The 241,140-nt window shown below is 49.2% G+C and overlaps 2 protein-coding genes and 2 long non-coding RNA genes across 6 annotated transcripts in view; 1 reads left to right on the top strand and 3 right to left on the bottom strand.

Annotated features, from left to right (window-relative positions):
* Positions 1–6,467: 6,467 nt before the first annotated feature.
* On the bottom strand, positions 6,468–25,831 carry ND-42 (NADH dehydrogenase (ubiquinone) subunit ND-42). Its single transcript, XM_089544306.1, has 8 exons — positions 25,169–25,831; positions 22,991–23,077; positions 22,806–22,927; positions 20,273–20,361; positions 14,191–14,245; positions 11,518–11,630; positions 8,906–9,020; positions 6,468–6,667 (listed from the first exon to the last, which is right to left on the bottom strand). Exons 1-8 carry the CDS (start codon positions 25,704–25,706, stop codon positions 6,539–6,541), a joined length of 1,248 nt encoding a protein of 415 aa, XP_089400432.1. The 5' UTR covers positions 25,707–25,831; the 3' UTR covers positions 6,468–6,538.
* A 314-nt stretch (positions 25,832–26,145) lies between these two features.
* Positions 26,146–229,203, top strand: LOC149342005 (adenylate cyclase type 1-like). 3 transcript variants are annotated; one of them, XM_089544303.1, is made up of 22 exons: positions 26,146–26,518; positions 89,814–90,443; positions 193,328–193,477; positions 196,169–196,287; positions 197,052–197,163; positions 197,299–197,426; positions 198,458–198,616; positions 199,842–199,986; positions 200,519–200,698; positions 201,383–201,423; positions 201,674–201,818; positions 203,421–203,518; positions 203,812–203,896; positions 204,920–205,015; positions 206,349–206,620; positions 207,229–207,349; positions 210,050–210,169; positions 210,829–210,975; positions 212,371–212,469; positions 218,543–218,660; positions 219,386–219,510; positions 219,965–229,203. In XM_089544303.1, exons 2-22 carry the CDS (start codon positions 89,871–89,873, stop codon positions 221,666–221,668), a joined length of 4,737 nt encoding a protein of 1,578 aa, XP_089400429.1. In that variant the 5' UTR covers positions 26,146–26,518; positions 89,814–89,870; the 3' UTR covers positions 221,669–229,203. The 3 variants fall into 3 exon arrangements, with proteins under 3 accessions (XP_089400429.1, XP_089400428.1, XP_089400431.1); XM_089544302.1 differs by having other exon boundaries at positions 200,516–200,698; XM_089544305.1 differs by lacking the exon at positions 89,814–90,443 and having other exon boundaries at positions 200,516–200,698.
* Positions 167,162–170,033, bottom strand: LOC149342006 (uncharacterized). Its single transcript, XR_016282992.1, has 2 exons — positions 169,848–170,033; positions 167,162–167,975 (listed from the first exon to the last, which is right to left on the bottom strand). It is a non-coding gene; the product is annotated as an uncharacterized LOC149342006 (long non-coding RNA).
* Positions 229,204–239,714: 10,511 nt separating the features above from the next.
* Positions 239,715–241,140, bottom strand: part of LOC149342004 (uncharacterized) — a 1,537-nt gene continuing 111 nt past the window's right edge. The window contains exons 1-3 of the long non-coding RNA XR_016282991.1: positions 241,036–241,140; positions 240,736–240,784; positions 239,715–239,930 (exon numbers count right to left, since the gene is read on the bottom strand). The exon at positions 241,036–241,140 is cut by the window's right edge and continues 111 nt beyond it. This is a non-coding gene — a long non-coding RNA (uncharacterized LOC149342004). The remainder of the gene's footprint in view (positions 239,931–240,735; positions 240,785–241,035) is intronic.

Genomic DNA, 241,140 nt, shown 5'->3' with positions numbered 1-241,140 from the left:
TCTGTTTGCCTGCTTAAAGTTGTATTTTTCATAATCATAAAATATAAAGCAACATTAGCGACTTTATTCGATAGCCACCTCTATAGAGAGCTGTTACATGAATTGAGATTAAAAAAACTATATTAGTGAGCAGGGTTGCCAGGTCCTAAACTTAAAAAAGAGCCTAAAAAGTTGCAAAAATAGCCAAAAAGGAGACTACGTGTCGCTGTTGAAGTGTCAAAAGTAGCGAAAAGAGCACCAAAGTTGTAGAAAAGTGGTACTAGAAGCATAAAAGTCGCAAGAAATTTATAATTGTGATGTTTATTGACACGTATTTTCGTTGAACATATAAGAAAGACCACAGTGAGCACATGCGCATCTACGACTGCAGGAAAGGAAATAAAATTTTTTTTCCCTTCCCCTTTTCCTTTTTTTCCCAATGATGACAGCAGAAGTAGCCTATCTGTGTATTTGTCTGAAAAGTTAGCGCTGTTTAAACTGGAAGAAAAGAAAATGCATCACCAACTAGCCCCGCAACGTGTTTTACTAATCATGGGATAGGAGCATGAAAATGCACAAGGAATTTCTGAAGGGAGTGAAAGTGTGGGAAAAGTAACCAGAAGATTGGTTTGGTTTATGGGGTTTAACGTCCCAAAGCGACTAAGGCTATGAGAGACGCCGTAGTGGAGGGCTCCGGAAATTCCGACCACCTGGGGTTCTTTAACGTGCACTGACATCACACAGTACACGGGCCTCTGGAATTTCTCCTCCAAAGAAATTCAAGTAACCAGAAGAGTTTTTCTTCTCTGCAGAGGAGAAACCTAAGCCACTGCCATAACAATCTGAATTTTCATATAAATTTGGCATGCGTGGCATTGTTTTTTGCATGAAATTTCTTCACTGCTGAAACAACGGCATGATTTGATGTGCCATTTCTTTTTCCGCTTTTCTCCTGCGGTTTTTTTTTTCAACTTTCTATTGCAAAAACAGACTGATCGCCACGTGCAGTTCAATACATACCGTATTTACTCGCGTAATCCTCGCACTTTTTTTCCCTGAAAATCAACGTGAAGTTTGGGGGTGCGATAATTATGTGGGGAAAATTTTCAAGCAAATGTTTCGGAGTGTTAAATGAAAAGATGAATGGGTGCGAGATCGGGATTGTCAGGTCCGCTATTGTAAATATAACGAAAACATTACTTTCAAGCGGAACTTACCTTCGTTATGAAAGTACAAAGGTGAACATAAGCTCAAGCTGCTAAAGCACTTTATCTGCCGCGCGCAACCTCCCATCACTACTCGCGTTGCGTACGTCTATCAGGCAATTCTACTCTTGATCAGAGTCCGTGTCGACACTGGAATCGTTGGCTTCTGCGGCATCGGTTTCTTCATCTTCCGATGCTTCTTCGTCGTCCCACACCAGGTGGTCCTCAGTCGCATCCAAGGCGTTGGAAATTCCTGTTTTCTTGAAGCTTCTGGCCACCATGTCTACATCAATCATCCCCCATGCCTCTGATACCCAGCTGCACAGCAGCTCCAAGGACGGTCTTTTGATCTTGCCGCCCGGCGTCAGAGCATGCTGGCCTTCGGCCATCCATTCTGCGTACAGCCTCTGGACGTTATCTTTAAATGGCTTGTTCAAAGATATGTCAAGAGGCTGTAGCATTGATGTGAGCGGCAGTAATTTTGGGGGTGCGATGATTATGCGGGGAAAAGAGTTTTCGCAATTTTTGATAGCCAATGTGGGGGGTGCGAGCATTACGCGAGTGCGAGCATTATGCGAGTAAATACGGTATGTATTGGAGGCATAGAAAGCACAGCCTTGGGCCAAAATTTTTCAGGTCGCATGGGTTGCTTTTCAGCCGTATACTGGGACACTTACATGGCTCCCCTGTAGCTCTATATTGCTGTACGATACGAAGATCCTTCATCATCGTGTTTTGAAACTTTTTGGTCTGCCCAGTTCCCCACTAACCGGCTAAAGAGAAGCCATGTACCCTGAAAAATCTTTACCAGGATTGTAACTCCCAACATCATACAAGTGGCTGTCGGGCTGCCACGTGCGGCCGATCAAAGAGTTTTGGACCAGTAGTCAACTGAGGACACAAGGTACATCAGCTAAGTAGCAAGTCACTTCCCTATTTACCTGAGGCGCATTCAATGAATGAAGATGGGACATTTCTTATTGCTGGTTCTAAGGAAGATACATAACAGCATTGCATAGCAGAGTTTTGGAGTCTCGGCTGGGAGAACAAGTCCGGCGAGTATTAGGTGAACACAGGAGCGAGAAGTATTTTAAGTCTAGGACATGATTACAGGTAAATTTTCAAGAAAATGGCAGGCACCATATAAATAGTGTTCACGTGTGGCATTCTAACGCGCTCAAGCAAAGATGCACTCGGACCATTAAAGGGGCTGCGGAACACTGCTTGAAGGGATGCCGGCTATACTTCAGGTGGATTCTTTATGTCACGCAGATGCTGACTCAAAAAGAATTACAGGAATCGGTGCACAGGAACGGGAATTATTCAATGAAGAAATTTCAAAATACAAGCAAACAAAATGCTACCCTCAACTTGGTTTTGTGGGGGCTTCCCATTCTTATTTCGCTCTCCCAATGACGACACTGGGAGAGGACCAATCAAAACAGCCTATCTGAGCACGTCCCGGAAGTTTGTACATCATGGTTGCCTGTTCGCTGTAGCTCATTCTTGCCAAGGCTGACAGCGTCATTTCCATGGTTACAATAACCACGTGGACGTCGATGGCGCAGGTGGCAATAGTAATCAACGGCCTTCCCTGAATATCGGACCGAAACAATTTTATTGTACACACCAAACAATTCAGCATTGCTTTTATATTGTGGTTAACGATAGGATACACTGGCAAAGCCCGGATTTTCCTAATAATACTATAAGAACAACCTGGATTGGGAAGAAATATATCATCAACACATGGGTGCTAGCCTACCGCCGCCATCCTCAGACATTGGGTGCCCCCCCCCCCCCTCCCTTCCTGGAAAAAGTTCTCCGGATGCCCTTGAGCCTGACTAAGCCCACTGCAGGGCAAAGGCCTCTCCCATGTCTCTCCAATTAACCCTGTCCTTTGCCAGTTGTGGCCACCATATCCCCGCAAACTTCTTAATCTCATGCGCCCAACTAATTCTCTGCCGCCCCCTGCTACGCTTGTCTTCTCTTGGAATCCACTCCGTTAGCCTCAAGGATCAGCGGTTATCTTGCCTTCGCATTACATGCCTAGCCGAAGCCCATTTCTTCCTCTTGATTTCCCACTCCGCCTGCTTCCAATCTCGCTTCCGATCTCTTAACGTTACACCTATAATTTTTCTTTCCATAGCTCGCTGCGTTGTCCTTAACTTAAGCTGAACCCTCTTTGTTAGCCTCCACGTTTCTGCCCCATAGGTGAGTACTGGTATTGGCAATATTGGTAAACTGCCATTCATGAACTGAGAGAACCTGCCATATGCGCTCCACCCCATTCTTATCCTTCTAGTTATTTCCCTCTCATGATCCGGATCAGCGGTGACTACCTGCCCTAAGTAGTCATATTCCCTTACTACTTCCAGCCCCTTGCTATCAATTGCGGACTGCTGTTCCCTTGCTAGACTGTTGAACATTACTTTGGTTTTCTGCATGTTAATTTTTAGACGCTTTGCTTGTCTAACTCATTGATCATGCTTTGCAGTTCACGTCCCGAGTGTTAGCAAGGCAATGTCATCAGCGAATCGCAGGTTATTTAGGCATTCTCCATTAACTTTTATCCCCAACTGTTCCCAATTCAGGCCTTGGAATACCTCCTAGAAACCAGCGGTGAATAGCAATGGCGAGAACGTGTCTCCCTGCCTGACACCCTTCCTAATTTGGAATTTTACAGCGGACTCACACCTCTACACTGATTCCGCGATGCCTGCAAGACAGCTGAGGTTTCCATTGAGTCAAATGCTTTCTCGTAATCAATGAAGGCTACGTATAGTGGTCGGTTTTATTCAGCACATTTCTCTATCGCCTGACTGATAGTGTGAATATGGTCTATTGTCGAGTATCCTTTACGAAAGCCTGCCTGATCATTTGGTTGATTGAAGTCTAAGGTTGTCCTGACTCTATTGGTGATTACCTTAGTAAATACCTTGTAGGTAACGGACAATAAGCTGATCGGTCTGCAATTTTTAAAGTCCCTGATGACTCCTTTCTTATGAATTAAGGTAATGTTAGCATTGTTCCAAGCTTCTGGTACGCTCGAGGTCACAAGGCACGACGTATACAGGGTGGCTGGTTTTTCTAGCACAATCTCCCTTCCGTCCTTCAACAAATCTGCTGTTACCTGACCCTCACCAGTTGCTTTCCCCTTTCCATTGCTCCTAAGACTTTCTTTACTTCCTCTTTTGTTACTGGCGGGATGTCTCATTGCTGTGCGATACTCTCTCTTTTATTAACGTTCTGATTGCATTGGCTACTGTATAGATTTGTGTAGAACTCTTCGGCTATTTGAATTGTCTTATCCATATTGCTAATGACATTGCCCTCTTTGTCTTTTAACGCATACATCTGGTTTCTACGTATGCCCAATTTCCTCCTCACCGCTTTTAGGCTACCTCAGTTCTTTAGAGCATGCTCAATTCTCTCCATATTAAACTTCGTTATGTCAACTACCTTGCGCTTATTTATCAACTTTGATAGCTCTGCTAGTTCTATTCTGCCTGTAGAGTTCTGGCGGTCTCATGCTTTGGCGTTTCTTAATTATATCTTTCGTTTCCTGAGATAGCTTGCCGTACCTTGTTGAACCACCTACTTCTACAGCGCACTCTGCAATGATAGCTGTGTTATTATCCTTCATCGTTTCAACATTACGGTAGTCTTCTTCAGTTAAATCGGAATATCTGTTTTGCAGCGAAATCCTGAATTTCTCTACTTTCCCTTCACCGCTAACTCGTTAATGGGCTTGCACTTCACTAGCTTCCTCCTTTCCGTCTGGAAATCTAAGCTAATACGAGACCTTACCATTCTGTGGTCGCTACAACAGACCTTTCCGAGGACCTCCACATCCTCTACGATGCCAGGGTGAACGCATAGTATGAAAAGTCTATTTCATTTTTGGTCTCACCATTGGGCTTTTCCACGTCCACTTCATGTTTTCTCATTTGCGGAAGAAGGTATTCATGATCCATAAATTATTTCTATCTGCGAACTCTACTAATAACTCTCCCCTACTATTCCTAGAACCTATGCCATAGTCACCCACCGCCTGGTTTCCAGCCTGCTTTTTACCTACCTTCGCATTAAAGTCGCCCATCAGTACAGTGTACTGTGATTTTACTTTGGTCATTACCGATTCCACATCCTCATAGAAGCTTTCAACTATCTGGTCATCATGGCTTGATGTAGGCGCGTAGGCCTGCACTACCTTCAGCTTGTACCTCTTATTAAGCCTAATTACGATAGCTGCCACCCTCTCGGTAACACTATAAAACTCCTCTACGTTGCCAGCTATATCCTGATTGATGAGGAATCCCACACATAGTTTTTGTCTGTCCGTTAATCCATGATAGCATAGTATATGCCCTTTAGTACTGTATATGCTAGTACTGTAGGCATATTATTCAAGAATGCAAAGGAGAGAGAACTCGTGATTGGCACAAGTTTTAGTATTGTAACCAGATATAGCAAAATAGAGGCTGACAATAAAGGTGCACTGGTGGCACAAACTGCGAGTTTTTCGGGCTATGTGTTCCAATGGGAATGAGAGCTAAACAACTAGGCATTATTTAGGGCATCTTTATGCGATCGAAGGATATTGGTGGGACATTGAGGCACAATTTGACTTGACCCAGATTCTTGGGATTACCACCGTGTTAGTAGGCGGGAGAACATCTTTTTAATCAATCAGCTAGCAGTTGAATGCTACCACAAGTCTGAAAATTAAACATTTCAACAGAATTGCCTGTCTCGTTGGGTTTGATAACTAATAGTAAACTGCAACCCAACGTTTCAGAGCCGCCTCGGCTCCTCTTTAAGGGGTGACTGGGTGCTGTGGCTAATGTAACCCTGAGCCACAAAGTATACCAAATGCAAGCATTCAGTAGCGATGGCCCATTGATGAAATTTTTCATTTTTTTGAAGAACCTGAGGAGTAAAATTTGGCAAAAAAGGGAATTTTTAGATTATGGCGAGGTAGAGCATCCGCCTCGCATAGAAGAGGACTGGGGTTCGAATCCTAGTGCCGCACAATTCTCCACTTGGTCAAAAAAAAAAAAAAGAACTCCGCGTGTCAATAGAATTACATAACCAGGCCTCAGGCCCGAGGTGCGGCCTGATCTCAGTGGCCAGAACCGACAACGCACTTCCTCACCAGAACAGGATTTCGCCACCCTGGTGTAGTACTTGGCTGCAACTTTCTATGAATAAACCAATTAAGAGAAGAAACATATGATTACTCCTTTTTCTTAGACGTGAAAACCACCTATAAAACAACAGTTATAAGGACATGGGAAGTACATTTATTTCTCTTACACTACCAGCTGTGCAAGTGAGTGAAGAAGGGCATTCTAGTACATATCAAAGCACGGCCTCAACCGCATGCGTTCCCAGTTGCTGACCTTGGTCTTGAAGAAAAGCCACTTATCACCGAGGTGCTTGTTGAAGCCCTTTTCATACTGCTGTCTTTTGCTGTTGAACTGCAAAAAAAAAAAAAAAAAAAGGAAATGAAAAAAAAGGTAAGAAAGCCTGCACGCACGCATGCACGCACTAAGAGTGATGTAAGGGACGCTGGGGACAAACTCAAGTTGACCTGAATGGATAAATTACTGTTCTAACGACAAAGATGCTACTTTTATTCAAAACGTGGTTTTTACAGCTAGAAAAGGCCAAAAAATGAAATAAAAGTGTCATCATCACTGGCCAGCTTTGCAAACAAACTGCGAGCGCCAATGTTTTTTTTCTTTTTTTTCCTGTGGATATTAGAGGATAGGCCATGTTGTTGTTCACTTCACAATAATGATCAAGAATCCTTCTCAGTACAGATGTCACAAGTTTAAATCGAGAGGCGGGAAAAGTTTTAAATGCTATTATCTCCGCAATAAATGAGTTGCTGGAAAAACTTCCAACATACCCAGAAAGAGCAATACAGTCAATTAGTAATAAAGATACAAATTGGGCCTTTTCAGTGTCCCTTCAGCGTCCCTTTAAAAGGGACCCACGATGAAAATCAAGAATGTGGTTTTTATACTATGTATGCATAGTACGGGACACTGTGATGCCTGAATGCCCCGGGATATTGCTGAAATCGCAATATTTAATGTCTTAATATGCTCCAGAAAGTCTTATTTCAAGATGACAAAACGTAGCGTTGATTTTCGGCAGCAGAAATGAGGTGGCAGCCAGAAGGGCATGGCATTTCCGAGTGGTTGGGCATCCAGTTTGAATCCAATTCCTTTATACTCAAGTAATGGATCCACAAAATGATGCTGAGTGGCTGAGTGTGGTAAGCTTTTTGCGTGTAGAAAGAAAAAACTGAAAAGCAGCAATGAAAGGGAAGGAAAACTAATAATAATAATATTAGGGTCCACACTTTTCATTTGCTTCAAAGTAGGAAAGTGCTGCTGCTGAAACTGCCGATGCTAAACTGGTTCCTTAGATAAGCGGCGCCCGGGTGATGACAGAGCCCTATGTATTTCAATGGGGGGAAACACCTGATAATTCCAACATGTCGGTATCTGCAATGGTTAAGTCGAACTACGAGCCCCTGGCTTACATTGCTCCTTGTAGATACAGACTGTTCCACAATTAGACGCGTGCAGTAGAATGCTTCTCTCATGTAAAGAGGTAAACTGTTTGTGCTCAAATTTCACACAGAAATAGCATCTCGTCAGCAGAACTGTTTTATGATACATTTGTTAGGGGTACTTGCCTGAATTGATCGAAAAAGTTGGATATTCGCATTGTCTGCGGCGATGATGAAACAAAACAAGCCGTTATCTCAGCAATTGCACTGGTGGTGCCAGCTTGTTTGTCGGCCATGGAGATTCGGTAAAGAAGTGGGGGGAGGAGGGCGAGGGGTACTTGGCAGGAGATTTGAAAACTCCTTTTTAACTCCTTTATCAATGATCACAAAAGACTTAGTTTGGCCATACCTGCACTAAATTTCAATTCTTTTGTGAAGAAACGTCTTCAAACCTGCAAACCCCCCCCCCCCCCCCCCCGCCAAATAGTAAATAATGGCTGACCACTCAAAGCCTCCTGGACACACCCTTATTCACTGCGCGGTGGACCCTGATGTAAGCTGCACAAACTGCCTTAATGATTTCCTGACGTGAAATTCTCAGAAGACCCTGCTGCTTAGCTGCACCTCATTCTTAAAGTTCAAGAAGCAAGAGGTCACACACAGCCTGGTCTGAGACAGTCACTACGTTTCGTCAAAATTATAAGAGGAACTGCAGTGAGTTGTTACTCATATTTGGAATTAAAAACCAGTTCCCAGTAATGCAATTCCACAGCAGGATCGATGGACAAATGCACAGACACACACACACAACAAACAAAAAATGCTGACAAAGTTTGCTGCACCTTGCAGGTGGTGCAGACAATTATTATTGCCAAGTTCCCTGGAAGATGCTAAGGAAAGCACAGTAAAAACTTACCAACACACAGCAAAATGGCATTAATTGTTGCCCTAAACAAATAATTTTACTCCTGAGCCTTTTTTTAATCAATCAGATTTGCTCATCATCAAAATTAATCCTGAGTACACATTAATTTCGCTACACAGGAGCTTGTCAGTAGCAGTTTATGCATTTACACTATGCGTTTTCAAGTCACTAAGCATAGGTGAACAGACCTTTTCTTGGTCGGAAAACCAAAACAAAAAAAAGGCACAGCTTTCTACACTGAAATTTAAACATGTCGCATGTTCCCACCTCTTCTATGACTTCAAGCATCACTTCCTCATCTTCTCCACTCCTGCCCAATTCTGGTGCGTCAAACAGGTCCATAAAGAGACAGTTCAAGACTTTGTCTTTTTCGGCTGTTAGCCTGGAAGAAGAGGCAGAGAAGGGGCACACAGAATTCACAGCATCAATGAGCACTGCACAATGCACTCTATACCTACAGCCCTTTGTTTTTTCGGTAAAGCCTGATTTTGCATCCTGAACACATTTCTTAAAAATCTGGTCAAACCTGACTTCTCCCCAAAAATGTCGCTTCTAGAGAACACACAAGGGCAAGGGAATGAAGGGCACGTATATATGAATGGGCATAGAGAACACACGTTTTCCTGAACAAAGCTGAAGGTACCGCACGAAAAGAGGGAGACATTCTGCACTTGCTCGAGAGGAGTGTTCATTCAACTGGTTATCCTAAACCTCTTTTAAAGGTGCACTGAAGAGGAATTTGAACTTGTCTTTTTGCCACGGGAACTCGATCTACACGTTCCGAGCTTTCTTAGAAACTGCGATTTACTGCCCTGCGTGGCCGGTTTCCCCAATTAAATCGAATTAACGTCCGGCTCCCGCCTTTTTTTTTTAATTCTGCCTCGTACGGTGGGCGGAGTCGACCAACGCGTTGAGCGCCTATCACCCAGTCCCGTGGCGGCTTGCCGCTCTGCCATCGGCGGAGTAATACGTAGTAGTCCGTAGTAGCAAATAGTCCGCGCATATTTTTATTTCTTCTGGCTTATTTTGCGGCTATATTATCTGCGAATGAAACTATTTATTCATGGAAACCTAAAAAACAAAACAAAGCGAAAGCAAAGCCTCCACGGGACTGGGTGAAAGGTGCTCCATGCGTTGGTCGACTCCGCCCACCGTACGAGGCAGAATTAAAAAAAAAGGCGGGAGCCGGACGTTAATTCGTTTTAATTGGGGAAATCGGCCACACAGGGCAATAAGTCACTGTTTCTAAGAATGCTAGGAACGTGTGGATCGAGTTCCCGCGGCAAAAAGACATGTTCAGAATCCTCTTCAGTGCACCTTTAATGCTTGTTATTCATGATGCAACGTAAGTTGAGGATATGTACGAAAAGTAACTTTTAGAGGCAAAACGCCAAAACATGCACCAATCAGGCATTTATTTGGCATCAAGCGCTAACCTGCTAACGAAACCCTGCTCAAGGGCTCTTGGCCTGGAAAAAATAGCCTCTGGAATTTTTAATGACTGTTTTGCCGTGTGCAAGACAAGCAGGTCCTGCATGAATGCGAACTACTGCCTAGGAGATTGACAGTTTAACTGTAAAAATAACTGCATCAACATATCAGCCTGACTACGCCCAATGCAGGACAAAGGCCTCTCCCATATCTCTCCATGAACCCTGTCCACAGACAGCGACAGTCACCCTATCCCCGCGAACTTCTTAACGTCATTCTTCCACCTAAGTTTCTGCCACCCCCTGCTATGCTTGGCTTCTCTTGGAATCCAGTATGTTACCTTCAACTGCCATTGGTTACCTTGCCTTCACATCACATGCCCTGCCCAAGTCCATTTCTCCTTCTTGATTTTTACTAGGATGTCATTAAGATGTGTTTGTTCTCCGACCCACTCTGCACTCTTCGTGTCCCTTGATGTTACACCCGACATTTTCTTTTCAATAGACCACTCAATTCGCTCAACTTAAGTAGAACCATCTTCGTTGGCCTCTAAGTTTCTACTTCACTGGTGAGTGCCAATAAGATATATAATTTTCTCTTGAGGGACAGTGGTAAACTGCCATTTATGATCTGAGAGAACCTGCCAAATGCACTCCACCCCATTCTTATTCTTTCAGTTACTTTGCTCTCGTGATCTGGATGTGTGGTCACTACCTTCTCTATGTAGCCATATTCCATTCCATCCCCCCCACCCCCCAAAAGAAGACTAATGATTTAGTGCGGTTAAGGCAAATGCAAATAAGGTGTGCTAGCACTGTGGTGAAGTGAAGCGCCATTGCCCTGCGATGGCAGTTGCTGCCACAGGCGGGGACTGCGAGAACCAGGTTGCTTTTCATCCAGTAAACAATTCATCACTGAACATCTCTAATACTGTTTTAGCTTTGGTTTCAAAAGTTGAACAGTGGCTAAAACGTGTTGTGAACTTCAGCAACGTGAGGTATAAAAAGTCGCGATGTAATTGCTCCTTCAATGTTTTAGTTTCTTCCAACTCTCATGCTAGTGATCCCCAAGAGCCAGAATAAGAACGAATGAGCAAGAAGATAAAATATCTCCAATACTGTGTCCTGGGCTATGTCATGTGGTGCAGTATGGAAGCAAAAATTAGCAGCCTTTTGCATAATCATTTTTTGACAAGTGCAACACGCTCCTTTGCCTACGGAAAATGTGGGCTGGTGGCAGAGCGGCAATGCCACGGCCGCAGCCCTTGCCGACTGCGAGGAAACCTACGTGGTGTGAACCTGTGCTTCACTATCGTTCTTGGAATGATGATAAGCATCCTGGTAGCATAAGTGGCAAAGGTAGCATCGTTAGTGGGTCTTCTGTGTGACCGCATGCCACAATCACTTATTTCATACTGCAATCAACAAATGAGTGCTGCATGGGCTTACCTGTAACGGTAGTCATTCCAAACATCATCAATCTTCCTCCAGTCTGCCATCATCGGTCCATACGGATCAGCCAGGTAACCCTCAAAGTCGATGTGCTCTATGTCATCAAGCACCTGAAAGCATGGGCAAGCATCACTGCAAAGCACACTTAATAAAAACGTTACTAAGCATACTTAGTAAAGAATACAGGTATGCTAAGTAAACTTAGCAGATGTTACAACAGCCTTTGGATTGCAAGATGTATATTCCTCACTAACTTGACCAGGTATCTACTTTTCTTCATAAAACCTGGTATCAACAGGGATTTGTTTCAAGCATGAAATGCTTTTAGCTTCCAATCTCGATAATTTCAGTCAAACATCGTCCCGAAAGGAAAGTTAATTTCTGTCTAAGGTGCCTTCATACTGGGGTAAAGCATTTTTTCTGTGCGTGTTTCGTTCATCACTGCCCACAAGTAGCCTTATCACTTATCACTTCAAGAGGGGGGGAGGGGGGGGCTTGCTGAATGTTTGGGGCTCTATTCAAGCCCAGTGTGGCCTGGTAGCATGGCCAAACGAGGCCTCATACCACTCAGCAGTCACTGCAAAGGTATGGGCACTGCATTTAACTGGTATTCCTGCAACGCAACTTTGCACTTGCCCAAGAGTAATGGGCAGCCACAGTGAGAACAGGTTGCGCTGTTCTAACTGTGCTGGTAGCAATGCTAACGAAAGTAACGTTGGCTGTTGACACCTGTGTGAATCAACAGGTGTAAATCACTATCACTGCCATCAGTCACCCTTCATTTTGTTCTGTGTTATGTACAGTTCCGTAATCGTTATTTGCGGTAGTTGCACTCGGTCAATCGGAAACAGCCGTGCAATGCAGCCCCACACAAATGTGAGAAGGCGGCCAGATGCACCTGAACAAAAGGTTAAGAAGAAAAAAGAAAAGCTAGCAAATGCAACCTTAAACACTGGCTCAAGGCCAATTTACAGGGTGCGGCTAGCAGCCTCTATAAGTGGTCCTGGAATGTGCTACGCCTATCCTTTCATGCTGGCGCCTTCTCTCACACTCAAGAGAGGCCACCAATTTTTAAGGGCCAGTAGGTTCTTGGGCATCGTCAGTGTTTTCTACCTCCAAAACAATGGTTTCCAATCACCTTCGAATATGGCACCATACGGAAAAAAGACGGCCAAAAATAAGTAAGTAGTGAAAACAGCAGTCCCAGAGAGGAGCTATATGCATTAGCTGGGCTGAAAGTGTTCGACTAAGCTTCATCAAAATGTTGTGGATGTATTTTGAAAACTTTCATATTATACACGCAATGCCATCCTCTCCTACCTTTGCCCGCAGGTTGGCGAGGCAAGCTACACTGTCATGCAAGAAATGATAGCTGCACAAGTTCATCCTGAATCAGGCAAACTGGAAAAATTATTTTTCAGAGCGTCCACTGGTGTGCAGCAGAAGCCTCGTCTCTTTTTTTTTTTTTTCTGCCTAAAAAGCACATTTGCTTGTGCTCCAATTTCTTCCTTAGGTCACATGTGCTGAGTACTTTTTAACTTTTGAGCTTCGAAGGTGAGTTGAAGGTAAATTGGCCACACCAAGCAGTTTGCAAGCAGAAGCTAAAAAAACCAGAACTTCCACAATGAGTGTAAGGTTTCTATCTCTTTTTTGGACCAGATATGTCAGAACTGAAACTGAGAAGTTTTTCTGCGTATTTACTGGAAAAAAAAAATCAAGAACCCTGAACTCAAAATTAAGGCATGCCTAAAAGACTGCCTCTCGCTTCCTTTCTCTGAATTCCAACCTCCTCAGAATCTCTGCACTAAATGAAAAGTTCTTCCTGGTTTGGGTCTAGAACATTAGACCACTGCTTGTCCAGTTTAGCTCCAGGCGATGGCTAGCTTAGCTGCTGGAATGACTGCCCTAGACAGGCAGTGAGAACCGGTCAGAGTGCTGGACCAGGGTGAATTTTTCAACTGTGGTGCTTTTCAGAAGGCCACATAGATATCCTCTACAGCTGTATGATTGTACTCAAGTAGACGCTAAGAAATAATTATTTCCTTAATTAAAACTCTTACACTTTATCAGAAATAATCAGTAATCTTTTTGTTTACTGACTTTATACTTGGAAGACACTCAGAAAGTACAACACTCAATTTCTGACCAAGATGATGCCAAAATTTTTTTCTGCAAACATTAACACAAAAATAAGAAAGAATTCTTGACTGCTTAATTTGACAAGGCTAAATTTGTAATCAAAAGCCCCACGAGGTGTGAAGAACTTCACTAGCCAGCTCTTTCCTGAATGCAAAATAAACATACTGACCACTATAAGAGCTGGCATTCTTTGAAAGAAAATGAAGCAATTCAGATTTCAGAGGATGACAGCACTTCAGTGTTGAAGCTCTCGGCACACTTGCTCTCCTCTGCCCTTGTCTCATGAGCTCCCATTCTCAGGCTACTATTTTTACGGCTAACAAAATGATAACAGAAGTTCACTTCAACATTTATGAGGTGGCCATAGTGGGTCTGCTTACATAGTTATGATTTATATGCATACTCTTTACAGAGTGGAAAAAGAAGAAACACAAAGAAACAATGGAAAACACTGCACGTACTGAACTTGAAATATGGCCACATTGTAGTGGATTCTCAAAAGAAATACAGATTTATTTGACAGCCTCTCACCATTTCAGTGTCTCCAAAGTGTGACCAGTCATACATCAGCAGCTCCGTTTCTTTCCTGTGATTAAATGACAGAGTGAAAAAAAACGATTGTGTTACCACAAAAATAAATATTTTCTTTTAGATCAAGCGTGAACAATACATGAGCAAGACAGTCCTCGCATTTTCGACAGCTTAAAGGTCTGGCATACTGTGTTACGTCTGGCCTTCGTCGTGGGGAAGACAACGACATGGCAGCAGCGAAACGCCGACAAACCCCGAGACGCGCGTTGGGTGAACGCCTGGATTGCCACGGAAGCCGCGTCCGTCTGCCCGGTTGAGCGAGCGTTTCCCGTACACCGAGTGTGAACGCGCGTTCGAAACGCGCGCGAACGCTGCTCATGGACATTTCGGCGTCTGCGCTACGTGGTTGGCATCGTTCCCCTCTCCCAGCGCGTGACGACGGCGTGATCTCTCGGGAGTGAGTGAGTGCGTGCGTGTCGGTGATTGGTGCCAGTGAAACCCGGCCCCCATCTAGGGACCCTAGGGAAGAGAACTCTTAAAAAAGCCGGCAGCGGCACGGCCGAAGAGCTGTTGTCATCATGGTCTTGTGTTGAGCTGTCGTGATGCAGCGTTCCTGCAGCTCACTTGTAAATATTCCTGTATAAATTCCTCTTCATTGTCTTTTCCCAGCAGCCTCGTCTCAGACGTCCCTCATTCACTCTCCGGCACACGATCATGCTACCTCGTCTCTAACAAACTGGTGGCAGAGGTGGGGTGCTGCTACCTCGTCCTTAACAAACTGGTGGCAGCGGTGGGGTGCTGTTACCTCGTCCCTAACAAACTGGTGGCAGCGGTGGGATGCGGAACATCGGACGCCAGCGGAGAGTTAATGGGACGCGAAACATCGGACGCCAGCGGAGAGTTGCGGACAACGGGACGCTGAGCAGCAGAACGGCGAGTCGGGGGCAGTGCAACAGCCCTTTGTGTTGACTGGTTGCCTGCAGCGGACCGACTGCGCTGGATTCTTGGCTGCGAGGTTTGGTGAGTGCGGGACTTTCTTCTGCTGAGTTTTGCCAGGCTTTTGTTAGTGTCGTGAACAGAGCTGGTAATTGGGTTGTCGTTGCTGCTGGGTTAGTTGCAGCAAGACAATAGCGGGCAGTAGAGAAGCAGCACTCGGAGCAGCCATGGATTTGAAGACGCTGCGCAAACCAAAGTTACTGGAGCTTGCGAAAGAGTTGGGTCTGGAGGTATCAGACAAACTCAGAAAACCAGAACTGCTGAAGGCTATTCTTGCGTTAGAGGCTGAAGATGATGAGCTAGCGGAATGCCTTGAGACCATTGAGGAGAGGGAATTGGCAACGAAAAAGGAACAGGAACGCGAAAGAGAGCAGCGGCGACAGGAACGCGAAAGACAGCTGCGGGAACAGGAACGCGAAAGAGAGCAGCGGCAACAGGAATACGAAAGAGAGATGCGGGAACTCACGCGTGAACTTAACACGCTCAGAAGTATTAGAACGCGATCTCGCTTAAGTGTTTTCAGAAAAGACGAAAATTTCAGAACTTTTCTGGAAAATTTTGAGAGAATTTGCTTGGAGGAGCAGCTTGACCAGAGTTATTGGCCAACTGTGTTGATGGGATTTCTCCCATGTGAACCTTGTAATGTCTGGGCGAGGTTGTCTGACGAGGATGCCCACAACTATGCAATAACTAAAAGTGCGCTCCTCCGATACTTTCGTATTCCCGCGGAGGCAGATTTGGAAGGCCACATTGACGGTGGTAAGTTACACCGCAATAGTGTCAGGGACAGAGTTAGAAGCTCTTCTGAGTCGCCGGATGACACGAGTGCTGTTCAGAAGTGGCGGCATAGGACAGGTTTGGTCCAGGAAAGAAAGGCCACTTCGGCAGCGAGGACCGATGAGTTCGGTCGAAAAGCTAGCGAAGAGTGCAGATCCGCCAGCCATGAGGGATCGGGCGATAATGTAGGCACTAAGGCTAGCAACGAGGAAGAGTGCAGATCCGCCAGCCATGAGGGCTCGGGCGATAATGTAGGCACTAACGCTAGCAACGAGGAAGAGTGCAGATCCGCCAGCCATGAGGGCTCGGGCGATAATGTAGGCACTAAGGCTAGCAACGAGGAAGAGTGCAGATCCGCCAGCCATGAGGGCTCGGGCGATAATGTAGGCACTGCTAAAAATAAGGAAAGGGGCAATGCGTTGGTTTTGAGCCCAGAGAAGCATGCACTTTCCGGGAAGGAGGCTGATTGCTGCGATCGAGAAGGTAGTACCCAGGACAATAACGCTACGTTAGCCGAACAGCGTCTCATAGTTCAAGTTCCGGGCAAGAGCGTTAGGGTATTAGGATCGAATAGCAAGCCTCAGGAGAGCAAGTTATGCTCAGCAGGAGGTAAAGTGCTGTCGGGAGAGCTAGCTACTGCGACCTGCGGTGACTCACCGAAAGCACGAGCCGATAATTCGAACTTAAGGGTGAAATACGGCTCGGTGCTGCGTCAGAGAGAAGATGCGGAGGTTGAGGGCACCGCGAGAAAGGGAGGCGCGCATGGCCGTTCTGCGAAGGCAGTTTTAGGAAGGCGACCACGCGCAAGGAGAGCCAAGACGAGGGGTGCTCTCGAGAGAACGGACGAAGTACGGGCCGAGGACATTGTAAAGTTAAAGGCCCGCCAGCAGCGTAATCGTCCGAGGCTATCATCACGGCACTCCATATGCGTCAGGCACCGCGCTAAGGCCAGACTAGCTCGGCGTTTACAGACAGCGCGAAAGCCACCTGACCCATTGTGGGGACGCTACGGTAGCAGGACGCGTAAAACTCGCAGCGGGCCGCAGAGGACGCCCAGCTACCGCATGGAAGAACGCCGCAGAACGCGTTCCAGTCGAAGGACACGGTTGAATCGAGAAAGGAGTCCTCGTAGGCGTTTCTTTCATACGCGACCGTCATCCCCTCGCATTCAAATGTTCAGACGCTACTCAGGTGTTGGAGACACGCGGCCGGGGTGCGGAACAAATCAGTGTCGCGTGGCGTCTCAGGCTCGCAGGTGTCGAAGCACAGTTAAGCCCTTCGAATTTTGTGAATTGTCGGCTGCTAAAGCCACTGTTGGTGTGCGACCGCGCAGGGCGCGGTTGAAGAATAGGCGACCCCTTTGAGCCGCGGCGTGGCTCGTTAGCAGCGGATTCCGAGGATGTCTCTGCTGTTTTAAACCATTCCTGCAAAAAAAGCGTTTTGCAAAAAAAATAAGTGAAAAAAAGAAGTTTTGAGCAGGAATAGGTTTCGGACGCGTTTGTTACATTGGAAGCGTTCCTTTTGGACAAAGATTGTTTCGAAAATGCACTAGTGGTGCCCATGTGTAGCAGCGTCCGTTAAAACGCGAAGTGCTAGCCAGACGGGCCATTTAGGCCACTAGCATAAGCGCCTGAAATCTCTTGATTTTTATGGAATTTGGGAAAATTAAGGTGACTTTGGCTCCGATGTTGGGCGAATCTTTGCGGGGATATGCAAGGTGACGGCAGTATGCTGCTATGCGGAATGGAATGTTGTGATCATTACGAATCGGAATACATCACAAAAAGGGGAGTCTCAAAGGTAATGCCGATGGCTTAAGTCGAAGTCCCTAGCGCAAGAGTCAGCATCATAGTTGCGGTTTGCTGGTCTTTTTCTTCCTGATGTAGGATTTTGAACCGATTGGTTTTGTTTGTTTTAAAATTGAGATGCGCTTTGTGGTGTAATGTGCCGATTTGTGGGCATTTTCTCAGTGCTGCGGAACTACTCCCAGGGATTGATTGGGTTGTAAGAGGGAAAGAGCCTGGCATCGCTCAGTGGGGATTGTGTCGTGCTTGCGGACTGAGCGGTCGGGTTTTCGGCGTGGTTCTAACGCTAGCGGAGCACGAGTCACTTTGCAGTGCCCTTTGGGAACCTGCACCTGCAAAGGAAGACTTCGGGGTGCGCTGAGCTCCAGAACCGCCGAGAGAGAACCGACTCCGGTTGAGACCAGCCTCAAGCGACATCCCTCCGGACAGCGGATGCTGTCCCCTGTCCATCGGGATCTCCTTCCCCCGGCGGGGCAGTCTGTTACGTCTGGCCTTCGTCGTGGGGAAGACAACGACATGGCAGCAGCGAAACGCCGACAAACCCCGAGACGCGCGTTGGGTGAACGCCTGGATTGCCACGGAAGCCGCGTCCGTCTGCCCGGTTGAGCGAGCGTTTCCCGTACACCGAGTGTGAACGCGCGTTCGAAACGCGCGCGAACGCCGCTCATGGACATTTCGGCGTCTGCGCTACGTGGTTGGCATCGTTCCCCTCTCCCAGCGCGTGACGACGGCGTGATCTCTCGGGAGTGAGTGAGTGCGTGCGTGTCGGTGATTGGTGCCAGTGAAACCCGGCCCCCATCTAGGGACCCTAGGGAAGAGAACTCTTAAAAAAGCCGGCAGCGGCACGGCCGAAGAGCTGTTGTCATCATGGTCTTGTGTTGAGCTGTCGTGATGCAGCGTTCCTGCAGCTCACTTGTAAATATTCCTGTATAAATTCCTCTTCATTGTCTTTTCCCAGCAGCCTCGTCTCAGACGTCCCTCATTCACTCTCCGGCACACGATCATGCTACCTCGTCTCTAACAAACTGGTGGCAGAGGTGGGGTGCTGCTACCTCGTCCTTAACAACTGGCTGAGGTGGGTTTGCTCAAATGATTTGACAAATGAGCACTTGCACAATCACATTACGTGTGCTCCTAGCTGGCTGTTAAAAATCTCAGACGTACAAATCTTATAGGCACTATGGCCACAAATAAACATCAGTGAGAGAAAAAAAAAGTCATAGCGCTTTCCTAAACAAAGCATTGTGAACACTTTTTACTTGCAAGATGCAACAATTCTGGGTGATACATAGCCGCTGACTGAGCGTTTGAAGGCATGACTATTTAGTGCTACAAACAACAGGGCGAACACAGGGAAATGGAATGATCACTAGACATCTGCCTAGTACTAGGCCTAGTGCTTGTCTTGTTTCTATATGTTCATCCTGTTGTTAGTAAGAGCGCTAAAAACCATGTAAACAATTAGCTCAACTGTATGCACTGTCAAATAGACAAAATGCAAGACAGAACTCTATACAAACATGATGTCCAACTGTTTCACCTCTTTCCCATTGCCAAAATTCAGGGGGGGGGGGGCACTTTGTTGACCTAAAGTGCGGTGAGGCGAAAGCCTTAAGCGCGGTGTTGCTGCTTGTGTCACTGATGTGTTGTTAAGGTGTTAAGCTTCGTCTCTAGTGTCAAACGCGACAGCGTCTTGCAACGCTGCCGGGAGTCCACGGAACAGGTAAATTTTTTTGAGGAAAGGAAATGTATCTGTATCGAATACCTCAGTGGACACCTGAACCTCGCCATAACGGGAAGGGAGAAAGATTGGAGTGAACGAAGACACCGTATTCACTAGACGCGCCTTTGCTCATTCCAAACCATCGAGCTGGCACGGCGGAGTGGTTAGCATGCTCGTCTCCCACTCCGGAGACCGGGGTTCGATTCCCGAACTCGACCAATTTCCTACTCCGTTTTATTTATTTATCTGGCCTGATTAAAAAGGTTAATTAGGCTAATTGGGGGATTAAGCAATTAACTAAACTCATTCTCACTTACTTGAAGCATCACTATCAATCCCTTTAATTGGTTCCATGGCTACTAGCCATTGGCCCCGTTTGAAATTCGCGCACTGTGACGTCACGACCGTTTCGACCAATTGAAAAGCGTGACATTTCTGTCGACAACTCCTGCTTACAACGATGAGTCATTAAAGGCTTCCGCCTTAAAACTGTTGCCTTGTTTTGACACCATAACACTAAAGCAAGCCCTTCTAGAGTCGATCTCAAGTATTAATTATTATGATTCCAGGACTCTCGCCAGCTATTGAGTCATTGCCACGTACCAAAAGGCGAGTAAGGAACAAAACTACATGCCCGACTTGCGTCACAGCGCCTCTTTAAAGAATGACACTTAAACACTTGCAAGTGTGAATCACGCAATCATAAACTAAAAGCATTCAACGGGTAAAAAGATCCGCCTTCACAAGTAATGCTTTGACACATAGAAGGAGCTAAACTCACCTCACAGAGCGCAGGTAGTTATGCTTATACGCAGACTCAATTTCGTCCAGGTAGGCTTTAGTTAAAACCTTTGATTTCACTTCTTCTGGCTGTAAAATATATTCAAGCAGGCTACGTCAACTCATAAAGAGCGATGTAGAAGCTGTCAGCACTGGTACTGACACTGTAATAAAGAATAATAGTGTCCTTGTTAAAGAAAAGCCAAATCAGTCATAAGTCAATCACATGCTGGTGTTTAGGCAGCTATCGTTTCAGTAAGATTCTAGTGAGCGACAAATACATATCCCAAAGCAGCATTAAATTCCAATGCAACTGCAAGCATCACTTTGTTTCAAAACATACTGTATGAGTTTTATTTTGTGCTATCAAAAGCAACATTACAACATTCGCACCGGACACCGAGTAGAGCACCGGACGCGAAATTAGGAGATAGTGGGTTCAGATCCCACCGGCGGTGTGTGGTTGTTTTTTCTTCTGCTTTTATTAATTCCTATTTTATAAACCACAAAATGAATTTATAAAAAAAAAAACAAGAAAAGACATCCCCTATGCTCCTTGGTTTCAGTGAGTGTTGGCTTCAGCAACTTATGTCATAACAAGCACCTCTTTCCATTGCCTTGTCTGCTGGCAAGAGCCTAAAATCTGGCAGTCTTGATGCCCTAGGTAGCATAAGGGGGCTCTTGCACAGCTCCCGCCCACACCATTCGGCCACGCGGTAATACTGGATGTACTACACCCGCCACTATGGATGGGGGTGGCGCTGGTGAACACTCTCAAGGTTTGCTTACACTAATACCCCCCCGAAAGCAGAAGATTGGACAGCCGCCGCCATAGCTCAGTTGGTAGAGCCCCAGATGCGAAATTCGGAGGTCGTGGCTTCGGATGCACGTGGTTGTTTTATCTTCAGCTTTATTGTAATTGGAATTGTAGTTGGAAGTAGCTGGAATTAGTATTAATGTTATGAAAAGAGAACAAAAAATGCACCAAGTTTTGTTGGCAGCACTGCTTGCTGCTAACAGGCCTCTCTCAACCTACTCAAGCTGTGTACACGTGATTGACTTTTGATAATGCGTCGTTGCAAGTGTGGCATGCGCAAAGGCAGCTCTGATCGTGCAAGAAAATGCAGCAGGAGAGAACGTGCGAGGACAGAGATGTGCAAGATATGTGAGGATATATTTCTGCCTCCCGGTTCACATCTTTGAGGAGGAGGTTCACATCTTTGAATGTCACCTTGTTTACAACTGGGACAGCCCTATTATACTCATGAGAGGTGCTCGCGATTCAGACTAAGGAAAGGTTGCTTCACAAGGACGGCATTTCTTTAGTAAAAACCTCAACAGAAGGGTGAAAACCAGTGTAACAAAATTTTGCTTAACAAATAAATGCTGTAAAACAAATGTACACGTGGAGTGTGAAGTTTCTCCACTGCAGGTATTGGTGACTGTATTTCAAAGATGAAGTTGGTAGTGCTGAGCAAAAACAAGATGTAAATGTTTATATAGGTAACATCACTACACTCGGCAAATGATGCTAAATGACAACACTAAACGAGTATTTGAGCCAAGAATGCACATTATGCTAAGTGCAGAATTTTACGAAACTGCACACAGAAGGTGTACTAAGCAGATACACTGAAGGAGGTCTCGAACGAAACTTGACCCATGATGTTTTAAAGAAAAATTATACCCATGGTACACCATTTATTTTTACTCTGCATGCCCTCCGCCCTCAGAAACAGACAGGCATGCATCCAAGGACCCCCGAAATCCAACTCCCCTCCCAGCTTGCTCGAAACGAGAAATTAGTTTGGGTCCCTCCTCAATAAGAATTTTTGTCCATGTGCCTGGGCACAGAAGAGGAGTTGTCTTATCAGATTGGAACCCTGTTCACAAAACAAACTTGTCCCACCTAAACAAACAGTCTCCTCTTTGCAACAAACTTTCCCTCACAATCCGAACAGAGGTTGACTCCTTTTCTGATAACTGTTCTGATAACTGTCCATTTTTTTCACACAATGAGCACTGCTCTGCTAAAGTTGCTGGTCAGATAGAGAGCTGCTAGTCCCACTCCTCATGATATTGCACTTCTCCCCTCTTCAAACCAAACTTCTTTCAAACCTTCAAAGTTGCAAAGATGTGCTGTAACAGCATAACCACTGTCAACCACAGCTACCATTCATTTCACATATTGCCCAGGTTCTCAGTTGAACAGTTGCACCAGTATAAATGCTGCATAACTTAGCCTAATCAACTGCACTGCTACCGTTTTCTGTTTGGATTCTATGAAGACAGTGCAAGTGATCTATCGATGACCCCTGCTAGTACGCGGCTTCAAACACCAACGAAGGCAAACGGAAATAAGCAGACAGCTACCGTATACAGCAAGTTAGCCTAGGGTAGTGAGTTTTTATGCACCAAAGCAAACCTGTGGCCTAAGAGACATGCTGCAGTGAAGGACTCTAGATTAATTTCAACCATCTGAAGCGATATAAAATGCACCAGGTAGTGAAAGCTGGAGATTTTGAGACACTTACACGGTTCCGCTCACGGATCCTCTGAAGCAAGATGTCAGTGGGGGTATCGAGGTAAATGACCAAGTGTGGCTTCAGCAATTCAGGGAGCGAGTAGTGCCGGCACTTGTGGTACATCTTCCAGGCTGCAATAAAAGAGATGCATGCGTGGCTCCACACAGAGGCTCTTGAAGGGATGCACTTCTCACCAATGTTTGAGATGTATCCAAACTTGTGCATGGTGTCAGCAAAGACAAAATCGGAGTAGCAGCTGCGCTCCAGGACAACTCCTTGGCCTATGCATTAAAAGAAAAGGTGAAATGAGATATTGAATAAAAACATTGGCTTGGCAGCTCACTCTAGAGTAAATGTATGTTAGAGGCACTGACGCACTGCAAGCATCCGGCATGTTGAAACACTGTGGATACAACCATGTGTTGGCTCAACTCAACCACACATCAAACGGCTGTGTACAGTTTCTGTTGCTATATCCTCATTCTATCAGACATTTTGCCTCCTCCATGCTTTCCTTTATAGCATGGGGCATCCACTCGAAGTGACACAGTTACAAAGCTTTTACAACCGCTTCCTGCTAAGCCAGAGCAAGTGTTCACAAATTAGTGGATGAGTGGGCAAATGATGACAATGATCAGTTCTAACAGCACAAGGGCAACTTTTGGCCACAGAACGCCATGGAACAAGTTATTACTCATCCGCACAAGGTGAGGTCAAAGACCCATTTTCCATGCATTGCACCCCGGAGAAGCCGAGCGCCAGGCCAGGGGAAAGCGTGTGCCCTCTGGAAACCGGTGGTTACCCAACGGCACTGGGGACGGAATCCTGCACCTCCCACGTACAAGTCGGATGCTCAAACCACTAGGCCCCACTGCTGCAGTAAGTAACGGATACTTAGCTCAACGCTCAAAAGCTGTCCTGTGACGTCCTCCGCTTTGTGTGTGCATCTTCTTTACAACGTAACATTTATACTACTACAGCAAAGTAAAAAAGTGTTAAGGACTGCATCGCTGAGCATGTTAACCCATACTCTTTTGTGGGACCCACACGTGTGCAAAAGTTTCGACTTCCGCGTGGCTGTGCGCATGCGGAGCACCATTATGACCAAGCCTGTAGCAAACTCGTGCAAAGGGGTAGATGACCGAAGCAGTACGTCAAGGTCCCTCTTCTCGCGCGCCACTCTGCATTGATTTATAACCGCGTTAGATGCAATGGCATTCTGCACGTGTGTGGCCACGCAGAGCAGTGTTCCCGCTAAGTGTGATTGGCCCTGTACATTACAAGTGCTTTGTGAGAAAGTATGTATGCTACTGCTTAGGTTCTTCCCTTTACCTATGTCTTTCATTGTGGACACAATGTAAACCTCATTTTCTACCACAGTGCATATCCATAATATGCTGCACAGGTGTGCCTGCATTTGCATATGCTCAAAATGACCCCTAATCCAAAAGCCAGCTATTTCACATTATCTATTAAGAAGCGTACGAGTAAAACTGCACAATGAGAATGGTTCACTTCAAATGAACAATAGCCTGCCAGAGCATCCTACTTCAGTATATTTTTTCTCTCCTGTGCTCTTTACTTCTCAAGAACAAGGGACAAGCAGCAATCTTCTATGAGGACCTGACTGGCCTGTCAACGTGCCAGACCCAAGTCTGTGCCTTGTCTGTGTTCAAGTGTGCCTTTCGTCCCAATCTTTTTGCGCAGTTTACTCGTGCACTTCAAATGAACCAACTAGCCTGCCAGAGCGTCCTACATCTATCAGCAAGACACCCTGCACATCTACAGATGTGGTTTTCATTAAAAATGAGCACAGACTGGCAAATATATGCCCTCCTTTGCGCTACTTACACAGTCCAGCACACTGTGGTGACAGCTCTAGCAGAGTAGTTTAAGCCTCACAGGCTTGCAATGAGCTTGCACAGCTTGCAATTTGCAGTCCACATGCTATAAAAAGATGACTACTTTTCGAGGCAGAATATGAATACAAAACAGACCTGGCAATTAAGTGATGGGCTCTACACATCACTTATATGAGTGCATATGGTGCAACTGATTCAGAAGCATAGTCAGTGATATAACCACACAAAGGGGGATCGAAATTGCAGTAGTTGTATGCTACGGTTGCTACCTGTACTGCTTACCAGATCACAGTGTCAGTGGTTGTCAGCAATGGTCGCAGATAAGAACTTTTGAACTCCCACTTTAATCACCACACAGAAAGATATGACAGTGTGTACGCGATAAAGGATTGAAAATATAGACAACAAAAGCTCCTCTTAACGTTCCTTTCTTCACTTAAACGCCAGAAGTGTCAGTGGCAGGAGCTGACTTTGCTGCTTTGGTCGGGATTTAGTACCGGTGCAACTTACCAGTGTTGAGCATGTGGACGAGGGCGTCGACGTGCCGCTCAAACCTCAACTGGTACATTAGCAACTGCATATTGGCCACGTTGATGTTGTGTGGATCCTCGTAAAACTTCTTGATGTCACACGAACGACAAGAGGGTGGAAGGAGATGGTCGAGGGTACGGTAATCAAAGCCGTAGTCGTCCACATAGAGCTGGTCGAAACTAGGCTCCCCAAAGTGTTTTAACTCGAACTCTTCGGCAATGGTCTTTGCGAGCGCTGACTTGCCGCTTCCGATGTTCCCTTCCACCACTATCATCCGCGTATTCTCATCGAACCGGGACAGCGTTGAGTCGAAGAGAAACCGCCAGGAGCGCATAGTCTTGGTTTCGTACGGGAAGGGCTTCGGTTTCTCAACACGTTCCCTGAATGCTTTCATCTTCATACCGGCCGAATGTTGCATCTGTACCGTGCACCTTGCGACCGCATTGCCGCACGAGGTACTCGGTACACCTGGAATTACAGTTATGCATCTACTAATCCGCAGAAGAGAGAAAGCCATTGCCTTCGAGAGGCAAGCACACAGAAATCAAGAAAAGCAGCACGATTGAAATATGTCCAGCAATTGACCTCTGCAGGACCCTTCGCAACAGACGAGCACGGCCCTGTGTCCTATTCAGATAGACGTACCAATCAAGTAGATACCAATGAGCAAATAGTAGTAGAGAGCGTAACACGTACAATGTGCTGATGGAGTATGTTTATGCAGGTCCTCTAGTAATAACAAATACAACTACAAAAAAAAGTTTGCAGGACATTTGTAATTGTTAAGTATTATTTACTGCAATTACTTTTTGTCCATTAAAACTTGAAAAGGTAATATAGCTTAACGTTTGTTTGAACAACCACAAAAAAAGCTAAAAAAATTGCAAGCTTTGCTATAAAAACAATAGATGGCGCTACATTACCGGCTCTCTTGATGGCGGACTTACAAAGTCTACAACAAAGTCCCCAAAGCACCTTGCCAGCCTCTCGTGGAGTCTGTTGGGGCATTTTGAGTCCCACATGTGAGCAGCGCGTAGCTGCGGTCGGTGGAGCAGCGCTCGATCTCGCGTTCTGTCAAACGTCAGCATTAGCGGAAGGCGCATCTTTGTTTGTGCGGTGAAGAGTTTGTCATCGTCCCGAGGTGGTTGTTTCGTGGTCGCTCTACCTCGCAGCGGCGAAGTTCGTTGGATAGTGCAGTGGAACGCTTACCGTGGATTTATCTGCGTTCGTGATACTCAGAATGGACCAAGCCAGCTTTGTTTTGACTTCCTAAGCAATGCTCTCCTACTGTGGAGGGAGCAGCGAAAGTTACTGTCAAGCAACTTGAGGGTAAGTGAACGTTTGTCCCAACGAAATTGTGAAAAAGCAAAAAAGAAAAATGCTTTACACAGCGCAGCACTTCCTTTGTGCCGTACAGTAATAACTTGGCGTTCCGACCCGCATTTTCTTTTCCTTTTTTTTTTCTCTCTTACGCCCCGCCTTTATTCTCTTGGCTCATTTTCGCGTAAGCGTTTATTTCCTTTTTGCGCTTGCTGCGCCTCACCGGGATGGAAGTCCAACCAAGGGCGCTATTATGCGCGTATTGTTACGAACTTGTCCCCATGTTTAGCAACGCTTCTTTCTTTACGCAGTGTTCGCGGGCGGCCTGCTCTAGTTAGAGGTCTCGAGGACGACGCCAAGGAGCGCTACATAATGGCTTTCAAAGCGATCAAATAAAGAGAATTGGAGGATCAGTTGTGGGCATAAATCATATGCGAGAAGAGAGCCGATGAGCACATCTGTTGTCACTGGACGCCGGCGTTGCTTATCTTCCGAATCTCTCCGCAGGTGTAACTCGTGTGGTGGCGGCGCGCGGCCGGCTGACCCGAGGCAACCTAGGCAGACCCGCGAGTCGTAAAAATCACGAGATTTCTGGCGCTAACTGCGGCTGTCTTTGCAGGCTAGCTGAAAAGCGTGAAAGAACGCCGGAAAAGAACTAGCCACCGTTACTCTGTTACATGTGCCTCTGTTACATGTGCAGGACAGGAGCTAGTCTGCATGATGACGCCAGATACTTTCTTTAAGCTTGGCGCCTTATAATAATGGCCGCGCAAGGTATGTAGCATTTAACGTCTCACAGCGGCACGTGTGCTATGAGGAACGCCGCGGAGTAGGGCGCTGATTTAATTTAGACCACCTTGGGTTCCTCGACGTCAACAGACGTCGCACAGTTGAGGTTGAAAACTTTTGAAGAAAGCGTCACTACAAGCGAACGTTCCTCGCCTCGTCATATGAAACAACCCACAGACGTATTTTGTCGCAGCTATGTCGACTGCAGACTCAATTGCACTGGACGATGTGTGATGCGAAAACCCGCCGTCACAACTTCTGCCGGTGCAATCTTTCACTGCGGGCCTGACCTCGACTGTGGCCCACCAGCACAGGTCCGCATTCTTTTTACCTTGGTTGTTGTATCTCCCTTGGAAAAAACAGCGCTAAACTAAAGGACAACGAAAAAGAGTACAACAGGACAGCGCCGGTCCTGTTGTACTCTTTTTCGTTGTCCTTTCGTTTAGCGCTGTTTTTTCCAAGAAACATGTACCAACTAGCTCAACTCTCCGTTTTATTGTTGTATCTCTTGCAGCTCAACAAAGGCGGCGTTATCAGTCTCCCGCTTCTTCATTCTGTCCATTGTCATTCTTCCTTAGCGTAATAAAGTGGAGTATATTCAGTTCCTTTTAATTTCTTGATGAGCTCTTTCATTAATACCGCTCCACCACACAGGGCAAGAGCATTAATTCTTTCACTCTTACGCGCACGTCAGACAGAATGTTAGCATTTTTATTTCATTGACGCGTGCACAAAGCATCGTTATTGTCAGTCGCTTTATCAGGATTATTATATACTAGGATCTCTAGAACTTGAAACTGTCCTTGTAGCCATCTTGACTGCTTTTCTTTGAAGCTGGAAACCTCGTATCGGCTTTGGGGAACGTCTGTAATTTTCGTTTCGCGTATTCGACATTATTTATCGTGACGTTATCAAATAAAGGGTATTTCGATTGTAGCCTAATATTCTCTAAAGTCAGTTATCTAGGTGCTTCTCTTCTCCTTGCCAAAGGCTGACTGTTTTGGCAGCTGCTGGTGCGGGTGATGCCTTATAGTACTTAATGGATTCCCCCGACACGACGGACGTGTTGCGCATGCAGCGTACGAATAATTTTGGTTGGATGTTTATCAACTTGAGCTGCTGCCGAGCATTATCGCATGCTGCTTCTGTTGTAGCGTCTATTAGATGGCATATGTTCTACAAGAAGCAGCTTTCAGTTTGGAGCTGATACCTAATTACATGCCAGCGAAAAAACGCTCTCGTGGCGCGGTCTCTGGACCGATTGAATGATTGCGTTTTTTTTTTTTATACTTAAACAAGGAAATGAAGTTCTGCTGCTTACGAATGCCGGCGGAGTGTCAAGCTGCGCTGATAGTTTGTTTTTTTATGTCTCGTATCTTTGAAAAACAAACAAATTATACGTTCGGAATTAGAGCCTATTTTTGTCGCCTACTGTATTATATTGCCTTATTAAAGCACGCAGAAATATTGTACAGATTCTGTCAGGGTATTATTAAAACATGCAGAAATGTTTAACTATTCTGTCTGTTAGTGTACTTGCTCGAGTACTTGCAATGTTTAATTTACTGAATGCATGGAGCGTTCGCTGTGCGTAGACGTAAGTGGATTGCAAGACTGTACTTGCAAGTATCTACAAGGTTAGCAATAAAGGAGCGCAGTGGCTGAACGTCGTGCGAAGAACGCGCCACTGTTGAAAGTCGCTTCCTTGTTGTGCGATTGCTGCTAAAGTTTGATGGAATCGGTGGTGTATAAAAAATAAAGAAACAGAAACCTCCGGTGCCGCTTTCTTAATAGTACAGAGATCGTCAGACGGCCTTGGAGAATGAAACACAAAGCTCATCCCGGAAATACACTGTCGTAAGAATAGTATCCCGAAGACATGCTGCGTGTGGTATTCTTCCGCGTCTCGCGTAACCGGAAGCAGTGTCGAAACCGAATAGGCTAGCTATAACGCGCGAACAGGCGATCAGGTAGTTGCTATTCTGCGTGTGTCTTGCCGCGCGAACAGCCAGTTGAGAGCACTCCCGCGGCATCCTAAAAGGAGGGGGAAGTTCAGGTGTTTGGAAAGCCCCGCGTTGGTACAGGGTCCGTCAAAAGTTCCAAGGCCACAGGGTTTGCTTTTGAGCAGCATAGTCGGGCTGTTGAGATACCCTCGAAGCTCAAAATATCTGTAGAGAATAGAAGAAGGATCGTTCTACCATCTGAGAACCTCGATAGCTCTATCGGAATCTTAAGTCCCAGGATATACCGATGAAAAGCGGACCATGTGGCCTGGGAACTTTTGACGGACCCTGTACGTGCCATATTTACAGAGGTAAATTACAACAACTTAAAGGGACAAGGTCTGATTACTAGTCTGATTACTAGGTCTCATGACTAGTTACTGCACTGTGCGGTGCACAGCTGCGAATGAAACGAGCGTCTGTACTTTGTCGGAGCTCTGGTGACGCCTTGTTTTGGCTCCTGCTACGAGGGGCATTCAGGTGCGCGTGAATCGCGCTGAAGCATACTTAGACAAGAAAGAATTAGTAGACACATAGTGCAAAGTAGAAAGTTAGGCGTGCGGATGAGGTTAAAATGTTTGCGGGGATACGGTGGCCGCAGCTGGCAAAGTACAGGGTTAATTGGAGAGACGTGGGAGAGGCCTTTTGCCCTGATAATGATGATGCGTGCATTAAAGAGATGGATTTCACGCGACCGCAACGCGGACCCTCCCGTTCTCACTATCTGATCCCACTGGCATCCTTGCTCTCGACCCCCCCCCCCCCCCCCCCCCAAACCTCAGGATCAGAAAGAAAAAAATTAAAAGGATGAGAAAGATATCACTGCGTATCTGCATGCGATGTTCTTTGCTCATTGTACTGCCGTGGATGAAAAGCATGTGAACCACTGAATTACTAAATGTGGCAACGCCCCGTAGCTGGGCGGGTACCTTGAAACCGTTGAACGTCAGAGCGGACTGTGATTGGCCGCTGTAAAGGTCACGTGTACGAAGCTGGCATTAGCTGCCACAGACTGTTCTTACAGGCGAATAGCTTTGAACATTGGGACCTCCCTAGAGATGTAAAATTTCAAGAAATTTTGAATGGCATGAAAAAAACCGTTTTTTTTTTCAGGGTTTTTTCATGAAAAATTGGAAATTTTTGCAAAATGTGACAAAAACAGATTTATTTTCAACAGCACAACGATCAATGATAATGCTCCGAAGTTCAGTCGAATATGCAGTTATGGATGTCATATTGTGAAACGAACTTCTTGTCCTATTGCACCGAGAAAGGGAACATGAAAACTGATCTATAAGTCACTCCATATCGGACTCAGAGTCACTGTCGCTGGATACGGCACTATGCGCAGCAGAACCGCTTACGTGCACAGCAGCCTATGTTATTTATGCCGTGTGTGTCGGGCTGCAGAATTTGCAGCCATTTTGTTGTACTTCAGCCGTGAGTTCAAGTATAAGTGTGTTTTTAAGTCAAGCCTGGATCTTATATGTGACCTGGCCTTCAAACCGCGTACTCGCAGCACGAAAGTTTTAAAAGCACTACCTGGCACCGGCGATGACGACTTCTCTCTAATAGGTCAACGATGTGCGCTGTAATGGTTTTCAAGGCAAAAACAAAAACTTAAACTAAAAGCAAGCAATCATAAAACCTTGAAATTTCATTGTGAAATTTTCGATGTTTTTTTTTTCCATTTTTTCTCATCTGAAAAAAAAAAACCGTTTTTTTTTCCCCAAAATTGCAGTGTTTTTTTCAGGCCTTCACATTTCTAGACCTCCCACATTTGCACCAGAAAGTTTTTGTTGTTGTCATCAGCGGAAAGGCTGGTGTGTTGGCCCGTGACCAGTGTGGAAGCCTGCTAGTTGCGGAGAGAGAGCGGGGATGCCGCTAGCCAACAGCGTGGCGAGATAACAGTTCATTTTATTGGGTAGCAGCTCGCTTTATCCGACTGGCCGGTGCCGACGACAGCGACTGTGCGGTGGAGCTCGGGCCAGTTATGACAGCTTGTGATAAGACGGAAAGTTCTTGCACTCGTTTGTCCGCCGAACGTGGCGTATTCGGCCGCCTGAATAGCTTGAAAAAGCGGGAACTATCCGTGGGCTTTCTCTCGCAATAGTATGCAGTGTTGCAGAAACTAGCGTGGGCTTTTTTTCTTCTTTATTTGACGTCCTGCATGATACCTTGGGACCACACTGGACTGAGTAGCTGACACGCAAAACATCTTCACTAACGCCAACGCAAAAAAAAAAAAAAATGTTAGGGTGCTAACGTAGTTAAACCGAGTAGGACGTGCGAAAGCATGAGGCAACACTGCCTCACCGCGTCTGGGGAGGGGTGGGGTGTCGTTTCGCTGTTTATACAACAATACCACCGCCGTATCACGTCGCTGCCTTCTTTACTTAGCTAGGCTATAGTCAGTTACAACTGAAGAATGCAGCGGCAAATTCCCATCAGAAGAGGTCCTCCATCCAATGGCGCCGACCGGTTTTCATAAGGCAGAGACTGGGCAAGAAAGGGAAGTATAAATGTCTTTGTCCCCGTGCCATTGGGAGTGGGTTGTTCGATGTTCGGACTAGAGATGCGGAGGGGAAGTTGAGGAAAATACGGTGCGTGGTCGCTAAGGCTGAGGACAAAAGTTCCTGTCCTTTTCCTTCATAGCCTCTGCTGCAGAGCCTGAACTGGACGACGCCATTGGCTGGACGGGCCTCTTCTGAGGGGCATTCGCCGCTGCATTCTTGAGTTGTGGCTATAGCTATGCCCTGTACGCCAAGAATACCGACCCTTTTCGGTCAAAACCGAATTTCGAAGACGGAGTTCGGCGTACTTTTTTTTATCCGGGTCAAACTGAAAAGTCCAGCCTTACTTGAAATGCGCTCATAGCTTTCCGAGTGTTTTCGTAAGTACTGTTCCAAGGTCAATGTAGCCGTACTTCCGCGGGAGACTCCTCCGTGTGAATTATCATCATTATCTTTGCTTTGTGGACGCTTGCTGACACCGTCGCATGTCATATTACGCGAATGCGCAGGGCTCTTAAGCAACGCCAACTTTCCTGTTCCTTTCCGCGAGGTTGGGAAGTAGTACCGTTCGGGTGGTAAAACTGTGTGTGTGTCGTTTTGTGAGTTACGTGGTTTGTGGCTGGGAAGAGGCAGCCTGCCGCATTTGGAAGTCTCGCCTATCTCGCCACCTCCGGAGCGGCGGCGGCTAATCGCGGCAGCTGGACGCGGCGGCTGACTCAAGCGGTTGTTCGCCTGGTCTCGCAGGCTGCGCGACTCGTTGGCTGCCGGCCAAGTTCAGCAACGACTCGTGTTCGGCGACTCTTTTTCCTTTCCCCCTTTCTTTTTTCCTCTTTGCATGTCGTTCTTTCTCTGGCGTCCTTCGCCTCGGGGACTTTCTTCGCGCCGGAGTCTCCGCTCTGCCCGGGCCTGCACGCGCGCAAAGTCTGATTATCTCCAATGGAGCTCGCCGGCAACGGAGAGAAGCACGGCCGACGAGCCTTTCAGGAAGAAAGCCGTGGAGGAAAACTCAAGCAGGCAAAGGAAAAAGAAAACGAAGCGGGTGCTTCTGGTGGTCTCACAATATGTACAAGTCGTGGCGCGAGCCGAGACTCGTGCATATTCGTTCGTGTTTCGTTAGACAGCTTCAGCATATCTTGTGTTGCCGTCACCGGAAGTATAGCCCGCCTACCGCCAGTGCGCACTCACTGATTGGTCCCGGTGCGGCAGGCATGCGCGCAGCTGCCGGGTACATGGCGCCATCTGGCGCCCTCAAAGCAATCTGCGCATGCGCACTGACGGCTCGTGGGCTCCCGTTACTCCTGTAACGGTAACACGGTATGTTAAAGGTGCGGACTGTCTGGAAGCTGTAACCCCATTGCCTGCATGAAGAAAGCAAAGATGAGAAACGGGCCTCTGTTTCAGTCAGAGGGGACTCGATTAGGTCTCCGACCCCGTACAGCCCAGTTTTACGTGCTGTGCTGCATGGCGTAAAGACGCACTAAAAGGGTTCGAACGAAGAAAAAGGAAACAAAAAGACAGGAAAACTCCGCCGCGGTATTGTTTTCGTGCGCTCTCGTACGCATGTAGTTAGCTCAACGAGCGAGACTTATTTCGCATATGCGTACAGCGCCGGCAAACCCGTTTATAAAGCGCTGTTCGCGACGTGGACAATCACCGTGCGTCCCTCTATACGAAATCGTTTTATTGGCCGCTTCAAATAAGAAAAAAAAAAAGAATCCGGTTGCGGCCACTTGCTGTCCGATAGAGAGGGAACAGTGATTGCCACACACTGAAGCATTGCGATTGTCGAGTGTGGACCCCAGCTATTTACAAAGCGACCAGGAAGAGACAGTAAACCGGTCTGGCGGCGCAGAACACAGGCTGAGATCAGGAAGGAGGAGTACCTGTCCGGTTTGCTCAGGCAGTCTGGCCGTGCATTTCCGTGAGGTATAGGCGATCGTTCGGCTATTAAGTGGCATGTTGACGAAACGTCAGGCTCACAATTGCGATACAGCATGCGGGTTTTCCACTGGTTGTGCAGTCCGACAAGGACAGTGTTTTTAAGGGTGGAGTAACTATGCGCAGAGCAGTTCGATATCGCACAGTATGGGAATTCAAACTAATACTCTTCTTTGGAGCCTCTAATGCACGTCCCAGAACAGCGTCACACATTTTTAAAACTCATAAAGCAGTACTGGTGATGGTGGTGGTAAAACTTGATTGAGATTCATCTTAAGGGGGGTTGGGTGAGTATGCCGTTGACCCGAGGCTTCCCGGTGTGAGGATGTTAGAACCAGTTGAGCCCTTGAGCCCCAGCGGCCTCCTCTGACCAGCTGATGATCCTGACTTGGGAGCCACGGTCAGGACTCTCGGCCTCCGACTGCTCTTCATTATTAATGATTTGACGCGCTGGCGGCGCTTAGTACAGGCCGATATATTGCTGGATTGTTCGAGCTACATCTTATAGGTGGCGGTTTGCAGAAGGCCCCCAAAAATACACTTTTCCTGAAGGTCTCATTGTGCAGGTTATATCGTAGAATAACATCCATTCGCGATAAATATCACTCGGAAAAAAAAAAAACAAGTTCGTGGGCTGCAGTGATACAGTATTTGCCTCGATTGCGCGAGGTGTTTAAGATCGAATCCAGTGTTGCCGGGTGCCCTTAGATTTTTTTTTTTAGTGCATTCTGGCGAGTATGTAGGAAATAAGCCGTCTTGTTCCAGACGCATCACGAGCGCGATCCCTTTCGGCTGGGAACGACAGCGGCGCGGAAATTTCGCCCCCCCCCCCCCCCCCCCCCCTCCTTTTTTTTTTACACCGAGAGCTGTTATACGGGACCCTCCGCGGCGCATTCGCAGCGTGACCGTCAACATTCGGTCTCTTGACGTCCACGCGTAATCACGTAATCTTGCGCCGAGGGTTTTCTCGAAAACTGTGTATTGCTTTGTTCCTCACGCTAAGGTGCGAAAAGGCGCGCTGATTTTTGCCTGCACGCTCCCGCTCATAAACCCCAACGGAAGCACTTTTAAGCCACTGGGAACAATCATGTGTCGTTGGTTGAAACTTATGCTGCACGCTTCGAGATGGAGAGAGTTTTATTAAAGAGTTGTGCCGCGCCAACGGCGGTTCCTGCAGCGCTGACTGCGATCTCCCGCGCCCCGCGGACCAGCAGAAGCTGGTGGCTGCACAAGGGCAGTGTTGCCATGCGGCTCAAGAGGGTAGCGCGAGCCACCCTCATCTGTCCATCCATCCACCACTCGAATCCCTGAGCCTTGGCTTTCATGCAGTGGGGCGTCTTGTGTCTACGTCCAGGGCGTCCGTGTTATGTTCCATTTTGGGGCAGAGCCGTAGTGCCATATCGGAAAGCGGTATTTCTGGCGTGGTTAGCACCCCCTGTACACGCCCCTCTCTATGTATCCATGCATTGACCGAGGGTGAGATAGCGTAAGCTGCGTCGATTGGTTCGTACGGGTGTCTATATACAGAAGTTTTCGGGACGCAGAAATCAATAACTAACTTCAAGGGATACTCGGAACAAATTGAAGTTTACTTGTATCGATAAGGCATCGCTTTCTAACCACAAAGAGGCCACTGTCACCGAAAACGAAGCTTTCAGTTCAGAAATCGAGGCTCAAAAAACGGGATACAAGTGTCGCCATCACCGGCCGATTTTGCAATTAGACTGCGTGCGTCGACACCGAATTTTGTGCACGGATCCCAGACTGTAAGCTACACCGCCATGCGCTTCAAAACTGTGATCACGGAGTCCTTTCCGGTGTCGCTCTAGTTTGAATCCGGTGGTGGGAAAAGAAAAAATAATTCCATTCTCTCAGCCATGAATGCGCATTTTGCTGCTGGACAAACGTCAGCATAGTCGGAAAGAGCTAGAGAATAAATTTTTATCCCGGGCAAATACAGTTCAGCCTCGTTATAACAAAGTCTAACGGGCCCGGCGATTACTTCGTTATAGCCGTAGCTTCGTTATAGCCCGTGCTGACCGAGCTGCCGAGGGGAATCGTCATTCCTTCGTTATATCCATTATTTCGTTATAAGTCGTTACGTTATGACGAGGTTCGACTCTAATTGTATGCGGAGCTGTCCTCAGTGTCGCTTTAATATCTTGGCAGCCTAAGAATGCGGCTTCAAAATGAACGGTGTGCTCTTCCCTCCCTAGTGCAACCTCCGCATTGAATTCTTAATATCAAGGGTGCCTAAAAGCAGTGAGGAAAACAACGTTTTTCATGTACTCGACCCTTGCAACAATTATATTTCGACAGTCATAGACTGTCTATAGAGTTGTCAGTAAAGTTTATAGACAACCTATAGATTTGCGGTCATACACTTTTAGTAGACTTTTCTCTATTGACTATGAATAGACCAAAGCAAGTATCAATAGGAAGGCAATAGTCTATAAGCGGTCTATAGAAAATCTATGGACCATTTTTATGAGGACATGTTCCGAAAACTCCTGTGGCTACCTGTACGTGGTGTTGTGGTAGTATACGACCTTCGACGCCGTCACAGCATGAGTTTCCATGTGCTGCTCGGGTAAAGAAGGGAAGCTTATTAAAAAAGAAGGAAAATATAAAAAAAGAAAGGAGAGGTGCATTCCACGTTGTCGTGCCAGTGGGAAACAGCTGCAGCGCCCTTCATGGTGACGCATGACGGGGTGGAATGTCCATTTTGGCTCCATTACAGGATGCCATTCAGCTCGGTGCACGTGTCTCTCGTTCCGTTGCGTTGGCTCGTTTGTGTGCAGCCGATGCGTCCATGAAGAATGGGAGTGGTTTAGAACGAACAGCGACGCAGGCGTTCACGAATACTTTTTTTTGTTTTTTTCTTCCCCTATGAATGCGCATTCTGCGAACTACCAAATACCGTATACCACACATGGTATCGGGATGCAAGGGACCGCATCTTGCCATCGGCGCCAAAGACCTAATCGAAGAGCAGTGGAAGGCTTAGTTTAGCTGTCAAGCCCCGGCCTGGATAACCAGCTTAGTCTGGTGGACCGGATTCGGAAGGCGACTCGGGTCGACGGCTTTTTGGACTGAGGAGGCTGCCCACATAGCACGAACACTTTTCGCCTACTCTAAATAAAGGCCCCCCTCTCTCTCTCTCTCTCTCTCTCTCTCTCTCTCTCTCTCTCTCTCTCTCTCTCTCTCTCTCTCTCTCTCTCTCTCTCTCTCTCTCTCTCTCTCTCTCTCTCTCTCTGTCTGTTTTTTTTTTTTTTTTCAAACTTCGGAGCGGTATTTCCGGGGAAGCTTAATTGGTGAGCGAATGTGGCTTCCCTTCCACGACGCGCGGTGTATACAGAGGAGTTTTCCCCCTTGGTGAACATCCTTTCAAATGTTTCTCCTTCGCATCTATTAATATGGTAGCATTAAAGGTCCCGTCCGGCGGAAAACCCGGCGTCAGCGGGACTGGAAAAGGCTTATTGGTCGAGAGGGTAGTTACGTATAGAAAAGCAGTTTTGCTGAAAAGAAAAAAAATGCGGTCAAGCAGAATCGAACCGCTGTCGTTGGGCCGCAGCCGGGCACGCTATCTCTACACTACATGCTTAGTTTTTTTAATTTTTTTCTTTCATTACACCGCTGAGGAACGTCCGACTAGTGGGATAAATGGGGGCATTGTACGAGCACCTCACTCTGCACAGTACAGGCTAATTACGTTACAGGGACACTTCGTAAATTATGTTCATTAATTAGCGTTAAGAATTACATGGACTCGTGTGCTGTGCGATGTCAGTGCACGTTAAAGAACCCCAGGTGGTCGAAATTTCCGGAGCCCTTCACTACGGCGTCCCTCATAGCCTAAGTCGCTTTGGGACGTTAAACCCACATAAACCTAGCCTAATATGGACGATGATTTGCAATCAAGAACTATGTTATGACAACAAGAATGTCGATGACTCTGAAATGGTGCGCCAGGGGACCCCCAAGCGACCTTCTCCGAAGTTCAGTTTTTCACTTTTCACTCCGCATGCACCCCGTGCTCAGTTTCGCAAGTACACCACGCACAGTCCTAAAGAGATTGGCCGTGCTAGATTTTTCGTTTTAAGGACGGAGGTCTAACGTGAAAGGAGGCATTAATTTGCACCCTACAGTCGCTTGCGGAACTTCGCAAGTCCCGCTATTGTTGCCCAACGCCAAATTAGGCTCGCTGCTCTCTTCCCCCCCCCCCCCCCCCCCCCCCCGTCATTTTTTTTCTCTTTTTCTTTCTATTAATTCTTCTCCGCTCCGTACCGTTCGCGAGCTGCTTGGAGCGTTCCCCGCCCGCCCCCGCGCGGACTCGAAGCCCCATCCATCACGCAAGCTCGTCAGGCGCGTCTTCGGCGACCAGCTGCCGCTGGGGACCGGCGTATAATGATGGGTTGGTTGCTCGGCGCCGTGACACGCTTTGTTCCCCGGTCCCTTCTCAGGTGCCGCTTGGTTCTGAAGGAGGCTGTGTATGTATGGGGGAGGGGGTATGATAGGATTAGTGCTGGCGCACAGCCCCCCGCTGTTGCGCCGTGTTACTGGATTCGTCTCAATGCGTTCTGCCTTGCCTCATCACATCCGCGCTGTGCTTAGGCACGGGCTGTGCGTGTGTGTTTAGAAGCACGGAAGCCGTGGTTTGAGTAACGCTTTTCGTCAAGCTGGGATCTCGCCGGTACACGTATATAAGGGTATATACGGGGCATACTTACAGGGTATATATACGCAGAGTAGTACACGTATATATGGCTATATACAGGGCATACATACAGGGTGTATAGGGAGATGTACAGGTACATGGGTGCATACTTAAGGGGGTGTGTATTTACTCGCCGTTCTCTCAAGGTCTTGAAGTCCGTTACCGGGCACACCCACGCCGAGGTCACTGCGCGGGGTCACTGCGATTAGCGTTGCCACATTCGAGCGCTCGGCGGTGCGTATGGGATACGGCCAGGCGGGGGTCCGCCTGCGCCTACACTTCCGGGTGCAGTAGAGCCGTACAGGAATGTCGAGCTTAGGCCTCGGTTGTGGTCGTTCCCTTGTGGTTAGCGTGCCTGCGCTGCGAGTGCTTGGGCGTCGCGTAAACGCCACACCGGGTCATCTCACCAGCACTGCGTTTCGTATGCTGAGGAAATCGCGCTAAGCGGCACGGAAAGACGTCTACACAGACGGACGGAGAAAATCTTTCTGTACCGCTTAGCGCGATTTCCTCAGTACGAATCACCAACTAGCCCCCGCTCTTGCCTCGTTTCGTATGCGCGCGCGGCAGTGACTCTTGATGTAATCGCCGATCAGCTTGACGGGCGCGATCATCGGGCAGCCACGTAACATCTAAGTGATGTATTATGATGGAAAACGACCTGAATTGCGTGCGGAGTTAATGAGATGCAGTTTTATCTTCGGTGTTTCTTTTTTTTACACCGCTTCGTCGCGTCCATTTGACGTGTGCATGACCCTGAAAACTTCCATGAAGGATTTGATTCCCCGAGGAAGAAACAAAGGAACTGCCGAGGAGGCGGGAATAGTCTTTCCGTCGCAAGTCATGCGTGTCTGACGACACGAGAGGGCGCCGCGGATGCTGTCACCGCGCTCAATTGACAGCTGTAGTGAAACAGTTTTGTCACGCGAGGTTGACATATTTCGTCGTAGAGCAGAAATCTTCCGCTTTCGCGTGGTTCCCTGTGAGAATGTTGCCCAGCGGGACTGGTGATGGGGCGCACTCGGAGAATGTGCCCAGTGTGGTGAAGTGCGGCCTCGGCACGTTTGGCTCGTGTGGTCCTTCGCGTGGACGCTCTCGTGAGGTTGGGAGGAGGATGGGGGGGGGGGGGGGGGGGGGGGGGGGGGGGGGGGATGCAGTGCAGTGCAGGTGTCGTCGCTGTTACTCCTGCGTTTCAGAGGAAAACGAGGTCTGGGAGTTCTTTTTTTGCATTACTAGCATCACTTTCTCAAAATCTGGCCGTCTGGTGTTGCGCAGATTCCGCCACCTTCCGTAAGGCATCCACCCACTATTCACCAAGCATTGCCAACCACCTACCTTCACCGTCAAAAAGCCGCCACTTACCACCAACCAACCCACCTCCTCTCTCCAGAAGACACTATACCCACCGGTGTCCGGTGAACTGGGATACACGTCTAGGCTATAGTACGGCCCATCTACGCTAAAAGTCTCTGCTGTAGTAGCGAAACGTACAACCATGCATGCTGCTAACGCAGACTTGTCGCGCTACTCCGTATGATCGCCGGTGCGTTTTCTATTTCTCCATATCTTCATATCTGCATCTCTCAACAGTTTCTCCTTATCTCATCTGCCGGTTTCTGCACGTCTCCCTCTCTCCACGTCACTCTTGGTTCATATCTCCAGGTCTCTGTTTGTCAATTTCCCGATTTCTCAGTGTCGCCACAATGTTTTTTTATTTCTCAATGTCAATAGGGTCCTCTTCTCGGCGTCTCCATTACCTGTTTTCGATCTCCATTTCTCCCGGGCCCGCTCCGTGCCGCATGTCCTTGAAAACACTTGAATATAAAAAAAGCCGTTTTCGAGGGCCTTGGATGAGAGCTCTGGAAATTTTGTAGGTCCTTGAAAGCCCTTGAATTCCTGATGTGCCGAGTGGGGCAGCCGTGAAAGAACGCTTTCAGCCGCTGTAGAATTTGTGTATTTGATATAGAAATGCTTATGTTGTATAGAATTTCCGCTGGTAATTTTGGAGCAGCCCGTTGAGTCCGCGCCGCATCGACTGAATCTGCCTCTGAACGACTGAGCACTGGGAATGAATGAATACTTGCATATGCATTCGTGCCTTTTTTTTATGAATAGTTACGCGTTGGGGCATCGATGTGGCCGGTGATTTTCCGCCGTTTGCGGGACGGTTCAGGAGACATTATTATAAACATCTCGCATAGCAGGTAAGTTTCATCATGTTGTTGCGACCCTCTCAGATATTTCAGCCTTTACCAAGTACATCAGAGCGAGAAAGCGATAAGTATGACAACGCCCTATCAGTAGCAATGCAAACAAATGCCCATGGTTGCCCAGCGACGTCACGAACCACGATAAAAACAGCATAATTACCCCGTCCATCCCGGAAGTGACGGCATGTAATCCTTGGAATCTGGGTGAAATCCGCTTCGGTTCGGCTTAAGATTATGGACTGCCGTCGATAATTTTTTCTCACCCGCGGGTGTAGGGAAACGTGCCGTAGAAATCTTGAAATAACTTTTTTGTGCATCTCAGTGGATTGTGTGTTATGCTTTGCAAAGTACAGGTGGTATATTCTTGATATGCAGATCGGAAAGGGATTGCGGTCGTGCATGGCTTCTGCAAGGCAGCGGTACCGTGGGCTTTTGCGAGCTTAAAATAAGCAGAAGGTCGAAAATGCGAACCCGCAGCGGCGTCAAAAGTGTTTCCTAGGTGGACAAACTTGAGAGAAAAAAAGAAAGCTTGAAGCAGTTTTTGCTAAGTGGAATGCTTCATTCTTATGTCCACAGAGCAGAAGATAGTAATAACCAAATTAATTAGTTTAATTAGCGGTTTTTGAGGAACGGAAACGGCGCAGTAATTGTCTCACTTCTCGGTGGACACCTCAACCTCGCCGTAAGAAAAGACCGGAAGGTGGGAGTGTACCCGACATGGGTATGAAAGGACAACAATCTGACGAAGGCTATCAAAAGGAAAAGGCACACGAACATCGTTAGCGTCAGTGTTGAGCTTGAAAAAAAAAAAAAAAAAAGCCGAGCTTTCGTGCAAGCTGAGACTTTGAAAAGCAACTTAGCTTGTGTTTTTTTCGTTTGGGATAAGTTTTTGCTGCAATTAAAGTTACGTTTCCTATGCGCAGGAAACGCTGCTTCGAAAGGCACTGCGTTCGTTAGTCTTTGAAGAAATATTGGCGAGGCCTTGAAAGTCATTGAGGAGCACTTAATTTCGGAGTTCAAAACCAGCATGAACCCCGTCTCCGTGTTTTCATATATCGCAATTTCTGTTGCGCTTTTCCTCCTTAGCTATGGCAACGTCATGTTGCCATTTCTGCATGCCTCTATTCCCCCGCTTATTATATTCATGCGTTCACTTCTCCTCATCTCGATGTCCCTTCTTTTACTGCGATATAATTACATGCGGGTCTGTCTCCTGATTAAGTGGCATGCACTATGTCGTTATACCGAGAATGCCTGCCTGCGAGCCGCCGCGTTGGCTTAGTGGTTATGGCGCTCGGCTGGTTACCCGAAAGACGAGGGTTCGATCCCAGCCGCGGCGGTCGAATTTTGGTGCAGGCGAGAAATTCTAGAGGCCCGTGTACAATGCGATGTCAGTGCACGTTAAAGAACCTCAGGTGTTCCAAATCTCCGGAGCCCTTCACTACGGCGTCACTCATAGCCTGAGTCGGTCTGGGATGTTAAATCCCTATAAACCAAACCAAATCGAATCGAAAATACTTGCTTTCTCGTGCTGCGTGCGCCGCTTTCACTGTGAACAATCTAGTGCGGTCTGGGTCGTGCTCGCTCAGACGTTTGAAATTTAGTGTGGTCCACACAGACCTGGCGCATGTATTAGGTGAGCTTTGAAAATCTCTCTCTGACGTTGCGCAGGGTGGACGTTGCGCTGTAGCTAATCGCCGTCACCGCTCCGCCTATGAAACGCGGAGAGTACGAGTTTCCTTGTATAGTTCAGCGTGTTTTGTTTGTATTTTGCACTTGCTGTTACCAAGTTAGACACACCGGGCTCTTCCGTAACTCTATAGGAATAGAGAATGCCCTGTTTGTTTGTACCAATCTTTCCCTTTTCGGGTAGCGCTTCTTCCCTCGTCATTCAGCAGCACTTATGGGTGATTCAATGCCGGTTCTATTACCACCTATGCACACGCACGTAGGCTGAGCAGGGGAAAGGCAAACAGCGGCGCTGAATGGTCGCGCGATGTGGTCCGCACATATATCAGCTCGAGCACCCGGGTGATTGGAGCTCTCTTCAAACGCGTCGCCGGCGGTGGCACGTCGCGACGCTTTCCGGCAGCTCCCCCACCCCGTTCGTTCCCTGTTTGCTCGGCGATCCAGCGCCTCCCGAGGAGCTTCCGGCAAGGGTGCCCGGTATAGGAAGCTTAGCGCGATTCGATTCGTTTCGGCCTGATACGCTTACGAGGAGTGCGACGGTCCGCAAACGAGATATTCGCTCTAATTCCTTTACTGGGACGTTTCCCGCTCTCAGTTTTGACTTTTTGCCTGACGTGTGTATGTACGTCTCTCTGGGGAAATCTCTTTCAGCTGGACTTGGGTTTATTTCCTTTGCGCTAGAACGCGTGTCTTCGCCGCGGGTGTTCGTGATGATGCCTCTTTGTGGGGATTCCAATTTACTGTGAATGTTTAGAAAAAAAAAAAAAAGTCAGACGCAAAAGGTGCAGCTGGTGAAAAAGTGAATTTCCACTGATCGTATGCGCTGCGCTTGATGACTGATTAGGGCACCTCTCTTCGGTTCTTCTTTTGAGAAGAACTTGCATAGAAGCCGTGCATGTGTTATATCGATGCTCTATATTGTTTTCGAAAGTTACTGCTTCCTCTTCTTCCAAGCTAACCTGGACAACATGTATAACCTATCCGGCTATACCGTGCGCAGCTATCCATAGTGTACGTTGTGGGGATACACATGAATCCCCTGCCCCATTGTAACGGCCGCGCGTAATTATCACGCGATGCTATGCGCGCGCCGTTCGGAAGGTTTGCGAGGGAGGGCACTCACGCCGCCCCCGCTTCCTTTCTCGCCCCGCCGCGACGCCGCTGCAGGGACTTTCCCTCTTTCCCCTTTCACAACGGAGAGACCTCCTCTCCACAGCCCGGGAAGAAGGCGCGATTCTCCCGAGGCTCGCTCGTCTTCTGGCGGGAGCCGTGCACACGCACGGATCGGAGATCTGCCACGGAGACCGCTGCCCTTATCGCCCGGCCACCGTGTGTGACTTGACCGCCGCGGGCCGTGAGCGAGGAACCACGCGAGGTGAGCGGAACCTACTTCCCCCACATTTTTGCGTGCGTTCTGCCCTTTGTGTTTTCCACCCCCGTACGCGAGCGGAACATCCTCGCTCGTTACGGCGGTTGTATTGTTGCTGCTGCATTGTATTGCTCGGGAGCAATAAACGCTCCTCCGAGTAGCATACTCGTGTTTGTCCCCTCTGGCCCGAACCCGCCGTGGTTGCGACTCACCGCACCGCGGGTTGGGGGTCACAGCTCTGACTGCTAGGGCTGGCACGCTGGTGCTAGAGAGCGACAACTGCTTCTAGCCCTTTGAGCGTTATCACAAGAATAGACCCCCATAACGTTTATAAAGACGACGGTGCTTTTTGTTGTATACAAATGAGCTTTGGTCGCGAAAACTCTGGCGCGCAAACCGCGGAATGCAGACTGCACGTCACTGCAGCGCTGCGCCTGGTGGTTCGCCCAGCACTCCTGGACGCCTGAGGCGAAGTATGTCGACTGCGACTGTCGATGCGAGGTCGGAACACGGAGCTCTGTTTGGAATAATCACTTCATCTTTCTAGAATTATGGTCGCGGAGCTCCAACCGAGTAGCGAGCGACGGCAATTAATCGGCTGAAATCAGTCGCGCCACACCAGCGACATTTCCCGATGCGAATGCGCACATTACCACACAACTTGTTACTTGTTCCAGTGAGTATGTTCTACAGTCCTTCTCAAAAGCGAGAAGCCATGCAATGCCAGTAAAAATCCATAAGCCATGCTGTTGTGGCCCGTTGTGCGTCACCAGCGTTTCTCGGAGGTAAGAGCAGCACTGTTCCTCCCTCGTCCGAAGGTCAAGACCTCCACGGATGCTACTAAGACCCCGCTAAACAGCTTTGAAGCAGCTCCTTGGGCTCCTTGCTTTTTGGCAGATGCTCTACGTGTGCGCACTCCCAGCCTCACCGGAGCCGTTACACATTTCATGAGCGCGAGCAGCTGTTCGCCGTGGAAGACGTGTCGCGGCGGTCGTCCTTGGTGGTGGCGCGACTTTGCGTCGCTCTACCGGGACCAGACGTTGCTCTCCGGGAAAACGCATCTCTAAGCTCGCAACCCGTCGAGCGGAGGAAATGCTACTCCTTACTCAGTGGCCCACGTCATCCTGTGTTTCTTGGCAGCGGTCGTCGCGGAGAAGCCGCCCCCTTGGCTTCTGTGTACGGCTGCCCGCCGAGGTGCCTGGCGGGGGAAGGGGCGCCCCGTGCATAGGGCAGGTGTCGGGCGGCGCCATTCGGCGATGCTATCGTCGCACTCGCCATGATTGAGGCGACCGTCGGGGAAAGTGGGCAGCGGGTAATTGTACGGCGGGCGCCGCTCGTGGTGTTATTTGCCGCGGGACTGAATTCTCTCTGCGTTCGCCGGCCGAGCTTCCGTCGGTTACGCAAAGGGAGGGGTAGAGGGGGAATATTATGAGGTCCATTAGGTGACGGCGGTGACCGCCAACTAAGGCGCTTTCGGAGGCACCATGCTGGGCCGCTTTATTACGAGGCTTCTTTTCCTCCGGGACATCTGTTATCCCAACGTTATCATCCGCCTCACCGAGTAGCCGATCTCAGCGGTGTATAAGGGTCGGGACGTGGCTATTCTCGAGACCTTTGCGACGGGCTAAAAGAATGGAATGGAAGAAAATGACAATACAATCGTCGAAGAACGTATCTCCAACGGAACACTGTGCGAAGTCGTGGTTCAGCCGGAAACATGAAAATTTGGATGTTACGCGGAAATTTCAGTACACAGTGTATTCATAACAGCCGTCAGTCCATAATGAAGGTCAATTCCATAAACTGCATTTCCCTCGTAAAAAAAAAAAAAAAACTTTTTGCCTAGTCTGTAGGCTCTCTGGAGAAATTTTTGCGAGGTACAGCGCCGTTAATGGCTAACTGACGACACTGTCAGTGCGCGTAACAAGCACGGGAGAGCAGCGTTTAAAAACTCTTGGTTGTTGCCCCCTGGGCTGTTTTCTTTCTTTCTGTCTCTCTGGGACGCCTCGTGGCCTTAGGTAACGGTTCGCTTGCCGTGTCATCCTACCGCTGGCAGCCGCTCCGGCGGCACCGCGCCGGTTCCCGTCGGGGTGTGGCGTACACACACTCGTTGTAGGCCGAGAGGAGAGCGGGCGAGTCGGCGTCTGAAGGGCACGCTCTCGCGCGGGCGCCCGTCGGCCCTCTTCAGCGGCCCCGACCAGTTCGGCGGCGCGCTAAATTTAGGGCCGGCCGCTATGGATTTCTCGGAGGAAGCGCGAGCACGGGCCCAGCTGTCACCGTTCCCTGTGCGCTATGCTCGCGCGGCCCGTGCGCACGGAAGGCGGGGCCGCGTGCGCCACTTCGCTGTGCTGGGCCTCGTCGTCTCTTTGACACGCCTTCGCGGCGGGCAGACGCAATCGCTCCGGCGAAGTTTCGGTCCTTTGCAGGGCTTTGGTTTGAATCGCACGTCCTGCAGTAGGGATCCGTCGGCATGCGAACGACCGAAATTAGAAGTTTTAAGGCGAAAGCCTTTAATTAATGGCTCATACTGTCATCCATTAACAAAGCTTGCCACACGCGTTTAACTCTGGAAGTAAAAACGGTGGAAGGAAACCAATGGTTGCTTCAGATAGAGGAGGAAAAAGTGAACCTAGAAGCCAAGTTTGATGACTGTAGGTTAATTAGTTAATTAATTATAGGCAAACATGTCGAAATTCCATGGACGTCGATGTAGCCACGGGGACGTTGTGACGTCACATCCACCTGAAGTCGTCACAGCATAGTGAAAATTGTCACAGAATGGTCGGAAAAACGTCGGATTCGTGTCAAATTAGATGGAAAAATGTGTAATTAAGCGTAATTAACACTAAAGATCCCCGAAAGATGTATAATTTGGGTATCGATATAGCCACGGGAATGGTGTGACGTCACATCCACCGGAAGTCGTCACGGCATAGTGTCCTTGGCTTTCGCCTCTCAGCACTTTAGTTGCCAAAGTGTCCACGCAATTTTTCCCTTCGTGGATATATCGTTTTCCGCGCTCATACCCCAACGAGTCTGGACAAAAGCATTTTTTGAGCTGGAAACCGTTTTTCGTATAATTTTTTTAAAATAATGTAATATCTCACGATAACAGTCAACATATCCGTAGATCATCCGACGGAAGTCTTGCTTTTTTTCCTGCTAACGTTTTTGCTATAATCAAATGCGTTAGGATGTTGGACAGTTTTGCTGTTACAACGCGGGCTGTTTTCGCGGGAGCACTGTCTGTATATAGCGTGCACCGTTAAGAATGCTTGCTTGCGAAGTGTTTTGCTGCAGGAACGTTTCTAAACACTCAAGTATCATTATTTTTTTATCTGTCTTTCTCTGTTGCGCTTCTGATGGCTGTAATGCAGAGCCTGTGTGTATTGTTTCATCGAGTCGCGCTAGCCAGAGCTTACCGTGGTGACGGGCAGACACTATGCACCTGTCACTTAACTGCTCTGGAAGAAGTATCGTTGAAAGAAGGGCTTTGCGGGTGGGACAACATCGACAGGAGCTTTCCGTTATGTGTTACTGTTGCTCATCGAAGTGGCATCTGGCGTGACCATTCAAGCCGCCATGGAATAGTCACGCATAAACGTCACTGAGCTCTAAGTGGTCTGCGTTCTAATGCTGCATGCATTCATTCTACGGCAACGCCGGAGAGGAGCGTGGTGAGAGGCCAGGAAAGGCAGCGTTAAGAGCGAAACTATACTGCATAGGATCACTGTTCGGTTTAGATCATCGTGTTCGAATTCGCTTGCCCAAGGTGTCCCTCGCCGGAGGTTGGATACCTGCAGGGTCTCGAATGGCCGTGCCGCTGAACAGACAGCTTTGTACCCATGTGTAGTCTGTATTTTGGCTCTGAGTCCTGGCATGCGGACGACGACGACGACGTGCAACTGGGGGAACAAGACTGATACAGCTAGCGCTGTTAAAGGAAACGAGGAGGAGGAGGAGTATGCCGCGTGCGTGTAACGTTATCCTGTCCGAGATCGTGTTCGTTTGGGCGTCGCTATCTCACGCGGCGTTTCACACGCCGCTTTCAGTCGTGCCCGTTTTTAACGGTAATTTTTTTTTCTTCTCTTCCTTCTTGCGCGCGCGGAAGAGTTGGTACGCGTTACGCTGTGCAAACGATGCGGAGACCACCACCGTTTCGAGATAAAGCGCAGAGGGTGGGAGAGGGAATGGCAAAGAGGGAGGGCGCCGGGCAGCGCGCGAGAGCACACGCCCAACACTCCGGTTGTATGTCCCGAAGCGGTGGGAGGAGATGGGGGAGAGGGGGGGGGACGCAGCGCAGCGGGTTGTCCCGTCGAGAGAGGGCGCCGCCTGCGATACTTCCGCAAGGGCTTCGAAGAGCCGTGGTCGTCGTCCATCCAGCGCAACAGATGGAGTGGTCCAGATTGGCGTGCCTCGCGGCCTGCTTCCACCCACGATTCGAGTCGAGCGGGGAGGCGTGGGGGAAAGGACACACGCACATGCAAAGAAAAAAAAAAAAAGCACCAACCGAGGCCGGTTCCCACTCGTCTCAATCGCGCGTTTATCCTTCCATTCCAGCTCCCGACGGCTCGGAGCATTTGTCCCGAGACGATGTGACCTGAAAGCTGCCGCCCGCCGCCGTCTGGAGAGTTTCACGTTTCATTGTCTCTTTCTCGCTGGTTTCGTTTCGCGTTTCGCTGCGTAGCCACGCTGGAACCGGAGCTGAAGAGAGCTTCACGCGCGAGTCGGTTATGCGCCCTCTTTACTCCCCTCGCTCCTCTCTTTCTTTTCTCTCACTTTCCAGCCCTCCCTTTTCAGTTTGTATGCTGTGTCCCCGTCGTAACTGCCGCGCGTGGTAATCTATGGCTCTCGACTATGGGAGGTCGCCGCAGCGTCACGCGCATTCAGTGCGGCCGGAAAGCGCGTTTCAATTGGATTTTCGCGTGCTTCGGCGCGATAGGATTGTTCGGGCCGCTAGAATCATTCCAACTCACATCGGAGATATTCCAGCTTTATTTCGAAGAACGGAGAGCTAGTTCCCTTCCGTCCCGACGCTGATAAGCTTTCCGTTTTCCTGGGGTTAAAGGAGGGTGGGCGCGGTTCGATCTGCTAGCATTCTTCTCAGAAAGCCCGAAACATTAACTTCGTCGCTTGCTACTGCTCTGCCGAGCGGTGAAGCACATGCGTTTGATTTTGTATGCTTCGTAGTGTAATGGTAGACGTCGCAGCGATTATGGGACTGGAGTGGAACGACCACATATATACACTGAGACTTGTGCGGAAGGCGCATGTGATTGGCTTTACCCGATCGGCTTTTTTGCGATGTGATCAGTAATTTCGTCTCGTTTCGTAGTTGCCGTCAGATTCATGTACGATCTAGATGTACGCCCTTTATCAAAAGTTTAGACCCCAGGGGGTTTTGGATCAGGTGAGATCCCCACTGTGACACGGCCTAGACGTAAATCCCCGTGGGCTCGTAAAGTTTTGACAAAGGCTTGTGCATCCAGGATTCGGGAACCGGCGAGTTCGTTTGTTATCGATCCCAAACAACTGCAAGGATAGCGCCGGTTGTTCATCCGTCATACTTATTCAGTTGACTTCCGACTGGCCAATCACGACGCCTCGAGTAAGGCAGTATAGACGGAAGCCCCCAATCAGAAAGTCACTTTAGGTACAGATATAGCGCCAGAAGTAAACGGAACGCACTGGTTCTGAGATCAAGTTGTGCACTGACGCGCAGTTTTGTGAAATTCACGGGGCACACCGCGTAAGCGTCACGGTGTCACACTGACGCACCAGCACTTTACGTCCCTCAAAATTTCGCTGCGCTGGCGGCCAATGAAGCTGTGTTGCGTCTCACGCAAGAACAAAAAGGACAGAAATAAATTAAGCAGTCTCCGTTCGGTGGCGGAATGTGGCGCAGTACTGCGAAGCAACGCGAGAGGGAGGGATCGGCAGCGCTCCGCGCATCCGCTAACCGTTAATGGAATTACGGAGAACGCAGGCTCCCGGTCCCTTGATACGCCCGCCTCTTCTGCATAAAGCAGCCGGACGTGTATAAGTGCGTGTGCACGCAGAGTGCGTATATATGCACGGCTGCGGCGAATTCCTTCCCCGAGGACCGCACGACGATGTCGGTTCCCGCCCGTCCGTCCGTCCGCCTGATCCCCCTCGGCTCTCCGTCACGAAAGTGATTCGCGCAGGGCCTCTTAATCCCCCGCCGGCATTGGGCGTGATTATTCCCGAGCGGCCCGCGCTCTAGAACCGCTTCTCTATCTTTCTCTTGTATTAATTTTCCCGTGCCCTCGTTTCCTTGTTTTTTTTTTCCTCTCTTCATATAATTCGCTTATTTGCTTCCCTTTTTGGGGTTATAATGCTTTTTGCGTAAGCGGTATGGATTCCGCTGCCGAATCGTGGCGTCCGGACTTTTCGGGGCTTTCACCGTTCGTCTGTGAAAGAGTGCGGCCTTCTTGTACGGGGCCGTTTCCTAGTGACGTCACGGGAGCATCGTATACATGAAGAGGCCCGCAAGGGCATGTTTGTGAATACATATGTGAAGTGCTGAACGTTGCTTCCACTGGGAAACGTTATGTCGCGTGTTGCCGTGCGGTAACTGTTGACTGTATGCGCATGCGCTGTTGGCGGTTGGCGGTAGCATGCAGTGTACAGTAACACTATGCTAAAGCTCTCTTCCCCTGCCGGCCGCACCATGTCCTCTGCTTGGGTTGGAAGCGCGTTGCGTGTGTTTGACTGTGCCGCACGAGTCTGCGTAAAGACCTTAGAAAGATACGATCATAGGGACAGTGGCAACGACAGCGGAATTTTTTCGAACACGCTAGCTTCACACCACCTGGCAGCGTCATGCGCCTAAGAGAAGAGAAGAGAGAAAATAAAAAATAAAACACGCTTGCGCGAATATATGCTGGGCTTGCAGGTAGGCACTGGGATTCGGTCGCGTTTTCCCGACACTCGTTGCGCGCGACATCGGAGCGGAACGTGACAGGAGCGACGCGGTATGTTTTCGTCCGCAATCAATTTGCCCACGAGTGTGCGTACAGATGTTCTGGAACTTTTTTTGTTTGTTTTGCTCCTTTCTGTTACAGACCTGTCTGAATTGTTTTTCATGCCGCGTACAACCGACTTGTTCATACTCGACCTCTTTTTTTTTTTTTTCCTGACGGCTGAGGCTGTTACCTGAACTATGGAGGGGAAAACAGCGCAGAAAAACTCTTTCTTTCAGGTGGCGAGGCGTATCCTGCATGCCAGGCGCTTGCATTTCGGGCGCCTTAAACAGCTGCTCTGCTGTGCATCCATTTGCGAACGCAAAGCAAATCGAATCATAAATCTCGATTGTGCCTGCGAAGTATGGGCGTTGCAACTGGATCGTGTTACTCGAAGGTGCAGACGACGTTATAAGCAAAAAGTTCTTGTGCGCTAGGAATATTACTGTAACTAATATTAAGTCGACCTTTATCCCATTCATCGTTCCGTTGTACACCTCGTTCTTTGGCAGGAACTGAATTTCGACGGCCATTCGCGTACACACTTCGTCAGCTACAGTTACGCGGCGTTCAACGGAGTTAAGACAGCGACGGTGCTTCTTCGTCTACGCTTGTGGAGTTAAGAGTATGCACAAGTTCATCAGTCGTTGTTCCATTACGCGTTGACTTCTTTATGTCCGACCCGGAAGCGAATGCACTTCCTGCTTTCACCATACGTTCTGCTCAGTTCGGCGTGCAGTGGGCCGGAATCAAGATGATGGCTGATGTGGAGCGAGTGAGAGTGGCGGATGGCGTAACAACCTCGGAGAACTGTCGAATTAAGCAACCCGTCGGTCGCATAGACCCGAGGGAGAAACGAAAAAAGCTTCAGCTTTCGCCTCTAGTGAATCCGCACCCTGCCGGGTAAATAAGATGTGACTGCAGACAGGGCAGGGAGCTCTTGTAAAGTGTGCATAACTCTTAACCTGATTCCTTGTCGGCGAGAGCGTTTGTACCATGAATAGTAGGATTTAGTACACACCCTTACGCAGTACCCTTAACGCAGTACGGACACAGGCGGAGTCAAGCGTTAGAGCTGTTCCCTGTGTTCGCTAGCGCAGGGCCGCAAATGGGACAGGGCAAATTCAACTGCGATCCAACCGAGGAATGCCGACGGACGTCGTCGTCGTCTTGCTTTCCAAAACTGCGCCCGAGGAACGGCATGCATTGCACAGCCTGCATGCCTGGACAAGCGAAAAATATATATATATAAAAAAGGGCAGAGGCGAGTTACTCCTTATCAAAAGCGTATGTTTATGTGTGTGTGTGCGCGGTGCAAACACACGTGAGAACCGGGTTCCGAGTTTCCTTTCCGAGTCGTCCGTCCGGAAACGCCGAGGGTGGACGGCCCGCACCACGGGAGAGAAGGGGAGTGATTGAGGAGGAGGGGGTGGCAGTGGAGCGGGCAAAGCCAAAGCTGACATAGGGCTGCTGCTTCTGCGACTTTCCTCTTCATTCGGACGGCGTGCCGGACTTCGCTTCGGCATTTGCGTGCACTTGTGCTCTTGCATTTCGCCCTGTTCTAGTTTGAAACGCTCGGCCGTTCTTGAATGCGTCCTCGTTACATAGAGGCTTTATTTTGCTGCTCTTTTTTTTTTTTTTCTTGCCGGAGAGAGACGACGTGTGGGAGACAAGGTAATCTCGGTTCGCGAAGAAACCAGGCTTCTCTCCGTTTAGTTTACGTTGATGCGTGTCGGTTTTGCATGACGCTTTGCAAGCAAAAAAAAAAAGGATGAATTCATGACCGCCCGCAAGTGAGCGGTATGTTGATGCAGTTCAAAAATAAGTCAACTGCGCAGAACTTGAAATGGGCTGTGTAGTAGACTACAGGCGACAAGCGACGAATGCAACGGCGGCAGCAAAAGCGAGGGCCCAGTTCTGCAGTCAGAGTTTGTGCTTACTTGCTAAGCGCAGCTCGCGGTCAGCCCGAAACATACACGCACAACGCTTCAGAAGATTGGTAGCGTACGTCTACGGAAACACATCCCCTTTTCACGGGCGTACGTCGGCGGCGGGGAAGCTACTTGCGATTCGAGCTGTTCTTGTTCAGAATTGCATTTCAGTGACGCGAGCATTTAGGTTTTCACAAGCCCCGATTAGATAGCTAAACGGCTATCTTCGTGTTGGATCCATGAAAGCCTCTTCACTGCGCACATACGTTCGTGACCGCCACTGATGTTGGTGCGGTGTAGACTCGATGGGACGTGAGTGGCGTAGAGAGAAACGAAAGACAAGATAACCAAGGAGGTCTTCTGGGCCAGACTTCCTCCATGGGGGACGACGTTGTCTTATCGTGGGTCGGTGGATATACGGAGGTCGTGTTTTCTAGAGCAGCGCGACTTATACGTTAAATCCTCGGAAGCGAATGTCGCCGTGCCGGTTCTGTCCCGCAGCTGTGCCGCACTTGTCTGCTGGTAGCCCACGCTAATACGATCCTGACGTAGATGAGCTGCTCCGTCTGTTTTCATTCCTTTGGCTGGCGCGTGCACATGTGGGTATCGGGATCGCGTACAGATGGCGCATTTGGCGTTTCCTTTATGTTCGTATCTGCTCTGTCGAGGGGTATAGGTTGTTAGGGAATCGGTTGGGGAGGTGAAATTTGTTGGAATTGACCGGAGTAAGGGTTGTAGCGTCGGGTGCCTTGCATGGCTGATTGGAGGTCACCGGGAGGGACCTTTGTTCTGCAGGGTTTGGTTTGGTTTGTGGGGTTTAACGTCCCAAAGCGACTAAGGCTATGAGAGACGCCGTAGTGGAGGGCTCCGGAAATTTCGACCACCTGGGGTTCTTTAACGTGCACTGACATCGCACAGTACACGGGCCTCGAATTTCTCCTCCAAAGAAATTTCACCACCGCGGCCGGGGTTCTGCAGGGAATGCAGCCGGCTGCTACTGCAACCGGCGATGTGGACGTCACAGTTCGTTCTCAGTTTAGCGAGTTTCAGGAGAAGCTGCATAGTGACTGCAGTGTCCGCGTGTCGTAGTAGCCTTGAGCCCATGTAGTAGCGGAGTTTCTGGCCCTTCCACTGTTCCCCGAACCTGTGGAGCCGCGGCCGGGTGTCAGTTCTGTTCATTCGCGCACTGGCTTATTTCGTCGTTTTTCTTTTTCCGGCAAACTGCGCGCCTCTGTCGAAAACGGCGCTTTTTTGTCTTCCTTTTCGTTTTCCGTTCTTCCTCGCCTGGTAGCGCACGAGCGAAGGGCCGGCAGGCAGCACCGACGTGCTGCGCTCCGCCACCGAGCTCGTACGTGTCGTCACGTTCCGCGGCACTCGAAGGCCACAACCGGGGCGCGAGACCGGCGATTCCGAGCTAATATAGATCCCGCGAAATACCATACCCCGACCGGAGCTGACGTACAGGATCTCTAGCTGAACCGTTCGCGTGCTTCTGCTCTTTTCGTTTATAGTTAGGGAGGAGGGCCGTGTTAGCTCCCCCCCCCCCCCCCCCCGCGCTTTTTTCCCCTTCTTCATTGGCGCTCAGTGTTCGCCCTGATGGCATAACGATATTACCGCGATTCCCGCCGTCTGAGTGAGAGACGCGTGCTCAGCGTCATCGTCGCCGAGGCGCGGCGCGCCCTCTGTTGCCGGGGCCGGCACTGATCGCCGAGCCTGAAAGGATTGGTGGCCCAGCTATCGTTGAGGGCCGCGGCCGCCAGCAGCTGACGGGAAAAGCCAAGGAAAAATGGGCCGCGGGAAGCGCTGTCTGGTCGGAAAGAACGGAAGCCCGCGCTTTCTCATCGAGCCGGGATCGTCTCCTTGAGGTTCCCCGCACTGTGTGCCGGCGTCCCGGCCGCGTTGTTCGTGGAGCGAATAAATCGTTGATGGGTCGCGATCAGCGTGAGACGCACTGTTATTGACGCGTAGCAGCCGCTCTTCTATGACGAGACCGATGGTTCAAGCTGTCGTCCGTGTCGGACGGAAGGTGCGGTTGCAGGGGCGTCGTTTTTTAGGTTTATTTGCGTTCGCTGTTAGCGAGGCGATCGACACTTGGGCGAGAGGTGAGTGCCGGGCATCTCGAGGCTTGACAGCTTGCTCTACCTACATTTTTTTTTTTTTACAGCAACAGCTGTTAAGCGCCCGTTCCTAGGTTTCGCGTTGTAGTAGTATCGTCTGTCGTAACCGTTGGTGTAACATGTGGGTGCGTTGCCATGGGAATCACTCGGAGGGTGGTTACCGTGGGAGGAGGGAGCGTATGGCGAGACCCGAGGAATGCGCAAGCATCGAGTCAGCATATTCCATTTGACTAATTAACTAACCAGGTCGTACGTCACCTTGAGTGACCGGTCGTCAACTTTGAGATTTCTCCCTGTGCAACGTGTTGGTTTCGTAGTTAAGCACCGAAACAGCATATTTCATTTGACTAATTAACCAACCAGCCACCAATCCGATTCACATGAACCCGGAAACTGCCCCCCCCCCCCCCCCCCACACACACACACACACACACTTTTTTTTTTTCACGTGACCCCTGACTTTTTTTTTTTTTTGATAATGCAAAATTATACCGATTAGGTTTGCTATAGCGTGAAAGTCGTCCTGCTTTTTACGCCCAGTTCTTCACCGTGAGCGGCCACTTCCCATAATTGGGGATTCGCGCTATTACCTACTGCGTTTGACAAGCGAGTAATTGACTCTAGAAACATACTCTAATTAAACCTTTAATGCGGCTGACAGGGACACTGTGCACGGGCAAAAAAAAAAAAAAACGCCTCGCTGCCGGTTTGCAGACTAAAAAAATTTAACCTATCACGAGGTAAACTTAACATGGGTCGGCACGGTCAGGTGAGCAGATGAGATTGGCAGGTTTGCGGCCGCCGCTGGCGCGGGGCAGTGCTTTTTTAGAGATCAGAAGGAATACATTCGTTCTGTACACTGGCTGCAGCTGGCCTGACGATGATACGAAGAGTGGCGAGTCATCTTTCACTTCAGTGCAACACCTTTCTATTCCTCCGCTCAGCTGAAAGGTCGCGTCCCAGGAGGCAAAGCTTTCCTCGTGAATGTAGTTGACGTCTAGTAACATTGTTCTGCATCTACCCTTAATATCCGAAACTGGCTGCGCAGAGCAGTCTGACAGCTGGATAAACGTTTACTGGCGGTACATTCAAGTTTTAAGAATAGCTATGCCGTGGATTCGTAAGCGCTGAGGAGCGGAAGTTCAGCACAGAATCAACATGCTTCACTGCCACATTTTGTATCGAAGTTCGACAGAAAGTAAACACAATTTATGTAGTATGAATTCAGCACAAGCTCAACACAAAATCAATGTTCGTGTCATGTGCGTTCGCGAACACCTTACGCGACAACGTTAAGGGAAAACCGTGAGCGAAAAGTCCCCGAAGAAGCAACCTAGGTGGGCTACCTATAGGTCACGTGACATTGTGACGTCATCGCAATCTGCCCAGCGTGGCAGGTGGCACTTAATAATTGGTGGTGAGAGGTTGCTCGGGAAGAGCAACCAGGTCACGTGACATTGTGACGTCGTCGCAATCTTCCCAGCGTGGCAGGTGGCAATTAATAATTGGTCGTGAGAGGCTGCTCGGGAAGAACAACCAGGTCACGTGACATTGTGACGTCATCGCAATCTGCCAAGTGTGGCAGGTGGCACTTAATAATTGGTGGTGAGAGGCTGCTCGGGAAGAGCAACCAGGTCACGTGACATTGTGACGTCGTCGCAATCTTCCCAGCGTGGCAGGTGGCAATTAATAATTGGTCGTGAGAGGCTGCTCGGGAAGAACAACCAGGTCACGTGACATTGTGACGTCATCGCAATCTGCCCAGTTTAATAATTGGTCGCGAAAGGTTGCTCGGAAAGAGCAACCTGGGTCTCACGAGCACCAGCGGTGGCTGTGTTCGAAACACCCAGTGGCGCATCACTTGACCGCTGCACCGCTGTGCCAGGAGTGGTATGAGGAGTCTCGTCGATCTATGCATGTAGAGTCGCGATCGACCTATTCAGCATATGTGGACATTAAACCCATTGACGCTATCGCATCATACCCTTAAGGCGGGGCTTAATTGTGTCCCCTCCACTTTTGGTCCCCGTGCTGCGTGCTTGTTACAGTTTCACTTTGTTTTTTCTCTCTCTCTTAAATTACTGCTCTACATATTTGAGAAGCGAGAGTTGCTCAGGCTGCCTGTCTTTTCGTCTTTTTAACCGTGTCTCAGAATTAATACCTTATTCTCGGCCTTTATAGGTCGTTCCGGCGCGAAGCTCAATTTTCTGCCGTCTCGCGTCAGCCGAAGGCGCGGTGCGGACCTGTCTCCGCTAATCCGACCGTGACGCGTCGTCGTCGTCTCGAAGCAGCTGCCGGATCTATGGGCTCTTAATTTTTCAGCGCCGCGGAGCTCCTGGCCGGATTCGCTCTAATTTACGGCGGCGGCGGCCGGAGCTGCCGCGGCACCGGCTCTGCGGCACCGATTGCAGCCGTGAAGCCGCTGAATTATTGACCGCTCTGCGGAGGCTGCCAGGCGGCCTTGGCGCGTTGGCGCGATTTCTGCGCCTGTCAAACTCTTGCGAGCCCGACCGGCGCGGCGAAAATGGTGCGACAATGGAAGGCCGCGGCCGGCAGAGTGCACCGAAGACAGCTGAAGATGGGCGATAGGGAAGGAGGGGGGCGCTGGGGTACGGTCCCGTTCTGGAAAGCGTGGCAATCGACCCTCAGACTGGTCCGATAGCTATTGGATGTGTAGCGTAAAAGAGAATCTATCGCCGAGGTTTGAGCGGTATTCGTTCTGAAGCTGGGACCTCCGGCTAGCCTGCTCCGGTCCGTTGTGATTGGCATGTAAAGCCTAGTCGCTGCGACGCGCCAGATTTGCGTTGATATTTCTTTTTGTCACACTGCTCGAAAGTCGATGACGACGATGAATTTCTTGCTGGCGGATTGGCGCAATTACCCCATTAACGGCGTTTTAAGCGCCTCTACAACGCCGGTTTTGTTCATTTGCTGGCTTCTTCTATATATGTATATATCTTTTTTCCCCCTTTTTGTTCAGTAACCGCACCGAAGTGCTTTTTCCCACCCCGGTAATGATGGGGGTAATGGCCAAGTTGCTAACGACTTACAAGGCGATGATGTGTTTTCATGTGTTTGATTGAATAATACACATGCATGCAGGTACTAATCTTTTATGCGTTACGGAACCGTGATCACGGGAATTAGATGGGTGTAGTCATAAGCGGAGGGGGGGCTGTCATTCGTTCACATTGCACCGATTTTTTTTTTAATTTTTCGTTTCTTTACTGAAATACGGCCGTCGTAAGCCGGAGGATTGTCAGCCACGCGTTGTGAAACCAGACAACGTTAATATAGCGAATGCTGTGAGTTTTACTTATGCTCGTTGACTAGCGGGGAAAACAAACAAGTATGCATATGATATCTATGCAATTCGTGTAGAATAACGTGGAGGACACGAGATGGCGTTAGCTTAATGCTTGCCTCTAGGGTTCGCTGTTTCTGACTGAAGTGCCGTGGTGAAAAGCCGCATTCAGAGCTGTTTGCACGCTTATGAAAATGGTCTGTGGAGTGTCTGTAGACTCCTTGTCGACTCTATTGCCTTCCTGTAGATATTTACTTCTGCCATTAGACTGTCTGTAAAAAAGTACTGAAAGTTTAGTCAAGTTTAGTTTAGTTTATTGGGGTTTAACGTCCCAAAGCGACTCGGGCTATGAGGGACGCCGTAGTGATGGGCTCCGGAAATTTCGATCACCTGAGGTTCTTTAACGTGCACTGACATCACACAGTACACGGGCCTCTAGAATTTCGCCTCCATCGAATTTCGACCGCCGTGGCCGGAATCGAACCCTCGTCTTTCGGGTCAGCAGCCGAGCGCCATAAACACTGAGCCACCGCGGCGGCTCTACTAAAAGGGTACGGCCATAAATCTATTGTCTGTAGACTGTCTATAGGATTTGTATTGCCTGAAGACTAGTCTGTAGTATTTGTCTATAAAAAGTCTATATACTTCATAGACAAAACTCTATGAACAGTCTATAGACTGCTTAGAGAAAATTTTGTAAGGGCAAACAGGTAAACGACGCGTTGCGGTCGTTCGAATGAAATTGCGCTTCCAATTAAGGGACCATGCGAGTAATTGTGGGAACAGCGAAGCTCGTAGGTGTGTGCACTGCAATGGGGGCTTCTGCCGGCTTTCCGAAAGAGTGAGTGTCCTCAGCGTGCCTTGGTTTTGAAAGCCAGCGCCCGGTGCTATCATCCTATTGCGGCAGAGACGCGGCGACAGCCTTCGGCAGCACTCCCTCTGTCACGCTTCTTTATCAGGCTTGCTGGCTATTTTTATTGGGACGAGAAAAGGGGTGGGGAGGGGGGTAGGTGTACTGAGTTGAGCCTCACTCGTCCAATTGGCTCGGCCGTCGAAACTTGCTGTTTTGTTGTCGCTCGGATATATTGACGGCCCCTATGGTTTCAACCATGCAGCCTTGATTGCTCTAGTCTACGTGATGTCCATGGAGCTGAGGCCGTCAGCGAGCTGTCTGGTCAGGCAAACAAATCTTTCTGGGTAACCGGATATAGATCGGCGGCCTCGTTGGTCATCTAGACACTGTTAAATTGCCCTGCCAGACAGTCCTAAAATAAATTTATTTCAAATAAAGCCCTGGTACTTTTCTTTGTATAAAATATTTTATAGGATCCTAGTTTTCGGATAAAACCTGGATTTATCCGGTTCTTGCGCTCTGCGCTGATTTCTTGAAAATCTGGTTACACACGATTTTTAAGCGAAAATGCATCATAAGAAACTTGTAGTTCGTTAGTGCGCGAAGTGAAGGCGCCACACTGCAACTATAATGTTTGTTATCCCCGACGTGGTCTGTCTGTGGATGAGTTGGAAAAGTAGCTCTTAGAAGACGAGAGCCCAGTACTCAAGCACAGACAGGACGTTTCCTTGGCATCATTGCAGCAGGCGCTCCTTTCGCTAACGGCGTTCTCTTCCAGGGCTCTTTCTCGTTTGAAGTCGCTGCTGCGATGTTAATTACCTTCGCAGTGCACAAAGGAAGGCAAGGGCTGTAGCAGAGACACGGGAGGGCTGCACATGGGGGTGATGATCTATGCGATAAAGTAGTTGTATGCTTTATAGGTCTTATAGTAACTCGCTTTTTTGTCCATGAAAAAATAACCCAGAACTGCCCAAATTATGAAAATTTTTGTTGAATATTCCGATTTCTACCGGAATCTAGACAAGGCACTGGAGGGAACATTTAAGTTATATTGCATAGAATTCAGCGCAAAAAAAAAAACGGACAAGGGACGAAGTAAGGGACACAGAGACGTTCACGAGCGCTTGCTCTCCTGAAGGAACATTTAAGCTCCACCTTAAGGGTTTGACGTTATAGCTTTAAGGGTTTAATGCCCCTGTATGCGGAATGGGTATACATTCATAGACCGTGTGAGGAGTTCTCATACACATTCTGGCTCAGTGGTGCAGCGGTTAAACGATCCGCCACAGCCCCGGCAGATGGCTATTTAAAACACAGCCACCGGTGGAGCTTGTGAGACCCATGCGGGTTGCTCTTCCTCCGAGCAGCCTGTCGCGACCAGTACTTAATTAAACTGCCACCTCTGCCGCGGTGGACAATTTGCTCACAATGCAGTGAGCAGGTTGCGATGACGTAATAAGGTCACGGGACTTAGGCGGCCTACCCAAGTTGCTTCTGTAGTGATTTTTCGCTCACGCCGCAGCCGGCGACGACGCTGGTTTTTGCGCTGAACACTATCGCGCTAAAAACAAAAAGTGGCGCCCGATTTCTACCCCCTTCCACAGTTAGAAAGAAGTAAAAACACCCAAAACGAAGGGGCTTATATATCGTGTATATTTAAAAAAATCCCTCAGACTGCTTTTGGCGTTTCCAGTTTAGGTAACAGGCACATATTACAGACAAATTTAGTATACTCGTATATATCCTGCAGAGGTGATAATATATTATCACTAGGGCCCGGAAATATAGGCGTTTGCCTAAACATGCCTATAAATGCCTAAACAGGGGATTTTTGCACTTGCCTGCCTTTTTGTCATTTTTTATGAAATACTACCTATTTAATCGCACTTTTTGCCTATAAATGCCTAAATCCGGCACTTCGGTCCTCAGTGCCGTTTTTCAATTTTGAGACATCTATGTCTGGTGAAAGGCGCGCGCCGATGCACGCACAAAAGGCGCGGGTCTTGCCGAACGTTTTTCTCGAATTCTAACTTGAACGCAGTGTAACGAAGAGTTTATCTCGAAGTGTATCAAGAGGCGAGTTTGGAAAGAGACCTGACATACATTAGCGCAAACTTCTCAACATCGACGGAAAGGATGACAAAGTTAGAAAAGGCTGGACTCTCAATAGATGAATCGTTGAAGGTAGTGGCAGAAGTACCAGCAGCACTTCGGGGACTGGAAGGAAAGGGTGCTACTGCTTCTACGAAGATGCAACAACTGGTAGAAAAAAATAGATGCCTAGGAACAATTTCCCAAATCAGAGACGTTCTACGCGGAGACGATACGGCCACATCAGCTGAAGGCCTAAGCCTTTATCAACTCTCATATTTTAGGTTCGCGACACTAAGTTCATGTGATGTCAAAAGAAGCCTTTTAAAGCTATGCTTAGCGAAAACCGAATGAGCTTCAAGTTCGAAAACCTGAGAATGCGCTTTATTGCTTCAGTTGAGGACTGCGTACGCTCCGTGCTTTACTTACAAATCTTGTACTTATCAATAAAGAGTAGTATTCAAAGCGCCTATTTTTGCTTTATGGCACCTATTTCAATATTTTTTAGAGCCTAGATGCCTGCTTATTTCGGGGTTCTTTAGTGCCTAAATTTCCGGGTCCTAATTATCACCTATATGCACTGCCGCTGCGGCCGCACATCGCGACGCTCCGGCGGTCCTATACTTCGCTCGCTTTTTTGCTTGTGTCGTTCGGGCTTCAGGTTTCCGATATACCTGATCTTACGCAAGCCGTCTCTGGTGGCTGGCGCGTATGCGGCGACAGCACTATGCCGTGTTGAGGTTGACCGATTGCTTCATGTGTCCACCGGGCGTCGGGAGCGATAGGCAAAGTGCACCACGAAAGTTGGACTGATGGCGTGGAGAGATGCCCACGTGTGAACACAGCTGACGTTAGACACTACGGCTTAATTCACGGCGCAGGTTTCGTTACTACAGGACGACAAATGGGAGCCTCACGGCTGCCTATAACGCGTGGCCTGCACTCTTAGAAAAAAAGGTAGTGAAAACGTAGTAACGGCTGCTGTTGCAACCTTTTTTTAACCCCTACTACCTATGTACTATGTTGCTACGACCTTGTTAGTACTCGAAAGAAAATTAAGTAGTAACAAGGTAGTAACTTCTGCTGTTACTACGTTTTTTTGGCAGTTACTACACTTGTACTACCTCATTATAACCCTGGTAGTATCCATTACTACCTTGATCTGGAAATCGATGATCGGAATATGCACATGTACAGGGTCCGTCAAAAGTTCCAAGACCACAGGGTTTGCTTTTGAGCAGTATAGTCGGGCTGTTGAGATACCCTCGAAGCTCAAAATATCTGTTGAGAATAGAAGAAGGATCGTTCTACCATCTGAGAACCTCGGTAGCTCTATCGGAATCTTAAGTGCCAGGATATACCGATGAAAAGCGGACCATGTGGCCTGGGAACTTTTGACGGACCGTGTACGTATACTAACATTCCCGGTGACATTGCTACTCAATTCCCCATGTTTTTATATAACGAAAAGGGTTTTCTAATTGGCAGCAAATCTAACAAAATTGCCAGTGCTGTTTTTTGTTTTCAATACAATATACGCAGCGCGTATATATGTTCCACTCTTTAGTTTGATTTCTTAATTGCACTTTTTCACCAACCCCAAGCTATTGTGCCTGACTTGTGCTCATTTTTCCTTCTGGTTTACTACAAGATGCACAAAAATGGGCGTTGAGTTTCTGATGTCATGTTCATGCACTCCTTGTGACACATTAGAAAGTCACCACGAAGTCAGGTATTCATGTCTTTCGACAATAAAAACTCAGCAGAGACTCTTTTTCGTTAACACAGAAGATTTCCTTATGTCATTGGCCATCAGCCACTGAAAGGTCCTTCTCAACAACATTGTTGTCCCGTGCGAGAATGTAGATGCTGCTGCTACATTTACACGCAATGAAAAGAAGAAACAACTGTGGCTGCACATATCACGGCACATAAGTTGACTGTTAACGTCTGGTGGCGTGGCGTAGTGGTTAGCGTGGTAGGATAGAAAGTATGGAAACAACTTCAGCATAGAAAGTCAAAGGTCCGCGGTTCGAATCCTCCTGAAAGCGGAGTTTTTTTTTCTTTTTTGTTTTTGCTCTAGTTTTTTTTTTGCTCTTATTTTGCACTATTACTATCTTATATGCATACGATTATAATGTCAAAAGTCATTACATTATTTCTTAAGGTGTTTTCTCTCGAAAGGTAGTAAATGTTACTACCTCGCAGTTACTACGTGCAGTTACTGAGAGGTAGTAAACGTTACTACCTTGCAGTTACTACGTACAGTTACTACCTAGGTAGTCATATATGTGACAGTCGTTACTACCCTAAAATGTAGTAACCTCAACTACCTTTTTTTTTAGAGTGTGGAGCAGAAACCAAAGTTGTGTTCCACGCGGCGGCATTATCGCCTTGTTCGGAAAGGTCGCTTGTTTATTGCTCTCGGATGATCAGGGCGCACGTCGAGTTGCATGTCGAACTTGTCGGACGCTAAAAGCATCGAGCGTTTCTCGGCGCCCTTTCAGACGTGCCATTAGCAGTTGCTATGCGATAAAAAAAAAAAAAGAAACGCCCGTTCCAGCTGCTGATGGAGTCTGACGAGGAAGCCCCTTAAAGCGCTTGCATTGCCGCGGACATGGAGGCATGCTTCCTGTCGCACGTCCGAAGCCGTCCTCCTTTGCATAATGGCGGTGCTCTTGGCTCGTAAGTCGCCGCGACAGCTTTCATGAAGCTGCGGAGAAAGCTCCCGCGCTTGCCGCCACAGCTCGTTAAATTGGAGTGTCGCGCCCCGTCGCAAGCGAGGATTTCGCGTCATTTCTGTAAGTTAAAAAAAAAGAAAGAAAAAGCTGTTTGTCTCACGACGAGTCTGAACAGGAAAACTATGCGGATGCATCCAGGGCTCTTTTGAAGTTCCGACTGAGCGCGAGGTAAAAGTTTTTTATTTCTATCCATGTTTAGTATACGCCGGTCGGCCTGGAGTTAGACTCCGAAGCGTCGTGTACGCTGTCACAGATGTAGCACAGCTTGAGAATAAAAGTGTGTGTAGAGACGCAGCGCTCACTCGTTATGAAATGCGCGTCACAGACGCGGCAGTGAGTGCACGTCGCGAGGTCGTTGCGAATGCGTGGCAGCCACGCGGCTTTCAGCCTCGACCAATGGCGGACCGTTGTTTACGAGCGCTCTTATAGAGCCTCGCGTTTTGAACCGGCGAAGCACGCGACCCGCGGAAAAGTTTCGACGTTGCGCCCGTTTTCCGCCCGGTTTAGGGAAACGTAAAATTGCGACATAGCCATTCTGAACTATTCATACTGTATATGCTGTACACTGTAGCTTCCGCGCGCAGTTTTAAACAGGCCTAATGGCCAAGTCTCCGACCAACGCTGGATCCTAGCAGTAGGCCGAACGTGACTCGCAAAGTTCAGTTTAGTTTATTACAGCATTATATGGCTTTGTCGCGACAGCAAAACGTGTGCAACAATTTTGTCCGCACGATTACGTCACTCTCTTAAAATAAATGCGTGAAAGTATGATTGTGACAGGTAGGGTGTGATAAAATGTTGCCGTGGGAAAAATTTGGTTGATGAAGTGTGAGTAGTTAATCAAATAAACGCGAAAAAAAATACACTTAGATGTCGAAATAGCCATGAACGTCGATATAGTGCATGGACGTCAGAACAGCCATGAACGTCGATAAAGTATGTGGACGTTTTGCTTTCGCATTGCTCCAATGCGAGTCGCCGCAGTGATCTCAAGTTTTTTTTACCTTAAGGCCCCCTTTTGTCGGGGGTATATTACATAAAGTAAGCGGACCGATGAAAGCAGATGGAACGCAGCGTTCGCCGGCTACATGTATACCTCTATGATGGATTGGGTTTTGGCTTCAGGCAGTGAGGGACGCACCTCAGAGACGGAGGCTGTGACGTCGGATCGCCCCGGAGCCAGGATATTCAGGACGCGCTGCCGTATACGTTGTCCCGCGTTGCGCCACGTCTGAAGGGCCGTTCACTCCGCAGACGGGCGAATAAATGACGGCGCGTTAAGTGAACAGACCGTCGGCCTGCATGCTGAAAGCTTCCACACGACGGATGGTACCAGCACACGACAGAGCAAACGAACTCTCCCCGACAGTAGCGCTGCACAATGAACGACACCGGCAGAAACTGTATATATACGCGCGTGCCCTTGGCTTTTCTTAGCAGCACTCACGAACTAAGCTTGTCTTTTGTGAAATCTTTGTCCCTGCACCAAGAGGCGTTAAGGAGAACATTTTGACTGCCGAACGCGGAATTTTTATTTATTTATTTATTTTCATATCGAGGTAATTCCACGTGAAACGTCCCAGACCGCAAAGGCGACCACCGGCGATTCTTTTGGAAATAATTGGGCTAGTTGGCGGTTATTTGAATAGGGTTTCAAGGAAGTATTTTTCTCGAAAAAAAAAAACGTTTTCGCTGACGTGAGCGCTCTTTTTCCGCGAAGAGCAAAAGTTGGTTGGAGTTAAAAACTTTCGAGTCAAAGGTGAAACAGGCTACCAGGACAAATTTCATTTTAGAATATTTCACTTGCAGAAAAATGTGGCGATTGAACAATTTTTTTACATAACCGTTGTTAACGTGTCAGCCGCAATAATTTTTTTTTTCTGCTTTCACCTGTGGCTGTTGCTTATGCTAAAAACAAATTCAGATTGCTGTTAAAGAGAGTAAGTGTTAAGAAAATTGCCTCCTAAAGTCCGAAAAAGGTGACTGTTCCTGAGATTCAGACCTTAATTAAGGATCAAGGCGCTGCAGAAAAATATACCTGGGATTGCTCATAATACACGCTAACCTCGTTGCTTGTAGTCTAGAAATTTTAATTCGAAAATTTTTTCTCGCTTGAAACCAAATTTACTCGAAGTCTGCGACCAGCCTCGTCGGTATAGATACTGTTCAACTGTCTTTACTGCAGAACACGTACTATCATGCTAGGTATGAAATGCAATTCACGAGATGTGACAGCACATATCCGCTCGGCAGAGAGCCACAGTGCATATAAGTCCCATGAACATGTGCGGCGACAGGTGCTATTGCGCTCAATACATATCTTGCAACGCGTCTGATGGGAACCGACTGAGGTTCCCGCTTTATAGTAAATCGATGCCCCACGTCAACAAACATTCAGTGTACTTTGTTGTTTGCATCGAAAGCTAACTCCAACAATTCCTAGCACCATTGTGCTCGCACTGCTTCGAGAACAGAGCTCCTAACACATCTTGTGCATTGCAGCTAATATTGAGATCGAAGTTGGCGTGTATTATGATCCAGCTCAGGAGTTTTTATCTGGAGGGCATTGATGCTTAATTTAGGTCAAAATCTCAGAAAAAAATTCACTTTTTGCGAAGTGTTGGAAGTAATTTCCTTACGTAAAAAATACTCTGTTTAACAGATTTTATTCTTTTGGGCTTGAGCTACAGCCACAAGTGAAGTCAGAAAAAAAAATTATCGTGGCTGAACCGTTAACGACGGTTTCATAAGAAAATTCTTAAAGCGCCACATATTTCGATTTTTTTTTTTGTACTGAACCACGAAAACATGGAACATTCTTGCATGGCTTCATTAATGAAATCATATGAAAGAACAACTCAGCTAAAAGAGTCTGAGGTAAGATTTGTCGTTGTATGCTGTTTCACATTCGATTTTGAAATTTTTGCCTCCAACCAAATTTGCTTTTGCGCGGGAACTTCAAAAAGCCCTCAGTGAACAAAATACTTCGTTGAAGCTCCGGTCTCTTAATTTTCCAACTAGCCCCAAATTTTTTTCAAGACAATCTGCTGTGGTCGCTTGTGCGGTCTGGAACGTTTCGCATGGTACGAATGACCCATCAGCGTTTGTCCGTCGCCAGAGTAAAGACGCCCTGCATTTTCTGCCTGCATCGACCGAGGACACGAATCGGGGACTGTATACTACAAATACGCGGTGTGATGTGATGCGATGCGTTTTTCGCAAGCCAAATCAGTGAATGATAATGTGGCGCAAATGCACCCTAAACCGACCGATCAGTATCTGCCGTATCGTGCGACGACCAATTCGTTTTTGGGCGCATAAGATGTACCCGAAACACCGCATGCCCGGTTGGTGCGCCTGGAGCGAGTTTCGTAACCCTGATGCTCCTATACAGCGTGTGCCGTGCTCAGAGGCGAACTCGAGCTGTAGCTCCGCCAGACACCGCTGCTCATCACAGTCAAGCGTTGTGCTGCATTTGTCAGGTGACCAGCTCGCACCTGTGTGTCAAAACCAGGCCGAGCTGTCGCGGGATTGTGAAGCTGCCACGGCTGCGCAACTTGCTCCAGTTAGTTTGGTGAGCGTCGCTGGGTGACACCCTTTAGGCACACGGCATGCGGGGAGACATCTGTAACCTATACCCGCCTCTGACTGACTGCATGTCACCTGCACGCACGTGAGTAGTATAAAGCTGTTCCAAATTTGTGTTGCGTCGTGCTGAACGTTGAGTGACGGGTAAATTTCGTTTACTCCTCGGTTTAAAATCGGGCCTGGGCTCGCCTCTACTCTTTTCATTATTACGCTAAAGAGAGAGGATAATTTGGATATAAAGAGGATATAAAGGATAGAGGAGGATATAGAGAGGATATATAGAGAGAGGAATACTATGGAGAATACTTGGTGTAGTCGAGCGTGAGGCGCAGCGATGGGTGACGCAGAATTACGTGGGCCCACCGATGTGCATCGAGTCATCACGCAGGTCGGCTTCTTTTTAGCGTGAGACTGCTGTCGTCCTCGGCGGCACCTCCGTTGTATCTACTCCGCGTCGATGGGCACCTTGTGGCCCGAGCCTTCGATATGGCTGGTCGCTCGTATCCATCGAGTGAACGCAAACGTAGACTCAAAGTCAGACGGGACTAAAAGCGCTACAGAGTTAAACCTTTTGGGGACTAACTGACTTACCTCTACAATTAGTCCTTCAAAGAGCAACCATTACTCCACTTAAGAGACTCCCCATTGAACTCCCCTTAGAACTGCGAACGGGTGTCAGCCACAGCCATCTCCTAATGGCCTGAAGCCGTTCACGCGAGGGCTAATTGGCAACTTGCATATGCTGTATGTTGGTGGAACCACAGACTCTATGTGTTCAGTGCTTTGTTCTGTGAGGGCCGCGGCCCACGGCGAGCTCCAGGGGGCTGAGCACTTCGGCGACTACCGCGGTGTCCTCTCGGTTCTGACCCCCGGCTCCAGACTGCTCGGCGTTTCAACGAGTGAGGCGGTCGTGATGTCGGCGGCGATCGTTGCCGAGATCTGGCCTCGTGCCTTCCCACTTCGCTGAGTGTCGTGCTTATGCACAATCTTCCAGCCACCAAACCGGTGAACAAAACGCTTTTATATATGGCTGATGTTGCGGGGACCCGTGAGATTTGTCCGATTAGAGTACAGGGTGATGGCTGGAGCGGAGCGACCGGAGAACGTGGCGTCCATCGTTTCGCTTTGTTGAGCCGTGACCGGAAGTCGCCGGTGCGGCGATGGCAGCGGGCACCATCGGAAGCATCCTCTCAACAGGTGGTCACGGTCCCGCAGAGCGCCCCGTCGCTATGCCGCCAGTAACAACGCAGCCTGCAGCAGTGATGCAGTGCTGAGTTGGATCCGGGCGCTTCCGGCGCACGCAGCATGTGCAGGGTCCTGCAATATAGAAAGGAACAAAACTGCAGCATTCACTAATGGTCAATCCATAATTATGCGTGACAACCACACTTTTTCCTGTATTCTGACTACCTAGTTTCCCAGCTTGTTTATAATATGCAAAAGCCATCGTTTTCAACCTTAGCAGGGGCATAACCAGAAAAATCATCATGTGCAAGGTTGTGGTTCCGTTTTACATGGGAGGGACCTGTGTTTACCTTCCAAAACTTGAGACAGTCTTCAGCGCCGGCAACTATATGGTGCAATTTTAACTCTGGCGCATGCGTGTTGAAATCTTGCTGACCACGACACACGTCTCGGCGCCTTCCGGTGTACTGTTGGCGATCGAGACGCAGAAAATTGGCGCGTTTGGCTGCATCGGCAGTCGAAATTAACCTAGAACTGAGTTCTGGGCCTTCCGTTATGGGGTCCCCTCTTTAGACGTATACGGCTGTATTTTGATGGAATCGAGATGCGAATACGACCGACGTCCTTACTGAGATTTCAGGGCACCTTTAAAAAAGAAAACGCACCGAGTGGTTGAAATGAATGCGGAGCCCTCCACTGCGGCGTGCCTCACGTATACTCGGCAGTGTTGCTTAGACTCTTAAAACAATAAAAAGAAGGAAACCATTAATAGAATTAATTAAATTCAGGGGGGGGGGGGGGGGGTATTTAAAAAGGAATGAACCGGCCGGGCCACAGCCCGGATCGTAGACTTGCGCGGCCGAATTCGGTTCCGTGCGCACTCCGTCGAATGGCTGTGGCCCGGCCGCTCGACCGCCTCTCCTTCGGCGCCGCGGCGGCATTAATAATGAGCGGCGTCGCGTTCAAGGCTGTCCCGCTCGCAGCGGGGGGCACCTGTTGCGACCTTTGTTGCTCGCACAGGGATCAGCCGTCTACGCGCACCGTAGGCGGAAACTGCGGTGACAGCGAAAATACGGGCGAGACGCTCTCCAAGCCGTGCTTTGTGCGCATTACGGCGCTGCACGAGGAAAGGGATCCTGCTTACTTATTTATGCGCTTTACCCCCCGGGCGGCCCTGAAAGATGCATCGCCGTGTAGCGGCGCAGCTTTTAGCCGTTGCGGAAGCGCTGCAGCTTTGTTTGTTTCTCCATTCTGGGCGGGAGTTGGGGGGCTTGTGTATATTCTGGGTTGACGTCGCTTTTCAAATGGGACCGTCTTAACGGGCGAGCGGCTGCTTTTTTTGTTCTTTCTTTTTTTCTTTTGCGGTTTCACTGCTTTGGTTCACCACGCAGAAGTCTGCGTGGTGAAGCATAGTCGACGGAATTCCGAAATTTCATTGTTTGCCGCGTGTGTGTATCACTTCGAGTGCGTTTACGCGTGGCGGGCGCGCCGGCGTATATGTGTACGGCCCCGAGAGCTTTGTTTTCACTGAAAGCGCGCTCGACGCTACGCTGTCTCTCGCTAGGTGCTCATTGGAGGCGGGTGTTTACATTCAGAGCTTCCTGTAGAGTCGCCGAGTGTTTGCGTTGGAGCGCTATTCACTGATAACAGAGTCGCTCTGAAGCTTCTCTCGCGACATTCTCTGTCGCGAGAAAACAGAATAGTGGTCCTGAATTCTTGCTTGGGCTGCTGTATAGCGTCTGGTTTCCTTTTTTCGCTTCTTTCGGTGGTGGGCGTGGCCAAAGGCGGAGCGTTGTCATCATCATCATCAACCAGATTGCACGTCTGCTGTAGAACAGGCGCCTCTCCCAGTGTCTCCCAATTTTCCCTGGCTCGCGCCAGCCGTGGCCTTTAGGTGCCAACCCCGCGGTTGCCTTCCTTCCCTTTGAATCCACTCTGTTACCCAGAGATCACCGTTATCTGTTCGCCACACATGCCCAAGCCTTTTTGTTTGTACGCATGTTTCGATCCCATTGGTGAATACTGGCAGGGTACCACTGTCATGCTTATAGCCTTTCTTTTAAGACATATTGGTAGGCTGCTGTTCCTAACTTGAGCCTTTATCAAATGCACTCTAATCTATTCTTATCCTGGTAACTTCTTCCTCGTGGTCCGGATGTGCGGTCACGACTTAGCCTAGGAAGATGTACTTTACTACAACGCCTGCCTGCCTATCATGCAAAAGAGTGATTCTTTCCAGAGTAGTTAACATCTCCTAAGTTTTCTTCCTAATAATTTTTAAACTTACCTTTGCGCCTTGTTTGTTTAGACCCTCAAGCATGCGCTGCATTTCGTCCACTTAATCATTGGGAAGCTTATGTCATCAGCATATCTTAGCTCACCAACTCTTACACCTATGGGTCTTCCTTATGCCACTGTCCTCAAGCGTCTTGTAGGCATGCAACGGATAAAAGCCGGGAGACATGTCCCGCTTGTTTGAAACTCTTTCTGACCGGTATTCTAGTCACACCTCCTGCTGAACCTTACGGTCGCTTGTGCAGTCCCTGTAAATATTTTCGCCTTTGCGACATGGCTAAAACGTTGCATTGTGGGATAGGGGAAGCGTGGCCTGCGGTTTCCTTGAGGAAGGAATATCGAAACTATAAGAAAGTGGTCGGTGCGCGAGCTTTCTTATGGGACAAAGGGGCGCAGTGGAGCGCAGGATGCCAACGGATCGAGTTCCTTTTTCTCTAACAAAACCTCTAAGCGGTCGTCACTATAGACGGGCGCGCCTTTTACTACACGCATTGCCCCCAGTTGGGTAATGCCGAAGCAAGTAGCCAGTGTAGCGATGGGTACGCGCGAAGCAAACGCGCATTGAATATAGAAACAAACACAAAAAAAGAAAGAAGGGCGTGCATGGTCGGTCGTCCGCGGTCTTTAATTAAAGCCTCGCCACTGCTGTTGCCGCTTGCTCCGAAGGCGTCAACAGCCTCTGCCGGGAAAGGCAGATGCCTCGCTGCGCCTTCTCTGCTGCTGCTGTTTCCTTTGCCGTCCGTCACTTCTCTAGGCCTCGTGGGTGTTCTTGCTTCTCTTGCCCGCAGTCTCTTCGCCGAGCGACTTCCGTTCTGCGGCGGCCGCATCGCGGCGTGTGGAGAGTGGCGATGCTTCCCTCGCTTTTCTTGCCTTAGCCTCAGATGTCTTAGCGCTCCTCATCCTCCTTCCTTTCTTTTCTGTTTTTTTTTTTCGATGGAGACGGGGAGCTCGGCAATGTTATTTTGCTCTCTGGCGCTCTCCTATTCCACCCGTCGCTCGACGGCGCCGGAAGCGCGTCATCGAATGCCCGAATAGAAAGAGTAGGCTCCAAAGGACAAAAACAAAGCAAAAAAAAAGAAAAGAGAAGAGCTAGCGCAGCTTTAGCTCTGGCTTCTTCGAAGAAAGAGGTGAGACACAGAACGGCTGGGCTTGGATGGAGGGGAAGGGGAGCGTCTCGGGACCGTGTCGCCGGAAACGCGCGCGCCGCGGCCGGCTGTCTTCTGCTGCGATGCGGCCTGTTTAATCGCGGAAAAGTGCGCGCGCCGCCGCTTTCTCCTTTCATTAACGACGCGCGCGGGAATAGAATACTTGGGACGATGTCGAAAGGCGGTAAGAAGAAGAAGACGCGAAGACAAGGGAGAGGGAGAGGGGTCTCCCTTCCTTCCGTTGGCAAGCGTGGCCGTTCGTCGTGCATGGTCATGTATGTATGTGCGCGTGTGTTTGCTTTTGCCGCGTCGCCGCTGCTGCCGCTTTCTTCGGCGTGCGCTTCGGCGGCGTTTGCTTTGCGCTAAACGATCGACGCGCCGCTGCCCGTGGGCTGGAAGACTGGATCCCGCCGTTTCGTTTTTTGCTTCTCCCGGAGTCGACCCCCGCAGGCCTCCTTTTCCGCTTTCTTCCGAGGGCGGGGCGGGGTTAAAAGCGGCGGGAACGGGAGCGCGAGGGAGGCAAATAGAGCCGGAGCGTTGCTCAGTCGGCCCGCGCTATACGTGCGTTTGCCGAAAAGGAAATGTGTGTGCGTGGGGACGTCTACACACGCAGGCGTTTTCACTGGTAGCGTTCCTGGTCGTCGCTCAGTGAGTGTGACTCCACGTGTTCACCTGGTTGTAGCCGTACTTCGTGGGTTTCGTTCTGGCGCGCGGTTTTGCTGACTGCTGGCGTGTGTTACTACGCCTTTGGGCCCGTGGGGACACTTCCGAGAAGCCGCGGCTGCTCTCTGCCGCCGCCCCCTGCAATGCCCACTGATCGATGCCCTGTATCGATTGCTGCAAAGGCGCAGTGTGGGTTGGGGCCCAAGGATGTGGATATCGGAAGGACGGGCGGCTTTGGCAGCAGCGGTTTGAGGAATAATGTCCCTCTGGCAGACGGCCGGCCGAGCGTGTTGGCGGGCCTGGGAAGTGGCTGCAGCCGCGCTGGTGTGCCCTCTTGACGTCAAGCTTGGCCGATCGGCCGCCGATGTTCTTCACTCCGCTTTTCGAAACGTTTCGCGGATGCTCACTGCGCGTACACAATTGTAGGGTTGCGCGCTGTGATGTGGTGAGATACGTGAAACGCGAGTGTGTGCCGCAGTCAGCAAGCAGCTTTCGTATGTGGGACAAATGTGTGTCTGCGGAACGTGTGTCGAGAAAGGCCCGCGTCTTCCCTTAGCTAAGAAAGCGCTACAGCTAAGTAGGGGCTTCCATCTACGAAGGGAACAAACAAACAAACAAACAAACGAATGAACGAACGAACAAAGCCAAAGGTAAAGCTAAGAAATCCAGTACAATGCAGAGTAGTGGTACAGCTTTATATTTGTGTTCTGCAGAAAATTATCGCCGTTGAACATGCTTATTTGATGGGCTCCTTTTCTTCTGCGTATCATCGACCGAGGGCAAGCTAACCGCGATTTGGGTTTCCGGAAAACCCCGTGTCTTCGTCTCCATAAAACGACGGAACTTAAAGCTCGGCTTATATACTGACGTACTTCTTTTCTCTTTTTTGTTTGTTTGTTGCGTGTTTATCGAAATTGTGATTTGATGCCCTCACTGAACGTCCCTGCCACTGACAGCTGCATAGGGAAGCAATATTTCACCGGCGTGTTTCTTTAATAACGATCTTCGAATAAATAAAGTGTCGCCTCGCGTGTCGTTCCTATTTTCATTTAAAAGCGGGTTTCCCGTCGATTTCAGGCAAACCGAAACTCCCGATTAATCACTTGGCCGCGTCTCCCGGGCGCCCAAATCGAAACAAACATACTTTAGATTGAGCAGTAAAAATAAAAAGGGAGAAGCGCCCAGACAGTGGGAACGAACATCTGCTAGCAGACTGCATTGCAGTGAGATGGAGAGAGATGAAATAATATCGGCCAGCACATGATTGCCGAGCGTTTTCCCAGGTTCATTCCGCTAAAGCTCTTTCTTTTTCCCTGGGCGAGGGCGAAACAAAAGGCGGGCACCAAACACCCCGGGGGGGTATTGCGCGTATAGCTTGCTTCCTCTAGCGCGCGTCGCTGTCCGCGATACATGCAGAATTTAATATCTTGTGCCGGCGGGCGTTTTTCATTTCGCGACCTCTGGGAAATGCACGGGTATCACATATCGTGCTGCGGTTTTCATCTCACCGAAAGACGCATTGAGTGAAAAACGAAAAGAAAAATAGAAAACGCGTGCTCTTATAGGATGGAAGAGGTTACCGGAAGCGAAAGTTGGAGGAAGCATTGAGGATGTTGGCATGCCCTAACGTCTCTATATATGCTCAGAAGATAGCGCCATTGTTTCATGTTGCCGCCGTCCTCTTCACCTTTACACGTGTACTCTTTTTTTTTTCTGGCTGCCCGCTGCGGTGGATCAGTGGCTTTGGCGTTGGGCTGCTGATCCTAAGTGCGCGAGATCGAATCCCGGCTGCAGCGGCTGTATTCGATGGAGACGAAATGCAAAAGGCGCCTGTCAGAGCACGTTAAGGAAGCCCACAAGGTGTAAATTAGTCCGGACCCCTCCACTACGGAGACCCTCATAGCAAATGTGTCGCTTTTCAACATTACAAGTCCCAAAATTTCGACAATTAAAAAAAAATTTTCTCCCTCAACTGTGCATTTGTCATCGGCCCGGTGTGGTCACATGGGGCATCGTACGGCTCACGGTGATTTTTTCTTATCAGTTTCTTTTTTTGAGGAAGCATCAATACTTCAGCGCACAGGCAAGCCTCGGAGGCTTTTCAGCTGCAGCCGATCGCACGAGTGATTGCTGGGATGTTTACCCACTCATTTGAATAATAATTTTGCAAACTTAAAACTGGTTACGTGTTTGAATTGGAAAGCATCTACTGTCCTTGGGCATACTGACAGCTTACCCGCACGCGCGCACACGCACACGCACGCACGTTCACGCACGCGCACACGGACACGCACACACCACCCATGCACATACGCGCGTATGACACCGCCTGGAGCTCTGCACGACGAGCGGTTGCGTCACAATTTTAATACGAAAATTAATTTTTTGAAGAAAGGAAATCGAGCAGTAACTGTCTCATATCTCGGTGAACACCTCAACCGCGCCTTATGGGAAGAGCTAAAGAGTCAGTGAAGGCATACTATTGAAGGCGCATATGTCGTCGGTTCGAATCCCTCTCATAAGCTATCCTCCAGCTTGACCAGCACATCTAAGCTATACGCAACAAGGAATAGTACGACACCACCAGGAACGCTGTACGACAGACGGTTGCGTCACAATTTTGGAACGAATTCGGGAAACAGGCGCCACACTGAGGTCGGCCAGTGGGGAGTATATACTATATACGCGAACGACACGCATATGATTGTCTGAAATGGCGTTGCTCGGCATGCTGTGTTTGTCATACGGCCGCTTAATGACGCCACCCTGTTTTTGTTGATATGCACTGGCCATCTGCGAATACGAGTGCACACCTAACACACACATGCCGCCGGCTTTTCTGATAATGGGACTAATAATGCTTTCGCATTAAAATTGTACATAATGAACAGGTTGATAATCTCGACGTGCGAAACAGCCCGTTCTTCAGTGTGTGCTCATAATTTTCGACTCTCGGGGACGCGCTTCCGTTGGTAAGGACAAGAAAGGATGAATGTCCACAGCCTTCCGTGCATAGAGACCCGAGAGAGTGAGAGGGCCTCGGACAGCATCGGTCACGCGTAGGCGTGACAACTCGGCAACAATGCAGCCTATACCGCCGAGCGCAATGTATGCAGTGACCGCCGCAGGAGTCCATTCCGCGCTTGGGCCAGTATGCGGGGTCGGTTCATGTGCGTAGCGAACTTCGTGCGGCGCGATGATGAGCGCTCAGTGCGGAGAGCGCGCGCGGGCGGACTTAATTTACGGGGAGAGCGGCGCGGAGTGGTGCCGTATAAATCAGCCGCGCTTCGTTGGCTTCAATTTTCGCGGCCGGACCACCGCAGTCGGCTACAGTTCATCCCGGCGGCACCGCCGCTCGCGCCAGTCTCGCGTTTGTGCGTATATTTATAAGCGCGCCTGAGCGTGTGTGTGTGTGTGTGCGTATATATATATGCGGCGGTGAGGGGAATACGAGATCAAGTTACACGTCGGCGGTCATCGCCGGCCTCCGGTGTGCCGCCGAAGGGCGCTAGAGCGGCCGTAGATGATTGAAGTCGGTCAGGTCGCGGCAAAATGAGACCGGGTATTATATGAACGCCCGGCGCGCTGCGTCTCTGCTTGTTTTTTTAGCGCTTTTTCTTACTTTTTTGTTTCTGCGTGTCTGTGCGCGCGTGCCGCAGGTGCGCCCGCTTTGCTCCCTCCCAGTAATTGTTTCTGTTTTCCTCGTTTTTTTTTTCTCATCCCTATCACTTCCAGAGCAACAGATGCGCATGCATGACGCTCGCCTATTCCATGAGCGCGCGAGTTCTCACAGCTTTGACGGCGGCGCGTTTTTAGTACACAGTTGAAACTCTTTATAACGAAGTTAAATGGGCGCGGCGATTACTTCGTTATAGCCATAGCTTCATTATAGCCCGTGTTGACCGAGCTTCCAAGGGGAATCGTCATTATTTCGTTATATCTATTATTTCGTTATAACGAGGTTAGACTGTATAAACGTTGTGTGTTTGAACCATGGGACGGATTCATGGGCCGTAGCTTCGTTATAGCCCGTGCTGACCGAGCTTCCAAGCGTAATCGTCATTCCTTCGTTATATCCATTATTTCGTTATGAACCGTTTCATTATAACGAAGTTAGACTGTATCGATGTTGTGTGTTTGAACCATGGGGCGGATTTGTAGGCCACTCTCGGAGGGGCCGGTGCTCCTTGAACCGTGCAATTATTGGTCCTCTTTCGTGGGGAAATGGAGTACAGTGCGGTTTTCCCGTACGAAAAAATTGCAGCCCGAAGATGGGCGGGAGGCCTGTCTCTCCCAAATCCGCCCCTGCACTGTCTTAAAGGCGTTCGGCAATGTTCGCTGTTCTTCTCTGTGTGCTCTGTTACTGGCTACCAGTGTCTGCGTATGAAAGAGAGAGAGGGGGAGAGAGAAAGTGGGTGTGTAGTGGTTAGATACAAACGAAGGCAACGCGCAAAGTGGGCCGCGCAATTTGTGCTCTTGTACCGATATGAAAGATTGGCGGTGAAATCGGTCGGTTAATTTGGCGTTTGGCCGACTTGTCTCTTTATCAGCGAGTCGTTTCTCCATCGACAAATCGCTCGTTAGCGTTCCTCAGCTGCGAGGCCGTTTTCGCTTTTCCCACGCTTACCGCAAGAACTCCGCCGCAAGAAAACACGCGGCGCACATGCATGCGGCTCTGGGCTCATTATGCAGCTCGCAGCGTAAAAGCTCGTCATGCCGTGTTAAGTGACCCGCAAGGAGAGAGACGGAAAAAGTAAGAGTGCCCCGGTAAAGTTAGGTTCGCCTCGAGGAACAGAATTATTCCACGCAGTCTCTCGAGGTTTTTTTTTTATTATTTTGTTAAACAACGTCGCCTCGCTGGTAACTTGCTGTAGCGCTCTGCGCGGTTTACAGCACACTTAGCTCAGCAGAACATGGCAACTCTGCAGACTTTCGTTACTGGTTGTTGATTGTTGGCGGTACGTATATGACTCACGCCTGGTAGTTATAACGCGTTAATGAAGGCGAAGCTTGCCGAGCCGTCGGGCTGGTTCTGCTTTGCACTCAACTGACGTGTACTTTGTACTAGTGGAAACTTAAGTAACTAACATGCCTCGCTAATATTCAGCTCGGTGGCTGGGTGCCTGCGGTCTGACGAAAGGCATACTCATCTTCGTACAGTAGATGTCAGGGTTTTACTTAAACATTAGTGACCTTGACCTCTTTTAAAGCGCGACGCTGGAAAGTGCGTTTTCGTGTCCTCCCTTTACTTCCCGTCATGATTTGAGCTCACTGATTCCGTACGCTCGCATGCGCCCGTCACTTATTTCCACGCGCTCCGTTTTTCCGTGAGTTCGTGGCGTTTCAATACGCACAAGAATTAACCGGATAAAAAGCAATCTCGCCGCTGTCAAAGTTGTTTTGCCTGATACGAAAAGTATGCAAATTTCCGTAATGCCTTTTTCTCGTTCGTGGTGTGTTCTGTGAAGCATGGCAGCACGGGGAGCTTCTTTTTCTTGTTTTGCAGTTGTAAGGTCTGCGCGTGGTACCGCGTCGCTGAACGGATTGATTAATCACTTGAGGCGTACACCGTGATTCTGTAGGCGAGATTTTATACGGCACTAGAGCCTACTCATTATAGCGTTCCAGCTTGCCTAGAGAAAACAGAAAGGGGGGGGGGGGGGGGATGAGGGTTTGTTGGTGTTCTAGTTCGTCCCTGCCGTAAATTTCGATGGAGGCGGAATACATAATCGCTCCGCAGTAATGTTTTGACGCCTTAAAACTATCTTAATAAGGACTCTAGAAGAGATGCCGTACGTGTAGTGTTGTTCGTGCCGATGTTCGAGAAAAACAGTATACTACAGTTTATGCCGGCTGTGTTGAGGGCTAAACGTGAAATAGCTGGAGAAACTGCGTGAGCGGTTGTTCGCTCATCGGCGTCGTTGTGCTGTGCTCCGCTCCAACGTTGGAGAACTGTCCTCCTCCTTCGACATGTTCTTTGCACTACGTAGAAGCACGCCTTGGAATCGAGAGGTCTGCAGTTCGATTCCCAACTCGACCGGCTGCGCCTGATTCCCTGTGCGTTGCTACTTGACGATCGGTCAAGCTCAACGTTTTTGCGGTGCTGTGCGAGAAGTTGCGGGCTTTGGAGAGCAGGCGAGACTCCGCAAGTCTGTCCGAGCTAGACTTTTGGCTAAAGCCTGACTGTCAGCGAGCCGATGAGCAATCCTTGCGTAACGTATGCGATAAGCGTCTACTGTCTCTCATGCAGTGAGAGCGACCTCCTTTAGACATTTTCGTTCGTGTGCAGCCTGCGCCAAAAACGTACAGCCCAAGCGCTTGTAGCACCCGTGGTAGTCGTAAGCTTTGGATGAGTGAGAGCGGGAGTTCGTGCACCTTCAAAGAGACTTGGAAGAAACGAGCCACAATGCACGACCAGCAAGCAAGCCTGTGTATTTGTGGCAGAGACATGTACTCGTGAGCTAGCTGCTCTCCAGTCACTCTATGCCCCGTGCAAGTTCACCCTATACCGCAGCTGGTGAACCTACCGAAACAGCGAGCCACACATGCTGAGGTGTACGTGTGCGCAGTGACTGACGTTGAAGCGCCTGCGTAGTCTAGATAAGAGGTAGTAGAGGACAATGTAGTGCATTGCCGTGGGGTTTCACCGGTGTATAGCGGACGCGTCACGAGGCCGGGAGCGCTGTTCTGGGTCGTTTACCTTTGGCTGGTCGGTAAACGTGTGCGGCTTTTTTGTATGAAGACTCCACGAGGTTTTGATCCACAGCGAGCGAAAACAGGCACATGTAGGAGGTACGTTTGTTGAAATGTATGATCTGCTAGGTTTTCTTGAGAGTTCGTGCGGATGTGCAGGGTTGGTAAAAAGTTCCCAGTCCACAGGGCTTGTTTTTCGACGGCATATCCTAGCAATTAAGCTGCCAATAAAGCCATAAATCAGAGGTGGGAATGATACTTCTACCTTTCACAGAGATTTTGACCTTCGAGGGTGTCGTGTAAGTGCCCGACTGTACTGCTTAAAAGCATACCCTGTGCCGTGGGAACTTTTGATCAACCCTGTACTTATTGCGGCCTGTACGCTTGCCAGGTGCTTGCCACGTCATTTTTTTTTTTTTTAATGTCATGTGCTCATTTTTTCTTTTGGATGTTCGTCGGAATTTTCTGTTTTACACGTTGTTTCTCGTAGTAACTTGTAAAGAGTGCATATATTAAAAAAAAAGTTCTCTTTTTGAACCGCCTTGCCCAGTGACCGCACGCTATATGGAAACTGTCATCCTTGTATCCAAAACATGTACTGTTTGAAAACTCAGTGTAACAGCGCTGCAGTAGTCCTGTGCATCCAACAAGGATGATTTGTAACATGATGCTATCGTTAAAGAGACTCTGTTGCCGGCTCCCTAATCTGGAGTTTTAATGCGAAAACACTGTATAGCTCATCAGCAATGAAGCCCGACGGTGTTGAACGCGAAAAGTGGTACCAAAACCTCACGACGTCACCATGGTCTCGCTGCGAAACCCGCAGAGAATGACCGCAGTACACTATGGCAACGACCTTCTTGTTCGTGTTTGGAAAAGTCTTGCAGCCCAACCCTTTCTGTTGTCTTCTCGGAGCCAGATCGAAGGACGTGTACAAGTTTCCAGTCACATTTGCCCGAGCATTGCTTCTTTGTGTTCATGTATCTCTATTGGGGAGCTGTACAGAGTGGCGAGCGTGTCTAGTTGCTCTGGACACAAGGCTTCGGCCTTTAGCGGGTCAGGCCTCGCCCCGGGGTCGGCGGCATTTCGCGCGCCCACTCGTCCTGTCAGTTCGGTGACGCGTGTTGTGTGCTTCTCGCCGAAAGGCCAGTGTCCGCGCGCCTGCGCCTTCGTAACCCGCTGCGCGCCTGGCCTCGCCTCGGAAAACAAAAAGGTCAGAGGCGCGCCGGTGACGTCGTTTTCGCTGGCGCACGCCCGCTTTGCGCGCCTAAACTGGGATGGCGTGTCCCAGCCGTCCTGTTCCAATTCTGTTCCAGCTCGTTTTAACGCGACGACGTTAAGACGCCCGTGTCGCAGGAAAGTCGGCGTCGTTGACCGTGAACGAGAAAATCAGCGAAAAATGCCCCGAGAAGCAAGTTAGTAAGGCGACGAAAGAAGCTAGTTGGTATTGCATTGTAGCTTGACGTTGCGCCGCGTCCAGTCTTTGTCTCGTTTCGTCCTTGTATCCACTCAGCGCAGCCAAGCTACAAAACAACTTAGGCGGGACACCTAGGTCACGTTACACCGTGGAATCATCGCGACCTGCCCACTCATTGTGAACTAATTGCCCACTGTGGCAGGTGGCAGTTAAATTAATGATTGCTCGCGAGAGGTTGCCCGGGAAGAGCAACCTGCGTCCCACAAGCCCCGCAGGTGGCATGCACAATGTAAAGTAAAGAGTGGCGCGAATTCCGTATATAGAGGCATTAACCAATTAAGCTAACGCGTATTAAGCGTCTCCTCCAGTTTTTACACCGTCAGTTATTATCTCAGAGCAGCACCGCATCTTTAGTGCTAAATGGGAAGACTTTGCTCAATTGTTTCATCAAGGTGAGGCCAAATTTTTAGACAACATGCAATATAACCTTTCTGGAAGTCGTTTTACGTTGGCCTTGTTCGTATTGCATTCTATTTGTGGTACAGAAAGACAACGACAGATCGATGTGGAGAAGCACGCAGCGCTGACTTACAATTGAATTTTATTTAGAATTTTTGAAAGAATTATGTGAGCATCAGAGTCGGAAGCCGTGTTTTTGCGGGCAAGGTCGTAGTGCGAAGCTGCACGACGTTCTTACATGGTCAGGGAGTGGTGTTACGCACTTTTACGAGTATTTCGTCCCTGCCGCGGTAGAAATTAATCCGGAGCACTTCACTACGGCAGCTGTCATGCCCCGTTTGTCGATTCGGGGCGTTAAAAGTTCGTATATCACGCCATACACGTAGAGTCGTCACTCGTGAGCAATGTGAGAGGGAACAAACTTTCTGCACAAAATGGCGATTTTTTTTTGTTTTTTCTTCAGTATGTCTGAGGAGACGTTTTGTATATTATGCGCCAAGAAGAAATGTAGTCAGGAAACAAAAAAAAAAAACTGCCTGTCAATCACAATTACGGAGTAATAATAAATGACTACTTATACTGTTCTTCACTTCCTGGCAAACCGATTTGTATTGAGCGACAAACGGGCATTAGGAAATGCGTGGAAGTCAGATTTTTTGTGCACCTATGTTTGTAGCGCTGAGAATGAAAATTTCACATAAAAGCGAACCACTAACGAACAGCAAAGTACGACTCGCACATAAACCCCCATAGACTAGGGCGACCACGGTTAGAAGATGTAGTCGAGGTCGGGGAAGGAATTGACAAATTGATCCGTGTACAGAGGGCAAAACGCATGTCTAGAACACGCTCTGAGCGTGTTTCGGGCGTAATACGCGATAACTAGCAATAAGATTTGGTTAAAAATGGCCTGGATATAAACATGTGCTGTTAAACTTATAGTAGTCCATCGTCATTTTTTGCCTTCTTGGTCGCAGCGGCTTTGGGACCTCCGGAACACACAGTTTGGTTGTTCTAGGCATGTGTTTTGCCCTCTGTACGTGCCATTGGGTAGAAGTGGTTCGGGAGAAAAAAAAAAGGACACGCAACGTGAAAGAATCTCTCGTACTATAAAGCCATGTTCTATGCATAATTTGTTCAAAAGTTTTCGGTGCCAAAAGCAGCTTAAGGGCGGCAGCATTAACCAAATACTAATGAGACCCTTTTGGTACACAAGTCTGAGCTACGTGTATAAGACTAAAACATCGTTAGGCGGATACTGTTTGTTTGTTTTCGTTATTTGTACTGAGCGCCGCGGTTCTACGCGTCTGTCGATTTAGCGACTGCACAGCTGGTGCATATATGTCCCCGTGCACTCGCACCTGACTGTGGTCCGGCTGATTATTCTCCGAAAACAGGCCCTAACCTGATTCCACCTGAACGGCCCCACGTGTAATCGCATCGCGCTAATACCCCGCATGCACAGAATCCTGAGCTTCCCCACGTTGGTTTCCCATCATCGAGGCAAGGGAAAGAAAAACAATAACAGGGTGTGTTTCTGGAACCGCCTTTCTTTGTTCCTCCCTTTTGTTCTTTCTTTCCTTATTCTTTCGTTCCTTCTTTCTTTTGTTTTGCGCTGACCTTCAGCCGAGGAGATTCTCTGGTGAATACGCGAGGGAGATTGGGGGGGGGGGGGGGGGGGGTCGAAGCTGACCCTGCAGCCTTGATTGGGTTCTCGCGCCTGACGTCTTTTCTTCACCCACAACGTGCGTGGGGCAGGGTCGACCTTTGCATGCGCTGAAAGGCGGATCGGCGTACCCTTTCCTTTATATCCCCGGCCGCTCCAAGTTTACTGTCGAGCTCCTCCGTTTTACCTCCGTCTCCTGTCGGCTTCGTTCGGCTTCGTTTTGCTTTTTCTCCCTTTGCGGTCTGTCTGTACTCGCCTCCATTCTGCTTTGGGAAACAGAAGCGGCGGGCTGCGCGTTGGCGCGGGAGGATATTAAACTTCCTGTATACACACTTTGCCGCGCACCACCGCTCCGCGCCCTTTCCCTTTCATCGCCCCCCCCCCCCTCCCTCTCGCTCCCGTTCTACCTCCGAGTATTTTTTTTTTACTGGCTTCCTCCCTGCTCCCGTTTTCTCGACTTTGTTTCGTTGCGTTGTCATTTACCCCTTCTTGTTTATTTTTTTTTCACACCGTTTTGAGTAGTGTTGGCCTTTGCCGTTCGCGAAATTCGCTTTGAACGCAAGCGATCGAGACGGCCGGTTTTGGTTGTGTGTTGAAGTGGATGGAGCGCCCCCGCAGGGACGTCTCCCCGCCCCTCCTTTCGACATTAAAGTCGTCGTGGGCTACAGTGCGTCGGTCGTACAAAGAGAACAGCAGCGGCTTTCAGTCTGTGCGAGCGCATAATCGATCACTTCCTACGGGTGCCCGAGAAATGAAAACGGCTCTCATTTCTCAGTGATATCCGTATTCGCGAGGCGGCGGCACTTAGCTGAGTGCCCCTCAGTTCATCCGCTCCTTGATTTCTTGTCCGGTTACTTAACGCGGAGTAGTGCTCAACATTTCTTTTAGATGCCTATGCTTTTCTGAGGCTGCACGTTGCGCGACAGTGAAAGTAAAGAACGCTAAAAGCTCGCATTCGTCTAAGCGCATTAACAGATGTATTGATTGACACTGGCGTCCCTTCGCCTAACTCACGACGGTGCTTTTTAAAAGTTCTGTCATATCTTTTGTTAGTTCTCTCGCAGCCTTTTTGCATTGACGTTGTTAAGTCACTCCCCTCGGCGAAGCTTCCGGTTCCGGGAGAGCACAAGTTTAGAAATGACGCACCGGAAGGGAGAACTGCGTCTTATAGCATCCTCGATCGCCCGCACCGGTGCGCACCGGAGCACTTGGTGCGCACCCGCAGTCCTCGATCACCGGAAGCGCACCCTACCGGGTCAGTTTTTCGTTGCCCCGACTCGCACCCGGAAAATCGGCGGTTCGCAAGGGTGCAATCCCGGCAATCATTGCGGGACGCGTGCTGCGGACAAGCCGCCTTTAGCCGTGCACGGTGACCCATACTTTACCCATACTATCCTGCTCGTGTCTGCGCACAGACTCACGCGATGGAGCAGAGAATACGGATGGTTGCCGCTATTGATGAATAGCTGTCAAGTTTGTCTGATAGCGAAGATGACATGATGATCGACTTGATAGCCTAAACACGGCGATGAACGACCGAAAATTCGTTTATCGGGTCGTCAGGCGACTCGCCGATACCGGAGTGAGCGTCTGTTTATATTGCACTGCTTGGCATATATAGCTGGAGTGTGCATTGCCTTTGACATGTGAAATGTGTGATTTATTTACAGTTCCGAAAGCATTTTCGGGTGAGCAGGAGCGTGTGACCGGTGTTACGTGGTTTACAATCAAATGCACGCGCCAGAAGAAAGGCACCCTAAAGGCGGCGCTGCATGCTCGAGCCCCTCCGGGGTGCAGCTTGTCCTCGATGTTGACCCTCGCCGGTGTGCCACCGCTGCGGTGCGCAGGGAACCGCGCTGGTTTCGGGGCGCACCTGGTGCGAGGCGATCGAGGACGCTATGAGACACGCCATCACAACGTGCGCGCGCAGTTAAGTTGGCTGCCTAAGGGGTAAAAAATTTAAAAAAATGTCGCTGGAGTGTGACTGCACCAGTCGGCGCTTCGAAAGGCACGGACAGGTGCTTAGATGTGCGTAGGTGTGTGTGCGTGCGTATATATATATATATATATATATATATATATATATATATATATATATATATATATATATATATATATATATATATATATATATATATATATATATATATACACGCACACACAGGCGTTAGGCGTCATTATTGAAGAGCGCAGCGGTAGTAGCATCTGGAGTGGCTCTCAAGGTTAGAGGAGAAGGAAAAAGAAGGTAAGATGAAAAACAGAACTATACAGCGGAGACCCACGGAACCGTCTGGAAGGCAGCCCGGTGCACGTTATAGTTTTTTTTTTTCGCTGCAGTCAGGGTGGTTCGTGCCCTGCAAACGAACTACCCGCCGACGCGCAACCAGACCTGATTGTTTCTTTCCTGTTTTCTGTGTGCGTGCGTGCGTGCGTGCGTGTGTGCGTGCGTGTGTGTGTGTGTGCGTGCGTGTGTGTGTGTGTGTGTGTGTGTGTGTGTGTGTGTGTGTGTTGTGTGTGTGTGTGTGTGTGTGTGTGTGTGTGTGTGTGTGTGTGTGTGTGTGTGTGTGTGTGTGTGTGTGTGTGTGTGTGTGTGTGTGTGTGTGTGTGTGTGTGTGTGTGTCCCGCCTCGAGCGCGCGGAATCTGCGAGGCGTTCAGTGTATTGTCACAGCGACAATACAGTGAAAGCGGCAGGTCTTGACTAAACGCTGAATGCGCCGCCGGTTCGATTGGGCGCGGCCGAGTTGGAACGGCGCTTCATCTCTGCGGCGCTTCGGCATGCTGGGCACTTTTTTGAATGCGCGTACTGCCACGAATCTTCTATGGGACATCGATTGGGCTGTTCTTTTGTCCGCTAGATTGAACTGAACGGAGTGGACTGAGTGGAAAGAGGCGCGAGAATAATTTGTGCTTTCTGCGCTGAAAAGGCGTGTCTTCAATGCGGTCGGCATATTTAACGAGCGTTGAATAGACGTCATTGTCGCGTATCGGTAATGCAGAGAAAGGCGGAGAGAGAGAGAGAGAGAGACAAGAAATAAGTGTCTTGACACTGTGTCTGTCTGAAAAGATTTCCTTCTTTTTTAACAAAATGCAGTAATAGCTATGGGAACGCGCGATTTCATCCTGGCCCATTTTCGTTTGAACGTTGTGTTACATGCGTATTCTAAATTAAGTCATTTCGATATCATACAGTTTTGATGCCTGCATTTCTTCCTCTTGGACTTCCCGCTTTTTTTGTTTGCATTTGTTTTTGTTTTTTTTTCTTGAATCGAGTCACTTTGTCATCGAGCGTGCCACTTGCGTAGCAGTGGGTGTCAGCGTTTGTTTTCGAGTGGTGGATATATCCATCACAACGGTCCTTTGTTCGAGGAGACAGGCAGCAAGGTATATATCTCACTCGGAGCACCTGGAGCTTTCCTTTCCTTGGCCTAACATGGGGAAATCCAGTCTATTGCGCGCTAATGCAGTAGCCTTGTGGCGACAGCGTAAGAGATTCATAAATAGATTTTTTTTAATTTACAAGTTTCAGATTGATGAGAGAACACTGAGGACAACTCCAGATAATTGAATTGAAAAGTTGAAATTGAATTGAAAATTGAAAAAATTGAATTTAAATATTTTCCCACCACTTGGTTCAAACTCGTGACGTCCTTACCGAAACGGGCGGGTTGCCACCATTTTGAAGTGAATGGAGGTGTAGTGTGGCCTCTGAGATCCGCGTTTAAAAATTCTTGTCGATGCATGCATTTTGCTTGCGAAGTCGGCCGGGGATGGCGGCACCGTTCGTTTTTCGTTTCTTGGTCTTTCCTAGCTTATAAAAGCTCCGTTTCCGTTCAGAGATTAGAACGCTCTTTGTGATTAGAACGCGGTGTGCCTTATCGATATGGGCTAATTTAATTTTGTTTTTCCTGGGTGTCTCATTAATGCATATTGCGCGCGAATCCAAGTCATTAGGCATTTGCAGAAGCTTGTGTACATTTGCTTGTTGCTATAAGAACCTCACGCGCACATTGTGCGGCGCTGTACCCTAGGCTTAACGATGCCCCATGCAGACACAACGTACAGTTCAGGTTTAATCGCCGCCGGTGTACACAGTAAACTGGCTGTTGGCATCCAAGAGCCTCATTCCTAATAAAAGTAATACCTGGTATCTCCTGATTCGAAGGATGCGGGACGAAGCAGATGCGGGGTATTTCATCACTTCTGTGTTGTTGCGCAATGTATATATTATACCTTGTATCGCGTAGCCTCTTCCTCATTCGTTATCCATCCCACGGCTTCGCGTCCAAGTCTATCCTAAAGACTCCTTCCACAGCATCTTGCACGAAGAATAGAAATGAGCTAAACTGGAAGTCCCGTAGCTGTAGTGGTGGCCTGGCGTCCTGCGCACGAGCGGTCCTCTACGCAGGAAACGTCTGCCCAGGGAATCAGCCCTCTAACGGTGCATGGTTCGCAAAACCAGGAGACCGCAGGAGGGAATCGCGGCGGCACGTCGCCGCCTAATCTGGATGCACGGTTGCACAAGGCGGCTGCCTGCCGGTCTCGCCCCAAAACACGGAACGGAATAGCACTGGCTACATTGGAATCACGTACGCCGCGGAGAGACTCGGTCTTGTCATGCCTCGCCTGCTTCTGACTCCCTTTACCTACGCATTCGAGAAATTCCAGCGGGAAAGAAGACGACCAAAGGTCTGAATAGGAGACGCAGCGTCGAATGCCGATTTGATCCAAATGTCAAAATTAGAAGATGGATGCTACAGCGTATACGTTGCGAAGAGGCTGACGCGCCAGTGCCGGCTTTCTCGAACAGTGAACAGTACTTGAACTAACCGTGAGAATATGGCCTGTTATCTTCCTTCGTACCTCCCCGCGTCTGTGAAGTAAAATGTTCGAGGTCGTACACTGACCTAATGACAACCTGACGCACCTAGTAAGGCGATTTCTGGCGAGTAGTTTGCTTTTCTTGAATAAGGGTTTGTTTAATCTCAAGTGCAGACTTTTGACTATGTCCGGTTAGAACCGGTCGGTTTGAAGTGGTCCCTGTTCTTCCGGTATTGTCTTTGACCCGAGCTGTACCCGTCTCGCTGCTTCGATACTGCGTGGGTAGCGAGCGTGTACAAGGCACGCCCGTTTGCCAAGGCTTCGAAAGGTGGTACAATCCGCGAAGCATGACGGCGTATCGCAGCCTCTCCGACGAGCCGATGGCGAAGTATCAAGCAGTAGGCTATACTCGCTCGCCCGCAAGAGCATATGCGCATACGCGGACCAAAGCGAACGGTGAACGACGGGCGCTTTTTGTCGTTGTTGTTGCTCTTTTTGTCGACCGCGGCTTCGAAGCAGCGCTTTCCTTTTTTTTTTCTTGTCCGCTTCGGATCGAAGAAGAAGAAGAAGCGTTTCCTTTTCTCGTTACAGTTTCTCCATCTGCTTACGCGCGCTCGCCGTGGGTCTTCGTCGTCGTAAACACCGAGTGCAGTGCCGCGGGAGGAGGGTGGGAGAACCCGTTGCGACAACCCTCCAAGGAGAGCTGCAGCGGCTGCAGGCGGCCGCTTTTCTCTGTAGCGCGTTTTGTTTCGGAGACAAATCGCTGCGGCACTCCCACCGTTCGATAAGGGGCCGCTTCTCTCAGCCGTACTTTCTTTTCTCATTTTCTTTTTGTACTTCCCGCCCACGCTTTCCTCCCTTCCCGCAGCTGACCACACGTGGAGACGCGCCCACTTTTTTGTTTCACCCATATAATCCGTCCTCTCTGTTCATCCCGCGTTTTTCTTCCCGGAAAAGCTGGGATGGGACGGAACCGAAGCGCACGGTAGCGCGTAAGCTTGTAGCGCGCCTGCACCGTTCTGTCCGAATGCCGACGGTTTGTCCGCGCGTTCTGGGGACGATGCCTTAATGGGACGTCAGTGGTCTCGGGGCACGGAGATGGACGTTAACGGGGATATGTACGGATGAACGGTGGATGAGCGATTGGAAAACTTGTGTACGCGAACCAACGCTGAGGGGCGGGGTGGGGCGGGTCGGGTCGGGGCGGCCGCTGTTCGAAACGTGGGCTCAATGCGGGTCACGGAAATATTTCGAAACAAAGTGTTGGCGTGGCCGCGAAGCGCCTAGCGTAAACGGAACTCTGAGATTGAAGCTGTATGAAGGCGTACCCTATTTGTTGCGCTTGTACGTATCTGCGGTCTTTAAAGGATTTGTTTCTCTTTCTTTTTCCCCTATATTGCTTCCGGCAAGACGTCGGCGCAGGACGCAGAGGAGCCGTCTGGTGGCACTGAGATCAGTTCGGTCGAGAAGGGCGAACAGTTTCTTTTTGGACATGTTGGAGAAAAAGGACGGTTTTTGACTCGCAGATTATTAATGTCAGATGAGCGTGTGCAGGTTTTTTTTCCGTTCCTTCTTTTCTCCGCTGTTGTGGCAGGTCGTTTGTCTTCGCAAACGCACTTTCTTGTCGGTTCTGACTTGTGCCTTTAAGAAGCCTCGCGGACGTTTGTGGTAACTAGCGCAGCCGCAGTAAAGTTACATGGGGGAGACCGCTGTTGTTTGCTCTTCTTTGGTGGAAAGATCAGTGCAGAAATTGGCGGACACTGTCGTCCTTTATCAAGCTCACCGTGTAAATCCTTTTGCAACATTGTTTCAGTCGATATTTCAGTGGACCTTAATAACTACGGGACAGAGAAACGGGTTGCAGCCATCGCAAGTTGCATAATAAATTCCGCGGCCCTTGACGGCATGCGTCTGTTCTGAAGCGAGCTTGACCAAAGTGCTGGCTTTCAGAGTGGGGGTCTTAGGGTCAGCCTTGGGGTACTATTGAACGCTGCTCATCGCGGATGTCAGACCGAGAAACGTTCGCTTCGGTGAGCAGTCGGTGGAACCCGTATAGGGTGCTGCAAGACCCCGCGACTGCGACGTCATGGCTGCGTCATCGTAACGCGTCCCCACCGTTTGCGCAGGGCGTGATGGAGACGAGCTGAGCGACAGAGCCGAGCACCGCCGTACAGCCCCCCGCGATGGACCACTCGGTGAAGGCGATGCACCGCAAGGCGGCCTTCTCGCGACTGCTCCGCGGCCGGCGGTTCGAGAACGCCGACCTGGAGCAGCTGTACCAGCGGTACACCTTCAAGCTGCAGCAGTCGTCCATCGCCAGCGTGCTGGGCCTGCTGGTGACGCTGAACGTGACGCTGGCCTCGGTCGACCTGGCCTACCGCGGAGGCTCCCCGTCCCTGCTGGGCCTGCTGCACCTGGTGCACGGCCTGCTCTTCCTGGCCGCGTTCAGCTTCATGGCCCTGCGGCGGCTGGAGGACGCCACCCTGCTGGCGCTGTGCCACGGGGCGCTGGCGCTGGCCTCGACCTTCTCGCTGCTCGCCATGCCCTGGTCGGTGGGCGGGGGATTCTGGCAGCTGCGCATGGGCGCCCCGGCCGACGGCCTCTGGGAGCTGCTCTTCGTGCTCTTCCTGGCCTACACCATGCTGCCGGTGCGCACCCGGGTCGCCCTGCTGCTGGGGGCCGCCCTGTGCGCCGTGCACACGCTCTGCGCCCTCTTCTGCGCCCGCGAGCTGCCCGGACAGGACAGGGCGGTGCAGGTCAGTGACCCCCCTTGTTTTCTGCACGCCTCCACGCTGTAGCTTACGCCGTAGGGCAGTGGCGTGCTGTACGGTGCCGAAGGCGTGTTGCCATTGGCTTCCATGTACCGCTGCCACGGGCCACTAGAGGACACACTATATCCACCATCTCTATCCATCACCATCTTACCTCACTGCAACAGTGCTCCCCCCCCCCCTCCCCCCTCTAAAGGGCTAAAGGTAATATCTCAGATTGGGAAGGGGGCGGGAGGAGTGTTAGGGTGGGCGGCGTATGCATGCCCAACGAGCGCACTTCCAGGATGATTTTGATACCCCCTTTGTGCATCCTTGGTGTATACGTGCCTGCTGCGACTATGGTAAAACGAAATTATTTCGCTCCCTCCCGCGTGAGGAAAGCTTGGTTTTGAAACAATGATTGATTTACGGTCCGCGTTCGTTGAGCAGCTGTCACCGAACCGTGGCTGCTTGTACGGCAGCGGGCAAGTTTAAGGAAGTGGGCGGAGCCGGCAGCAAGAAATTTTCTGCGGGAAGACCAATATGAAGCCCCTTTTTGTTGAAAGCGCCAGAAACCTATTCCGAAAATAGCCCCGCTCCCACTCACCCCAATTAAATCTTCCATGAGTCACCCGTTAATCCGACCCTGTTGTGCAGATACCCTTTTTTGTCAAGAACTTTTGTGGTTAGTTGACATATTTGGGTAAACTAAGACACGCTCCGGACACGTAAGTGGCGATTTACGAAACTGGCCGGCGGCGGAGCGCGAGAAGTGCGAAGGAGGGGGCAGCGGGAACTTTCTCACAATGGTACATATATGCACTTGTAGTACATCGTGCGTCGCGCGTATTGCCGTCCAGATAACGAATGGCTGTCCTGACACTCTGCGGGCAGTCACCGCTCTGCCGCCGCTAGGTTGCCCTGCTGTAGCAACAGCGGCGCTGCTCCTAAGGGCAGACATACAGCCGTGTACATAACTCTCATCGCCTGTCGACGAGCGAGGTGCCACAACTCTTGGCATTTGCATTGCGGGGCCGCCTTGTGCGTCTAACGGATTGCGTCGCCGCCGTATTCTCTTCACGCTTCGTCGCTTCCCTTCGTCACCACTTCTCTCCTCCCGCCTCCTTTAAGCTCAGCGGTGCTGCCTTGAATTCGGGGGAGGGGGGCGTTGCGTATGAGTGCCGTTATATAGCTGAACGTGTACGTGTGCGCGCCTCCTTCTTAGGTAAGCGAACGCGAGTGATGAACGGACCCGTCTCGTAATTTGCATGCACGCATTGTGAGCCGCAGGCTGTCGACCTCGTCTGCGTAGTGTGGGTGGCGGCGTGACGATGGGAACAGATGTCGGATCGACTTCGCAATGTGAATGAGTCTGTCTCGGCACTTGCAACGAACGCGCCCACAGACTTAATCAGAGTCATTAAACGCGCACTTGTGCATGTGTGACAATCAAGTACAGACAGCTCCAACGTAAAAGGGAACACTCTGTCCGCATTCGATCATTTATTACCTCACAAGTGTGAGGTAAAAGCTCACTTTTTCCGTGGTTCTGAATATTTTTCCTATGGACGGATAAGAGCCCTGAGACATTTGCAACCTTAGTGTTGAAGAAACAACACAACCATCAGGTGTTATGCGCAATCTCACTCCAGCCTTCGAGCGTGCAAAAAATGACGAGAAGAGAGGGAAAGGTGCCAAGACACTGAAATTCAAGTTTTGACTACAGATAATTCAGCCTCTTGAAAACGCATTTAAAAAAAAAAATTCTTGCTGGAGGATATTCGTGAAGCTATCTATGTCCTTTTTGCATTCCAGGGATACAGCACCTTTATTGAGAACCCCTTTCAGAGCCCCTTTAACTCGCGCTGAAACTCGCAGCAACTTCGATAGCCGTACGGTATTCTGTTTTGTTTTTAGCCCTGTATAACCACCATTTAGTTAGTGAGAAAACAGAAAACGGTTTTGGTTAGCAGAATGGGATTCTGGTTGAGACAGCTCACGTCGTATTATACTATATATATACGAGGAAATATGAACGCTTTATTCAGGGAATCCTGCTTTGGAAATTTTGACCGGTTTGCTGTTCTTCCCTTCCTACTATTGTTTTTTCCTCCCCTACTCTCTCGAAGCCTTTCAGAAAAACTCACCGTCTTGAAAAAATTCATCGGAAAAGTAGGCTGCAGTTTATTGGACGTGATTACGCCTGAAGTTTTGTGTGTCGTGGCGGGCGAATAAGAAGAAAAACCAATAAGCCAGAGTGGCGCGGCCGACTTCCAGGAGCAGCGCACAAACAGAGCGCTGCGCTGTCAGGAGAGCAAATCCCTTTCACGATAATGAGAGGTCTGCAAACTCGAAGCTCGTGGTGCTTAGCGCTGTGTGTGTCGTCCTTTTGTCTTTTAGCGTCGACCTTTTTGCTCGTCTGTTTCCTCGCGAGCCTTTATTAGTGGACACGCGTAAAGCCTGCTACCAGCTGCACATACTCGAGATCACGCGACGGTGTATTCACTCCCGCAAGTCTCAGCGACGTGTATTATGATTTTAATCTGACGCGCATTGTTGTAATATTCATTGCCTTATCTGCATTAAATTTACCTCTTCGAATAATTGCGTTGAATAATTAGTTAATGGAAGTGGTAGGCGAGCGGCGAAGCGTAACCGCGCAGTACAGCTCTCCCTTGCAACTTTGCGGACAAGGCTGTTGCGCGGATATTCTTGTAACACGTGTATACGGGAACAATACGGAGAAACATGGCGGTGTCCATCCGGGTTCCTCGAAGTCTCTTCCCGTGCGGTCGCCGGCCATTTCTTCTCAAGAGCTAGTAAAATTCGTCTCGAGCATTTCGAAGTTCATTTCTTGGGCCAACTTTTAAAGCGTGCATACGTTCGTGGGACGAGCGGGGGGGGGGGGGGGGGGGGGGGGAGCGTTTCCGCAAGCGAATACGTCTTAAGCAGTGTACCTTCCGCAGCACCGCCTTTTAGCCTCTCCGTATGCGCCGAGAACAAAGAGGTTCTCGCTTTCGAGAGCAACGATTTGCATATTTCCGCCACTCGGCTCACCTGCGGCGGTGTGGTATATATCCTACGTGAACGAGCGTTTGCGGCGTAGGAATATACGTGACGGGAAAGCTTCAAGGTGTCTGCCGCTGCTGAACTACCGGACGTGGGCGTGGACCCAGAGGAGTGGGTATATACGTGCCGCTGGTTACCGCTAGTTTAGCACGGGGATTCGGGTATCGCCTGCCTGCGGAGGAACAGCGGTCGTGTGCTAGCGACGCAGTGACCGCCTCTAAGTGCGGGGGCTTGTGCGCATTCGCAGCCTTTTTTTTTTTTTCTGCCCACGCGATCAGCGTCAACACAGCTGAGGTGGTTGAGTTGTTGGCGTCATTGATTTTGTTTTTGGCACTCGTTCGCCCTAAGACCTTACATCAGCAACGTTTAACGCGTTGGGACGTGATCCGCCTTCGGACGCGCCCACGTCGGACGCGACGTCGTTGGCGTTACAAAAGCGGGCTTATTCCAAGCACTTCCCATTCCTGATTCGCGCTGCACGTCCCAGCTAGATAAACGAAGCGCGCGGACACTGTAAAGCCAAGCAGATTTGGATTACAGTATCGGTCGAAGGTTTTCCTCAGAACTTCAGAGGTTAAGAGTTCAGGGGTTTTAGAAGCGTGGGCCGGTGCGTCAGCTGCTATAGCGCTGAATTCACAACACTGCTGACGTAAGAAGGGTACGCGATGGCATCCATCCGTGCGTTCACCGTTCAAGTTAGGTAGAAGTATGCTAGCCAAGGCTCCGGCTGACAGCAGGCCTCTATTCCAAACGAAGTCCTATTGCGATGTACACTGCGCGGAGATTCCAAGGTGCACAGAAATCAAGAAGCGCAAAACAGTTCCGGTCATCGGATTTTCCCCGAGTCATTAGCAGTGACATTCTGCGCACTTTCACATTCTCGTAAGCGCCCTCTCATTTTCTCTGAGTGCTGTAAGCTGACTGTTGCAGGTGCGAGCAGATTCTTTAGCTCTTGGAAACCGGATGCAGCGCGTTCAGTGTTCTCACCGTATTAACATGTTCACTGCGTCGTGGGTCATTGGTAGGTCACATTATTTTTTTTTTAATGCTGTGCGGCCACGAATACTGGGTTCCACGATGAAGCTGTGGGACAGAGTTTGTAGCGAGTTCGCCCTCTTTAGACCTAACAACAAAATCTGACCCGTGGCTTCGTTATGTGGCCCAGTATTGGAGGCCACCGCAGCATGGATAAATGACGTGACCCATCGGTGACCCAGGGCGCATAGAACGTGTTAAGTGGGAGATAATCCTTCAAGTCCACGTTAGGTTAGTTATGTGGATGAGTCGTAAGCTTGATTTCTGTGAACTGCATGAACTGAATGATGCAGTTGACTATATTCTTTCGGGAAAGCTTGCTTCCGCGCTAGTTGGTGCTGCATGATGTGAAGAAGTCGGCGCGAAAACTAAAGCAGGGCTAGAAGAGAAGATACATAAGACATTAACCACGCGCACGGATTTTCTTGGTGCAGAGTATCCTTCCCTGTCCTGGCTTTGACCGCCGCTATTGAAGCTCACATACATTTATACCACCAGAGGAACACCTGGGGTTGTGGGCGCTTTGGCCGGAAAAAAATCGCCATTTTTTTTCCCGACATTTCGATGCCGGTAAATTTTTGATTCCGGATCTTCGTCGGTAAAAAGAAAGAAAATGCATACTGTCGGCTGACGCTTATTCTCCCGGTCGAAGTTGTAAATCCAGGTCTTGTGGCCTGCGTAAATGTCAGAAACAGCCGTCTACGCCGCATCTCTGGGTGAAGCGTTTCTTCGCATCATTTAACACGGATGCGAGTTCGTCTGTCAAAGCGTGACACCTTCATCGGGATGGAACTCCCGACTCGAAGATGGGCGCGTGCAGTGTTGTTGACAGCGCAAACGATTCAATCTGTTGTGCCGCTTCATTGTCCTTGAATTTAGTTTTACCGTTTCCGCGCGCAATTTTGTTCCCTTTTTTTCCCCCTCAGGGGCTACGTTTTCCGCGTCTCCTTCCTCCATGCGGTCGCCACGCGCCGGTACACCTATTCTCGGCTCTGTATAAATTTCCACCTGTTATAAATTTTTGAGGCAAAAAAAGACACACAAATCTTGAGCAGGAAGGAGTAAAGTCCCCAAATGCCGGCTGCAAACACTTAGTTCTTCTAAACACTTAAAACAATCAAGGATCATCTAAAGCGTTTTTTTTTTTTTTTTTTGCAGCGTTAGCTCTTATTCATCGCTCCTCACTTAGCGTCGTCGTCGTCGCCGTCCGCAGTGCCCCTTTTGGCAGGTGGCAAAGTGGCGAGAGTGACACCCCCTTCTTCACGTTTAGGGAACAGAAGTGAGAGGGTGAGAGGCGGCGGGTTCAAGTTCGTACCCAGAGTGTCTGATCAGACGTACAGGTCAACTGTCACTGCTGTAAGTGACCTTTCGAAAGAAGTTCACTTCAGAGTGTCAGGTCCGCAGCGCCGGGGCAAGTCCCGATTCACCTCTGGCTGCCTGACTTTGGGAGATAATAAATGAAAACAGGATATGTGTGTTGAAAAATTATTTGCTCCAACACCACAGCTAACGCTCAAACATTCTCGTTGCACACTCGTAAACGTCCTGCGATTTTTTTTCTTTAATCGTACTCCAGCATCGAGTGTGATCTCCTTCCAGCTTGCATCGCAGACGTCGGCTTAGGGTTGCAGGCCCAAGCAGACGACAAGCAACATTGTCCTGCTAAGTTTCCCCTTGTAAAGCCCATGTCACCTTGTCAAGACTTGATCACCGGAGCAAGTTTCAACTCGCAAAGACAAGTTGAAACTCTCCCGAGCGAATTGGAAAGTGGGCCCAATCTCGACCGCGTTTCTAGCAACTGAAACACTGAATCCACCCCTAAGTAGACGCTCTCTAGCCTTCCACGACATTTCACGGTCTTGGCGGTACAGAATACAGACACGAGTAGGTTACAGCGCGTGAGCGAATCGTCTTGGGAAACAGGTGGCGGTTTGCCTTGGTCGAACGGATCCGCAGGCCGCTCTCGCGCGGCGTCGACCCGAAAGAGGCGCGTGGGCGCGCTTGCCGGTCCGCCCGTCGTGTCTCGGCAGCGGCGGCGATGCAGCCCGCCCAGCTTCCGTGCCTGCCTTCCTCTCCCTTTTTGCGGCAGCACCACCCCTCTAAGTGGAGCGACGGATTGAGGCCGGCGACGGAGACATCTGCGTGAATTGCGCGCTCTCGCGTCGGGAACCCAGCGCAAACGGAGCGAGCGAGCGGAATCGCGCACCCGCTAACGTTCGGATGCCTCGGCGCCACAGTGACGCGTGCGTTCGGGACGCTTTATTTGCATGGAAATTGGTTCGGCGCGCGAGATCCCGTGCGGCAGCGGAATGGCCGGGTCTTCGCTGCTCGCAGGCGACGGATGCACGTACGCGTCGCGTTGATAGGGGGGGGGGGCTTTGAATTCGCAACGGGTTGCTGCTGTATATCCACTCGTTTGGGGCGCTTGAAAGACGATGCCGGTGGAGCGGGAGCGTTAGGAAATGAAATTAACTCTGACGGGAGCAATTGTAAGGTTTGTGTACGTGCGCGACCAGATTTGTTGATCCAGCTCGCGTGTCGTGCATACGTTAACATTCCCGATCTGTTGCGCGCTGTTTGTTATGGGATGTCGCCGAAAGGAGCGGCGCTAATCTGGATGTTCCATTTCATGCCCGTGCTTCGTGTCATCGCTGTCATCTGGAGTATCCCTTTCGGCTCATTGCTGGCCACGCCTCCCCGGTATCCTTTAGTCTCTCTTTCTCCGTGGTATAGTGCTTTTGTTGGTGGCTTGTCGCTGTGCTATTGCGTGTCGTACGGTGGAAGAGACGAAGGGGTGCTGAAATAGCGCAGCTAGTTTGATGAAGCTAATCAAGATTCGTTGCGTCAATTGCTATCAAACTCGCAAAGTAAACGCTGTGCGCTGTTCGCATCATCCGCGAGCAACTATCTCTGTTCTAAGAAGAATATTGCTTGCCTTCACGGCGAAGACGAGCGTTAAATCAAACAACACACTCCTCCCGAGAAATAAGGACCACGTGCCCGACAAACGCGCTCCCGGCGGCATTTCTGCGGAGAGGAGGCATGCATGTATGGACACGAGGAGAAAATGTTGTCCCCTGTTGCCGGTTACAGCGGCTGTGCAGATTGTCCGCGTTGCTGGCGGAGGAAGGAAGAAGGGTCGGTGCCAGGCGCCGCACGTCTGGACGGGGCACCGCTCGGTGCGACCGCCGCGCTGCCTCCCGCTCGCTTCTAGCCGGAGCGTGCCGAGGCGGTTGCAAGCGTGCGTAATGACGTGACGCGGCTGTGTAATCGACGTCAGCGCGTCTTTCTTGGGGGGGGGGGGGGGGGGGGGGGGGGACGCAGAGCTCTAATTGAAAGGCCAAGACGTGCCCCCCCACCGGCGGGCTTCTCGACGTGACTGAACTGTCGAACGCCGCGAAGCTCATGTATCATTTACCGAGCGCGACGCGGTGTGTGTACTTAGGGCGGAGTACATTTTTGCGTCGTTTGTGGCTGCTGCCGGGTGATCGTTCCGTGTTCTTTTCGTTTTGTGCGTGTGTGCGTGCGTTTATCTAAAGCACGGCACTCGTGTAAGAAGCGTCCGGGTAGCGACTCTGCAGTCAGGTCTGGCTGAAGAGCGCGTATGTCTTTACGAATGCTTGGCGGTGATTGACGCATCTCGAATTCGCCTAAGTGGATGAGGAAAGGGCGTTGTTTTGCTACAGGCAGGAATTGGAAAGGAGTCGTTTTGCGTTTGTTGTGTGTACTCAAATGCCGGGGGTAGTTTTCTACAGTGGGCGAATGACAGGAGGCCCACCGCAATACGGCGCTTAACTAATTACTCTCGGTAGGTGTGCAACTGAATACACCGGACGGCGTTTGTGTCCGTGCACTCGTGAAGTGTCATCATCGCGAGAACGGTGCGATTTTATCACTCGAGCACCCTGACGCTCATTCGATCACCTGGCGTGAGATTCGCGAAATTCTCTTGACTCGCGTTTCTGTTTTGCAGTTTCGGAAGGCCAGCACCTGTCAGCTCGACATTCACAGGAGGCTCTTTTGAGTAAGGGTCACCGCTATTTAAATTCGTCGGTTTACATTCAAATGTGCTCAGGTGGCATTGTGGGATTCGCATGTGGTTTCTTTTCTACCCGTCTCTTTACGGCTTGTGGTCGCGTCATTAAGGTGCAGACAAAGGCGACGTGAAAGGCAACAGTTTATTGACGTGTAGTCATCGATTACTGCTAAGTATGCCTGAGAACCAACTTAAACCTTTTTCCATGTAGTTTTGTTTGGACGCACACTTTTACTTAATCGTTTCCCAAGTTCTACGCAGCAGTAGAAATAAAAGTGGTTTCAGTGCGGAAACATTGCTCGTAGCAGCACAAACTGAAGTGCTTCCTAAACTTCTCTTTACCGACCTTCCGCCATTCCCATCCGCCCTCTCGCTTTTTTTTTTTCTTATACGTAAATTTCTCGCTTGAGAACGGCTGGATACTTTTTGTTTAATGCGTGCATGGCCGTACAGCGATCGCGGTTCGTTGGTTGTGCCTTGCGAGATGCTTATTAGATGAAGGCTGGGGTGACGCATACAAAGGAAACAGCCTGCGGCAGGAAACAAGGGGCACGCGTTTCGCTTGAACGAGTCGTGCTGAAATTAGTTTTTTAGAAAGTGAAAAAAAAAAAAAAAAGTTGGAAAACTGTGCATCGGGAGCGTTTGTTTGCCGCTCTCTTTAGAAGGGCCATCAAACGACATTACCAATCGCTGCCGCTGGTCAAAATGCATTACGCCGCGCGTCGTATTTTCCTTTGAAATCATGTTTGTGTAGCTGCGTTGTTACTCGCTTTCTTGCCGTGAGTCGGCTGCCATGGAAATCAGCGAAACTAATTTAGTTTTGTTTCTCTTCAGGCCTTTCTTTTGAGAGTCAGAAGGAGAGAAGAAAGAAAGAAAACGTGTGCGGTTTTGCGCAAAAGTTTAAAGAAGTACAAGGGGAAACTGCCAGTTACTTTTTCTCAGTATTGCCAGCGGCTAATTGGCTCATTACTGCCACGTAATGAGCACTCGGGCACTGCTGCAGTGTGCTCCGCGGAAACTGAAGCTAAGTGCTGTTACCGAGACTGCGCTAGCTTGGTGGCGTCGTGTCGCGAGGATGCGGAAGCAGCGGAGACGCGACGCGCGGATGTCGAGCTCGCGCGATTGCCGGTGGCGCCGTGCCGGCGCGGGTGTTGCACTGCTTTGAGCCGCGCCACAACCACCGCCGGCAATGAGAGCCTGGCGAGACGGGCCAAGGCCGCGTGTGTGAGCCGACTGAGGACAGCCGCGGTGCTGTATTTCAAAGGAGCGAACGGGGTCTTCAGGGTTTCGTATTGCAGACGTACGTCTCTCTTGCTTGGAGCCGCATCGTTCTAAGCGTCGTGGAGTCGCGAGCTGTTGTTTTTTTTTTTTTTTTCAGCCGGGAATTTTTTTTTGCAGGAGGAAACAAATTCTCGGCTTTGTGCCTTTTTGCATGAGAGCCGTGAGTTGGGGAAATTCGCTAAATTGAGTATTACCATATTACCATAGATTGATATTTGGCCTTATCATCTTTCTCCGCAGGCGCGATGTTGGACTCGCGAGCACGCTTTATTCTTCGCCTTACAGCCTCCATTGCCTCTGCTGCAGCGGCCGCAGCTGCGTTGGTGAGCGTCGACGACTACACGATCGATGGTGGAGCACCAAGAGAGCGAGTAACGTTTAAGTTCGCACCTCTGTTCGCAGGGTGCTCTCTTAAACGGTGCGTTAACTCTTAACTCGGTTAACGGTTCCCTTAACCCACGTGCGTCGGCAACGCCGCCCACTTACTATCGGGAGTAGCTCCGTCCTCTGGACGGCAGGCGTCGCGCTCGTTGGGAAATTGCGGTACGTACGAGATTGCGGACTTATCCGTGGTCCACCCGCGAGTTGTGTCCAGCCATTTTACGCTCGTATTAGGCTTCTCATACGAGGGGAAGCGGACATAAGTCGCGTCACTTTACGGCACGTGCCCTTGAGCCAGGAGAGGTCTTTCGACCTGTGCAGCACTCTTCCGCGTTTCGAAGGCTCGCGTGATGCATCCGCGGTCTTTGACATGGAATGCTGTTCGTGTCCCGAGGATCGCGTCGCGCGATGTTACGCGAAGTACGCGGCCTTGCAGAAGCACCGCGAAACCTGCGCGCCGTTCTCGGGTTGAATAACTTTCGAAAAGCCGCGCGAGCTCTGGGACGCCGCGTGCTCGGCTCTTTCTCTGTGCGCCTTCGTGGGATGCGCTCTCTGGAGTCTGTCACGCTACGGCTTGCGTGGCCATAGCGTATGCCCCGTGCAGCCAACCCGTCGGAGAGCGCTTATCTGCGCGCCGCAGCGGTTCGCGCCGCGTGCCGTTGGCGTTAAGCAGCTTGGCGCCGACCCCCAGAGAAATCGCTGCCGCCGGACAAACCGCATCGCAGCCACCAGAGCGAAGCCGGTCGTTGCGCGGAGATTTGCGGGGCTTACGACACAGCCTCCGTTAGCTAGCGCCTCCCGCAGACAGTTCAAGAACTGGCTCGCATTTCCCGCCCGTGCTTTGGCCGCGTGCGCGTACTCCCCACGGGTTTGCGGCGTTGTGGTTGACCAGCGCACAAGGGTTAGAAGGAGCTAAGCTCGCGTTAGGAGGAGGTGTACGTCGTTCGCGAACACCGCAACGCGTGATTGGCCACCTAGTCCGGAGGAAGCTGTTCTGGGCGCGGGTAGGCTGCGCTGCAGTGCCGCACGCGGTGGACGTTAATGCCGCTGATTGCCGCCATCGGCTGTTTCAAAATATAACGCTGCGCCGGCTCTCGAGTCTCGCGAGAGAACTTCGCAAATCTTTCCTCTGTGACCACACCGGCTGCGCGCGGCTTCGGCAGTGGCGGCGGCCTAATTAGGCTTTTATTGTGGGGGTAACACCCTTTCCCTCGTCGCTTTCCTCCTCCCTGTTGTCGTCTCGGCGGCGGCGGAACGCGCAGGTTCGGTGAGGGCTGTCTCTTATCGCATGCGCGTTGCTCCCGAGCGGCGAGGGGGAGGGTTAGTGCCGCGCGAGCAACGCGCCGGCGACAGGACCCGTCCTTAACAGCTGCGGGGGATGTGGGAGGGCCGTTATTGAGCGCCCTTTAACGAGCAACGACCGCGCCCGGCAGCTCTCGCGGGGCGGCGGCGGGTTTAATCCTTGCCTGCTTCTCGCTGATTGACCCGGTGTGGTGCGGGCGCCATTCTGGGCTCGCAATCGGCTGTATGCTTGCTGCATGCGGCTTCGGCCCCTCCTTGCCGCGTGTCGTGCACGAGACAGGGTGCTTGGGAGGGAGCGTACGTGCGACGCCTCCTTTCCGCGATCGTTCTCTCCCATACGCCTTCCCACTGCCGGCCGAGCTGCTACGCCGCGCACTATAAACCGCACCGCACAAAACGACGGAGGTGCGGGGGGGGGGGGGGGGGGGGAATGCCCGATAAATAAAGGGAGAGGGAAAGTCTGAGAGGGAGGTAGAAAAAAGAAATGATTTCCTGTAGGGAAGACAAAGACCCTCGCACGCGAGCACCAGTTTAGCTGCGTTCCGCTGCCGCCGGGCCACAGCTAGGGAATCTGCTTTCGAAAGGCGGCCAACCCATCCTCGCCCTTCCTTCTCCTAACGCGTTTTTTTTTTTTTCGCGATGGAACCAGGTAATGGAATTTCCTGCCCTGCACGCGCGGAGCCACGGAAACACATCGCCGCTTCGGAGGGCGCGCGCTAATTTTTGCTCGCTCGCGCGCGCGCGCGCTTTATACTGTTCGTTCCGTCCTCTGCTGTTTAGCTGGGGCCAGTGCACGCACACGTGATCGCTGAAGCGAAAGTAAGAGAGAAATTGAAGGAGCAAGAGCTAAGTGCAGAGTGGAAGGCAGAGCGGTATAACGTAATAGCGAGTGCGGTGGAATTCAAGTAAAAGTGAAGAGCACCACCTATATGGGGAAAAAAGGGCACAACAGCACTTCGAGGGGAGAGAGCGTTGTGTGTGCAGCACTAGGGGACCGTACGACGTGCTGTATAGCCATTGCACTCTGGGAGAACGAAAAGGCGCATCCCAGAGGAGATCCGCGCTAAAGGAGCCCCCTGGAGATGAATCTCGCTGCACCTGCACTGTCTTGCGGTGCGTGCTTTCGTGCCTCGCGGCGAATGCGTGTCCCGGCTGGTCCCGCTCTCCCCATCTCTCTCTCTCTCTCGGGATCGCTTGGGTAGGGATCCACGTGTACTGCGACGCCCAAGGAAAGAAATCGCAGCGGGCGCCTACAGAGGGAAGCAAAATATATAAAAAGCAAAGCAAGGAAACAAATGAACAAGACATGGGTGCACCCACCTCTTTCCACACACTGTGAAGAGAGAGGAGTAGGAAGGGAGTAAGCTGTCCTCTAGCGCACTCCCTTTTGCAAAAGGGAGTTGGTTGGAGGACAGGTTACTACTCCCTTTTCACTTCCCTATAGGCGTATTCAAGGGAGTGCGTGTAGGCGGGGGTGGTTGAGAAGGGATAAATTTTGGCGCTGATTGGCTTCGCCGCATCGAAATTGCTTTCCCGTCGCGTCCCATTTTCGGCGCCGGACGCGTTGCGAACGCCTCTGGGCCTTGCCTGCGCGGAGGCGGACGGCTTGGTTCGGAGATCAATTACCCTCGCGTCCTCGATCCAGACAGACTGGATTGAAACGCGTCTCCCGCGCTCTGTCATTTATTGTTAGCCCGCCCATCGCTGGGCCCGAAAGGGTGGCCTCTGTTCCTCTTGCGTAAGAGCGAAGCGGTGACTGTGTCACGTGTAGTGTACACGTAATCGCTGCTACCGACGAGGGTGCGAAAGAAACGTTCCGATGTTTCTTTTTTTCGACTTGTACGGGAAGGACGCAATAAAATTGTTTAAACTCCGGCGGCCCTTGTGTCAGGCCGCTAAGTGGGTCGTACGGTTCGTCGTCCCCCCTTTCGCGTCGACCCCTTCTTTGTAGCCAAGTTGGTCGGGAAACTTGATTGAATGGGCGCCGGACGTTTCTTCGCAGAAGCAAAAAGTGCGCGCCTCGCGTCGAGATGCCCCGGATTCGATTCCGGAGAACTTGTCTGCAGAAGAAGAAGAAACGAGGCAAACTTTCTCGCGATGCAGTTTCGTCCTCCCCTCCGCCGCTTTTGTTATTTTCTTTTTGCTCTTTTTTTGTCCTGTGCAAGCCGATTGACGTTAGCTGGTCATTCTTCTTAGCGACCGCATTTATTCCCTACGGTTGGCTGGCTGAACACAGGTTAGTTAGAGGAGAGATGAAGTAACAAGAGCGTGTGAGCTCGGCTGCACCTAATGGATTAAAAACCCCCGAGTATTCGAAATCAGTGCGGAGCCCCCAAATAGTGTCTGCGCGCCTTAACCCAGCGTTGCACAGACGCGTAAGAACGCATTAAAGCTATTAAACCATTCCCTGTCCTTGCTCTGCAGCACGAGCTCCGTTTGTATGGAACGGACGGCGGTTACAGTGCGGCGATTGGGTTCGCCCTATATCATTTGAAAATTCTGCATCTGCTATTTCCCGTCTTGGGCGATGACTTCGACGGTCTATCTATCGAACACAGATGAGGTGCGCTATATTAATCTTTGATACAGAATTAGTCCGAGAGCTTACCTCCTGAGTCTTGCAGGCTTATGGCCCGGAATTGCACTTGTACGCGTGTCAGTGCTCATTGAAATTGGGCTACGCATAAAGTATGCATAAATCAAGCTTTGGAGATTGATTCATATCGGTACCGTTAATAAGTGAATGTTTATCGGCCCGTCGACAATCCCGCATCTTTCAAGCATTGCGTGATGTTGCATGAGTGGCGCAATGACTTCAACGTTCCTCACTTTGCTCTGACGGTGCTTTCCTGTTCTGAACTCGCGTTCGCTTGAGGGCCACCTGGAAGCTTCATCGACGTTGGGCGTCGTTGACGGCTCCCCTTTTAGACTGACCCATCACTACTCAGTGTACTGTGGAGGGCACAGTTAATGACACGGCCTCTGGACCATCACCCCCAGAAGCAAATGTTAAGACCCCCCCCCCCCCCTCCCCCTCGTTCTCTCTAGGGACCACGCCTCGTTCGGCGGAGAAAACGGAAGTATACACAGAGGAGAGGTAGCTGGCCGTTAGGCGGCGCTAGTAGTGGGCGTTCGCATTTCCGTTCCTCCATTAGGTTAGCATAAGCGGCGTAATTTTGTTTACGACGGCCACGACGACCCGGAAGCGCGGACGAAACTAGCGAGGAGAACAGAAGAAAAATATTGACGCGGAGCTTACAGCTGACATTTCATTTTCAACATGGAGGTTACTGCTGCTGGAAAACACCCCGCGGGGAGCGCGCCCGGCGTTCGCGAGAAAGCGATGTAAAAAAAAAAAAAAGAAAATAAAACTTTCTTTCCTTCTGCCCGCCGCGGCCAGTGCTACATCGCAGGCCACGGAAATGCTGTAAGCACCGCGCCCCCATTAATCTTCGTAAACCGCGTATGTAAACATCACGTGCAGCACCGCTCGCTGCGCGTTGTTATGACTCGGTTGTGAAGCGGAGGGGGTCGGCGGGAAAACGAAGGGTTCATGGCGGCGAGACTCGACCATGTATACGTATTCCCGAGACCCCCCACCCCACCCCACCCCACCCCGGTCTGGCAACTGTGGGCGCAGCATTCTGCTCGTTCCTTCTTTGGCTCCCTTCTCCTCCCCGTCTGCCGTCCAGTATGAGTTTGATACGGAGCCGCCAAGCCTATTCTCTCGGGGGCGACAGTATACGCCGTTCGTGGCGTGCGCTCCCGCTGTGCCCTTTTCTGTTCACTGTTTCGGGCCCGCGGCAGCCATGATTGGCCTGGCCTCTTTTTCTCTCTGCACCGAGAGGAGCCCCGTCGTTCATTTTGGCGCCCCCGTGATACGGGCACCTAATCAAGTTGTCTCCTGTAGCTCTCCGCGGTCTCCGGCCGTCCCTCCTCGCTCTGACTCGGTCGTCCGCGTCTCTTCCCCGCTGCTCCGCCGAAGAGACGACGGGGTATTGTGCCTCGTCTCGCGTTGAACTGCTTCCGGAAAAGTTTGCCCGTGGAAGAATAGTTTTCTCAGAACCGGAGGAAACTGCGCTTGGCGCACGCTGCAAAGCGCGGGCACTGTAAGGGTACTCCGCGCTCTTTATTACCAAAATGTGAATAGATAGTTAGTGCACTGTTTGTGGACTTTCTATGGACTGCAAATGGAACTTTTTGTGGAGGCGATCCTCCCCACGCACCACTCTTTCCCGCACCAAGATGTCAATAGACAGTCAATGGGCAGTCGTGGTGGACTTTCTATTGATTGCCTATAGAACTTTCTGTGAAGGTGATCCTGACTAGACTCCACGCTCTTCGCCACCAAAATGTCAATAGACAGTTCATAGGTTGTCTGTGGACTTTCTGTGGACTATACCTATAGAATCTTTCGTAAAGGTTATCCTCACCACACACCACACTCTTCCTCAACGGAATGCCAATAGAGAGTTCATATAGACAGTCGTTGTGGGCTTTCTGTGGACTGCCCATAGAATTTTTTGCGAAGGTGATCCTCCCCATGCGCGATGCAATGCGCTCTTCCTCACAAAAATTCCAATTGACAGTTCACAAACCGTTTGTGGACTTTTTACCAAACTTGATGATCCTCCCCAGACATTGCGCTGTTCGTCACCAAAACGTCAATAGACGGTTCATAAACTGTCTGTGGACTTTGTGGACTTTATATTGCACTTTGTATGCAGGTAACTTCTCACCAAAATTTCAGTAGACAGACTGTATGTGTACTAATCTGTGAACTTACTATTGAACTTTTTGTGAGGGTGATCCTCCCCAAGCATCGCGCTCTTCGATCATCCCCGTGCTCCGGAGGGAAATAGGCGCGCCGCACTGCAGAGCCAAGCCGCTGGCAATGACGTCGGGACGGAAACAACGGGCGGGGCTGGGCTGAGTGTGCGGATGAGTAAAGTTCACGCTCGAGTGCGCGGCTGCCGGCTCGTTCCTATACTCGTTCTCCCCCGACTGTGGCGGTCCCCAGGGCGACGAGCGGTGGCGCAACTTCGCCGCTGCAGGCGGTCAGATGAGCAGATTAATGTAAACCGGTAGGTCGGCGCGTTCGAACAGGCTCTGCGATGATCGAACTAGTAATCAGACCGCGCGCTTGATTGTGAACAACAGGGTCTTTCACGCGCGCGAGCGTGCAGGGGTAACAGTATATAGCCAGGGAGAGGGGATGCGCTCCACTGCACAACTGGGTGCTGTAGCAGGCACTCCTGAGAGCTTTGCAAAAGCTCTCTATTGCAAAGTTAATCAGTGTAATGTCGGGTACGAGAGCAGGATTTGTACTTGCATTGAGTCGTCAGGAATATGTTCCACCACTTCAGATACAAAGCGCTCAGGCTATTTGGACGTTGTTTCCTCTCGTACCATGCGTTACTGCCAGGTTGTTCTCTTTGTCATAAGCGATAATGCATGGGAAACGTCAGATCCAGATAACCCTCCACATTGCTAGCTTAGCATCCGTCTGTGACATTCAGTACTTTAACCAGACCGGATTCTTAGAACAAGCTGGTCTTGATGTCACAGCTGATTACGGTGAAGATTCATCAGAAGAAAATTACTTTTGTTATTTTTGCCAGAAGTAAGAACCCCCCCCCCTTTATTTTTAATCGGTAGATTGTGCGGAACTGTGCAGAAAGGCGGCAGGTGGCGCCACCGTGCGGTCCCTCGCGTAGATACCTCGTTGGTTGGTTGGTTTATGGGGTTTAACGTTACAAAGCGACTGAGGCTATGAGAGACGCCGTAGTGGAGGGCTCCGGAATAATTTCGACCACCTGGGGTTCTTTAACAGGCACTGACATCGCACAGTACACGGGCCTCTTGTAACGGCCAACCGGCGGCTGTTACACGAAGTATGTTCGTAGCGAACTGCTTTCAAGTGGGCGTTCGTAGTATCATCTCTTATCCTTGCGCAAAAGCACGGCCGTACTTTTGCTATAGTGCCTAGAATATACTGGCTAGTGTGTCGACCGCGGCCTCTCGGGTGGCACCGGGAGCAATGAATGCCGGCGGCCGCCGCGAGGAGCGCTGCAGAGCGGGTGGGTGCGTGCGGGGAGCGCTCCTACCGCGCTCGCTCTGCAACTGCTGCAAGGGGCCTGCTCAATTTTTTGCTTTCATTAAGCCATATGATGTGGGCGTGCGCTCAATCCACACCTTTAGTGAATTGCAAGGAGTCATGGGAGGTTTTGCTACGCAGCCAGGACCTCCAAGAACAAAAAGAGACCATCAGGTATGCCTTCGAAGCCGCCCGGTCCCAAGGGATCTCGGCCGTCTGACAAGGACGGGATGGCGAGGCCGCCGTCCTGATTATCTGATATAATAAAGTTTGTCTAAGCCTAAGGTGTAACAGACCAAAGCTTTCAGCCGTCACGGATGCATCTGACTACAAGTTTCAGGGTTTGTTTTGAGTATTTGACAAGAGGCAAAGTATTTAACGGTTGTATCTTGCGAAAGCTTGAACGAAGTTCGGCGCGCAACTGAGCTTCAAACATCCGTGCTCACAAAGGAAACACGGGATTTGTATTCTAGCGACGATTGCATAATGGTCTCTTTTTTGATACAAAAACAACTTGAAATGCTGCAGTTATATTGGCTTGAATTTATGCGTTCTCTCTGTGTATTCTACGTTTGCTGACAAGTAAAGTTTTATTCATATTTTGTGTATGTGAACAACGCAGGCAAAAAAGTTGCGCAACACTCGTTTTTATTTACAAGGAACAACAAACGCAGGGAAATGGCAGAATTGCATGGTGACTGGGAGCATTTACTGGCACCGGCGCTGTTGAAGCAACTTTTGCCGTTTAAGCAACTTTTGGTAAATGACGGTCTCTGTGCACCATCATTTTGCGATCCACCGGCGTTTGCTGGCTGCTTCACGACCAAAATGTGTGGAGCACTTTTCAATCACAGGAGCTCCGTTGTCGGCACCAGATCCTTCCGCGTCCACCGATTCGGCACTCTCAACAGCTAAACACAACTCGGAGGCTTCCGACGGGGCCCGCCTCTGGCGCTTAAATTTGCTGGAGGCTCTTGCTCGCACAAATTTCTATTTTTTCTCTTCGCTGGAAGGTGTTTCGGATAATCCGTAAAAATTGTAGGTACGGCGTCGGGTTTCAAACGCGGTTTATCGCGGTGGAGCTCACTCCGTTTACGGTGACACTGAACGTGCGCTCGTTACAGGTGCTCTCAAAATGTGTTGTGTTGTGTTGGGTTTAATGGCACATATGCAGCTAAGGCCATCATGCGCCAAACACAAGGTATAGGAACTGTTTTCTGTGAGATTTAATAAAAATGTGGAAGCTCTCAGTGGTGTAAAGGGCCAAAAATTAGCTACCTTGTAATATTGGGGAAAACGAGATTTAGGAATGACTAATGGTAAAAGCTTTAAAAAGGTCAGGTAGCCTCAGCGGCCATCCTTGGCTGGGCAAGGATGCCGAGGATCCCGACCAATCAAATAAAAGCCTCAGCCTTTTCCTCACGAATGAGGAAGTGACTGAGGGACATCATGTGAAGCTATAGGTCATGATTTATATTTAGTTGAGAAAACCTGCTTCAGTTAAAAACTTAAAAACACAAGATATGTGCTCTCAAAATGTTTGTCGCAAACCACAGCAGTTGGCGTTAATCTTCTGTCTTTCCTTCTGATGTTTTTCTCCCATTCTGCAAGCTGTAGATGGTGCAGTAAACATAGAAACGCGCTCTTTGTTCGAGCGGTAACCGCTTTTGCACAGCGGCACAAAGCAAGTCTTTTCCTTGCCCTGCTGCTTTGGCTTCGACATCTTTCTGTGGCGTTTATAGACAGGCAAAGGAAAACAACAATCCGGGACTCACTCCATGAATTGACAACAGTGTAAACGACACGGTGAACGACATGCTGAACGACACCGTGAACACACACGCACGGATACACAATCGCACACAACGCTCGCACAGAACCCCGATGCAATCCGAACGAAACTGCTAGGAGTACGGAATGGCTCGCATGTGCGAGGGCCTACGCAGAACAACAAACGCTGTACCTCGCTGAACAGAAAAGACGTGCACAAGCGGGTTAAATCACGCACGTGTTGACCAACCGCTTGCCTGCTGCCTTCCGAAGCAAGAAAAGAGCGCTGGCCGCGTCGTCTGCTGCGGCAGCACCCTCCCGACAAGCAGCGCCCTCTGTCGCCGTCGGTGGGCATTCATTGCAAACGGCGCCACTCTCTCTCATAGCGCAGTGCGGGCGGTCGTCACACTAGCCAGTATATTCTAGGCACTATACTTTTGCGCCAGGTACATCGCTGGATACGCAGTGTGCGTCGTGTGAAGTAATATCGGAATGTTTAATGCTTTGCGCGTTGTGTGAGCTTTGAATGTCGAGTTTCTCTCCTCCAGGAGTGTCAGCAGCCCTAAATGGCTGCTGACAAAGTGTTCGAGGATCTAAAGTGTTCTCGTTGATACAGGAAATAGACGACAGATCCGGCGTCACCGTCATGTGGTTAAAATGTAAATCGTAAATGAACAGTGCACATTTCGGCTAACAAGAACTAACGCCACCTCAAGTTAGTACTTTTGTAAACCGGAAGCGGTCTCTGAATAATTTTGGTTTGGTTTATTGGGGTTTAACGTCCCGAAGCAACTCAGGCTATGAGGGACGCCGTAGTGAAGGGCTCCGGAAATTTCGACCCCCTGGGGTTCATTAACGTGCACTGACATCGCACAGCACACGGGCCTATAGAATTTCGCCTTCATCGAAATCCAGCCTCCGCGGCCGGGATCGAACCCGCGTCTTTCGGGTCAGCAGCCGGGCGCCGTAACCACTGAGCCACCGCGGCGGGGCTCTGAGTAACTTATTGGAATTGAGTAGCCTATTAAAGTCTCGGCAGGTCTCGGAAGAAACGTTGTCTGCAAACTGGCGATTTATGGAGTATTTTTTTTTTTATCTGGCTGAAAATTGCAAGGTCAGACAAGACAGCAGGCTAAATACCGAACAAATCCGCTTTCTAAGCCATGTACTGTTTATTCAGTAGCGCATCAACCACTCTGTTTGCTGAAGATGCACCGCATTTTTATTTCCACAACTATTTTGTTGGGCTCGCTTCAGGAGTACGGCTCCTTTTGTTTTTGCGCCCTCGCACGTCAGACTCTTTGCCTGAATGGCTGGTTTTGAAGATATTATACACAGCCTCTATGTCGACAGTTGACACTTCAGTTCACTCAACGATAGCTATGCATTAAAAAAAGATTTACAAACCTGAACTGTATGACAGAGTGCGCTTCGGATCGTTCACCTCCGTCTGTCGCCGCAGGCACTGTCGCTTTACTATGCTGCAGTCCAAGTTTGCGCCGTTTTCCTACATGTCTCAGACATGCTTGTTTTCGCATAGCTTAGCCTCTTCATGTGCGTTGACACCGCGGAAAACTCAGCAACGCTGGCTGCCGCCTCGCGCAGTCTGACTCGTGCGAAACAGACAGGAGCAGTGTCTCCACGCAAGTAGTATCCTTGAGTGCACGCTGGCGCCGCCGTTGGTGGCGCTGCCATTGCAAAGCGCTGCGAACACTTTTAGGCATTGCGCAGTCCCCGTACTGTTTGGACGTCGATGGTTCGCCTTTGGAGTTTCCATTGATAGCTTCTATTGGGATCGTCACGTTATAGCGCTGGGTGCGACTGCTGTTCCCAGAGTGCGCTGACACTCTGGGAACTCTCTCTGTTTATCTTGGCAGTCCGCATCGGAAGGAGCCTTATTTTGCTCGCTCTGCCGCCTCAAGTTCACGCACTGCGCAGGCTTATATAGCGCTTCGTTCTTGGCCTGGCATTCGTTGAGAGCTGCATCCCCGGGCTTGTCCTATCTTCGCTCATATCCCTCTCGCTTTTTTAAGGCGAAAGCCTTTAATGGCTCATACTGTCGTCCGTTAGCAGAGGGTGTCACACCTTTGGCAGCATTTAACCCGTGTTAACTCGGGCACTAAAAAAGATGGGAGAAAACGAGTGGTTGCTTCAGATAGAGGAAGAAAAAATGAACCTTGAAGCCAAGTTTGATGACTGTAGATTAATTAGTTAATTACTTATAGGCAAAAATGTAGAAATTTCGTCGAAATAGCCACGGGAACGGTGTGACTTCACCTCCACCGGAAGTCGTCACGGCATAGCGAAAATTGTCACAGAATGGTCGGGAAAACGTCAGATTTTTGTCAAATTAGATGGAAAAATGTGCAATTAAGCGTAATTAACACATAAGATCCCACGGGAACGGTTTGACGTCACATCCACCGGAAGTCGTCATGGCATAGTGTCCTCGGCTTTCGCCTGTCACCACTTTCGTTGCCAAAGTGTCCTCACAATTTTTATTATTAGTAGACTAATAGCATTAGTAGTAGTAGTAATAGTAGTAGTAGAAATATTAACAGCGGCACCGGCTGCTCCTCTTGGAGGGCTGCTCCTCTTGGAGATAATCTGTTTATTCTCCCGCCCGCGTGGCAATGTCTATGGGCCAGGAACAATAGGGGCACGCAGCGCTTGTAACAATATCGTATCTCATTGTGTTCGGCAGCAAAGTTTGCGCGCGATAACCCCCAACTCCGTCTGGTCAAGTCGTTTGTTTCGGCGTCTCCGAGGCGAATTAATTTGTGCCGATCGGAAAGCACTTCGGCGGTGCGGCACTGTGGCAAGAACTTTATTAAGGTTTAGTGCTGCGCGCAGGGTTGTTACGGGAGAGCGTTTCTTTTTTTGTTTTTTTTTTTTCGAGCTCGCAAAGTTTATGGGCGTCCAGGGGATTTCACTTAACTGGCCAGCGCTGCGTTTTCAAAGCAGCCGCACCGCAGCTGTCGAGGTTTCAACCTATATATGCATGTAGTAACTTTGCGCAAGCGTACGCGTTAAAGTTGCCCCTTGAATTGCAGTGGATTGCGATTGGTCTCAGTGCAGTTTTTTTTTTTTTTGTTTCCGTTAATCGCTCGGAACAAAGACCCGGAAAGCGAGAACCGGGCGTACACGCGTTTCTGCCGCAGCATCAAAGCAGTTCCTCTGTGTTTCAGCTCCTCGGAACGCTCCGTCGTCGAGCGGAGATGCCTTGGGCTGCTATTGAAAAAACGCGCCTCTGTCAGCGTCGAGAAAAGAAAAGGTCCTCGAGCCTCTTTTGTCGAGGAGGCCGAAACCGGCTGACGCCTGCTCGGCGGTTGTATACAGAGTGGCCTTTCGTACACAACGCTCGATGCACGCACGCTTCACTTGTGTAGGTGCAGCAAAGGGGAGCGACGGACGAAGCAAGAAAATGCCTTCTTTGTAGCTGTGGTGCTTTTTACAGTTGTCGACAAGGAAGCACTTGATGACTGAACTTTATATGTGTGTTTGATGCGCGTCCTGCTGGCCTCAGCTCGATTTTTGGGCTGCGTTTCAAGTTTCCGCAAAGCGGCCGACGCAGAGCCCTTTGTGCAGTCGCCTCACGTAGAAGGCAGCTCGTATATACGTATGTCTTGCTTGCCGTACACAGCGCCGATGATAAGAGGGAGTCGTCACCCTGCCCATCTCCGCGCTAGCTGACTAAGCGTCTGGGCCACTCATCGCTCCTCTTGCTGCTTAGCAGTTGTTTTCTTCCTTTTTAAATTGCCAATAATGTTTCGAGCGTGAGGTAGCCTTCTATTTCATTCTGGCAGCGGCCCGAATCAGGCTGTTTCTAAACGATCCTTTAATGAAGAGAAATGAAATGGGCTTTAGCGGAGAGCGCTTTTTTTTTTCTTTGCGGCTAGCGCATTAGTTGCATGGCAATGAGGGAGCGTATCCTTCCACGCGATGAAGCAAGGTGTGGCTAAAGTTTCGACTTCGCAGGTTGCTGGCGTCTCGGTGCTTGGTCAGGCGGTGCCCATTGTACGGGCAAGCCTGTGTTGAGGCATATATTCTTAGATAGGTTTGCTCTTTGCGCAGATGAATCCATCGTTTTATTATCCTCAAAACATATGTTGAGGGTCACTTTCCTTCGATCATTCCCTCTCTCTCTCTCTCTCTCTCTCTCTCTCTCTCAACTTTTTTTTTTTTTTTTGCTACGTGTGTTGAGAAAGCAGTTTTCTGTAGAGAACACTTCCTTGCACAGGGTGCTCTACAGGTGTACTGGATATGAACGAATTACCTGCCTGACGCTTTATTCACTACTGATTACACACCCGCAACCCATATAAGGCGCGTTTAAAATAGTTGTTGCAACTCGATGTTTTAAAAAGCTCGCACACGCGGTAGTCTGTCTGGTTACATCGGCCTTCGGCCATCTACTGGCCGTGGCCGACATTTGTTTATACTCTCCGGTTTCTGGGAGCCAGTTTCCCACGCGGCATGGTAGCCGCGCAGTGGCGGTCCTTCGTGGGTGCCCCCTGTGGTCGTGTTTGCGAGATGCCCCCTTGGCGAGGAAAACAGCGTAAAAAAGCAAAGGTGAATGAGGGAATGGATGGAGTAGAGAGGCGGCATGTGACGGGCATCCAGAGAGAGCGCGGCGAGGGATGGTGGAGTTGCCCCCGCGGTGATGCTTCTATATTTAGCCCCGTCCGCCAAGCAGGGGAATGCAAGCAGCTGGACGGCAGCTGCTTTATGCCATGCCGGCTCGGGGAAAATAAACTTTGCCCCGCGCACCACCGCTGGCGACGAGCGGCCGCTCCACTGCGCTGCTGCTGTCTGTCGCGTAGTTTATGCTGCGCTAACCCCCCCCCCGAGCTAGTCAGCGGCGGAGACTGCGAGCTGCAGCTCGTCCCAACGCGCAACTCTGCGGTTGGGGGAGGAACTTTCCGCGGCCCCCTCCCGTCTCCTCCTCCGCCTCATTCAAGCCCTCCGCGGTGTGCTTCCCCCGTCGGGACCCGGGAGGAGACTCATTTATTCCACTTTCTGGACGGGCCCCATCTCTCGTCTACCTTGTTCGTCTCTCTTCAGTCCTGTTGTTTTTCTTTGGGCAGCGTACCGAGGAGGATGGCACGAGCGCTAGGTTTCCTCAAGGCGCGTTGGAGTTGGGAAAGGAGGAAGTGCGCGGGATCAACTCGTAATATTGTGCGCCGGCTCCTGTACGGCGCCAGAGAGGCGCCGCTCTAAATTGCGCGTCCAACCACAGTTGGCGCCGTGACTGCCTCTGCGCACCGCGCTTGACGGCTGTCGAGCGTTTAATGCGTTTGTCAAAGGCGTGCGGAGGATGTGCGTGTTTGTTGTACATTTGGCGTAAGTCAAGACGCAGCGTGTGTACGATAAAACCGCAAAAGTGCCTCTCTAACTATTAGTTAGTGAACCGGATGTTGTTTCTCAGCTCTGCAGCTGGTGAGCCGCGTGTGTCGTGCTGTTTTATTATGTGCTGCTGCGTTGTTAAGTAGCCGTCGTATATTGTACACTTGTTGCTTCATTCTAATGCCTGCAGGCGTTGCGGTTGTCAGACACTGTTGTTAAGGCGGGTCCTTCTATGCCTCGTTGCCAGTCTCAGGCCCGCCGCGGCCGGTTCGGAGAGCTGCCGTTGGACTTCAGAGTGGGAAGAGCTTTGTAGCGAAAACGAAGATTTATTTTACATATTTAGAGCTGACAAAAAACTCACGAGAACATGTCATGTTGCTTGTTAAGAGAGAGAGCTATTTAATGAAAAACAGATTTTAGCCATCGTGATTACGCTGTCATGCTACTCTGCGTAGGAGAGAGAACAGGGGAGTAAAGACGGAAGAAGGGTGCTAGAAAAGAGTGCGGTCATTGAAGAGGGTTGCAACTCAATAGTTCACTGCATGATGGCAGCTGATGGTTCACTGCATGAACCCTATTGGCTTGTTAAAGAGGGTTCATGGTCCCCAGAATCAAGCCCAATGCGGTGTCGCACGTTGCAAGTTAGGCGCCGCCCACAGTAAGCGGCGTCGCCAGCATACCCTCGCAGCTCTTCTGGTGGAAAGAGTGACAGGAAGGCCGGGGTCCGGCTGTACGCTGACCGAGGTCGACGAGCAGAATGCACCGTCATTGCTGCAACGCTCAATGTCTTCGGGCAGGAGGCTCGTGGGAGCGGACCGACTTCCTCCGCTCGTCGCTGGAGGCGTCCAGCCGAAGGGAAGAAAGGACGATTTATGTCGGAAGAAGTTACCGCACGCCGCACTGAACATCCGCACCACAGACTGGATGACTCTTTCGTTGTCCTTCACCCGCGCGTAGCTTGCCGTCGGCCACAGTGGTTAGGCCGGTTGAATTTGTAGTGGCTGTTCGCTGAAGACATCTCCGTCGTATCGAAAGGGGTACACCGCGAACGGGGCACAACGCAGGCGCCCTTGACCTGAACGGGGATGAGGAAACCACGGTCGCTTGTCCCCTCGCTGTAAACGCCGTCTGCTCCAATCGACGTCTGCTTCTTGGCAGCCGGCAAGATATGTGAAACGATTATTTTTTTACTAGGAATAACCGCTGTTTTACATCTCTCCCCGGCCACCAGGGAGCAAGAGAAGAGAAAAGAAATACGTTGCTGCGATTTCAAAATACAGCAGTGCCAGCAGCCAGCTACAGCAGGCTGATTTCAGAAACGCAGCCTGACGCACTCAACACGTTTTAATACTGGCCCGCTCGATACGGTGCGTTACTTTAGCGCACGCCTGCATTCGTCCGTCTGAAGGTCACTGAGAAGCACAGAACATCTCTGAAGTTTCCCTTCATTTTTCCCTCCGCCAGTTCTTTTTTGGCCCTCTTTGAGGTGTCGTTTTGCGTAGGGTCGGCCTAGACGAGAGCAGTACGTATTTAATATTAGCAGTTATGGCTCGCGGCCAGCGCTATAGCATAAAGTGTTGCACAAGAAGTCAGTGCGGGATGATGACAAGATTGCGTACCGCGACATATGTCTCAGAGCTCTCCGGAACGAATTTTCAGTGGGATTTGTCGCGTGAAACTTTGCGGCGGTGCGAGTTGCAGTGGTGGGAATGCTGCGAGTTGCCTGCGCAATAGCGTCGTACCTGCTTCATACTGCTACAAATTGATGGTTCTTGGTGAAAATGCGCCAAGTATTTCGGCAGTCAAAGCCGCGGCAGTTGCGAAGAGGCTGAGACTATACACGTCTGATGTGCACATGCATGACTCTGGTTCCTTTTCGCGATGTGTGGCGGTAAAGGTGACCGACGGAATCCAGCCTTGTCCGTTTCACCTTCCCTTAGAAAGGCGTAGCGGTGATGGCCACAGACCTCCTATACCCCTGTACTGCCTACTGTTAGTAGGTGCCGGTCGGATCCCCCCCCCCCCCCCCCACACACACACACACGTGGCTTTCACTAACCTATAGTTCCTTCAGTCGGAGTGAGTGGTGACACAGTAGCGCATGCAGTCACGTACAGGCGCGGTCATAAGTAAACGGAGCACGCTACTGCGTTCGAAGTGCAATCACGCTTTCTCCATTGGTAATGAAGAAGCGTGAAAAATATTCGAAGACAGTTGCATGCTCCGTTTACTTAAAATGAAACTGTAATCTAATTTTGTAATTGACGAAAACAACTGATATGGGCGTTTGTAAACATTCTGTGCAATTTTTTGCACAAAATTAGTTGCGCTAATGCTAACATTATAAAATTTGATTCGTTTTTCTTTGTTACACAATAAGTAAATTTGGGCGCATTTAAAGAAAAAATGGCTCGGCTCCACGTGTAAGCGCCGTAACACGCCGTGATTGTTGAGCGCAGCGCATGCTTGTATACCGGCCGCCTTTTTAAGCGGCAGCAACAGCGCAATCTGTAGCCTCCGTGAGCGTGATTTCTCTTCAAGATCGGCGCGCCCGACCCGGCGGCAAGCGTGCTCGGTGCGCTGAAGTTCTCCGCTGGGGGATGCGAGGAGGTGTTGGACGAGGTCGGACTGACAGCTCGGCGCCCGTGCACCCGAGGAGCCGCGGGGCGAGGCTGTCATCCGCGATCCACCGTGACGGGGAAAGGAGGGCGTCCGTCCGCGAGGGGCCAAACGACGACGAGAGTGCGCCGCCGCTTGCGCCCTATCTCTCCTGCCCGCGAGAATGCGCGCTATCGATCACAAGTGTCCGCGCCCGGGAGTGAGACATATGCTACGCCCGGTGCCCTTCAACAAGTGGCGAACAAACGCCGCTGATTGATCCGCCGCCCGGTCGAAAGGGGAGCCTCGCTCGCCGACTGATACGGAGCCGACGCGCTTGTACACCTTTGTGTCCGCTGCATGTATAGCGCCGCAGTTTTGTTTTTTTTTTCATTTTTAATGGCGCCAGCACAGAAACCTCAGATTGCGGCCTGTGCAGAAACAGTTGGGCCCCCCCTGCGTTCGTGACGATATGCGGGGAAAGTTGGAGAAAGCTGCGCTCTGCGATATCTCTTTTCGAGTTGAATGCCGCCTAGGTCGCCAGGCGGCAATGTGCTTCCTTGTTTGTTCTTTCCGCCGGATTGCATGCTCTAAGGAGAAGGGGAGGGGCCGAAGTTGAGCTCTCTGCCGGTGCCGCGTCACGCAGCACGAAGTTTTTTTTTTCTGTCTCCTTTTTAATGTCCATTAGGCAATTGTATGATGTAATAAAGTCTCCAGTATGCGGCTTCACGAGGCACGTGCAGCCAGTCATCTTGCATGCACCGTCGTGTAGTCGGCACCCGTGGTCGGCACTTACCCTCGCCTGACAAAATTTTCGCGGCCGGTGTGTCATTGACGCACGTTCGCCTGTGTAGGCTTAATAGTCCTTTTTTTTTTTCCTAATGCGATAGCATTGAAATCCTTATCAGAGAAAAATTTTCGATGGCGTCCGGCGTCGTCGGTCATAAAATTCGCAGATTGGATGGAAGGAAGTGACGTCACCTTGCCGCAGAAATCCCATTGGTTGGAGGGACGTGACTTCACCAGATCGGCAGTGACGTCACAAGACTGGAGAATGCCCATTGGCTGAGGGAAGTGGCGTCACCAGACCAGTTTCGTCTGTGTGAACTCCACCTGCCACGGTTGGCTGGTGAGGTGGAGTAAACTAATGACAGAAAAAACTCACCAACAGCAAGCTGACGTGTAAAACAGGCAGCTAGCCTCCCGATTAACTATCTGCAAAAGCGGAGATTTTTGGGAACTGTTCCTTCGCCGCATTTATTGCTCGGTAAGAGCAACCTGGGTCGCACAAGCTCCACTAGTCACTTCAACAGTCACCTTCAACAGTTTCGAATGCTATCGCATCACCAACACATAATGTAGCTGAATTAATTGGGCGGCACTGTGGTGTTACTGCGCGTTTTCGGCTCATCATTATTACTCTGAGCTTCCAGCCGTTGCGGTCGAAACCGGTTGCGTGCTTGCCTTGTTGACGCTGTGCAGCGGTGCTGCTGGTGGTTGTTCTGCTTTGTTTTACAGCAGCTTGGTCTAGTTGGTTGCGCATATTTTGTCGTAAACAGCGCCAAAGCGGTGAGACGGGAACAGGAAACAACGGGCACGCGGGAGTTATCTCAGTGTTCGAAGGCAAAAAAGGGCCGACGCGCCGTCGCAGGCCTCAAGTAAGTGCTAATCTGGGTAGGCCCCAGAAACATAGTAACAAGAGCAGTGTCTTTCATTGTTCTTCAAACAATAGAAAGTTTATCTCTTGTGTGAAAGCAGGCATCCCCACTTCCTGGAGCGACCGGGTGGTCTTATCACAAGGATTGTGACATCTCGGCTTGGTTTGAGCGTCATTCCCTTAGTACCAATCTTTCGCTGGGCATCGTGGGAGCTTCTATCCGCAAGTTAGCTGCTGGCAGCTAAGCAGTGCACGCAAGTCGAAGAAGAAGGATGGGCCCGTATATTCTGAACAAAGTATAGAGATCTCCTTTGTGATTGCAAGCTTGCCCTTGCTGGGCGAGACACACAAACTTACTGACGTCACCGAGCGCGTTGTGATTTGACCTCACTCCAGTGGGTGCCGACAAATTGTGGGCGTTAAAAATACACGTGGCTGCAAGCCGCTCAGCCGTGTGCACACGGCTGTAAGGATCTTCAGTGCCATCCGCAGTTCCGGGTGGTGTGCTTAGTCCAGAACCCCAGTGGCGACAGCCACTGCCTCGGGCCTCTGGAGTAGCCATTGCTGCCCGTCAGGGGCCGTGCCTCCCAGGAATCGGGTGTGGGATTAATAGGGGATACTCCGGAAGGAGCGGGGCAAGCCCTAGACGATGCGATAGAGCCTTGGCCCAGCATCGCTGGAAGGGCATTGTGCAGGGAGAACGCAGGGGAGAAGAGGTGCAAGAGATAGAGGTTGGCTAGGAGCCTGTCTGAAGCATACGCCGAGGCTTCCTCCCGCCCAGACACGCTCTTATTGGGAAGGAGATAGCGTGGTGCGGTCCTCGCTGCATCAGCGCATATTTTACCGTCGTTTGTCCGAGAGCAGTCTTGCTTCCCAACTCAGGGTTGATTTCGATCGCCTGTAGGATAGGATAACTTTATTCGGCTCTAGCACAAGGTTTTTTTATGTGGTCAGATGAGTCCATCCGCAACGGTCGGTTGCCCCTATTCCAGGGCTCCGCTGGATGCTGCCGTCAGCTGAGCTCGCCGTATCAAACCGATCTGGTCATCGCGGCAGTCGCTGGAGAGCAGACCCTCCCATTGCTCCACACTTGGGTTTTGTATAACTGGGACGATGTCGACTTTTTGACATGCCCATGTGATGTGATACAGTGTAGGTTTTTCATGGCACCACGGACAATTGTGTGCGTAAAGTGTGGGGTGAATTTTACTTAGTGTGTTTAGATTTGGATATGACCCCGTCTGAAGTTGTCTCCATGTGACAGCCTCTTCTTTGTTTAAAGATTTGTGCGGTGGTGGGTACCGCATCCTGCTGCCTTTGTAGTTGTTGAGTATGGCCGAGTATTCCTGAGGTACTGGCAGGGATTCCTCGAGGTCGTTGACGTTGGATGCTCGGTAGTTAGTATATCCTCGAGCTATCCTGTCTGCCTCTTGGTTTCCTGCCACCCCCGTGTGCCCCGGTACCCAGATGATCTTATGTTTGATCGGCTTGTGTGGTTTTGCATGTGTTTGTTGCGTCTTGCAGTCTACAGAGCGGAGTATGCGGAGCGCTCTGTGACCGACTCTGCCGCAAAGATAGTTGCGGCAGGCTGCTTGTGAATCAGTAAGAATTGTCAGTGACCGCCCAGTCCGATAGCCCTCCGCTGCCGCTAGAGCGACGGCCGCTTCTTCAGCCTCAGCTATCGTGCAGTCTTGCAGGGAGGCGCTGGTAATCTCGTGTAATTCCGAGTTGACTACAGTTGCCACTGCGTTGTTGGTGCCTTGTCCCCTAGTCATGGCATATGTGGCAGCGTCGACATACACTGTTGTATCCTGGGATGCGTGTGTTTTCTGTAAGCGGTCGGCCCTTGCCTCTCTTCGGTCTTTGTGGAGGTTCGGGTCCATGTTTCTTGGTATTGGTGCCACCCTGAGCGTGCTGCGGTACTCATCGGGGATCGTTTTAGTTCTCAATATTTCTCGAATTTGTTCGGTGTAGCCCAATTTCTTTAAAAGAACTCTGCCTGTGGGGGTCTGCTGTAGTCTGCGCATTTGGGCAACATGCTGCGCTTCCCGTAATTCCTCGAACGTGTTGTGCAGTCCCAAGGCTAAAAGCTTTTCAGTTGAGGTGTTATGGGGTAGTCGAAGCGCGGTTTTATACGCTTTGCGTAAAATCGCGTCCGCCTGTTGTATTTCACTTTTGATATGATTGTAGTACGGGAGACTGTATGTCGCCCGGCTGACCACTAGGCTCCTGACCAGCTTGAGTGTGTCTTCTTCTCGCATGCCATGACGTCTGTGTGAGATGCGCGTAATCATGCGGGCCACTTGGAGTGTAGATGCCTTTAATAGCGCAAGGGTGTGAGTACAGCGTTGATTTGACTGTATCCACATCCCTAGTACCCGTATGAGTGTCTTCTCTGGTATTGGTTCTCCTTCGAGGTAAACTTGTAGTCGAAGTTCTTTACTGGTAGGGACTGTTCGGTTCCGTTTTCCTCTCCAAACCCGTAAGAGCTCAGATTTTTCGGTCGAGCACGCTAGCCCTCTTGCTTTGACATAGTTTTCAACGCAGGTGGCTGCTTCTTGTAGCCTATCCTCTTTCTCGCCGAGTGAGCCAGTGTTAGTCCATATTGTGATGTCGTCGGCATAAATGGCATGGTGGATGTCGTCAATTTCTTTTAGTTGCTTCGCCAGTCCGATCATGGCCACGTTGAATAGCGTGGGTGAAATGACCGACCCTTGAGGTGTTCCCTTGTTAGGCGTTCGAAACTTCTCGGACCGAAGTTCTCCTATGCCGATGGTTGCAGTTCTGTTGGATAAAAATGCTTTGACGAAGCTGTGAATCCTGCGCCCGCAGTTCAGGTTGTCCAGGCCCGTAAGGATTGCTTCGTGGCTCACATTGTCAAAAGCGCCTTTGATGTCTAGGGCCATTATCACGTTTTCTCCGTCCCGAGGAACGTTCCGAAGTACACCTTCATATAATTGGAGGAGTACGTCTTGAGCTGATAATTTTGCTCTAAAGCCGAACATGCTGTGAGGGATCAGTTCGTTGTCTTCCATGTAGTTTTGAAGTCTCTGCGTTACCACTCGCTCGTATAGTTTTCCCAGGCATGACGTAAGCGAGATCGGCCTGAGGTTTTCTATCTGCAGTTTCTTGCCTGGCTTGGGTATCATCACCACTTCGGCATGTTTCCACTCCTCGGGGACAGTTTCAGCTTCCCAATGTTTGTTGAGGAAGTCTGTCAGTTCAGCTACCAGCGCATCGCTGAGGTTGCGGATGAGTGCGTTGTTTATTTTATCCGCTCCCGCGGCCGTATTTCTGGTGGTGTTTCGCATGGCCGCGTAGACCTCTTCTCGTGTGATGGGTCTGTCCAGATTAGCGTTATCGTCTCCCCGGTACTCCCCTGTATAGGTCGGCGGGTTCGTGCTGCCAAAGCATTTGGCGCGCAATCTGTCGAGGAGTTCCGAGTCAGTGCCCTCGAACTGGTGAATGAACCGGTATATGGATTTATTGTTTTCAGCTTTTGTCTTAGTCGGATCGAGGAGCGCTCTAAGGATACGCCAAGTCCGTGTCGTGCTTAGCGTCCCACTAAGAGAATCGCTGAATTGTTGCCAATTTTGTTTTGCCAGCTGTGTGGCGTATTCCTCTGCTTTCGCTGTAATTTCGGCGATTTTAAGCTTGAGTTTCCTGTTATGTTTTTGTTTTTTCCATCTCCTGGTGAGACTGCGCCTAGCATCCCAAAGCTTGAGCAGTCGACCGTCCACCTCGGGTGTTTCCGCTGTTCGGTTTATGGTTTTGGTGTACTTGTCTTGCGTATCCCTTAGCATGCTTCCCCATTCCTCTAACGACTGTATGCCATGCTCGGTAAGGTTGCTGTCGCATGCTTCGCGGAACGCATTCCAGTCCGTTATTTTTGCCGCGCCCAACTGGCGTCTCAGCCTGTCTGAGGCTACTTGCGTCTTGAGTATGTAGTGGTCGCTGCCTAAATTTTCCAATAGGTTCTCCCATTGTGTTTGTCCGAGTCCTCTTACGAATGTCAGGTCGGGGCAGGTGTCGATGCTGACGCTATTTCCAATTCTGGTAGGGGTTGCTGGGTCCGTGAGTAGGTTGCAGTTGAAGTTATCTGCAACCTCGGCTAGCGTTTTGCCTTTAATGGTGGCCTTTTGGTACCCCCAGCTCTTGTCCATGGCGTTGAAATCCCCCAAAATGATTAGCGTGTTGTTTTTCGCTAGTCTGTGGACACCGTGAAAAAGTTCGAAAAATTTTGCTTTTCTTTGCTTCGGGGGGCTGTACACGTTGACGATGAATACACTTCCCCCTTTCCTTTTCTTTTTTGGTACGATCTCTACAATCACATGCTCAATGTCAGTGTCGGGTATGCTGTCGTGATTGATGGCTATGACTGCCTTGCTCACTAAGATGGCTGTCTTTCCCGTCATGTGGCTGTCGTAGCATGTATATCCCGTGAGAGTGGGTGTCGCGCCCGTTTCTTGAAGTGCGATAACGTCAGGTGGTGTTAGCTGCGTCTGAATGAATTGTTTGATGAGGCCTTGTTTCTTGCGATAGCCTCTGCAGTTCCATTGCCATATGTCTAAGATGTCTTGTTTGCTGTGGTTCGTGTTAGCCATGATTTAGGTTCTTGAGCTTGTGCAATTGCCCGTTCCCTGGGATGTAGATGGATTGGCGAGAGCTGCTAACGCAGGACGGTTGTAGGCCTTTTCCTTAATGTTCTCTGTGTGTTTTTGTTTGCGGAAGGCACTCCGTAGCTCTGCTAGTTGTCCTTGTACCTGATGCATCGTCTGTTGCATCATTTGTTGCATCATCTGTTGTATTTCCGCTTTGAAGTTTGAGCGTTCCTCATCGCTCATCTGCAGCGAGGAGTTCGTTTGTGTAGCGTTCGACAGCGGGTGGCAGTTGGATTTTAGGTCTTGAACTATCTTTGTGAGTTCCGCAATTTGGCGTTCCAACTCATTCTGTTTAACGCGAGCAAGTTCTAGTTCGCGCTTAAGTGCTGCTTTCTCTGCGTCTCCATGTTCAAGGTCACGGTTGTTTGCGTTGTTTGTATTGGTGTTGAGTTTGTTACCAGTCCCACCCGAATGTGGAGCAAACCCGGGAGCATCGGCTCTCCAGCTCACCTTGTTGCTGCTTTTCTGGGCGGACCCGGTGTCTTCGTTCTTCCGGTGCTGGTTCCCGGCATTCGTCCCCGCAGGGGGTGGCAGGGGGGGAAACGAATGGGACCGCGAGCGATGCCGTGATGAGCGGGATCCCGAGCGGCTCCGTGATGTCTCTCCCTCCGAGCTGAACCACCGCGGCCGTCTGCTGCGGTCACCGCGGCTGCGGCGTCTGCTGTCGCGTCCGCCGCTGTTGCTGGCGTTTTCACCTGTAGCGTTGCTGAGGGCGGTCTTGGTTTGCTGCCTTCTGACTTTCTTGAGTTTTTCGCGGCAGTCCTTCGACCCGGTAGGGTGGGCCTCACCACAAATCACGCACTTTGGAGTGCAGGAATGTCCAGTCGGCGGGTTTTGTGTTCCGCACTGGCTACACGCGCGCACATTAGGTGTGGGGCACACGTCGGAGCGGTGGCCTTGCTGGAAACACACATAACACACTTGTCTCGTCGGGCGGTACGGGTAGCATGCCGTCTCGCCCCCGTAGTAGATAACATATTTTGGGACAATGGGACCGTCAAAGGTGATGACGGCCGTCTTGGTTTTTCCTAACATCCGGGCGCTGAGTATGGTGACTCCTTGGGTGCGCACTCGTAAATGGGCCTTGAGTTCTTCTGGTGTCGTCCCGGGATCAATTCCATGTATCACGCCACGTTGGACATCGTCCGGCGCGGCCACGTAGGTGTTCATCTCAAATGCGCGTCCCGCAAAGGTGAGGCTGGTAATGCGTCTCACGAGTTGGGCAGTTGATTCATGTGGGGTGCTTACGATAATGATGTTAGATCCTGGCCGGAGCCGTATGATGAAATCTTCGTCTTTGCATTGTTGGTTGCACGCTGCGACTACAGCGCGGGCTACCTGGTGGGTGTGAAGCTGTCTGACAGCAAGTCCTTTCTTCGGTCGAATGATAATTTTGAAATCGTTCTTAGGGAGCGGAGGCAGCCTGCGCCTTGGCTGGTGTCCTGGTCCTTGTCCGTTGGCGTTTCTGCCGGTGGCGGCTGGCCCTCCGTCGGTCGCGGTGAGTTGAGTTGAGTTGTCTTCGCCGGGGTTGTTTTGGGTGGTCGAATTGTTCCCCGCAGCGATCCGTCTGCTTTTCCTCTGGAGTTTCTTCTGGCGTTTGGACAATGCCAATTCCCAGCTGGCGTCGTTGTTGTAAGGGTTGGGCGGCTCCTGCATGGCGGACGCCGCGTCAGCGTTGCTCACCGGGCTCTCGGAGTCAGTGGTGTTGAGGTCGTCCTCATCCATCTCCTGGGCGTCCGGCAAGTTTTGGGGCAATCCTTCCATGGTCTGATCGAATGTGTAGTTCGCAGAGCGGGGTCGATTTCAGGCCGCAGCACCGCTGCCTTGTCAGGCCTAGCGGCCCATGTATTCCCGTAGTCGAAGATGTCCTGCCGGTAGGCTCGGCGAGACGCCGTCCGAATCGCAGAGTCCAAGTCCGATGAGGAGCCAAAATTTGGTCCTACCGTTCGGAACCTGGTGTCCAGGTGGGGCAGCTTGTGAGTTCTTTCAGCTCCAAATAAAATCTGGTGGCGCTGTGGATTGGTACGGTTCGGAATGGTCAAAAACTGCGGAGGCGATGCGACACACGTCCGCACCTCTCGGCAGCCATGACGGATCTCGATCGCCTGTAGTTCGGCCTGGAAACCCGGTACCGTAAAAACACACACACCACAAAAAAATACGCGGCCGTATTTCGCGTGGCTCGTGTGTCAATGTCCATTCTCGAGGGAGCTCGATTTTCCCTGGAAGTGGCGGCAAAGCGCACGCCGTCGCGCTAGCCCCGCGTCTGAGTCCTGCTCTGGCCAGCCACAACGAGTGCAGCAGCGGCGTCCCATGGGGCATGACCATGTCAGCGCTCTCCCTCGATCTCTCTCGCCCGCTGGCGACGGAGTTTTAAAGAATGCATGGAGCGCACGTGCACGCGCTGCGTTAACGGAGTTCGCGTCCTCCCACAGCAGCGGGGAGGAGGATTAAAAGCGGGGAGAAAATATGCTCGGATTGCGCCCGACTGTAAACAGAGTGTAACGCCACGCCGCCGAGCGCATAGAGAAACAGATCCCGTGCTCTCGTGCAAGCTTTGTTCGCCGGGCGCGCGCGTGCTCCGACGGCCGTGTCACCTCGCTGCCGAAATGTAAATGGAATGACGAGGGCGCGTTTCTCGTCGACTCGCCGCCGCCTTCTCCGTGGAGAGGCGACGCGTATACATTTTCCCGAATCCCACCACGCACGCTTGCCCGATCACGGTTTGCACACTGTTTGCCTTCGCGCCCTCCTCTCCGCGGCGGCGGGCGAAACCCTTTCGTTTGTTTTCTTGGGAACCGACCGTTGCTCAACACCCCGCGCAGCCGTCGATATTGCTGGTGCTGATGCATGGCTTATTCGCCGGAGGGCAATCTCTGGAGTGGAGCGCCTGTACAGAGAGCGCGCACGCTTGCTCGCACAGTAGTGTACTACACGGCTTGCCACTCGATACATGCATGCCTCTCTATGTAGTGCCTCGGGACGTATTTTTTTCCAGAAACGTGGCGGCGGCATGGAATTTCCGTTCGCCGCTGGCGGCAGCTCCATTGCGCGTGTAGCTGTCATCTCTTTCGCTCTCTCGTTAGTTTAGCGACGGCTTGTTTGGCTTTCTTCCCGCTGGTTCGATCGTCGGGATGAATCACCCGAACGCGATGAAGGACATGCTAGCGCGTACACGTGCGTTGGGTTGGAGGCGAAACGCAAAAAGGCGCCCGTGTGCTATGCGATGTCAGTGCACGTTAAACAACACCGGGTAGTCGAAATTATTCCGGAGTTCTCCATTACGACACCTCTTCCTCTTTTTCTTCTTTAACTCCCACCTCCCTCTCTATACTCTCATGGCTCGGTTGAGGTGTCCACAGAGAGATCAAGTGAGTTACTGCGCGTTTCATTTCCGGAACACCAATTCTCAGTGCGTTTGAGACAGGAGGAACAGGGGAGGGATACGCTTCATACTTCGGATTCTTCTGTGGAAAGAGCACCTCTCATGGTCAAAGCTTTGCCGCGTGGTGCCACGATCGCGGCTTCGCCAGCTGTAAAGTTGCGTTTGTTGTGCGGGGCTTTATAGTGTATTCACGGCCGTTCAATGGGCTTCCATTGAGCGGCCATGGTATACATTGCATCCCTCGTCACAAACAGCTCGAGGGCCAACACTGGACACTCAACACTGGACTGCAGGAGGACGAGGAGGAGAAGGAGTAAACTTTTATTTCTCATATGACAAAGAGTGAAGGGAAGAAGCCAACAGCCACAGAAACCAAGGGGCACAGGGGATTTTTTTAATTTATTTATTTATTTTGCGGTGTTGATCAATTTAAAAAGTCCCCTGTGCCCCTTGGTTTCTGTTGCTGTTGGCTTCTTTCATATTTATAACGAGCCCCTCATCCCCTTCCCTTGTTTGCTTAAAGAGTGTAGGGGTTAGGAATGAGGCTTAGACAGACGCGTGTGCCCTCTCGATGGCGCTAGGTGTCTTGAAGTCCATGCTTCTTGTCGACTTCCACGGCCCAACCCACTACCCGTTGTCCTGGTCAGGGCTGAGCAACGCAGTGTCCACTGACTTTGGTTTGAGATTTGGAAGCTCGGAGGTGGCTGGTCCTCTGGGCACTCGAATAGGATGTGATTGAGGTTTGCTTTAGAATGACTGCAGAGAGTGCAGCGGGAACTGCATTCCGCGGGATACATCAGGGAGTAGATATAAGGATTTGGAAATGCACCCTTTTGAAGTTGCCGCTAGGCAACCTGCGCTGCTTTGGAGTGGGATTTGTGCGGGATTGGGTATTTGAGTCGATCGTTTCGATAGTGGAGGGTGATTTCGTGTTAGGCTACCAGGCGCTCCTTCCTGAACCCAGGGGCACTGGTCGCTCTGTGCCGGGCCGAAGATTCCTCGAGCACATTCATGAGCTGCCTTGTTCTCTGGGTGGGAGGCATATGCTGGCACCCACATGAGCTGAAACCGCGTTCTGTAGATAATTTGGCCCTTGCCAGCATAGAGAGAGCTGTGGCTGAAGCCTTCTCTTAGCGAAGTTCCTGATTGCTGCCTTCGAATCACCGAAGATGTATCCTGCCTTGGTGCCGGCTATCGCGAGTACATGTGGCCGCTCCTCAGCCTTCATTGAAAGTCCAGTATTGACGGAGGTGGCCGTCACCAAGGAGGAGGAGGAGGGGGAGGTAGAAGAGGGAAAACAGGGAGGTTAACCTGAATAGTAATCGGTTTGCTACCCTACACGGGAGGGGGGGGGGGAGTGATTGTCCGCGAGTGCAAATGCTTCCCTGTCGGGGTATTCTGCCGCGTCCACATGGACCGCTTCCGGCAAGGGGAGCAGTGTTTATCTCCTTTTTTATTGAAGGGTTCCTCTGTCGCTGCAGGGTCGTGGCTCAGGCTGCGCGTCGTCCTTGGTCATGCACTGGGTGCATGTTTTTGGGGGGAGGAAGAAAGAATATACGGTTGGCAATATTATTAGGGAGAGAAATCTCTGGGGTAGCCTTGGTGGTGTACCCATTTTAAGCCTTCCAAGAATAGCCCTTCCTGTGGGTATGTGGGAGAGGCGTTCGTACTGTGCAGCAAGATGCGCCTCATCCAGTTCATCAATGTGTACCCCAGCCTGGAGCAGTTTTTCGATGGAGGTATTTTTTGGAAAGTGGATGGCTGTTTTATATGCTGCACGAATGATTATGTTTTAGAGACTCTTGCGCAGCTCGGGAGAGATGAACGCTAGTGACTGCGCGAGACGCAAGCACTGCTTATAACCGGCAAGAGTTGAGGCGGGAGGCGCCTGCACACCGTTGCCATAGTACCGAAGCCACGTGCTTGACTTCACTCGAAAAGGAAAGGCCTTTATATATACTACACGCGGAATAGCAAAGCTGTTAGCTGCACGTCACCGCATAAAACGCGACGCGTTAAAGGGGCAGTCTCCCGGAGTGGCGCAGGCTAAGACGCTCTGAAAATTAGAATTGATGGTGAGCGAGGCCCACCCACTCTGGTTGTCCTTATTTTGTTTATTTTTTTGTCTATACGTTTTAGCGCTCGCGCTCAGTGCGCCGTTCTGAAGAGAAGCGACGGCGACGTTTATGCGCTGGACTATACACGGCGTTTCGCAGTGCTGCGCTTGCGTTGCTTTTGATGCCATCCGTAAAGTGCCCTGAACACATCCAGTTTTTGGTGTCACCGGGCTGGCGGCGGTTTAGTTCTGTTTGTTCGAAGATGGACGACGGCGGAACGCTTGTCTCTGAGCGTGCCTAGCGTCGTTAAAAAAACAAAATAATAAAACATCCTGCGACCCTTGCGAACGCATACCCGGCGTGTTCTGATGTCCGCTGCTTTTAGCGGCCGTATTTGCCCGTTTTTCCTACATGAGCGCATCAAGCTCAGTTCGGTAGAAGTGGCTTTACGTCGGAGAATTAAGAGACGTTACGAGGCGCCGTGTGCCGTTTTTGTGCATTTAGTTTTCTTTTCGTTGCGTTGCGTTGCAGCGCCGTTGGCTTGCGGGATTAAGGGAGTCTGCAGCTGCTCCCCAAATGATCCCTAGCCCTCGGCGTTATGTATGTACATTGCGTAAGCCGACGGCTTGCCTTGCGGCACGCGTGACCCGCCTAATCCCCCATCTTCAACTTGTTCGCGGCGAGAGTGTGTTTGATGACAGGAAAATAAAGGGTACTGTCGCAGTGCGTGACCCGGTAATCCGCGAAACGCACACACGCGCACGAGCGGGGATGCCTCGAAAAGGCACATCCGTTATGGCATTATAAATAAACGCTCTAATCGCGCTAAGCCTCTCAGTTTTCCCTTGCTTGGAGTGAAAGTCACGGCATGCCTATTTTGAAACGCTGGCGTATGGAGTTAAACAAAAGTTTGTCCCTAATGCGGCGCGCGTGCAGCTATAATTCCGACGAACTCGTCTGGAAGCTGTGATGCCGGCGACGGCTTGTTCTCGCCCTAACGTTATTCGCTACGGTGAACCAAATGGAATTTACATTGGCGCAAGTTGTTGCGTAGAACAAAAAACGTGGGGTGCTTATATTGCCGAACACGAGTTTGCACTCGCTCGACGTGATGGGGTGATTGCAAGTTCGCGCACACGTGCGGACGCTGGCACGCTTGTGCAGGTTTTCTTTATTGTAGTACACAGCGAGATGTTCGCCGCAATTTTACGAACCCGAAGGCCGAACGGTAAAAAATTTGATGCGCTCTGCTGAGGGTGTCAGTTTGGTTTCTCTCCGGCGGTACGGAGAGAAATCTGATTTAGTTAACTGTCTGCGATGACATCGTGCAGCAGTCGCGCGTTGCTCGAGGACAACTCTCGTTGGAAGGTTGACTGCTTATTTAAATTAGACGAATAAAAAAAATGAACCAATAAAGGAGAACGTTTCGTAAGAATGGCTGAATCACAGACAAGGCTGGCGCCTTCAGAACCGCTTCGTTTGATTGGAACGTTTCCTTCAATGGTACATGCAGCAGCCAATTAGCCCAGTTCAATTACGCGTGCTTTAGTGCTCGGCCAATCGATGATTGCGGCAAGAAAAACTCCTCCTGCTACCAGTATAAGGTGCTGCTCACTCCTTTCACTATATTTTGTTTGTTTGTTTGTTTCTTTGTTTGTTTGTTTGTTTGTTTGTTTAAATTTCTGTCGTTCCCTTTTGCATGGATACGCGTCTAGCTGTTTGTAAAGGCACTCTCGTATTTTCACGCTGCCGTAATACATCTGCACCTCCCGCGCAACCACAGTTCTTGCGCAAGCTCGCCGGCTGATCGTTTCCAAGCGAACAGATTATCGACTTTCAAGACGCCGAGCCCTCCGGAACGAAGCTCTGACATATCGACACCTTCGGACAGAACACACCGAGCGTCAACTTCTCTAGGCTTCGCCGCCGTATATAGCTCGCCGTGATCGGATATCGGGAAACGGCCGCACGTCGTTTCGGCGGCAGGCTTCAGCTCATGTACGCAAGCTTCGCTCGTATGCCGTGGGAAGGCAGTGTACGATTTCCGCGCGCACATGCGCACATCGCGATAGACTTGCACGCGGCGTGAGCTGCAAGGTAGGTTCCCACGCAAGCGCAGAAGACTGCTGCGCACGAAAGCGCGTCGAACTTGGCCCGGTCTCTGTTTTTGATCACCATGGCGACGTTGAGAGTCTCTCCTTTGTTTCTGCAGTTAGCAAAAGCGGTGCCTTCAGTTAATAACATTCAGCCCCCTCGCAAATCTATAGTCGAATACATTTCAAGAACGAAGCGGCGAATGATTCTCCAAAGGAGGCCCGCCAGACAATGGCGTCGACCAACTGTCATGGCGTCGCGGTTAATCCGTGGGTAATCCAAAAGTCAGGCTAGCGCGACAGGGGATTAACCTATAGCCTGACTTTGGATGAAGCAAGGATTAACCGCAGCGTCATGAGAATTGCCGGACGCTTCATGGCTGGAGGGCCTCCTTTTGAGAAGCATATGCCGGTTCATTCTTTAGCTGTCCACGTTCACTTTTGCGAGTCGCGGGTGACAGGGAAGTGGTTTTCTCACAACGAATCGACCGCGAAACAGTCGCGCCACGTCCCCCGACTCGCAGGCGTGTATGTGGCCTATAGTTCAAAAGATCAATAGCGTGGAACTTGGGGATAGTTGGTATTTGTTCGTCACGTAATAAACACGGGACACAAAGAAACAGCACGACACTAGCCGCGTTTACATGAATGCGACAGAAGTCGACGCCTGTCCAATTCTTAAGGGAAAGTGCAAATACGTCGGGGAAGAGAGTAAAGGACGAGTCACGCCTTTCCTTCCCGAAACCTGCTCTTTCCGTCAAAGAGTGGAAAGGAGTCGATTCCTGTCGCATTCGTGCAAACGCGGCTATAGTGGCTGCCGAAATGAATAGAGGAACACCTATTTTGATGAGTATGCGCGCTGTCTATACCGTATACCATTTAAAGCACTACAGGTGCTCGTCGCGCGTCATTTCACTTTTTATCTTATGAAACTACCGTCGCAATGTTTAGCTTATACGGCTCTTCGAAAGCAAGTTCTTTTCATTTCAGTTGCCAGCAGCGCTCGTGTGTTGTGCACATTCTTACACGAGGGTTCGTAAGACATTGCCGCCAGCTTGCGGTAGCAGAGGCATACAGGACGCGGCTTGGGAATAGCATGCAGCATATATCGCTCTATACGGCAAATAGCCGCACATTGCATGCGCAGTTAAATGGCCCTTCACCGGTACACGGTACCGGTGTAACAGTATGCAGTGGACGCGGGCGCATTTTTTTTTTTTTTTTTTTTACTGAAGAACTCCCAAAATATGCGTGATTCAGTATGACCGCGTGTTTTGTTGCTTGCGCGACTATTTTCAGTCTGTCCAGGTGCGCGCATGGTGCCGTCGGGCTCTTACACAAACGGGACGACTCCGTCGAGCGAAAAACAAGCGGACCAAAAGAATTGGGGACGTTTCAGCGAAAGCAAAAAAAAAAAAGGCGCAGGCACGAAAAACACAAGCGGGGAGGTTACGTGGACGGGGAGGTCGACACTCGTTGGCAAGTCGCGGCCCGCCCCGCAGCCAAAGGGGTCGCGTCACTTTTATAACGCGCGTCTTGGCAGCCGGCTTTCGGCATCTTTCGTCTTTGGCATAGCTGGCGCGTTTGCGAGAAGGCGTGCGCCCTGTGTGCGCGCGCCGCAGACGGACGCGCCGCACTGTTTTAAAAATACGCGCTTGCGCGCTCGCATACCGTGTGAACTTCGCGTGGGGCAAGCCGGCTGCTGCTGCCGGGCCCTCCTTATTACGGGTAACCGCTTTTTTTGTTATTTATTTTACAAAGCTCGTCATCGCTGGCGGTAACTGCGCTTTCTCCACAAGGCGCGTTTGTGCGGTGCGGCTGCCGTTATGGTCGTGCGTACGCAACTCCGCCCACCTCCTCACCCTCGCGTCGGTTCCTCGAGGTGACCGCGTGCTGTTGTCCACTATTTCGGTCCTCGTTGAAGCGAGACTGAGCCGTTTGGAAACTAGTGACGACGGCCCGCGCTGGGCACGCGCGCAGCCTGCGTCAGAAGTTCGCGGACCGCCGCGAAACGTCACTTGTGTAACGGTGTAGCTAGCGCGGTGGTTACCCGTTCGTGGGTGGGTATGTTTATAGAACGATGGACCAAGAGCAGTTCTGCCTCCGAGCGCCGCCGTCCCGGCTCTTGTAATGACGGACTGAATTCGAAAATATCGCTTTGTTTACAGCAGTTTCACCTCTCTTAGTGATCATCGTCATCAACCTAACTACGTCCACTGCAGGAGAAAGGACTGACCTATATACCTCCAGTTGACCCTGTGCTGTGTCAGCTGCGGGCACGTTATCCCGGCTAATTGCTTCCTATTCTCGATAGTAGTTCGCACTTACCGCGGAGACCTTGTCTCGAGTCGTGGGAAGCCGTTAACTCGGCGGCCAAAAATCTCGCTGCATAGTAGACGTCGGCAGCTGGGTCGCAGCACGGTCATGAAACGGTGACCCGCTGGCAGCCTGACAGGTCTGGTGGGCCGGTGTGTGACGTAATCTCGTCTGTTCGTTAAACAGACTGCGCCGCCGCCGCCAGCGCGCGTCTGAGTTTAGACTATAGGCGTGTATCGACGCATGCGTCCGGTATGCGCTTAGGCGAAACTACGGAAGCTGTGTGTTAGATCTAACTGTGCACGAAGCACTGAACTACGACTCCCTGCACGTACACTCTTCCAGTTTTTTAACGGTATCACGCGAGTATCGATCGTTCGCTTGATCAGCGGACTATGACGGAACAAATCGGCAAACTCGCCAAGAGTTGCGGCATGCGTACCAAGGCCAGCTCACGGTGGCCGTCGTCTGCTAGGCTGTTCCACAAGCTGCGCACAGCCCCCGACCATTTCCTTAGATCGTTATACTGCTGGCATACGCGCAGCCGATATTCAGGAGAAGCCGCGTGCCACCCAGCTCCTAACAGCTTTACTGAGTGTTTGTCGAACGAACCTTGCGATCAGTCTTTCGTTTGCTCTTGTTTTATTTGCACTTGTATGCGGATATGGCTGGGGCCCACAATTTTGGTTAGCCGGAGATAAAAAATGCCAAGTAGTGCGGTATGCGAAGGATAGGGTCGGGGGTAGCGCGCAGCTACAGGAACAGCCGGGCAGATGACGACCGCCGCGCCCTGGGCTTCGTGCGCCTGCGGCAACTCCCGTCGAGTTTGCCAAACTGGCCAAAATTGCGTGTCAGCGCGCTCTATCGGCAGGTGCGCAGCAGCGAGGGTGCGTCTGCGCATCCGGCTGACCCACCTCGATGATTTGATGCTCGCTGTATCGCCGGCACGAGCGAAGCCGCGCCAGTATACCATGACTGCTCGCTAGGGGCGCTTCAAAGCTTTCATGCAAGCTTCATGCAAAAGCTGAGCATGGTGGCAATTGCCACCACCCCATTTCAAAGGGGGCGCTCCAGTCCGTCCGTCTCCGTCCGTCCGTCCATTGTTTGCCCGCATCATGCAGAAAAGCTGGCCTTCGGCGGCGTGCGCGAAGGAATGCGACCATTTTCAGTATGCATGACCACTGTTGTTCGCGCTTCACTTGGCGGCGAGCTGGTTGTGCTATGGAGTATAAACGCTTCTGCATCGCTTTCGCAAGTGTGGTATGAAAAAAAAAAAAGAAAGAATAGCATGCATAAATTAGCTCCGCTGTCTTTATGATATAAATAGGTGCTCAACGGCATAGCAAGTGAGGTAATTGAAGACCACTTGCTTCAGCACAAATTGGCTTTCTTACACTGGCGAAAACAAAGTTAAATTTGCATACAAAATAAGGCTGTCTTTGCTTGAGTCATCCTCGATCGGTTATATTTCGAGCATGTGTTTATACCACAGAAAACAACGCAGCCAATACATGCATGCTATTCTTTCATGCGTTCTCTGGAGCCAAGCAACATTTTGACCGCACTTGCGAAGCTTCCTTTCGAAGCCGGAAGCACACGCCGCTGAAGGCCAGGTTTTCTGCACGATGCGGGCAAACAATAAACGCTTGCATGATGCATTGCAAATGTTTCTCGCGAGCAGTGATGGTAGCAGCGCAGCTTCGCTCGACCCGACGATAAGGCCAGAATCAGATCATCGAGATGGGTCAGCCGGATGTGCGGACGCACCCTCGCTCTCTGCTGGGCATCTGATGATAGAGCGCGCTGGCGTGAAGTTCTTTTATAAAGTCCCTTGATAATTGTTTTTTCAAGTTCGGCCACCACTCGCGTGCTCCGTTTCTCTTTTGGTGCGCCTGTATACGTACAGTCATGCACAAAAATTTGCAGGATGCGAATCCGCTCATTCAGCTGGTATTCATCTATAGAGTACGCATGTTCCCTTGTGATTCGGTGCTTTTCATTGACCTGCGTGCGTTGCCCGGCGGCACAGAAATATATATATATATATATTTTTTTGTGCGAAACCACATCCCGCACACTTCTGTCCGTGACTGTATACGTATAGCTCACGATATCTTTTGCATTCCTGCGCGTGGGGCGCGGTTTCCTCTTGTTCCATGAGCTCAGTGCATTCCTCATTCTTCATGGCGCCCCAGGAAACAGCGCCCCCGTGTAGGGCTGCTGCAGTGTCAGCGCACAGATCCCGCAACAAACAAAAAATAAAGAAAAGGCGTGGGCGCAGTGGGATGGCTCCAAATATTCTCGGTTATATATATAAGCACAACCAGGCGGACGTGCATGTACCCGCCCCACGAAGGGGCCTGACACTGCGCTGTTTTAATTTCAACTAACCAGTATAGACTGAACTGAGCAGTTGAAAGCGCTGTGTGACGTCTCGTACGCTATGACGAGTTTTAAGCGTGCACTTCTATACGTGTTATTTTTCAACCACCACTTTGTGGAAAACCTGTCCCCCCTTCCGCCTCATTGCTTCGACGCGGCCTGCCATCATCACCGTGCGTCAAGACAGCACCGGCTGGGCGAGGATGGAAGTTCTCCTTCATGGGGTAGGCGGAAGCAGCGACGGGAGCGCCACCTCGAAGGCTACGCGGAGCCCCGCGGAGCCGTTGAGAGTCTCTTCGGGGATGGCTTTGCCCCTAGAATGCGGCGCGCACGGGAAAACCCGGCCGCCATTGTCGGCGCGTTGTTAAGAGTGGACAACGTGGTCCTGAGAGCCGGGTGTGTCTCATCGCAAAGCAAGGGATATGACGAGGCCTGGCGCCGGCGGCAGAAGCATAGACGACGACGGCCGGGGCTGTTGCACTCCAAATCACCGAACCTCCGACCCGATCGAAGGACGCTGTCTCCCACGGACCTGGGATAAATTACTGTCAGACGAGTGTCGTCGTTAGGCAAAGATGCGGCGACAGCTTGCGACAGCAGCGGCAACGATGAAAGCAGAGATGCACAGCAGCACGGCGGAAACACCGGTATACGTTGGCCGAGTCGACCTTCGGGTCACCGGACTGGATGATGCTACGCAAGGTCACGCTGAGCGAGGCTGCTAATTGAAAGACGCTGTGTCGAATGGGTCTCGTGCTTCGGCCACACGGCGGGGGAGTTCGAGAAGGTTCAACCACCTGCGAGGAGGCTGCGGGATTCTGCTTTCCCACGGAGGCAACGTACAGAAAACTTGCGGCAGTGGTCAAGGTGACGCATCTGTGTTTGATGACTGTCTTCCCCTTCTCATCCCCCAAGCTGTGAGAGAGCGAGAGCTTCAGCACCGCCCCGTGCCGTGGGTGGTACCGCCAGCGTCATCAATGGCCCATCCGATTGGACAACGTTATTCGAACCAAGTTCCCCAGTCAGGGATCTAGGGAACGCGAACCGTATTTAACGGGATGTTGTTGTGTGATCGGAGGATTCGCATTTGCATTGCATTCGATTCGATTCTCATCTGTAAATATGTAGAATAAACCCTTCTGTACAGTTTCCTCGATAACGCAGTCCGACATCGTCATTCGGAGCCGGTACCTGCGAGGCTAAACGAGTTAGTCATCTCCAGGACCCCTCCGTCTTCAACTCTGGTTCCAGCGGTGGGATAGAAGCCCCATCTCTAACACTGGTTCCAGCGGTGGGTAGTGTGGCCCCGTTCCCAACACTGGTTGGCAGCAGCTGGGATGGACCGTGCGGCATCGTACTTTCTCCACGGGTGAGCGTTTTGGCTTTTGCTAAGGGATTCGCCAGGCTTTAAGATTCAGAGAATAATCTTCACTGGGAATCAGGGCTTTGTCGTTTGAGAGGGGTTATTCTCAAGGCATTGTTGTGTTAGCAGAGCCAAAGCGGAGAAAGCGTTGTCATGGACCTAATGAGGTTGTACAAGTCGGACTTGCTGTTGATATGCGAGGAACTGTCGGTTGAAGTGCCTAGCAAACTAACCAAAATTGAATTGGGCGAATTCATTCTTAAACAAGTCAAGCATAACGATCAGTTGCTGGTAGATACGTGGAATTTGGTACAAGGGGAAAAAGCCCGCAAAGTAAAATCCGACCAGGAGGCTAGAGAGAAAGCCGACCAGGAGGCTAAAGAGAAAGCCGATCGGGAGAAACAAAAAGCACGTAAGGAGGAAGCTGATCGGGAGTGGGAAAAAGAGAAAGAAAGGAAAAAATGGGAAGCTGAAAACGCTGAAAGGGATCTAAAGCTTAGACAGCTTGAAAACGAACTGCGAAGAAAAGGCGGTATTGTGAGAGCCGGAACTCCTGAAAGAGCAAGCGATGCTTATGAAATAGGTCCGCAGACAAGACCCGCAAAGTCTGTGACCGTAGCCGAGTTGGTAAATCGCGACACCACGAGGGAAGTGGCAGAGAACGTGTGCAATCGGTACGGTAGTCCAAGGAAAGCCGCAGAATCCGAGACCGTGTCCGGAGAAGTTGGACGTAATGCTAAGAGAGAGCATTCCGAGATAGCGTCTAAACTACACGAGTGCGAGGATTCTCCTCCAAGTGAGGTAGGGGTGGCAACGGACAACTTTGTCGGGACAGTTGCGAGCGCGACACTTTCAGTAGAATCGATAGAGGCGTCAAACCGGCAGAACCGCGAAAAGGGAGGTTTACCTATCGAATAAGGTTTCGAGGTAGAAACAGCGGAAACCCCCTTTGAGAGTAACAACCGCAGTAGAGAGAATGGCGCGCAGAGCGACAGCCAGGCGGGCTCAGTTGTAGCTGAGCACTGCAGTAGAGAGAATGGCGCGCGGAGCGACAGCCAGGCGGGCTCAGTTGTAGCTGAGCACTGCAGAGTAGAGAATGGCGCGCAGAGCGACAGCCAGGCGGGTTCAGTTGTGGCTGAGCACTGCAATGTAGACAAAGACGCACAGAGCGACAGGCAAGCGGGCTCAGTAGTGGCTCAGCACTGCAATGTAGACAAAGACGCACAGAGCGACAGGCAAGCGGGCTCAGTAGTGGCTCAGCACTGCGATGTAGAGCATGACGCACAGAGCGACAGCCAGGCGGGCTCAGTTGTAGCTGAGCGCAGCAATGCAGAGAATGGCGCGCAGAGCGACAGGCAAGCTGGAGAGGACAACCCCCAAAGGAATGAGCTAGGGATCTCAGGGGTAGTTTCAGGTCCGTCTGTCAGCTGCGTGGAGCTGGCACTCTGCTGCAAAGCCGGAAAGGCCAGTTTGGAATCTGAGGAAAATTTCCAAAGTGCGACGGGAAAACTAGAGATAGCTAGTTATGATCAGGAGATGCACGCGGTAGAGTCTAGGCGCAGAAAAAGAAAAAGGGCAAGAACCAAGAGAAAACGAATCAAATTCAAAGCCCTAAATTCGGTTGCGCGCACAGGTGCGAAAGAAAGAAATGCGGTGGAAGGAAAGGCGAAGCCTTCCCGCGTTGCGCCTCATAGACTTGCAACTGCAGTTAATGATCTGGCGACATGTGCAGCTCGTTCGAGGGTTGACTGCAGCAACGGAAAAGGAAGTGCGCGTCTTCCAAGCAAAACAGGCGCGAAGTGCATCAAGGGGCATCGGCCTGCAGGAAAACCTAGACCGCGTCGTCCTGACAAAGGGCCCGTAAGAGAAAGGGCAAGGCGGCCCGACAAAACAGGAGGCGCCAGGTTGCACGGTACTCAGCGCATGCAAACGCAGGCGTCGAACAACCGAGACGACGCAGGCAGGCGGGTTCGGCGGGCGCACTTGAGGGGGATTCGTCCTTCACTTTTGGCACCCCATTCTAGGAATCGCGCAGGACGAAAGGGTGGCCGAGCTTCGTGCTTGTGGCGAGAACAGGGAGCAGTTTCTCGCGCTGGTCACTGCTTGTCGTCCAGAGTCGGTCATCGACATTGCATGCACTGCCAAGGCTTTCCGAGCACGTCGAGGGGGCGCGGATGCGAAAGCGGAAGTCAGGGACGTTTTTAAGGCGAAAGCCTTTAATGTCTCATCGTTGTAAGCAGCAGTTGTCGACAGAGAATGTCACGCTTTTCAGTTGGTCGAAACGGTCGTGACGTCACAGTGCGCCAATTTCAAACGGGGCCAATTGTACTTTGGCTAGTAACCATGCAACCAATTGAAGGGACCATATAGTGATGCTCCAAGTGGGACAGAGCTTAATTAATTGCTTAATTACCCAATTAGTCTAATTAACTTCTCTAGTCAGGCCATATAAATAAATAAAACCTAGTAAGAAATTGGTCGAGCTCGGGAATCGAACCCCGGTCTTCGGAGTGCGAGACGAGCATGCTATCCACTCCGCCATGCCAGCTCGATGGTTTGGAATGAACAAAGGCACGTCTAGTGAATACGATGTCTTCGCTCACTGCCATCCTCCTCCCTTCCCTTCCGGCGAGGTTTAGGTGTCCACCGAGATATGAGAGACCGATACATTTCCTTTCCTCAAAAACCAATTTACCGACGAGCGAGGCGTAGAACCGAATGGTCGATGGCGTTCTATGGACTCCCTGGCAGCGTTGCAAGACGCTCTCGCGTTCCACTCTTAGAGGCGAAGCTTACATCTTAGCCACACATCAGTGACCACACTTTAGGTCAAAAAAGTGCACCCCCCCCCCCTGAATTTTGACGGGTGTCCACCGAGATAAGTGAGACAGTTACTGCGTAATTTTCTTTCCTCAAATACAATTTTAATTTTCTTCATTACGGTCCATCTTCGTCTTTCTTCTTTCACTCCCACTTCCTCCGTTCCTCTACGGTGCGGTTAAAGTGTCCACCGAGATGACAGAGATTTACTGCGCCATTTCCTTTCCTCAAAAACCGTTGCGTTGAAACGGCAAGGCATCGCGCCGAACGGGTGGTGGCGTTCCGTGGACTCCCTGGCAGCGCTACAACACGCTGTCGCGTTCCACTCCTAAAGGCGAAACTTAAGCTTAAGCTTAATTAGCAGTTAATTAGTATTCAGGCATTAATCAGTAATTACCCATTAATTAGTGATTCCTCATCACTTAGTAATTAGTACTCAATTACATGTGACACCACCAGTGCCACAGAAGCACTGAAAGTGGTGCGGAAAACGCTTTCGCCTCTACGCACTTTAGACAGTCAAAGTGCCCCCTGAATTTTTTCTGCAGCCTTTTGTCACGAGTTGACCGCAGTACAATCAGTCAAAGCGCGACCCCGGCGGGCGCGTCTGAAAGACTAATCCTTTCAACTCGGCGGCGGGGAGTCAGTTTTCCCCCCCCGCGTGGCGATTTGAAGTAGCTGTTTTTTTTATTCCTCTTTTTTTTTTCTGTGTGTGTTTATGGAATCAGGCAGGGAAAGGCTACTTTTGAGTTAAAACAAGTTGATCGGAAGTTACTGTTTTTTTTTCATTACCTTAGAAAGGATAGGGCGTCACTAAGTTAGAAATCACAGGTGTCGATTTCACATGCTACCAAGAGATAAGGGCACTCACAGGAGCGCAGCTCGAGTAGAACTACGCTTAACGTCGCGTAGACGGAGCGTAGATCCCTTGATTGACTGACACCTTACGAAAGGGAGCCTCACTGATGTACACTGAAATGACCGAAGAGAAAACTCTTGAAGGAGCCGAAAGGATGCGCGCGTGTCCCGACCTTTGCTTCGGACCGCTGCCTATGGTAAAGAGCTTAAGTTCAGTGTGACGCCAGTGATAGAGGACTGGGTGCTATTATAAGTCAAGTTGGCGACGGCCACGAAGAGCACCATGTTCTGTACGTCAGCCGCAGGCTGACATGTAGAGAAGCGTTAAGCGCTTTAGACAAAGAGCGCGCGTTTGGTTTAGGCGGCACAGATGTTGTCGGGTTACCAAAGTCACTTGAACGGCGCAAGGTTCATATTTGAGACTGATCATCGTCTGAAATATGCTTATGACAGTTTTGTCCCCCCAAAAATGGTCGCTTGCTTAGACGGAGTCCTGCTCTCCAAAAACAGAATTTCTCGATGCGTTTCAGGAAGGGAAAACCGCACGGAAATGCTGATGGATTCAGCCGATTGTTGTAGACAGGACTTAGTAGGACAACCTACTGTGTGTTCTTTTTTTTTTTGGTCCAAGCAGTCCGTCTTTGGCGATTTCATAGGGGAGATTTCGCGCTTTCTCGGCACCAAAATTACGCCAAAATTCAGTCATGTTTCAGTAAACATTTGTTGTCAATGTGGGAAGCCTGGTGGGTCTTGGGCAAATTCCGAGCGCTTGCTTGTGGGTCAGTGCCCTGTCTCGTGGAACAGTCCACTGATGCCATTCTTTGTTGAATGTTCGAGCTTGGATGCCATTTCTGGAAACCAGCCCTTCCACCCGACTCCGGCCTCATCTCTTCCTGCCCAGCGGTCGTGAACGCTGGCCATTCGAGATTTTTCGGGCCGCGGACGAGCTGTTAAGAGTGGACAACGTGGTCCTGAGAGCCGGGTGTGTCTCATCGCAAAGCAAGGGATATGACGAGGCCTGGCGCCGGCGGCAGAAGCATAGACGACGACGGCCGGGGCTGTTGCACTCCAAATCACCGAACCTCCGACCCGATCGAAGGACGCTGTCTCCCACGGACCTGGGATAAATTACTGTCAGACGAGTGTCGTCGTTAGGCAAAGATGCGGCGACAGCTTGCGACAGCAGCGGCAACGATGAAAGCAGAGATGCACAGCAGCACGGCGGAAACACCGGTATACGTTGGCCGAGTCGACCTTCGGGTCACCGGACTGGATGATGCTACGCAAGGTCACGCTGAGCGAGGCTGCTAATTGAAAGACGCTGTGTCGAATGGGTCTCGTGCTTCGGCCACACGGCGGGGGAGTTCGAGAAGGTTCAACCACCTGCGAGGAGGCTGCGGGATTCTGCTTTCCCACGGAGGCAACGTACAGAAAACTTGCGGCAGTGGTCAAGGTGACGCATCTGTGTTTGATGACTGTCTTCCCCTTCTCATCCCCCAAGCTGTGAGAGAGCGAGAGCTTCAGCACCGCCCCGTGCCGTGGGTGGTACCGCCAGCGTCATCAATGGCCCATCCGATTGGACAACGTTATTCGAACCAAGTTCCCCAGTCAGGGATCTAGGGAACGCGAACCGTATTTAACGGGATGTTGTTGTGTGATCGGAGGATTCGCATTTGCATTGCATTCGATTCGATTCTCATCTGTAAATATGTAGAATAAACCCTTCTGTACAGTTTCCTCGATAACGCAGTCCGACATCGTCATTCGGAGCCGGTACCTGCGAGGCTAAACGAGTTAGTCATCTCCAGGACCCCTCCGTCTTCAACTCTGGTTCCAGCGGTGGGATAGAAGCCCCATCTCTAACACTGGTTCCAGCGGTGGGTAGTGTGGCCCCGTTCCCAACAGCGTACAAACGTCCGTCGCCGATACCCCCATGTCGCGCCCCTGCCCCAGCCGGTATGTCGGGAACCCTTCTTACGTAGCCTTCTACTTCCGAGGAATGCCTTGTTGATATTGTATAGCTAGCTGGCCCGCTCTGTGTATTCATTGCAAGTGTAATAAATAGCATATGAGTGTTCACGCTTTGTCGTCCCTCCCTTGTTCCCTCGAGCACGAACCCCTCCGCGGTTACCGAGCGGGAACCCTGCATCCGCGGAGTGGAACTGCGGGGCGGAAGACTTGACCCCCGTATTTCCACACTTAGACAACGAACCTGTGTGTAGGATAGGCTGGTATACATTAGTTGTCAACGTCTTCAATTGCATGCAACTGAACTGGATTCCATTGCCTCTTTGCGTCTAAGACGCGTGCGCGTCATGCAAGTCTCAAAGCTCTCTCTACGTGGGCATGCGTCTGTTGAATCACCAAAGCCCCTGAATCCGTAACCTGTCTGTCTTATATGAAAGCCCCCAAAACGCTGAAAGTATATGTATAGATATCCCTCCGTCAGTACAAGCGTTACTAACGTTTCAATCATCTACCACTCTGTGCATTCGATTGCTGCGAAAAAGAAATCTAAGGTCGCGAGTTTACGAGCCGCTGTGGTGTTGAAAGTCGAAGGAGCGTGTTTCGAATCACGTACTTGTACGGCAGCGCGCCCAATGCTGAAAGCCGTTGTTTGGAAAACCGCGAAGCGGTCGAAGTTAATCCGCAGTCCACCGCAAAGCCGCCGAACCTTGTCGGTTTGAATTTACATACAGCCGCTCGCTCTGAGCGCGCGGACCAGGCGTGCGCTCGACGTCGTCAATGGCGCGAAATTTGCAAATTCTCCGCGTTAATCTGGCGGTGGGATGCATAAGGGCAGCCTTCCGGAACTGGCAGCGTGGGAGAGGCGACAGCCTGGAACGAAGGGAGCGCTAAAACACTCGCTTATCTTATTTAGATGTCCCGACGCGTTTTCATGGAGAGTCGTTCTTTCCAAGAGGCTCTCTCTACATTCGCTGCAGCAGCGCGCCGTTATTTCATTACGGCCGAAGCGCGCGGCCTTGCAGCTTAAGGTAATGACTTCGTCGTCCTAAGTGTGTGCGAAGTGCCATTTTAGGCCTGTAGTCGTGTTCGTGTATTCTTGATTGGATTATTACCGTCGCGTCCGGCTTGCGCAGTCCCGTTCACTGTACGTTTCTCAACTCCTCTCGGCTGCCCGCAACGACCTTGAGGACGGAACTCGCCACTGAGTGTCTTATGCGCGCAAGGTTCTTTGTGGTCGTCGTATTCATGAAACCTGGCGGTCGACGCATTCGCCAAATAGACGGACTGTGCACGGCGGAAGTAACGTTCGGCATTTAGAAGTGTATGCGCGAATTTAGTGGCGTTTGCTCCACATATTGCCGATAGGATTCGTTCGCAGCAGTTTCTCTGCACAAAAGCAGCGAAAATGAGCGGCGGGACTTGCGGGAAGAAATAAAATAAAAAGTACAGAGAAGTTTTTTTATCATTTAACGCTTCTGCGCGAGAAAAAAAAAAACGCGGGAAGTCTTTCACGAAATGCGCGACAGTTGTCGGCGTTAGCATTTTTATTTATTAATGCGGTGGATAGCATTGCAGAAGTCCCGTTTTCGAGAAAAGCTGGCGTTCGTCCACGAAAAAGCGGGCGGCCACGGTGATTAGTCGAAAGAGGTAGCGTAGCCTTTTGACGTAATCACAACATGCCCCCACCCCGTGGCCGGTGGTAATTAAAATAATTCAATTACATTCACGCTTTGTCCGAAACGAAAATCATAAAGTATAGAATGCCCAGTTCCGCATATATACTGTGGGCGTGTGAGGCAGAACGTAGGCGAGAGAGAGTACTTGCGCGGCACGGTTCTGCAATGCTACCACATTGTACAGTCTGATGGGACAAGAGTCTCCGGACCATGTTTTGCTCAAACGAAGCTTATAGCTCTGCTATCAGACAGCGGCTGGAGACCGCCCTTGTGGAGATGAAAGAGCACAAATTTAACTTTTACCTCCACAAGAGTGGTCTCCAGCCGTCGACTAACCGCAGAGCTATCGGCTTCGTTAGAGGAACACGTGGTCCGGAGACTTTTGTCCCCGACTGTACTCTTTAAGGGTAGGATAAAGGTTTATTGATTTCAACGCAAGAAGACTAGGGGAAATTGATCTATAGGGTTGCAAGCGTTGCGAAGAAAAGTCTGTGCATAGCTGTGTGTTAAATTTGCAGGCTTTTGTGACGCGGAAGCTGCTCAAGTACGGTGGCATTTTTCTCCTTCTGCCTGGGTTATAGTAATCTATAGTAAACAGCCGGAAACACCGATAGAGTGTGGTCGATGTTTTATTAAGAAATGAGCGTCTATCTGAGGATAGCAGCTTATAACGCGTGCTTTACGCGCAACTCACCAACTGACTTATCAAAACAACGAAGCATCGTGCGTACATCTGGTTCGATTAAGGAAACAGTGCGAAGCACGCGAGGATAGAGTAGAAGATTTAAGCGCGTGCAGGTGCTGGTCTCGCCTGTACGTCTACAACATCAAGCGTCATTGGTCTGTACTACAGCGATATACCATCTGCACGTTTGTTCTCCGACCCCTTTTACCCTTTTCCTGGAACGCGTCATGAACCAACTCGCCGAATCGAAGCCGTACTTCTTCAACGAACGAGCAACGCGTGGATAAGTTAATTATAGCGCATGCCTCGGATTTGCAGCGGGGCAATCGGTGAGCTCGCGGAAAACGTTGCACTTTCCTATGGGGCCGCGCTGCAAGCATCGCGCTATCGGACGTTCAGGTTCGCTGCCTAAACGCGGGCTACAGCCTTCGAAGTGATTCACACCTCGCGGAGCGAGCGGTTCTCGCGGAAACTGCGTTGGACCGACGAGCTGATACGAGGACAGTCTCACACCGCCGATCTCACAGGGCCCGTATAGTTTGCGTCGCAAAGCAGGTTTTTCGCGGGCCCGAAGTGCTGGCTCGGCCGCCTGCACGTAGCACCGCGGTCGTGGCAGGCGCTTTAGGGGACGCTGTTACGTTATCGCGCTCACGCTATAAACGTCGCCCAGAGCCGGAGACGAAACGGAATTAGGGGAGGGGGGCGGGAGGTAAGGGTGGGTGAGTGAACCTCGGGAGTGCTCAATATATCAACGGGGCGACCAGAAGACACTTCACGCCTGAGCCGGCGCAGCTGTATAATGCGGTTCGCCGTAGACGAGGCGAATGGCTGCTTGCCCTCGTGGCGTCGGCTCCTTCTCGTGCAATAGTGACGCATTCTCGCGTCGCTTCGTGGCGGAGGCCGCGGGAAGGACAGAAGCGCATCGGGAAAAGGCCGCTTTCGTCGTCGGATCGCTGGCGCATTGTACAGACAGCTGAACGGCGAGGCCGCCCGGCCAGCAAGCTGGCTCATCTGCATTGCGTGGGAGTGTAAACAACGCTTCCCCACTGCAGGCGATGTCCTCGGTGACTTGAAGTGGAAAAATAAAAGACGGGGGATCGGATTGAGACTGACGGCAGTATACCCTGCAAATGAGATGTGGATGCGCGGTAACCTCGCAGCGATGCTTCGTTTGATGGCTTATTTCGCCCGTTTCCTTCGAAAGCGCTTCTCAACTTCTTCGCTTCGCGGCATTGTTGTGATGTGTATAAGTGCCGCAGTGATAGTACACACGCGACAGTCAGAGAGACGTCACTGAGCGTCTATATACACGGCGTTTCACCCAAGACAATACACAATTTTCAAGCTTTTTTAGGCATAGCGTTGTCGGCGTTGTAATGCATCGCAGTGCAGCTAAAACGTGTTAACTAGCAGGCTGGTTGACTAGTAGTGAGTGGTTAATTTTGTAACTATTACTGTTGGGCTCCTTGATTATTGAAAGGCGTGTAGTCCACCATAAGTAATATCCATATAGGCGTGTTGTTGACACTGAGTAAGACCGGGGTTTCTCGATCATTGTATGTGACGTATATTACTGTTAGACTCCTTAATTACTGAGAAGCTGTAAGGCCAGAAATTTCAATATATGTACCGCCATCACTGGCCCATTTCGCGAGTAAAATGCGTGCATCGGCACAGAATTTTGTCTCGCAGATCGCAGAGGCCATGCTGAGCCACATTTCAAAATTGAGGCTGTGGGGACGCCTTCGTCCCCTGCGTTCACTTTCCCGCACTGCACCCCACTGTTGTTAGCTGCCCCCGAAAAGCACTCCCTTTAGTTTGGTTACTCTAGCTAACAGGGGAGGGCGCTCGCGTCGCAGCGACAGCAGCGCCACGGATGGCGTGTTTGGTCGCTCGCGCGCAGGGGAAGGCTAGCTCTCTTCTCTCTGGGATCGGGAAGCGAGCAGACGTTTCGCTCGCAGCTTCGCTCTTCGTCGACGGGCGCCTCTCGGTCGGAACTTACTCCCGCCGAGCCCGTCCCGCTCGACCTCGGAGTTCCCTTTGCCCTACCGTGGGCGGACGTTCGCTCGTAGCCGTGCTGGTGAGTCGGACATCCTAGATTCCTCAGTGTATTTTGTTGCTAGCTGGCGTTATTGTTGTTATAGCAATAAATGCCTTGTTTGTGTCAGCCAGTGTGTCGTTCCTTTGTTCCCGCAGAGCAAGGCCCGCCGTGGTCGGCGTGCGCTCAGTAGCGTACGCGACCACGGGGTGGGGTCTGCGCGGCTTTGAACCGTGTCAGCCGCGCTTAAACGGGAAATACGTGTTTATCTCCCCGATTTTAAACCCCACAAGGCAAGCAGGCCTTCTCAGTGTGTACGTCACGAGGTTTGATCGAGTGACGGGAAAATTTTAAATTACGATTTTCTCAGCCATATTTTTTTTTTCTGTCGGACAAGCGTTAACATATCCCGAAAGAGCCAAGAGAATCAGTTTTTAGTGTGAACAATAATTGAGCAGAGTTGGCCTCTGCGTGTGTGTCCCTTTAAGAGACGCTGCGTTTGGTCGCGGCTTGCGACCGTTGGTGTCGGTACTTGCCGCCGTTGCGTGTTCGTTCTACCTTGACTGTCGAGAGGGCGCTACGGGCGCTTTCCTCGGTCGGCCTGTATGTCAGAACGTGCCTGCCCCTTCGCACGTTCAGAAACAACCCCGTGGCGGTTCGCACAGTCCCTAGTAATCCCTGGCACAGAAACCTGTACCACTCGCGTTACGCATGGTTTCGCGCGATGGGACGTGACTGAAAAGGTAAACGATTATCGTTGACCACTGTGTCAATTGCGTGCATACTACGTCTCTTCCTCTCGGACGTAGCAAACGCTTGGAAGGGTCAAACGAGGTGACATAACTACTAAGAGTCTGCAGTGTGGCACCGTAATTTTCGGGAGCGCTCGCAAGGGTTCCTCTGGTCTTCTAATCGTCCACCTTTAGACTGCGTGATAATGGGCGGTGTTGGGTACAGCGTCATAGTTTCGCCGCTAATTAACCGTGCGACAACATTGTGCGCCGTTTGCAAAATGTTCCTCAACTCTCATGCAGATGTTCGGTAACCACGTGTGAAGCCATGTTCACATTTATTTTAAGGCTAGCACGCATTGTATGTTTTTTTAAGCTCCGATTTCCATCCGACCGCGTGAGGTGCTAATCCGCACCTTTTTTCATACAGCACGCACGTAGGGCAACGCTTAAGTAGTTCCGGGTTCACTAGGTCAACTGTTCTGGCATTCTACCCACGGAAGGCTGGAGTTGTTAGGACGAGTGCGGGTTAACAAGGAAACAACATTTCGTGGCATTCATTCTCAAAACTGCTGTACTTTTCTAGTCGTATATACCGTGCCTTCAGCTTTTGTTTTGCACGAAAGAGCCGGGTATCTTATTGTCGCCGACATCATGCTAGACGGCAGCGGAGCTATAGCACTGAGCCTGTAAAGTGGCTCTGTGCAATCTCTGCCCGCAGCTAACTCGACTGGGGCTATTCCGACGGCGCCTCCGGACATGCTGTCGTTCCCGACCGGATGCTCACACACTGCCCAGGAACGCGCCCCGACCGATCAATACGGCGGAAGCTCCCCCTCCGTTGTTGGCTTTCGAGGACCTGAACTGCCATCCGAACGTCACCTTAAGGCCGTTGTACGATCGTTTTTGGGCGGATCCGCCAGCGAGCGAACCGCTCGCTTTCGGCCTTCGCTCGGGCGTGGGGCGGAATGGGTGTTGTACGATCATTTTGGAGCTGGCGGACGAGGCGGATGGTTTAAAGCGTTCCGATTGGCGCGCCCGGGATTGCCGTCTGTCCAATAGCATGCTCCTGTTGGCAACCTAGACGGCGCGAAAACGTGGTCTTTTTTTGCTCCTCGGCGACCGGCACCTAGGCTGAACATCGGCATAGCCATGGCGTGCAGAAGTTCAGCCGGCAACAGGACGAAGAACTTTGCACACGCAAAGGTGACGCCACGCGGCGAACCACGGAGATGCGAACCGGTTTCAAAGTGAATCGTCTCGTGGGTTGATGCCTTGATTCCCCGCTGTGCCCGCGCATTGAGCCGCTGCGAAAGAGCTTCCGTACTACTGGGGCACGTGATGGAGGGCGAAGAAACGGGCGCATGTACAGTATGGTAGCACTCGAAATTAAGGCAGGCTGTGACCTGTACATATCCGCGTGAGCGAATTCGGAAGCACATTTTTGCGGAATCTGTAACGCGTACCAATCCCACGGATGCCGGGATGGATGCGCGCAATGTCAAGACCGCATACTAGGGGTATTTAAAATGAAGGATGTCAAATTTTCAGAAAGGAATGCTGCGACGGTCATACAATGACAAAGGATAACAATTTAACTGACAAAAGAGATTATGAAGTCTGCATTTATTGGGAGAAGCCCAAAAAACAACTAAGACAGGTGGAAAATGACATTATGGAGGAACATGTACCAGTGAACAGCCTCAAGAGGGAACAGTTATTGATGGATGAACTGAGGGGGCTAATTAGAAGCACTGTCCCCATAATGGGACAGAGGTGTGACAAGGCCCAGGGAAAGTACCTGAAGGCATTCCTGAGGTTATAATTGAAAAGCAGGATTAATGATAGCCATCATGGGTGAACTGCTGACACTTACTGGGAATTCTTGTATGCAGTGCTGTACAGTTGGATACTAATTACCGCACATGCATTTGAGCATTGATCTTGCATAGTGATGGAAATGGGGCAATAGCTGCTGGGTGGTAACTGGCAAAGGCCAGCATTCTGAAGTAAGAAACAGTACGTGCAGCATGCACTCCATACGTGCGTATACACAGTGGTTCCTGCACTCTGTCGTTTGTTGCCACAAAATTGTTGCATAGGGTTCTCTGTGCTGCTGAATGATAGCAGTGATGTCGGGTGAATATGACTGTTATTATTTTCAACTGGTAACCGTCTGTGAAATCAAACACATGCTTTTAGTGAGTTTCCATTGTTTGCAGAAGCAAACCGACATCCTGAGTGGAGTACCTTAACACAGACGTTGGCTACCTACCTACAACGTAACTGCAAGTAAAAAAATAATGGTGCATTTCATGACAATGGTTTGCTGGATTTGAGGATGGTGACCTTGTGGAACACACATCAAACATCTGAGCAAGATGAAATTGCTGTGACTGAAATTTTATGATTCTGGTTCACATACCGCGTACCTCATGTATAGTAGGATAAAACTTAAAAGAAACAGCAGTTGTTAGCACTCGGTCATGGCCCGAGGCATCCTGTATTACTCCACTAACCAATAACAGTAAACAAAATTAGTTGTTCGATGCTTGACTTTATTAATCTATCCAGGTATCAGAATTCTAGAAGTTATCATTTTTTCTTGTAATAAGCTTCTTATGGTAGTATACAATAAAAGTTTTGACAGCGGACTACTTTTTTTGGCGCAGAAGAATTCTGTGCGGCGGTCCAGATGGCAGAGCTTCACTGCAGACTTAAATTGAATCTGACTATTGTGTTCGGTGATAACATGTTCTGACAGCCAAAAACCAAAACTGAACATTGGTTGTTGACTGAGCTTAGATGCCAATTCAATGCAAACAAAAATATTTGTTGTAGGAATAGATACGCATAGTTAACATGAAACAAAAAGAGACAACCCGCAACAAACACCTCACTGATACTGCCAACTGTCCAAAGCGATATCACGAACAGTGTATGCTGGACTGTCCTACACAAGAGGTGACGTAGAGCAGATGCCTCTGTGTGCTCTTAGATAAAAGGGAATAGTACCGAGGCTTAGTCCATGCTACTGCTTCTGACGTCAAGGTGACCTTGACAAGATTGGTTGTTGCATCTGTAGAGAGGGCATCTGCTGCTGCTGATGTGGACTGCTTGTTCACAGCCTTTAACAATGCTCTGTCATAGCACGTTAAAGAACCCCAGGTGGTCGAAATTTCCGGAGCCCTCCACTACGGCATCTCTCATAGCCTCAGTCGCTTCGGGACGTTAAACCCCATAAACCGAACCAAACCAGATCATTTCTGCCCAGCTTGGTTCTTCAGCTGTGGGAAATCCAGCATCACCTGTATATCATTGTTCTTGTGTCCCTGTTCACTCCCGCCGCACTTCAACTCTATCCACATCATAGTATGTGTGGTCAAATGACATCAAACACGCCACTGTCTCTCATTAAAGAAAAGGTGTATGTGTATGTGTGTATTATGCATGCATGAAAAAATCAGCATATTTTAGCATGTTACCATCAGATATGAATGCATCTATACATGAGGAAATTACAATGTTCCCAACCTTTACTAATATGGAAGATCAGTGTTAACTGCAGGTGTTTACAATATCACAGAAAAATGACGACACAATAATACTGATTTCTTTTCTGATTTTTTTCGTCATGTTTTTCACACCATTACGAAAATCGAAATAGAAATACCGCTCAGTGGCTTCAAAGCGGATATGGTGCGCATCACTGTACTAAAGTGCACGCTTTTGTTCTGCAGTGACAGTGGGCAGGCCGCTTCCTTTTACCAGTGCTTCCTGAGGTGACATTGCAGTGAACATTGTGCAAACCAGTATGCAGCATAGTAAACAAGTGTGGAAAGTTCTGTTGAGAGCCAATCAATGTTGACATGCACAGAAACAAGGTGGCGTATTGTGCGTACGACCACAAAGCATTCATAACTGTCCCATGAATTTAAAACAAAGTGGTTGCTTCATATTTCAGAAAAGTATACATGTGCCATCCTCATTAATCCATACATAATTAGATAAGGGAGTAAGTACACTGGCCTAGAGGTTAAGGAAATGCAAGAACCGATTTGGAAAGTTTACATAACAAATATTGGCGGAGACTAGGATAGAATGCGTTGTATAGTCAAGGGAACGGGAACTGCTTCATATTTTGCAGTTACCTCAAACAAACACAATCATATCAAGCAGAATGCGAAAAAGTTAATTTTCAGAAATAAGAGCTATGATGTCTCAGGACAGAATGAATTGAAAAATAAGCCATTGAAGTATGTGTGGGCCATAGATGCTTAAGTTCTCCAGTAAAGCTCTACAGCAATCTTGAAGGTACGTCCTTTCTGATCAGTAAAAAATAATATGAGAAATTTTAAGGGCAACTATGATTCCCAAAGCAGCAAGCAAAAGAGAGAATCTGTATTTGTTAATCGATATCCGCACCACTTGTTATATATAGAATGATGTCGTACTAGTTACTAATTACCAATTTCTTAGCAAAATATCCTTATTCCACTGCCAGTCTGGGTTGCAAGGAAACGAATTAACTGAGCCATCAGTAGTCATAAGGAAGTTGGAAAAAAACCAAGTTGAAGTCAAGCCGAAGGATGACGAAGAAAAACAGAAAGGCAGTGATGACTTTTGTCTTTTATTGCTATCTCTTTGCTGCAATCTGATGATGAGAGCTTTTAAGCTGAACCAATTGCCCAGTTAATACTATCCTTAGTACATGTGACTATATACAAGTTACATGCATAAGCATACAGATGTAGAATTCTCACTGAGCCACATCATGAAGTCAGTGTGTTGCTCAGCTGAGCAGAACAGACAAGCACAAAGAGAAGCCCGGTCAACAACAGGTGGGTGCACTAATGCATGTTTAGCTTTGCAGTGAGCGAATGTAGGTAGCTAGAGCTAGCTTGCGCAAAGTTAGCCCAAATGCTACTATTGTGTAAATCTGCCCCGATAGTTCTCAATGAACACGTTATGCATAAGAGAGCATTCTACTGGTTTGCCGAGGTGACCGAGTGACTGAGCACTATATCAGATCTATTTGTTTTCATATTTATCACACCTCAATGGTCCTAAATGACGTTACTTTAGTAGCGGGCTTTAAAATGGTGTGCCAGGTAGGAGCTCAGTGAGTTCGTAATTTATAGCATGATTTCTGTAGTAACCACTTCGCAGGACAGTAAGATACACAGCCTTGTGGGATGCAAGACCGTTACAGCCTTCTGTGGCACGAACAAAAACGAATCTTGAAATTCAGTGGCATATGAGCTAAACGAGGCACAAGAGTGTTAGTGCACCTAGTGCACGAGAGACTACAAGTTGGGACTGATTAGTTGGGGACGTGTTGGTAAGGAGCAAAAAAAACCTGCATAAGATGAAGACATTCAAATATGCACTTTTGGTGCTGTCACACTGGACCTTCAAAAATGGCCTGAGAAAATAAAACAAGCGGCTCAGGACTGAACTAATTCAAGGATTCTAGTTAAGTTAGATTTGTGCCATGTGCCATTAGAATACCCAAGTTGATGACACACAGGGGAATTGAATGCAAGTAACTTGGAAGACGGTGATACTAACAACTTGTCATGGTGTAAATATCCTAGGTTGTGGGTGGGTGTACGAGGATTATTAGGTATTTGAATCAGTATACAGTGAATATACCTTTATCGAAAGGCCTTATAAGTTGGCAAAATGTAATGCTGACAATAAAAAACAATATTACTGCATTCTTAGTAACATTAGCAAACAGGACAATCCAGGGCATGCTAATTGTTGTTTTGAACAACTGAAATGCTGGTATTGATTGCAATATGGCACACACCATATGGCTGTCAGTGAAGGCATATGACAAAACACTGAAGGGACGGTAATAATGCAAGTAATGAAAAGCTGAGGCCCCAAGGAGTGCCTTGGCGGACGTCCGAGATTGCAGGAAAAGGCAAGATACATAAGAATTGGCAAGGGAAATTTGCCGAAGGCTGGCTGTTTAAGCTTGGATCCAGTTTAGAGCTATTGGATGCAAGTTAAAGCACGAGAAAACCAGCCTCACATAAATAGGGGAAATGCATGCTTTTTCAAAGCAAAGAACAAAAGCATCATAGGGGGATGTTGCAGTCACGGTGCATGTCGTGAAGAACAAGAAAAAGTTGGCTATTGCAGAAATGTCTTCTAAAAGCTTGCCGATTTGAATCAAACAACTTAATGGGCCAAAACAATCTAGCAGGGTCAAGAGTATGAAATGTGTTTGGTGATTTGCAGCACATGCCAATAACACAAATAGGGCCATAGGTGCTGGGTGATGAAGGATTATAAACAGAGGGGCCAGGCTATAATAAGGCAGGAAGCTATCTGTACAGCATGCACTAGATATGCCTATACAACCTACTTCCTCTCCCGTTGTTGCTTTCTGTAAATTTCACAGAACTTGATCATAGCGTACTGTGGGGTGCACCGGTGGCAAGTTGGCATGTCGAAACTGTGCTAAGGGACGACGACAGAGCAAGAATTGCTACCCTGTGCAGTGATGTTGTTACCATCGTCTTTGTTCCTAGCGTAGCTTTACCAGCTCCACAGGGCTTATTTTGCAGTCTGCAAGTAGTCATGTCTGTAGCAAGCAGTCACAGGCAAATGAAGGTGGTAGCAGACAGACATATGCAAGTGCATCGACGAGATCTTCTCAAAGCTTTGAGAATGGCTTGTTAAACAAAGTGCTGCGGCTGACCCAGGAAGCACCGCTAAACAACCACTTAACACCAATAAGGCCGATTTCGCAAGCAGCTCTGCAACAATAGCATTGCGAACACATCCAGTTTCGTACCACTGATCCCCGGATCGAAAAGGACCATGAGCAAAATCAACAACAGACACTGTCATTGCCTATGAGGTGCTTCAAGACCACTGTATTTTTCTGATTGCAGTGGAAACCAATATCCCACTTGAACTGAATACTGCCAAGCATTTGTCAATATTGACTTAACACTGCTATGCAAAAAGAGAAAAAAAGCAATGGCAAAGGTTTTCTCAATATTTTTTCTTTTTCATCAAGACTCGTTATGCTCAACTTGCTCTGTGGTCAGTTTTGATTGCATAAGCTGCTGCCACACTTTTTTTTTTTCTGCGCTACATCAATTGAAATGCTCATGAAAAACAGACTTATGAGTTGGCACATATTAGAGATTTGTACACTGTCAATCAGTCGTGATTCAAAAGCGGCAATGATTCTTGTTTCCATGTTGTTACAACTTAAACCGAAATGGCTAGCGGAAGTGTTCAGTCATCCATTCATCACGCCGATATGTTTATTGCAGGCAAATGTGCGCACAGCCGGCAGGAAATAAAAAGAAATGACGCTCCCGAAGATACATTTGCACTGCACCGATCTTTTAACACAGGTTACACAGTTTCTCCGGCGAGTCGTAACCCGAGCACCCATCATCACAAAACGTACTGAATGGAGCACCAAAGCGCAGAGGATGGCGACATCGCTGTTGTCGCCGCAAAACAGTCCTACGGCCGTGCAGCCAAGCTCGCGTCGCGTCACGTCGCACACACGGCAATTCTCAAGCACAGTGCCAACACGAATCGCGAACAAAATGGTAACGAATGCGTAGCCAGCAACAACGTCATGTGCACGCTTCGGTCGCGATCACTGCAACCATCGCAACGAATGCGACTAGCTGCACAACGCCACGCTCATTTCAGCATTCGGAAAGCACGGCGTGCGTAGTGAGCTCTCGAAGGCGCACATTTCACTGCCTTGACGTAAAAGCACTCGCTTCGATCGCAATCACTTTCACTACGCGGACACTAGTCACTGTGCTACGCAGCTCATGCACGCACAAAAGTTCACCGTGAGCAGCTGTTGTTCGCCGCTGTGCGTGATGATCCTCGCAGGAATTAGGAACCCTTGCAGCAACCACAAACAGCTCCATATAAACACTTCGTGACACAGCCAAAGCGTAGGTCTTGCGTCGGTTTGAAGAGGCGCTCTGTCAACTACATCAGCGTCGATTTCAACTCGGGAAACTGTCGCTGCTCGCCGCTGCTGCACGCGGAGAAGTTCGCAGTCGCTCTGAACACTCGTAATATCAACATGTGGCCAATATAGTATGCCTCGCGGCATAGGTGCCACCACTACAGCCACGACCTATGCCTCGCTCCCCAGTTCAGTCGACGGACGGCCATCTTGCCCGGCAGGAGCGGATGCCTACGTCACGTAAAAAGCAGCCAATCGCTGCAATTCGGTCGCCGGGCGGTTCGCTCGTCCGCCCCAAAGTTGAGTTCACCAACTTTCCTTCCGCCTGCCGAACGGGGCGAATGCCTATTGTCTGGTCGTTCGGTCCGCCAGTCCGCCTGCCTGGCGGATCCGCTTAAAAGCGATCGTACAACGGCCTTTACTCGGTGCGAGGTCGTTAGCGTTCGGATGCCAGCGGTCGGCGTAAGAAGGCTGTTAGCGTTGGAACACCAGCGCGGAGCGCGTTTGGTTTTGGTTTTATGGGGTTTAACGTCCCAAAGCAACTCAGGCTATGAGGGACCGGGGCACGTTCGGTTGCACGTATACTGTTAAGCGTAAGCGGAGTAGGCCGCGGCGTTGTCACCTCCACCGAACGCGTTGCTTAGCGGTACTATGTATAGGCAGCAGCGATGCGTATATATGTAAGCAGCATTGGCCAATGTGGTCGCGTACGCATGCATGCTGAAGCATAGCTTCCGCTACGACTGGCGTCAGAACAGCGAACGGGTCTCGTTTTATTACTCCTGTCCGCTCTTGTATTGTACTTGCATTGGTCATGTTCGCAGATCCACGGGTACTTGATCGCGGCAGGCTTACAAAAAGCGTCTCTGAGCGGGGCCAGAGACGAATTCCGCAGGTCTATATAGCTATTTGCAGCGCCGCCTAAAGAAACTAGGCCGCTAGCTTAACGAAGCACCTGTACATCTGCAGGTCGAGTCACATTAGCTGAACAAGCCCTACGACAACACCACCTAGACACTGGCTTCCTGCGTGCACTCGAAGCCTTTGCACAGCGTAGATTTACAGGTTTACCTGCATTGTAAAATGGAACGGTCAGTATATACACGAGAATGTATCGTGGTTAGTATTCGCCCAAAGGAAAACTGTTTAGGAAAGAGGCTGCTCTTGTGACTCATGCCATAATAGAGTAGTAATCATTGGTTGAACGCTCAGTAATGCGTTAATTTCCGTGAAGTCACTACCTCTATACGTGTACCTTGCTAATGATTGCAGAGGTGAAGTGCTTAGTGTTCCGAGCCCTGGGTCAAAATGCGCCCGCGGAGGTTAGTACGCGTGTTGTATACATACCCGACAAAAAATATCAAACAAAATGAAGCAGAAAGGAAACGCGCGTGTGTTTTAACGTGTAATACGATCGCTGGTACCCAATAACGGAAAGAACCGTGGAAAAGTGGACGCAGACCGCACGCAGCAACGCAGACGGTAAGCGAAACGGACGCATGCGCGCTGTTGCCAAAGTGTGCCTCGCGATACAGTTGAACCTCGATATAACGATGTTGAAGGAGCCCGGCGATTTCTTCGTTATAGCCCGTTTTGACCGAGCTTCCAAAGGGGAATCTTCATTCCTTCGTTATATCCATTATTTCGTTATAAACCGTTTCGTTATAACGAGGTTCGACTGTAGTTCATTTCTGTCGTGCTCTGATGACACCAAAGTTTCCACTGCTACTTGCCCGATCTGTTGCGTTATTGAGCAGCGCAAGCTGACGAGACATTCACGTACGCGCAGATATGCCTCCTCGCATATGAGAACTCAGTATGCGCGCATGCTGCACCTATGTTTCTCTCGGAGCACGAGCGTGCCTTGTTGTGTTGACACTTCGCCTCTCCCCCCCCCCCCCCCCCTCTTCTCCCCCCTTTTCGCGCCACTGTAGTGTTCCGCGAACGCCTTTGGCGCCAGTGTGTCTGCGAGCGCTTAATTAATGGCGCCTCGAGCGCGCAGTTACGGCCTCCCGGTGCCCGCGCGTGCCTGCGCGCAAACGCGGCTGTCATCGCGACGTCGGCACGCTCCGGCGACTCCCGAGGGCTGACTCAGAGACGAGGCGTAGTAGCCTCCGCGGCCGAGGTCGAAGCCTCGCGGCCTTCGTCTCCTGGTGCGGCGGCTGGCACGGCGCGCGAGCCCGCTGCGTGAGACAGGCGACGACGACGATGGGGCTCCGAGGCGACGGAACCGAAGGGAACTCGGCCAAATTTTTGTGTCGGTTGTTTTCGCGGTGTACGCTGCATATGTACCCTCATTTGCGGAGGGTGACGTCACAGGTCACTGACTTCGAGCACCTGACATGGAGGCGTCTGGCCCTTCTGCTGCTTGGGGGAAAAAGAAAGAAGGAAAGCTAGACAGATTTGAATGGAAGACGGCGCTACCTATATCTCTGGAGTGCGACAGCACTGCAGAACGCCTTAGCACAGTGCGCTTTATTAGCGGCAGTTCGTCGTGTGCCTGTAGCTGAAAGATGGAAGTCGCTTCTCAGACTTAGTCCGTATCGCACGAATCCACCTCGTTCTTATTTACAGTTTTTCTCCAGCCTTTTCTTTACTTCTGTTCTTACGCATTTTCTCTGTGGGTGTTACAGCGCGAAACAGATGAAAGACAAAGTAGAAGAACGACACGGCCGAACACTGAAGTTGTCTCTCGTCTGTTTCACGCCATAACACCCGCAATCAACTACTGTCACTGCGGAGTAGCAGGCCAGGGCCATGTTACCACCGGCCGCGGCCTCTCCACCTTTTCCTCTCATTAAAATTCCTTTCTCTCTCTCTACTGTTACTAACTCGCCCAGCTATCCATCCTTCTTCAGTGCACTATATATTTTTCGCGTAGGAAAAATAGGTAATTAAAACCAAACGAATAGTGTTGAGAGGTCCTGTCATTTCGTTGGAGCCATATAAGAAACGTAGCTCCCATTTTCGGCGTCTCACAAAAGCGGTTTTGTGCCGAGATTTCAGTGTATGCGTACGCTAAAGAACCGGTAGGTGGTTGAAAGTAATCGGGAGCCGTCCGCTACGCGGCGTGTCTCATAGCTTGCAGTGTTGCTCACCCATATCTCAGCCTTTTACGGCATCCCTATTGTGCCGACTTTCTCAACTTGTGTGCGATGTGCGTGCCATAAATGGAACCTGTGTCCGAGGAGGATTTACAGTAAAACGCCGGGTTGGTAAAAAGTTCCCAGGTCACAGGGTCTTCTGTCATTTATGATATCAAAAAAGCTATATCAGGGTTCTCCGAGCTTAGAATGATACTTCTCCTGTCCTCTATAAAGATTTTTGGCTTCAGGGTTGTCGTAAGCACACCATGCGGCCTGGGAGCTTTTGACCAACCCTGTACCTGACATGTGATTGCATCCCTGCCCATGTAGCCGCTACCCCCGCTGCGTACTATGCTATGTAAATGCGATTCTTATTGGGAGGTGATCACCTGACGCCACCTGGTGATAATTCCTTCCTATCGCCCTTATTGTCGCCATGGTTCACACCTCGAGCGACACTTAAATACACGGGCGACCGCTGACTTGAGTTGCATATGCCGGCACGTGGGAATGAGATCACGTACTTAGCGAGGCAATGCGACACGCCCACTAGCGCGGGCTGTTCTTTGAGAGGCGAGGACCCGCGCATTTGGGGTTCAAGCTTTTTGCGCCTGGTGACAAGGGTGTTGCCTCCTGAGAGAGAGAAATATGCCGCCGGCTTTCTCTTGTCCAGCGCACTTCATGGCTTCAGCTCCATTTATCACGGCTTATCTGCTGCACATGGGAGCGGCTGCTTCTAGGAAGAGGCGTTGCTTCACGCACGAATGAGAGGTTGGGGGGGGGGGTAAAGGACTGTCACGTGCCTCGGCCTCTATAGCTGGAAGCGGTCGCTTACAAAATTACTCGTAGCATTCTTGGTCGTAAACAATTTGTGTAACAGTAACGGTGCACTTCTCGGTGGGGGCCGGCGCCCCAACCGTGCGCGTGGCGAAGCATCTAATTTATTTCGAGTACAAATCGCGTTCAGAGGGGAACTCGGAAACGTTGGCACCCACGTGTCTCTCTCTGACCTAATTACAACCTACGGCCTGGGCGGGCTTTGCGTTCTCTGCATTCCAGCGTGGGTCCTTGAAGTTGTCAAACGGTCGCTTTCGACGGGACCCAGCGGAATTTCGGTGGGCGCGCGCTTAGTGGTGCTTACAAGCGAGAGCTGCCGGGCGCGGTACGGCGAAGTTCGGTCACAAATGGACGAAACGACCGCGGATTTTAATCCTTGTAGGCCTCTCGGCCGGTCGCGACATCCTTCCGCGATGCTGCGCGCGCTTGTTAACGAACACGCCAGTGTGTTCCACCACGGCGATTAAACTCTCGATGGCTCCCCAATTCGCTGAGTCGGTTAAGTGGCCCTTCTAATTAGAATCTGGTCACTCGGCTTACGCATCTGTCATCGGACTCGTCCGCAGGAGCTCGCATTTAGCTCTCTGAACGCGTCCGGCGTAAAAAAAGCTGGGCGATCGTTCCGCGCTGCTGTGGTCCAACTGGGTATGAACTATGGAAAGTGGCCTCTCTCAGGCGGGCAAGCGACAAGAAAGTATAAATGTATAGCCCGGGGCTGCATGCGGCTGGGCGCTCAATGCGAAGCTGTAGAGGATCGCCGGCGAGAGCTCCACCGCACCCCCATCATTGACTGCTGCCCTGGGAGGTTGTGAGGGAGAGGGGTATGAGGGAGGGACGAGTTGGAGGCAGGCGACGCGAAAGTGGTAATTGGCGTGGCGGCGGACGACCGGCGTTCGTGTGTTGCGCATACAGCACCGAAGGGATTGTTTCTTGCCAGATCGATGCGACACGTACAGGGGACGAAGTGGCGTGGTGGTTGGGGAGGGGGGGTCACCGAGTACACCGTGCGGGCCCGCGATGTCGTTTTTCGCCGTCGTCGGCATCATTGTCGCCGTTGCAGCGTGAAGGCGTGCGGTGGCGTGCCCCTCGCGCTGCTGTCGCTCTCCACGTCGCGCGGGCCAGCAGGCGCTAATGAAAAGTAAACGCGGCAGCCCACACGGCCGTCATGCGTGCGTGGTTGTGCGTATGCCTGTTGTGGGGGGATAAGGAACAAGGCAGACAGACAGGTGCGCTGTGCCGGTGCGTGCAATGCTGTCGCGCGCACCGTCACGAGGGCGGATTCCGCTAGCCGTATACGCGGGAAAGGAACAACAGCACCGTTGTCGAGCTGGCTGATGCGCGAGTGATGAATGCTCTGGCAAGATCAACGCACGTCGCCAGCATGCGTGAAGGCCGCCCGGATACTGGGCTGCCACGAAAGCAGCGCATAGAGGTGGCGGATGAGATGGAGGAGGGGACAGATGCACGTAAGAGTGCTGCTTAATTATAATAATGAACAGCAATGCGTATGTATATACTGCTGCGAAACTAGTAAGAAACGATAGAGAAGCCTGCGAATGGATGTGGCCAGCGCCGCGTCGCAATCGGATTGCCGTTGTTTTTTTTTTTGTTTTTTTTGGACTGCCGTAGGCGTGGAGCGATAACGGGAGTATAGCTGTCGCAGCAAGAGAGACGTCCAGTGGGGAAGTCTAGGCATAACGTATGCGCATGCTTCGCAGTGACATCAACCCGGACGTGCGCCACGCACGCACCGAACGCACGACTTGACGACGGAGCGAGGCGCTTATCCTGGGCTCTTATCGGCCGCGCCTTGTGTGTGCTGAGAAGCTATAAGCGGCGCAGCTCGGAGGAATGGGGTTCACGCAACGTCGCGCGCTGCCTATCTGGGGCGTATAATAGTGTGTGATGCTCTCTTCGGTTCCCTGTGCTTTCGCAGCGGCGCTGACAACGCTGTTCATTTTCACTTTCGCAGCTTTCGTTCTGCTCTCAATTTCTTCCACTTTTCGTCTCCTCACTGGAGCGTGGCGCTTATCGCCTTATTCGCTTTCCCGAACGATTCTCTCCACTGGCTGCCTCTTCTTTCTGTCTCGCAGTTTTCCCGCGATTCGCTCAGAGCGCTTAAAAAGCTCTCGGGAGAAGTGGGCAGGAGCCGTACTGCTGTTCACGCGGCGGCTCCCGTGCTGGTTAGCGCCTAACGTGCCTCTCCTCCTCTCCCTCTTCGGCTCCTGAGCCATCAAGCGCCTCGCGAGGAGCTCCTCCGCCCTGTTCTCCTTGGCTTCCGAGTTCTGTTCGCCTCGGCAGCACGGCGTGAGGACTTGATGGCTGCTTAGCCAACAAAGCCTGCCTCTCGCGTGTGGTTCTCGACAGCGCGCTCCCCCTACGACTTGTTCTCTTTTTTTTTTCTCTTTTTTTGAACCTTGCGCAACTGCAGGCGTATACTTATCTCCGCTGTGCCACTTCAGCCAATTTTTTTCCCACTGAACCTGCGGCCGCTTGAAAATGCAGTCAGCTGGCCTGCTAATATCAAGGCAATGTGAGCGTTTTAGTTGTATTCTTTTACCTTAGGTAGTAATAAAAAAACACTCTGCGCTGTATTTTCTTCTTCATTAAGCGGACCGTTGAGCGGCTGGCTAACAATGATTTAGACTTGATCTTTATCAGGCTAACGAGTATGAAATTCCGAGCGTAGTCGTCAAGCTGGACTCGACTTTGACGTGTGGAGGAATTTAAATATATATATATATATATATATATATATATATATATATATATATATATATATATATATGCCCCTTTTCTATATTTCTATATAGACCCCTTTTCTATTCACCTTTTCCTCGCTACAAAAAAAAAACATTCAAACCTCGCCAGGGGTGTGGCCATCCGACCATGCAACCCTCAATGGGATTTCAGTAGTGGCACTCACTTATTCGTGACTGCGCGATATGACGTGACGCTGTCGCGTGCTCGCTGCTAGGCTGATTTAGAGTTTTCGTGACTGGACTGCAGGATTGTCACGTGAAGCGCGCCCTCCTAGTTTTAATACCATAGCAGTAGAAGCATCACGGGAAAAAGAATGCGTCGTCGGGCGTATGATTCTGAGGCTCGGAAGTGTTGTCATCAGGCCGGAAGTGACAACTATACATTTCGATGTATCTTCATTGCGTCTGTGTTGCAACGTCTAGACACAATCCTTTATTCATTAAAGTCTCTCTCTCTCGCTAGACACAATCCGGGAAACATCCATTAGATGTCCCGATGAGATGTCTGGTTGTGTGCAGACAGACCTGTACGACTCCGCAAACACAGCCATGAAAGAATGAAGCAAAACTCTACGTAAAGAAGTCAACAACTTCTAATGCCAACACAGAATGTAATTAGGTGTCCTTGTTATTATTATTATTTTTTTTTTGCAAAAAATGTCACACTAGCGCTTGGATACCGCGATTTTTTGCGTGTCGGCGTTCTATGTGCGCTATATGGATAGGCATGGAATATTTCGTATTCGGGATATTGTAGCTATAGCGCTCGAAAGAAGGAAAAAAAATGTATAGAACAACCACTAAGAGTCAAGTTGAACCGGCCATTTTGTTGCTATTTTGTGTACAGCATTGTACTATATTCTCTGGGTACAGATCTAATGATGAAAACGCAAACCAATCGACGAATTATGTTGCAAACAAATGAGCTGTGAGCGCATGAGGGCGAGACTATGGAGTTGCAACGGCCATAGGAAAATAATAAAAGGATCTGAGTTGAGAAGGAAGAGGAGGAGGAAAGGCGGGGAGAAGGTGAGAAATTAATTGTCAACTGAATGCGCTGCTGGTGGATGCATGATGCATATCAAGGGGTCTTGGACGTCGACCGCTAGTGCCATCTGTTGTCGGGCTGCAGAACCAGGCGATTGATATATATAACTCATTGTGGAAGGCACTCCTATAATAAAACGATGGCTTGGCACGGCGGCTGCCGATTTTTTCGCATACCAGAATTTGAGTACAGTTTCTTGCAACTTGTAAAATGTGACGCATGCAGGTTTGCCCTTTTCCCTGTGCTTGTGGAGCAGTACTTTATATAAAGATAGGCAATTAAACACTGCTGCAAGAGAGAGAGAGAGAGAGAGAGAAAGGCAGGGATGTTAACCAGAAAGGATTCCGGTTGGCTACCCTGCACAGGGGAAGGGAATGAGGGGAATTAAAGAGGAAAGAGAGAAGTAAAGGGAAATAATCACAGTCTGTCATTTAAGGCAGTCGCTCTCAAAAAGCGAAAGAGTGCCTTGTAAGCCTTGATGGCAGTTGACTGTTGTGGCCACGGACCGAGGATCTTGGCCTCTGTGAAAGGGCGAGGGTCCAGGCGGTCCAGAGCACATCGCAGCTTATGTCTTTCGGCTACAAAGGCAGGGCACTCACACAAGATATGGGTGATTGTCTGTAGCTTGCTATAATGTGTGCGTGGTGCTGTAATAGTGTTGCGAAAGCAGATTCGTGTCAACGCCTTCACGATAGTGTTGTATTCCCTACGCTCAGATACGCGCGAGGGATTTGCGATGTTTCCGCTATAGCCCGCATTTGCTTTGGTGTTGTTATGCTTGCGCACACCTTTACGCTGGCTGTGTACTAAACGATAAGTTATAAGTTCCCATTACTTAGTGCGCTTAGCCTTCTTGTTTCGAGCTATAGCTTTTTCATGAGTGTGAGCCTTCCGAAAGGTGCAGTATTTTAATAGAGTTAGTACCTATCTTCACGTATAGAACGCTCAGCATCGCAAAGCGGCTTTACGCGCTTTAAAACTGTGCGACGGAGCGAGTGGAATGTTGTGTGGAGAGGAGTATACCTTCTCAGTGAAGCTGCACGATGTAACGTTTGTTCTATCCTGTGCACTTCTCTCCCTCTTTCTCTATCGGAACAGAAACCCAACTGTTTTCTCTCTCTCTCAGAGAGGGGGGAAGGTCGGGAGGAAAGCCTTAGGCCGCCAACCAACGTCTCGACAAGAGGACTCGGGTCTTCTACGGGACAAGAGCGGTCGTCGTTGGCAGTGGTTTAATAGAGGCTTCTAGAATAGCGGCTGCGCATTAGCGTAGACGTATACCTGTTTACCGGTCGCCGGCTGCGCACGCGCAGTGGTCCGCCTGGCTCCACCCATGCCACTGCGCGATGCGTCTACGCCAGAACGTCACCGCTATGCTAAAAGTCTCTAATGGGCTTTTCACTCCAAGGAGGCAGTATCTCGGTGGGAAGGGGTCAGGGCGTGGAGTGAGGAGGGTGGTAAGATTTAACGTAAACTTCTTGAACCGGCTTTATTATTTTTTTTTTCAGGCAAGGGCGCTGCGACCGCTAGCATATGGATTAAAGGGAAGCCGGGTTAAGCTGAAAACGGTAAAAAAAAAAAAAAAGAGAAAGTAAACGTGGGAGCCACAGAACCGAATACGGGACAGGTGGTGACAAAAGCGATGAAAGGATTTTTTTTTTTTCAATCGCTGAGAGAGAAAGAGAAAGCGGGAGGGAAAAACATATGTTCCCATATGCGAGAAGAATGCCAGAAGAGAGAAGAAGGGGGAGCAAATGATCGCTGAAGAACGAGAATAGCAGGTGCAGGCAAGTCTTTCTAAACCTTGCGCTACGGTAGCGGTTGTTCCGGTTATCTCTGCTTGTAGTGTCGTTAAGGCCGCGCTGCCCCGCTGAATTATAAGGCTGGATGGCTGCATGGCTGGATGCTTCTGGGCAAAGTAAAGACAGAGGCTAGTGTACAGCGCTGTTCACGTCACAGCAGTAATCACGAAGTCATTTTGGTGCGGACGTCACGAGTTTGAACAAAGGGGCGGGCAACAATTTTGAGCGCCATTTTCTCGGCAATAAATGCGCCTTTATTGTCTGCCGGACAAACATCGAGGTCCCCAGAGAGAGCCAAGGAATCAAGTATATTACAAAGAACAAAAAATTGGTGGGGCTTGCCCTCGGTGTGCACCTTTGAAACCCGGCGCTGCTCTCTTCACACCGGTCTTCAGCGCCGCATCCCGGCGCTTTTGACGTGGTCCGTCGCAGTTGTCGAGTATACAGGGCGCGCGACGATCTCATTTGGCGGGTCCTAAAAAGGCGCTAAAAGTGGACGTTAATAACGGGCGCGCGCTTTCGGTATATCAGCGATCGCTTGTAATTAAATTATCGGGCAGTCGGCGAACGAAACGGCCGGAGTTATTCTGCACCTTCGAAGGAGAGCGGCCTACGGGAAACGGGATCTATATAACATGGCGCGCGCGCGGAGATGTATGAGGGTTGGCAGATTTAATTACGACGAAGGAAAGCGGCGACGGGGAGCACCTCTGACCGGACAGAGACGAGGAATAACAGACGTCCCTATAGGAGCAGGAAGCTCCTAGAAGTTATTGTTTTGTTTTCTTTTGTTTTTCGCGTGTTGTCATCGTTTTGCTGCCTACGCACGAAGTTTTGGCGGCCTGTACCGCGCCTCCTTTCGCGACGTTGTCGGAATTTAGCTTTTTTTAAGTGAGTCTAATTAACGACGTGGACGCGCGCGACAGGACTCATTAGTCTTACTGTTTAACAACGCGGGCTGTCATTGATAAGGTTTACTTTGTGCTAACGTATATTTGTTGTTGGCGTTTCAGCCCTCCCCTATGCTGTCTTCGCAGATGACGGAAGAACGTCCTCTATAGAGCTGACTGATGCGACCAAAAAAAGCAAGGAACAGTCCCATGAACAACAATCTCTTTGAAATTCGCAATAATCCATATCATTCGGGACACGACGAATTGTTCTGTTTGCCCCCTTCGTTTTCCTCTCTCCCTCGTTTTCTTTTTTTCGTGGCTGCTAGTGTTGAAAGGCGCAGCCTTAGACTTACTACAGGAATCGATTCTGACGCGAACGAGACGCCGTATAAAGTAAAAAAAAAAAAACGAAACAGCACCGACAGGCGCCGTTCGGTGAGTAGCAGCAGCCAGCGCTGCGCGCGGCCGGCGGCGCGGGAAACATGTACATTTTTTTCGACCCGCAAAAACGACTGCGGGCTTGCGCCACACTGAAAACAGTGAGGCGCACTGCTGCGCTTTGTGTCCGGAGGGAAAAAACACGACGACGCCCCTGTTTTCCAATCTTCCCCGAGCAGCGTTTCTCACTCACGCTGATATGCGGCCAGCGGGCGAGGCGCATCTGCGCCCTCTGTCTGCCGACGATATTGCTGAAGAGAGAGCGGGGGGGGGGGGGGGGGGGGGGGTCATTGTTTCGGGACGGCTTTCCCCTTCCCTCAACCCCCCTCCCCCTAGAAGAAGAAAGCACTTAACAAGTGGTCATCACGGCTCTTTCGCGCTGATTACCACACCCTTAGTTGTTCCTGCGTCGCGGTACGAATGGTATGGTATATATGTGGGAGTTGAAATTGAAAGTTTTGCAGTGATTCCCGTCTTCTCCTCGTTGGAAAAGTTTGAGGGAAGCAGTTGAGGGGAGGGGATTCGACCCGCTTGCGTGTGTCATTTCGCACAGCCGCCGTCACACTTAACTCGGACACGCCCGGCGCGGTTTGTATTTCATTGCTGTCGTCAGCTTCACCGACTCTTCGACTGTCTAATATTCGGGCGATAATGGAGGCGTTGCTGGGCCTCAGCCAATGTCTACGAAGCACAGGAAGGAATAGAAGTACAATGCAACCGTTGCAGTGTTTCAACCTTGGAGTTCTCATGCGAGGTATGTATGCCCTGTAGAAATAACGTCGGCATTTGTGGGAAGAAGGATGACCTGCTATAGCTCGGCGCGGTGTTCCAAACTCTAATACGCCTATGTTCGAGTAAAGAGCAAGTAAGCTGTCCACTAGCGCACTCCCTTGAATACGCCTATGTTGGAGTAAAAAGGGAGTAGATAGTCCTCCAGCGTCTTCCCTCTAGAGGACAGCTTATACTCCCTTTTTTTACTCCTTTCCGTTCAGAGTGCAGGAAACCCTGGTGGGCAGCAGACATGAAGTGACGGCGTCAGTTCGGCAGGAGGAGCGTCTCGGCGATGCCAATGACGCATGTAGAGAGTATCATCAGGAGGAGCTGCGTGTAGAATTTGTGCCGCTCATGTATACTGATTGCTCACAGTACAAAAAAAAAAAAAGAGCGAGAAAACCGAAACTATACTACCGAAAGCGCGACATCACAAGCATTCAGTGCAGAGATGCGGAGCTTCTTAGCGACGAGAGACGCGGATTTACTTGCACTAAGTAACGCGCAGATAGGTGGGCCTATAATCAAGCGCTGCTCAGTGAGAGTGCCGGCAGGGGAAAACTCAGCTGGACAGACGGTGGATACCGTGGACGGCGCTAAGCGCCGTTAATTAAGAGCGCCGATGGAGCGTGTATAGCTTACATTCGCAGCACGAACTTGGAAGAGAGCGCAGTACAAACAGCGGACAGGAAGGAGTTGCGTGCTTGGCGAGTTAAGCGCCGGCGCTTAACTGGAAACATGCGGAAGGCAGAACGAGAGCGCAAAAGAAAGAAAGAAAGAAAGAAAGAAAGGAAGAAATAATGAAAGAAGGAAGGAAAGAAAGAAAGAAAGAAAGAAAGGAAGGAAGAACGTAGGGAAGGAAGGATTAAAGAAAGGAAGAAGGAGAGGAAGAGAGAAAGGAGGAAAGACACAAATAAAGGAGGAAATAAGAATGAGAGGAAGAAATAAAGAAGTAAAGACAGAAAGGAGAGGAAGAAAGCAAGAAGGAAAGAAAGAGCGACGTAGACAAGACAGCGAGAGGTTCGTTGCATTCCGGAACCCATATGGGGGAAGGGACGACAGCTAAAAGCGCTGGGTGAATGAATAGTGTAGAAAAAAAAAAAGAAACGTTTGGAATGCGACGAGATTCAATTTAAGGCAATCCTCTTCCCGAACCACTTTTATATGTGCCTTGCATGCGCGACGCGAGGTCTTTTGCGTGAAGCACGCTGCATCGTGTATTGGTGGTTCTGACTTCCGAGACTCCTCTAACAAGGAAAGAATGCTGGGAATGTGTTAATGTTCGGTAAGTCCGCTGCTAGCACCATGCGCGTGTATTGAAGAGGGCCGTTGCCAGGTTTCGCACAGATTGCCTGCGGTCTCCGCACTTTGCTTTCCGTAGCCATACGTTTTGTTGTTTTTTGTTGTTGTTTTTTTGCTGTGCCATTCTAAAGCATATTTGTTAGCTTTTCGCAATATTTTATTCCCGAAATGGCTAAGCTGTGTGCGCCTCTGCTTCATAATTACATATCACCAAGAAAGGCCGTTTGTCGTACAATACTGATAATCCGCTTTATCAATAATAATAATAGTTTTTTGCCACATGATATTTCGATAGAGTTGCTTCCGCACCGAAGCACTCAGTGCTTGAGGGTGGGTGGCAGGTCAGTGTCGGCGAACCGGACAAAACACTTCAAATTCAGAGTGAAGAACACTGACTCTTGCGTGGCATACGCACAAAATTCCAAAAAGAGGACTTCAACAATGTCGTTTCATATAATATTGGCAGTTTGCTGTGCTGAGTGGTGCTTCTAGCACACAGTGTAGTATATAAGTATAGCTGTTTCACAAAACACGCACTTTAGTTCAAGTGGAAAACCCCTGGCGGTTAAGCTGCATATAGTTGCTTGAAGGCTGGCGAGATTAGGGCGTCCCCGTATCGCGGTCAGCTGCGCGAAAGAAGGCGTCTATTATGTGCTCCTTTTTTTCTTCTCTACTCCTCGATGCGGGTTTTACTCCAACCAAATTTAACTGCCGCCTCGCAATCTCGTAATTTCTTTTCTTTTGTTTTTTACGTTAACGTGCAGCCTGCGACTCGCTCCCGCTGGTGATTGCGCCTTGACTACTTCTACGGCTTACGTAAGACTCCATGCTTGTTCTTGCAACCAGCTTGTTTCTTCAAATGTATATCAGCGGAAATGAAGAAAGATAGAGTTGCATTACCTTCGCGCATAACCTGCTTGTCCGTTTTCTTTTTGTTTTTCTTTTCTCACGTCTCGGTTTTTCTCTTGATCGTCGCCCTGCCATCTGGAGCTTGCGTGGACGTCTTCGGGATGAATTCTGAATTCTTCCTCTCGGCTGGCTTTTCTTCCGGGCTGGCTAGACAGCATCATTCAGTATCATCCAACTGTGAAGGAAAAAGCATGCGTTAGTGCTACAGGGATGTGCTCAGAGTATAATGCCTTGGAGAGAGATGCCCTGCAATTAGTCTGAGCAGTGGTGATTGGTGGTTATCGTTGCTTAGCGTATATCGCTCGCGGCATCTAATGTACAGCGTGTACGCTGAATGAGTATTGGAACCCGGAAGCCGTGTTTTATTTGCGCACAGTGCCCCATTTAAGTAAGAGCGCAGTGAGGCAAAAGCGAGAGACACAGAGTAATAACCGGTATACGCTGTGCGTGGATGAAACTAGGCCGTCGTTTGTGTAGGTAGTTTGGCGTACGTAATAACGTTTGAAAAGTAATTAGCTGGTACAACCGAAACGCGGGGACAACCGAAAACGGTTCTGCGATGAAGTTGTTTGTCGAACGCCTTTACTATACGAACGTCCCACACCTTCCGCGTTCTTTCTTCCTGTCTCTCAACATTCGCAGACGCTACTGAACGTGAATTTTATGCGCGCAAAAATATGCACGACAGAAGAGGAAAGTGTTTTTTTTTTTTTTTTCTGTCTGGCGTCGTTTACTTTCGTGCAACGTTAATTCACCCCTCGGCCAGTATAACGGCGTCATCGAGCTCTTCCGGTTTACAGCCTGTATTGTTTCTCGGCCGACTGCTGTGCATTGCATGCAGTGTTTTTGGCGACAGCGCTACCTCCTTCTTATATTTGTGCGAAATCGCTTAATACACGGTGCGCTATTGTGCAGCGGCTGTGTGAACTCATCATCGTGGTGGGGTTGTTTCTGTTGGCCCTGTATTTTTGCTATCTCGAGCGATAGTGCGTGCGATGATGGATCGTTCACCACGCACAGTCTTCGTATCAAAATGTCTGCCTCGCAAAGCCGTTCTGGCGCACGAGGACTCCAAATTCGTGAGAAAATAAAAGTAGAGTGTGTCACATTTCTGTCAGTCACTGCGCCAATTCCTGTCAGCAGCGCATCGGAAATTGGCGGTACTCTTCCCGGCGACTCTGTTGTTACGAGTCCGAGGACCAAACGATTCTCTTCGCTCTTTATCATCTGGCTCAGTTGCATCACCTCACCTCCGCTGCTGTCATCAATGAAACAGAAAATAGTAGTCATTACAATCGTGATGCAATAGGTACCCAGCGTTCAAAATTCGGTTTTGTTTTTGTACTGCAAGTAGAATTAGGGAGTGGTCTCCCTAAGCCGAAAGCCGGCTTGGCGCGACCATTAAGGACCTATACCAGTCGGCTGCCAGCATATTTTTGGCGCTTTGGTCGCCGCTGTTGTGAAATGACGATGCCGGGTTCGGACGGGCATTCTCAGTGGTCGGTGACCGCGGTGTCTCCGTTAAACGTGTCGAACACCAGCTAAGGCTCGCTAAAAAGTCGCTCCTGCTATATACCTGGCGTCGTAGTGAGAAATGCTTAGAAATGCCTAGCGCAAGAAAAGACGGGACGAAAGAAGAAGGACATGGACGTTCGCAGGCTGTACTACCACAGCTTTATTCGGGCCTGAGGCAATATACCCCCCTGCAGTGATTTTGAACTTTGTTGATGCCGTACAATGCTCCACTACACTGCTCTGAGGCAGACCCTGTGGCCTGGGAACTTCTGACGCACACTGTACATGTACACAGGTAGATCGTGCATGCGCAGTGAGACAGAAAATAAGCAACAGCCAATATTTGTATCACGCAACCGCATTATCGAAAAAATGCATTAAAAGAGCCACACTCCCGCGAATGTATATACACGTTTAACGAAGGAGCGCGCTCGTTAACATTGAGGGGATAGCTTGTTTTGTGTGATAAGCTTCATAGAGACGCTGCATGCGTGCACTGACAGCGAGTGAGCAGAACCTAACCGGGCACTCGGGACAGCTTGATCTGGCGGAAAGCGCTTTTTCGCGAGCATAAAAAGAATGACTAGTGACGGACTCTTCGTTTAATGAAATTATCCCCTGAGTGGCACCTCTTCCAAACTGTAGCCGCCTTTTCTCTTTCTTTTTTTTTCACGCGAAGCGTTTACGCGCCGGCCGTTCACTCCGGCCGGTTTGGATCGCTCAACGATGCGCTCGACCATTAAATAAAAGGCAGCCGGGCGAAGAAGGGAACCGAAATAAAGACGCGGTGAAGCGAACGAGTTAGCGAACGAGCGCGTCGGCTGCTCGACGAGGGAAATGATTTGTTTACTCCTTGCGCTGTTATGCATGGTGCCCGCTGAAAACAGGAGGGCCGCCTCTCGCAGGCTCGGTAGGAGCACACTTTTTGGGATCCCTTTCGCGCGCAGCGTTCGTCGGGCGCACATGTTTTCCCTTCGAGGCTCGCTTTTAGTTTCGGCGCGGAACTTAGGCCTCCCTTCGCCCCACGACTTGCGAGGAAAATCGAACTGCGCGAGGCTTGCTCGCGGCGCTTATACAAAGACGGTTCGTTCGAGGCCCGAATTAAAAGTGCGCGCTGGGCAGTGATGGATGAAGAGCGGCTTATACGAATCTCCTCGCGCCGTGCTTTCTTCGAGAAAACAAAAACAAAAAAAAAATTCTTCCTCGCCCGAAGTGAATGCGTGCGCGGTGTGGGCGGCGACGGCCGACGCCGAAGAACAAAACGTCTCATCCCCCCCCCCTCCTCCCCCCACTTCCTCCTCCTCCTATTCCCGCCGCCCGGCCAGAGGAGAGAATCCGTTGGGGAGCTGCGATTGATGAGTTGTGTTGGCCTTCGTTTAACGAGCAGAGAGGGCAGGAGAGCCTCGATCGTGCCGGCAAAAGAGAGCGCGGTTGTTCGTTCGATGGATGGGCACTTCTTATCACAGTGCGTTCGTTAATAAACGAACGCCCTCATCAGAAGTACACGCATACACTGCGCGCGCTCGTTTCGGCGGCGCCACCCCGCCATTTTTGTGCCCGCTTTATAGTTTCGTTATTCCTGCGGCGCAGTCTGCCTCTCGCGCCGAGCGCGCTCGGGTGCAGACCGTCTTCGTTTGGGTGCACATAGTCGTGTAAGCCGCCTTCGTTACTGCGCGGCACTGTGCTTTGCGCTTCATTTACGCGTGTCGTCTTTTCCGATACGGGATAGAAGGCCGGCCGCGACGAATTTCTCGTGTTTGCGCTAATAATTTCGCGCTAGTCTCAGCACCGTGGACTCAGCGCGCTTAATTTCCGCTATATATATGCAGCGCTCGGTGCAGTCATGCGTCGGACTCGGGGAAGTTAAAAGGACGTCGTGTAATGCTGGACTGCGTGTGTTAACGTGTAATTAATCATTTGCGCGAGCGCGCAGGGAACTGGAAACGTATGTAGCGCCCCCTTATTGGAGAGCCGTGACGGACGATGGCGCACTCGCTCCCCTAACAGTGTGATACGAAGTAAAGCCTGTGTCATATATATTCACTTCGTCGTGCTGAGCGAGAGACATAATGGGACGCATAGCTGCTCATTAAAGGGTTTTAGCAGAGTCGTTCAAGCTTCGCCGCAGGTTTGGTAGGGGGACGGAAGCTGCCGCTAGGGGCGCCACTGACTAAGGAGAGGTAAGTCACTCTAGAACTGCAGATTGGGCTAGTTGGTGTAGATTCATAATGAGTTCAACAGCGCTGTGTGTGTGTCTTGTCTCCTTGTTGGTCTGTGTGTGTTTGCGCTGTTGAACCATCATTATGAAAGTCACTGGAACTCTGACTTTAAGGGCAGGGTAGCGGCACGCGCCGCCGGCACTCACGCGTTACACGTCGCAGCCGAGACTTTATATGGTGTTTTTCGAGAGACATTACGTGCGAGTCATTTATGTGGAACAGATAATTGGCGGGACCTATAGAGGCAAAATATACACTTTGAGAGAAACTTTTGGTGACAACAAACACGGATGCTGTCTCTGCGGTGCAGTAAAGTGGCAGAATAAAAAAAAATGTTTCTTCGGGCTTTGATTGCAAATTGTCCGCATTCCGCCTGCTGACTGTGATGATAGTCAGCTCGTACGCAATGTCTAGGCGGCGGTCACGTCTAAAAACTGCGTCCGAGAGCTGTGATCGCGGCTCTTCCACATGCGGGGAAGCATTCTGGAAAAATGGCGTAAACTCATGCAACCAGTATTGGAATGTCTTAAAATTTCTTTAAGCGGCACTCCAGAAATGCAGCGGTCGCCACTCGTGAACACGCTTTTTGTCTCTAGACGCGGGCATTCTTGAAGGAATATATGGGCGGCAGACTGATCTATTTGTGCACGGTCCAGTCTAATGGCGTCATTTCCCTTCAGCCCATGGGCGAATTTTATGAGCCACGGCACACACCTAGTCTGTGTGAAGCTTGACCTCGAGGGTGACCTTGACCAAACCATAATTGCCGCGACTGGGATGTCTAACCCGCGACGGCACGAACAGATCCATTTCGCTGGCCACTGCACGAGACCACTCTGCTATCGCCGCAGCCGATTACGCTTCGTGTTAAATTTCGACACACTCTCGCGTTGTGCATTGCACATCGTCGTCCTGTGCTACACTATACTACTACGGAACTAATATCGACGTGCCGACGACCCCGCAAAGCAAAACCATGAGACAATCAGGCTAAACAGTGCTTTCGTACGTCAATTCGGTTAAAACTGTTAAAACGCTACCACATTTTTCCAGATGAAGTTTTTACTGCTAGCGCATTATTAAACAATTATGCCTGACCTGAATCACCCGCTTTTCTAATGACTTGGGCTGATCAGTTTGGCCACGGACGTAGTTATGGTCAGTCGATCACTAATACGCCTGCATTTAACAAATAGTCGCAAACGATTTAATAGAGAGTTTTAGTATAGCGTTAGCGTGATAGCGGACCTAAGGGAAATTACGTTAGCGTGCCGCAAGCAACTTATCCCCACAGACAGTTTTAGTATAGCGTTTTGAAAACGTTAAACGCCATCTGCTTGACATGGATGCGAATAGTCCTTCTAAAATGGTCGACACGGCCGCTAACTTGCCAAATTATAATATTGCCGAGTTTTTTATACAAATTATTAGTGCAGTGTTCATTTTCGTCTGCAAAATGACCCCGAAATTACAATAAAATGAAATAGAAACGTAAAACAGTGGCGCCATCTAGTAAAGGCAATGTTAACTACAAGCCGTTGGAGCAAGAATATTGGAGCAAGACATGACGTCTAATGTTCAAAAAACTTATGTAAATTTAATATAAACTCTTTTTACATAACTTAAGTCCATAAAACATCGCGAAAAACCTCCAAATCTATTTTTGTCTCGTTCCAGACGTTTTTGCTAGGTTTCTGCTGCGTTTCGGGCCGTTGCAGACGGTAGCAGTGCAGCTTGAGTTTCCATTAGGCTTGCGCGCTCCAGAATCGAGAGCGTATCTCAAAAACTGGGCTGAATTGCAGCTTAAACTTTATCGTCGAAGCAAGGTAAGTCATAGCGAAAACCAACAACACCAGTAGTTGCCGGTAAACATGCCGACCGGAATCGCAAGAGCTGCTGAATCGGCTGAAGCGGGCGGCTCTCGCTTGAAAGGACGCCGCCATGTTTCCACGCTAAGGGCGCAAATGCCGCAACGCTAAATTCTGAAAATTGCGTGCGTACGCTAACGCTATTTCCCCGTTAGCGTTCTGCGCATGCGCACTCTGGACCCGCTATTCCGCTATGCACGCAATTACGCAAAGCCCGCAATACTAAAACTCTCTATTTTCGCCTTATACCGGTGTCGACAACGTACTTATATCCAACCAACAAAGTGAAGTTGCATGCCTGCCGAATGCCAATAACTCGGTCCCCCTATTTTCAGTCCACGGGAGTACTATTTAATCGAACACAATAAAACAAAAAATTGGGCCCAGCCTTTTGCCTTGCCCCTAGATCGTAATTTGACGATAGATGCACTGCAGCACCGCAACCGCTTTCCCGTGAAGGTCACTCAGTCCTCGATGGCACTTCGTTGCGTGTCGGGACCTCGCGGTCTCGTTCCCTGCTGCCAAATTTTCACGCTGTCTGTGGATGTCTCTTTTGTTTTTAAATAACCAATAAAATTCTGCCGTTTATTATAGTTCACTCATTATCACGAAGTTGAAGGTGCCCGGCGATTACTTCGTTATCGCCGTTGCTTCGTTATAGCCAGTGATGACCGAGTTTTCAAGAGGAACCGTCATTCCTTCGTTATAACCATTATTTCGTAATAAACCGTTTCGTTAAAATTATATTCTTCGTCGACTTAACTGTTGCTGGCGCTGTACGCGGGATTGTGCGCTGTTCGAGTGTGCCACAAGTGCAGGAACGCTTGCTTGGACTGTTTTATGAAGGACAGGCGCGGACTATGTCACAAAATTCGTGCCCATGCTTCCCTTCCATGTGCGGGATTGTGGTCAGCCCTTCCTATACGCAACAGCAGCTGGGTCGGAGAGGCTCTTGCAGGACGAGATCGGCACAATATAACCGCTGCCTCGTGATCAGCTGACGGCTCTCGGCGACGTTTTGCACGTTTCCACTGTGCTATCGGCCGACGTCGCTCGGTTTCGCGTTGCGAAAATACGCCGGGAAAGTCGTCGAATAACCTGGGTATGGCGTCCAACCTGAGCTTAGATATCTCGCGGGGCGACGTGACAGCGTCGCCTTGGACAACTCATTCGTTTACTCTACACGAACGATGTCACTCACGTCGAAGTGATTTCCACAGACACTCACATGCGGGAGTCGAACGTACCTAATTTACTGCGGTATACGGTCCGCTTCCACTGATCGCCCCGTGTCATATATAAGCGAGGAGAGCACCTTTTCCCTCTTTCCTCTATAGCCGGAATGGCAGCCAGGTACACAGCAGGCGTTATGCATCATTCGCGACACTCGCACACAGCATGCCAGTCGCAGCACGCTGAATGAACGGCAAAAACTACGTGCCGTTCCATCACGATATCACTGAGTGACAGCGGCGGTCACCTTCTCTACCGTCTGCTCGGTGCCCTTATTAGATACCTTTAGCATAGCGCGTACTACGAGGCGCCACTGCACATGCACAGATCGCCAGATGGCGCCACGTTCCGATAAACAGGTTGCAAGCCTGCTGCGTCGAGACCAATCAGCGCGTGCGCAGTTGTGGGCCGCGGCACACGGTAAGCGGTAGCAGTAGCGGTACGCGCTATGCTAAAGGTATCTGATAAGGTGCCTCGATGGCCAGCGGGCATCCAGGCGCCCTAGTGTCCGATATGCCACGGCCTGGTAGCCCCTGGCAGGCGAAACTTCGTGACCAGGGAAAGGACTCGGTTTTAACATAACGGACACACACGAGCGTAGGCGTGTACTGGACCAACAGCGGGAGTCTTCTGCGCATGAGCAGTGGCGTAATGGCTGCGCACCCGCCTCTGCGCATGCGCAACAGGCATTGGGCTGGCCGATATACGTACGCTCAAGTACGTCATCCGTATGCTTTAACTGTCTCTTGACTGGGCCACCGCGGTGGATGATTGTATGGTTTTGCCACGGCCACTCGATCTCTGGTTTTGCAAACCGCGCGCGCGTCTACATTCATGGGGACACAGAATAGGCTTTTGTTCTTTTGCATGCTTACATTATATCAGCTGTTAACTTTGTATGTGCCCGTAAATAAGAAATAAGATGTTAAACTATCGTAGGGACTTAGCGCTGATATATAGCTTTACTGCCCACCGAATGCGACATGCCGTTTTATGCGCAAGTTGTGGCACATTTTCTCGTTTCTTGAGTAGCGCTTCTTTCTTTATTTTTCGCTCGGGCCGTTTAATTCTACTTTCCGCGCTTTCAGTGCAGTCGGTGACGTAATTCGTGACGTCATGCTATCGTTGTGCACCGAGGAGCGAAACAGAAACGACTTGACTAATCTTCGTAAGTCCAAGAAATGGCCATGAAACCATGACACCCAGGCCTTAGGGGGTCAGTTCGTGGAATTCACGATATTAGATGTCACCGCAGTATTTCGCGCGATGGCCGGCTTGCGTCACCAGGTGTCTTCCTTCTATCTGCGTTTTCTTTTCTTTTTTTTTTTTGAATAAGTAGGCTCTGGAGATCGGAGAAAAGGCCGAAGCGTGTCATGTAGAGCTTATATACAGCATACTCTATAAGTTAAATTCTATTTAGTGCCGCTTTAATCCGCGAAGCACCAAAGGCAAACGCAGTTAACCAAAACAAAGGGCGGGAATGCTCGGATTTAACTAGAGTTCATTGGGAAACACAGAATTCACCTGACGAACCAGAGAGAAAGAGTGTGTGGATGCTTGTGTGCTGTACACTATACAGCTAGAAATTGAGAGAGAGAGAGAGAAAGGAAAGACGCAGTATAGGACCAGAAAATATACTATACAGTTGTACCGTGCGCTCAAGATATGTCGCCAGAACAAATATAGGCTAGTTGTCCCTGCTTCGGTAACGGCCTTGTCCTTTTGGAACTCAGAACACCCGAAAAGATAGACGTGTTCTCCGGCAGCACAGAAGGTCGCAGTTATCCGACGCTAGAGAAAGAAAGTAAAGGAATAGATACACGGAGACAGACGCGCTCTCAAGCCTTCTCTCGTCGTTTCTGCTCAGCGTGTAGGATATAGCGACAGTGCACTTGTCACGGCTGCCCCTACAGCATATAGAAGGTTGCAGCTTGACATTTCCCGGAGCGGTTAGACGCTGACGACGAACTTTCCTTTTAGGTGCCTCGGGGGCATTCTGCCCGTCGCTGATGCAGTCGGCGGTGAAGTGATTTTTGAGGACAAGTTGAACGGGAACACGCGAGGGGCAGCGCTTGTTGCCCTTTTCCCTTCTGTAGAGAATTATGTCCCACGGTTTTGTGCTTTCGTAGTTTCAGAAATTGGGTCTAGAGGGCGCTATAGATAAGAGCTTTCAAGTCGGAAAAAGAAAAAAAAATCCGAGTTGAGCACTTTAAGTCGCTCCTATGTTACTGGCTATGTTTTTTTTTTTTTTTTTGGGGGGGGGGGTCTTTTTCTGTGGAACGATCAAGCGTTTCACTGAAAAGCGCGCCAATCATTACTGCCGTCGTTGTTGAATTAAGAGAGGCGGGCGACTGATTATCAGCGACCAACCATATTAATTTCTTTTCCAGCAATAAATACCAAGGGCTTGGGTATCCTATATTATGGGTATCCTATATTGCCCTATATCCGAAAGCGTTAGAAATGCTGCACACATTTTCAGGGAGAATTTTGCGGTCAGTGGACACAGTCGTTTTTAAGTGTTGAGGCGCTGAATTGATGATAATTTAAAGCGATAGCTCTGGGACGTTAGAAAAATCCAGGAGATAAGTAAATCCGGCATCAAGCTCGAAGAAAAGAGAACAATATGATTGTTGGCGCATGTCTACAGAATTGCATTACTTCGTCCTAGCTAAAAATAAGTAAAGTATTTAAAATAGCCGGAGCGTCTAGCGCAAGTGAAAACAACGTTGTTTTTTATGGCTTGACGTAGTCTCTAGTTAATTTTATAAATTCTTCCTAGTTCATTAATTATATGGTACTAATTATAATTAATCCTTGAGTTTTCTTCGTCTTTAGAAGTGCGTTTCACGTACAGCCACCCTGATTTTTAATAATATAGCGCGAGCGTCGACCGAACTGCTGGTCAGCGCCTTATAACGGCGATAATCGTGCAACAAGGCGAGAGTTCGCGCACGCGCACGAAGGCAGAGCGTCGTCTGCTACGCTGTTCCGAGCACGAGGACACACGCCCTGCCACAATATCAGTTCGCAATCAGATCCCGCCAAGTCGTAGAGCGGATGCGCATGATTAATATGTGAGACTGCATGAGACGTGATTTCTTTCTCTCTCTTTTTTTTTTGCCTATTACGGGAGGCCAGCCTGGCGATGCAAAGTTGGGATAATAAGGGAGTAATTACTCATTGGCATCCACCCGAGCGCAGCCATACGGCTACAAAGGAAAGCTACACAGCTCTCTCAGAAACTTCGCAGTTAAAGAAAAACTCGTCCTGGTCCGGGGTCCACCTACTCCACCTTGGGGATTCCCCTAAACATCTGACCAAAGTTGGGATAAGAAAAAATAAAATGAAAGAAATATAGCAGCACATTGAAACTATTGCCTGGATTGCGATAAACAGGGTTCCAACCAGCCTTGCAGTGTCTCGACGGTATAAAAAACATCGGTTGGAATCCCGTTTATCGCGATCCAGGCAATTGTTTCAATGTGCTGCTATATTTCTTTCATTTTATTTTTTTTATCCCAACTTTGCATCGCCAGGCTGGCCTCCCGTAACAAGCAAAAAAAAAAGAAAGAAATCACGTCTCATGCAGTCTCACATATTAATCATGCCCATGCGCTCTACGACTTGGCGGGATCTTGCGAACTGATATTGTGGCAGGGCGTGTGTCCTCGTGCTCGGAACAGCGTAGCAGACGACACTCTGCCTTCGTGCGCGTGCGCGAACTCTCGCCTTGTTGCACGCTTATCGCCGTTATAAGGCGCTGACCAGCAGTTCGGTCGACGCTCGCGCTATATTATTAAAAATCAGGGTGGCTGTACAAGATCCACAATTAAGGCCGCGTGTTCGAAAACAAACGGAGACTTCATGCAGTCTTCAAGTGGACACACGTACTGGCGCTGACCCAGCCGATCTTGCCCTCGAGCCTTAATCTCTTTGTGATGCCCTTTGTCGCTTTGCGGGCGCCAGGTTTCTTGAATAAAGAGCAGGAGAGTGGTCAAACTTATCCGTAACAGCTATCTGCATTTGTGTCGCGCCTTTCCCGGCAACCGGAAGAAACGGTCTGTACAACGAACAGTTGCATTTTGTTGGTTCGGGCGCTCATTCGTGCAAAACGCGACACGAATTTGCAACCTTCTTTTTATTATTCAGAGGTAGCAAAAAGCAACGCCATGGAGTCACGCTCACTAAATATGAAAAGGCTACTGGAAGGGCAACATGGTAAAATGTAATGATATTTAAAACTTCGAAATGTCACATTTTGCCCCCACACTGGTAGGCAAAATGCGACAGTGCACGTGGCGAAATGTGACGCTCTTCCAAAATGAAGACATTACAGATCATTGCAGTGAATTAACAGGAAGTTGGCTCGACAGACACTTAGGCAATCTTTGTGAGCCTATTCGCATGTTAGACACTGTATACCCAGTCCGAAGCCATGACCCACTACATGCCCATAGGCAGTTCTACAGCCGGACTCTGCGTATAGCCTGCAGCTACGCGATATATATATATATATACAGGGTGTTTCACCTAAGACTTTCTGCAATTTTTAAAAATAAGCTATTTGAATTAGATGCGCGCTTTTTCTGGCATAGCATTGTCAGTGGTGTAGTACATCATAATTCAACTAAGACGTGCTACTAGCAGGCTTGTTAACCAATATTTAATAGTTAACTTTTAAACTATTACCGTTGGGCTCCTTAATTATTGTGAGGCATGTAGCCCACCGTAAGTAATGTCCATATCCGTTTTTAGAATTTCGAGAACGCGATTATCCTCGGCGCTGTGGCCCAACAAATTTTGGCTATTTCGACGAGTTAGGTGCACTGGAGAGGTTACTTTGCCGTCAAGCTTCTCAAACCGCATGTATTTTGGCACGATGTAGGCGAAATTTGTTGGGCCACAGCGCCGAGGATAATCGCGTTCTCGAAATTCTAAAAACGGATATGGACATTACTTACGGTGGGTTGCATGCCTCTCAATAATTGAGGAGCCCAACGGTAATAGTTTAAAAGTTAGCTATTAAATATTGGTTAACAAGCCTGCTAGTTAGCACGTCTTAGTTGAATTATGATGTACTACACCACTGACAATGTTATGCCAGAAAAAGCGCGCACCTAATTCAAATAGCTTATTTTTAAAAATTGCAGAAAGTCTTAGGTGAAACACCCTGTGTATATATATATATATATATATATATATATGTTGTGTCCCCTTATTGCTTTTGTGTGTGTGCGCCCCCGCGTCCTCCTCCTAACGACAGTTCGCATCCTCCTCCTAACGACCACTCAATCCTCCTCCTAACGACCGCTTGCCCCTCGTCGCACGCTGTCGCCAGAGGCCCCCCCACGGTGCGCCCCCGCACCCTCCTCCTGTTCTGGGAAGCCACTCCCTGCCGTGGACGCTTCTCCACTCCCTCCTTTCTTCGGGCGGCCAGTTCGGCTCCTGCCTCGGTCGACGCTGGTCGCACCCTCATCGGCTTTAAATAAACGAAGTCTTAAAGTACCGTGTGCGTCTTTCGCTGCATTCAACACAGCGACCGGACACAATATATATATATATATATATATATATATATATATATATATATATATATATATATATATATATATATATATATGTGTGTGTGTGTGTGTGTGTGTGTGTGTGTGTGTGTGTGTGTGTGTGTGTGTGTGTGTGTGTGTGTTTAATTTATTGCCTGCTTCGTTACATTTGTTTTAGAGTCACAGCTATTGCTCCTCCACTTATGGCCTTGTTGAATGGACGTACGATTTGGTTTAATTCGCAGTATGTGGACATGAGGTCTTGAATGCAATTGTATGTAGGCCACTCCGAAGACAGCTCGCTCCTTTGGGAGAGTGTGTTGTACAATTGTGTGCAGCTGTTTTTGTCCTCTTCCGAACAGACTGCGATGCGCAGGGTCACAAGACTTTCTATGCTGTTCCTGCCTTTCTTATTTTTTTTTTTTTTCATTTTCTTTGCTGTTCCGTGGTGGGAGTATTAGAGGGGTCACCAAAGCGTTTGATGGAACCGGTGCTACTCTCCAGAGCTCTCTTCGCGTCCTCTGCGCGCTAGTCGGCGATCGCTATTTTCCTCTCCTACATTCGGACTATCCTATAGAGGGCGGCGAAGTAAAGGTAGACCTCTGGAGCAAGCAATAAAACTTGGGGGAACACTTAAGCTCCGCCTTAAGGGTATGACACGATAGCGTTGCTGGGTCCCTTCAACAGCCTGTGGTCCTCTTTGCGTGTCACGTCGCAGACACGGACACTGTTTTTCCTTTCACCGTCACATAAAATTAGAGATGTCTGCCGCGCAAGTATACCCCTTCTCTTTCGCCTAGGTTCTGCCTACGTGAGTGCCATATATGCGGAACTCTACTTCCCATTCATAGGTCGCTGGGAGTCCTCGTACCCATCGTGGCGCAGTGGTGCAGCGGTTAAAGGGAAGCTGAAACGGTTTTTTGAGAATTCGAGGTTATTCAAGAATTCGAATCTATCAAGCTTCTAGATACAGCATGCAAAGTATTTTTGCACTAGCATATAAAATGGTGACATAATCGTCGATTAAAACCGCGACGATGTTTCGGCCTCTCCTCACTACGTTGGAGTGCGAGGAAACTCGTCAGTGACGTCATTGTTGCCGAAATTTCAGATGTCCGCTGCTTACGCCTGCATGCTGCTGTGCGTCGTCAGATGGCGTCAAACAATGCATTGTGAGCTTCCCCTTCGATGGCGTCGGTTTTCATCCATGGAATAAGCGTTTCTCCGCTGGAAACGTAGTGCTGTCTTACGTGACGTCATTATCGGGGCCTCTGCCCGTCGCTGTGCACTTCAGAAAAGCTGAACGCCGACGTACTTTATTTGGCGATCACGCCACCATTTCAAATGCTAGAGCCAAACGATTTCGCAGGCTTCACCTGCACATTTTGCACATTCGGAAAACCTTAAACTCATCGAATTCTAAAACTGCTTCAGTTGCCCTTTAAGCGATGCGCCACTGCCCCGGCAGGTGACTATTTCAAACACAGCCACCGCGTGGGGCATGTGAGACCCATGTAGCTCTTCCCGACCAAGCTCGCGACCAATCACTAATTAAACTGCCTCCTGCCACGGTGGGCGGGTTGTGATGACGTCACACGGTCACGTGAGCTTGGTGGCAGGTGGGCCCCCTGGTTTTCTCGACTTGCCGACGACGCCAGGGTTGCCGCTGAATGGAACCCACGTTAAGAATCATCGTTAAGCCCTGCACATACAGCCGTGCCGTTGCGTTTTCACCCACGTTTAGACTGACGCTAAAATAATTCTACCTCCTCGTAATTCATAAACTTTTCATGAGACCAATGTCCAGTCGTGATAACTAAATACTTGCGCTAGTTCGGGATGCCGGGTCGGTTGCGGTGTACAGTACTGAAAAATGTGGCCTGCGGAAATTCGCGCCTTTTTGACCGCTGAATTCGCGATATTTTTTCTGCTGCTTAGAAAAAAAAACAATCCTTGTCAGCCTTAATAAGGTAAGTTGAAGTGAACACGTGGCAGGTAGTGGCAGGCAAATATCCCATTAAATTTATTGCACGGTTGGAAGTTGGAGGCGCAAGTACCAATATGTTACATTTTCTCCCACGTTGTACCTTGCCCCATTCTCCCCTAATCGTCATAGCCTTGTCCTGCTCATACGCCTATGCTAACCACTAATACAAAAACTTCCAGGGAAAATTGTGCATGCTGGTAATCAAAGGAGCTTTGCAAGAAAGAGCGTTTTGTGACGGACTTTTTGTCTGCTTTAACTGAAAACTAAAATGGCGTGAACTTCTCTCATTTCGATCGTATATGTTTTCACCAACTTCGCAGCGGCCGCCATTCTGTCCTCTGCGGAGCACTCTGAAAGGCTGCCGGCGTGTATTAAGGGGTTTTCGCCTCCTGCTCTAGCCTCCACTGCTGAAGCTGCACGCTGGGCAACAAAATGGCGCCCGTGGCGTCGCGTGAATACTCCCCATAAGCTGACCGGAGGTGCAGTTAGCACGAGCCTAGACCGTGATTTACAAAGCGTTCTATAAGCTTAGCCGGAGAAAGCTGCTGTGCGGTGCTGAGATAACACATTCAGTAAGGTCAGAGGTGGCTGATGTGCCGCGGACCGTGCGGCGTGGATGCGATCCACCGAACGTCGAGAGCCTTTCCCGCGCCATTTGCTTAATGTCTGCTCGCTCTGTCGCTGGTGTATAAGCGAAGCTTCGTAACTGCGTTTACACGAATTTCTCCCGTCCCCCCATTCTGAACTCTGACTGTATGCACTTTTCGCAACCGTATTTCATAAAGTAAAAGAATACGCATATATATTCCCTGCGAGTATAAGCGCCGTTAGATATTTAAACACGTCTCCCCTCTCTCTCTACTCCCCAGAGTTCCGAGTCCAGGACGTGGAAAGCGAGCAATTTTATATGCGGAATTTAACGTGTCGACTCTGCGCGTGGTCTGTGAGAGAGCCGTTGCGGAGAGCTTCGGATGAATTTCGCCTAAGCGGAGTTTTTTTAACGCGCTCCGACGTCGCAGAGCACGCATGCACAGGGACGTTTTTTGGCCTTTCGTTTCCATCGAAGTGCGGCCGCCTCTGCCGGTATTCGATCCCGCGACCTTGGGCGCCCAGCGGCCGAACGCCATTGTGGTCGAAATTTCCGGAGCCCTCCACTACGGCGTCTCTCATAGCCTTAGTCGCTTTGGGACGTTAAACCCCATAAACCAAACAACCAGCCATTGTCGTTGAACCACCGCTGCTAGTTTGAAGAAGATAGGAATTGCCTTAAATGACGTTCCCGTGGCAGCTCCTCGCGCACGTTGCAGTTTAGTTCAAGTCTTATGCAGAGAGAAGCCATTTCTCGTGCTCGAGAAAATTGCGAGGACACTTTGGCAACTAAAGTGTTGAGAGGCGAAAGCCGAGGACACTATGCCGTGGTGACTTCCGGTGGATGTGACGTCACACCGTTCCCGTAGCTCTACAGATACCCAAATTATACATCTTTCGGGGATGTTAAGTGTTAATTACGGTTAATTACACATTTTTCCATCTAATTTGACACAAATCTGACGTTTTTCCGACCATTTTGTGACAATTTTCACTATGCCGTGACGACTTCCGGTGGATGTGACGCCACACCGTTCCCATGGCTATATCGACGTCCGCGCTATTTCGACATTTTTGCCTATAATTAATTAACTAATTACTCTACAGTCATCAAACTTGGCTTCTAGGTTAATTTTTTTCCTCCTCCATCTGAAGCGACCATTGTTTGTTTGTTTTTTAGCTTTTTTAGTTCCCGAGCTAAAAGCGTGTGACACGCTTTGTTAACGGACGGGCGACAGTATGAGCCATTAAAGGCTTTCGCCTTAACGCACTTGGTTCGTGCGTTCGCCTCTGCGCAACGTAACGCAAGACACCGCGTGGCGGCGCCACATGCATCGACCGCACCCGTGCCGGTGCACTGCACGGCGCACTTCTGCCGGCGTCGGCGGCGCGTGGACAAGGCGCGCGCGAGCCCGGCGCGTGTACAGTGAACGCACATATCCCGCCGGATGTTGCGCCGACGCGGAATAGCCGCGCCGGCCATTGTCGCCGTGACGGACGGCCCTGAAATCGGCGCCGCCGCGCCCCGCATTCCTGGGGCATCTGCCGAGCGGCAGCCGTCGCCCCGGCTGCTGCTACCAGCGGGCTGACGCGCGGATTCCCGCCCCGAGGCGGCGAGCCACCTGTCGATATAAAGTTGGCCTCCCCACGCCCCGGGGTATGAGGCCGCCGATTTATGGAATCCCCGGCTAATACGTACGCCTCGGGCTGCTTGTGCCTTCAGTGCAGCGAGAACGTATCGCTTTCGCCTTGCCACGGGCGTTAATCGGTCGCTGATCTCGAGGAACGGAGTGAAGAATGAAAGACGAAGGGGAAGCTGACGTGTATGTGGAGTTTAATCTTAAAGCTATACGCGTAGGCTGCGAGGGAAGCAGTTTAGCTGACGGTTCCAAGCTAATTTCGACCGCCCGGGGTACTTTAATCGCGCGGTGCACGGGTGTTTTTGCGTTTCGCATCCGTCGAAATGCGGCCGTCGCGTCCCGGATTCGATTCTTCAGGTTCAGTAGCATGACGCAAAATTCACTGAGGCACCGTAGCGGGTGCACAAACTGAAAAAGAAAGCAGCTTGTTATGATTGATACGTAGTTATGAGGACAGTCATGAGACGACTTTTATATGCCACGCTGTGTATAGGCAATAATTGCGAACAGTCACTGGTGACGACGCGAGCCCTGAACAGTGCTTGCTTCAGTTGCAATGGAGAAATGATCCTCGATGACGTTTTGTCTTTGTTGAACTGCATTCTTGCAGTGTTGGCCTGCATCACGCAATTCCCATTGTCTGCAGAAAAAGTGACATCACCAGACCGGACATGATGTCACTTCCAGTAAAGGCATCGACATCTTCTAATGACATCGGATTGCCAACTTCCCTTACAGAACTTTCTATATACTCTCCATAAACTTTCGTCTATAAAGTCTATAGACATTCTATGGACAAATTGTATACCCCTCTCACACGGGCGTTCCGAAGGCCCTCGAACCGATAGACTATCGACTCAAAGGCGATCGAGCGCTGCTACACGGCCAGTTTGAATGGCCATCGAGTCAATAGTCTATGGAGTCAACGGAGCAACGCGGAACTCTATCGAGATTTCGAGGGCCATGTCGAGGGGCTTCGAGCTTTGCCCAATGCTGCTAGCATTGCTTCGAACGGCGCTAACGCGCACTTTCGTGCACGATACATAAGCAAGAAAAAACATTGTTCTCTCGAACTTTAATGCAAGTAGTAAACTATTAGTCTGCACAATAATTTAAAAAATTGTATCGGTCTGGTTTAAAGCGCATTAATTTTATGCTCTCCATCGCAGAAGCCGAAAACGTGAGCGTTGTCAGTGTTGCCAGAGCTTACAAAACTGCGACAGCAGGTCGTACAAACTGCAGTCTTTTCAAGACAACGCAGCTGGCCTTTAATAATGACTAAAAACCTCCTTTGACCGCAAAAACAGTGCATTTCAACGTTTATTTAGGTTTTATAAAAATATTTTTGTTATTTGCGCAAAAGCCAACGCAGCGATTGTGGCGCCACACGAGCTTGGCGTAAGACGCGAGAACCATTTCAATGGCCATTGAAATTCGCCGTGTAGCAGAGACGCACCTTCTTCGAGTTCGATCGCGATAGAGAATTTCGAAGGCTCTCGACTCGATAGCCACTGAAACTGGCCCTGTGAGAGGGTATTAGTCTACAGGCAGTACAAGTCCTGTAGACAGTCTATAGACAATATATACACTCTAAACAGAAAGGACTAAAAAGGGAGTAAAGTTGTCCCCTAGCGCACACCCCTTTATAAGAGAGTGTGCTCTAGAGGACTGGTTAATCTCTTTTTACTCCCAGATAGGTGTATTCTTGTTTAGAGTGTACATACATGGCCATACTTTAACCCCGGGTGGTCTAAATTTCCGGAGCCCTTCACTATGGCGTCTCTCATAGCCTCAGTCGCTTTGGGACCCCATAACCAAACCAAACCAACTTTTAGCAGACTTTTTTCTATAGACTATCAAGAGACAAGGAAATATCTATAGGAAGGAAATAGAGTCTATAAGGAGTCTATAGGGTTATTCGCACACCCCTAGTTATAAGGTGATTAGGTGTCCTATTTTACGTGCGGCTTTCATGCTCGACTTAGCTTTGCCGGCGCGTTACCGTGCAGCATCACCCATTTTTGAAGTAACAGATGATAAGGAGGACGTTTAATGACTTTAGTAAATTTCTGCGACATGGCGTCACAATTCCTGCTATGTGGGTATCATCACCCTTCGATCCATAGCTCAGGACAGTCAGCGAGAACCGCCGCGTTGTTGACGGCCCGACGTACGTTTGAAGCGAGCGTGTCGGCGCTTGCCACGAAAACAAAAAGAGGCGAGTTCCGTGCACTGATGAAACATTTCTATTTAAAGCAGTGGACGGCCGCGCAGATCGAAGCCGAATTGGATGGAGTTTCGTGGTGGGGGCTCTGCACCAGCGCTGAAGGCAGTTTATTTTTGGGAGAACGAGTTTAAACCGGGGCGGGCAAGATGGAGCGTTGAGGTCACCACTCCGCGGACGTCGTGAAAAAAAAAATCCATGGCGTCTATGTATGTAGAAGCGACGAATGATAGTGCGCGAGTCTGCTGATCCTCGAGGTTGGCATCTCAGCTGACAAGAGTATACACACACATATGGACTCTTGGAAGCAGCGGTCAAGCAGTGGGCAGCGTCTGGTTAAAAAAAAAAAAAAGAAAGAATCCAAGTAACGCAAGGGCCAATTTTTTTGGCTGGGAAAGTGATGTCCGCTGTTTTTGGGGCGGACATGGAGTCATCCTTTTCGACTACTCGCAGTAGGGCGAAGCAATCGCAGGTTCTCATGAATGCAGTGCTATTAAACTTTTTGAAAGAGCTGAAAAAAAAAAAAAAGGGAATGGGCTGGCGCTTAAAGAAGCCCCGCAAATCGACCGTCGCAATGTCAAAATGGGACGCGTTGGGCTTTGAAATGGCTCCTCGCGCCGCCTCTTCTCCGGATATGGCGCCATCTGATTTCCTCGGCCGTCGGGAGGAAATTGTTCTCCGTGAGAATAAATTGTCGCACAATATTGGTGTCATATCGCTGCGTGTGCCGCTGCCTTTGTCGATGCATGCATTCCTGACGGAACGAAGAGGAGAACTGCGGAGATTAAGTCGAGAAATAACGCGGGATTTTTTTTTTTTTCTCGAGGAAATGACGATCGATTTGCATCTTTACCGAATTTATCAGGCTACCATCGCAGAAGCTATTCACGAAACCGAACGCGAAAGATTGGTACGCCTCAGCCTGCTGGATGACGACGCTTCCCTGAGTTCGCTGCCTTTTCACTGGGGCACAGCCGTTAGAGCAGAGGCGCCTGTTTAGAATTTACGTTTGCAAATGGAACGCCTGTTATAAGGGAGTAATTACTCATTAGCATCCCTAAACGCCCACGAAGGAACAACGGTCCCACTTGGAGTTGCTCATCAATTCGCTCTCGTCCTGCCATGTTAGCCGTCCTGGTTAGCGCACTTGGTACAGCTGCTATCCCAGACAGGCGACGGACGGTCCCGGGTTCGAACCCTGGACAGCTACGAATTTTTTTTCAACTACGAAGTTTCTGGGAAAGCTGTATAGCTTTCCTTTGTAGCCGTGTGGTTGCGCTTGGGTGGTTGCTAATGAGTAATTAGTCCCTCATTACAAATTTACTCCATATTTAGGGATTCCCGCAGACATTAGACTAACAATGGGACGCTTGAACAGCCTGTATAGTGAAAAACACACAGAATGCCAGTGAATTTATTTGAGCGTGCATTAATTGTCGAGGATGCAGCACGTCTTTGACATTCAATATTAATTATAGCTCTGAGCTGCACGGGTATTGGTGCCTTTTATGTTCCGCCTTCATTTTGATTGTTTAAGTTTCCCTGATAGATACACTTTTTGAGTAATTAGGTACACCCGGCCAGTCGTTGGAGCTCACTGTAATTAACATCTCTGACCCAAATGTAAATGATCTGCGCCCAGAAGAGGGCGTGCAATTTTTCTTTCAGTATCCTTTTCTGTTTGATGAGCCTGTTCCGTCGATACCTCCGCCCCGGATTCGTACTTTCATAAGCGTTGTTTGTACTTTCAACACGTTACCACGAGCAGATGTCGTCTCTTAGTCGGATTCCTTGAATGTCACCAACGTCTGGTGCCAGCGAAGGCAGATCGGCAGAGGAAAGGAGGCCTCGCAAACGCTGTACACCGGCAGGAATCGAATTACGCAGTCGAGATTATATTATACGTACAGTAGACACCCGTGTCACGGTGGCAGAACGCGTTGTATTTGTTGTTTAAGCATTCTACGTAGTTTTAAGTCGCGGCAAACAAAACTTTATAAGTAGTGATAATCGGGTAAACACGATTTCTCGCCATAGGTGGACGTTGTTTCTGGACTAGTCCGCAGTGACAGCGCATCTGACTGCGCAGAGGGCACGACTCTGTTCTTCGTGCGTGCGCTCTTTTTTTAATTCACGACCTCAGCGACTGCAGGCATCCGACGTTTTCTCGGGTCATATACGAGCAAGGGCTGGGATTGAGCTGGGTACCTGGCGAAGCGACTTTAGAGACACAAGGAATGTTTGAGATAACTATCGGACAGAGGGGAAGGCATATCTGTTTGATCGATCGGGTATTTGCCGCACGCGAAACTCCAGCGATGATAATGTGTTATCCCGAGAAATGAACTGGAACTCGCATTAAATACGCTGTATTTAACTACAGGTCCTAATTTTTCGCCAGGCAGTCAAAGTGGAAGTTTATACGGTAAGGTAAAGCTACCGTGTGCAGATAAAGTTAATTTATTCATTTAGATAGTCGAAGTAATGTCATTTCCTTTTGATCATCACGTGTGTTCGCTGCAACACACTCAATGAACCGCAGATGCAGCGAAGGTACAGGCAAACGAGTAGGCGTGGAACTCGCAGGTAGCGGAGCACAGTTGATCGCCTTCTCCCTCAGGAAAAGGATGAGCGCGAATGCTTTCCTTCCTCCTCCTTCGCTGTCTTGTTCCGGAGTCCGTACCCATGTGCCATAGCCATAACCTCCCTCTACCTCCACCTTCGGCGTTTGCCGCCTTCGGCACCGTCCCATTTCGGTACCACGCAAAATTGGCTCGACCCCATACGAATTCCATTCCATTCAGGGCCTCCAACCGCAGTCGCTTCAACGGCAACTCCGCAAACCACGGTGCCGACCGGGCGCGCCCTCGGGGTCCTGCGCGTCGTCAGCGCGCACTCGACAGCCTGTTCCGCGCGCGATCGAATCGTCGCGGCGCCCAGGGTAACCCATCCGGCCGCGACGCGTAGACCGTCCGCGGCGCATAAAAGCGCGCCTTCCAAAGGAGAGCACTGCCGCGCGCTTTGTGTTCTCTTTCGGCGCACTGCGGGCTCGCCTGTCGCCTTGAGAGCGCTCTCACTGCGTCTCGGCGAAACTCCTCTCGGAGCCCGTATCGTCTTTCGCCTTCTTGGCTCGTCGTGCGAGAAGGGTGCCGCCATCGCGCCCTTCTTGGGACGAATGCGCGTCTGGCGTCCGGGTCGCGCATCGCCGCGTGCCCCCGACTAGCGCTCGTGCTTTGTGCGTACTGCTCGTATTCCCGCGGCCGTGCTCTCTCTCTCTCTGTGCGCCGCAGCTCGTCAGAGATGCCCCGATAGAATGACGCTCGTGTTGTCCGCACGTTCAAAGACCTCCTCGTCTGAGAATCCTTGGTGCATGCAGCTATAGCTCTCTTGTTTGCTCGCTAACGCGCAGCCTTCCAAGGGCTGCACTTGAAACTATTATCGGCGAAGGACGAGATGCCGAGAATGGATCCGTCTTTCGCGCTAGGCCTCGACGACGTGCGGGGTTGTCTGTGTATACGCGGCCGTGTACAGCTATGGAAATGCAGAGTTCTTTACGCTTGTGCTCTACGTGGCGATGTGCGATTTCCTGCTCTTTAGCTGCCGTTTGTTTTTATCTGCTCAAGCTAAGGTCGGGCGGTTATCGACCCTTCTCGGCACTGATTTGCCCCCAGATGTTCACAGCAGTTAAGGTAGAGGGTGGGAGATGAATGCAGATGATAGAAGGCGTTATCGATACGAACGCGGCGACTGCGGTGGGCGGCGAGCAATCTGCTAGCGTCTTCCGGCCAGACTTCCAACAAAAGCGGGTTATTTAGATTGGACGGAGGACAGGAGACAAGCCAGAGAAAACACGAGGCTTTTTGAAGGCGCGCCCGGCTGTCGGAGCGCTCTCGTCCACTTTTTTTTTTGTTTGTTTGCCACCCCTCAAATAGCTTCTCGTTTTTCAGCGGAGCTGTGAGATGTTGGCGCCCTTCAGGTTCAGAATACAAACGTCCTTGCATGCGGCCAAATCTTGACACCGTCAGCAGCTCATTGAGTTTGTTTGCGACTCGAGTGCACATGCTCACCACGTGTTCACAGTATGCGGTTACCAGTGGCTATCACGACGTCGAGAACTTGCCGCTTCTCGAAGTGTTCACAGTGCCGGCCGTTTTCGGAGGTCCTGCGATATTGCTGTTTGTTAAGGCGTACCGGGGTTAACGACGCAACAGTATTTTCTAGCTAGAAACCACATCAGAAAATTTAATCTATGTTGTCAGAACTGTGAATAGCATCCTTGCCCAGCCAAGGATGGTTGCAGAGGTTTGCCGACTTCTTTTAAAGCTTTTACCAGTGGCCATTATTAAAATTTTTCTTTTTAGCATCACTAGGTAGTATAGTTAACGTTTAGGCCTTCTACACCACCGACCACATTTAACATTTTTATAAAATTCTGCAGAAAACTTTTCTACACCTTGTGCTTGGCCCATGATGGCCTTAGCTGCCTATGTGCCATTGAACCCAACACAACACAGAACTGTGAATAAAGAACTGCTTCTGTGCCTCTGCCTTTCAGAGGTGCTGTCACCAAACACAGAAGTGCAGCACAGACTGTAGCCCATTGCATAACATTTATGAAGTGCTGAAGGAGGTTGTTTCCTTGTGCTTGCAGGTTGCTGCCAATGTGCTGGTGTTTCTGTGCGGCCACCTGGTGGGCGTTTTCGTGCACTCCATCATGGAACATGCGCAACGAAAGGCCTTCTTGGACACGCGCAACTGCATCAACGCCCGTCTACACATGGAGGACGAAAACGAGAAACTCGTAAGTTATCTGCTGCTGCTCCCGCGAGGCTCACGGCGAAATATCATCCGTGAACCTTGGTCAGGTCGTAATTATTGTGTGCTAAAACATAAGCTTTGGCAGGTAGTGTACCGGTTGTAACAGTAACTGGCTCATACCTCGGCAGACACCCCAACCGCGCCGTGACGTAAGGCAGTAAGGAGCCAGTACCCGCCGCGGTTGCTCAGTGGTTAAGGCGCTCAGCTACTTTGTGTAGTACCTGGCTTCCTCAGACCCCCCCAACGCCCCCTCCTTTTTTTTTTTTTGACGCGAAAAGCTTCACTACGAGGGTCGGAGCCGAGCTTCGCGTGAGTCGGTGCACAGATTTGCCAGTTCTGCGCATGCGCGAGACCGAGTGACGTCACACGCGGCGCAGGTAGCCACAGCCGCCGACTCCGTCGCCTGACCTTTCGCCGCAGCCGCGCGCTGCTGCGCTTGTGCGCCGCCGCTACCGCTGCGCGCGCTATTAAAGCGAAAGCTTTACTACTTGCACTTTCAGCCTTTGCCGTGGCGCGGCGGTGCCACCATTGACCTTTAGTTGACCTCTGTATGACGTCATGTGTGACATCACGCCGAAGAGAAGGGCGACCGACTCGCGCCGTCGCAAGCCGCGGCGGTGCCACCACTGGCGTCTAACTCCTGCGCTCTCCGCTAGGAGCGCAACAGGTGCTTTGTGACGTCACGCCGAAGAGAAGGGCGACCGACTCTCGCCGTCGCAAGCCGCGGCGGTGCCACCACCGGCGCCTAACTCCTGCGCTCTCCGCTAGGAGCGCGATTGTGGCGTTATGCTGAAGAGATTAGGCTCGACTCACGTCGCTAGAAAGCAGTAGCTGTGCCAACCACCAGCGGCTTAACATTGCTACGCGATCTCGCGCCGTCCGTGTGCGACGGCGGTGCACATGAACGGCGGCCTGACTGGACTGGATACGATTGGATTAGAATAGATTAGATTACATTGGATTGGAATGGATTGGAATCAAATGTGCTGTGGAAACTCCGTTCTATGAACCTTTTGGACCGCCATTGCCACAGAAGTGCAACGACAGGCCAAACCTGCACCCCACTGGGTTTCCACGCAGCCTGGCATCTCTGAACATTGCCGAACGCGCCGATGCGCTATACCGCCGCGCCCATCAACCCAGGAAGACGGCCGAAGCTTTGGAAGTGGAAATATGATCGAACAAACAACGTGATGTCACTTTGCTCCAATGACAGGGCACTGCATTGCCCCACTCACACTCACGCGCGCTGCTTCCTTTCTCACATACCTGTCTGCCATGTCTACCGTGCACTGCTTTCGGTTACAACGCCTGCGCTGCCTCAAGCTGCGCAAAATGCACCGCGCACCACGATAATGCCGCATTTTATCTTCTTTTTTTTTTTTACCTCTTCCACGCTGCTCTCCTTCTGTCTTTCCAAATTCTTCTGTCCCAAATTCCCCTCCCTATGCAGAGTAGCATGCCAGTGATATTGAAACGCCGGCTAAATTCTCTGTATTTCATTTAAAGAGTCTCTCTCTCTCTCTCTCTCTCTCGAAGCAGTCTGGAGCGAAACGGGGCTCCTTTGTTTTTGGCGGACATGGCGTCCGCGGCTATTGGCCTCCCCCCATCAGTCTATATTTCAAGGTCGCGTGGCAGAGATGACATACGGCATCGACGCGTGCGCTTGGACTATTTTGTCCAAGACCGTTTTCCCCAGCATTTCCCCCAGAAAAGCCGAGCACCGGGCCAGAGGAAATCTTGTACCCATTAGAAAAGCAGTGGGTGCCCGGCGGCACTGGGCACTGGGGATCGAACCCAGATCCTCCCGAATGCACGCGCGTCGCATCGCTGTTGCCGCGTGTCAACGCGCGGGGAGCATCGGCCCGCCATTAAAAGAAATTGGCTGAAGTTCGAATTGCGCTTCAAACTAAAGAGTGAAATAAATGTTCTTGCTTCTTTATCTCCTGAATATGGAATGCTTGAGGTCAGTGTGCTGTGCGATGTCAGTGCATGTTAAAGAACCCCGAGTGTTCGAAATTTCTGGAGCCCTTCACTACGGCGTCCCTCATAGCCTGAGTAGCTTTGGGACGTTAAAGCCCCGTAAACCAAAACCAAAGCAGAACACGTAATACAGAGTGCTATCTTCTTCATAAGTGCAGCATAATGTGCCTAGTGTGGAAAAAATGAAATGGTTAGTTCTGATCAACGTTTGTTCTGATGGCACAAAGACTGGAAGTTCTTGTAGATTCAGTGCTGGAGAATAGACTACATTGACAAGAATAAAACGGCATAGAAACACTTTACCTGAAGAAAAATAAACTGGTTTGAGTCACTTGCATCCAATCACTGCACGCTTGCTTTCCAAGTCTTGCTGGGTATGGCATGGCTAAGTTTGAAAATTGTGTCTGCTGCATGCTGCAATATAAAGTGCATCTGGGCCTTCAAAAATCACATTCTAGGTTTTTGTGGGACCTGTTTAAAGAGACTGCTATGTACGTGTATGATGGACAAAGATTCCAGGTGTTGAATTGTTTTGTTTTTTTCTACATGCATTTTCCAGCGGCAGGTGGTTTTTAACCAATGCACAGTTTTTGTGCTTCTGGTGCCCATGTGTTAAGCAACTTGTTATCTATGAAATAAAGTGTACCTGCGTCGGCTTGGCTGATCTGTCAGCTTTTATCTTCCCCAATAGGAACGACTACTGCTCAGTGTACTGCCTCAGCATGTTGCCATGGAGATGAAAGAAGACATCATTGCCCCTCGAGCTGGCCAGTTTCATAAAATCTACATACAGAAGCATGAAAATGTCAGGTGCGCATTTTCCTTTTCCTAGCTTCATTACCCAAGGAGAAATTATGCACTCCGTGACTGTATGTGGCTTACATCACTCTGCAGATATCATAATCTGAAGACCACCTGTTTCATGATTGAAGGCAGTATTGAGGTTTCCTGGACACATCAACCAAACCACTTTTGTTAAAGTTTGTTAACAAACGTGACTACATAGTTATGCTCTTCTTAAAGCAATGGAAAATTTAGTTTGTTGCTTCATTATTGCTTGAGGTGAAATCACAAATTTCAAATGAAAAGCCGATGTTAATTAGTACGAGCTGCTGAAGTAAATTGTGCATCGTGCAGCTATTCCTGAATTTACCTCTTTTCGAGCACATATGCTACACTCTGCTTTTGATTTTACACTTCAGGAAATGTGCATTGCTAAAAATTTCTCCTGAAATGCAATGCGTGAAATGCGATTGTAAAAGGCAATCTTTTAAACAATGGCTGTGCCAAGTTATTTTGAAAAATTGTTTTGTTTAAAACACAAGAGTTGAAGGCAAATGTGGTTAAGTACAATGAAACAGAACACTTGTTGGATGCATTTCAAAAATGAGAGATAAGAAAATCGTCAGCAGCCAAAAGTTTGCCCTTTTTCCTCCGCTTTCTCTGTTTTCATTTCTTCTTTTTTTTAATTCGAAGCTTTTCTTGTGGATTCCTGGATAACAGTTCATTTTCCCTGCTTTCCTTCACTGTCTTGCATGCTTCATATTAAGAGAAATGTATTTGTGTTCTTGCAGCATCCTGTTTGCTGACATTGTGGGCTTCACTGTGCTGGCATCACAGTGCAGTGCCCAAGAGCTCGTGAGGCTACTGAATGAGCTTTTTGGCCGCTTTGACCAGCTAGCCAATGTAAGTCTGCAACCACGTTGCTACTTTTTGTTCTTGCATCTTTTTTGCAAATGTCTTGTTTCTGGCTCGAGTGAAAGTAATGCTAGACATTGTAAGTTTTCTTTTGTTAAAAGGTGTCTGCTGTTTTGTTTCCAGGATAATCACTGTCTCCGTATTAAAATATTGGGCGACTGTTACTACTGCGTCAGTGGGCTGCCTGAGCCACGTTCAGACCACGCTCACTGCACCGTGGAAATGGGGCTGGACATGATCGACGCTATAGCGTGAGCATTTTTGCTTTGTTGTTCATTATACAACCTTTGTGTGCTTGCCTTTCTATAGAAAGACTTGTTAACTTTCAAAAAATTGTATATGTATGTATATGTAATGAAAGCAATTCTTTCCGAAGAAAGTATAGCAGTATGCCAAATTTACAAAGGTTGGAAACAGAAAAGTCTAAACCCTAGTTCATTACGTCCTTCTTTTAGCGAACCACTTCAGAGGAGATTAATGCTTGCATACTGCAAATCCTCAATTTATTGATAGAAATTTTCATGTATTGCAAAAGAAGCCTGCATTTTACTTATGGAGCGTATTCTTAAAAGAGGAGGCCTTTTCTTCATTATTTTTTCATATTTTTTTTGTAACATCAGCAAAAGCTCCTTAGCCTTTATGTTTCACAATTGTATTAAGCTTAATTATACCAAAAAAACAGCCTTCAAGATTTAATGATGTTAAATTGCTTTTGTAGTTTGCAATAAACTAATTTTCAAGGCATCTAATCATCACAAACAAACAAAATTCAGTGTTGCTACCAGCAGTGGAACTGGAAGCATTAGGTTTGAGCTCCTGCTCCAGCACATGCAATTGTTGTCACTTCTTTTAGGGGTGAAATTATAAAAATTTGGCATTGCGTGGGCTTATGAGAGCCACTATGAGCGACTGGGATACATGGCCAAGAGACTGTTTTGATGCAGAGCAATTTACTTGTGAAATCAGCCGATGGTGGCGACACCTGCACTTCATTTCTTGGCTATTTCTGGCATTTAAAAGCTGTGGTTGCAGTGAAAGTAGTGCCTTTGTTGCAGAATGTGGTAATCTATCGATACAGGTAAACTTCAGACTGTCCTCAGTGTTCCTTCAATTTGTGTTTTCTAAATCCTGAGTGTGTGTGCATTTCTCATGATAAATGATTGATAGGGTGCATTTGTGCATTGAGGGCTTCCAATTATCTCTTCTTTTTTTTTTTGGCTGATGCCTGTCTACAGTGCTAGTAGCATAGATGCACGTGACATGCCCTTCATGCACCTTGCAGGTCCGTGGTGGAGGCCACTGAGGTGCAGCTCAACATGCGGGTCGGCATCCACACAGGCCGGGTCCTGTGTGGGGTGCTGGGCCTGCGCAAGTGGCAGTATGATGTCTGGTCCAACGATGTCACCCTGGCCAATGCCATGGAGGCTGGTGGCATACCAGGGTGAGTGATCTCTGATAGCCTCGATTGAGAGAGCAAAACTCGTTAAGTTCAGGTGAAAATTAAGTCACTGTAGCTTTGTGGGTGTACTAAAATCCTAAAATCTCTGGCGAGGAGTGTGTTAACAAGAATGGGGGACAAAACAATTCTCAGACAACCTACGCGATTCAGAGTATGCATTAGCATTAGTGTTCCACCCTGACACTGTGTAGCACACCCTGATTATCGCGTGACATGCCATAGCCCTCTCCACTCGCTCGATCCAGTCGGTTGTCTCCCATTGACTTGACCTCTACTGGGCAATTTCTTTTTTTTTTCTTACCTATTGTACTCTTTGACTTGACCTCTCTCTCCCTCCTCTCTCTCCATCCCTCTCCATCTCGCCGTTTCTCTCTCTTCCACTTTGCATCATCTCTTTCGAGGCTTCACTTGCCGCCAATGCTGGACGATTTTTGCGCTAATGGGGGTTCTATTGCCAACGCATTAAAAACCTTCAGGAAAAGGACAACTCTTCTTCGAGCGAAGAAGAAACAGTAATAGGAGCATAATGTCCCCCTTGCACCCAATGAGATCACCCACTTTGAAATTTGCAGGGCACAGCCCAACTGAATCCTATTATCACACAGGGCACATCACACAGGACACATTCAAAAGAGTCTCCTCCCCTTGCCGAACTATATAAGGTTATCATTGGCTAACAGGTGAAAGCAGGAGTTTTTCATTATGGCACACTATACCAACGAAGTTTACCTTAGAAAAGCATGCAGCTTCCATGGGAAAGGCAGCATGTGAAGGCGTAGCAGAGGGGAACTCTTGTCACATACAGAGTGCTCTACCTTATACATGGATTACACTGCAGAGAGTTCTCGCCCTGTAGTTCGATACAGCTCAAGAATGAACTGGCAGGTGCCTCTCACAGGAGGCTGTCCAGCCAGTGGCACCAACTGATTGTCATGTGATGCGGTGGCTAATCTGTTTAATCTGTGGTTCATCCCCTTGCACCTGCCAGCCCCCTATGATGTCGTGCTACCAGGTGCAAGGGGATTAACCATGATGCCTCATGAGAACTGGTGGACGTCACTGACTGGAAGGCCTTCATTGGGGAGGCAAAGTGTAGCAGTGCAAACTTTGTGCTTTGACTTTGTAGAGGGTGCAAAATGTCCATGGGGGTGTTGTAGGTTTGACTTTGTAGAGGGTGCAAAATGTTCGTGGGGATGCTGTGTTGTAGGCGTGTCCACGTGACTGAGGCGACTGTGGAGTGCCTGCACGGCGAGTACCAGGTGGAACCTGGCAGAGGGCAAGAACGCAACAGCTACCTGCGGGAACACAACGTCAACACTTTCTTCATCCGACCACCTGCACACAGGAGAAAGGTGTTACATCTCTTCTCACACTTCTCTACTTCCTTGCATGGCACATTCACCAGGTCACGGAAGCAGCCTAACCTAGCTGGCCTGGAGGAATGAGCAAGACTCCTTTTCTTTCTGTGATCTGGCTCAGATATGGGCTTTTACTTTACTGGTTACTAGGCAGTTTAAAAGTTTATTTTAGTTATAATTTGAGCTGTTAAAAAGGAAATTTGAACATGTTCGACCTTACCTTTCTTTCTGCTTTAGATAACTTATACGTCTTGAGTGCAAACTAAACCATGTATTAAGTTAATCTAGTTAATCTGTCTGTTAAAGCCACTTGTGCACCTGCACTAAAAAGGTCTTTGAATAAACGCATCATCATTTCAAAAAACCTCAAACATTTCTGTGTGATACGAGTCTAAAACCATGGCCCCACCCACGTCTCACAAGGGCTCCTTTTTCAAACTGTTTGCCTTGTTTACTGTATGCATTGTAGCGCTTGGAAAGTTATGATGCCCTGTCTAACTATACGTTCGGTTCCCCCCGGAAGCAGACCATGCTGTTCAACCAGCTTCAAGTGCGACGCATGGCGGGTCGCAAGCTGTCCTTCAAGAACGTCTCCAACGTCGTGGTGCAGCTGTTGCATTCCATCAAGTACAGTATTGATGTGCCCTTTGCCAACATGGCCATGCCTGGCCCCAGTGGCACTGCTGAGAAACAGCCCAGTAAGAAGGTGAGCTGCCTCATTACTTCATGTGCAGGTGTGGAGGGGAAAAAAAAGAAAAAAGCCCTTGAGGCAGAAAATTCTCTGTCAGCCTGCATAATGTGGTATTTGAGAAAGAAGGAAAAAAAAAAACAGAAGTGGTGCACTGGCAAGATGAAACAGTCCAAATTTTGATGTGTGCACATTATACTTACGTTAAGGGCAGGTTTTGACTGATGCTGATAATTAAGAGGAGATATTCTTATAATTTCTGGCTTTGCTGTAGAGGTATATAGCTACTAACTAGCCATGTGACGCATATGATAAGATGTGATGCACTGCAGGGATGGCTGCTGTCACTGGAACTTGAGGAAAGAGATGTTTGTTTTTGATATTTTTGTTGCTAATAGTTTCGTTGCTGTAGCTACATAATTTTTTCTGCAGCTTTGCATTCGTGCCTTGAGTCCTCTGACTCAAACATGGCTGCTGTTGGAAGTTTTCGATTGTTTTGCTTAGCGAGCTCTACTTACAGCATTACCTTGCTGTAAGTCCAAACGGGCAGGTTTCTTCTCAGCAGCCAATAGGCAACTTACATGCTGCCTTGCTTTAGGGCTGATAGGGTTTGATTTGCACAAAGTAGGGGCCATTACTACTATGCTTTTTGTATTTTTTTCTCCTATTGTGTGTGCTAATTCGTAATGCTGCCCTTTTCAGTTCAAGATGTCCGATAAACTTCACAAGCCACTAAAAAAGAGGTACACATTTTTCTTCATACTCTAGCCTGCTTTCGAGATTTTCAGTGAATACGTTGTCAAAACGTGTGACTTTTTCTTTCTGCAACTCATGATAACATAGTTGTTTTCTAAATAAAAAGGATAGGAAATAAGTATAGTTACAGACTTGTCAACCTCAGCTCAATTAAGTGTGCACATTGGCTGTCTTTTCCTTCTTTTAACCTTACTGTTTCTTAAGTCGTATAACTACGTTATTCCCTTGTCCCGGCAGGCATTCCGTGGTGTACCATCAGCCAAGCAATCGAATCAACAAGTACCTGGCCCAGGCCATTGAAGCCCGTAGTGTAGACCGGGAGAAATCCAACCATGTCAATATGGTCACCCTCTGGTTCAAGGACAAAGCAAAGGAAGAACAGGTGAAGTTGGCCACTCTACACGTGCACCTCACTTGCATGCTGCACACTTACGACCCGCAGGCAAGAGCAGCATCTCATCACTCTTGTGAAGCTTCAGGTGAAGGTGTGAAAACAGTGGCAGTCGAGTTTCACACAGCTTCATGCTATTGCAAGCAAGGTATTATGTGCCTAGTGGAAATGTGGTTTGTACGATTGAAGGCAGGAGAAAATGCAGTGAGCAGTTGGAGAAGCTCAAAGAAATTTTCTGAGTGCTGCTGCTTAGTGCATGCATCAAGAATTAACCCTTTCAGGTGCAATTTTTTGTTCTCACTGAAATCAATTATTTTTTCACCTAAGTAGTATATTCAGGCCTCAAGAAAGGGAATTTGTTAGTTTTCGAACGTGAAAGACCAGCAGGTCAGTTCTTAGAACGATGTGGAGAATTCAGTACAAAGTGTCAGATTTGTTAGAAATAATAACATCAAAATGTTCTCGTGTCTCAGGTAAACACCCTAGGGATCGTGGAATCGCTTTGTGTTTGGAAGATTCACATTACGCTCGAAATTGAGCAAAAACAATCAATGTTTTCACTCGTGGCAAAATCTGTCTGCACAAAAACGGCGGACAAAGTGCTACCTAGCTCACTCTTACGTGAAATATTATTTACTGCATTCGCTACATGGTACAAAAAAGCAACTTATTTGCAACAAGAAGGGTGCTCAATTTGACTTAAATAATGAAATCACGGTTAAGTGCTCCAGTTTCTCAGAAAAAGCTGTAAATTTGCCGCTTACACAATTGTGTACAAAGCGCCTGAAAGGGTTAAGCTGTCTACTGCCAGTCTGGCCTGGCTGCTGTATGGCAGGGAGATAAGGCGGTTAAAACTCATTAACCTGGCCTGAATGCAGACATTTCTCAGTTGTATCCTAGCTTACTTGCAACAGCTGACAAGGTGGTGCAATATGTGTTGAGCTGAATGCAGGGTTGTGGCCATGTTTCAGATGTCTCATTTTTGAGAAATTGTAGCATGACTGAGTATGTGCTACAGAAGGTTTTAGAGTGTAACATTTCATTATACTACAGCAAAGCGGAGGAGGCACCTCAAGTAAAGCCAGCCCATGCTTTCCACTTCCACTTGGAACTGAGTTCAGATATCTCAAGCTTATTTTGCGTCTCTAATATTAACTAACAAACATTTACGCTATGCTACGTAATGCAAGAACCTGCAATAGGTGTTATGCTTTTCTACATGTGCACTGAAAACAGTGTCGATAAAACGAAGCAACGTTGCACACTTAGTGCAGCTTAACAGCTGTCCTACGCTCCTGTCCTTCTGTATGGCTCCCTCGCACTCCTTCGCTGATCCAGGGGGCTGCTGTCGTTATCAACTAGTGCTGTAAAAAAGTCAATTGCAAATCTGCATGTGTGTGTGTTTGTTCGTGAATGTGAAATTGTGAGAGTGTGTGTGTGTGTCAGTTTTAGTTCTTTGTCTGAGCTTGTAGATCTATGTTTGCCAGGCTATGCCTTGTGCTTGTTGGTTATTGGAGTCTTGTTCATTGGAGGCTAGAGCGGAGACATTTCAATCCATCGCTCAGCATTATAAAATTCATTCTGCTCTTCTAGTATCACCGGGAGAAGGACCATGGCTTTGGCAACAGCCTCGCCTGCATCCTGGGGGTCCTACTCCTGCTTAGTGGAGTGGAGGCCACTGTGCTGCCAAGGTACGACGAACTTGTGATCGTTACTCTTCTGTTATGCCTGAACTTGTTTTAACTGGATAATTGGGAACAAGGGATGACAGTTTCTTTACGATAAACGCTTTTAATGTTGCACTGGTTTGCCTCAACTAATTGCTGCATAGTGCCTAGCATTTGGCTTTGCCTCCTAAACTTTTTTTTTTTTGTCGGATACAGTCTCATTTTCTACAGGTTGAAACCTGTTGCAGCCGTGTACTCAAGGTCCGGACAGAAATAATTTACTGTGCTGCCTGCGTGTGTTTGTCCTTGTCATTTAGAACCCTGATCCTCGTGGTGCTCTCGGTGACTGCGTTTGTTTGCGTCTCCCTGTTCCTCATCTTGGTCCTGGCTGCGCAGCTCAGGGTAGGCTTAACCATCTTCTTTTGTGTATTTTTGTACTCACAATTGTGGCCTTATATAGTTACGCAATTTTTCAATAACATCAAGTGAATTCTGACTGATCTGTCATGATCTGTCATTCTGTCATGATCAGTCGATCATGACGGGGGAAGCTTGCAATTTTGCCGAAATGGTTGAGAATACGCATGTGTCTTCAAAGAATACCGCAGCTCGTCTATGTTAGTCACGCACAGAACATCTACTGGATATATGTCTTTTTCTTGAGTACCTCAGATGTCCGCTGGATATACAAAAATTACTTCAGCATATATGGAGGGAGGGTGTTTGTCAGGCATTACGAAGTAACTGTTGTGAGCGACCTTGTGTCTGAATGCTGTTTCCAAATGAATGTTCTGAACCTTTGAGAATAATGCAGTGGTGAGAAAAATTCTTTGTTCAGTATGTGCTTTCTTTCTGTAGTTCATGGATTGAGGGCTCCAGGAATTTAGTGTAGCCACATGCAACTTCACTTTTTTCCCTGGCGCGCAGTCACAGTGCAGCCACTTAAGTGCACCGTTCTCATCTTAGCTGCTGGAAATACCTTCACTCACAACTGGGCGGTAGCAAAAATTAGAACACCCTTTTATCCTGGGACCTCCTAACTCCATAAGCAACTTTTCATTTGTGAATTTGTGAAAAGCACTGCACTGTGTGTGTTACTGCACTTGTTACAGAGCAAACTGTTTTTTGAAAACCAGTTAATTTATTCTGCTGATTTTCTTAGCTCTCGTCCACACAGTTTCTGTGTGGTTTTCTTGTGCAGTTTGTATCTGCTGCCAGCAAATGTGTCGACCGTGCAAGATCACATTAAACGAAAATGTTTTGAGACATATTCTTCTCTCCACAACTAGCTGTTGTATATCATAGGTTTGTTGTTTTACTGCTTTTAATAAGAATTACCGTTACAAGCTTAGACAAGCAGTTTTCTCAACATCACCTGAATGTTTATTTGCTCCTACTTTCCGTTTCACCGCATTTGTTGTGCAGTGCATCCACTGGGACATCAGCCGCAATTTTGTTCTGCGAATGGTCATCACGGTTTTCTCACTGCTTCTCATCTACTCTGTGGCTCAAGTCAACATGGTACTTTGGCTTTTTATTGTTGGAATTCTTTTCATGTACCATTATATAGTAGAAGTGCTTTAAGGGTGCATTGATGACAGTAAATAGAAAAAAAAATTTATCAATTGCTTAATTCTGTCAGAGCTGGCAACCGACAATTCGGTTTCCCTTGAGGTGTTGCATTCTTAGTGGCTGTTGCTGTATTTATTTCATTATAGTCCTGTTGGAGCAGGAGAAATACATTATAGCCCAGGAAGTACCAATTTCTCTGCAGAAGATTTTGCATTGCGGTCATCTATAAATTTATGTTGCTTTCCATAACATTTAATTTTGCAGGAACCTTACACATTAAAGAGTGTCTGTGCTCTACATTACATGGCATTGACGGTGTAGCAAGGTCTCTCTCTATTCATTGTTCATTGTTGCGAATAAAAAAGGTGTGTGAACAAAAACGGTGTGCGGTTTCCAAAATGTTTGCGTTCATCATTGAGCACTGAGTATTGGCTAACCATTCAGTACTGCATTGGGCAAGAATTTTTTGGTGGATTACCATGCATAGAGTATGCCATTATAATTGATTCTAACAAAGGATTACTTTGCGAGCTGTTGACAATGTGCTTAATTTATAGTTAACATGACTAAACATTACTTTATATCCTTGTTACCACAGTGTGGCAGTTCTTTACATGCGGTGCTCAATGCCACTTCTTTAAAGCTGTTTTTAAGTGGATCTTCCAATTAATACACAGGTCTGTTTCCTTCTTTTTTATTCTTCTTATTCATGGCAATAGCACATTTCTTCAGGACTTGAAAATTCATCAAATTTCTTGCCTGTTCCCCTTCTTCTCGTAAAATTTATGTCTTATTCATGCTCCAACTTTTTTTTTTAACTCTTTGTTTATGGCCTTTAAAAGCCTACAGATGAGCATTTACATGTTTCGCTTTTGATGTGCTACAGTTCCTGCTGTTTATTGTGTAGCCGGGTGTGCGAAAGTGTTATCTTCATGCCCTTGGCTGCAGTGAGTACTGCTAAGTGTATGCAAAACACACTAAGGAGAGCTTAACTGTCTTTCTAAGCCGCCGCGGTGGCTCAGTGGCTATGGTGCTCGGCTGCTGTCCCGAAAGACGCGGGTTCGATCCCGGCCGCGGCGGCTAGAATTTCTTTGGAGGAGAAATTCTAGAGGCCCGTGTACTGTGTGATGACAGTGCACGTTAAAGAACCCCAGGTGGTCGAAATTTCCGGAGCCCTCCACTACGGCGTCTCTCATAGCCTTAGTCGCTTTGGGACGTTAAACCCCATAAACCAACCAAACCAAACCTTAACTGTCTTTCTCTTCATCTTGGACCATCGCAGCTGTCGTGCATGGCCGATTGTCACGAGGAAGCTGCAGCTGCAAATGGAACGCTGCCTGCCGTTCCGCGAGGCGCGGAGTGGCCGCACCGCGTGTGCCCGCTGCCCCAGTACCTGGTGGTGTGCTGCCTGCTGACGCTGCTGCCTGCCTCGGCCTTCCTGCGGTTACCCCTCCTGGTCAAGGTGTTGCTGCTCTGCCCCATGGCCATTGCCTTCCTGGCCCTCGTGGAGATTTCACACGCGCATGTGTTCCACTGCTACGACCTGAGTGCCCAGTGAGTCTCCTTTGGCTTCTCATCCGCTGCTGTTCGTTTTGAATGAACTTTGTAGCTACTAAGATCAAGGGAAATGCACGGTACGCACAAATAGCTTGTGTCCTTTGTTCTAGGTAACTGCATGAAGTTACTAGCACCAGCGCCTCAACGGCTTCTTGAATTTAACTGCTGCAAATCGGTGCTAATAGAACTTTGTGACATTTTTGTAGGCTTGCTACGTAAGCCCCCCCTGAGGTCTCATGCTTTCTTTAGCGTCACCAACTGTTTGTATTATTTGCGCATTCATATTCACAAACCGAGCCTTTCATTCTTTTAAGTATTCCTTCGTAAGTCTGGCACACACTAAGGCAACAATCTCTCCACATATGCGTCAAATTTTTGTCTTTTTGGATGGCACAGAGAGGTGGACAGGACACGTTGCTGCATTCTCAAGTTGCAAGCAATGTCTGCCTCCTGTCTGCCTCTTATGTCGCCTGTGTCCATCATTCTAGCTGACCTGTCTCAGTGGAATCGAACCGACCAGCCTAGAACCATGCCATTGAGTTTTCTGCTCAGCGCAGTGTACTTATACTGGCCTAATGCTGGTGCCTATGTCCTGTTGCGTGCAGCATGCTGGTACCTCTGCATGTACTGGCTGTGGTGGGCATCATCCACATGCTGATGGCTGTGCTCATCCACGGACGCCAAGTGGAGTGGACTGCTCGTCTAGACTTTCTGTGGAGTTTGCAGGTGAGGGCAACAAACATCTTGTTGTTGCTATGCTCTGTCTTAATGCATTAGCATTAGAAGATTGTGAAGAAAAGCCGGCATCCGGCGTAGTGTTGTGTACAGAGAAAATGTGTATGGCCTTCCAAAACAGGCCTACCAAAAGAGTTGGTTATGAACCCAGCAAGCAAACTTAAAATTGAGCAAAGATCCTTTAATGTATGTCTTTAATGTAGAATATTACCATATTTTCCGGTGTACAAGACGTGCCCGCCATATATGCAGGCTGTCATAAGACGCACCCCAATTTACCCAGTTAGGCTAGTGAGGCTTAATTAAACACGCTTGCGCGACCATCGCGAAATGCACCGTAGCTGTGAGAAGTTCTTACGCAATGCTAAGTGATCGAAAAAGGCAACACTCACGCCATACCTGCCCACATTTTAGGAAAAAAGAAAGAAAAAGCGAAAGAACCCTCCCATATGTCCATAACAACATTTTATTTCTACTTAAAACCTTCAAAGTCTTCATCTTCGAATGTGCCATCAAAAAGTTCGCCCATTTCTGGAGGCAACGCAGCTGAAACATTCTCTTCGCACTACGTACTTACTGCGTACACGGAGCAATGTTGCAAAGGGTGGCTAAAAAAGAACGCCGGCTTGTCTTGGCTTTTCCTGGCTTGTCCTGACAATGGCGAGAAGCGCGATTGTCGCCATCTTTTTGGCATTTCACATTACTTTCGCTTGGGGCCTCCGAAACAGTCGCGTGTTTGCGATCGCGGAAGTCATCATCCCCACCGTTTCATGATAAAGTTCACCTGAAAAAAGTTGCGCATGGCGGTCCCCGTATTGAAGTATCAGCCGTGTTACAACTGCGTCATTGGTAGTGATATTTTTTCGGTGAAAAAAAAAGCTTGAACATGAACCTGAGTAATTTCTGAACTACGCAAAAAAAAAAAAACGAAAAATTCGGGTATAAGACGCACCCTTGTATAGGACGCATCAGCAAGATTTTCGAAAAAAAAGCCGCATCTTATACACCGAAAAATACGGTAATGTCTCTAAGCTATACACTTAGAATGTATGTTTTATGTAGAGCCGTCAAGTATGTCTTTAATGAGTAAAGAAATAGAAGGCAAATTATATAACAAAATATGAGGAAAAGATAAGGAGTATAAGAGAAGCAATTAAAACCAAGGAGATGACTAATGCTAATGAATTGCCATCACATAATGGTAATTAAGCACCCTCATAATTTCTTTTTATCATTATAGCTTTGCGAAAAATAGAAAACAAGACTTTACTTGTGCAAGATAAGTGTGACACAATTTCACTCGGTAACGGGCAACTGGTGAAAGGAGTGGTTTCATCAAGAACTAAATTCTTATGCTTGCTGATCCTGGCACAATACGTACTTAGCGTAACCATTCTGTGCAATGTTGTGATGCTGTTTTGCGAAAGGAACCTCAGCTAATTTTAGCGTGCTAGCACTCAAGCTCACATTTGCAGAAAAAGCCGTTCACCCTCCTGGTCCTTCTGGGCTCCTTCTGGCATGTGGCAACCTGCCCAGATTTATATGCATCTGGTTACACCCAAGAATATGGTTACTATGCAGTTAGCAGGTTTATGCCACCTGCCACAGTGGGCAGGTTGTGATGACAAGCCTTAATGTAACCAGAAATTCAACTAAACATACAAATTTCTGAATGTTCATTGCCCTACTCCGAGTATGCTTATGCGTAGTACAGTTCACAATTTCGATCGTAGCCATGGAAGCCTCATTCTGGTGGTACTAACCCCCTTTTGTACTAAGATTATGTCACCTGTTAAAGGGACACTGAGGAGAGCTCTATTAATATTTTTTTACAGCAAAATCCAATAGTTCGGCATTTCATGGCTTTGTTGCCACTTGGCCGGCAGCGAAAGATGCATTTATTTCTAAGAAATTTGGATTCGAAGTTGAAGAAGTTTTTCCCGCCGCTCTGATTCAAACTTGGGATTCTCCTATGATGACACAGGACTAAGTGACGTGCACATGACGTAACGCAGACTCCGTGATTTCTGCCGGCCAGCAGTGCGGCCTGGCAGCAGCCGAAAAGAAAGCTACCGCCGGCCGCACGTTGAAGGCATCTATTGGCTATTGCAGCCGTCGCTACCGTCACTTCGTTTAGGTTTGCACCGGCGTTTTGCCAGCGTTAAGATGGATCCCGTTCTCGAAGTCGTCAACTAAGTTCTAGCAAATAGACACCTTTAGCATACCGTGTACCTTGTTACCGTTAGCGGAATACCGGGAGCCCGCCTACCGCCGATGATCAGGCGCTTATTGGTCCCGCTGCTGCAGGAACGCACGTAGCTGACGGGTAGTGGCGCCATCTGGTGACGTCAAGGAGATTTGCACATGCATTGGCTGCGCCTCAGTGATTCATGCCTTCTCGTGTCCCAGTGTTACTAGAACTATTGGTTCTAGCAACACTGTTTTGTCCTATGTCGTCACTACGCTTGTACTTGCGAGTTTGGCCTGTGGCGGCGATACCTGTATTTTGGTTCTTGCTCTTTTCTACGTTACAAGAGCTTTGTTGTCCGTATGAGTGGCGTTTTTGTAATCAGGAGCTGGTATTCTGCCGATACAAGCCAACTTCAATTTCTCCTCATTGTCCCTTTAAAGACTCCGAATGCTTGCATATTGTCTCTCATGCATTACTTCGGTCTCTTCTCTCCCTTGCAGGCCAATGAAGAAAAACAGGAAATGCATGATCTAGAGAGCAGCAACCGAAGAATTTTGTTCAACTTGCTTCCTGCTCATGTTGCAACGCACTTCCTGGACAATCAGCTGAGGAATAACATGGTATGATGGCTTATGACTCTGACATTTCAGTGTTGCTGAAGATATCTTGGCTTAGGTGGCCTTAATGTTTTGGAAATGTGTTTTATTTATTTATTTATTTATTTATTTATTCATTCATTCATTCATTCATTCATTCATTCATTCATTCATTCATTTATTTATTTATTTATTTATCTTTACTGCAATCTCTTAGTGTCAGGATTATAGAAGGTTGTGAAAAACAAAGCAATTACACAAAAAGTAAACATTAAAATAACAGCCCAAGTCTAAGCTTTGCAGCCAGGTCAACAATAAAATAAATTAACTGCATTAGTGCATAGTCTGTTAATGCTGTGTGAAATTTCTCATTATGAAAGCACTTGATGAACATTTTATCAGTTTTACAGTTTCATGTCAGCACTGCATAGTTTATCTGCATTTTTCGTGCCACCACCATCACATTACTGTTCACCTTTTCACCTAAAAAGCATTTGCACTTTGTGCAGTGAAAGCACTGTAGTCAGTGGAGTCTCAATCGGCATTTTTAGCACTGTCATAGGACACTGGCAATGTAATGAATGAAATACTAAGCCGACTACTCTGTGGTTACTGTGAAACTAGCCTGACAACACAGTGTTGTTTCCTGAGAGGTTAATCTGTGCTTTTCGTCCTTCTCTCAGGAGCTGTACCACCAGTCGTACAGTCGTGTGGGAGTCATGTTTGCCTCCATTCCAAACTTTCACGAGTTCTACATGGAGCTGGATGGCAATAACCAGGGTGTTGAGTGTCTGCGACTACTCAACGAGATCATCGCAGAGTTTGACCAGGTAATATACACTTTGCTGGGTACAGCAGACGTACTATCGGTGTCAAATGAAATGCGAACAGGCGGAGCGCATGGCCAAAGATCCATTTTACACCATTTGCTTGTCGTCATCAGAGGCAGGCGTGTTCTTCTGGTTTGCAATTGTTTTGCTCCTGTTTTCGACAGTCGTTTTCCCACCTTGCCACTGGAGACCACATTTTTTGTTTCGGTACAGCGATAAAGTTCTGTTCACTGCCAAAAACAAGCGATTTATCTATGACCACTTTGGACACCTACTGCAACCCGACCGGTCTTTTTCACTGTTCGTGTCGCATGCAGATGCTGATAACAGGGAAATGATAGAAACAGAATCAAAGCGCTACAGGCCAGGGAGCTAAGATCGCTCGCTTCATCTACGTGGCCTACAGCCGCTGGCACCAGCGAAGCCACGCCGTGCATGCTGCGATCACTGGAAAATGTGAATGTGGTGCTGCAGTGGCAAATAGAGAAAACGAACGTCAAAGAAAACAGACTCGAAACTACCACAAATGAGACGAGCACATATACCTCTGACGATGATAGCAGACAGGGTAAGCTGGACCTTTGTCCACATGCGCACTTAGCTTGCGTGCTTGCAACACTAAACCAGAAACGGGACTCGCATTCAGTGGTCTCACAATCTTGATATGTGTGCTGAATGTATAGCAGTCTCTTATTTGCAATCCTTACTGGTGAAGTTGATAGTTCTAATGCAGATTTATGTCTTCAGTGCTGTTGGATAAGTGGCCATTGTGCAGTTGGTTGTGTAGTATTTGTTTAAGTTGCCACAGGTGTTTTCCCAATAGAGGAGTTCGATTTTGAATAGCCATTTTGTCCTTGCACCCCAGCTGTGGAATCCGTAATATCAAGCATGACTCGGTAGGTTTACAGGCCTGGAACTTGAAATACAAAAGTGTTTGGAGTGCATTATAGAAATTTGATGCAGTGGCAGCTCACAACAAGCGTGCAGCAAGAAAAGCTGTTCTTAGAGCGCCTGACAATGCAGTTCACACCAGAACAGCTATGTGTTCTTTAGCGATCTCAGCCCAACCACACTTGAGATGTTTAATCATGTCGCAATGGAAGAGTAGCAGGTTATCGACAGCTTTCTGTAAGATCACAGATTAGCACAGTGAACCTCGAGTGAGGTGTTACACGGGCTTACATGGGTGTTACCTAGACTTATGTGGGCACTGGCTGGGAGTGCACCCGCAGTTCGAATTGTCCAGATGTCTGAATTACCGGGGGCCAAATTAGCGAGCTTGTACTGTATCGGGAAATGAAAATGTCAACAGCTGTTGCTGAATCTCACGTTACGCAGTGGTAACTGTGCTGTGAGAGCCATGTAGTCATGATGGCTTTCCTTGCTTTTTCTTAGCTGCTGGATGGGGAACAGTTTCGAGCCATTGACAAGATCAAGACAACTGGCAGCACCTATATGGCTGCCATTGGACTCATGCCAGATGCACGTATTGGGGTGAGTCTTTGCCTTAGTATATATATATATAGTATATATAGAAAGAGAGAGAGGCCGTGCTCATTGAACCATACTTGCTGTCCACACGCAGGACTATTTGGGGCATAAATTTGGCCTGTCCTGCAGATGTGCACAAAGGAGAAATCCAAGAAATATTGCACCAATTTGATTACCCACTGTGCCGCTGCATTGAAAGGCTGGGAATTTCGGCCGTTCTTCCTGAAGTTCATACCCAAGTTCTTGTATGGACATGAATGAACTCAGATGTTTGTATTTAGCAGAGTACAATTTTGGGCCTGTTGGTGAAGGGTTGTTGCCCACAGATGGCATACAGTGAAGACTTTGATGAAGAAGATGCTTTTTGTAAATGCCAGGTCATTGGACGTGCTGACTTTTTTGGCTTTCTTGATTAGGCACACATTTAGGTGCCAAGTTTAAATACTTCAGCATTTTTTTTACTGGTGCAGCTCACATAGCTAGAAGCTTTCGCTTGGTGTCAAAAAATAAAAAGCATGGATCTGAGCAGCCATGGTGTAGCTCATGGTAGATACCGGAAAGAGATGTGGGGAAAACTAAATGGCGAGGCTTCAAGGCACATTGGCAACCAAGCCAGAAATGAAAACAGTTATTAGGCTGCCTATTTGTAGGCCAAGCGTTTGCACAATTAACCGGCTATGACAGCCAGATGGATGTTTGCATGTTCAAAGTCTCAAAGGTCGTGACCTAAGTTAACAGATTAACTGGGCAGGCATGCATGTGCTTACTTTCAAAATTATATTTTATGACCTGAGTGACAGGTTTCCAAACTGCTGAGAATCTACGAACTGAATGGCATTTTGAGTGAACTGGTTCTGTAAATGCAGAATGCTTGAGCTTCCACTCAATTTACATGTATTATGTGAGGTAAATATCTCTCTCTCAGTGTAAGCGATATAGAAGGCAATGTTTTGTTTTTTTCAGTGAATGGCTTTTGATCACCTGTGATTCATAATAGTGGCGATTTTCATGAAATAAATGCCGCCTTGCGGTGGCAGCGCGAACTAGTTTGAGAAGGATTGGCAGCACGCATAAGCATTTGTTAGCGCCTTTGCGAGTGCTTCATTGGGGCATTCACACATTGTTGTCATAGTTTTCTTACAAAAATATTGGCAGTTTTCGCGACATAGATGCCTCAGACTGCGGCAACGCTGTGATCCCATGCAGGGAGAACTCTCCGAACAGATTCGCGCTGCATAGCAAGCACTTTTGGATGTCTTCCCGGAGCGGCATGGAACAAAGAAAGCTGGGCAGCACTGCTGCATGCCTTCATGTGTGTCAAAGAGATGAAAAAGCCGGGAGGTATCATTCGGCAGCTTTGGGCGTGGAAACTGCAAATTGGCAAGCCAGCCAAAGCGTCGATGGTCTAGTGTGTGCGGTATTTTCAAGGAGACGACATCTTTCTTCCATGTAAAGAATATGTTCCATTATACAGTCAAAACTCGATTTAACGAAACCCGATTTAACGAAAATCCCGATTTAACGAAGATATCCTAATTCCCCTTCAGACGCCCATAGAGTTCAATGCTTTGACTAACCCGAAATAACGAAACTGATTCCGTGATCTGTCCCGATTTAACGAACCTTTTTTCGAGAAATAAAGGCGAAAAAGTGTTCATTTTTGGTCTATTTTGTAGACAGCACCCCAAAATTTATTGATTGCGAGTCAGTGGTAACAGCGCGGAGCATCTTCGGCCCGCCGCTTTTTTCAAACTGCGCAGCGCAAAACGAGTTTTAATTTTGAGTCAAGCTCACGAGATGGCGCCAGCAGTAAAAAAGTTTCGTGCCACATTTCATAGATGGCGCTGTTGCAGTTCACGTGTTGCTGAGCATGGTGGCAATTGCCACCACCCCGTTTCAAAGGGGGCGCTCCTATCCATCCATTCATCCATCCATCCATGTTTTTTTTTTGTGTGTGTTTGTGTGTTGTGCTCTGTGTTCGCTCTTGTGCGGATATTTCCCCGTGCCTTTGAACGCATGTCTTTGTCAAGCTCAGCTTGTTAGGCCTCCATCAGTCTAGCCTTGCTATCGTGAACGCGGACGTGGTGTGTGTGAGCAAGCGCGCCGCTAACCCTCCTGACTAGCAGATAGAGCCCTGCAAGAAACGAGAAAGGCTTACCCTGGACGAGAAAGCCGACATAATTCGTGCTGTGACAAGTGGACATTTGTTAGGTTGGGGCAACTAAAAGGAAATAAAAATAATATGCCCCCGCCTGCACCGCTTACGCACAACAGGCTCAACCCAATTGGAAAATAAAAGAGGAGGCCCGTAGGCAAGACATGTTTTCACCACCCTTGGGTGGAAAAATAAAATAATAGGGGAAATGCTACATCAGCGACCCACAACCGAGGAAGCGGGCCCGGGGAGACTCCCCTGATCTCCCCTGGGAAGTAGCGGAAAGGATGGGATAAATGGATGGGAAATTGGACGTTGGATTGGGTTGTGGGAATTAGGTGGGATTGGGGACAGCAGGATTTTGACCAGATTTGGCTTGATTTGATCCTGAGTTCCTTTTCAGGCCTCCTTGAAGGGCGAGCACTCAGTACACCAATAGTGGGCCCTCGGCGTCGAACGTACTCCCACACCACAGAGAACGTTTTGCCGGCGATCTCCGACCGTCCGAGACAGGGAAATCCTAACAGGGGCTCGACTAGGATCCCCTCCCCCAAGCCAGGTTCCGCCACCCCAACCCACTCACAGTACTAAGAGACAGATATTTCGCAGCACTCGTTCGGTGCTTCGGCTCTTACTCCGCAGTACTCGCACACGCTGCAGCCATCCTTTCACGGTTTTCGCGGCGATCGAGACCGATCACCCTGGCAGAGTATGTGAAACTTCAATCCATACTCCCACTCTATCATGGTTGAAGTCTCAGTTGATGTCCGCAGCGACATCACGTGCTACCACAAGGTATATCTGCACGAGCCCGGGCCAGGCTTGATGCCCGCCTGCGATTTCACCAGTCTACTAACCGTTACTCAGACAGCCGCCGGGCTTTCCCGCGTTTCGGAGCTTACTGGCCTCGGAGTTTGCTGCTACTTACTCCATCTCTTTTCGTGCTTTAAGGCCAAGGGCGGCTTCCCCAAAACCCAAGCTTGGATCGCCCAGCCACATGCCCCCGCGAGGCACCGAGCTCTTCGTGATCGGAAACCAACGCGTCCGCGGCTGGGTGGTACGCCCTCGTACCGAGAGGGAACCGTGACTTTCAATTTTGCGAATTTTGGAACGACCTCGTCTGCCCGGGCGATCTCGTCGATCGGCAAAACAGCTAAGTCGGGACCGCGTCTACCGAGGCGCCAGCACCAACGGCAAAACGACAAAGTCCCGACCGCGTCTACCGCGTCGACCACGCCAAAAGCAAACAGCCGTTCTAGTCACCAGTTCTGCTTTTAAGCCGGATTCCACGTGCCCAGTCCGTCTCCCTTCTCGGACCTGCCCTCCCACTCAGGCATAGGGCATCGTGGGCGCGACACGCTCACAATGTCGCGGAAAGTCTGCTGCACCTTTCCTGGGGATTCGCAACCCCAAGAGTGGATTCCGGCGGATCCACCGAACAAAGCCTAGTAGCCGAAACTACACCGGCCCGTATCCGGTGGCAGGGGGGGCCACGGGCAGGCCGCACAGTCGGATTTCCCCCCCTGACAAGTGGACAGAAGAAATGTGACGCGGCTGCAGCACATGGCATTCCAGCGAGTACTCTCTCCACAATATTGAAAGGGAAAGATGACATCCTCCGCGCCACTTCGTCGGGGAATCTCTCGCGCGAAAAAACGCTGAAGACTACTCCTCAAAGCAAAATGGAAGAGGCCCTCTTCGCCTGGTTTATGGATTTGCGGGCGAAGAATATTCCCGTGAGTGGAGACCTGCTCCAACAAAAAGCTCGCTCTTTCGCATGCTTGCTGGGTGACAACGAGTTCAAGGCAAGTCCCGACTGGCTGTCATGCTTCAAAGAACGACACGACATCGTCGGGAAAGTGCTCAGCGGTGAAGCGAGCAACGTAAGCATGGCTGTAGTCGGCGACTGGCAGTCTGAAAACGTGCCCGACATTCTGGGAAAATATGCCCCCAGCAACGTCTACAACGCCGACGAGAGCGGTCTATTCTACCAAATGCTGCCTAAAAAAACACTCGCCCTGAAGGGGCAGGCGTGCCACGGCGGCAAACATAGCAAACAAAGGCTGACTCTTTTGCTGTGCGTCAACATGGACGGCACCGACAAACGAGACCCGCTTGTCATCGGAAAGAGTGCGAGGCCGCGCTGTTCTAGAGGCACCAAAAAGCTTCCTGTGAAGTACGTTGCCAATTCGAAGGCTTGGATGTCGCGTGCCATTTTCACTACATGGCTGAAGGAATTTGACAGCGACATGTGTTGCCAGAAAAGGAAAGTGTGCCTGTTGCTGGATAACTGCACGGCCCACTACGTTGCAGAGGTCGAGCTGACCAGCGTGGAGCTCCGCTACTTCCCCCCAAACGCAACGTCCGTGGTTCAGCCCTTGGATCAAGGGATAATTAATAGCGTGAAGTGCGCATACAAGCTTCGAGTCGTCGACAGAGTTCTCCTTAACCTGGAGCTGAAGCGCGAAACGAAAATAGATATTTTTATGGCGGTTGAGATGGTGGCGGCGGCTTGGAGAGCATTGAGGCCGTCGATAATTGTCAACTGCTTCAGGACTGCCGGTTTCGGTACACTAGGCCCTGAAACTGCTGAAGCTGGTCCGGACTACGCGAGCGCCGTGCACGAGGATGAAGATGCCTGGGAACACCTTCGCTCAGTGGATGAAGTGCCCACAGGCATAAGTTTCTCAGACTACGTGAACGCCGACGCAAACGCAGTCACAACGGAAGTTTTGACTGATGCCGATATGTTGCGGCTTATAGGAAGCGTGGAGGGAGTGACGGCTGAAGACGCTGCCGACGACCCTGCAGGTGCTGAAGCTCCCGTGCCGACACCAGGTCAGGTGATGGATGCTCTCGATCTGCTGCGACATTTTGCCGGCGCACACGAGGGGACGGAAGACGCACTGGACGCACTTCAGACCTACGAGAAATCGGTGCGGCCGTTGCTCACAAAGCGCACGCAGGCAAAGATCACCGACTTCTTTGGCGGAAAATAAATTTGTAGTCCCCTCGGGCCTTTCTTGTTGAGTAAGAATTTTTGTTGCTTCTTTTCATACGCGCTAGCGGCGCCGGTCGTTTCCGCGGTCCGCAGTTTCATTTTGGGAGCATTTACGCTTCACAAATATGATGCTGCGGTAGCTTTCTGGATGCCGCCATACCATATAATCGAATGTACCGAATTATGTGCCCAAGAAATGCCTCATTCAATTTAACGAAGTTCTCGATTTAACGAAATAATTCACGGCTCCCCTCAACTTCGTTAAATCGAGTTTTAACTGTAGCTCTCTTTGGTTTTAATTCAGTGATTAGGCTGATAATTGTAGTTTTGAAACTGCTGCCAAGATGCAAGCATAATGCATGCAAAATCGTACCTCATCGTAATCTAAGCTGCAATTAGCACCAGCGTTATATTTTTACCTCTCTGCATTTTACATTTTTTCCCTTGTATCTCTTCATTCTAAACATTCGTGTTTCATGGTCCGCAAAATAAAACTTCAAAGCGAAGAGACCGAAGCAGCAAGCGGCATTTGCGGACACAGGTCGATGATCTCCAGTTTTTTATCAGTTCTGTGCCTTATGGAGACTAATACAAAGTGTTTAGCTAAAGCTAGGCGCTCAGCTTCAACGAAAAAGCGTGACTCGATCACGGAAAAGGAAACTTGCAAATGCGCCCAGTCTGATCACAGACGGAGTCCTCTTTACGGCTGCCATCTTAGCTCTACTGCGGTGCCACCTATAGTTCATGAAAATCGCTGGTATAAGCTATATGGAAGTCAAATCTGCCTTTCATGATGTACTATGGTGGCTGTTGCCAAGTTGCAGAGCAAAATATCTTAAGTTCAGGAGCATTTCGGAACTTCATGTCAAGATGTACATAGCATTTGCATACTAACTAAGACTCATCTTCTTTGTGTGCAGGACGATCATGAATCAGCTGCCAGCTACATGGGCATCATGGCAGAGCTTGTGTTCACGATGAAGGACTGCCTTGCTGACATCAATGAGAACTCGTACAACAATTTTATGCTTCGTGTCGGTTAGTTGGGCACCCCTTTTCCTTACCTGACTGTGCCGGCCTGCATTTTATTTTAAATATATTGCATAGCCACAGTGTCACTGAACAGGCAAGTGGTATATTAACGTGATAGCATTAAGAAAAGCCAGCGTCAGTGGCATTGGGACGTAAAAATCCTGATTAGTCGATAGGGTCATTACATCACAGCCACATGACCTCGTGCGGGAATTTCAAACAACCCACAACGCTCTTGTGAGACGTGACATCACGCGTGGGATGAAAGTGAGTAAAATATGACATGTAATGCCAATTAAAGGTCGCCGCATGTCTCAAATCATTGACTTTTAAAAAGTAATTTATTTGGCTTAAAGAAAAATTTTAAGAATTTTAGGCGGGATTCAAGCCCACGACCCTTCGGTTGCAAGCCAGACATACTGCCAACTAGGCCATGCGTTTTTTTTTTTCTTTATTGCACTAGCTTTATTGCACGGCTCAGGAACAAGCGGGAGTTTATATGTATGTTGTGTGCACCCTTGTATAGGCTTTTTTTTTTTTTTTTACTGGCACTCTGTGTCTGACGGTGATATTTTTCAGTTGCATACACGTGCTTCTTCTCTGGTCCTGTTCTGCCAGTTCTCATACAATCATCGGTGCCAGCAGACTATCTAATTATGTATCCACGTTGAAATCACAGTGCACAAAAAAAAATATTGGTTTCCTAATGTTATGGTTGCACTTCACTTTAGGGCTCAACATTGGTCCTGTGGTGGCAGGAGTGATCGGAGCCCGCAAGCCTCAGTATGACATCTGGGGCAACACAGTTAATGTGGCGAGCCGCATGGATTCCACGGGATTGCCTAATCACACGCAGGTAAGTTTCAGTGGTGTGGAACACTAACTGTTCAGCAGGAGAGATGGCAGTGGTGTGAGGTGTTGTAGAAATGCTGACAGCTGCGTATGGGTTCAGAAAAAAAAAAAAAAAAGTCTTCACTAAGGTAGTTAGCCACACAGCTAAAGCGTGCACTGAACACTTGAGCATGAACCAGGATGAAAGGTTTTAACAGACTTCCCAGTTTTTTTTATTGTGTTGAAATTTTCGTTGGACTTATGACTGCCAAGTTACACACTGAGTGCTTACACAGCCCAGCAGTTCTTGCTTTGCATGCATGAAGTGTGACAGTCATCACTGGCTTACTCCTTCCAGTAATAGTATTAATAGTAGTAAGTCTGGAAGCTCATAATAATATTGTGCGTGCACCGGCAAGAACAACGGTTTTGTTTATTCATTTTGCACTCAGCCATTATGGTCAAACTTACTGTTTCAGGTGACCGAGGAAGTCTACCAGCTGCTTCGAGATGGTCCCTATGTGTTCCAGTGTCGGGGAAAAGTCAAAGTGAAGGGTAAAGGGGAGATGACAACCTATTTTTTAGTCGACCGCAAGAGCAACCGCTCGGCATCCAGTCCAAGGGAAGAGGGCGTGTCTGGTGGCCAGCCTGGTTCAGTGTCGCGTCAGGAGGATAACAGCCCGTCTGGAGCTCTCTCTCCACCTTTCAGCTCGGACTCCTTGCAACTAAGGAGAGAGAGCGGGCACACGCCAAACAGCTGGACAGGACAGCAACCAAAAGCAGCATCACTGATGCCACCCCATGATGATGTTCTGCCTTACACACAGCCCAAGCCAATCATTGTGTCCAACACACCTCCGCATGGGTCACGATCAAGGGTGAAGACCGGAGTCTCTTCCAAGCCAGAGTCTCTCACACGTGGCGACCCCTGGGAAAGCCTGAAACAGATCAGGGTGCCCCCACCATCATTGCCTGGTGACCAATCAGATGCTGCGCTAAATGACGACTGTAGCCTTGACCCTAGGTCAGACAGTGCAAGCAGCCAGCTTGATAGGCAATCCAGTAGTGGTAGCCTTGTCTTGGAGAGTAGCTGCCTGAACGACCGACCATCATCGCATGAAAGCTTATCAGGCCCCGGTTTTCCCTTGTTATTGCTAAAAAACTCTAACTGCCCTCAAGCCAATTGTATGTACCCATATTCTCAGTCTATGGGTGACTATGACGTGAGCCCCGGTATCATAGGTTCAGGTCTGCCTCAAGTTGGGTACTCTCCTAGCCACAATGTTGGACAGCCACATGACGGCAAGTTGGCTTTAAGTCGCATGTTGCCAGAAGCAGCAGTTCCCAACACAAGGCAGGATGCAGAGCACGCGGCGTATCTCACAAACTCTTCTGGATCTCGAAAACGAACTCACGAAGAAGCAGTGAGCAGCTCAGTGGCACCACCTCTTGTCGACTCTCCGGAACAGGTGCCTCGCAAACAGGCCTGCAACTCAAGTCCAGCACTGCAAAGACTTGTTCGAGATCAAGCCAAGGCTAGGGCACCACTTCTATTGATGCGTCATGAAGCTGTTGAGGTTCCGTTAGCGGTCTATCACGAGAATGGTAATTGCAGTGCATTAGCCCAGCCGGGGTATACTGTTAGTGACCTTCTTAATGGAAACCCTCCGCGTGTGCTCATGAGGCTTGGCGAGGAGTCTGCGGGTGTCGCATTGCGACTGGCCGATGCAGGCGAAGCCTTTGGCTCCGTTGGGCCTCTTGTAGGTGGACCACTGTTGCACCTTGACTCGCGAAGCAGCTGGAGCAATGATGGCTCGAGTGAAGCTGATGAAGAAGGTGCCCCTCTGATGGACAATCTCGGTGGTGGCTACACAACGGACGATGCCTCGCTTGCTAATGACCAGGGGCTGACAGATGCGGAGGGGGCCCTGAGTGACCTCAACTCGTTGCTTAACGACGCAGGCCACGAAGGAGACGACACGAGCATCTCTTCTCGAGCCAGCAGCCGCTTGCTCAGCATAGACTCGCTTAGTGTGACATATGACTCAGAATATGACAACTATGGAGTTGGCTTCAATGGTGCCATGGGCCGTACTGAAGACCTAAGGTCACTCACAGACTGTATAACACGGAACTTTGGCCACTGTGTGAGTGACAATGAAGACAGTGACGTGCTCGCTTGATTCTTTCCTCTCCTCCTCCCCTTTTATTTTCCTTTGCACCAGAAGGCATTGTCAGCACTGGCAGCCACACCTGTTTTTAACGCTTTTAAAGGGACTTGTGAGTTGAAATGCTGAGCATGAGTGCACATCTTTTGCAATTGTTTAGCTGTGCCATGGCGTGCTTGTGTGTGTGTGTATGTGTGCACAGTAGTGTCTTGCTTATCCAGACTTCGGTTCACCCTATTTGTTGGCGTGCATCTGTAACGCATGGGCACATAAAATTTGGAAATAAGCTCGAAACTTGGCTGTGAAGCTTTCCTTGTTGTGTGGACATCATCTGTAGTGATATGAAAGGACCCTAAAGTTCGACTGAGAATACCTAAAATGATTCATGCCAACAAAGCACCCAAAGCCATAATTTAGTTTTCTCAGCTAAAAACCAGAAAAGAAAAAAAAAACAGCTTTGTTACACATGAAGGACTTGTTCTGAAGGATAACTAGGAGCAGCCAGAGAACCAGTTGTCTCGGGAAACTGTCTCTGAACTCATTGGTCACTGCATCGAAGCCCCCCATAAATGGCAGCTTGTGATTCATATACTCTTGTTTTCTGAAGCATTTCTTTTCACTCTCTATTCTAAGAGTATATCTTGAGTATTTGAAATCATTTTTTTCTGGCTGTAATGATTGGTTGCTTTAGTACTTGGTCTCTCTAGCCTGGGAGCCAGAGTGTCTGGATAATCAAGACATGGCTGTAGCTTGTAGATATACCTGTATATATAGATAGTATGCGTGTTCGCTTATACTTTATCTTGCATAACGCTGCTGTCACAAATGGTAATTGTGTAGAAAAAGGTGTGAATGCTTTTGAGAGGAATGGTTGTGTTTGTATTTTTCTCCATGTTTGTTGTGACATAGGTTTTGTCGTTAATCATTCTTGATGATCACTATTAAAGCAGGCGTAGTACAGGCCGACTACAGCTCAAAATGTACAGCACGCTGCTAGCAAACATCACCAATTAGTATCGTGCAGTCGACTTCAAGGGCACAGAGCCGGCCGACTTGTATTTCCATCAGAGAACCGAGGCATCTTTTTCTCCTACATTTTCATCATCAGGTACTTGAAAGTTCGTTTGATTAAGATTGATAGCAAAAGGCTTTTCCCCCACTAAATGTTAGCACATTTGAGGCTGTGCACATTATTTGTGGCTCTTGCAGCTGATGTTCTTGTTGCTTCAAACGATTCCAGTTTGGTAGCTGTTAGAAACACAGGCAAAAAAGCACATGCGATTGTTCAACTTGCTAGACCCAACCATTCCAGCTTTTGGTAGATGACACCTTGATGCATTACTTAAAATGTGACACGATGCAATTAAGCTGTCCTTCTTTTTCGCACAAATTTCGCTTTGTGCAATCCACTGTCTAGTGCTGGATTGACATTGCAGGGGTGCGACACAAAGTTTAAGTCAGTGCACATATCTGGTTAGGCTTCTGTGCGTGCATAGTTTCCTCACTACCTGTGCGTGCATCGTTTCCTCACTATGTTAATAGCAAAAATTGCTCCTAATGTACCTAGATTTAATTTTCACAAATTATATACAACCAGTAACTCAAAAGGAATGCACCTCACAGCATGGGTGTCATGGCACAAACACAGGTTTACTCGAACTATAGCATGATGCTTATGAGACACTCCAACACTCATTTTTCAGTGCAGATCTCATGAATTGGCCTGCTGCTACTGGCTCATTTTAGATGTTAGTGCATAACAAATGTATCAAATGTTGGTGATCGAACATTATCACTTTCTGTGGTTTCTTGGGTGCCACTTATTATTTATGATGACGTTTTCAATTAAAGCCAAAAATGGTCATAAAAGTAGCAGTGAAATTAATTCCTCATTCTGCACTAAAATAAACTGAGGTCCTGTGCCTTGGTTAGTGGGCAAATTTTTAACCAATAAAGCAGAAAAAGGCTACTCAAACTTTGTGTCAGCACCTCTTTAAACCAGTGGGACAGTGCCCTGCAGTTAATGCGCACTGCAGCAATTTCAATTAATTTAGTCACAACGGTAGCTTGGAAAATTTTCAAGATGTGTACCGAGACATGTAGTTTCCAAGTGCACAGTGTCAGGACATGAAATTAGTTGCATCTGCAATACAGAGAATTAAAAACTTCGTTCAGAAGACATGTGAAAAAAATTTGTTTAAAATACTAAAGATTGCGGAGCAAAAAATCGAAGAAGGAGAGCAGCTATTTTATCCAGTTCTATTTAAAAATTGCAACTGACTTCACTCTAGGCCAAAACCTATGTCTAAAGAGCACCATTCACTGACTCTGAAAGCATTCACACCCGCGTTTTTATCAAACACATTTTTTTTTAACAGCCTGATGTTCACTGCGGTGAACATGTGTTTCACAAATCATGCTTTATTATGTGCTGGTAGCGTATGTCGCTGGCAGTTTCCTTCAGAAGTTTGACCAGAAAGACTGATTGTCAGGGATAGCCTCCATACTTTTGTTATGTGTGACTGCCACTTTATCAAGCTTCATTTGACATTAACATTATTGTGCGTTAAATTCAAGAAAGTTGCTCTGCACTGTAGCCTAAATTCTTTGCCTCGTCTAAACTTCATGATGACATCATGCTCATGAATATGCTGCATGAACAGACAGGTACTGTTGCATGTGTTACCTTAATATCGCTTTGCTGTTGCACAAAGGTACTAAGCATTCTATCCAGCATACATCGCCCACTAGGTGGATACAAAACTGATGGTACAGTGCGTGTCTCTCTTTAAGGCAGCATTCGGTGAAGCAAGATTGCATGTGCATTTAGTAAGCAATAAGCAGTAGACGTAGCATGTATTGCTGGAAAATGTCTCATGAACGCCTTTTTGTAAACTATCTGTCACCTCAAGGAACCTCCTCTAAGCAAATGGAGTAATAATTTGTTATCTGTCTAGTACTTGGACAGCACCTACACATTCGGTGTTCACAGTGTTTCGTGTTGGCAGTCTATTTTTACACTGTTGAGAGTTTATCTAGGTGCATATCTGATGTAGCATAGTTTCGCACTGTATTGATTCAGAAATGCTCACTGCAGTTTTTTGGGTGTTACAGCTTAGTGCTGCATTCAATGCTGAAATGCTGGTGTAGAAATCAGAACTGTGTGCTAACAAAACAATCACCATCTATGTTTCAGGGAAGACACAGCGCCTGTTTGCGTGATGAAAACTTTGGAGCCTGTTTTAATGATGGTGTCAGAAATTAACCACCAAGGTCAATGGAGAGGGACCACAAATGTGTGACTGACTATGAGGCTGTTCTAATATTTAATGCAACCAGCATAGACCAGTAATACCCGCACAAACATTACCGCTGCTGGAAGCTTGTGGCTTTTTGGCATTGTTCTTGTTAAATATGGGGATGAATTATATGTACATCCTAATAGTTGCAAAGTAGTGCCATGTGCTAATTCAAGATTTAAAGTGCTTCAAATCGGGCAAAGTATAATATTGATACATGCAATTGTAGACAGAGAAGTAGCGCATATATATTGAAGACATGGCCCGTCTTTTCAAGCGCGCTCACCCCAACAAGACAGAGGAGAAGAAGCTTTGCCATTTTATGCGTGGGGTTAAACAGGAACTGTTGGCAGGCCTCGCGTGCAGCCCACCCCGCACTGTTGTGGAATTTCTTACCGAAGCAACCAACTTCTGCCTCTACTAATGCATGCGCCACTTCTTAGTCTACAATTGCAAGTATTAATTATATACACAATACCACACTCATAGCAGTGCAATGTTTGTCAAGCTCATTACAAAAGAAAAAGAAACCATTGTTCACTGCATGTCTCGTAACAGGCAAAGGCATCATAATAGTTTCAGTGGCATGGCCTGGCTGGCTGCTTGACATCAGCGAGCGTAAAAAGTGCAATTTCAGGAATTTAATTTGTCATTTATTTTGCGGAGAATCAAGAGCAATTAAAGGGTGAAAATGCACTTCACAGCCTGCCAGATGCTCTGCTCATTAAAGCGGATTATTTAAAAATACACCACACAGCCAGCATGCTGTGCAAGGGCATTCAGCTTTTCCACTTTCCTGCCACTGTTCCCCACTTATTCACAAAATGGCAGGAAGCACTTATCGTAGCTCTCTTCTCTTTCTGGGCATCATGCTAATCGAAATGTACAGCTCACGCTTGAACTCTTCGCAATGGGGATGACAATCTCTCTCCTTTGTTTCGCCTGCATCCTGGAAGTTGTAACTGTTGGCAGTGCAGTTGCATCTTTATTATATTTCATACCCAGATGTTAGGTTAGAGACGATTTTAGTTTCAATCAGTCGATAGAGCCACTTTGAGCAGCTGAGATGAAAGTGTTTCATTGTACCACTTGGCATGGGATGTTGGAAGCCAATCTGGAGACAGAAAAACTGGCTCATACGCCTGTGTGATCAGCATAAATATATTATGTTCGAACAGTTTAGGGGAGCATCTAGGAAATATTCCTCTTGGCAACCTAGCACTTCTAGATGGCTGCACCCACCAAATGAAATTAAAACGGTGTGTAGCTTTGGTTCTTTGGATGGACAGGCAAATGGTAGTGTAAGATGGTCAGCTGCCCAGATGTACTTGAGAAGTAGCTGCACACTGTACATTAAAAAGCATGTTTTCTTGACTTTGAATGCTGCGATACAACATTTATTGTTGAGTGCACATTGTGAAGCGTGGCACTGTTTCATTTCGCATAGAATATTTCAAACTGCCCGGAAAAGGGAATGAACAATGTGTCAAGCAAAGTACAAAACAAAACTGCAACACTGCCTGAAGCCCTGGACTGGTAACGCAACACCTGTAGATGGTTTTGTCAGCTCACATATACGTTGTTGAACAAAAGCTGTGCTGCCCTACACAGTGAAAGCTTGTTGATAGGAATATGAGGACACTGTTCATGAAATGGAACAATCTTCATTCGGTTTGTTACCGTATTGTCATTATCAAATATATATTTAAACAATGAGACAAGGCATTCTGTTTCTTCTATAGCAGCGTCTTCAAACTTTCTGATGAACAGAAACCTAATAAGCTCTTTCATAGTGCCAATTTTACTATCAATCGATTACAGTTGAATCCCAGGTTCGAGCGTACTACTACAGCCTAACTCATCTTTGGGAAGGTAGTAGCTGTTTGGTGTTGCCGTAAAGTCATTAATGTTATTCCCTAACGTCTTCATCCTTGACATGTGCCTGCTTGTTTTAGGCTGTCTAAGCAGTAGAAGCAATACTGAACTCTGTTTCTTTACTCTGTCCTTGCACTTTACTGACCAGGGTTTGTCCATCTACGAAATGTTGAGAGTAAAGCTCTGGGACTGCTCCCAGTATCAGCTGAACATATTAATAGTATGCATCAGTACTAGCCTCTTTCATGTTGCAGAACTTGGGCCTAGTGTATTGAAGCCAGCGACTTTGCATCACAGGGTTGTATAATCTTCAAATACAGCACCAAGCTTCAAACACAGAAGTTATGCACTCAGCAGAAGCAAAACCAAAATTGCTTCTCACTAATGGTCGAGTTCTATATACAGGGTCAGTTAACGTTGTTTAACATATAGTTTGAAGTGGGTAATTATACACTCACCAGTAATTTATTGGCAAGGGAGCCAAAGTACACCTTGCAGGTTAGTGCTACTCAGCATCGTTGTAGTCAGCAGAGATCTGCTCCATGTATCCTAGGCATCTGGGACACTTTCATTTAAACACTGCAGTCATATGCACTGCATGCAGTGTGATGGAATGCAGTTTACTGAACTTTTGCTCTCCACCATAATTGGCCCATTTTACTCAAGTTCGCAGGTGCCGTAATAGAAAACAACTTTAAACTTTGAGATCATGTATAACCATCAAACTATGCTGCACTTATCTGCAGAAGTTAAGCGCCTGCTAGATGTTTTTTGTCCTGTTGTGCATCTGGTGTTTCAGCACTGCTTCATAAAAAGAAAATGCTGCACTACCACTTTTATCAGTTCTCACTGCCCGACCACGCACTTTTTTTGTTCTGGAGGCTTGCCCAGCCTCTGTGCATAGCACATTCGAACAAATTGGCATTTTATGAAAGAAAAAAAAAGAAAGGGCTTTCTGTATTCTGTTCTGCGTGACAACTTGCTAAATACTGTAGCATTAGCAGGCTGATTGAAGGAAAAGAAGAAACCGATGATGTTCTTGGTGCAGTAGATAAGGCACACAAAGATGTCCGCTTTCATGTGCCATAACAAGTGCTGTGCTTCAAAAATAGTTATCCTGCAGTGTAACAATAGTTGTCGCATTTACTTACAGTTGGAAATACGTCCATGCAATTTTAAAGACGTTTCTAGCTACGAGTGGCTCTGATGAAAAGCACACAACCACTTGGTGCCATTGCCACAATCTCTAAACCGAAAGGTTTGTAGCAGAATCTATATGATAATTTCAAAAGTAAGGCATTCTATGGTGCCAATTTATCACTCATTTACCTAAGAATTCAGAAGAGTCGCCTAACTTATGAACGGTAAAGGTTTCAGTATCTTAATCGTGGGAAGTTCATGTTTTACTCGTGTAGCTTTTATTGAAATAGTGTTGTGGCTATCTTGCAATGCACTGGACCATGAAAATTCTGTTGAAGCATGCCTGTACTTTAAAAAGCTTCAGTGTTTTCACTAGCTTAGCTGTTGACGCTTTGCTATTGTTATAAGTTTCCTTTTTAGTTTTTATTGAGACTAAGACTACCTAGAATGTGCCTTGGATGAATAACAAGCTCACGTTGTGCTGCACAAACACTGTTCAGTCGGTGGTTGTGCTAATAAAAGGAGCATATGTTGTGCGTTGCTGTTGGCTGTTTCCAGTATTTTTCCTGCTAATGCCACTCCACTCTTGGATCTATTTTTCCTTGACAGAACAGGGCTGCGGCATTTCCTCGATGCCGCACATTTACTCACAGTTGTACTCTTGCAAGCATTTGTGCATAGCTGCTTGCATAGGAAATACTTGTATATAGCAAACACACCTTTCAGTGCACTTGCATTGTAGAGTGTGATGACAGATGCCACTTTTTGCACACCTTTTATGCACTTCAGTAGCTAGCAGATTAGCAGAGGGCAACTTACTTACCACCTTTTCACAAGGAGTGATAGCAGGCTATCCTGAGCAATGCCAAAAACGCACACACTCTGCAACATTTGTGTGTCAGATATGCGAAAAGAGGGTATTTGCCTCTCGGCATTTCATTCTACTAGTCTTCTGCTATATAGTGACAAGTGTTGGAGTTGTGCACTGAAATTCATTTGTAGAACATGCACAGTGTCGGGCTTCAGCGCTGTTCAAACAGTTGTCTCTAGAAAGTTGAATGGAACCTCCAGCACTGATACTATCTGTGAAATGCTCTGCAACGTTTCATGTGTGACATAAGAAGACGCCTGCATGCTCATGGCAAGCCCGGGAGACTGTAGTGTGTAAAGTGACCAAGCATTTTGAGATTGTATGAGAACCCTGTGCTCATAATAAACCATTTTTGCATTAATGTTCATTGTGAACCATATCTGCGTCAAAAAGTTGCCTACACCCATTTCATGGAAGATGACCAAGTCCCAAGAGAGAGAAGTCACTGTCTGGACGTATAGGACTGTATGGAGCATGCACAGCTCAAAGAAGAAATGAAAACCATCTGCTTTATTACCCACATGCTACTGACATTCAGAAAACATGTAATAAATAAGAAAACAAAATGTATCTCTTTTTCCAGGCGTACTATACAGCCAGCTGCAATTTCTTTGTTTCAGAAAAATATGGAACAATGTATTCACATTGCCACTGGTGTCCCTTCTATGTTAACTAGTTAATGCAGTAAATAATATATCTCACAACAGTGAGCTGGACACCAGGTCTTTCGTCATAGCCATATAGACAGGATTTATCACCTGCAACAATAATTTTATTCTGCATGTCCTGTGGTTGTGGTCCACAACGCCTTGAGTGCCAAACTGACAAATACTATTAATTCAGTGTTTTGATTTTCAAATGCTGTAACGCTTTGTAGAAGAACTTGCATGTAGTAAATTAAATAATTATGCAGTGGCTTAGCTCTGGTTAAGCCTGGATAAACAAGCGGAAAGCTTCAGTTATGCTTGGTTTGACGGCCGTCCACACACTGCCTGTACGGAGACGGAAATCGGCGCGGTTAAAACTGCCCGCGGGAATGCGGAGAGGAGGGTTGCCGGCTGCGACAGGGGCAACACGCGGCTGCAACGAAAGGTCAAACGGTGGGCGAGGAGGCGAAGCACGCAGTTGTAGCGACAGCGAGGAGGCGACGCGAAGCTCGGCTCTGAACTGCGTAGTGAAGCTCTTTGCTTCAAGATTTTGCTGCTACATATTGGTAAACGCTTTCTTGAGGCCAGCAAAACTATATAGGAGGAAAGATTATTTTTTCAAATAAATCACAAACTGCACCTGAAAGTGATATGTATGCCCAATCTGATGAAGGCAAGACAAACTTCAAAAAAATTTCATGCACTTCTTTACTGCATGCATGCTGCATGAATGCAGCTTGCATTCGATCTACTTGTACACAATAAATTTTTTGCTCGACAAAGCAGTGCGTCAAAATATGTCGCAGAACATTGTACGCCACCTATTAAGGCGGAAGCCTTTAATGCCTCATCGTTGTAAGCAGGAGTTGTCGACAGAAATGTCACGCTTTTCAAATGGTCGTGACGTCACAGTGCGCGAGTTTCAAACGGGGCCAATTGTACTTAGGCTAGTAACCATGCAACCAATTAAAAGGGCTCGTATAGTGATGCTAAAACTAAGTGGGACTGAGTTTAGTTCATTCCTTAATTAACCAATTAGCTAATTAAGCCTTCTAGTCAGACCAGATAAATAAATAAAATCGAGAAGGAGTTTCGTCGAGTTTGGGAACCGAACCAGAGTCTCCGGAGTGCGAGACGAGCACGGTAACCACTCCGCCTGCCAGCTCGATGGTTTGGAATGAACAAAGGCGCGTCTAGTGAATATGGTGTCTTCGTTCACTCCCATCTTCCTCCCTTCCCTTAAGGCGAGGTTCAGGTGTCCACCGAGATATGCGAGACAGATATATTTCCTTTCCTCAAAAACTAATTTACCGAGCAAGACGCAGAGCCGAACGGGCGATGGCGTTCTGTGGTCTCCCTGGCAGCGTTGCAAGACGCTATCGCGTTCCACACTCAGAGGCGAAGCTTAACATCGTAATGATGACGATAACAACTTTTATTTCCACCGATGTAGGAGGCCCCCTACTCCCCGTCCCTGGCACGCAGGCCTAGGGGACGGGGGGACGGGACCTCCGCGACTAAAGACTGGCGAAGATACATTGGCTCTTCGCGGCTTCAGCTGCCAGGCGGACAGCTCGTTTCTGGTCGGCGGGGACCTCGCTTCGCAGAAGGGCCTCCCAGGCTGCTCTACTCTTAATATTGTCCGCTGCACCCGGGGATCCAGGGCATTGCCAAATTATATGATTATAGTGAACTAGAATACTATCCCCCTCGCTCCGCAGGTCTTACATTTGTCATCTTTTTTATCGTCTAACGTAGTTTGAAATAACCAGACGGGATTAACGAAATCTCCGGCCTGTAATCGTCGCCAGGCGATGGCCTCTGTATTGGTTAAGTTTGGATCTGGTGGTGGCATTAGACGCCTGCCTAACCTGTAGTGCACGGCGATTTCCGCGTACGTTTGCAAACGTTCGTCCATCCCCTGGGGGTCGGGTGGCTCTACAGTTACCCGGAAGTAGAGATCTCGGGCTAACACGTGGGCCGCCTCGTTACCGGGGACGGATGTGTATGCTGGGATCCAAATTAAGGTGATCTTGCGATCAATTTTGGCTGCGGACAGAATTCGAGCCGTTTCTGGCGAGACCCTGCCCTTTCCGATGTTTCAGATTGCTGTTTCGCTGTCACTAAGAATCAAACTAGCCTTGGTTCCGGCGCAAGCAAGCGCTATTGCGACCTCCTCGGCCGTATCTATGTTTCTACTCCTAATGGAGGCGGCGGCGTCTGGTGCACCTCGGCCGTCGACCACTGAGGCGACCGCCGCCCACGACCTGCCACTCGCTGCGTCCACGTAGGCAACCTCATATGCCCTTAAATTCCCGGCCCTTTTAACTAACGCCTCCGCCCTCTTCTACCGTCTTTCCCTGCGATGTTCTGGGTGCATGTTGTGGGGGAGGGGGGGAAATTTGATATTCTCGCGACATTGTGGCGGTAGGGCGACCTTGTCGCAGATGCCCCTATCTACTTTTCGGCCGACCCACTCTAAGATGGTCCGGCCCATATTCGTTGTACTCAATCCAAGTATTATGCACCCCCATTTCCAACAGGCGTTCTGTAGAGGTGGAGATATATAGGTAGGCCCAGCGCCCTCTTGACGCAACGCCGAATAATTGCGTCGACCTTCTCTCTCTCGTTTACCCTTATATCGAAGAATGGCGTGGCATAGCATATTCGGCTAATAATATAAGCCTGCGTCAGTTTCAAGAGGCTACTTTCTTTAAGGCCCCTGCCCTTCAGCGCGACCCTCCTGAAGATCCCTGTTACTTGCGCAGCGTAGTTGCTGAGCTTCTTGATAGTTCCTTCATTATAACCGTCCTCTTGGATGAAAAGTCCGAGGATCCTGATGTGATTAACTTTCGGTACAGCTTTGCCCTCTACCTTAATTTCAAAATTCCAGTCGCGCTTGCACCGGAGCGCTTTCGGATTGTAAACAAAAAGTTCAGAGCGGCAGACACGCGGCCGAAAGGGGCCTTGTGTGTTCGCCGCAGAAATCGGAATTTAACATCGTAACCACACATCACTGACACTATAGCAGCAACACCGCCTCTCCGAGCTTTAGGTCAACAAAGCGACCCCTTGAATTTTTTTCAGCAAAGGCTTTCACTCTTGTGGCAGGTCATAACCCAGATTTCGTGCTCACATTTCAAGTTCAGAACACAAACATGCTGTATACCAAACATTGAGATCTCTTCATACATATATAGTGCCTAGAATATACTACAATACATATATTGGGAGAGCTGCCATGTCATGCTTGCATTATTTAAATTAAAAACAAATAAGCCTTGCATACTTGGCATCCCTTTCAAAACAGTGGTTTGGATTAGCGCAGCTATTTTTTTATAGTTTTCAGTAGTTCAGCTTGGCTGGCCCACAAAAGTGGCCCTTAATTACCAGGAGCCAGAAAGTAAATACCATATTCCCGTGGAATGCTAGAAAAACTTTCCTCTCGAAGCTTTAGCAGACAGTTCTTCAATGTCTTGTTCCTTTCAGTCACAGGGCCACGATTTTTTTTTTTTTTTTGATGAGTCTCAAGCCAACCAATTTTTGAACTCAGAGTAACCTTCCGACAGCCCTGCTTGATGGTTAACTTCCCGTCCTTTCAACATTCCCAACAAGTGACCATGCACAAATTAAGATGGCTGGTTGCCGAAGGCAGATGATGATGCTCCACTTCAAATTCACTTATGTCTTGGTAGGCTTCGACACCGCCGAATGGTTCTTGTTGTCGTGCATAGAGTGCTTCGTTTGGTGCGGAACTGTCGTCGTCATCGTACTGTACATTGAATCCTAGTGTCTTGATTAGCTAGGCAACGTGAAGCATCCGCTTCGATATTAGCATCACCGAGCTCGAGCACCTCGACGTCTATGCATTTAATAGCCATTATCAGAGACATGGGCATCATCATGAATGATGGTACGACTTTGCCGTGCCGCTCTTCAGCCGCGGCACGCGCAGCGACCGTGTATGAGGTCGGGCCCGAACCGAGCCGTCAGCAGGGCGGCATGAGGGCCGCGATCCTGCTCACGGTACTGACGGTAGCTGCGTCAGCACCGCGCAGGATCGTCATGGACGGCTGGGCGGCTTCGGCAGCGTTCCGCGGCGAGCCCAGCGGTGTGGCGCAGCCGTGGCACGAAGACGATGCCAGCGGCGCGGCCAAGCGACGGCGCCACGACTCGCCAGCCTTCGACCAGATCATCGTTGAGACCCTGGAGCAGCCGGCCAAGCACCGACCGTCGCTGTTCCTAATCCTATTCCTCTTAATCACGAGCCTGTTCACGGGAGCCGTTCTCTTGCTGCTGTGCGTCCTTTGCCTCCTGAAGGCGTTTAACGGACAGATCGTATACCGGTCTCTGGAGCAAAAGGATGACAACTTCTGCGTGGTTGAGAGCCGCTCAAGGCCTGTGACTGACGTCAGTTTCAAACAGCGACCCGTCCAGACGTTCGCGGAGGCGACCTTGGCAGCTAAAGTTGTCAAAGTCGACCGCGACGTGGCGCACAGCTCTCCAGCCCAGAAGTACCGGCAAACACGGCACGCGCAAGAAAGCAACCGAAACCTGCCCGCCTACAAAGGGTCGGCCAAACCTCAGCTTATCAGGAAGCGGGACAGAGGCGAGAACGCCAAAGAACACGACTGCTGGAAGGCACTCTCCAACCTGTGGCCGGACCTTCGCATCAGTAGTAAGGGGCGCGACCGTAAGTCCAACACTATTCCCAGCAGCTTCAGCCTGCCGGCTAGGTCCTCAACCTCTTCGTGCTCGAGCGGGGAAGGCGCTGATGCCGGGAAAGTGTCAAAATTGCGACCGCTGCTATTCTGTCTAAGTCCGGACAAAAAAGCCAAGGATAGCAACAACTACCAGAAGACGCTCTCCAACCTGTGGCCGGACCTTCGCATCAGTAGTAAGGGGCGCGACCGTAAGTCCAACACTATTCCCAGCAGCTTCAGCCTGCCGGCTAGGTCCTCAACCTCTTCGTGCTCGAGCGTGGAAGGCGCTGATGCTGGGAAAGCGTCAAAATTGCTACCGCTGCTGTTCTGTCACAGCCCGGACAAAAAAGCCAAGGATCGCAACGACTACAAGAAGACGCTTTCCAACCTGAGGCGGGACCTTCACATCAGTAGCACGGGGCGCAACCGTAAGACCTCTGCTCCTAGCAGCTTCAACCCGCCGGCTAGTTCGTCAGCCTCTTCATGCTCGAGCAGGGAAGGCGCTGATGCTGGGAAAGCGTCAAAATTGCGACCGATGCTGTTCTCCCAGAGCCCGGACAAAAAGGCCAAGGATCGCAATGACTACCAGAAGACGCTCTCTAACCTGAGGCGGGACCTTCACATCAGTAGCACGGGGCGCAACCGTAAGTCCTCTGCTCCTAGCAGCTTCAACCCGCCGGCTAGTTCGTCAGCCTCTTCATGCTCGAGCAGGGAAGGCGCTGATGCTGGCAAAGCGTCAAAATTGCGACCGCTGCTGTTTTGTCAAAGCCCGGACAAAAAGGCCAAGGATCACAATGACTACCAGAAGACGCTCTCCAACCTGAGGCGGGACCTTCACATCAGTAGCACGGGGCGCAACCGTAAGACCTCTGCTCCTAGCAGCTTCAACCCGCCGGCTAGTTCGTCAGCCTCTTCATGCTCGAGCAGGGAAGGCGCTGATGCTGGCAAAGCGTCAAAATTGCGACCGCTGCTGTTTTGTCAAAGCCCGGACAAAAAGGCCAAGGATCACAACGACTACCAGAAGACGCTCTCCAACCTGAGGCGGGACCTTCACATCAGTAGCACGGGGCGCAACCGTAAGACCTCTGCTCCTAGCAGCTTCAACCCTCCGGCTAGTTCGTCAGCCTCTTCGTGCTCGAGCAGGGAAAGCGCTGATGCCAGCAATGCGTCAAAAGTGCGACCACTGCTGTTCTGTCAAAGCCCAGACAAAAAGTCCAAGAACCGCAAAAGCAATAGCTCTGTCCCAAATGCGAAACCGTTCTGGCTGAGGGATAGCAGCACCGTCCGGCGTTCAAATTCCCAAGACAACCCAGTTAGCGGCGTGGACGAAAAATTCTTCGGCCAAGCTGACGCCTCGGAGGTGCACCACGCTATCAATGATAAGGCAAGGCGGCTGCGTGGCAGAAGCGAGTCTCCACGGCGTGCCTTTACGACGCCCCAAATTGGTAGCCGCGCTGCCAGCATCAATGAGGGCAGCGGTCGGCAGCAGGATGCCACGACGACGGACCCAGTCACCCTGGAGCAAGTCACGGCACTATTGGATGTCATCCTCAAGAAGTCATCTAGGAAGTCCATAGATCACTTTTAGGTGGCCTGCCTGAAATGCTTTTACTGTGTGCCTCCCAGTGAATTCCACGTGGGAACAAAAATCTAAGCCCAGCTTATGAATGCAGCTAGCAAATATATAATTTAAGTCAGTGTCTGTTGTCTCTTGTAAAAGGGGAACTAAGTACAAAACCAGTGGTTTCTTGAGACAGCTGCAGTTCAGCGTCTCAACCTACTGCTGCTGATGGCCCATGCAGGCTGATGGCTCAGGTATTTAAAAAGCTAGCCCCATGCAACACTACCATGGTCTTCCATTGAAGTTGAAGCTTCATCTGTCCGACAAAAAAAAAGATTGACCAGGATGCCTCAGTCACTGTGTGTTGCGAAAGTTCTCAGGACATCTTCATTTCAATATTTTTTTGCAAGAAAAGAGCAGTTTTTAACAGAATTACCACCATCTTAGAACATTAGTATACTTTTGGAAATATGCACAAAATAGACTGTGTTATGCAAGTGTGGATCTGCCTCCTTAGACTTGATAAAAAACTGAAAAATGTGCTCCAGGCATCCACATTATTGGCTGTTTTTCATATTGGGTATAACAATATTTCAACAAAGCAGAGCACTTCTAGCTAATTGTTCAAATGAGCAACAAAGATACTAAAATAAAAATGCTGAGAAAACTCAGGCTGAAAGGAACCCCGAAATGATTGTGATGGTCATGTTCCAGTGCAACAGATCTATAGAGGTGGTCTTTGTGAGTATTCGAGTCACATTTAAAAGCTCTGCGTGAACCCCATAATAAATTTTAAAAATGGCTGCTCGGAGTTGCTCGCAACCAATTCAGGCAACACTTCACCACATGCTCTTAGCCGCACCTACCCCGATGATGTCAGTGGACAATCTGGTCGAGCATTCTCATTGGGCTTGCTAGTTGATGTAGGCAGGCGTACCAGTTGATGGCTGCACTTGAGTGGATGCCATTGAGTAATTTGCTCCTTAATTACAAATTTACTCCATTTTGGGGGATTCCCCTAAACATTTGAACGCGTCGTGTATGAGCTCAGAGGTGTGAAAAGAAGCATAATTTTTACTCACTGATATCTTAAATGTTAATGAAGCTGGCTTAAAACTTGTGGTGTGGTGACGAGCGATGGAATTTCAATCGCTCGTCTGCTTTTCCTAACCCCAGTAAATATCATATAATGGTCCCTCTAACCTCTACAAGCTGAAGTGGGCTAAAGAAGCTGCATGGAGGGCTGCGGGTTAATTTCAATTCAGGGATTTAATGAGCACTGAAGTTGCACAGCACGAGTGTGCTTACATTTCGCCTAGTATGAAATGCAATGCCACGGTTAGGATTTCATCTCAACATTCGGCTTCTCAGTTAATGCTATAGCCACTGAGCCACCAAAGCAGTTAATACTCACGTGCACATAATGCTAGCAGCACAACTTTTCATACTTGGTCATCCATCCCGTTTGGAACCATTATATTACATGCCTGATCAATATAAAACCATGCCGAAATAGTTGCCATAGATTTGCCGGACTGTTAGCGTGGAACGACAAGGACAACAGAAACTAAGACGACAAGAGCAGTCCAATAAAACCTTTGCTGCCTTCTGTCTCTACCTCTTATCCATTGTCTTCCCTCACTTCCATTATCCATTGTCTTCCCTCACTTTACCCCCAACTTCACCGAGAAGATAACCGTTCTTGACACTAGGCAGATTTTAGAATGTAAAGTCTCTATTACAAATGTAAATAAACTAGCTAGCTTAACACTGTTCAAGCATTGCAAAATAAATATTAAGGCGGAAGCCTTTAATGCCTCATCGTTGTAAGCAGGAGCTGTCGACAAGAAATGTCACGCTTTTCAGTTAGTCAAAACGGTCGTAACGTCACAGTGCGCGAATTTCAAACAGGGCCAATTGTACTTTGGCTACTAACCATGCAACCAATTGAAGGGATCGTATAGTGATGCTCGAAGTAAGTTTGAGTTTAGTTAATTGCTTACTTAACCAATTAGTCCAATTAACCTTTCTAGTCAGGCCAGATAAATAAATAAAACCGAGTAAGAAATTGGCCGAGCTTGGGAATCGAACCCCGGTCTCCGGAGTGCGAGTCGAGCACGCTACGTCTAGTGTGCTAGCAGGTGCGTCTAGTGAATACGGTGTCTTCGTTCACTCCCATCTTCCTCCCTTCCCGTTACAGCGAGGTTCAGGTGTGCACCGAGATATGCGAGACAGATACATTTCCTTTCCTCAAAAAACAATTTACTGACGAGCAAGGCGTATTTGTCCGCGTTTCAGATTGGTCCAAATTGTCGTGATGTCACCACGCGCGAATTTTGACGGGTGTCCACCGAAATATGTGAGACAGTTACTGCGCAACTTTCTTTCGTCAAATACAATTTTCGACTAGTGCTACTGATATATGCGAGACAGTTAATGAGTAATTTCCTTTCCTCAAATACAATCTTCATTTTCTTCATTACGGCCCCTCTTTCTTCTTTCACTCCACTTCCTCCCTTCCTGTACAGTGCGGCTCAGGTGTCCACCGAGGAATTACTGCGCCATTTACTTTCCTTAAAAAGCGTTGCGTTCAAAGGGCAAGGCATCGCGCCGAACGGGTGGTGGCGTTCAATGGACTCCGTGGCAGCGCTACAACACGCCGTCGCGTTCCACTCCTAAAGGCGAAGCTTAAGCGTCATTAATTGGCAGTTAATTAATGCACCAACAAAATGTGAAGTGAACAATCGTGTAGCAGAATGCAGCACTCAGGCTTTCGCCTTTCAGCACTTTAGCCGCTAAAGTTGCTCGTAATTTTTCTGTTAACCCTTTAATGAGAAAATTATGAAGGAATCAAAAGCCATTATCTCTACATTATGCTTGCCAATGCACCCGCATTAAAAAGACAATATAAAAACTTTTAGCGTCACTAAAAGTTCAGAAATTAGCATGGTGCAGATTCGAAACGATGGCCTTTTGGACCAATTTGCGTAGCTATTCAGAGTTGTGTGAAGGACCAACCCGAAGGCCTCAAACCAACTCGAAGGCCCAGGGACAGCAGACAATTTTTCATCCCACAAATTATATTCTTTCTGCAAAAGTTGGCACAAAACGAGAGACGAGTTCAACACTTCCTTTTTCTTCACACAGCTTTTTCGGCAACTCCAAACATTTTGAACGTAAAGCACTGCCTACTGAGAGCATGTTGACATCAAACTTCACATGCAAGCACCATAAATTAACGAGTACACAGCGTGCAGTGGTATGTGCACTGGTTGTTCAAGGCTTAACTAAAACTTTGCAAAATAAAATATATGAAGAGAACATTTACTTAACTGTCCAATTTTAAACCATCTCAGTCACTCCTTTCTTCAGCAACATGTTTGCGAACACAAACTGCCCTTTTGGATTGCTACCTTCTGAAAACCATTATAGATAGATATGCTGGAAAACACGCACTTGTTAAAAAATTGGTTGGAAAAGACATTGTTTTCACCACTAATAACCAACAGTTCAGGGTATATTCAGTTTACCACAATACAGAACAAAGCCACTTGATATACCAAACTGCCCCGAGAGGCCCACAGCAAAAAAAGTCACTAATCCAAATCAATGTGCAGAGAAAAATTAGGTTAATTCCCAGTTGGTGGTACGGTGACTGATGTAGCATATGGCTTAGTCACATGCCTGCATCTGTTGGCACCTACAACAGACCTAAGCAACCTCATGAAATACTACTTGGCCTGCTGATGCTACTTGTTTTTCGAGCAGCATGAAAAGGAAAAAAAGAGTGATGCTTGTGCCACACAGAGACATGACTTCCACTGTCAGCTCTCAGGTTATTCAACAGAGCCTGTTGCGCCATTAGGTGGTGTGAGCAGGGCACAGTTTTTTTCCTTCCTTTCTATGGCCCAGACTAACCAATAAATGTGTGGCGGGCAGTGGTACCTGGACACTAAGTGAAGATGTACACCATGAAATGTATTTCTTTTAATCACATGATCACTTCTATAACGACAGCTACATGTCTGAACCAAAAGAGCTGGTGACTCGCAGAGGATTGTGAAAATGTAAGCAGATGAAGGTGTCTTCTAGAGGTCAATGTACCATTTCCCACGTAAGACACCACATGTCTGATTTGATTAGTGAAGTCTAGTGGTAGGACTCTTCACTGCCAAAGGAGACTGCAAAAAAAATAGGAAAGGACAACACATGACTATTTTATTAGAGCAAAGGAGGTCATGTAAATATGTGTCGCCTTCAACAGATGGCAATAAATGACCCACAGTAAAACTCTTAACTGAAAGCCGCCTTTCTATGTACGAAGCGGAGGGACCACAATTTGAAGCTTTATGAATTTCCTTTTAAAGATGACGTACTCCGTTATTCGTTTTTTCTGCGAACAGTTCGCGAATGGAATGCTTTGCCGCCACATATTGTTAATGTTCTACCTAATGATGCCTTTTTTCACGCGTTAAGTGTATGATTTCTTGTTTTTTGTTTTTTTTTTTAATGTGAAAGTGCCCCCTGCTGTAATGCCGAAAGGCGATGCAGGTACCAAACAAACAAAAAACAAATGTTAGAAAATTAATGTTAGAAAAAGCAACCATTGTGTGTTGCTTGATAAAAGTTTCAGCGGTGAAGTTACTTGAAAGCAATACACAGTTGTTAAAGACTTCATATTTCGGATATCTTCGTGACTGAAAAAGTAGGCACTGCCTGGGCACAGGCTACATTTTAGGATTTCAGTTCCAATTTAAACGGCAATTACCACTTCAAAGCCACTGATAGCTCTCATCTAGTAACTACTGTATGAGAAGTCTCCACTTGTTTACCCCTACTGCATATAGTCTCTATATATACTCTAGCGAACGCAGTACTCTCCGACTGATCTAGGAAGGGCAAGTGACGATGATGGGTGTTGGCAGTCGCCACTGGAAACGCGTCGACATCGAGCCAGATTCTCTGACGAGGCACTAATAGACTTACCTGAGCACCGAAAGTTCAGGCATTCCTGGATCGCTTCCTTTCTTGAAGCCTGTAATCAGGAAATTTGCGCACACACTGTTGTATAAACCCCTCGGCTGTGAATAACCGTCGCATAACTTCAGCCACTTGTGCAGCCAGATTTCTGTACCACTTTAACATGACCATGCGTAAGCAGTAAACTTACGACAACAAACAGTACTGCACTTATAAATACCTATGAAAGTGGGTTTCTGCAGTCCATTCAGTCAATGAAATAACATGCAGGAATGTGAAACGTGCGTAGACAGCTACGGGACTTACCCATGTATAGCACAGTTGGAATGAAACCCCAGTGAAATGCTTTCTTTGCGATGAACAGAACGAGAGCTGCTTTTTGCTTAGCTTCTGGGCTCATCTTCAAAGTTG

The sequence above is a fragment of the Amblyomma mixtum genome, chromosome 5 (assembly GCF_055824585.1).
Source record: "Amblyomma mixtum isolate Tamu chromosome 5, ASM5582458v1, whole genome shotgun sequence".
Classification (NCBI taxonomy): domain Eukaryota; kingdom Metazoa; phylum Arthropoda; class Arachnida; order Ixodida; family Ixodidae; genus Amblyomma; species Amblyomma mixtum.
Note: the sequence above shows the minus strand (reverse complement) of the source record. Positions and strands in the feature narration are given on the sequence as shown.

Bases quoted from the DNA above. Each gene is read 5' to 3' on its own strand.
- ND-42 (XM_089544306.1), bottom strand. From the start codon at position 25,706: ATGGCTTTCTCTCTTCTGCGGATTAGTAGATGCATAACTGTAATTCCA. The intron at 22,928-22,990 runs GTGAGAAGTGCA...CTTTTATTGCAG, and splicing joins TGGATACATCTCAAACATTG to CCTGGAAGATGTACCACAAG. The intron at 20,362-22,805 runs GTAAGTGTCTCA...TATATTTTACAG, and splicing joins GGATCCGTGAGCGGAACCGT to CCAGAAGAAGTGAAATCAAA.
- LOC149342005 (XM_089544302.1), top strand. From the start codon at position 89,871: ATGGACCACTCGGTGAAGGCGATGCACCGCAAGGCGGCCTTCTCGCGA. The intron at 197,164-197,298 runs GTAAGTCTGCAA...TTTTGTTTCCAG, and splicing joins GCTTTGACCAGCTAGCCAAT to GATAATCACTGTCTCCGTAT. The intron at 218,661-219,385 runs GTTAGTTGGGCA...ACTTCACTTTAG, and splicing joins CAATTTTATGCTTCGTGTCG to GGCTCAACATTGGTCCTGTG.